The sequence below is a fragment of the Tursiops truncatus genome, chromosome 11 (assembly GCF_011762595.2).
Source record: "Tursiops truncatus isolate mTurTru1 chromosome 11, mTurTru1.mat.Y, whole genome shotgun sequence".
Classification (NCBI taxonomy): Eukaryota; Metazoa; Chordata; class Mammalia; order Artiodactyla; family Delphinidae; genus Tursiops; species Tursiops truncatus.
In genome coordinates, this window is record NC_047044.1 from 5,169,452 (window position 1) to 5,453,841 (window position 284,390).

The 284,390-nt window shown below is 53.1% G+C and overlaps 5 protein-coding genes across 23 annotated transcripts; 1 reads left to right on the forward strand and 4 right to left on the reverse strand.

Annotated features, from left to right (window-relative positions):
- Positions 1–24,867: 24,867 nt before the first annotated feature.
- Positions 24,868–55,339, reverse strand: PARVG (parvin gamma). Of its 9 annotated transcripts, XM_033865876.2 has the most exons (15): positions 47,474–48,193; positions 45,623–45,717; positions 43,975–44,039; positions 42,573–42,675; positions 42,409–42,489; positions 41,863–42,003; positions 40,956–41,071; positions 39,745–39,800; positions 36,913–36,935; positions 34,673–34,731; positions 34,383–34,451; positions 33,173–33,257; positions 32,233–32,334; positions 25,673–25,745; positions 24,868–25,198 (listed from the first exon to the last, which is right to left on the reverse strand). In XM_033865876.2, the coding sequence occupies exons 2-14, from the start codon at positions 45,699–45,701 to the stop codon at positions 25,705–25,707; spliced, it is 1,020 nt and encodes a 339-aa protein (XP_033721767.1). In that variant the 5' UTR covers positions 45,702–45,717; positions 47,474–48,193; the 3' UTR covers positions 24,868–25,198; positions 25,673–25,704. The 9 variants fall into 9 exon arrangements, with proteins under 9 accessions (XP_033721767.1, XP_033721766.1, XP_033721768.1 ...); XM_033865875.2 differs by lacking the exon at positions 33,173–33,257 and having other exon boundaries at positions 47,474–48,182; XM_033865870.2 differs by lacking the exons at positions 24,868–25,198; positions 25,673–25,745; positions 33,173–33,257 and adding exons at positions 25,763–27,376; positions 48,249–55,339 and having other exon boundaries at positions 47,474–47,687.
- Positions 55,340–55,493: 154 nt separating this feature from the next.
- PARVB (parvin beta) lies at positions 55,494–165,479 on the reverse strand. Of its 9 annotated transcripts, none has more exons than XM_033865880.2 (13): positions 165,260–165,476; positions 109,421–109,510; positions 106,330–106,400; positions 94,454–94,556; positions 87,120–87,260; positions 85,299–85,414; positions 82,111–82,169; positions 79,312–79,331; positions 72,819–72,880; positions 70,234–70,302; positions 65,308–65,409; positions 59,707–59,779; positions 55,494–58,469 (listed from the first exon to the last, which is right to left on the reverse strand). In XM_033865880.2, exons 1-13 carry the CDS (start codon positions 165,372–165,374, stop codon positions 58,393–58,395), a joined length of 1,098 nt encoding a protein of 365 aa, XP_033721771.1. In that variant the 5' UTR covers positions 165,375–165,476; the 3' UTR covers positions 55,494–58,392. The 9 variants fall into 9 exon arrangements, with proteins under 9 accessions (XP_033721771.1, XP_073644200.1, XP_073644204.1 ...); XM_073788103.1 differs by lacking the exons at positions 55,494–58,469; positions 59,707–59,779 and adding exons at positions 59,801–63,394; positions 134,882–135,074 and having other exon boundaries at positions 165,260–165,387; XM_073788101.1 differs by lacking the exons at positions 55,494–58,469; positions 59,707–59,779; positions 165,260–165,476 and adding exons at positions 59,801–63,394; positions 134,882–135,074; positions 140,520–140,853.
- A 23,694-nt stretch (positions 165,480–189,173) lies between these two features.
- Positions 189,174–219,605, reverse strand: SAMM50 (SAMM50 sorting and assembly machinery component). Of its 3 annotated transcripts, none has more exons than XM_033865882.2 (15): positions 219,434–219,605; positions 214,429–214,539; positions 212,899–213,000; positions 211,983–212,070; positions 208,732–208,838; positions 208,122–208,252; positions 207,797–207,884; positions 205,289–205,417; positions 204,719–204,790; positions 203,838–203,924; positions 201,239–201,309; positions 198,232–198,299; positions 193,251–193,397; positions 192,392–192,560; positions 189,174–189,381 (listed from the first exon to the last, which is right to left on the reverse strand). In XM_033865882.2, the coding sequence occupies exons 1-15, from the start codon at positions 219,452–219,454 to the stop codon at positions 189,336–189,338; spliced, it is 1,437 nt and encodes a 478-aa protein (XP_033721773.1). In that variant the 5' UTR covers positions 219,455–219,605; the 3' UTR covers positions 189,174–189,335. The 3 variants fall into 3 exon arrangements, with proteins under 3 accessions (XP_033721773.1, XP_033721774.1, XP_033721772.1); XM_033865883.2 differs by having other exon boundaries at positions 192,419–192,560; positions 219,434–219,602; XM_033865881.2 differs by lacking the exon at positions 219,434–219,605 and adding an exon at positions 216,010–216,119.
- An 11,770-nt stretch (positions 219,606–231,375) lies between these two features.
- Positions 231,376–250,411, reverse strand: PNPLA3 (patatin like domain 3, 1-acylglycerol-3-phosphate O-acyltransferase). The gene is made up of 8 exons (XM_019945134.3): positions 250,133–250,411; positions 247,261–247,493; positions 246,022–246,087; positions 241,075–241,284; positions 239,923–239,983; positions 236,038–236,253; positions 234,789–234,921; positions 231,376–233,580 (listed from the first exon to the last, which is right to left on the reverse strand). Exons 1-8 carry the CDS (start codon positions 250,317–250,319, stop codon positions 233,439–233,441), a joined length of 1,248 nt encoding a protein of 415 aa, XP_019800693.1. The 5' UTR covers positions 250,320–250,411; the 3' UTR covers positions 231,376–233,438.
- A 22,689-nt stretch (positions 250,412–273,100) lies between these two features.
- On the forward strand, positions 273,101–282,511 carry PNPLA5 (patatin like domain 5, triacylglycerol lipase). The gene is given in 13 exon segments (XM_033865680.1): positions 273,101–273,106; positions 274,260–274,325; positions 274,597–274,798; positions 276,102–276,158; positions 276,314–276,324; positions 277,259–277,337; positions 277,340–277,406; positions 279,348–279,424; positions 279,427–279,472; positions 281,728–281,779; positions 281,781–281,845; positions 282,084–282,183; positions 282,428–282,511. Coding segments are annotated over 13 exon segments (912 nt in total).
- Positions 282,512–284,390: the final 1,879 nt, after the last annotated feature.

Sequence of the window (284,390 nt, forward strand, 5' to 3'; positions counted from 1 at the left end):
ATGAAAAGACAAAGGACTAGCAAAGCTAAAACAGTTTTGAAAAAGAAGAATAAAGTGGGAGGAGTCATTCTACCCAATTTCAAGACTTATTATAGAGCTAAAATAAACAACACTATATGGTGTTGGTGGAGGGACAGACACACAGGTCTATGGAGCAAAATAGAGAACCCGGAAATGGACCCACACCAAGATGCCCAACTGGTTTTTGAAGAAGGAGCAAAAGCAATTTGTTGAGGGAAAGACAGCATTTTCAACAAATCGTGCTGGAGCAAGTGGACATTCATAGGGGGAAAAAAATGGAATCTTGACCTAAGTACCTAAGTCTCATACCTTAAGGGAAAATTATCTCTCAGTGGATCATGGGTTTACATGTTTACTGCAAAACGATAAAACTGTAGAAAAATTTGAAAGAGAAAATCTTCAGGATCTAGGACTAGGCAAAGGAGCATGATTCTTTTTTTTTTTTTTTTTTTTTGCGGTACGCGGGCCTCTCACTGTTGTGGCCTCTCCCGTTGCGGAGCACAGGCTCTGGACGCGCAGGCTCAGCGGCCATGGCTCACGGACCCAGCCGCTCCGCGGCATGTGGGATCTTTCTGGACCAGGGCACGAACCAGCATCCCCTGCATCGGCAGACGGACTCTCAACCACCGCACCACCAGGGAAGCCCAAGCATGATTCTTAAAAGGCAAAAATTGATCAACTGGACTTCATCACGATTAAAAATTTTGCTCTGTGAAAAACCCTGTTAACTAGATGAAAAGACAAGCTATAGACTGGCAGAAAATCTTTGCAAACCACGTAACCAACAGAGAACTAGTAGTTGGACTATATAAAGAACCCTCAAAAGTAGAAAAAAATATGGAATCATAATGTCATGCACCTGAAACTAATATAATGTTGTACATCCATTATACCTTAATTTAAAAAATTTTTCAGAAAGAGTAACTTTAAAATTTTTTTTAAGTAAACAGTAAAAAAAATTCCAAGCAATCCTATTAGATATGAAGAAACAGTTTACGGAAGAGGATCTCCAGAAGACCGATAATTTTGTTGAAGTCCAATTTATCTATTTTGTATTCTGTTCATTGTGCTTTTAGCTTCATATCTAAGAAACCATTGCCTAATCTGAGCTCAGGACCATTTATCCCTATGTTTTCTTCTAAGAGCTTTACAGTTTTAACTCTTACATTTAGGTCTTTGAACATTTTGAATTAATTTTATGTATGGTGAGGTAGGGGTCCAACTCATTCCTTTGCTTGTGGACAACCAGTTGTCCCAGCACCGTTTGTAATTGTCTTGGCACCCTTGTCAAAAACCAACTGATCTCAAATATGAGGGTTTATTTCTGGACTCTCAATTCTAGTCTATTGATTGATAAGTCCATCCTTATGCCAGGACCACAGTTTTGATTAGTAGATTTGGAGTGAGTTTTGTAATTGGGAAGTGTGGGTCTTATGATTTTGTTCTTCTGTTCCAAGAGTGTTTTGGCTATTATGAGTCCCTTGCATTTCCATATGAAATTTAAGTTCAGCTTGTCAACTTCTGCAAAGGTGCAAGCTGGAATTTTGATAGGGATTTTGTTGAATCTATAGATCAGTTTGGAGTATTGTCATCTTAAAAATATTGTCTTCCATTAAGACTTCCAATATTAAGTATTTTAAAACACGGGATGTCTTTCATTTATTTAGGTCTTTTAAAATTTCTTTCAATAATGCTTTGCAGTTTTCAGAGTGTAAGTTTTGCACTTCTTTTGTTAAATACAAACAACAACAAATAAGTACATGAAAAGATATTTAAAATCATTAGCCATTAGGGAAATGCAAATCAAAACCACCATGTGATACCATTACACACCTATTAGAATAGCAAAAATTTAAAATAGTGACACATGCTGGTAAGGATGTGGAAAAATTGGAACCATCATACGTTGCTGGTAGGAATGTAAAATGGTATAGTCACTCTGGGAAACAGTTCAGCAGTTTCTTTAAAAACTCAACGTACAACTACCACACAACCCAGCAGTTGTGCTCCTGGACATTTATTCCAGGTAAATTAAAACTGATGTTCTCACAAAAACCTGTATGTGAATGTTGATAACAGCTTTATTCATAAGACCCCCAAACTTGGGAATTATCCAAATGCTCGTCGACTGGTGGCTGGTTAGACAAACTGTACGTCCACACTGTGCGACACTACTCAGCAATAAAAAAGGAAGGAATTGCTGATGTGTGCAGTGAGCTGGTTGAAGGTCCAGGGAATTATGTTGAGTGGAAAAAAAAACCAATCTCACAAGGCTACACGCTGTGTGATTCCCTTTATTTAACATTCTTGAAATGACACAATTACAGAAGTAGAGAACAGATTAATGGTTTTCAGGGATTAAGGAAGAGGTGAAGGCAGGAGGGATGTGGATGTAGCTATAAAAGGGTAACAGGAGGAATCCTTGTGGTGATGGAAATGTTATGTATCTTGACTGTATCAAGCTCAGTATCCTCTTTGCGATATTGTAATACAGCTTTTGCAAGAAGCTACCGCTGGGGAAAACTTGGTAAAGGGATCTCTCTGCATTACTTCTTACAATTGCTTGTGATATACAAGTATCTCAAAAGGAAGAAGTTTAATTTAAAAAAGCAGATTTGGGCTTCCCTGGTGGCGCAGTGGTTGAGAGTCCGCCTGCCGATGCAGGGGATGCGGGTTCGTGCCCCGGTCCAGGAAGATCCCACATGCCGCGGAGCGGCTGGGCCCGTGAGCCATGGCCGCTGAGCCTGCGCGTCCGGAGCCTGTGCTCCACAACGGGAGAGGCCACAACAGTGACGGGCCCACGAACCACAAAAAATAAATAAATAAATAAATAAATTAATTAATTAATTAAAAAGCAGATTAGATGCAGCAGAAGAGAGAATTAATGAACCTTAAGATGTATTAGCAGAAAGTACCCAGAATAAAAACCATGGAGACAAAAGGATGGAAAACAGAAAAGCATTTAGCAGTCATAGGAAACATGTAACTGACATGTACTGTAGTTCCAGAAGGAGAAGTGAAAGAGAATGGAGAAAAAATAATATTTGAAGAGATAAACAGATGAGAAATTTCCACAATTGATTAAAGAAACCAAGCCACAGATTCAAGAAGCCCTATTAAACTAAATCAGAAGACAGAGAAAATCTTAAGTATGGCCAGAAAAAAAGAGCAGGAATGAGGGGGAGGCAAAGGGGAGAGGGAGAAAGATTACCTTCAAAGGAGCACAATTAGACGGACTGCAAACGTTACAACAGAAGTAATGAAAACCAGAAGACAAGAGATTCATATTTTTGATGTACTAGAAGAAAGTAACTGCCAACTCAGAATTCTGAGCCCAGTAAAATTCTCTCTCAAGAATGAAGGTAAAAATATGATAGTTTTAGAAAAATTAAAATTGAAAGAATTCATTACTAGTAAATCAGATGAAAAATCAGTAATATGGAAGACTTGAACGTGATTAAGAAATCTGTCAAAGGGACATATACCAAACAATGCATCCAACAAATATAAAGTACACATTTTTTTCCCAAGCAGACACAGAACCTTTGTGAAAAGTTACCATATACCAGATAATTAAGCAACTTTCTACCAACCTCAAAGGACATTATTTGACCACAATGCCATTAAGATAAAAATCTATGAAGAAAAAAATAACTACAAAATTCCCACTTGTTTGGAAAATAAATAGCCTAAGGACAAAGAAGAAATCATAATTGAAATTAGAAAATATTTGAGCATAAAAGAAATGATACTATTATAACATACGTGCTGCAGTTAAATTGGTGCTTAAAGGGAAATTTAAGCTTAAGAGCATATATTGGTAAAGAAATCAAAGAAGATCTAAATAAATGAGGAGACATACTGTTTTCATGGGTTGGACAACACCATGGTAAAGATATCAATTCTCCCCAAAATGATATACAAATTTAACTGACTGAAAACTAATGATTTATCTGTACTTTTCACAAATTAAAAATAGGATAGTCAAATAAACACAAAGGAAAAGGAAAAGAACAATGAAGATAAATATAAAATTAATGAAAAAGAAAATAAACATAACAGAATCAGCAAAGCCAAGTGCCAGTACCCTGGGAAAAAAAGTTAATAAAATTGATAACTTCTTGGCAAACATCATCAAGAAAAAAAAAACCACAAACTCCCAATACCAGAAATTAAAAAGAAGATACCACAGCACAGCCAGAAAACATTAAAAAAATGAGACAGTTATGAAAAATTGTATCCAAAACATTTGAAGATTGAAAACAAATGGATAATATTCTTTTAAAAATTATAAATTCCAGGCTTCCCTGGTGGCACAGTGGTTGGGAGTCCGCCTGCCAATGCAGGGGACGCGGGTTCGTTCCCTGGTCCGGGAAGATCCCACATGCCGCGAAGCAGCTGGGCCCGTGAGCCATGGCCACTGAGCCTGCGTGTCTGGAGCCTGTGCTCCACAACGGGAGAGGCCACAACAGTGAGAGGCCCGCGTACCGCAAAAAAAAAAAAAAAAAAAAAAAAACTTACAGAAAGCATCTTACAGGTCTTAATGCTTGAAATATTGAAAGTTTTCCTTTCAGAACAGGAACAAGGCCACAATACCTGCTATCACCACCTCAATCCAACATTGAACATGAAACCCTGGCAGCACCATAAGGCAAAGACAAGGAATAAAAGGTGGAAGGATGGGAATGGAAGAAATTAAAATGTCACCTTTCAAGATGATATAATTATACAGGTAGAAAGTCCAAAATAACCTAATTTAAATTAAACCCAGTGGCTAAGCATTAAAAAAAACCAAAAAAACATATCTCATTCAAGCAAAATCTAATATGGGTTGATAAGACCCCCCCCCCTTCCATATACCACTCTGGGACCTAGGCACCCTCCTGTCCACCAGCATCTCATCTTGTCGTCTCCAGGGTCGCCATGGCAAGAAAAGACACAGTGTAAGGGTAGCTCTTCAGTTCTTCAACAATTTGGCTGGGAAGTAATAGGTGTCACTTCCACTCACATTTCATTGGTTGGAACTAGCCACATAGCCCCACTTAACTACCTGGGAACTGGGAAGTGCTGTCTTCCCTGGTCCGCAACTATTCAAGTCACACACCTTCCCCAACTGCCATGGGTCTCCGAATCCAGCTTGAAATCTCAGATCTTCGAGTGAGTGGCTGTGTGGTGTTTTCCAGGGGTTTTGTACCTGCCTCCTCTTGGTCTGGAGTTCTTGTGAACTAAAATGTTGCCTGCCATATCAGTAAAGCAAGGATGTTACAGCCATCGAGCCATCACGTTACAGCCACCCCAGTGGTGAGCCCTGAGGACTCAGGATAGAAACAAGATGCCCACCATCTAGCAGTCAACTGCCTCAACCAACCCCAATGGTGCACCCTGAGGAGACTCAGGATGAGAAAGCACAGGATGCTGGCCCCATGTAGCTGAGGTGCATATCAAAGGAATGATTTCAAAGAAGATGTGGCACATACACACAATGGAATATTACCCAGCCATGAAAAAGAGAATGAAATAACGGCATTTGTAGCAACATGGATGTGCCTAGAGATTATCATACTAAGTGAAGTAAGTCAGACAAAGACAAATATCATATGATATCACTTATATGTGGAATCTAAAAAAAAACTATACAAATGACCTTATTCACAAAACAGAAACAGACTCACAGACTTTGAAAACAAACTTATGTTTACCAAAGGGGAAACATTGAGGGGGAGGGATAAATTAGGAGGTTGGGATTAACATATACACACTACTATACGTGAAATAGATAACCAACAAGGGCCTCCTGTATAGCACAGGGAACTACTCAATATTCTGTAATAACCTATATGGGAAAAGAATCTGAAAAAGAATGGATATATGTATATGTATAACTGAAGCACTTTGCTGTATACCTGAAACTAACATAACACTGTAAATCAACTGTGCTCCAAAATTTTTAAAAGGAATGATTTCAGTGAGCCCAGACTCTTGCATCTTCCCATACATAGAAAAGCGCTGAATTCCTTAACTTGAGATATCTGGTGTTTTTTACAGTAATCCTTTGATGCTCGGACTACCTGGTCTTTTGTTGCAAAAACTCCTATATATCCTGGCTCCCCACTTGCCTCTTTGGAAGAGTTTCTCAGCTTTATCTGCGAGGCTGTGTTCCGGGCTTGAAGTCCTCAGAATGTTCACTGAATAAAACATAATTCTCAACTATTAGGTTGTGCATTTTTTTCAGTTGACAATCTACAAACTGAGACGTTATCGGCCTCCTGTACAGACCCAATGTTCACTTATGGGGTGGGTCAGGACAACTGAGGTCAACACTTCCACATGGAAATGGGAAGAATGGAGGTAGGGCCATTGCGCTGTAGTAATTCTGAAACCCTGTTGGGTGGACATTGCCAAGGCCCCCACCGTGCTGTCCCATCATCCTCCTTGGCCACGTCTGAAGTGGACATAGGACCATGCCATCCCTGGGGGCCGTGAGACTCTCAGCTGCCGTCTGCCCAGGGACGACTGGGGACACAAGGCTTGTTTTAAGTCAAGAACAGTCAAAGCCTTAATTTAGCCCAAGCTTTGGGTTTCCTTCACAACACGATTTCCTTAAAAACATAGTAAGCTTCCAATTTATTTGTTTCCAATGAGTTCCATGTTCCATACCTCCACCCAAAAGTTCTTTTTGAGATATGATCTCAATTTTGCTTATCTGCCCTTTTGCGCCTAAGTCTCGCTCACTCACAATATAATGGCAGCTACCTTGAGTCTTTTGGGACCTTTTTTAATCTGCTTTTTGCCCTGAGGTAGTTTGAGCCTTTGATGTTCAATGGATTTCTCGATGCTGTATCAAGTTATTTCTGGCTTTCCTATTTTGCGAAGCCCTTAATTTCTGGAATTTCTCTGTTCTCTTTATTCCTGGTTACAAATTAACCACTTCCTTCCTGAATTCATGCAAAATCTTTTGGAGGGTAGTCAACGCCAAGATACCCTTATAATACCCTGCTTTCTTACCTCTTGTTTTAGTGTTCAAGTTCATTTGGCTATAAATTAATGCAGACTGATTGAGGTACTGTGTCAGCATTTATAACCTGGATTGCCAACACCCACCCTCCAGTATCAGTTTCCTTGGTGTCAACCACGAGCCACTAAGCTAATGCCATGTATCTTAGCTTTTAAATGCAGCAACAGCAATTATTAGTCAGGACGGGATAAACTAGGCTGAGTTCAAAACAAAAGGTTATTTATCCTTCACGCAAAGATGATGCAATCAGGCAATGCTCCAGGGAAACCCTCCTCCATAAAGTGACTCAGGGATCCAACTGCTTTCATTTGGTGTCTCCACAATTTCAACACAGAGCCTCCCTGTGGTAAATGCACTGAAAGGGACATAGCAAGATAAAGGAAGCTCTCTTAATGACCTCATGCCAGAAACAGTTATATATTGTATTCCTAAAACCCCCCAAATGAAGACCTACTATAAAGACACTAGGATCAAATCAACATGCTGTTGGCTTGAGAACAGACAGATTAGAATGCAGAAATATATGTGAGTATATTTGATAACAAAAATAATATTTCAGGGCTTCCCTGGTGGCGCAGTGGTTGAGGGTCCTCCTGCCGATGCAGGGGACACAGGTTCGTGCCCCAGTCTGGGAAGATCCCACGTGCAGCAGAGCGGCTGGGCCCGTGAGCCATGGCCGCTGAGCCTGCTTGTCCGGAGCCTGTGCTCCGCAACGGGAGAGGCCACAACAGCGAGAGGCCGCATACCACCAAAAAAATAAAATAAATAATAAATAAATAAATAAATAAATAAAATTTCAATACAGTGGGGAATTATTAATACATAACTATTATTATTGTTTTACTAAACCACAAATATTTCCAAATTATACTAACATGACTAGCTACCCATCAGAAAAAAAATAAAACTGGATCCTATTTTAGCCATATGTAAAAATAAACTTCATATTAAAGACTTAATAAAAATGCAGCAAGAAATTCTAAAGGGTTGTATGAACACTCTCAGTGGAGAGAAATGTACCTAACCAAGACCAGATGCCTGGTAGCTATAGAAGGAATGATAAACAGTTAGTAATACAAACATTAATTTTTCTATGACAAAAGATAACACCAAGTCAATAGGTGAACAAGAGATTTAAACACAGAGAACACGTATAAGGCTTACATCTAATATACAGAGAGCATGCAGAAATTGGCAGAAAGAGAATAAACAACCCAACAAGGGAAAAAAAGGGACACCAAGGGGCAATTCACAGAATGAATCCAAATGGTAACATACAAAAAGACCTTCACTCACACCGGTATGGGGGAGGGGAGCAAAGTGAAATAATGATACCACTTTACATCAGACTGACAAAAAATAAATCTATAAATCTATGGTTAGCAGCTGTATGGGAAAAGGGTACTCACGCACTGATGCAAGAAAGTAGAGTTGTTATAATGGTTGTCGAAAGCGACCTGAAAATATCTATTAACATTACATACACTCATGGATGGAATGGAATTCCTTATTGGAATGGAAACAAAATGATGCCTATTGACAGAGGACAGAATCGGTGGTATGTGGCCAAGTGAGAAACAACCCACCCTCCAGGAAAAATGCATGTGTCTGTGTATATACCTATATTTATCATAAAACGTATTAACAAAAAGGATGTGTGACATAACATTTACAAATAATAATAAAATATACAATACCCTGTTTTATAAATTTGATGTAGTCAAGTGTAGCCAGCCTATAGCTGGGACCCATGAACAGGTGTTGGTCCAACATGAATGTACATTTTTGTTAAAAAGTAAGGTGAAAGGGAGCAAAGAAGATGTATGTTGAAACTTCACTCATTCATCAGTGGCCTGAGTGCCCTCTTTGTTGAATTGTATAAGCTTTTTTTTTTTAAGTTTATTTATTTATTTATTTTTGGCTGCCTTGGGTCTTCGTTGCTGCACGCGGGGTTTCTCTAGTTGCGTTGAGCGGGGTCTCCTCCTTGTCGCGGGCTCTAGGCATGCGGGCTCAGTAGCTGTGACTCGCTGGCTCTAGAGCGCAGGCTCAGCAGTTGTGGCGCACGGGCTTAGCTGCTTGCAGCATGTGGGCTCTTCCCAGACCAGGGATCGAACCCGTGTCCCCTGTATTGGCAGGCAGATTCTTAACCACTGTGCCACCAGGGAAGTCCCAAATCACAGTTTTCCAATCCTGGGAGAAGAGTTTCTCACTTTTTTCCTGCTAATCACAGTGCAATAGCTGCAGACGTGACTCGCTTTTAAGTTGAATTTGCATTATTCATGTTAATATTTCTCAAGTCTAGACAACCAACAAAACAATCAATCAAGCCGAGATCTGTAACGCGTGCCACTTTCTGTGGTGTGTGTGCTTTTGCCATGGCCAGCTTTAAACCACGTACAGGACACGTCCTATCGCAGACTTACGAAAATGTGCCCAGAAGCACGCCGTTGTGTTGTATTTTATAATAGCTGTAAATGACCTGGAACATCGATAATAGTAAAATAATTAGGAAGTGATACGTTTGGAGTATTTCTTACCTTTGTTTTGAGTATAATGTATGTACTTAATTATATGTTTACAGAATTTAATATTTTTACTGATTGCGTTCAGTAACTGGCTCACAAGACTCCCGAAATGCTAACAATTGGCTTTCACGAAGCCGGTATGAGCTGGCTCAGCGCATCCCTGGGAATGGCTGACCTGTATGCAATGGCCACACGGTAGAATTTTACACAACTGTTTAAAAGAATGAATTGGAGTTCCACAGGGGATTTGGAGGGATTTTCACAAAGAATTGTCCAATAAGAAAAGCAAAATATAGGCGAGAGAATATAATATTGATCCCATTTTGGTAACAGAAAGCCCTCTGCCTCCCAGCAAAACCTCTCTAAACGTGTCTATTAGTATTTATGATACACTAATAAATGATTGCATGCATATTCAGGAGAATAAGGCAGCATGATTTGGGGACATAGGGTGGGAAGTGTGGGAAGGAGAAAAGGCAGCCAAGTGAAATAGGAAAACAGAACACAAAGGCTGCCAATAAAACAAACAGCACATATGTTAACACATTGCGGCATTTGTGTATAATATATGCATGTATGTGTTCACGTCATTAAAATATATTTTTGAACCTAGTCCTCAGCTGGACAGTTATTTATTGTTATCTAACAAACCACCCCAAAAGTTAGTAGCTTAAAACACCAACAACCGTTCACTACGGCAATTCTGTGGGTTGAGCTTGTGGGTCTCCTGCTTCGAGTGGTGTCGGCTTGGGGCACTGGGGTGGTCAGAGGTTCAACACGGCCTCCCTGGCATGGCTGGTGGGTGAGGCTGGCTCCAGGCCGGGAGCTCAGCTGGGGCTACCAGGCGGGGACTTCATTTCTCCTCCACGTGGGCTGCTCCACACGGCTGCTTGGGCTTCCTCACAGCATGGTGATGGGGTGCTAAGAAGGAGTGAGTGCTGGGATGAGTGATGGCTGTGGTGTCAGAGAAGGAACAGGAGGTCAAATTATAAGGGGTCTTGCAATCCCTGTGAGGACTTTGGCTTGTATGTCAGGTGAAAAGTGGGAGCTTTTGCAAAGTTTTTGAGTGTTGCTCTGGCTTAATGTTTTTAGAGGGTTATTCTGAGTGCTGTGCTGAGAACAGACTGTAGGGGGCCAGGATGAAGGTGGCTTGTACCAGGATGGAAGCAGTGGGAGTTGTGAGAAGTGGTCAGATTCTGGAGGCATTTTGGAGGTACAGCCAATATAATTTCCTGACAGATTGGATGTGGGGTGTGAGAGAAAGGGGGGCACCACGGATGAATGCAAGGCTCTTGGCCTGAGCAACTGAAGGACGGGGCAGCTGCCAACTGAGGAGGAAGCTGGGAAGAGATCGGGCGCTCTGTGGCGGACGTGTAGAGCTTGAGAAGAGGTGGCTTTGACATCCAAGTGGAACCATCACGGAGGCAGTTGGAAACCTGTTAGCCGTCAAAGAGAGGGGCCTGGAGGCATTGTCATCTCAGTGGTTTTAAAGCCACCAAACAGAGAAGAAAAAGAAATAAAAGGAATACAAATTGGAAAAGAAGAAGTAAAACTGTCACTGTTTGCAGATGACATGATACTATACATAGAGAATCCTAAAGATGCCACCAGAAAAGTACTAGAGCTACTCAGTGAATTTGGTAAGGTTGCAGGAAACAAAATTAATGCACAGAAATCTCTTGCATTCCTGTACACTAACAACAGAAGATCAGAAAGAGAAATTAAGGAAACAATCCCATTCGCCATTGCAACAAAAAGAATAAAATACCTAGGAATAAACCTACCTAAGGAGGTAAAAGACCTGTACTCAGAGAACTATGTCTCTGATGAAAGAAATCAAAGATGATACAAACAGATGGAGAGATATACCATGTTCTTGGATTGGAAGAATCAATATTGTGAAAATGACCATACTACCCAAAGCAATCTACAGATTCAATGCAATCCCTATCAAATTACCAGTGGTATTTTTTTACATAACTGGAACAAAAAATCTTAAAAAATTGTATGGAGACACAAAAGACCCCGAATAGACAAAGCAGTCTTGAGGGGAAAAAACGGAGCTGGAGGAATCAGAATCCATGACTTCAGACTATACTACAAAGCTACAGTAATCAAGACAATATGGTACTGGCACAAAAACAGAAACATAGATCAATGGAACGGGATAGAAAGCCCAGAGATAAACCCATGCACCTATGGTCAACTAATCTATGACAAAGGAGGCAAGAACATACAATGGAGAAAAGACAGTCTCTTCAATAAATGGTGCTGGGAAAACTGGACAGCTACATGTAAAAGAATGAAATTAGAACACTCCCTAACACCTTCCACAAAAATAAACTCAAAATGGATTAGAGACCTAAATGTAAGACTGGACACTATAAAACTCTTAGAGGAAAACATAGGAAGAACACTCTGACATAAATCACAGCAAGATCTTTTTTGATCCACCTCCTAGAGTAATGGAAATAAAAACAAAAATAAGCAAATGGGACCTAATGAAACTTAAAAGCTTTTGAAAAGCAAAGGAAACTACAAACAAGATGAAAAGACAACCCTCAGAATGGGAGAAAATATTTGCAAATGAATCAACCGACAAAGGATTAATCTCCAAAATATATAAACAGCTCATGCAGCTCAATATTAAAAAACCAAACAACCCAATCCAAACATGGGCAGGAGACCTAAATAGACATTTCTCCAACGAAGACATACAGATGGCCAAGAGGCACATGAAAAGCTGCTCAACATCACTAATTATTAGAGAAATGCAAATCAGAACTACAATGAGGTATCACCTCACACCAGTTAGAATGGGCTTCATCAGAAAATCTACAACAAATGCTGGAGAGGGTGTGAAGAAAAGGGAACCAACCCTTTTGCACTGTTGGTGGGAATGTAAATGGATACAGCCACTATGGAGAACAGTATGGAGGTTCCTTAAAAAACTAAAACTTGAATTACCATATGACCCAGCAATCCCACTGCTGGGCATATACCCAGAGAAAACCATAATTCAAAAAGACACATTGCAGCACTATTTACGATAGCCAGGTCATGGAAGCAACCTAAATGCCCATCGACAGACAAATGGATAAAGAAGATGTGGTACATATATGCAATGGAATATTACTCAGCCATAAAAAGGAATGAAATTGGGTCATTTGTAGAGACATGGATAGATCTTGAGACTGTCATACGGAGTGAAGTAAGTCAGAAAGAGAAAAACAAATATCGTATATTAATGTATATATGTGGAACCTAGGAAAATGGTACAGATGAACCGGTTTGCCGGGCAGAAATTGAGACACAGATGTAGAGAACAGACATATGGACACCAAAGGGGGATAGTGGCAGGGGGTGGGGGTGGTCGTGTGATGAACTGGGCAATTGGGATTGACATGTATACACTAATGTGTATAAAATTATTTTTGTTTTTTTGCGGTACGCAGGCTCTCCCGCTGCGGAGCACAGGCTCCGGACGCGTAGACTCAGCGGCCATGGCTCACGGGCCCAGCCGCTCCGCGGCATGTGGGATCTTCCTGGACTGGAGCACAAACCCGTGTCCCCTGCATCGGCAGGCGGACTCTCAACCACTGCGCCACCAGGGAAGCCCACTGATGTGTATAAAATTGATGACTAATAGGAGCCTGCTGTATAAAAAAAATAAATTAAATTAAATTAAAAAAATTTTAATAAAATAAAATAAAAAAGAAAGCCACCAACAGGATCACTGGGGCAACAAGAGGTTAATAAAAGGAGATACAGTCCAAGGACTGAACACTGAACGTGATCAAGGTCGAGGAGACAGGAAGAAGCAGCCAGGGAGTGAGGAGACACTAGCAGAGGGCACACGGGGTCCTGGGAGCCAGGCGAGGAGGGGCAGCCAGGAGGAGAGAGGGACCCACCAGCAGAGCCAGAGGCAGCTGATGGGTCAGGAAGCTGAGGTCTGACGGCCAACATTGGATTTTGGCTTTCAGGGTCTGGACGGGGCGGGGTCACTGCTGACTTCATTTAGAGCAGTTTCGGGGAATCTCTGGCATGAAAAGCCTGCTTGGAGCGGGCTGGGGGCGGACTGAAGAAAGATGGGGAGGAGTTTTGCTCTTTCAAGAAGATTTGCTCTCAAGTGGGGGAAGAAGACAGCAGCGGAGGCCAGAAGAAGTGGGAGAGGAAGGCTTCTCTGAAGATGGGAGAAATAGTTGGGTACGTGATGCTGATGCTAAGAGCTGATGGGGAAGCACAGGTGGAGCACGGCTCCTGAGCCCGGCAGTGATGGGCCGGGGCCAAGTGCACGACGGAACTGAAACAGACCTGGCCTGTCCCATGCAGCCTCTCGTCTTTGATGGGTCCTTCCAGCCGGATGGCACCCCACCCTCACTCCGCTTGCCCTGGCTCTTCCCGCCCTGCCCACCCACTCCAAGAGCTTCTGAACCACGCTCACATGGGTCCTTGTGGGGAACAGCACATGTCCTTTTAAAAGACCATCCTGCTTGCTGTCGGATGCCCCACCTTCCTATTAATCGCCTCAGAAAATAACCAAGCGGCTGGCAAATATTCGAGCCAAACCCCTGTGCGGGTGGCAAGACGTGACATGAAAAGGAATCTGTAGCAGGAGCCCGAGAGGCAGGGCCAGACGGGCGCTGGTTAGGAATGTCTATTTGTGGCTCCCAGGCTAATTTCTGGATACGATAATGAATAAATATTGGTCTTTCCTTCTGCAGCCTTTTCCATCTGGGTGGTTCAACCAAATAGATGCTGCCACCTCTTGTTTTCTAGAACTGTGGAGAGACTGGGGCCAGAGTAGAGTAGGGTGTCACCCAGCATCTCACAGCTGGAGGGTAGCAAGACAGGGAGGGGAGCAGTGGAAGTTCAGAGACCCTTGGACGGGAGCTGTGATGGCCCTAAGCGCAAGCTCTACCTCCTGCTTTTGTCTCTGTAACACACCCTGACGAGTGCTCATCCAACTACTGCTTGAATACCACCAGTGACGGGGAGCTCACTACCGAAAAGCAGTTCGTCCCACTGTTAGATGGTACAGAATGTTAGAAAGAGTTTTTCCTTTGTAAGACTTCTTTTCTGAATTCCTATAATGTCCTGAGCACTGTTCTAGAGACAGGATGCAGTGAATAAGACCTAACAGGGTGCCTGCTTCCAGTGGACTGATAAACAGGAACCCACACAGACAGCAAAAGGAAGGGAGGGACGAGGTAGCAGCTAGTGCTGAGCAACGCAGAGGATATAGGATGGTGTGAGCATCCTATACCCTAGTGACAAATGCAGAGGCTCTGGGGTGGTTAGAGAGAGCGGCAGGGCTGCTCCACGTTGGTGACCAGGAGCCGTAACCACTAAGCTAAGAACTGGGTCAAGGAGTTGGGTATGCAGATGCCAGCAAGGACAGCATTCTGGACAGAGGGAGGTCACATGGGGATCCGCTGGCCTCTGAGGATGGGAGGGACCACGCCGAGGCAGAGCCATCCTCCATGTCCTCATCGGGAGAGGGTCCGTCCCTGGACCGAGACGACTGGGCTTTTGGCAGCAGGCTGCTGTTTCTCCTTCCAGAGGCTGGAGGGGGCTGTCTGGGCATGTGCTACCTGCAGGCAGTGCCCTCCCCATCAGGTCACCTCCCAGCCGTCCCCGCCGCCACCCACTCTAGGTCTCTGCAGCCCCCCACCCCTGCTCTGAGCAGTACTGGGAGGGGGCTGGAGGTGGGCTGAGCGGAGGGTCTGGCTGACCCCCCACCCCTGGAGATGCCGCTTCCTGCCAGCCACGGAGGCCCCGGGCTGGACTGCAGCTCCTCCCGGCACCAAGCCCAAATCTAGTTCCTCCCACCTCACGCCCCTCCCCACCCTGCCCTCAGGGGCCACGCGCCTAATTCTCTTGCCCAGGGATAGCCCCTCAGACACTTGAAAAACGTGGCCAGACGTGTAAGTGAGACGCCTCCGGGGGATTCCAGCCACCCAAGCCTCCCGAGCTGAGGCCTCAGACACTGGGAGCTGAGCTGAGCTGAACTCGCCACCCACAGAGGCCAGGAGCATAAGAAATGGGGAGGTTACCAGGCAGCCACAGAAACTGGAAGGGAGGAAGCTGTTGTTAATAATATCTCCTATTACAAGAGGAACCATGGACTTAGGAAGCTAAGTCCCTCCCCCAAGGTCATGGGCAAATAAAGGGCAGAGGCAGGATTTGAATGTCCAGTTCCTACTGTGCTAGAGGGCAGCTTCCTGTGGGATCGCCCAGGCTGTGGGAAGGCAGGAAAGGGGTCTGAGCAAAAGAGGGAGACACCGGGCCCCGGTGGAAGGAAGTCGCCAGTGTTCTAACCCGGGGAGGAGGCGGTGGAGTCCCAATGCTCGGCGCGTCCAGCGGCATCAGGTCCCCGTGTCACGGGGCGCAAAGCATCTATGGTTTGCTAGGGGGCGGGGAGGACACTTGAACCAAAGAAACACAAAAACATTTTCCTCTTGCGAACTGTATAGAGACATAGGACCACGTGAGCAGGTGGGCACAGCTGTCCATGCTCAGAAACACATTTGGTTAACAAGAACAGCCATGGTGACTGAGGACTGGGGTGACCGGCACGCCGCCACCATGACCTGTTCTGCAGGGTCCCCGTCACTCGCCGGTGCTCACCGACCCCTTCTCCCACCCACCTGTGCTGGGCGTGGGGGCACTCAGCGGGGGAGGCAGACCCATCTGCGTAGGTGGGGCTCACAGAGCAGGGACCCGGGCGGCAGCAGAGGGGGTCAAGGCACAGAGGCCACGTGCAGCGTGAGTTCAAGGCCAAGGTGAGAAGTGACGGCCGTGGCCCAGAGATGGCAGGACAAGAGCAGAGACAGGGGAGCACAGAACACCCAACGAGGAAGTAAATCCCGGCCAGACCTGAGGTTGTCCCCTCCCTCCCATCCTGCCCAGCAGTGGCCGTCCAAGGCCCTGGGGGGCCCCTTCCCGCATCCCCACTTCTCACTGGCCTCATATCCTTGGCCAGCCAGTCACTGCTTAGTACCACATATGCGGTTATTTTTTGGAGAAGGTGGATGTTTCCTCAAACCCTCTCTCTATGGAAATGGAGGATGAACCAGGAGAGGCAATAGGTTTCCACTTCTTTGTGTCTGGAGCTGCGGTTCGGAAAATCAGCTGCATGTGAGAATCACCTGGGCAGGCCCTAGACCTCCCAGTGTCTACACTGCACCTGGACCAGGGACTGAGAACGTCTACGGGGGGACCCGGAACCAGGCAAGTCCAATGGGATCACCCAGAACTTGTCAGCAATGCATATAGTCTGCTTTGACACCCAAGTGAGTTATGCCCACGTAAGACTGAACCAGCAAGAACAACGTGTCTGGTGTACAATATGCAACCCAGGGGCTCTGGGTCGTCTCCATGGTAACTCACCCATGATGCACTGCCTGTCCCCCTGGACCCTGAGTGCTGGATGGACATCGGCTGCTGGGCCCTGCCTGACCACCACTGCCCAGATTTTGATCACCAGGACAGATGAGACAGGGCACTGGGCTCTGGGTCTGAGCAAGGCACCTGGCCCAGGGTGCTGCACCCAGCACATCAGGTGTATCCCATTCCCACCCCGCCCCCGGGGCGCCGGAACCCTGTGCAGACCCCCCGAACGGTGGCTGTCCTTATGCTCACGCATCTCTTAGGCAGCCCCGGCACGGCCTGGCCTTTAGAAAGCTCTGCTGATTGGGACGCCTCCTGCACCCTGGCCAGTGACACCTGGGGGCCTCTGCCTTCTACAGGTGAGCGCGTGGGGCCGTGTCTCCACCTGAGGCCACTGGCTCCTCTGCACCTGTTTCTTACCTCATTCAGTCTGGGACCTCAGGCCTCTTCCTCGCCTCCAGAACTGCCACGTTGGCCCACTCTGGCCCCCAGACAGGTCCTGTCCCCCAGAACAGCCAGGGCTGGCCATTCAAGAAGATCCCACCTTCCCTGCACACCCCACACTACTTTTGTCCTTGAGAAGCCTATTGTTGGCGGCACAGGCTGCTGGGACGCGGAAGAGTATCTACGGGTAAACGCTCAGCGCACCCCACCACGTGGCTGTATCGGGGTCTGGGTTGGGAGACAGGACTGGGCTGGGGAAGGAGGTCTTGGAAAGGAGGAGACAGTGGAGGTGAATGGATGGCGAGCCGTTCCCTGCCTCCGTATGTAGACTAGGGGAGGGCGGAGATGGAGAGAGAATTTTAAAGATACTTCGATGCTTATTCAACATCTACAATGGGAATTCCCTGGAGGTCCAGTGGCCAGGACACGGCGTTCTCACTGCCGAGGGCCCGGGTCGATCCCTGGTCAGGGAACTAAGATCTCACAAGCCATGGGGTGTGGCCAAAAAAAAAAACCAACACAAACTCTACAATGTGCAACCAGAAAATGACCCCCCTTTTCCACCATGTGGAAGACTAAGCACTGAGCAATAGTCCCACGCAAAGCAGTGAAAAAGCAACATACGTGTCTACGTATATGAACATGTTTTTATACGCATGCACATATATCATATATGCATTAAAACGCATCCCACTGAACAAGCAAGAACAAGAAAAATCCTCACAGGCCAGAGAACTAGGAGGGAAACTGGAAGTCCCCAGAGGTGAGCAGTTGCCGAAGCCAGCTCTGCCCCAGGGACGTTCACCAAGGCCAGTCACCTGATGGTCCTTCGCCATGAGCACACTTGGCTGTGGGGCAGGAGGAAAGCCTGGGCCGCCCAGCACAAGTCAGTAGGGGGCCCCACCTACAGCTGGACTCTCCCAAGGGCTATGCTTTCACTGCTGGAATAAGATAGTAGGAAAAAGACGAAAAAAAAAAAGCCTAAAGATGGAAAAAGCAAGGATACTAGCCTACATCAAGCTCGGCACCGGGGGAAAAGGAGAAAAAGAAACTCCCTGAAGTCATAAACACCAGCCTGTGCCCTAATGTGGGTTTTACACTGGCCCTGTGGACCACAAATCTCCAACTAAGACTTTAATTTAAAGGGAGGCAGGGACTTCCCTGGTGGTTCAATGGATAAGACTTTTCCTTCCAATGCAGGGGGCACACGTTCGATCCCTGGTCGGGGAGCTAAGATCCCACATGCCTCGTGGCCAAAAAAAACAAAAACATAAAACAGAAGCAATATTGTAACAAGCAATAAAGACTTTAAAAATGGTCCACATAGGGCTTCCCTGGTGGCGCAGTGGTTGAGAGTCCGCCTGCCGATGCAGAGGATACGGGTTCGTGCCCTGGTCTGGGAAGATCCCACATGCCGCGGAGCGGCTGGACCCGTGAGCCGTGGCCGCTGAGCCTGCGCGTCCAGAGCCTGTGCTCCGCAACGGGAGAGGCCACAACAGTGAGAGGCCCGCGTACCACAAAAAAAAATAGAATAAGGAACAAGAGACTATAAAATGGTCAAGAAATTTTGAAAAGAAAACTTCTAGAAACAACAAAAATTGACTGGGACTCGGTTACACAAATTGCAAGGGAGGCTGGGAAATGCAGTCTGTCCGCGTGCCCGGCAGGAAGAGGAAGTGGGTTTCATGAGTGGCCAGGCTGCCTGACCGTGACAACTAAAGAAAGATGAGGATCCAGGAAGTGTTAGCCATGGCTATTGCCTAGCTGCTAGCGCTCTTCAAAACCCTGCCCATCATTATTTCAGTTAATCTTTATGACTCCCACCTGGCGATTAAGCTGGGAGGATCGTTCCCATTTTACAGAAAAGGAAACTCAGAGACAGGCAGTGACTTGCCCAAGACCACACAGCTCCTAAGTGGCCCAGCTGGGGTTGGAGCCCAGGACTTCCCACGACATCACAGCGCTGTCTCTCGTTCCAAACGCCAAGAGGAAGGGCAGAGGTCCCGGAGCCACTGTTTCTCCATTCGCCTCTGTGTTTTCAGCTGAGGTGGTGAACCCGCTGGCCTGGCCCAGGGGCCGAGGGAACCAGCCCAAGTTCAGAGCAGTGAACTGAGTTGAGCTCAGCTTTAACACGCGTGTCCTGGGGCATCAGGGAGGCCAGCTGGGTGGGCTCGAGTAAAGACAGCAGGTCTGGATGTGCCGACCCCAGGGGAGGTAAGAGGTCACAGTCAGCGAGTCATCCAGCAAATATTTATCCAGCGCCTCTGATGTGCTGAGTGTCGTGGGTTCCAACAAGCAGAGCCTGGGTGCAGGGAACACACAAAACCCAGGTAGGGTTCCCCTGATGAGCTAGCTCCTTAGTGCCTGGCCCTGAGCCCCCAGCGTGCCAGGGCCCTGGCCCCTTGTCATGGCGTCCTCACCAGGACCCACGGGGGGAGGGGCTTTCAGTTCCATTTTTTATAGGTGTGGGAATGATGGCGACGGTGATGGTGATGGTGGGGGGGGGGTGGTGGTGGTGATGGTGACATCACGTGACGTTACTGAATGCTCTGTGTCCAGCAACGTTAAAGCTCTTTAGATGGACCCTCTTCAACGTTCATAATAACCCTACAAAGACTCAGATTCCTTATTGCTTTGACTGGACAGAGAAGTAAACTGAGGCTCAGGGAGGTACGTGATTCAGCCAGCATCACAGAGCAAGTAGCGGACAGACCCAAGGTTCACGCCTCAGCGCCTGACGCAAGCATTGCGCTCTAACCACGGCACCGCGCTGCCTCGTCCGCCGCGGGCCATGAGCCAGGACAGAGCCTCCCTCTGAGCTCTCTCCGGATCCCCAGCTCTGAGCCTGGGGCCTGCACACAGTAGGTGCTCAGGAAGGCCTCTTAGGAATGATTTGTGCAGATGCAAAAATCCCACCTGTGCGTTGACGCATCCCTTTTACAGGAAACGAGCGTATCAATCTACTTGAGACCATCATAGTTAGATGAATAAAAGCGTGCGATTGTTGGCCAACCAAGGTGTCTTGGCTGGCTCTTCCTGAAAGAATCATTTCTGGGACATCCCTGTTGTCCACTTTCCAACCAGCCAGGCCTCCCAGGATCTGCTGTCCCATAGAGTGAGGGGCCCTGGCTGCTCCCTGAGTCAAACCCACCAGTGGGCGAGGACCCCATGAGCTCTGAGGGGAGAATACCTGCGATGTCCCTCTGGCTCGGCTGCCCGTGTCTTACAAGGAAGAAGGCCTGAGGCGGGCAGGGATTAGGGGAGGGGAGGTGGCAGCTTTGATCTGTTGCCAAAGGGGGGGTGGGGGGGGAGGGACGCTTTGCTCCAGACAAGCTGTTCGCTTACCAGCTGACTTTGGTGAAAGAAAAAAATATTCCCAGTGCCATCTGTTCCCAGAGTGAGGCTGGTGTGGGCCTGGGGCTTCCTGCAGCTCGGGCAGCCAGACCCACTTTCAGAATCCGAGACAGCTGCCCCTTGGATTATTTTGGGAAGCGGCTCAGCTCCGAGGCACCCGGGCCTTCGAGGCATTTCCCGTCACTCCGAAGCTGTTTGCGCACCAGCCCAAGATTGCCAGCTCCTTCTTGGGCCCTGGACGGTTTCCAGTTCAGCCCACGGTAATTATCCTGCTTCCAGCTCCTGCTGCGACTCCAGCTGGGGTCAGATTTCGTGGAATGGAGGAGAGAGGGAGGTGAGGGCCGTGGGCTCCCCAGCCACTCCCTTCTCAGGCTTCTTCGGGGGAGCCACTCCGCCCACCTAGCCCAAGCCCTGGGACCACCCCCCAGGCGTCCACCCTGTCCCCGAGCTCATCCCTCCTCTGGACTCTCCCCAAGGGTGCCCCCACCCCTTTGTGAGGGATAAGCTCCGGGGGTAGGTGGGAGGAGGGCATCTCAGGCAGGGATAACAGCATCAGGAAGGCCTGGAAAGACCTTGGGGCTTTCAGGGAATAAACTAAAAGCGTTTTGGAAAGGATGCGGTGGGGTAGGAGATAGAACAAGGTCAACAAGAAGACACTCAAAGCCAGCCGCGCCAGGAGGACCCAGAGCATCGGGGAGCAGGGGAGGTTTAGAGCAGCATGGTAACGGAATCAGGTTCCCAGGACAGAAAAACTCCAGCTGCTGCTGTGGAATCGGGGTCAGAGGGGAGAGCGGCAGAGAGCCCAGCTGGGGAATTACTGTCCCCGCCCCGATGGATGGCACGGCGAGGGCCTGGACCTCCAGGGGCAGAAGGGAGGAGTTTGAAAGGCGAACAAAGGGCAGAAAGGACTTGGTGCCCAGGTGGGGGAAAGGGGAGGGTCCAGAGCGAGTCACAGGTCTCAGGCTTTGGGATCAGGAGGTTGGAGGGGCCGGAAAAAGGGCTGGGGCGGCAGGAGGCAGGACAGGGGAAGGCGCGGGTTCTGACTTCAATCGGGGGAGATTGGGGTGGGAGTCCCAAGGGGCCCTGTGTCCAGGGCAGTTCAAAATGTGGGTCCGGTCAAGCAGGAGCATGGTGGTTGCCAGGGGCCAGAGGGAGGGGCGTGGAGAGTTCCTGTCTAACGGGTACAGAGTTTTGTTTTTGCAAGATGAAAAGGGTTCTGGAGGTGCTGGTGACGTCGGCACACAGGGCGAAGTTAACTTAATGCTACTGAACTGCAAGTGTTGCGATGGCTAAGATGGAAAATTTCGTAATGTGTATTTTACCACAATAAAAAGAATTTTTAATGGACTCAACCCTCCATTAAAATGCAGAGGTATTCAGATCAGATAAAAAGACACAACTATTAGTATCTATAAGAAACCCTCTTTCTATATAAAGACACGGATCTTTTAAAAGGAAAAGAATGGAAAAGATCCCCCGCTAACACTAAAAGAAAGCTTGAATGGCTGTATTAAAATCAGATTTTAACATCTGATTCCAAGTAAAAAAATAAAGCAAATTTAAAGTCTAAAATCAAAGTAGATTTCAGAGCAAGAGATGTTACAAAAGGATAAAGAGGACATCAAAAGGCTGTGACAATCCCCGACGGGCATGCAGTTGGGCACTAGGTGGGCTCTCTCTCTCTCTCTCTGCTCCCATATCCCCCCCTCTCCCAGCGGCCCCTCATCCCAGGTACCCCTCCCTGTACCTGGAGCCCAGCTCCTGTCACCTGCCCAGGTACCTCCCTCCAGTAAGATTCTCCCGCTCACGTTTCATCTTTTCTCTTCTGCACCCTCCCCGTGAGCATTTCAACAGACTCAAGTCTCCGCACTCATAAGAGGTCGCATCCCCCGAGGCCCCACTTTCCGCCTTCATACCAGGCTCCCTGAAAGCATGAAATCAAGGCCCCCCCCATCCCGGGGGTCGTGGCTCCCTGTCTTCCATAGCCCTCCCCCCGAAGGTTGGCCATCCTCACCCTTGTTCAGTTTGACATCAAATCAGAAAAAAAATTCAAATTGACTTTTGTAGCTCTGTTGAGGAATAATTTACAAGAGGTAAATTTTCCCATTCAGTGCACAATTTGATGAGTTTTGACACACGTGGACAGTCACGTAACCACAACGATCATACACAGAACATTCCCGTCACCCCGAAGGTCCCTCTTGCCCCTACCGGGGTTTCGCCTCTTCTAAAATTTCTTATAAACGTGTGGCCCTGTGCGTCTCACTTCCTTCACTCGGCCTATGTTGTTGAGCGCATCCAGGCTGGTTTGTATCAACACCCTTTCCTCTTCGTCGCTAAGCAGAAGCCCATTATATAGACACATTCTAATTTGTTTACGCCTTTGCTGGCGATGGACATGTGGGCTCTTCCCAGTCTTCGGTTTTTATGAATAGTACAGCTAATCATGTCTAAGCCTTTGTGTAGACATATGTTCTCATTTTTCTTGGATAAATACCTAACAGTGAAATGGCTGGGTCATATGGTGAGTGTTTGTATCACTTTATAAGAAGTTGCCAAAATGTTTTCCAAAGTAAATGTACCATTTTGCATTCCCACCAGCAATGTATGAGAATTCTAATTGCTCCACATCCTTGTCAACACTTGCTATTGTCAGTTTTTCAATGTAGCCCTTCTAGGGGGTGTATAGTGAGATCTCATTGTGGTTTTAACTTTATTTCCCTAATGACTAATGGTATTGAAATTCCGTGTTAGTCAGCTCTGGCTACTATAATAAAATACCATAGACTGGGTGTCTTTAAAAACAGACATTTATTGCTCACAGTTCTGGTATCTGGGAAGTCCAAGATCAAGGTGCCAGATGATTTGGCGCCTGGGGGGGGCCCTCTTCCTGGTTTGCAGATGGCCACCTTCTTGCTGTGTCCTCACATGGCAGAGAGAGAGCTCTGATCTCTCTTTTCTTATAATAACTCTAATCCCATCACAGGGGCCCCATCCTCATGGTCTCATCTACACCTAATTATCTGTGAAGCAGGAGGTAAGGGGAGCATGTGGATGGTGGGTGGGTTGGAGGGAAGACCACTCTGAGACTCTCTCACACTCAGACACCAGCTCCAAGCGTTCCTTATGTCCCTCCCTGTAGGCAGGACATTCTCCACTCTCCAGCCGCTGGTCTGGCAAAGATGGCCTGGCCCATGCCGGCCCCCTGCCCCAAAGCCCCTCCCCCAATCCAAGGCAACCCCAGACCTAGTAGGCTCTGTCCTCCACAGGGGCTTGGAGCTGGGAGAGCAGGAAGGAGCCCAGCACCAGCCAGGGTCCACCGCCCCGCCCTCCCCTGTGGGCCCTCCCTACCCCCAGCCCCGCCCACCCTGCTTCCTCCAGGCTGGTGCCCATCTGATGTCAGCTCTGGGAATCCCTGTTCAATCCTTCCACAGGGACTTTTGCTTTGAGAAATGTATGCAGCAAGTGCTGAGTCTCGCTGGAGAGAGACAGAGACAGACAGACACACACACACACACACACACACACACACACACACACACACGCAGCAGCTCCTTGCGGACCGACTAGGAGACGATCTGACCCACTAATCAGCCACAAAGACGTCTTCTCTGTGACTTTTGGGCAAAGCTCACCATCGCGGCCATAGGGCTGGGCCTGGGCCACGGTTCCTCTGCGAAGTAACTGAACTGACTTTCCCGAGGGGCACAGCGGCCTGGTTTTGGAGCCACTTAGGCCTCCTGCCTCTGGAGGGTGATGCTGGGGCCATCACCCGACTCGAGAGGCAGCGGGCTGCAGTAGCTGAGCGTGGGCAGGCGGGTCTCCGCCATCAGGTCAACCCTGACACCTGAGGGGCGGTCCTGCTCCAGGGCGGGACCCTCGGCCCCAGTGAAGGTCAGCACCGCTGGGCTCTCGGCTACCCCAGGGGTGGCCTCAGGGACAAGAGCCCCTCCCACACCCACCCTGTGGGGAGAGAGGCTGCGTGCGGGGGGGGGGGGGGGCGGTGGTCAGCTCATATTCATGTACATTTAGCGGGGCCCTTCCCAGGACAACGGCAGGCTCCCCAAATCCCTCCCAGAAATACATTTGTTAAAAGAAACTGAGCGAGGCCGGAGGTTGGCTCAGAACGAATCCACGCTTAGTGAGTTCAAAGATATTCAGACAGATGGAAAGAGCGGAGAGGGAAGGGGGGGCTGGGGTGTGCCGCAGACACACAGGGTAAGAGTGGGAGGCCCAGGGGCTGGCTGGACGGTGAGGAGATCCCTCTGCGGCCCTCGGGACCTCCAGCTGGGGCTGGCAGGCAGGCTCTGAGAAGCAGATTTTGGGGGCTGTGACGGTTAATTGGGGGATTCCAGGGGCTCCCCGTCCGTGCTGTCTTTCAGCTTGTGCTTGCGAAACAGGCCGTAGAGGACTCGCAGCGTGCTCTTGGTGTCCTTGTTCACGATGTCTGCGGGCCAGGGGAGAGCAGGGCAGGGTTCAGGCCTGGGCAGGGGGTGGCCAACCGTCCACCTTTGCCCGGGACCAAGGGGTTCCCTGGGACACAGGCCTTCAGGCTAAACCCTGGAGAGGCCCCTGCAAACCAGGACAGTCGGTCAAGCTAGGCGTGAGTCCCAGGACCCAGCACAGGGCATGCTACCTCCTTCTCCTCCCCGGCACCCTCTTGTGGGGCCCCCAACACTGCAACTCCTCCAGGCCTCAGCCCTCCGGACAGCCCATCCCCAGGGACCTCAGTCCCCCATCTCCTCTCCCCAGGACCATCCTCCACTGGCATGGGTAGGGGCTGTGGACACAGTGCTCCTCCTAGGAAAACTCAGCAAATGCCAGGCAAGAGGCTGTACCAACACACGGCTGTCCCCATGCCCCGTGCCCCGCTCTGTGGCGCTCGCCCGAGGCTGGCTGCCCACGAGGGTCCTGCACTCACCTTCGGGGCTCACGGGGTGATTGAGAAGGTCTTCATCTTTCAGCAGCTCCAGGGCCAGGGTGACGTTGTGTAGCTACAATGACAAGACCCCATCAGGTGTCAGCACGATGACCCATCGTGCAGCAAGGAGGCCACCTCTAGTGGGAAAGGCAGTCCCTGAGGAAGGCACCCAGCCCAGGGATCAGGGAAGGCTTCCTGGTGGAGGTGACACCTGGGGGTGAGTCCTGCCAGGTGAGGGGACTAACCAGGGAAGGGAGCATGGGTTCATCCTGATCTTTTCCGAAGCAGCCCCAAAACCCGTGAGCAACAGAGACTCCCTCAGGAACAGAGAGCTGAGGTCCATGGGTAAAGCATTGATGAGGAGACCGACGTTCAGAGTGGCCACAGGGCTCATCTGAACTCACGAGACGGAAAGTGTCGGAACCAGATGCCTGCAAAGCAGACTGGGGGCCGGAGGAGCCACCTCTACCCAGGTGCCTGCCCTTTGTGCCACCCCTCTGCCTGGGCTGGCGCCTGAGACACCGCTCCCAGCACTGAGAATTCCCCGGGCCAGAGTCAGGCCCACCCAGGTTCGGATCCCTGCTCGGTCCTGGGGAGCCTCGAGCAAGTCCCTTGGTGCCTCGGGCCCTCCACTTGCTCCCTGCAAAGTGGGGTCTCCACCATCTCCCCCGATACAGGACCCTGGGTGACGGGCCCTGGGGAGCCCCATCAGCCCTCAGCTCAGAGCAGTCCCTCTGTTAGTGGAGCCCTGCCTTTTCACAGCTAGTTTCTCAGACCCCACCGAAAAGACCCCTGCCCTTCTCCTTGGGGCAGCAGGCTGGTGTGGTAAAAAAGAGGGCGTGGGGCAAGGCAGGACGAGGCAGGGATAAAGCTGGCTGAGTCCCCGACTCACTGGCACCTCAAGCAGGTCCTTCCTTCAAAGGTCTCAGGCCCACCGTGCTGACTGGATGTCCCAGACTGGTGGCCAGCCGTGCTGCTCCCTTCCCTCCCCATCTGCCGACCATACCAGCCCCAGAGCCCGCTTCACACAGGCCAGGCAGTTCCCATGGCAACCTAGCCAGGGGCCCAGAGACCCGGCCGGCGGAGCAGCAGATGAGCCAGGCCCATCCGAGGAGGCTGCCTGCCTAGGCCGCCTGCAGTCACCTCCTGGTGGGTCTGGGCAGATCTAGTAGATGTCTGTGCACCCGCCCCACTAGGGCACAAGTCACAGGTCAGACAAGGCACATGTCCTGCCTGGGCCTTTGTCCCCTCATCTGTACAAGGGGAATAGTGCATCTTCCAGAGGCCTTTCCAAGCTGCCGTGTGGATCCAAGTGTGATGGTGGACACAGGATTGGAACCACAAGGCAAGACTTGAACGTGGAATAATAAAGGCAGAGCCAGGGCTTCCCTGCAAATTCCAGCTGTCCAGGCTCCTACAAGGGTCGGGAAGTGAGGCGTGTAGGAGGGCCTGAAGCCCCCGAGAAAGAACTCTGTCTGAGAGGGAAAGGGGCAGGTCGCAGTCCTGGTCCGAGGGCACAGGGCAGGGGCAGGGGGAGCACGTTCCACCCACGCCAAGGACTCCTGCCGCATCCCGGGCAAGGGGCCAGAGTCCTCCATGGCAGCTGGTGGCCGTGCGGGGACCACGGGGATCTGGAAGGCAGCGAGCAGAGCCCTTCTCCACGGGAGAGAGATGATGCAGCATCAGATGGACAGAGGCACTGAGCTGGGTCCGACATGCAAGAGAGAGAGTGGCAGAGGCTGGGTCACTGGCCCAGCAGGGCTGGCCCCTCTAGAGCCCGTCAAGAAGAAGAAACCAAGGTTGTCACAGGTGCCAATGCTCCCAAGCAGGTGAGACACACCCCTGGGGATGTCCAGACCAGGTGGAAGCAAACCTCAGAGGGAGGGGCTAAGAACTCCACCGCTCGTCCCGTGCTTTGTCCCCAGGTCTTCCCCCAACTGGAAAATTCTGGAAAATGAGGGTTACAACTGTTGCTATTTTTCTCATTCTCATCATGAACACTATTGACAGGGCGCACGGAAAGTAAATGTCAGAGTGAGAACGAGACACCCGGGCTGGGTTCCCCCGCCTCGCAGCCCTGCCTTTGATGCGCTCACCCTCTAAGCCCGCATCCCCACAGCGTGGTCCAGCGTGCAGAAAGCCAAACAGCTTTGGGAAACGTTGGCTTCGACAAAGGTATATGGAAATCCCTCGCTGCAGGACTTCTCAGAGCCTTGAATATGTTTTGGTGTGTCATGAGCCTTCGAGACTGTGCATGTTTTCCCAGGTGACTTGACCGTAGGATCCATTTGTCACAGAGCAGCTCACGGGACCAGTGTCTTGGAAAGACTTCCTTCACTTATTTAAAAAATATTTATTGGGCTTCCCTGGTGGCGCAGTGGTTGAGAGTCCACCTGCCGATGCAGGGGACGCGGGTTCATGCCCCGGTCCGGGAAGATCCCACGTGCCGCGGAGCGGCTGGGCCCGTGAGCCATGGCCGCTGAGCCTGTGCGTCCGGATCCTGTGCTCCTCAACGGGAGAGGCCACAACAGTGAGAGGCCCACGTACCGCAAAAAAATAAAAAATAAAAAAAAATTATTGAGCATCTACTCTGCGCTGGCCACGCAACAGGGGCAAACCCAGACCCACTGCCTGCCCTCGTGGAATGTGAGAATTGCTGCCATCCACTAGGGCGGTGATCGCACTTGTTTCTATGGGTCACACTCCTCGGCGATGCCCAGTCTGACCAGGAGCAGCTGCCCCAGGCTCCAGCCTGATCCCACCACGCTCCACCCAAAGCATCACTTTTCTTCCGCGCACAGTTTGAGATGATGAAAGTATGGAGCTGAGAGAAGGTTACGACCCAGAAGGATGCATTCAAATCGTCCCGGGGAGAAGTAATTGCATGTAGGAGGAAGCCAGAGACTCTTGGCCCCGTGCTTTCATTTCCGCAGAGAAAATGACCGCCTCTCTCCTCCACCCGGACGCCTCTTCCCTCAGGGAACGGCAACCTCACGTAGACGCCGTTGGCAAAGAAGGTCTGATAAGGAGAAATTCAATGGCCAGAGGCCACGCTGCAGAGAAGACAATTCCTCGGAAAGGCCGCTGTTCCTGGCTCTTCTGCTAATGACTCCTCGGCATTTTTATTACACATTCCTGTGGCTGACATTTCCTGCAATAGTCCATACAAACGCATCCTCGGGGTCTGAGCTGAGAGGCCGCTTCCTTCCCCCCACATAGATTGTGTTTCATCTTTGGAAGCCGGTCCTGAGGCTGGTCCTGAAGCCGGTGGAGTTGGCAGGCTGCCTGCGCACAGGGGCCTTGGAAGTTGGGACGTTTGTCCCTGGCTTGTAACTAACTAGGGGTTGGAGATGAGCAAATAGTGATCACACCTTGACATCCCATTACTCAGGTGTGACATCCCCAACACCTGAGTAACAGAGAGGGGACCCCTGTGCTGCTCTGAGCCCCTCGTCCCCAGGGGGCCCGCGTGTGACCTGCCCGTCTCCATCCTCCCACCCTCATCACACGTGGGCCTCCTGCCTTGTGGATGAAGGTCAGTGCCACGGTCTCAGCCTCACTCTGACCCACCTAAGCCCCCCGTCCCTGCAGCTCCGGGCGAGCCTCCTTCTGGGCCCACCACCCCGCCCCCATCTCCCACGGGGCTCCCCCTGGCTCCCCCGGAAGGACGCAAGGAGGCGGCTCTGGCTTTGGAGACGGACAAGCCTTGATGCCAGTCTGACCTCGACCCTAACTAGTGGTGTGCTCCTGACCAGCTTACTAGCTCTCTCTGAACTCAGTTTCCCCAGAGCAAAATGGGGATGGGGAATAGTTCCTACTCAGAGGCCCGATGTGGGGAGGAATTAGCAAGTTCATCCAGGGAGGCGAGCGCCTCCCTGGGCCCAGTTCTGCATCGTCTCTGCACCGCACACCACAGGGCTCTCCCGCCTCCGCACCAAGGCCGCAGGGCCTCCTCTGGCCACGAGGATAAAGAGGAGGTGACAGCACCCCAGGTCTGAGCCTGCACCTCGTGTGTTCTGCTTTGTCTCTGTGTCCCTGCGGTTGCCGTGAAAACACCACGCCAGGCTCACTGCCAGTCTCAGGAGGAGAATGGGAAGCATGTGGCACAGAGCTGGACCGCCCCAGTGACCCCAGCCTAGGTGGCCTGACGCCCATCGCATCCCGCACGAGTGGCGGAGCCCAGCCAAGCCTAGAGCAGCCGAACCCGGCCGACCCGCAGATCCGTGAGGATGAAGGATTGCAGTTTCAAGCCACTGGTTGTTTGGGTGGTTTGTTACACAGCATTTTCGTGGCAATAGCTGATTAATACAGTGCCTGGTGAGGGACAAGAACTTAGGAAGTGCTGACCACTGTTTCTACCACCACTAGAGCTACAAACACTGCACTGCTCTAGCCTGTTTGCTTCTCAGCTCTTGGGAATCTGAGACCCAAATCAATCTTCAGGTCAAGAGCCCCCCTGCCTCCTGGGAAGGTGGAGATGATGCCCACAAAGATGGCATCTTCCTGCTGCAAAGGGGGAAATGTGGGCTGAGGGTTGGGTGGCCAGTCCTGGTGTCAGACCTGCCACTGAGTAGCTGGATGGCCCTGGGCATGTCCCAAAGCCTCAGTTTTCCCCTCTGTAAAATGGAGATGCAACCCTGCCCTGCCTCCCTTGCAGGGGTGTGGAGTGAGGGAGAAGTGGGGTAAGGGGCCAGGTGAGGCCGGAGGCAGGTAGGAACTCCAAGAGAATGTGAGAGTAGCCATGGTTCGGGGCCCCATAGGATGCCCAAGAGCTCAGAGGGGATAAGGTGGTCAGAGCCGACCACCCGGCTAAGGGGTTGAAGCAAAGCAGGAAGCAGGATGGGCCTAGAGAACGGCCTGGGGAAGGTCTGGAGATGCCAGAGGCCCAGGCCGAGTAAGGAGCACAGGCGGGCAGCGAGGCTGCGGCTGGGGGTCAGGCAGGTTGGGAAGGCGGGCCTGGAACATTCGGCAGGGGACCGGGTAGGTCAGACTTGCGGCCAGAAGCAGGGACAGACGGGGCTGCGGATATGTGGGGGCCAGGCAGAGATCGAAACTGGAACTGGGCCAGGGTCGAGGGTGTACAGGCTCACCCCCCAACCCCAGGCAGGCCTTGAGGTTTGAACCAGCCCCAGGGCCATGGGCACATCAAAGGGGACCAAAATCTTTCCTTTTCCCAGAAACTCCCCAAGGCTGGCACTGGGAACCGGCACCCAGCCCTGCCTGGTGTCCCCTCTCTGTGGAGGGGTGAAAGGGGGCCCTCCTACCCTGGGTTGCTGCTGAGCCGTCCCTGGGACCCTGGTGCAGACAGAGAGAAGCTGGCCACCTGGGGTCCTGGGCGGGCCTGGGGGACCAGGGACCACATGCCCCTGTGGTCTGAGGGGTGGCAGGGCAGGGGCTGTGAGCACATTTTAGGGGCAAAAAGCCTGAGGTGCAGGCAGAGACCAGAGCCCTCCGCCTGGACTAATGCAGCCATCTCCCAAGCAGCCCCCCAGACTCCAGGGTCCACATGGGAACTCCTGACCCCCACAGGGCCACAAGCCCTGCCACGTCCAAGCCTTGGCTGACTCTGTTCCCTTCCCCTGGGGGTGCCCTCCCTAGTTCACGCTGCGAACCCAGCCCTAGGCAATTTCACGGCCACCTCTCATGCAAGGCCTCTCCTGGCTGCTGCAGATCCTGCGAACCACGCTTTCTCTCAGGCCCCGCACCGGCCCGCCCACCACGAGCCAGGGCACTTCATCACAGCCCTAGAACACCGCACACCACTGAGAGCTCAGCGGGTGGAGAGCGAGCCGTCCTCAAAAGCAGCAGCTGTGTGGGATTGTCTTTATGGCCCACGGGGCCTGATGCCAAGAGGACCTCAGAAAATGATGGATCCGGTGCATTGGTGAATGGGTAGGCGGACAGGTAGATGGATGGATGGGCAGGTGGTGGATGGATAGATGGATGGAAGGATAGATGGTCAGGTAGATGGATGGATGGATGGGCAGGTGGATGGATGGGTGGATGGAAGGATAGATGGGCAGGTAGATGGATGGATGGATGGGCAGGTGGATGGATGGGTGGATGGAAGGATAGATGGGCAGGTAGATGGATGGATGGATGGGCAGGTGGATGGATGGGTGGATGGAAGGATAGATGGGCAGGTAGATGGATGGATGGATGGGCAGGTGGATGGATGGGTGGATGGAAGGATAGATGGGCAGGTAGATGGATGGATGGGCAGGTGGATGGATGGATGGATGGGCAGGTGGATGTATGGATGGATGGATGGATGGATGGATAGATGGGTGGATGGGTGGATGGATGGATGGACGGATGGGTGGATGGATGGGCAGGTGGATGGGTGGATGAATTGCGTGGATGAGTGAATGAATAAGTCAGTGGATAGGTGTGAGGGTCTATGGGTGAGGCTGGTGGATGGATGGGCAGACATATGGACAAACAAAGTTTCCCATCACCCTTACTTCACCTGGAAGTGAATAAATAATGACTGATCATGCCAATTTCCTAGATCTGTCTACCTAGAGGTAGACCCCTAGGAAAATCTTTGGAAAACTTACCATTTCTGCAGGAGATTTGGGAGTGAGATAGAATTCCTTCAAGTGCAGGAAGAAGCCTTCCAGTTGTCCAATCAGCAAGAGTAAGATGACTCCATCTGCAAACTACAAAGGAGGGAATGGGAGGCAGATAGCCTGGAGGATCCCCTCTGCCTTTTACAGGCTGTGTGACCCTGCGGAAGTCACACACGCTCTCTGAGCCTCAGGTTCCTTTTTGAGAAACGGGGACGACACCCTGACCTCGCAGAGCTGTTGTAAACAGCAGCAGGGGTAAAGCAGTTTTTGGGTGCCTAGCACGGAGCATGTGCTCAGTAAAATGAGCTATTTTTACATCTTCTGTAAAATAGCTTCAAATCATTTTTTAAACCACATACTGTTCCATGAGCTACAGAAGCCCAGGCGGAAACAGAGTTAAGTATAAAATAATTCCATCAGGAAAAGGCAGAGAACAGCACACCGGGCTCATTTTGCTGGCGGCCACATTTGTATTGGTCTGTTTTGTCTGTATGTTCACAGATAAAGCTGTCACCCTAGCACCGGCACATCATATGCTAATATAATCGTATTCAATCTCTTCAAAGACACAAAACACAAGACTTAATGTTGGAGGAAAAGCCACCACGCGAAGTCCTTAATGGAATTTCCTCATATTAGGTCTGTTCTGATGCTATAAGTTTGGCATATTCCCTGGTAATACCACCAAAATACCAGGGACTTTAATATCCCCTTTTATCCAGCAGTCAAAATACCATCGTCACATGTGCCATTATTCTCCAAATGTCATTATTTTACCAAGGGAGAGGTAAAGATGAAACGGGTAGAATGTAAACCTAAGAAATCATCTTGTTTATTCCCACATAAAATACAATAAAACCAGAAATGTATTGTTTATCATGCGTAGACAGTGTGTCAGGTAATACACATCATCTCATTTCTTACTCACAGTTCTCTGAGGTTGGTATCCCTGCACCCATTTTCAAAAAAGAGGAGCCTGAGGTTGAGAGAAGTCCAGGTCCAAAGCCACACAGCTAAGGTGGAGGAGGCGTCCTCAGAGCCCAGAAGCAACAGGTGCCCATCTGCTATCTCCACCCTGCAGTGTCACCACACCACGTCACACACAGACTTCTCACATGGCCGCCGTGTGAGGTGGTGATGGAGCACAAACTCTGGCCTCAGCAACCTGGGTTCAAATCCCAGGTCCACCAGTTAATCACTGTGTGACCTTGGACAAGTTAATTAACCTCCCTGGGCTTAATGTCCTCATCTGTAAAATGGGATAGTATCAGTTCCCACCTAAAGAGTTTGTTGGGAGGAGTCGGTGAGTTAATGTACGCAAAGCACTTTGCTCGGGGCCGGGCACATGGTGAGGGCTGCATCGGCCTTAGCTACCAGGCACAGGGGTGTATCTACCCCGTTCCCCACTGGCTAATGTCAGGCTGTGCCTGAGACATCAGCTGCTCCAGTGACCAGACCTGACTTCACCACCTGCCCCCAGTCATGCTGTGTGAGCAAAACCCACGTGGCCCGACGCCTGCACCACCACGCCCAGTTAATGCGCCCAGGGTGCGGCAGGCTCCGTTGCTGCCCTGAAGGCCCCGGGCCGGCAATTAGCTTCACAGCTTCTCTGCGCCCCACCGTGTTGAGGGAAACCACAGGGCACAGCATCCTCGTGGAGGCCACGACCCACTGGGGAAGGCTGACCTCCTAAGACTCTGTTCCTGCCCCAGAACAGTGGGCTGGGCAACTCAGGGAGTCCGCAGACACGGGGCTGTGTCGGCACCTACAACCCCTCCGGGCACAGGGCACAACCTAATAAACGCTGCGAGCGAATGCAGTTAGGGAAGCCTCATGTGCTTTGAGTCCTGGGGTTGGATAGACCAAGATTAATTTTGAAAAAAGCTGAAAAGTGGTTATTTTACAATGAAAAGTATAACAGCGTAGACAAGCCCTGAGATCCCCACTTCACAGGATCCCCGTCGTGCCCCTGATTGGCAATACCGCCTACCAGCAACATCCCCATTGGAGAGGAGGACCCAAGGTTCCAAGAGGTGACACATGCCAGGCCACACAGGATGAGCCCAGGCTCCCAGTGCCCTGTGGAACCCCCTCCCCATGCCCCTTCCCTGCCCCAGACCCTGCAGCTGAGTCCCTACCTGGGTGTCCAGATTCTGCACGGACAGGCCCAGGCGGTCCAGCTTCTGGTTGACGAAGTTCACTATGGCCTACCCAGGGAAGAACAAAGGCCCCAGGTCCCCAGCTCGGGTTTGCGACCTTCCCGCTTGGGGTCACAAAAAGGCCCCCGCACGGCACCCGGCGCACAGCAGTTGCAGAGTGAGGACCCGATCCCTTTCCCTTTGCCCCACTCCCACCCCCAGACTCAAGGCGGGTGGGCGGTGGGCGGGTGGGTGGCAGGAGGTACTCTTGGAACTCTGACCTCTCTTACCTCTTTCACAGCGTTCACTTTCTCCGGAGCCAGCTTAAGTAATTCATCAAAGACGTCCTCTGCAGACAGATCCATTAAACACCTCATTACGATGCTATTATCTTTGGGCCAAACAGGGACTTTTTTCCACCAAAGTTTCTCAGAATAACCAGTCTCGAGGGAGATGTAGTTTTATCTAAAGGTTCTTGAATTAAAGAACAGGTCTGGGTCAGAGTCACTGCTCCCCTGGCTGGGTGGCCTGGAGAGAATCGCCTCCCCTCTCTGTGCCTTGTTTTCCTCCTCTGTAAAGTACGGCTGATAATAACTACTAGGTGGGATCACTGTAAATATCCTGTCTGGGGGCAGATAACACACTTGTGATGGTGGCTGGCCACACAGTAGGACTTAAATAAATGGTCGTCTTTCCTGCCACGGACACCATCCCTTCCTCTGGGAACTTGCCCTGCCTCCTGCTGGTTCCCTGCTCCACCCACAAGCCCACGGGAACTGCCATAGGTGGCTGAGCAGGGACCAGCCCCGCACTGACTCTTGGCCCAGCGGTCTCCTCCGCAGCGTTTGTGGATTGGCAGAATAAGGGCACCCAGCCCTCCCAGAGAGTCTGAACTTTGCTACGGCGCACAAAAGACCAGCGCCCTCAGCAGCTGAGTCATGCCCAGGGAGCCGCATCTTAGCAGCTCAGGCCACGGGTCCAGCCTCAGAGATGCCAAGTCCTCAGACTAATGTCCTTTTCCCACAAGCTGCATTCCTACTTTTTGCAGCTATGCAGCGCTTCACCTTCCCCTGGGGAGAATGCTCCACAGGCACTGAATACCCAAACGAGTAGAAGAATTTCCCTCTTAATTCTGCCAATCAGCTGCTGTGTGACTCTGAACAAGTCACTTCACCTCTCTGTGCCTCAGTTCCCTCATTAGTGAAGAGGGAAAAGTAGCACCAGATAGCATCATGCACGTTAAAATGCCCCATAAACCAATAAACATGGTGGAAACACCTGTGGTCCCTCCCAGACCCCTTGGCCTGTGGTCAGTGAAATTGTGTCCCTGAAGGAGCCAGGAATTCAGAGGCCAATGTGCATGCGGATGGCACAGGCCAGAACAGGACGGACGTGCTAGAAATGGTTTTAAGGAAGCCCGTTTCCGTGGCCCTGCCCCTCATTGTGTGACCCAGCCTCATGCAGCCCCCTAACAAACACTGCTCCCTGGGCAACCCCTGTGTCCTCCAGCTGCCCCTCCACACACGCACACACAGCCATCCGACCAGCCTCCCTCGTGCCTCCCCTCTCCTCCCTTTCCCCACTCAACCTTTCTCAGCCCCTGTTCTCAGAAGCCCCTCGCAGGTCGCTATTTCCTCCTCGGCAGGTGAGAATCCCTTGCCCATACAGCTCTTTGTCCCAAGTGGGTAAGGTTCAAGGAGGAAAAATAATGTTAAGATGGATGGATGGATGGATGGATGGAAAGATGATGAATGGGTGGATGGATGGATGGATGGATGGATGGAAGGATGATGAATGGGTGGATGGATGGATGGGTGGATGGATGGATGGATGGATGGAAGGATGATGAGTGGGTGGATGGATGGACGGGTGGGTGAATGTACGGATGAATAGATGAATGGATTGGTATATGGATGGATAGATGGATTGGTATAAGGATGGATGGATGACCAACTGGCCAGGCAGACTGACTAAGGAATGAATGAATGAAGAAGGAAAGGCTGGGTTAATCAGTTGATTGGTGAAGATCTCTGTCACAAAAGTAGCAGCTAAATTAGTGACCAATCACTATTAAGCACTTACTCTGTGCTAAGCACACTCACAAGGTATCTCTTCACCCTCACCACCATTCTAAGAGGTGGGTGCCATTATTAATCCCATTTTACAGATGAGGAAACTGAGGCACAGACCGGTTCAGACACTCGCCCAAGTTCACGTGGCTAATAAATGGGGGAATTAGTGTTTGAACCCAGGTTGCCCAGCTCCAGAGCCCACACACTGAACACTCCATAGCTGCTGCTGATGGGAATTATAAATCTCTCTGCCCACGTGAGCGGTATCCTAAGAAGCAACAGCCAGATCCACGGACGGACAGACAGAAGGAGGGACAAATGGACAAGAGGGCGCGAGACACACACAGCAGACCACAAAGGAACCGTGAGCACACCCAGTGATCAACCTGTCATCATGACACGTTTGTCCCCACACGTATCCAGCAGAAAAAGATTCCCTAAATTAGGAAAGTACTCACTCGAAGGTTGGTCCTTGTCTGTGCTAAAGGGAAAATTGTAGGGGGGAAGAAAGGAAACACATGGTTAAAAAAACCATCCTCAAACCTGTAATCTCTTCATATGACAAGACCCGGCAGTGGGAAGGTTGCCAAAGAAACCGGCCAGCTGCTTTCTCCTGGCAGCTCTGTAAGCAGGCGGGGCCCTCGTGAAAAGCAAATGGCAAACGAGGTTCAAACCTTCCCCTGAGGCTCCCACACCTAGAAGTGTCTGGACTGTGTCCTTTTCGTGGTTGCTGTGTTAGTTTGCGGGGGGCATATTACACACACAATAAAAACACACACATCCTAACTTTAGAGCTGGAGCATGTTCATACATGTACACGCGTGTGTCATCACCACCCCCAACAAGGCACAGAACTTTCCTAGCACCCCCAATGTGCTCCCCCATCCCGTTACACCCCACAAGGTTACCACTGCTCTGATCTGTCTTGCTGGCCTTTCATTTTGTCTGCTCGTCTATGGAATGAAATCGTATGTACTCTCTAGTGTCTGGCTTCTTTCACTCCCTTTTTATTGTTTTTGAGTGGTTTTTCTCTGACTTTGTTGCTAAATTCTCCGCCCCAGCGCACCTCCTAGAAGCAAGGTTCTGGGCCCCAAGTAGGCCGAACTCTCCCTGGAGAGCCGGGAGGCCCCTCCGACCGTGGCCCTGGGGGGTGGAGAGCGCAGCCTGAGACCCAGGGCTCAGCACGGGGGCAGCTGCCAGGAGGGGCACACGTCCCTGTGCTGCCCTCACAGACATTTCCGAGCTCATCAGAGGCTGAGAAGGGTGATTTTAGGGCTAGGAAGGGAGAAGGGGTGCAGCGCCCGTGACCGCTAACTGCACCCTCCCTCTCAAGTTCCCCAAACACGGAACCTGAAGCTTCAGCCTTGACAGGGCCCCGTGCAGAGCCGCTCAGCGGCTGGGCGACAGGGAGGTCATTTAGTCTCCCAGAGTCGGGGTGGGACTGTGGTGGTTCGAGGCGGGGACAAGCCCTCCTCCCAGGGTGACCTTGGGAGGGTAAATGGGCCGACGAGTGCACGGGCCCCGCTGGCAGGAGGGACCAGCAGCGGTCTGCTTCCTCCGCCCTTGGCCATGCTCGGCTCACCGCCTGGACCACAGACCTTACCGTCATCGACTGGCAGAGGTTTGAGCCCTTCCCGCCACCCCATCCTCAGTGAACACCCAGGAGCCGTAGACCGGAAGGACCTCAGGGCTGGGGGCGTACAGGAGGGGGAAGGTGCCCTCACCTACATCACCTGTAACTCTCACAGCAGCCCCAACAAGTAGGCGCGGGTCCCCCTTTATCAGAGGCGTGAAGAAGCTCAGAGAGGGGGAGTGACTTGCCCAAGGGAACACAGCTCAGACATGGCTGATCTGGGATTTCAGTCCAGGTGGGGCTGGCTGCCCAGCCTGTGAGCAGAAGAGAACTGAACTCACCCAGCTGGGGTTGCTGAGGATAAAATGGGTTAAGGGAGCTGAAACAGCCCAGTGCCCTGCACACAGTAGGCCTTCAGTAAGTGTTAGACCGGAAAGGAGAATCCACAACTTTCCTTCAAAAGGAACCCACTCTCAGACCAAAACCGGAAAGACCTTTGGCCCAGACCGGGGTGGGCTGCGAAGTGGGGAAGCCAGGCAGCCACATGTGGCAGGGTCTGGAGAAATACCGCCCGGCAGGGAGAGCCAGGGCCCCTCTGCAGCTCTTGCAACTTTGCAAAGATGAGAAACATTCTGCCTGTACCCAGTCAAGGTTCTACAATTCACAGGGCAGAACAAGCATCCCAAACCCAGGGGCCTGCAGCAGGGCTGGGCTCCCGCCCAGGGAACGGGGCAGGGGCCTGGGCAGGTGCCCGGAAGTGTGAGCCTACAGGTGGCAGGAGGGAGGAACCTTTGGCTGGGGCCAGTTACAATCTCCAACGAAAGGGAGTCCAGGAATGCAAGACGGCCATGTCTCCCTGGAGAGACAACGCAGCTGGGGTGTTGAGGGCTTGGGTCGGGGGTGCGAGGTACGTGTGTGGTTTCCTTTACCACCCAGGCAGTCAGGAGTTTAGTCCATAGGCCAGCCTGGTCCCGCACTGCTAAGGCCCTTCTAAAGGTTGAACTGCGGCCTGCAGTTCAGAGACGCGAATGGGACCCCCTGCTTCTCCCAGACCCCAGGACTCTGTGGCTCTCTTGTTGCGGAGCGCACGTGCCCGGCCCTCGTCCCGATGTGAGTGTTTCCAGCTCTGCCATGAAGCACATGCTGTGCAGGTGGGTGTCGAGGCAGAGGGGAGAGCTCATTGGCGGATCGACCTCTGGTGTCCTGCGTGCGCGGACAGGCGAAAGGCTGACAGCTGGTGGACCCGGGCACTCCAGGTCCCAGCCCCACCCCGTATACAGTAGGTGCTCACTAAACACTGGTGGTATGAGTGAGCCCTCTGCGCCCTTGCCTCCTGGCACCGGTTGGAAGTTTCACGCCCGGCTGCGGAATCTCCCTGCCATGGATGAGGGTAAGGCTTCCCGGCAGCACCCGGCTCCGGGTGTTAGGAAACCAGCCTGGGGTTGGGGTCCAGAGACCCCAGTTTCCGGGTCCCTCCTGGCCCCCAGTGCCTGCAGTGTGACCTCATGACCGAGGGCCAGAGCCCCTTCCGCCCCCAGCTCTGCCTGTTTTGCCGGGCTTTGCGGAGGGTGGAGGGCGAGCCCCGTGAGGGCCAATGCAGGCCCCGCGGCAATTAGAGCGGTGGGCAGGGTGAGGGCCCCTCCCAAGAAGGGAGGGAGAAGGTCAGGCAGGTCTGCCCCGCTCCGGCCCCAGGCTCCGCCCCTGGTCCCTCCCTCACCCGCTCTCAGTGAGTTGCTCCACCGACATCTCCGATTTCAGGCCGCTCTTGGTGCTCTAGGAAACAGAAAAGAGGATGGAAAGGGGGAACCACAGAAAATTCTAGGACCACGCCTGCCACGAGAGGAGACTGTAGTGGCCAAAGCAGCCCCAAGGGACCCAGTTTGCTCTGCCTCATCCGCTCCTCAAGGGGGCCTCCTGGGCAGCCCTCACCACTGGGGCCAGCTTAATTGTCCTTCTTCCCACAGGCCTTGAGCCCCACGAGGATGGGGATCGCGTCTGCCTCATTCCCCAGGTATCCCCAAAGTCTGCCCAGTGCCTGGCTCACAGGGTATCAATGGACACGTGTTCATCTGAATAACAAATGAATGAGTGGGTGAATGAATGAATGAGTGAGTGGGTGGGTGGGTGAATGAGTGAATGAGTGAGTGAATGAATGAGGGGTGAATGCATGAAGGAATGAAGTCACCTCTGATTTACACACGTGTAGACAAAGCTATGACACTGCTCAGTGGAGAATTCAAGTCAACTGTTTTGAACAGGTAAGAGAGCATTCTCCTGAGTTTGGCTGGACTCAGCGTGTTCTGTCAGGTGGGGTCAAGGGAAGCCGGCTGCTCCCCAGGTACCCAGGGGCTGGGGGAGCGGAGAGCGGAAGCAGGTGGGGTCTGTTTCTGGTGCCCGGGGTCTGTCTGAGAGAGAAAGCATGGACTCCCGGGGCATCAGCTGCAGCAGAAGTCCTGCACATGCTAGACAGGGAGCACCCCATGGGTGGAGAAACCCAGAAAGGTCCTGGAACCTTCGTCACACCCATCTGTCGAGGGATGAGACCATCGCAGTGAGAGGGCAGTGGCTGTGGCCCCATGTTGCGAAGACTCCAGAAAGGCCGTGAACAGATGGCCACTTATGGCCCATGTGGTTGCCGTCAGCCAGGACCTTCGTGATGCCTCAGGTAGGTGCCGTCTGCTGGGTAAGTGGGACTGGCCGGCCCACACAGACCTCCCCGTGGCCTCACTGGACTCAGCATCTCCCGCCCACAGCTCCAGCCCAACCCCCCACTGCTGTCCTGGTGGGATCTGGTGTTTCTCATGGCTCCCTGGAACTCACCCCAGTTCAGCCCCCGCCCCGTGCAGCACGCCCCCATCCAGGGTGTGGCGATATGGCCCCGAGATGTTCAGCCAGCAGGCAGGCATCCTCCGGCGCCCTGCACCTTACCTCCATGATGATCACCTCCACCTTGACATTGGTCGGGAGGGACAGGTCCGGCTGGAAGCACTTGGCCAGGGCCACGAGGAGATGCAGGGTGGCCAGCAGGTCCTTGTTGAAGATGCCTGGGAGGGGAGGGGGCACAAGGTCAGAGCCCTGGGGGACGACCAAACCTGGGGCCACGTGGTGGGTTCCTTATCGTCACAACCACCCTCTGCAGGCCAAGGAGCTCTGCGTCCAGCCTTCAGGAGAGCAGAGGTCCGGAGATCTACATACGGAACGTAAAAATAGTCACACTTTGCCCCAGTCATCCCTCTTCTGCAAGTACAGCCCAAGGGCACAATCTACCCTGTGGACGGGGATTTTAACACACAGATGTTCACTGCAGTGCTGTTTAAACAGCTAGACGTCCTACAGCAGGGCCCTGGGTGAACAAATTGTTAGATTTAAGCTGAATGCGACCTGATTCGGGGCCAACATTACAAACATCAATTATTGAATGTGGCGAAGGTAGTGGCAGGGGACCCAACACAAACCGGGTTTGAAAACAGTTACATCCTCACCACCCGACCTTGGTGAAGCTATTCAGTGTCTCTTGGCCTCAGTTTTCTCATCTGGAAAATGGGGAAGATGTAGAGGTTGGAATGGCAGGAAACCATACCAAATGGTCAACGGGGTGGGGCTTTGCAACTTAGCTAAATTAATGAAGCAGGATGGTTAGTGCCCCTCTGACGAGGTAGACGAGGGCGCGTGTGTGATGCTCGGAACTCAGTAAGCAGTGGCCGCATTGTGGACAAGGCTGCATTTTATCACCCTCGTGCTGTGCTTCAAGGCAGCACCCCCCGCAGCCCGAGTAGGAGGCTGGGGCTCTGCCCCCCCCCCCCCCCCCCCCCCGCCTGACACCGGCCCCACGCACTCTCCACGCTCCACTGGGCCTGCGGCTCCTCCACCTGCAGGCTCTGGCCGGCGGCCTCCAGGACCACGGCGAGCTTGCGTCTCTGGCTAGCCGCGGTCAAGGCGATTTCCTCCACGTCCAGCTTGACTCCAGTCAGCTTCTCTGAGGGCAGGGGAAGGAGTAAGAGGGAGAGAGAGGGTGGGAACAGCTGGCTGGGGCGGACAGTTGGGGCCCCTGCAGGGGATCCACAGCTAGTCTGCTTCCTCCAGGGAGGCAGGGTGCTGCCCTTCCTCATGGGCCACACAGGCTGCATGATGGGGTGAGCCCGTCCTGGGCTGACCTCACGTTGACCATTCCTGTGCCCCCCACCCCCAGCCTCCGACACATCAACGCGTTCCTCTTTCCTGTGGGGCAGGGTGGTCCAGTGGTTAAAGCCGAGACCCCTGGCTCCCCTACTTTCTTCACTGTGAGACCTTGGACAAGGTACCAGGCCTCCCGGAGCTCAGTTTCCTGGTCTGTAAAACGGGCATAGTCACAGGACAGAGTTGTTCTGCGGATGAACTGCACCTGCTCCGTGGCAAGGGCTCAGGAAGCCGTAGCTTGTGGGACTGTCCTGCAGCCAATCTGCGAAGGGCACCGCAGAGGGCACTGGGCAGGACCCAGGCTGGCCCAAGGGGAGTCGGGACCACCCAGCCCTCCGGGATTGCCCAGCTTTGGAAGCATCCACTTACGGAAAAGGTGGTGCAGGATGAGCCCATCGAAAATATCCTCCTCCAGGCTGCGGACCACGATGTGCTCGGGCAGGAGCTTAGCATTGATCCACTCCGTCAGCACCTGTGGGCCCCGAGTGACAGCTGGCCCAGGGCCACTCCTCACCCGGCCTCTCACCAGGCTCAGCTCTGCCCTCCTCCCACCAGCCAACTCCTACCCGTCCTTCAAGGCCAGGAAAAGCATCACCTCCTCTGGGAAGCCTGCTCTGATCTCCCAGGCTGAGTCAGAGGCCTGCTCCGGGCTCCTGAAGACCTGACCACTACGGGCTATTGTTTGTTCTGTGTAAGGTTTTGGTAATACATGGGCGCTGGTGTCCCGCCCCCTCCCACAAACTGCAGCAAAGGCCGAGGGCTGTCCCTGGAAGTCAGAAGTGCAGAGAAGCAGCCCCCCATCCCTTTAAGGGAGCAGCCCGAGCTACACGGGACTTGGTGGATAAACACCCCAGCTCCTCTGCCCCAGCAGGAAGACTCCAAGGTGTCCGCTCCACACTGGCTCCCAACGGTTCCCAGCCGGCTTGAGCTCCGACAACCATCACCTGCTCCATCACCCTCCCTGGGTGTCTCCTTCCCACCTGTCTTACGTCCCTGCTCCCCTTCCTTGTCTCCTGCGATTACCTCCCAACTCAATATTTGCACCTGAATCTTTAGTTCAGCTTCTGGAGGAACCCAAACTAAGATGAAGTGTCAGCACGCCGCCAGGTTTTCCTCTGTGTCCCAGGGTGCAGCAGAGGGAAAAGTAGATGGGGGGATGGACAGAATGGGAGGGAAGAAGAAAAGGATGGAAAATGGGCCACAAATCCTCTAGGGGGTCAAAGGTGGTGCAGGCCAGGAGGCCTCCTTGGAGGAGGCAACAGAAAGGCCCCATGGAGACTACAGAAGTAGGGCAGAGGAAAATGGAGGTCCCAAGCCTGTGTCCAGCTGGTCCTACAGCCAAGAAGAGTACCAAGAAGTGGGTGATGCATGCCTATACCTGCCCACTTCGCCAGCTGTCCTCTGCCCTGGGCAGCTGAGCCAGAGAAGGAGCACGAGATTGGGGGTCAACAACCTGGGTCAAATCCCAGCTCTGTCACTGGCCAGCTATGTGTCCCCCACAGGCCAGGTCACTTCTCCGAGCCTCACTATCTGCTCCCTGGGATGCAGGTGACAGGATGCCGTGAAGTTTGCTGGGATCATGTACGTAAAGGCGCACAGTCGGTGCTCAATAAATATCCCTCACGCAGCCGCTCAGCAAGTCTCCCAGGGGCCGGCGGGATCGCCACCCACCAGCCTGAGGTCGGGGAGGGGAGGCGGCGGGCTGCGGTCCCCACCCCAGGGAGACAAGAAGACTCCTGCAGAGAAAGAGGCTCAGAGAAGGATGCCACACCTTTTGCAGTTCTTCAAGTTTGGGATCCTTCCTGGAAGTGGGTGGCAGGAACTTCTTCTTTTCTCCTGGAAGCAGAGATGAGCATATGTGCCTGGGGACCCTGCAGGCCGCCCCCAGAGCTGGCACCTGGACCACAAGAGGAAATCGGTCACGCTGCTTCACACGCACACACACACATGCACACACACGTGCATACAAGTTCACTCACACACACACACCTGCACACACATGTACAAACGCACAGATGCACAGACACGTGCACCCACACACACAGACACACGCAGTCATAAACACACAGGCACACATACATACACATGCACTCGCACACAGAGACACACACAGACACACACACACACACACACCCTGAGCACCAAACATCCAGAGAGATTGATTTCCCGGACACGCCTCATCCTCTGCACCTCTCTTCCTTTGCCCATGCTCTTCCAGCCTCCCCCCAATGCCCTTCCCCCCCCACATTTCCCTCATGAACACCAGCTCATCCTCAGACACTGCAGCATCTATATTTTGGGAACATACTTAAAGTCGAAAACTATTTCTTGTCTATCTGGAATTCACATTTAACTGGGCATCCTCTGTTTACCTGGCAACTCTACTCACATATGTAAGAAGGAGCCACGGCTCAGATGAGCCCAGCTTCCCGGGCTCCAAGGGGCCAGGACAGAGTCCACCGGCATCTGTCTGGCTCCCCCGTATGGGCACGACACTGAGGCTGCCTGGCTCGTCCTATGAGCCCCAAGACCTGTTTCAGCATCTCCTGCAAGTTTAAGAACCTCAGAACCCACAAGGGTCAGGGCCAAGGGGGACCTCTGGAATCGAGTCCCAAAGGATGGGGTGGGAAACTGAGCCCCCAAGTGGGGCAGCCTTGCCCAAATCCACAAAACGCATTGCCTCTGTGTTCACGTGGCCCAGCTGGAGACGTCTAGACGTTCTGAAAACCTCTGCGTACCACCCAGCCCCGTGTGTTCTGACGAGAGGAGGGCGGGCCCTTGACAGACGCCTGGGGAGAGAGCGAGCAAGCGTGTGAGTGGCTGTGGCCCTTCCCTGGAGCAGATTTCTTGCCACTTGGAATCATACTATGTTCCAGCTCTGCCTGCCAGAACTCTCAGTATCTCTAAACCAACTCTAAAACAAAACATAAATATTTTTTCAAATCACGAAGCCCCACCACCCGAACTGCAACTTTCCTCATGATGCTTTCCAACCTGAAACCACTTATAAACCGAGAGCGCCAGTTAACGGAGCCGGTCCCGCGACCCTGGACTTGGTGCTGTGCTACGTTACTCCCTGTGCCTCAGTTTCCTTGTCCGTAAAAAGGAGGTAAAAACACCCACCCTCAGAGTAATAGGTGAGATGCTGTGTAGAAGAAGTTCTCAGCACAGGCCCAGCCCAGAGGGGGCACACACAGCAATCAGTATCCTGACTGGAGATGTGCGGTTATGTGGGAGACAGGGATAACTCTGTGGAAGGTTCCAGAAGCAGGGGGTCAAGTATAAAGCAGGAGGCAGAGGCAGAGGCTGGACAGAACCGGGTGTCCAGCTGACAACTTAGCAAAGCAATGCAGTACCCAGCACGGCTTGTTCGGTTCTTACAATGCGGATCCTGCCCCCATCCCCCGCCGGCACGGCACCTTGTGAGAGTGTCACCCCGGCCGCTTGGTCCACCCTCCCGGGGAGGTGCAGCAGGTTGTAGAGAGACTCCGACTCCATCACTGCCTTGCCGGCCCTGGGGATGCAGGAAACAGGACATCACCCTCCGAGTCACTCTAAACTCACTCTGTGTGTCGTTTCCTCCAGACCAGGAGGCACAGGGAGAGAGAGGGTGGGAGCTGACTTTGGATGGACAAGTCACCGCGCTGCCTGGGCAAAGGCACGGGGCCCCTGGTGAGAGGGAAGCTCGGAGCCGATTCCTACAGGACACAGGTGCGGAGAAAGGCAGCGACTGAGGTCCCGACCTGGGCAAAGGCTTGGCCGGGAGATGGGGTCCTTGGTCAGGCGCAGGGCGGCCAGCCCATGGCCCCACTACAGCACACGGGAAGCCCACCCACCCTGGGCAGTAGGACCAAGGGAGCAGCCCACTTCTCAGAGCTTCATGGATCTAGAAGACCCTCGGGCGGAGCTCCAGGGGGAAATCTGGGCGGGCCGCATGGAGCTGCTATGGTTGGTTGCGTGAACACACTGATGGGTGACATCTGCAGACCAGGAGCTCCTGCGGGCGCGGGGTTGGGGGACGGCAGGCCTGTCCTCTCTGGGCCCTGCGCCTGAGTCAGGGGGACACAGAGAGGCACCGCAGACTGTGAGTGAGTGGACGGGACTGAGGTGCAGGCTGGGCTCTCAGGGGGTGGCCTGGCCCTGCCTAGCCCCAATTCTAAGCGAGGTTCTCCACAACGGGGCTTGTCACCCCGGCCTGTCGTGGTGGTTTGGGGATCTCTTTGCTCGCCAGGAAGGGCCAGCATTCCCAGAGCCCACAGGTACCCTTCTTCGTCCTTGCCGGGGGCAGGGGCCAGGCTCCCCCCGGGCCCGGCAGATTCAGAACCTCCTTCCTGGTCCCCTGGACTCACTTCCTCTCCTGCTCGGCTGAGGGCCCTGCCCTCCCACTTTCTCTCCTGCCCCTGGGTCTTCCCCAGCACCCCCAACCCCAAGCGGACATGTGGGGCAGGGCCCTCATGCAGCAGAAGCTGGTGGTCAGCTCCAGCCCCGGGGAGGCCTGGCTGGAGCGGCAGGGCGCAGAGCTGCGGAGACACGGAAGCATTCGCAGGGCTGTAGCCACCCTGTCACGCTGGCAGCCAGCCTGGGGGCACTGGGGCACTGGCTCCGTCCTGCCCTAAAGTGTGGGAGCGGGGAGAACACAGCTACTGGGCCAACTCCATCCCCCGTATTCCCAAGCTTCCTTTTGGAGGGGATTCGGTTCACAGGGTGTGGCCAGAGGAGAGGAAAGAACTTGGCCTGGGGGTTGAGGGATTGGGTTCCAGGCTGGCAGCTCCTCATTCTGGCTGTGTGACTTTGGGCAAATACCCTCCCCTCTCTGGTCCTGATATTTCCTTACAAGGAGGGGTTGGACTCGATGCTCGCCAAAGGCAACTGAGTGGACGCAGAGCTGGGAGCGGCCTCCAGCCATCAGCAGCCCCGGGCAGCCCCTTCCCTGACCTGGGCCTCTGTTTCTTCATCTGGAGACTGGGGCTTGCCTTTCTCTCCCCAACACCTCGGATGAAGCTTAGGGGAGATGACAGGGTGGAAAGGGAGACTCTTGGCCTGGCTACACGAGAGGTGGGCCAGTGCCCTCCTGGCTGTCTGGGCCTCTGGGCAGGAGGGACGGCCGCCTCTAAGCCTGGGTGGCGAGAGGGCTGCCTTGCAGGCTCCCTCCCGGTGGCAGCTCAGCTAAGCCTGTGCTCTCTGGGCTCCATTTCCACGAGGCCCCTCGGAGCCCTCCCTCCGTGTGAGCTCAGACGGCCGAGCAGAAAGCCCCAGAGGCGAGGACTCACCTGGCTGCTTCCTCCACACCAGGAAACGAAGGCCACGGAGCGCAAACAGTGGTCCCCGAATTCCAAACCAAAACAGCTTCCGGGTTCCCTGGGGCGGCGGGGGCCCCGCAGGGGCAAGAAGCTCACTTCCTCCAGGGCCTGTGGCTTCTGCCGGGCCTGCCGGGCCGCGTCTGCACGGAGCTTCCTCCTTGCCGGGGCCGTAGGGCCTGATGCTCTGAAAGCGAAGCCACTGCAGCCCCACCGGAAAGCTCTGCCCCTGGGGCCCAGCCACACCTCCTTCTCTCCCTCTCGCCTCCCCGGTACGCAAACCAAGCCAGTTCCTGAGGCCAGAGGCTGGGAGTCGGCTTCCCCCAGGCCCACCATCAGCAGACTGTCAGCTCCAGCTCCCCGCCCCCAGCCTCTCTCCTGGACCACGCGGGAGCCTCTACTAGCTGGACTCGCGTTGCCAGCTCCACTCGCACCCCACCTCCCACCCAGGAGGTGCTCTCCACAGGCGACCAGAGGACCCACCTCACATCCCAACTCGCTCAAAAGCCGTCAGTGGTGTCCAATAGCTCTTAAAATGAAATCCATATAACTGATTCACTTTGTTAAAAAGCAGAAACTGACACACCATTGTAAAGCAATTATACTCCAATCAAGATGTTAAAAAAAAAAAAGAAATCCAGTCTGCCCAGCTCGGCCCTTGGTGCGCATGTGACCCGCCAGCTACACCTCCATCCTCATCTCGTATCCTCTCCCGCCCTCACGCCCTCCCAGCCACACTGACACATACCTTCCTTCTTCGGGGTCTTCACACTCACTGTGCCCTCTGCCTAGAAGCCCCTACGCCAGCTTCTAAAATGGCTTAGTTCGCATTGTTATCATCAGCTTAAGTGCCTCCTCCTACAGGAAGCCTTCCCTAGCTGCCTTATCTAAAGAGTAGATCCCCTCATGATTCTTTACCACAGCCCCGTTAAGGTTTCCTTTGTCCCAGTGCCTAGAGCAACGCCTGGCACAAAGGGGGCTCAATGGATAAATATTGATGGCTACTGTTTCCTAGGCAATCAGGAAGTCTTTCCAAAGGGGAAGTGGGCTTTGACGGATGTATAAGAGCTTGCCAATTGAAGAAGATGGGTAAGAATATTCCAGGTAGAGGGAACGTGCAAAGGACTAGAGGAATTCCAGAAGGAGAGATCCCAGGACAGCGGGGCAGACTCAAGCTGGTCTCTAGAGCTTGAATCTTCATGAGCCAGGCTGAAGTCGCGAGTTTCCATAGCGACAGGTGACAGTGCTGGGTGACCGGAAGCTAACCACCCCTTCTCTGCAGACAGATCCTGCAGAAAAGGGGGCAGAGCAGATGAGAAGCGTGCAAGCAGGAAAGGGTGGCTGTTCGTGAAATGTTATGAAAATGACAAAAGGTATTACTGATGTTGCTGCGAGTATCTGTTGAGTAACTGACGAAGCAAGCCTAACTGTCAGGGCTTTAATCTTACTAGAACCCAGCCTCAGAGGCAGGTGCTTTCATATCCCCACGTTACAGAGGAAGACACAGAGGCGCGTGGTTTAGTCTGCCATTCTGAAGCACCCACGCGAGACCGGGATTCGTGACAAAATGCAGTGAGAAGGAGATGTGCCTGGACACCCATTTTGCTGGGGCAGGTGTAGTGGGCACAGCATGGCTACGGATCCCATGCTTGGGTGGCAGCTTCCTGAGCCCTGGATTGCATTCTAGTAGGTGCATTGCCCAGGGTCCCGGCAGCAAAGAGATGGCACGCTCAAATGCGGAAGCTGGAGAGTACTTAGTAAAGGGACTGCTGGGGCAGGGTTTAGGGAACCCAGAAGACATAGCACCGCACCCCGAGGCTAGCAGTATAGGAGCTGTCCCAGTTCCAAAGCCTAAGGGGGCAGAGGCAGGAACGGATTCCAGAGCCCAGGAAGAGAATGACACATGCGCTAAGAGGGGCCACGGCGAGGGGCTGTGGCTTCTGGTAAAGGATGCAGCCAACCCCCCAGCAGAAGGGCAGAGCCAGAGGGATAAATACCCTGACCTCACTCTCCTCCAAACGCCTTTTTCCTGCCAGGGCCACCCATTGGTCAAACCCAACTGGAAGTCAGAGGCCAGAAAGCCCACTGACGCAACAGTCCATGCATGAGTTCGGGGTGGAAAACAGTGGCAAGTGGATCTGAGAGGTGAATAGAAAATACCTGGCCCCGAGATCGTGCCTCTGGAGCCAGCCATCATTCGGGAGCTCCTTGGTGGTGGCCAGCGTGCAGTATTATTCCGAGTCACTGCTGGAGGACCCCCTCGCCAGCCTGCTCCCACAAACAGCCGTGGCTCTGTGATCACCTGATTTCCTGTGTTATATTCCCTTCTGCTTCAGCAACTAAAGTGGTTCCAGTTATCTGCAGCTGAATCCCAATTAACGTAGGATTGGTTACCAGAAATAATTGCAGGCAATGTACCCTCCTGGATGGGGATCTGGAATGGGTTACTAGTTCTGGTTGATTTCAAGACAGTGAGGACCTAGTAACCGTCAGAGAATGAAATCTAGTAGGTCAAAGCACACGGTGGCAAAACGATTACCTGTAATCGCCCAGAACTAAGGACCTATTAAACCCCTAGCTTCGGCAGACTGCGTTGTGGCTTCCATACACGATATGATACACGTTGTTTATTCAAGAACCGTGGGTGAGTTTTTTCTTTATTGTCATACCAAAGAGTTGCTTAAAAGTAAATAGTCCCAGGGCTTTAAATCCTCAGTCCAGGTTACCTGGTACTCCTCTCTAGTTAGAGTACCAGGGAGTTCTTATAATGGCCCTAAAAGAATTCCCGTCTCTTGGGGCTGTTACAGGGATGATACAGCTGAAAATCAGATGCAGCATCTAATCCTGTGTGCTGCAGACTGAATCCACAGCCTCGCCAAGTTTCCTGCGTGAAAGGCAGGGCATCCTCTGGGGGAAGAGAGGGACTCTAAGCATGGAATAGTCACCTGCAATTAAACCCAAGCGCCCAAGCCTGAATCGCGGCAGCAGGAGCAGCCCTGCCCCCATGGCTGACGGGAGAGGCTCTCCCCTCCCAGGAAACTTTGTAATGACCTCATGGAGGTCTACCTTGCAGGACAAGCTGGCTCTTCTCACGCAGCATCCCTGTCACCCTCCCAGCCCCCAGACTTAAACAACAGTCAGTTCCAGCCTGTCCTGGAGGGCAGATACAAAGTCAAACCCGGGGGGTGAGGTTTATATCTTTTTTAAAATGGTAAACATTTGCTAATTTATGTCAGCAAGAAAGGGGAAACATGTACGGGAAGGGTGTTGGGCCAGGGAAGAAGAGACACACTTGTAGATCGGGCTGCATTCACTGATACAGATGTACTTGCTGGGGAGTCTGAATCCCGGGGCACCAGTGGGACCAGCTGGGAGTGGTTCTAACCCACTTGCCAGGTTGCTTACTGAAAATGGACTTGGCATTGGCCTCCACTGAATGAAAATGGGATGACAGCCATATTCCTGGTATAATGTGGAAGGATATTTGAGTGGATTTGTCACATGTGGCCATCTCCCCTGAGAAGACCCAGAGGACATATCAGTGGCCATCCTTGGTAGCCCAGGAATGATGCTGGGAGAAGCTGCCATTGAGACGGGCCCCCCAAGTTCAGTGGAACTGAGGTCACTTCAACATGGCAGAGGCCAAGGGGCAGCCTTTGTTCATCTAAGGCAGGGTGGGTGTATCAGTTAGTTTCTGCTGCATAACAAACCACCCCAAAACTTAGTAGCTCAAAACAACAGCCGTTCTATTTAGCGTGTGACTCTGTGAGCTGGCTTGGGTGACCTCTGCTGGGCTCTCTCATGCTTCTGTGGTCAGCTGGTGGCAGGTTGTCCAGAATGGCCTCATTCAAAGGTCTGGCCGTGGCAGGCTCGCGGTTGACCACATGGGCTCCATCTTCCAGAGGACCCACTCAGGCTCATTTACACAGAAGTCTCCACGCAAGAAGAGACAGTAAGCCTGGATGCACAAGCGTCTACCAGATCTCTGCTGTGTCACATCACGGGACATCGAGAAAATGATAGAATTTGTTTCGCGTCCTGGCTGAACAGGTAAAGCTGCTTGTGGCCAGGGATGGCTGGGAGGATCCAGAAGTAGAGCTTCCCTCGGGGTCAGCCCTGACCACAAGGGGAAAGCACCTTGGGCTGTGCCAGTTAAGAGGCTTAGTACCCAAGAGGGGAACACTTTTGCCAGAAGAACACAACCTGGCCATGAGTGTGTCCCATTGCCACTGGGCCAACGGGTAAAAAAAAAAGAGGGTTACCATGTTGGATGGGGATGTAAGCCTGATTATTTTAAGGGGAAGTAGGGTTACTGCAACACAGTAGGGGCATGGAGGAGGGGATCTGGAACCCAGGAGAGTCCCTGGGGTGCCTCCTAGGACTGTCATGTCATGTGCTAAAAAGGAATGGCAACCCACAGCCCCCCCTAGCGACAGGACGAGGAAAGACTCAGAACCCTCAGAAAGGAAGACTGAGGTCCCCCCGCAAGACAACAAACAGTGAGCAGCTGAAGTCCTGGTTGGTGGGCGGGGGGAGGTAAGGGTAAAACAAATCTGTAGTGAAAGTAGAAGAGAAATAAATATAATTACAGCCCATGACCAGCCGCGGAGAGGACAGTGACGATTACCCATACTTCCTTCCTCGCGGAGTTACACACACACACACACACACACACACACGCACATGAAAGTGTACATACTCACATACACGCCCTGCAGAACATCTCCTGGGTTCATATTTTCCTGGTAATGTCTCAGCTTTTGAGACCCCAGTTCACAGAATGATTCTCTCTCTCAATACCAGTTTTTTAAACTTGAACTTCATATAGGAAACTTATAATTACTTTATATAGTTATATTAGAGTTAACCATCATAGCTATGCTTACATAACGATATAAAGTACGTACACGACACTTACATCCCAAAATCTCAATACAGGTTTGGTTGCTTGTTCTATTTTTTTAACATTTTACTACGTTTGCCTTTTCTTTCACTTTTTCTGAACCATTTAAAAATAAATTGCAGGGAGGGGCTGTGACACGTCATCTCTAAATATTTCAGAATTTATCTCCTAGAAACAGGGACATGCTTCTACGGGACACATACCGTTATGACACCCAAGAAAATTAACACTGAAATAGTAATATTTTCATCCATATTCAAATTTCCCCAATTATTATTATGCAGTTCACAGGGGTTTTGTTTATTTTTTTTTTACTGCAAGATCCAAGCAGGATCCCAGGTTCCACTTGGTGGCTTTTGGCTGTCATGTCTCTTTAGAGTCTTTTCCTCTGGAACGGTCTTCCACGACATGAATATTTTTAAAGAGCCCAGGTCAGTTGTCTTGTAGAATGCTAACGTCACCATCTCTGCCATTTCTGGATCTGCTTCTATTGACTAATCCTTCTCCTGGTTATGGGTCACATTCTTCTGCCTCGTATTTCTAGTAATTTTTTAAACTGAATGTAGACATTAGGGATTTTACGTTGTTGGGAGAATTTCGCTGCATTCCTTTAAACACTGTTGGCATTTTTTCTGGCAGGCAGTTAATTGTGAATTACTCTGATACTTTTAAAGTTTGCTTTTAACCTTGACCTCCTCAAACTCTGATCTCTGTCTCCTCAATTCAGTGAGACCACTGAGTTCTCTGTGAGCTCCCACTCCTGCAGCCCCGTCCAGGAATAACGTCCAGGCAGGAAGGCTGGGCAATCGTAGGGTTTACCTCATTTGTCTCTCCCTTTTCTTAAGGTTCATAGACCTGTCCTGCCTCTGGTCTAATGTCTGAAATAGTTTTCTCCTACATTTTTGCCCAGTTTTCTAATTATTTCTGGTGGAAAATTAACCCTATAACCATAGAAATCCTTCTCCCATGAGATCATTAGAAAGAAGAGGTACATCTTCAGTAGACAAACATCATCTTAACTAACTAATCAAAATAAATATCCCAAGAAATGGGATAGATCAACGTGTTATGTCTCCTGATAAGAGGAGCTGAGAAGAACACACAACTTCTGCCGAAAACGCACAACCCGAATCTAATCACGAGGGAAGCATCAGACAAATGCAAGCTGAGAGACGTTCTAGAAAATAACTGGCCTGTACTCTTCAGCGTCAATGTCACGAAGAGTAAAGAGAGACTGAAGAACCGTTCCAAATGCATTTCTTTGGGGAAAAGGACATTATCGGGACAACTGGAAAAACAGAATTAAGGCCTATAGATTAGATAACGCTATTGCGTCAATGTTATTTCCTGGTAACGACACCTGTACTAGAATGATGTAAGAGAATGTTTTTGTTTTTAGGAAACGTACATCAAGGTATTTAGAGATAAAAGGGCATAACCTATGTGACTTATTCTCAAAGATTCAGGAAAGATAGATAATTATCTAGATAGATAGACAGATGATACACAGATCTCTATCTACATAGATTGACCTATATCTAAATACCTGCATCTATATATATATCGAGTAGAAAGGATAAAGCAAATACGGTAAAATGTTAACATTTATGGGGATTGGGGTAAATATAGGAATTCTTTATACTAATCTGGCAACTTTTCTCTAAGTCTGAAATTATATAAATATAAAATGTTAAACAAGGGACTTCCTCTTTTAGAGGAAGGGGTAGAGTAGTGGGCCAGAACCAAGAAAAGCCCCATTTATGTGGAGCCTACAGACAATTTAAAGTACGTGTGGAATTCCCTGGCGGTCCAGTGGTTAAGACTCCGCGCTCCCAATGCAGGGGGCGCGAGTTCCATCCCTGGTTGGAGAACTAAGATCCCGCATGCTGCACGGTGCAGTGGAAAAAATATATATATGAAAAGAAAAAGGAGGTCTTCACCCTCATCCTTGTTTAGTGTCACTGTAAACGTATGGATTTTTTTTGAATTCAGAGTGCTATACTTTCTGATGCCCAACTGTCCACAACATGGACACGCTTTAAGACGGTTCCTATGTCCTATGACACGTCCCATCACCCTTCGAATACTCCTTCTGGCTTTCTGGCACAATGTCAGTGCGTTTAAACAACTGACGTGGTCGGAAATCTCGAGCTACATTCCGAACATGTAGCAAATCAGAATCCTGCACAGGTGGAAAGGCCACCGAGGGTCAGCAAAGGAGACAGGATTCAGATGTACAATGTGACTTAAACGTTTTACCCTATCATGGCTGTCCTCAGCCCATTGCTGGACTGAGCCACGGGTCCCTCCTAGGTCCGGGGGGGGAGGGGGAGGTGTGAATCATGGGTCCTAGCTCAAATCCTCCTGCCTCCGAAGTCTCCCAGCCCACCTGCATCTCTGCAGTACATCACGGTCTTATTTTCTTCCCACAACTTGCCCTGTCTGCACCGACCTTGTCCATACTTTCATAGTCACAATTTTAACGTTTCGTAGAGAAAAGTTAGATGCACCTGAAGCAACCCACAACTTCTGCGGGGAGGGTTTACAGCAGGGCCAGCGTGCAGCCCCCAAGATCTGGCCGCACTGCGGGTCACCTCAGGGTCTCTTGCCCCAACGTGTAAGGAGGGGACCATCTCCCTGTAGTGGCCCTTTCATCCAGCCCGTGCCACTGGCCGCAGGCATCCCCCGCTCTGGTTTGGAACCAGGTGCGTGGGCAGACTCACCTGCTCTGTTCTTTATTATGACTCAGCTGCAGCTGTGACTCCGCCACCCTCTTCTCCCCATGGCTCCCGCCCATGAAACCCTTGGTCGCAGCCCCCCGGGGCCCCATTCCCCACACAGGGCATGAGCTGGCTCCTTCCTCGTCCAGCTGGCAGCTCCCAGGGAGCAGGGCTGTGCTGGCATCCTGTGGCCCCAGCACCAAGCACAGGGCTGGCACAACCGTGACAGCTAAAGGCACGAAAGAAACCACGGCAGCCAGACGGAGGCAGCGGCCTTTTTTGGGATAAACCACAGCACATCGTCTGGGTGCTGCGCCCCTGGAACGCGCCGGCTCCCGGCGCCAGCCCACGAGCAGGTCGACAACACAGCCAGCGTTTCAGTGGCTTTTCTTTAATACCCAGAAATCCAAAGTAAACACTGCTTAAAACAATTAAAAGGACAATAAAACATTGGCACACAAATTGGGGAAGAGGATTCGGTTGCTTTAAAACAGCACAGCTCTGTGTCACATCCAGTTAGGACCTTAGGGTGTGTGGGGCTCTGGGCTCAGTGCTTGCATGAGGCCGTGTGGCTGTTCCGGGGGAACCAGAGCTGCAAGTAAGCTCCCCAAAACCAGTGGGGTGGGTTTCAAAGACACGCCACCCTGAGGACAATAAAAGGAGGCATTTCCCGGCCTTTGCCCGTCACCGCACAGGCGCCAACGGTCTTGCTGTCACTTAGTCCCTGAGGACGAGGGTCCCTCTTCGGGGGGGGGGGAACCATCCACTGAAAATGGGGGTCAGTGGAGGAGGAAGGGTTCCAGAACTTTCCTCAATTAAGGACTAAAAGGGAAGCGTTTGCATTCTAAGGAGCCCCTGGCGAGAATCAAGAGAAGGCTGTGTCTCCTGCTCGTTACCCCAAGATGCTCCAGCCTGTGGCACCCCAGAGGGGACATCCCAGGCCCTGAAACTCGCGTCCTGACAACTACTGTCCCCGAGCCAACAGGGACGATGGGTGGATCCCCAGAGGAGTCTCCCTACCGCAGAGTTCACCCTGACTTCTGCCTGGAAACTGCTTCACTAACCCTCACCTCCACACCCGTCCAGGCCCCACTTGCAATTCTGAGTCAAGGGGGGAAAACGAGACGCATACAGCCCGAGGAGGTCCTTCGCGGGTGGGTGGAAGGCACACCTACACCTTTGCACCGATTTGAAAAAAAATAATTTGGAGACTAGATTGCATTCTCTGCTGGAGCATGGCCTTAAACAGTCAGCACGATGACACAAAAGTGCCTGTTAATACTTTTCCCACATATCTCATCATTCCTGTTACTCTCCTACTTGAAACACAGAGGGCTTGAAGTGGGCTCGCTGAACCCCGACCCCTATCCCCATCCCCGGACTAACCAATCCCGCCCCTCCAGGGCGTGGAACAGGCTGGAGCCGCCCACCTGGGCTGAAGACCCTCGAGACTTTTTTCCAAACCCCAACCTCACCTCCGTCATCCCCCCCCCAGGGCCCCCAGGAGGCAGCAGCACCCTTGCCAGGCCCACCTGTGGACAAGGCAGGTGGATGGGTCTCCACCAGCTGCAGTCACTGTGATCCTACACGTGTAACGAAGGCGGCCCAGAATGTTCCAGCCCCGGCTCTTTTGTTGGTTCTTAAATGTCACTGCATCCCGCAGGAGACACCGTAATGCCATTTTCATTATTTCTTTCCCCTGCTGGGAAAACGGCTCTTCTGAACACATCCCCAGCCTGGCAGCTGCCTGAGCTGAGGCAGAATATGAAAGGGTTTTCTAAGTCTTGAGCTCCGGTATTCAATTTAATATTAACGACTTCCTCAGCAGCAATGATCTACAGCACGAAGGCGAAAATCAAACAGGAGATTTGAGCTGATGCTGGGTGAACTCAGGTGGGCGGCGTGTCATGAAAACCCCAGCTCGGGAGCCAGGGGTTGGGGGAGGGGGTGACCCAGCTAGATAGGACCTGCCTCAGACCCAGCCTACGAGTCCCCATTTCTCTCCCGAGCCAAGGTGGGTGAGGGCTGAAGAGCACGCGGACGGGGGATCGCATTTCCTTCAACAGGGTGCCCCAAAGGATGCCGACAGGGCTCCAGAAAGCTGGTACTCGGGGAGGAGAGAGGTGAACGCTTCACATCTCCCTGTTACAGGCTGAGCTGTGCCCACATGTTGAAGTCCTAACCCCCAGGACCTGAGAATGTGACAGTATTTGGTGACAGGGTCTTTACAGAGGTAATTAAGGTAAAATGAGGTCATTAGGGTAGACCCCAATCCAATCTGCCTGGTGTCCTTAAAAGAAGAGATTAGGACACAGACACATGGGGAGACACGTGAGGATGCCTGGAGAAGACGGCATCTACAAGCCAAGGAGAGACGCTCGGAAGGTACCAACCCTGATGACACCTTGATCTCGACTCCAGTCTCCAGAACCGTGAGAGAATAAACGTCTGCTGTCTAAGGCCCCCGTCTGTGGCACTCTGTCATGGCGGCCCAAGCCAACTAAAACACCCTGCTTTCTAAAGGCTTTTTAAAAATGCATCCATCCCCAAACAGGAGGTCTGGGACCGGCCACTTCCTACCCGAAGGTGTCTACAACGCCGCGGCCACTCCAGAGGCATTGTAGAGCTGACTCCGACACAGCCCACTCGGCCGGAGCAAGAAATAAAGAAATGCCTCAGAAATCCTTCCTCCCTCGGACCGTGGCAGCTGGGTTCTCTGGGTCCCAGATGTCTGTGCAAAAGCTAAATGAAAACAGCACTGAGTGGCCGAGAAGCAGGGATGTGGGTGGACACTCGGTCACAGCGAAAGCTTCTGAGACTTAAGAGTGAAGTTTGTAAAACTGCAAAACGCTTTTTAGTAAAAAGCCCTCACTGCCGAGGAGAGCCCTACCCAGGAGATTCCCTGGGGACAGACAAGCCACTGCCAGGGCCGCAAAGCTCCCTCTCTGATCCCCTGTGGTGACTGACGGCTGTCAGCGAACTCCGGGCGCCCCCTCCCAGGGGTTCCGGCTTTTTTCTTTTCCATCCTTTGATCAACAAGGGGCAGCACCCCGGGACACCCCAGGTGAAGCCTGGCTGCAAACTCGAGCACTGGTGTTTGGAACCTGCATTTCAAGAGGCCGTCCACTGCAGAATTACAGGGGAAGGAGGTTAAGAGTATCAACCAGAAAGAGGTGGGGTGGGAGCGGGAACAACCGCGGGCTTGGAGGGGAGGCCGGGGCACCTCCCAAAGCACTGTCCCCGGCGCGGTCTCTGCTGCTCCCCGCCCGTCACTCCAGGTGCTTGTATTTGGTGAACAGGTTGTAAAGAACTCGCAGGGTGGATTTGAGGTCCAGGTTCACCACATCTGCAGAAGGAAACAGAGAGCCCGTTTGGTGGATGAGAGAGTGCGCCCCAAGCACTTGGGAGACACGTGGGACACCCTCTGTGTCCCCAAGCGGGGCACTTCTGCCATCCCCCAAGATACAGACTGCCGTGAGAGCCCCCGGGCCGCTACCCGTGGGATGAGCACCTGGGACGGCGAGGATGCGTCTTCATCCCTTCTGGGATTTGCATTGGACAAGTCTGCGTGGTGTAGGGTCTACGACAACCGAGGACACTTACTGGGGACCAAACACCCACAGGCCATCCTGTGCCAGGACCACGGGCCTCCTGGGGCAGGGCAGGTGGGAGCTGCTGTCCCACCCCCTCAAGGTCAGGCACAGCGTGTGGCCCAGTAAGTCCCAACCGCCTTGTTTGGTGGGAAGGGGCTCTGTCCTCCTGGGAGTCAGGGACCTGGTTCTGCTCTCTTGCTCTGTGAGCTCAGACCAGGGGCTTGGGGAGGGCTGTGGGGATCACGGGTCACAGGACGGGATTCCCGTCCCCGGACGAGTGTTCAGCAGTGGCCGCTGAGCCTCCCAGGGGGTGTGTGTGCGGAGGACACCCCACCCAGAGTTCATGCCGTCACTGTAGGGCGGTGATTCCCAAAGTGGGGTCCCCGGACCAGGAGCGCTAGCGTCACCTGGCAACTTGTTACAGACGGGACTTGGAGGATCCATTCCACGGCCCCCAGATCAGAAGCTGTGTTGGAGGAAGCCACCCCGCCCCCGGGATTCAGATGCCCATTTGCATTAGGGATTCCTCGTATAGGTCATTTAACATAGGAGCCAGGTATGACAGCGAGGGGGGGCTCTGCGGGTCTCCACTGCCATCCAGACCTCATGGGGCATGACTGAGCCACGTCCCTGCTCACGAGCATCGCCCGGGCATCAGGACATCGACCCGGCAGGCATTAAACTGCAGTAAACCGCTAATATCCTTTCAAGACGCGAAGCGGCAGCTCTAGCCCGAGCAATGGCACCTGGAGACGCAATTCAATCCTGAGGCCGTGGAGCAGAGACCACGTCCTCCAAGTCAAGTGGTTACTAAAGAATCAGCCTGGGTGGCTCTGCCGGCGCAGGCCTCTTGGTCCCCGAAACCCTGAGCACAGGGGACATGTGGCGCTGGGGTCCGCAGAGCCCAGCCTTTGAGCCACACGTGCGGGGCCTGAAGGGAGAGACATGGCTGGCCGGGCAGCCGCTCTAAGACCTGGGTCAGGGCGTTACCTTCGGGGCGAGCCTTGGGCTTCTTAAGGCCTCCATCCAGCATCAGCTCAAAGGCAAATGACACGTTGTGGACCTGCGGAGGAAGCCAGAGTTAGCACCGGGGCCGCAGCTGGTCCCAGGCCCGCCCGCTGCGCCCTGCTTTCCTTCTCAAAGGACGGGATGGGACCAAGCGTGGACAGAGGGAGCCTTTGGAATAACTACGGCCACGAGGACAGGGGTGTCCTGGGCAGAGCGACAGGATGGGCAGAGGGAGGGTGAGGGAGTCTTTTGAGGGTAACACACATTCACCTGGTGGTCCTCACTCCCCTCACCAATGATCGGGGGCGGCTGGGACATGCAGGGACATGGGCACAAAGCCTGCCCTCCAGGGCTGGGGGTCCCCAGGTCCCGACACATCCACATGATGACAAATGACAGTGGCTTCCTTTTACAGATGAGGCAACCGAGGCTCAGAAAGGACAAGTCACCTCCCGAAGGTACCCAGCGCCGTGCACCACCCCCAGCATAAAGCAGCCACCCCCCGTCTGCCAGAAGGGCCTCGAATGAGCTGAGTGTGACAGCTGCGCTCTCGGCAGGACAGCGGTGGCCCCGGTAAGGGGCAGGCAACTGGACCCTGCTGGAACTGATGTCAGGCCGCGGGTGGCTGCAGCTGGGCTCTGGTCCCGGCCCTCACCTGCACGGCCCCAGAAAGGCGGACACATCCGCATCCCCACACGACCTCCCCCTCCAGCCCTCGGCCCGCAAGGATGCTCGAAGCTCGCGTTCTGCTAATGGCTGCCGCCGAGGTTAGCCACGGAGCCTTCTCTGCTGTGTTTAAAGTCCACCTGAACCACCTGATGCCGGTGATCAACCAAATCACAGGCAGCCAGACGTCTGCTTCGAGCAAAGGCTGGTGCGGGGCAGAGGACCAAAAACTAAAATACCTCGCCAGTGTCAGCGCTAGAAAGGACTTTAGGGCTCTTCATAATCGAATACCCTTTGAACAATAACATTTTCGTGATTTCACTGCAAATGCAATCAGAAACACGCTAACAAGTTTACCTGCCATGTGGTTTAATAATTAACCAGGAGAAAGACATCTGGCAAAATAACCCTCAGCTAGTCAAGCCCGCAAGAGCTTGGGGTGCGGCCGGGAAGCACCCAGGCCACGGTGGCACCGGGCCGCGCTCAGAGAAGCAAAGGAAGCCACGGGCTGCTGGCATTAAGAGGAGCCGGGCCCTGGCATGGGGGACATGGCCCAGAGCGGGCTGGGAGGGCTGCACATGACCAGAGGCTCTCGGGCCGTGCAGAGGCGGTGGGGAGACAGGAGCCAGGCTTCCAGAGCCCCACCTGCAGTGCCCGGAGCCGGCCGGGAGGGAGGGCTGCACTAGGCTGGGCCTCGAGCTGCGACGAGCATGGGAAATGGACGGGAGGGTCTGTCATCTCCCACTTTACAGAGGAGGTCCCGGGACTAAACAGATGAGGACATCCGTGCCAAGAAAGGCGCAAGGTTCAAGGAGATGGGGCCGGCACTCAGCCCACCCAAGTCTGGATTCGGAACCTGGGCCCTGTCTCCCAAAGCATCCTGCTTCCTCGGCCATCGGCTGCCAGCCGTCCAGATCCCAGAATTCATACACACACCACAGGCTCTGAGTGGGGACAGAGTCAAGACGGCAAAGAGGGGGAAGTGCAACAAATCAGGTTAGACCGTCAGCCCAACGTGGGAACGGATGTCTTCCGTGGCCCCACCAGACCTGCAGGCTCCGCCCCCAGCGCAGGTGTGGAGTGTGGTTCAGTCCCTGAGGCCCCGCCCCTGCCCCAAGGAGAGAATAGCTGGGGGGGGGGGGCACCCTTCCACGTCCCACTTCTCTGCAGCTGCTCAGCACAACAGTGATTTGTGCTTTTTTAAGTAACAATAATTTGTAGACTTTTTTTAAAGGTTTTATTTTACTTTATTTTATTTATAGATTTTTGGCCACACTGTGCCGCATTGGGGATCTTTGCTCCCTGACCAGGAATCGAACCCATGCCCTCTGCAGTGGAAGCACAGAGTCGTAACCACTGGACAACCAGGGACGTCCCAACAGTGGTTGTTTTTTTTTTTTTTTTTTTTGCGGTACGCGGGCCTCTCACTGCTGTGGCCTCCCCCGTTGCGGAGCACAGGCTCCGGACGCGCAGGCTCAGCGGCCATGGCTCACGGGCCCAGCCACTCCGCGGCATGTGGGATCTTCCCGGACCGGGGCACGAACCCGTGTCCCCTGCATCGGCAGGCGGACTCTCAACCACTGCGCCACCAGGGAAATTGCCCCCCATCCTCCTTCCATTCTCTCTCAGAGCCATGCCTCACCATACACAACTCCTCTGCCCTGGCAGAGAAGCATCCCCAGAGCCCAGCCCCACGGACTGGGCACAAAGAACAGCAAACAGCTCCTGCTGAGGATGTGAGGTCACCTCCCTGACCGTGATCCCAGAGTGTGACACACCCCCCGGCCTCGAGCTGAACCCCAAGGCCCTACACTGCTGCTACGAGCCAGCCCACGGGCAGGACCCTAAGTCCTTCCTCTCTGCAATGCAAAGGATTTCCAAAAACCTGGCCAGGTGAGAGAAGAGTAGAGGGTCCCGAAAAGGAGTGGGCTTTTCCAGCTCTGCCCCTGCTGACTGTGACCCACCCCCCACCATAGTCCCAGCCCCCGTGCGAGGTCCCGATTCCTCACCAGGGTAGGGAGTCAGACGAGGAGACAGAAGGGAAAGCGCCTTGAAACTGCAAAGCCCTTTCTGGGATTTGCTTCTAGGAATAACCTCCAAGTCTCCAGGACACACTCCACCCCCAGAGAGAGGGACGCTGTGGAATCTTCCAGAAGGTGAGTGACAGGCCCAAGGGACCCAGCAAAGTGGCCAGCACAGAGCAAGGCTCAAACGGTGGGCCTAAAACAAGAAGCCGTCGGTGGTACCCATGCCTCTGAGACAGTTCAAAGGGGCCGTTCATTTGTTTGCAGGAACCTACAGGGTCGGAGACGTCTGGTCTCGTCTTTTTAAAATCCAGTACAGGGCGCTTCCCTGGTGGTGCAGTGGTTAAGAATCTGCCTGACAATGCAAGGAACACGGGTTTGAGCCCTGGTCCGGGAAGATCCCACATGCTGCGGAGAAACTAAGCCCGTGCGCCACAACTACGGAGCCTGCGCTCTACAGCCCATGAGCCACAACTACTGAGCCCACGTGCCACAGCTACTGAGCCTGTGCCCTAGAGCCTGCGAGCCACAACTACTGAACCCGCGTGCCACAACTACTGAAGCCCGCACGCCTAGAGCCCGTGCTCCGCAACGAGAAGCCACCTCAATGAGAAGACCGCACATCGCAACGAAGAGTAGCCCCTGCTCACCGCAACTAGAGAAAGCCCACGTGCAGCAACAAAGACCCAATACAGCCAAAAATAAAAAACAAATAAATAAATTTATTTAAAAAAATAAAATCCAGTGCAGTTGTTTAAAAACACAAGCCCACGACGCATCCCTGATTTTGCTCACTCAGCCTCCTGCTGCTGCTGCAAAGATTCCCAGCGCCTCACAGTCTTGGCCCGGGAATGCTCCATGACGGTCTCTCTGCACATGTCACCACTGCCTGGCCACATTTGGACGAGGTGCCTGGGAGCTCGGGCACTGGGACCAGCCTGAAGTGGGTTCAGGTCTGTGCAACGGGGAAAGGCCATCACCTGCGAGGTGGTCGGGAAGACCTGGAGGTTAATAACCACCATGGCTCACGAGGAACCTCCCAGCGGTGGCATGATGCCACGACTCCCCGTGGGGAGGAAAGCAGAGAATCTGGGAGCTGGGGGCTAACGTGGCCAGAGAAGGACCCTCCAGAAGGCCCCTTCCGAGGAGAGCTCCAGCGGCCCTTGGGTCCCCTCCTCGAGGGTCGATGGGCCAGTACCACGCTGGGCACGGTCCCCTACAGCAGCCTTCCCTTCCTGGCTCCCGATCAGAGGCAAAGGTGGACCGAACAGGCCTCACACCTCCCAGGCCAGAGAGCGACTGACAGAGACTTTCATCCCGTCTCAAAGGGAAGGAGATCGAGTTGGGAGGGGACGCCCCTGCCCCTGCACCGAGCCCGTCCTGGAAAGAAGCCCAGCTCCAGACGGCCTGACTAAATTCACCCTTCTTGCCAGCCTTCGTACACATCTGAACAAAGAAAAGATCTCTCCAAAACAACGTTTCTGCAGCCAGCCACGTGGCCGGGAAATGCAAGATGAGCCCCGTCACCCAACTGTCTTGTCTTCTTGCTTCCTGACCGGCCCCGCAGAGCCCTGTGCATCCCCGCTCACCGCGGACGCAAACCTGCCAGGACCTCGCTGATCTGCTCTGATTCCATCTCAGCAGGCAAGACGGCAGCGGCATTTGGCCGCGAGCAAACCGCGCTCGAGGTGCCAGAAGTGGGCAGATTGATCAACACTGGCCCTGCTTCCATGTTTCTCTGAACTGCTGCCACCTGCTTGCATTGTCTGTCTCCCCAACTCACGGTCTAGCGCTTCGGGAAAATAAAATGACAGATGCTCTCGAGTTCAAGCAATACGGCCAGTCCACGAGCCAAATTTCTAAAAGCAACGCGCTAAATACTGCTGGGATGGCTGGACCTCGGGAAGCCCTGGCAGGAGGCAAACCACCTGGTCACAAGGGCATCCCAAATGTGAAGGTCATGCCCTTTGACCCGGACAATCCTCTTTGAGGGATTTTCCTAGAAAACAATCCACAGGAATGAAAAAAATATACACACACATACATATGTGTGTGTGTACCTATTCAAGACAATGCCTTATTGTTTTGTTTTTAAATACTTTTTAATAGATTATTTATTTTTGGCTGCGTTTGGGTCTTCATTGCTGCGCGCGGGCTTTCTCTAGCTGCGGCGAGCGGGGGCTACTCTTCGTTGTGGTGCGCAGGCTTCTCATTGCGGTGGCTTCTCTTGTTGCGGAGCACGGGCTCTAGGTGCACAGGCTCAGTAGTTGTTGCACGTGGGCTCTAGAGCACAGGTTCAGTAGTTGTGGCGCACGGGCTTAGTTGCCCTGCAGCATGTGGGATCTTCCTGGACCAGGGCTCGAACCTGTGTCCCCTGCATTGGCAGGCGGATTCTTAACCATTGCGCCACCAGGGAAGTCCCTGCCTTATTGTTTTAATAGTGAAAAAGAAACAAGTTGATCGCCCAAAAGTGGGGAACAGGGAGACTGTGACCTCAGAGCCACTCCATAGACTTTGTGCTGCCACTTAAGATGGTATATATAGGAAGTTCTTGAAGCGGCGGGAAAACCAGACAGAATGTCTGTGTGTCATGAACAGGGGAGGGATTTGCAACTCTACTGACCTTTGGCCACAATGATTAAAACCAGCATCGTGCCGGGGGAAAGACCCGAAGAGAACGAGGCACACGACACCTGGATGCGTCAGGCGCTGCCCACGGGTTTCCTTCCTTTCCTGAGGGTCACGTCTAATTGCAATACCATTTTCTGGGCAGTACTTATTTTTCGGAGAATGCAGCTAGACTCCAGAAAGAGTGGTCGGGGGATTCTACACTGTGCCCTTGGACGAGCGCATCCCGGGCCACTCCCGGGATGGAGACCACACATGCACGTACCTTCTGATCGAAGCTGTCCGGGGTCAGGTAGAAGTTGTGCAGCGGTACAAAGTAGTCTTCCAGAAGCCCCATGAGTAGAACCAGGTACACGCCATCTGCAAACTACAGAGGGACACGTGGGGATGTTTCTGGGCCACGCACGGAGTCAGTGAATGATCTGCAGCCCCTCGAAAGGAGGAGAATGTTTTAAAGTAAAAAAAAATCCATCCCTTGCTGAGGAGAGCGAGCCTGCAGTCAGGTGAAGGACGAGGGTGCAAAGCGCGCGCTCGGGATTGGATGTGACGACCTGTGTGTTTGGGATGGAGTGCCGCTGCGCGGAGAGAAGCAGGCCACTGACCCTGGGGATAACGCTAGCTCCCAACTCTCTGGGTTGTCGTGGGTACCCTGCGGGGTGGGAGGGGGAGGGGTGGAGCAAGGAGCACCCGGCACGCAGGGAGCGCTCCAGCAGCGAGCAGGGGCCTGAGGGCACGGTTAATCCACAAGCTGCAGGGCGCCCTAGGCTTCGGTTTGGGGTTTGCTGCCCCGTTCTGCTTGCTCGCTTTGTCAGCTGCCTGAGTTCCTCCTTCTAGCGGTATTCGCAGCATGGGAAGAGACCCTCCCGTGCCCCGGTGACGACGGGCTGGGTCCGTCCTAGCTGGGCCCTAATCAGGAGGCTGCAGCCTTACCCCACACCCCCAGCCCCTCAACCTGCTACCCGGCCCAGCACCACCTTCCACGCACGGGAGGGGCCCAGGAATCTAGAGCCAAAGACTGCGCTCTTTGCCGGGGCCCCTCACCCCACTCCACTGCCCACCGCCCAGTGAGCCAGGACAGGGAGCAACTGCTCCTTTTACAGATGAAGTGATGGAGACCAATGAGGGCAGGACAACTTGCCAGAGGAGAGGAGGGGACCAAGGCTCAGGAGGCAGAGCCTGGTCTCTGGGACATGGACCAGCCCCACCCCCCAGCCCCCGGGGCGGGGCAGGGGGGGCAGGACCCGCCCATCCTCCCAGAGGGCAGACATGGTATCTCTGAGGCCTCCTGCAGATCGAGGACTCGTGAGGACCCCAGCCTCCAGATTCTGGAACTGTGTGGTCCAATATGGTAGCCACTGGCCACATGTGCCTAGTGAAATTTTTTACGAAATTTTTTTTAACTTATTAATTTATTTATTTGGCTGCAACGGGTCTCCGTTGAGGCATGCGGGATCTTTCGTTGCAGCACACGGGCTTCTCTCTAGTTGTGGCGCGGGCTCAGTAGTTGCGGCATGTGGGATCTTAGTTCCCCTGACCAGGGATTGAACCCGCTTCCCCTGCATTGGAAGGTGGATTCTTAACCACTGGACCACCAGGGAAGTCCCTTTACAAACTTTTTTGAATGATGTTGGCTTATTTCGGTAAAACGTACATAACACGAAATGTACCATTTTAACCATTTGCCAGCGGGCGTTTCAGTCATATTTTGTACAGTCACGTTGTTATGCAACCAACCTCCAGAACTCTTAAGTTTCAATTTAAAAAAATTTAAATAAAATACAAACTTCAGCTCGTCAGTCACACAGGCCCCATTTCAAGTGCTTGACAGCCACACGTGGCCAGTGGCTACTGTGTCGCATGGTGTAGTGATAGGACGTTTCCATCACTAAAGAAAGTTTCACTGGCCAGCCCTGGGCTAGAAGGCTGCCACGCAGGACAGCTGGACAGCTGCAAGGGGCCGACACCCAGGAGGCTTTCAGCTTCCTGAGACCAGCAACCGCAGAGGTAAAAAGAGAACCTGCAGAAGCGAGGACGTTTTTATTAAAGGCAACAGTGGCAGCTCCCTCCACCATCACAGCCAGGCGGCCGAGGATAAAAAGTCAAAATCCCAAGCCTCCAACGTCAGAAAGCCCTGCCCTCTGGAAGGGGAAGGGGACGCTGAGAAACGGCCCAAGGCAGACAGACACGATCATAACGTGTGAACGGGCAGGTCCTTCCTGGGCAGAGCGCTCCAGACCCTGGTTTAACGTGATCTGATTGACCCTTTGCCTGCGCGTCACGAGGTTCACGCTTCCACGCCATGCAGACGTCACCTACTCAGCTCCTGTTCTGGCCGACAGTGCTGGTGGAATGTTCTGGCAGCTCTTGCCCCCTCCCCGGTGACACTGAGCCAGCGCACCCCCAAAACCGCTCTCTCACCAACACTGAGCCATTTCCAGGGATACAGAAGAATCCAGCCGCATCACCTGCCGGGAGGCGTGGGGAATGGGTGTTGAGGTGCCAAGATGCCTGGAGAGCCTTTGCTGATTTCTAAGGCATCTTCTAACCCACCCTGGGACCCCCGTGTCACAGGAGTGTGGGAGAGATGGTCACGCAGAAAGGAAGGCAGGGGAGGGATGGGGTACCAGGAGGGTGAGGGCCAGGCGGAGCAGGCCGGCTTATCAGCAAATGAGTGGGACCCTCGGTTTTCACACGCGCAAGAGCAGTGGCCCTCGACGGGGTGCCCTCACTCAGCATCCAGGGTGCGGCTCTGCAGGAGATGGAAATCCCCAGGAGGCCCACCGCTGTCTTCATGCGCATGTATTACTGACCTTTCAAATGCATTTTCTCCATTCCAGTTTAAACATGTGGGGAGAGGTTCAAAGAGGAACTGGCTCAGTATCACAGAGCTAGGAAGCCGCCCACAATATAAAAGTGGTTTTAAAAAGAAAGGAAAACACACACACACACACACACACACACACACACACACACACAAACACACACACACACACACACACGCCCTGAGCAGGAATTTGAGCCTCTGACTTCCAGGACATCGAGACTTTAATGATGAACATATTTATCAAAATACCCAGAATCCTTTGCCACAAAAGGAAAACACTCTGCATTTCTATGGCCAGTGATCTTTCCTGGTGGACCACTGGTTCAAAATAGTTTTAAGATATTACTTCATATTGTGCGGCGATAAAAAAAAAATGGACATACTGAGTAAATAGAGATCAATGCAAATTGAAGTTTAGAGTCTCAGCCTAAGATGTCTGGCTATTAATACCGCTGTGCAGGCCCACCTGGGCAGGGCCAGTCGGAAAGGGTTGGCGAGGATGTGGGTTCTCAACAGCGCCAGTGAGAGTTTCAGGCGGGCAAACCTTCCTGGGCCCTCCGTGTTACTACGGAGAAATGCTCTAATGACCCCATTTCTAGAAGTTTATCCTGAGGAAGCAAACAAGGGCACAAATAGCTGTGTGCCAAGATGCCCGCTGAACAGCTGTTTACAAGATCGGCAAACGTCCCGTCATGAGGACTGGGTTTAGACGCACAACACAGCCTTAGAACAGAATAGAAGGCAGCTATTAAAAGTGACAAACACAGACAGACAGACCAGACAACACAAAAAGGACTAGACAGAAACACACACACACTCACACAAGAACATGCCCACACTACTTAGTAACAAAAAACACTTTACAAAACAGCTGTACAGGAGGACCCATTGCCATTTCAAAAAATACACTTACGCCTACAAACCATCTAGAAAAATACACATCCGACCATTAACTGTAGTTCATTACCTCTGGAGAGGATGACAGGAGAGTTTAGGGGGAGTACACAAAAGGACTGTTGCTTTTCAGTGAGTACACTTCTGGACTGTTAAGATTTCAAGCCGCAAATAATCAGAGGATAAATGTGCAATTTTTTAGTAAACGGATAAAAAAAATATGTGTGTTTGCAAACAATGCACAAATAGATATACACATTAAAAACGGCCCATTCGGCTTTCAAACACAGACCGTGCTGCCCACGATGCGCTATCCGTGCAGAGAAATGACGTGGAATAAAATCCCCGGCACCGCTATCCCTGGGTGATGGGATTACGGATGACTTTTATTTGTTTTGCTTATCTGCATTTTCAGACATTTCTACAATGAGCCTGAATTACTTTTTTAATTAGAAAAGCAAATGAGAAAAGTTAAAGAAAGAGAAAGGAACGAATGCAATCGCCCAGGGGTCTGAGAAGCATCAGCTGCGCATTAGAGAAATCGGCACTGAGAACACAAAAAACGCCGAATTCAGGCACGCAGCTAATCCCGGGAAAATTATATTTTGTCTTTAACGCTTGCCGAGCACTCGAAACATTTTCACGATGGTGCTTCCGCTCTGAGTGGGGGTGGGGAAGTCTACTTTCTATACTTACTGTAGGAGAAATGCTTTGTGCGTATCCATTAGAGGGATATTAGTAAGCACTCGCTAGATGCCAGCCGCTGCGCTGCGTGCAGGACGGCTACCGACAGCAGAAGCACAGGGGGCCGGGCCATTCCAGACTGAGGGACCCGTACACGCACAGGCTCTTTGGTGAAGGTGCGATGGCATCCTGGAGGGTGTTATGCTTGAATTGTATCCCCCCCCCAAAAAAGATGTGTTCGGATCCTAACCCCCAGAATCTGTGAACGTGAATTTATTTGGAAAACCAGGGTCTTTGCAGAAGTCCTCACGGTAAGATGAGGTCATTAAGGTGGGTCTTCATCCAACGTGACTGTGTTTTTACAAAAGGGGAAAATTTGGATACAACACCCACAAGGAGGCCGAGACCGGGATGAAAACATCTAATGACCCAAGGAACGCTAAAAATTACCAGCAAGCCACCAGTAGGCGGGGGAGAGCCTGGAACAGATCCCTGCTCAGAGCCTCAGAAGGAACCAGCCCTGCAGACACCTTGATCTGGGACTTCCGACCTCCAGAACTATGAAGACATAAATGTCTGTTGTTTAAGGTACTAGCTAAGGTAGCCCCAAGAAATTAAGACAGAGGGTCTGGGGGAAGGCCAGGATGGCTGGGGCTGGGGCTTTCCTGGCTGTGGGATGGGCATTCCTTGTTAGACGAACACACTTTGTTCACACGGCCCGCCAGGGATCAGAAAGCTGGCTGAAGATGACACCGGACAAAGGGTCCTTCAGCCCAGAACACAGCTTACCTGGGTCTCCAGTTCCGTCACCTCCAAATTCAGCTTGTTCAGGTGCTTGTTCACAAATGTGATGAGAGACTGCAAAGCAAAGAGACACGGGAACCGTGAGCAAGAGACCCAGCTCCCACGTTGGGGGACAGATGTGACATTTGCCATCACTGGCTTTATGCAACGCTTCCATCGTCTCCTCTGTTTGCTAAAATAAAATGCTCGTGTTTAAAGCGAAATGTTCTTACAATAACCCTTGGTTTTAATGGGATAATGCCTAAATCTATCCCAGCTGGAGAAGAAACGTACATCTCTGTTCCCCAGCCCATCTGCACACACGCAATCCACACACACACCACATTTAACAACCCTACAGAAGAATAATCAGTGCCCTCAAGAAGGATATAACTGTCAGGGGGAGATAAATGCTTAAATGTAGGCTAGATGTAACCTTGAACTACAAGAGACTGAGAGAGAAAGGCTGCCTGGGGCCACACCCATCACAGTGTCAGTAAAGGATGAAACGCCAGAGATTTTTCTGAGCCCTGGTTTATATGTACATAGGGCCACTGGCTTCTCCTCTCTGGCAAAAGTTTAAAACTTGCCACGTGTAACTTTTCTCGGTAATCAAACCCAACTTTCATGGAAACTCAACCCCAACCCCACCTCTGCCTACCCTGGACATGATGTCATCCCTTTTTCATTCCACCCAAATCTACCCTGTGCCAGGCACTTTGCTTCTTGCTAGAGACACGAGACAGTAACTAAGACAGAGCCCCACCCTGAAGAGTCCGAGGCACGATTCTCCACATACACACCCAGCGGAGGCCACGGAGAATCGAGAGAAACGGCAAAGCCCGTGAAACACACAAGGGCGGGGCAGGGCGGGGCGGGGCGGGGGGTGTTGATGAGAAGTGCGTGGGTCCCTGGAAGATGTGGCGCGGGGGGGTAGCATTTGAGCTGGGGGGTGAGCCAAGTGGGAGATGAGAGTGTGGGGAGAGGGCGGAGCAGCCACCCAGGCCACGTACACACGTGCAAACCCTCCGGCACCTTCCGGCTGCGGCTGGATGTGGGCGGGATGGGAGAGAGTAGGAGGGCATGACCTTGGAGGGACCTGGAGAGGTGGACGGGAGCCCCGAACACAACAGTTTCCAGTGTGAGAGTGGGAAAGGGCCAGACTGGAAGCAGGAAGCTGTCGGGAAACTAAAGGATTTTGTCTTGGTCATTGCTGGGGTCCCCCCAGCGTTCCTTTTCAAAGAATAAATCAGCGTCAGATCTACCGAAAGACAACATTACTCCACATCACATTCAACTCCACCTAGCAACTATCTACTTCGAGCCAGGTCCTCGCATAGGGAGGTCGCGTCGTATTCTCACAGCGTCTGCCTCTGTCCTGACAGGTGGGAAACCTGCCGCGAGGGGTTATAATCTGCCCAGGTCACACAGCCTGTAAGTGGGCGGAGGGGGGATCGTGGCAGGTAGGAATCCTCTTCTTGTGCATCCACTGAATACGTTCCGTCAGGTTTCTGGGGGTCGGATGTGGCCGGGGGCGGGTCGGGGGGCAATGCTCTGAGGCCCCAGGGTATGTCTCTCGTGACCCGAGAATGCTAAGACGGCTCCGCCCCAGAAGGACCACTGGGATGGTTCTGCCAGCCTTTTGCAAAGTGCTTCAAGAACTAACAATCTCCTTGTCCCAGCCTGGACCAACATTTTCCAAACATGGGTTCCATGGGAATTTAATATGTCCTGTCCCCAAATAAATAAACAGATCTCACTACGGGCAAACATGCTTGGAAAATGCTTCCTACTAAGCCCCCTCTTGGAGAATTGCAAAGCATGTCAGCATATTAAAGGCTCTGAGAAGTCCTGCATTAAGAAACCTGTGTGGGGAAATTGTCCAAGACAGACAGCTCTCTCCCCAGGGTTAAGGGCTCAGATCCATCCCACTGCTGCCTTCCTGAATGAGAGGCCTACAGATGCTCAGATAACTCGATGTGCAGCGAGTCTTGATTCTTTTGGACGGAGAGCAAGGCTTCCGGGCAGATCCCCTTGGAAGCTCGCTATTCCCCAGCCTGACTCCGGAGCCTCGTTCACACGGTTTTGTCCGGTTTTGTCCATCCGTAGACCGACCAGCAGGCTGCCTGGGCTGAGGAAGGGCCTCTCCTCTGTGCTCCCGTCTGGGAGAGACGGGCCAAATGCAGCTCAGAACAGCTCTGCTAGCAACGCCTGCTCGTTTACCAGGCACGTCGTGAACGCGGCTTCAATGTAACGAGGCCAGCCCGAGCCAGCAAGCTGACACGCTGAAAAACATTTCCACATTGAAAAAAAGCCTTGATTCGGAATGAACCACCCCCCAGTGCCGGTGGGGTAATTCACTCCACAGCAGCGGGGTGGGTGGGCAGGAAGATACCCAGGAGCAGAGATGCTGAGTTAAAAGGTGCTAATTTTATGCACTGCAGTTACGCTTTTGAATAATTACACTTCAATCCATGTGGCAAACATTTCAGAGATTTCAAACATTTGCCCACCTTCTTCCCTGCACGGAGTGTTCATGCCGTAAGAAAAGCCCGGGGACAGAGGGAAACACAGCTGGATAGAGAGCTCACCTTCTTCACGACACTGAGCTTGTCCGGGGCGTGGTCGAACAGCGTGTCAAAGGCGTCCCGCTCTGCAGAGACACAGAGAAGGGTTTAAGGAGACACCCGTGCTGCTCTAATCCCCACCCGCCCGGGGGCCAGGCAGCTTCTAATCCCTCTGATGTTCAGCCTGCCCAGAATCCTTTGCGTTCCTGCCAGAACCGAGGGGCGGGTGCTGACGAGCAGCAAAACCAAGGAAAAGATGCTCTGAAGGGTCCTTCTAACTTGGCTTCTATCTTTCAACCTACAATACGGGGGTAGCGTTTGGACGGCTGCCCCCATCACATCCTAGGACTTGAGGCGTCCTTGCCTCTCTCCCTTTCCTCACACTCCTTGTCTTACTGGTAAATCTTATCAGTAAATCTGACCACCTCCCCCGCTGGTCATGGCTGCCAACCCCATACAAGCCCCATCTCCCCTCACCGGGGGCGGTGGGCAGCTACAACTTCCTGCTGAATCGGTCTCCCTCCTACACTCCCAGCCCCTCCCATCCATTCTCCCTCGCAGGCACAGTGAGCCCCTTAAAGTGTAAATGGATCATTTCTTCCCCACCCCTGCCCGGACTAAAACTATCCACCAGCGTCTCATCACTCTCAGGATAAAATTCACTCTCTCTCTCATGGGCCCATAGGGTCCAGCGAGCTCAGCATCACCTCCCCCCGCAACACACTCGCCCTCCCTGACCTCACTCCACCCACCAGCTTGCCCCTGCTCCTCCATCACATGCCCACCGCAGGGCCTTTGCACCTGCTGTTGACCAGCCTCACCGCCATAGGTTGCTCTGAGGTGACCTCCTCTGAGGGGCCTTCCAGGACCATCTGCTTCTAAAGGAGCACCCCACTTCTGCTATCTGTCCTCTTACCCTGGTGCAATTTTCATAGCACCTATTCGCTACTTGAGAGCACATTTTATTTTTCTTTATCTGCTGGACTGTCAGCTCCTTGCAGGCCGGATCACTGTCTCACTTGTTCCCTGCACTGTCATCAGCCCCAGAACAGTGAAGGGCCCACAGCCAGTGCTCAGAACAAAGGAAAGAGCCAGGAAGTCTGCTCAGGATCCCTCTCCAGCTGTTCCCCCCGGGGTGTCCACCTCTGCTGGAGCACCTGCAGGGCCTGAAGTGACCCGTTCCACCGTGTCCCAGGGACCTTCCTTCTGCCAGGGACCCAGACCCACTCTAACTGCCACTCCTGGGCTCAACCATGTCCTCCAAATTAACACAGGATCAGCCCCTTCGCTTTCAGTGGTGAGGTCACGGGAGGCCGAGGCAACATAGCTCTCAGTGGACAAGACAGGAGCAGGGCTGGCTGGGGGCCGGGGGCCTGGTTCTAGCCAGACGCTGCCACAGCGGGTCACGTGGGGGCAGAGCCCATTGTGCCCTGGAGCCCAGGCAGGAGGGCTGAGGTCTCCAGGGTGGATACAGCACTGTGGGGAGTCGCTGCCAGGCCCGAGGGGCTGGGGGAGGAGGGCATCTGGAAGGCCCTGGGGCCCCCACTCCTGTCCTCAGGAGCCACCCATCGCCCCAGGCTGCCTGTGGGTGGTATCTGCTCAGACGACCTCAGCCAGCAGAGACGCCCTCTATTACTTGCTGGGGCTTGGACCCAAACGCTAGCATGGAGTGCTGGGGCGCTGGGGTAGGAAGACCCCTCCACGTGTCTGGAGGGGGCTGGAGCCCAGAACCAGAGATAACCCAGGGCCTGCTTCAGGACAACGCTGCCTGACCCAGGGAGAGGGGTGTGGGGAGAGATGGCAAAGAGCAGGCAGGTCGGGACTCGGTGAGCCGGAGATGGGGCTTCTGAAGGAGGCATCCCAGCCATTTCCCCGAGGCTGCCCCGAAAGACATGCCCTCAGCATCACAGGCCAGGGCCCCGGCAGGCGGCTCACGCCCTCGTCCAGCCCAGACCAGGTAGCCGCCTCCTCGGCCTCGGGGGCGGGTGGCAGGAAGGAAGGTGAGAGGCAAAGAGGAAGGCGTGTGTGTGCGGTGTGTGTGGTGTGCACACACACGTGTAACACATGGGTGGGGAGTGCGTTTGGGTGAGGGGCACGCCACTTTTTCACCTAAAGGCCAACAGCGACCAAGAGGCCCGGCCCGCAGAACTCCCTCATCCAGCTTGCCTACCGCAGCAGCTGTAAATTATTTTTATAATCCTCTAAGTCGGATTATACTCAAAAAGACAGTCTGCTAAGAGCGGGGGAGAAAAGCTAAATCTTTACAAAGCAAAACACAAACTCTGAATGCAGCTTAAGAAAACCCCCAGGAGGAGAGCAGCCTTGACGTCAGCTGGGTGGCAGAGTCAGGGCGGCAGGGCAGCCATCGCAGGGACTGGAGGCCAGCGCCCCTGCGCCCCGCTCACCTGCGCCCGGGGGACTAAATGGCATCACGGCCGGGTGTGTGTGGCCTTGGGAATGAAAACAGATACAGCTGAGAGCCTGGTACCCGTGACGTAGGCAAAGCGCTTCCCGCCATGAGGCCCGAGTGAACAGTCCCGAGGCTCGCTGTCAGTGTAAGAATTAAGCAAGATGGTAAATGAAGGGCCAAGCCACCGCCGGGCAGGTGCGTCACCGATGCTCAGTTCACTGATGCCTTCTCATCCTACCCCGCAGCCACAGGGGTGAACAGGGAGCCATCCCGCCCCCGGGAGGGGCACAGGCTGCGGGAGACAGTACAAAAGCACGGGTACCAGAAAGGCCTGCAAGATGCAGAAAGCGGCCAGATCAGCCAGGGGCCCCAGTGGCCACCCAAGGTCAACTTTCAGGGCCGCTTAGTTTGCTCCAAACAAAGGGGTTTTTGATTGAGTCAACGTTTTTTAAGTTGGAAGATCTGTCCAAAAGTTCTGAATTTCTGGACCCTCTTGAAGAAATGGAAGCTGAGGCAACAGTGAACCTTCTTCCCCGCTCTCCCCAGGTCAATGAGCCGCCCGTGGAAGCGGGGGCACAGACTCCCCCGTTTGCCCCAGACCCCGGAACTCCCCACCGCACACAACATGGGGGCTGAGGGCAGCCCTTCATCGTTCGATATTCCAGCCACTTCCCTCTTCCGTGTGACCGGCCTGCTCTCTGAGGCACCTGAGCCTGGGGACGTGGACACAGGCCCGGGGTCAGAGGAAGGCTTCACACGGGAGCCACGACGTTTGAGCCGGGGCAAGAGAAGGAGCAAGGGCGTTCCAGGCAGAGGGAGCAGAAAGCCAAGAGTGGGTTCCAGAGGGTGAGGCCTGCGGGGGCGGGGGGAGGCTAAGAGGGCTGGGTCCCTCGACAGGGTGAGCAGCTGTGGAGGGTGGTGACCAGGAATGGCGTGATCCAGCTGCGGTGTTAGCAGAAACGGGGAGGTGCGATGGGGAGAGACCAGGGGCTACAAGGAGACCAGGAAGAAGAGGAAGAAAGCTTCTCCTCTCTTCTCCCCAACTTCCTGAAGCCCGGGAGGGGGAGGGGCGCCTGCGGAGGAGAGGCAGCCGGCAAGCCCGTTGCCATGGAGATCAGGCTGCAGCTCCCCAGCTCCCCTGGGGAGAGAAGGGCCTCGCATCCACTTCAGCCAGGACAGTGATGCCAGCAGGAGGCGGGGAGGGGGAGGGGGAGGGGGGCTCCTGGGGGAGGTGCAGCGTGGACCCCCCCATCCCCCACCACCGAGGCCGAGAACTCGGCTCCTAGTGAAGCTACCCGCCCCCACAACCCCTGCCCCGGGCAGACATTAGCCAAGCAAAGAGGGTCTGCCTGTTGTTTCGGAAGCTTCTGGAACATGTGCAGCCCAGGGCTGGGGCTGCACTCGGGGAAGACATGCTCCAGCCCACAGGATGCTTACAGCTCAAGGAGCCACATGTGAAGGGAAAGAGCGAAGGGCCAAGCGAGGGTCCCCGACTGTCCAGACCCCCTGGGCCTGGCAGGCAGGGCGCAAAGCAAAGTGCTCCCAGTGAGCAAAGAGACGAACAAAGAAATCATTAAGCAGGTGGGCGGGGGGTGGCAAGCCAGGGGACGGATGGTGATTCAGGCCGGGGCCTCAGGGAGGGCCTCCCTGGTAAGTGGAGCTGGAGATGCTGAGGGAGTGAGCCACGGAGGGATCTAGAGGGAGAGCATTTCCGGCCGAGGCTACTGAGAGTACAAAAGCTGGAAGGGGGGGGCTTCCCTGGTGGCACAGTGGTCCAGGAAGATCCCACATGCCAGGAGCAACTAAGCCCTCATGCCACAACTACTGAAGCCTGCGCGCCTAGAGCCCACGCTCCGCAACAAGAGAAGCCACCGCAGTGAGAAGCCCGCGCACCGCAATGAAGAGTAGCCCCCACTCGCCACAACTAGAGAAAGCCCGCACGCAGCAACAAGACCCAGCGTAGCCAAAAATAAACAAAATTAAATAAAGAAATTAAAAAAAAAAAAGCTGGAAGGGGGAGCCCCGGGGTGCTGTTGTGGGTGACAGACATGCAGGCGGAGCAAGGAGGGCAGAGAGGAGGGGTGGTCTAAGGGGGTCTGGGAGGCCCCGGCAAGGGCTGCGGCTTTAGCGTGAGGCAAGCTGGGGGCAGTGAGAAGATTGAGGGGTGCAGAGGAACCAGCTCGAGGGACCATCGGGGGACCAGCACCCCGGAGGGAGGTGATGCGGTCCGACCTCAACCTCAGCAGGGCTCTGGGGGCCCCGAAGGCTGCCGCGGGAGAAGGACCAGCGGAAGCTGCCGCATATCTGGGTAACCAGGAGGCCTCGGGGCCTGTGTCAGCAGAAGCCAAAACTGGGGGCAGATGAGTCGCCTGTCACCCACTAATTACCTGTTTGCATTTCACGAGCATGGGCGGCCTCGGAAGTTCTGAGAACGACTCCCGACTCCTCGGCTTCTCAGGGTGTCACAGCCCCCTGACGCTCCGCCGTCTCCGGTGGCTCTCAGGAGGAGCCGCCCCCTGGCCACCAGACCCTCAGGGACCCCTTCTCAGGGCTGCCAGGGCCTTCCTGGCCGAGCTTCCACCCCTCTGCATGGGAGGCCGTGCGTAGCCCCCAGCTGAACTGAGTCTCCCCGAGACCCCCAAACCTCAAACCAGGCCCATGCTGCCCACGGAAGTGAAAACACACAGAAAACGAAGCAACACTTAAAGATGCTCCCAGGGCCCCGCTCAAGTCACCTCTGGGCCTCTACAGGCCACGGGCTCTGAGCCCCTCCATGCAGAAAGGACAGGGAAGCAACAGAAGGGCGCTCCAGGCCCCCCTCCCAACGGGCCCCCACCCGGACCCAGGGCAGGGCCAAGCCGCCCACGTCGCCCACTCTGCGCGCCCCATGCCGCCCTGGGAGCTGCCCTCCCCACCCTGTCTGCGCCCTCAGCAACTGGACACAGGAGGCTTCCTTTCCTCTCCCTTTTAAAATGTTTTTTAATAATAAAGCCATTAAAAAGAACTGAATTGCTACTTCAAAAAAATAGTGAAGACTGAATTTGCCCAGCACGGCTCAAGAACTACTTAAGGACATTTAATTGCTGCATTTTCTCTGGTTCAAGACCTTTGAGAACTAAAGAGCGGCATCCCCCCTTTGTACACGAGGGGCAGCGGTGGCATCCGTCCCCATAATCGCCATGAGGTCACAGAGGCCCCGTGGCCAAGCCCGTGGGTGCCTCTGGGGTGCACCCCTCACCCCGAGGCCCCCGCAGCTAGGGACCAGCTCCAGCTGGCGGGCTCACAAGGCACGGGGGGGGGGAACTTCTATTTGGTTTCCACTTCTCCTTCGAACAGCCACGCTCCCCTCTCTGCTCCCTGGAGAACACGGTATCTGGGGGCGTGGAGGGCTTCGTGCTTTGAAATATTCCCCAAAGCGGTGAGCCTGGCACAGGCTGCTTCTTGCTGTGGCCAAGAGCTTGGGGCTTCCCATCCCTAAGGGCCTATACACCGCCACAAGCGGCCCCTTTATTTGCCATCCCTCGCTGAGATGAAGATGGGGTCGCAGGTCTTTCACGGGGCAGGGAACAGTTCTTTGGGAACAGCAAGAGTTTATTATTACTAACGGTAACAGTAATAGAGAAACCAACACGAATAGAGAGAGAGTCGGGCCCTGGGCCAAATAGAGTGAACACTGATTGTCTCACAAAATCCTCTCAACAACCCCGAGGTCCCATCTCACAGATGGGGAACAGAGAGGTGAAGGAGCAGGCCAAAGGTCACCCAGCTGGGACCAGAGCCAAGGCTGCCTGACTCTAAGGTCTGTTAAGCTGGAGATTTTAAGGTGGAAAACTATATACGAAAATACATCCCATAAGGAAGGTCCCTCCGGCTAGCTGACTATGCTCTGTATTCACTGGGACATCACCACCCTCCCTTTTTTCCTGGTTCACTCCCTCCACCGTGCTTTGCTTATCCCCGCCCAGGCTCCCACAGCTCTGAGAAGCAAACCACATGCCAAAAGCCACCCGGGGCCCTGCTGCCCCTGTGTGACTTCCTGGGGCAGCCCCACAGTGCCCGGCGACCTCAGACTCCCCAGTCCCTCTCCCCAACCCCTGGGTTACTTACCAAACCGACCCATCATCAACCTGCAAACAAGAACAGAGAGGACCATCAGACGGGCTGCTCAGAATCCCGTTTAATAAGCAGCACGGTAGAAGGTGGTGGAGGTGACCGGCAAGTCGGAGCCCCCTACTGCCCAGTCGAAGGGTTGTTTATATAAACGTAAGTCACATTGTGATAAATTCTCTCCCGCTCTAATTACAAACGAGAGGGGCTTATGTGGATTCTCACTGTTTGCACAAGACCTGCAGCAAATAGCCATGATTATTTAAACCACCCCTTTAATGCCATTTGGGGGCTGTTTAATCACGGGAGTGGTTAACGCAGAGAGCATTTTAGCAGAAAACGGGTCTTCCAGCACTGTGAGTTTAAACTTTAAAATACAAGAGTGCAGATTACCCAGAGGTCACATTTCTGGGAGCGAGCACGATGTACTTCCAAGGAATCACAAAACTAAAGGATGCTGGAGAACCACAGGCTGGGCCCTGATTCAAGGTGAGAGCTGAAACCACGAAGGACAGGCAGCTGGTTCCTCCTTGAGGATCTGAGATCACGAATGCCCTCTGTGTACTAGCGTCCTGAGAGGCAGAGAGACCTTTGCTTGATTCCCAAATCCCTCTAGACTCAAGTTCTTTGCCTCCATCTTATTTAACAAAGAGTCTCTCGAGCACCTACTATGTGCAGGCCACGGAGATACAGAAATAAACACCGCATGGCCCCGCCCGCATGACGCCTGATGGTGAGAGAGACTCATGAGCCCACATTTCCACACAGCCCGCGTGCACCAGAAATCTGACATACAGCAGATGCTATAGGAACTAAAAGGAAGGCAGCCACTCCTGCTTGGCAAACAGGGAGGGCTTCCTGGAGGAGGTGACCCATAGGACAGAGCAAACCTGGAGCCTGGGAGACCAGGCAGGAGGCTGGTCGGCCTCTGCTGGAAACCTCTCTCCACTATGACTTCGGGGTGCTCCCCCGCCCCCGAAATTTCCTGAGGGTCACACGGCACTTCCCACAAGGCCCCTGGGTTGGGTTTCACATTTCTACAGACACAACCTCTCTTGACAGCTAGACCGCCAGCCCTCAAGGAGGGGAACTGCGTCCTCTCAGCCTCTGGGCATCCAAGCAGGCCCTCTGCCCGGGTGCTGCTGTGAATCGTTGAGGCCACGCTCCCAGGGGCCGGCTCTGGTGACAGAGCTCCTACTGCCCCCCGCCACCCTCTCAGGGCTCCCTCACCCTCTGCGAGACCGGGAAGGCCAAGCACAGCCTCTTCCCATCGCTGCACAACCCCCAACATGCCCCCCACCACGGGCCTGGCCGTCACCCCCTTCGGTGGGCCATCTGCCTTCCCCCTCCCATCCAGGGTGACCACTGACTTGCTCTGACCCACAGAAGGTGGGGACACAGCATGCGGGGGTCCAGGGACCTGCAGCTGCCCTCTCACTCTCTGGGGACCCTGTGGGCACCAGGGAGGAAGCCCAGAGGACGAGAGACACGGGGGGGACAGTGGCCCCCACCGGCCAGCACCACCCGCAAGACTGCTGACCCCGTCAGCAAATAAAATGACCGATGTTTTAAGCTCCTTGGGTTGGGTGGTTTGTCACACAATGATGGGTAAGTAAGATGCCAGTGCGCCCCTGACTCCCCCAAACCGCCCTCCTCCTGCTCTTGAATGGGCCGAGCGGGCTGCCCGAGGCCGCCCGTGCCGGGCTCAGCACCACGTCCCCCTCCCCCTCTCGTGGGCCTGGAACAGATGGGCACACACGTCAGGCCGCACGCCAGGCCGCACGTCTCTCCCATCTACCTGACAGCTCCCACGCCAGGAGCGGTTTCCTGTGTCAGCTCGCTTCTTGAAAGACCATACATGAATTCATGACACAGTAATTAATCACTCCGTGAACTGAGCAGGTGGGTGAGCTGAGACGATCCATTTTTAATGCTCTGTTTCATCTGAAACAGGTTTAGTCGGGAGGCACAAAGGCAGTGAATTTTAAGGATACTTCACAGGGTATGCCTCCTAAAAACCACACGCAAAATAGAGCCATCTGATTTGCTATTTTCAACAGATCTGAAGCCTTTTAGACTTCTTAAAAATTGCCCTCTGGCCTTCTCGAAGAGGCAAGGGACGGCTCAGGACTATCTCATCAAAGGAAGATTCTAGTCTAGAGGCGTGGCTCCCTCCCCCTGACGGGGCTAAGACAGACGGCTAGATGAATCAGGACAACAGTTCCCTTGGACCATTCTAAACACCTCTCCCCCACCTGCCTCTCAACATTCTTAAAGCTCACCTTCCAAAATAAGGAGTGACAGTCCAAAGTCTTTGGAGAATAACTTAGTTCCAACATTAAAAACTTTGAAGTGTTTAGCATACCTACCATATGAAAGTTCACCGTTTTAAATTTCCCCTCATCCTTTTCTTCCTTATAAGAGATTCTGAATGTGCTGTTACATTTTTCTTTGTTTATTATTCCCGGTCTCTTTCCAGAAAAGATTTCAGGCAGTGTAAATAAGTTCTAATGCCTATGTCACACATATTTGATCATTTTTCTATTTGGGAAGAAATAAAAGATCTAGAATTTCTCATTTAAATATCAAACCAAACTGCTATCTTGCCCTTCCTCAGCAAAACAAAAGCAAAAACAAAACAAACTTTGAAGAAAGTGCACGGAGGATAGAAAGCTAGGGTGGACGCTTGCGATAAAATCCCATCTCAAGGTCAAGGAACATGGAGGGGAAAACGGCCCCCTGTGTGTGCGGGTCCCCGGCTGAAGCAGGGCCTGGGGGCAGAGCAGCTGGTCCACTTACTCGGTGGTCGTGGTCAGCTCCTCCGTGACGTGGCTGGAGTGCAGCAGGCCTTCCCGCTTCTGAAAACCCCAAAATGAACAAATAAATCAACACCTGGGCAGAGAAACAGAGCAGGCGGGCAGCTGAGGCCGTGGACAGATGGCCCCAGGGCCGGGAGGCCAGCCTGGGGACAACAGAGAACTAAACAAAGGTTCGGCACCACACCCGAGCTGTGCTCGGGGGATGGACTGCAGGGGACCACACGGGTGACCCTTTGGTGGTTGGAACCTGCCCCACCCCCGCCCCCCCTGCTCTCCTGCCCTCTGAGAGCTGGCAGCTGTGGGAGGTCTCAAGAGAAACATCTCTGCTCCCAAAGAACTCCTCGACGCCCTGCAGCTGGGAAAGGTGACGAGCATGAAGGGACATACGTAACAGAAGGGAGGCATCGGATGAAACGACACACGTGCACTGGGTTGAACAGGGTCCCCCCGGAAGTCACGTCCATTCAGAGCCTCAGAATGGGGCCTCATTTGGAAATAGGGTCTTCGCAGATGTAATGAGTTCAGATAAGGGCATAACGGACTAGGGTGGGTCCTCCCCAGTGACTGGTGTCCTCAGAAGAAGAGAAAATAGAGACATAGGAACACGGACCAGACGGAAGAGGCCACGTGATGATGAAGACAGAGACTGCAGGGATGTGTCCACAAGCCCAGGACAGCCGAGGGTGCCGGCAGCCGGCAGAAGCCGGAGGAGGGAAGGAAGGACCCTCCTCTAGAGCCTGCGGAGGGGCCCTGTCGGTTCCCTGATTCGGACTTCAGGCCTCTATTATGTGAGAGGACAAACATCTGTTTTAAGTCACCCAGTTTGTGGGATTTTGTTACAGCAGCCCCAGGACACTAACACGGTGTGCGACACACCTGTCCCAGAGCCCGGTAGGTACGGAGAGGCAACGATGGTGGGGGAGAGGAAGGAGGCGGTGGTGGTGTGCCCGGACCTCAGGGTGGAGCGTGGCAGCCTGCTAACCCAACCGCCACCGTGAGCCCCTACTTGAATGCCTCAAGGGACGGGGAGCTCACTACCTGTTGGGCAGCCCACCTGGACGCCTCTCGAGATCCAAGATCCCCACGCTTTCCTGAGCTCGGCCTCCCAGGGAACTCTCACCACGGGTCCTAGTGAAGGAAGAGCAGCCAGGCGTCGGGGGCCGTCAGCTTCCCCACGGCCTCACCCTGGCTGATTCTCAGGAGTGCCCACGGGGGACGGTGGCGGGGGAGGCCCGGAGACATTTTATCCACTTATTCGCACATCAAATGTGCATCAGGCACCCACTAGATACCGGGCCCAGGGCTGGGTATGGGGCAGACGAGACTGAATATTTTTAATTAATTAATTGATTGATTTTTGGCTGCGTTGGGTCTTCGTTGCTGCGTGCAGGCTTTCTCTAGTTGCGGCGGCGCGGGCTTCTCATTGCGGTGGCTTCTCTCGTTGTGGAGCACGGGCTCTAGGCACTCGGGCTTCAGTAGTTGTGGCTCGCGGGCTCAGTAGTTGTGCTTGTGGGCCCTCGAGTGCAGGCTCCGTAGTTGTGGTGCACGGGCTTAGTTGCTCCGGGGCATGTGGGATCTTCCCAGACCAGGGATCGAACATGTCCCCTGAATTGGCAGGTGGATTCTTAACCACTGTGCCACCAGGGAAGTCCCAAGGCTGAATATTTTAAAAGTCTGTAGGAGAATCTCAATTTTTCGAGGAAACATTGCAGCTCAGGAAAATCAAGTGATTTCCCAAGGCCACACTGCCAGGTAGCAAACGCGACCCTTCCCTCACTCCATCCCTCCACGAACTGACACACTTCTTACATCTCCCCATCTCAACTGGATAACCAGGCGCAGAGGGACAGGCCAGGGGCAGCTCTAAGACCTGAGACCAGCCAGTCCTCGGGGGCCTCCCCTCCCCGCTTCATCCCGCTCTGGGAGTGGCCCAAAGAGTCCTCCTGTGACCTTGGTCAAGGAAGGACGCGCCAGCGAGTGTTTGCCCGGGCGAGTAGAACGTTCTGCAAACCCCAAAGATTTTCTTGGACCAAAGTGCAGGCCTGAAAGGAAATACCCCAATTACTGAGCTGCAGAGTGTTCCTAGGGCCCAGAGTCTGACGTACATGGGTTTGGGAACCATATGCTCATGTGTCCTTGGGAAGCCTTTCCCGGCCGACCATCCTGAGTCCAAGACGAGGGTGGCAGGAATGGTCCCCTGTCCCTGACACCACCACCGACCGCAAACATTCCCCTTTAGGAGGCAAACGGGGCCAAACGGCAGGTAACCCTCGCCTGAGGCCAGAAAGGAACATTCCTGCCCATCAGGTCGGAGCCAAGCTCCCGGGGTAAACGGAGGGTCAGACGGCTTCGGAAAACACAGGAGCAGCCAGAGCCTTGCTGACCGCAGAGACCACGGGACTGATAAGTTTAAAAACCAGAGGAGAGTGTGGAGCCGGACATCTCCGGGAACAGAAACACGAGAGACATCCATGTTCCGAGCGTAACTTCAACGCTTTAGCAGAAGCAGCTGATCCTTCGGGACCCGAGCACACTTTCCTCATCCAGGGTCCCCGGTAACCAGGGCGAGGGGAACAGGGACACAGCAGGTGCTTGATACACGCTTACTGGACAAGACTGCACACACGAAGCCAAGGCAGGATCTGTGCCCCTGAACGCAGGGGAAATCGACAAGAAAGGTGTCTCCGCCTCCGTCAGAAGGACCCTGGCTCCCAGTTACATTTTTCCAAGTGGAGCAAGAGAGTCGACCCTCAAAAACATGATGGGGGCTGATGGATGTCATTGGGAGGGAACAGAGAGAGGCTCTGATCGGGGTACTGGGGTATCTGTTTCATTCCGCTGGTCTCAGCCCTCTCCAGTGACTAATAAGCTCATTCAACAGGCCTGAATTCTTTGCGGGGAAATGAATGCTCTTTTGCAAAATGTGGAAAAGGAAACCTCCACGCACTCACGCCTTTGAATCTGCCTCTCTTCAGATCAACGCCCCTGTTTCTGCTCCATCATTTACTCTGAAGCCAGAGTAAGGCATACATTTCGTCAAGAGGAAAAAAGAGAGGGTAGTCTCTTAACGGGAAAAGGAAGAAAGTATGCAAACTAGAGGAGGAACGAGCACCGGAGCCTCTGGGGCAGAGCCGCGGGCAAGCCGACCGCCGGGCTGGCGATACTTACCCGTATGACCACCACTTGCACGGAGACGTGTTCGGGAAGGCGGATCGGGGCCCGGAAGTGCATGGCCAGGGCCACGAGGAGGTGGAGGATGGCCACCAGGTTCTTCCCGTGAATCGCTAGTCGGGGAGGGAGGAAGGGGGCTGCTTTAGATCATGAGACAGGAACCCCGAGCCCACGTCCAAAAGGCGGTGAAACCAACAAGGACCTACTGTATAGCATGGGGAACTATACTCAGTATTTTGTAATAACCTATAAGGAAAAAGAACCTGAAAAAAAATATATATATATGTGTATAACTGAATCACTTTGCTGTACACCTGAAACTAACACAACATCGTAAATCAACTATACTTGAATTTAAAAAGGAAAAAAGGGGGCGGGAGGGGGGAGGCAATAAAGACGCTGAGTGAAAATGAGACCTCAGAGGAAAACCACGGGCAGCAGCACAGCCCATGGAAAACGGAGAACAGCTGATGAACAGCCTGGGTGAATTAGCGCTGGCTTCTAACGTTTTCTTTCCTGTTGACCTCAGGTGACTTGTGCGAGCACTTTCAAAAGCATGTTGTCTGTAAAAGGAATGAACTGGGTGGTGAAGAGAGGGAATGAGCAGGAGGATACAGTCAGCACAAGAGAAGCAAAAAGACCGGGAAAAAAGGTCACCTGGGCACTTACCCACCACCACGACATGCATCATTATCTCGGGTGCTTAAAGTTCTCCCTCTATGCGATCAACCGTCTACACGGGGAAGGCTATGCAGGGCAAGCGGTGCCTGGGGGTGTTAGACGTGCCTCCTGCCCCACCTAGGGCCCTGGTTGCCAGCCCCGGCCACTAGCTCTCCTCTAGGATATGGACGGTTATCATCATGCCGTCCAGGGCTTTACTGATTCCCCTCCCCCAGCCCTGCAACCCAGGAGTGGGCCTGGGTCTGTCCTAGGTCTCGATGCCAAGAAGCCAGGGGTGAACCTGACTGCAGCCTTGGTCTCACCCAAGAACAGGGGCCCTTGGCGGCAGGGAGAGCATCTCAGCCGCTCCGGGCGGCCCTGCCGTGGGGACAGTGCTGGGGGAGGGCAGCAGGACAAAGCCCTTTCCAGTCTGTCCCGGCCGGTGCCTCACTTTTCTGGGTTTATGTCCTGCCTGGAAATACTGTGATGCCAGGTATTCCCAACGCCGGTGCTCTCTGAGACATACACCGGGGGCCGGCCTGAATCACCTTCTGAGGACCCGCATCGGTGAGTCACCAGTAGCACAGCTCACTGGGTGTTGGTGCCATTGGTATCCGGGGTGGAGGGTCCTTCCAAGAACCCCACAGAGCTTCTTCCGTCTTATAACCCAAACCTGGAAGACTTCCGCTGGAAGTCTCTCTTGATCCAGAAACGGTGCCTCTCCGCCCTGAAGCTTGGGGAAACCAGAGCACTGCCGGCGTGACTAAGTCCCTCACTGACACACTCCTCCTCTCCTGGCCACCTCCCTCAGGGCAGGCGTGTGAGCAGATCTGACACACGCGCTACCAAACGTAAAACGGATGCCTAGTGGGGAGCGGCCGCACGGCACAGGGACATCAGTCTGGCGCTCCGTGACCGCCCAGAGGGGTGGGATGGGGGGTGGGAGGGAGACGCAGGAGGGAGGGGATATGGGGATATACGGATGCATATGGCTGACTCCCTTTTTGTACAGCGGAAACTAACACACCATTGTAAAGCAATTAGACTCCAAGAAAGATGTCAAGAAAAAAAAACCCCACAAGGCCAGACAGGAAGACGAATGACACGGCAGGAAGCTCAGAGGCCGGGCTCCCCTCCCCCATCCCGGCGGCCACTCACTGTCCACGGTCCACTGGAGCGCCCGGCCGTGGGGCCGCAGCAGCTCCTGCACCGCCTGAAGCACTGTCTGCAGCTTCTGCTTCTGCCCTATTTCGGACTGGGTCACCTCGGCCACGTTCAGCTTGCAGTCTGCCAGTTTTTCTGCAACAAGAAGGACAAGGGCAAAAGGCAGAGTGTCAGGAAAAGCCGGAGGGGCTCAGGGCCTCCTGGCCAACCGGCTGCATTGAGGTCACCCCATCCTCTGTGGGGCTGCAAAGTGGAGCAGGTCATCGCCAACAGCGGGGACTGCCAGGACGCTGAGCCACGGAACTCTGAACTTTCGAGTCACTCCTCTTCCTTAGAACATCACTCCAGGGGGCTTCCCCTGGTGGCGCAGTGGTTAAGAATCCGCCTGCCAATGCAGGGGACACAGGTTCGAGCCCTGGTCTGGGAAGATCCCACATGCCGTGGGGCAACTAAGCCCGTGGACCACAACTACTGAACCCACGCGCCACAACTACTGAAGCCCGCGTGCCTAGAGCCCGTGCTCCGCAACAAGAGAAGCCACTGCAATAAGAAGCCCGCGCACCGCAACAAAGAGGAGACCCCCTCGCCACAACTAGAGAAAGCCTGCGCGCAGCAACGAAGACCCAACGCAGCCAAAAATAAATAAAGGTTTTTTTAAAAAAAGAAAGAAAGAAAATCACTCCAGGATGAAAGGGGGGCGGGGAGTTCAAGGATTAAAGTGTGGGCGTCCCACCCAGGAACAGCATATGCACAGAGAATGAACAAGATGATTCAAGGTGCAGCTGGGAGGTAAGGAGGTGACCTGCGGGGAAGGGACCAGAGGTGAAGAGGCTGGGCCAGTGTGTTCCCAGAGGGAAGAGAACTTTGGTGAGAAAATAGAAAGGCCCTCAGGGGTTGCCTCAGCCTCCCTGCACTCATTCGCTCCCAATTCTTCTTTCTCTAACAGCTGGACCCCACGGTAAGAAGGATTATGAGATATTCAGAGACCTGTGACAATTTTCTCACCAAGAGTGAGCGAGGAGCAGTCTGGAGGAGCTGACGAGCACGGTCACATCTGCTCAAGATTCATTGACTGAAGCTGAATCCCAGCCCCGGCTCGTGCGCCTTCACTCCCCTCCGGAGCGGAGCAGGAGGGATGCCTCACCCCACACCCGCTAAGGGGCAGGCGAGGAAGGCTCCCCAGGCGTCCCGCCTCTTCATTCATTCCAAGACTCGGGGTTCCCCGATAGATCTCCTCTGCACAACAACAGAAGCCACGTCATAGGACACGGCGAGATCAGGAACCGGGAGGGTGATGACAAAGTGCTGGGCACGGAGCCTGATGTGCTGTGAGCCGCCGGCACAGAGCTGCTGCCAGCACTCCCCAGCAAAGTTCTGTGGAAGGCGTGTTCTCCAGAGGCCCCTGCTCCGTCAACACTGTCTCCCCCATCCTCCCCTCCCTCGATGAGAACAAGAACAAGCAGTTTCGATATCCCCCCTTCAGGATCCTCTCATGACACAAAAACATCGGCTGGGCTCAGGGTTAGTCCAATCATTCATTCGCTTACAAAACAGTTACTGAGCACCTACTGTGCGCCAGGCACTGTCCTAGGACCAGATGCAGCACAGACACGGGAGACAGAGCTCTAGTGGGGAGTCAGCCACACCTGAAGAACCTCAGCTTGGGGGGCAGGGAGTGCTCGCGGCAAAACAAAGCAGCTCAACAAAGGAGGGAAATGATTCCTGTTTATGCGTTCTGATGTCCCCCCATCTGTTTCTAATAGGTCTTAGCGGAATCATCCACAGCTGTCTGCCCATCTGAACACCCCCCCCTGAAAATACATAGCACGTCCCCAGGTGCTCAAAAGCCAGCGACAGGACGGAGCTGGGGCCCCTGGGGAAGGAAGGAGGGTTGCAGAGAGCCAGGTGGTCCTAGAGCCTCGCCCGCTGGGAGTGATGGGGAGCCCGGCACATCTCTGCTGTCCCTGCCGCCAGCCAAACCTGGTTGCCATGACGCCGGGGGGAGGAGGAGTCGTGCACGGAGAAGGGAAGGAAACGGTATCAGCCTGCTACAGCTGCCGTAACAAAGTACCGCAGGGTGGGTGGCTTAAACGGTGGAAATTTGCTTTCTCACAGTCCCGGACGTCAGAAGTCCAAGATCAAGGTGAAAGCAGAGTTGGTCTCCCCTGAGGCCTCTCTCCTAGGCTTGTAGACATCCTCAGCTGGTCCTCCCTCTGTGTGTGTCTGCATCCTAGTCTCCTCTTTTTTTTTTGGCTGTGTTGGGTCTTTGTTGCTGCGTGCGGGCTTTCTCTAGTTGCGGCGAGCCGGGGCTACTCTTCGTTGTGGTGCGCAGGCTTCTCACTGCGGTGGCTTCTCTTGTTGCGGCTCTAGGCGCTTGGGCTTCAGTAGTTGTGGCACGTGGGCTTCGTAGTTGTGGCTCGCGGGCTCTAGAGCGCAGGCTCAGTCATTGTGGCGCACAGGCTTAGTTGCTCTGCAGCATGTGGGATCTTCCCGGACCAGGGCTCAAACCCGTGTCCCCTGCATTGGCAGGCGGAGTCTTAACCACTGCGCCACCAGGGAAGCCCTCCTCTTCTTATAAGGGCACCAATCTGATGGGTTGAGGGCCCACCCTAACTTCATTTTAACTTTAAAGACTGTCTCCAAATATAGTCACATCCCGAGGTCTTACGAATTCTGGGGGGTACGCAACTCAGCCGATAACAGAAACCAAGGAGGCTGGCCGTGCCTGGGTGCCGCCTGTGGCTGCGTCTCAGGTAACTCCCCCAAGTGGGAGAGAACGAGGCCCTTGGCCGCCCTCATCACCAGCGTCACTCTGCCCGCTGACGGGACTGCAGGGGCGGCTCAGGGTTTAGGCGTGGCCAGGACCCCTATCTTCCTAGCATGGAAAGGACAGAGGAAGATGGGGCGGATTCTCAGCGGTGGCTGGAAAACACGAGTGATGGCCGAATGCGGGCCTTGCGCACTTACTACACAAGGAAGGGCTTGCCTTTCACGAGGAGAAGCGTGTGCCGTGAGTCAGCAGCATGACAACAGCCAGCCCGGGGGCTGCCTCAATGCTCCAGCGTGGGCACTGTCACTGCCCGCAGGTGGCTCACCTGGACAACACTGCAAATGCAGGAGAGTTACACCCCCTGAAACTTGCCCTGGCAGAGGGTCTGGCAGCTGCCCCTGGAACCCGCTCTTAAGGAGAGGGGCACATCAGGGGGCCTACTAGTGTAGTGACTCACAGCTGGCCAAACCCAGAGGTCTGTGCTCTGTCCTCATCGCCCTCACTCCTGCCTTCTCCTCCTCTCTCCTGGCTGGACCCTCCAGATGCCTGTGCTGGCCCTTCCTCTGACCACTGACCACCCCCCCGGGCCCAGTTCCCAGACCTCTTCTCTCTACAGATGCACAGAAGTCAGCTTTGGCCTGTCATTCGGCCAAAATCTCCTATTTCATTTTAGCTTCTGCCTTTGAAAAGTAAAGAGCTGAATGCCTCCATCAGTATCATTCCTGGCAGCCCTGGGGCCCAGGATCACGTGATCACATAGGTTACTAATGCACCTCATCAGGGTAACAGCACATCATTAATACGACCAGTGACGTTCTGTTAATATCTGGATATTCTCTTCCATTGTTCTCTTCTTCAAACAGTGGTATGTCAAAGCACGACACATGAGACTTCAGAATTGCCCATCTAGGAGTACTTATGCAAGATATTCAAACAGGATGGAACTGCCACTACTTCACGCTGAAAAGGCTGCCTGAGCCAAAGCCAGCCTCTCGTTAGACCTCACAGATAACAAAGCGGACGTCGCAGGACTCAATGACAACCACAGCCACTGCAGAGCAAGTACCGCATCTGCTGAGGCCAACTGAAGAGGGGACCAAAAGGATGTGCCCTGAGCAGGCAAGGCCTTCTTACAGGGTACCGGCTCTAAGACACCCCTGACGCTCTACTCCAGAGAGGGCACTGGCGCCATCTACAGGCATCTAAGGCTGACATGCAGATCACATCCAGAGCTGATCTTGTGAGCCTGAGAGACAGACTTCCACGACCACAGCACTAGGTCTAAGGCTTAGGGATACAAGGTTTTCAAGTGACTGGGTGAGTGAAGCCACAGCTGCATGTAAAAAGCATCAGAAATAAAAGTGTTAAGTGAGCACCATGCTCTTATGTTTGCTTCTGAAAATATCAGGAAGTGTCTCCTTTGGGCAGTGAGCAAAGCAGCAGTTCAAAGGACTGTTTCAATAAGCAAGCATCGTCACCTACAGCCAAGTCTTCAAGTCCAGGAGTCAGAGGGAAGCTAGGTCTTTACACAGAGAGGGAGGGAAGCGGATAACCCAGGGCAGCGTCACCATCAGCAGAATCCTTGTGGGCAGTGCCAGCCTAAGAGCCATGCCTCCTCCATCCTTCTCTGCTGAAAGTAAGTGTCCGTCGTCACAAATGTCTGGTTCAGTGACCTCGAGAGCAATCTAGCACCTGACAGTGCTGAGAATGGCTGGACCAATGATACACTAGGAAACAACAAAGCTCTAACCAACATTTTTTTTTTTAAGATTTTTAAAATTTTTTTATTCTTTTTATTTTTGGGTGTGTTGGGTCTTTGTTTCTGCACGAGGGCTTTCTCTAGTTGCGGCGAGCGGGGGCCACTCTTCATCGCGGTGCGCGGGCCTCTCACTGTTGCGACCTCTCTTGCTGTGGAGCACTGGCTCCAGACGCTCAGGCTCAGTAGTTGTGGCTCACGGGCTTAGCTGCTGCACGGCATGTGGGATCCTCCCAGACCAGGGATCGAACCCGTGTCCCGTGCATTGGCAGGCAGATTCTCAACCACTGCGCCACCAGGGAAGCCCCAACCAACATTTTTAATAATAAAATTATGACAGTTACTAAACGATCTTGATAACATTTCATATTTATTCTTGTACTAAAGAAGTTCATTTTAAGATGGGGGTTCTCAGCTTAGATGAACAGAGATTTATTTAATTCTTGGCCCACAGCATTCAGCCAAACACAGAATTTGGAACATTCCCTCTGGGTGAGGCCACCCGGTCCCACGGCATTAACCGTCTCTGCACTGCTGGTCTCCACCCTTACCCTGCAGCTGACGCAGGCAGGATGGGTATCAGCCCTCTTGGCAGATGCACCACCCACCTCCTCATCCCCGCCCACCACGCCACTCCCAAGGGCTTTCTTGCTCACCAGCTGTTCAGGCCACAAACCTGGCCAGCAGTCTTCATGCCTCCATCAGCTTTAACCTCCCACATATCCTCCACTTCCATCCTGGACCGAGCCACTTCCTCTGATGCCTGGGCTGCTGTGACAGCGCCCTGACTAACCTCCCAGGTCCCCCTCCTGACCCACCCCCCAATTCATTCTGTACCCAGAAGCCCAAGCAATCTTTTAAAATGCTAACTCAGACCTTGTCACGGCCCTGCTCAAATCCTCTAGTGGCTTCCTGTCACTTGGAATAAAAGCCTTTGTCAGGACTGGATGTGATCTGGCCCCATCTGTCCACCCCGGCCACCTGCAGCCACCTTTCACTGCCCTTTAAACACTGCAGACTCTTCCTCTCTGCAGAGTCTCAGCCTGGAATGTTCTTTCCATGACAACTGAGCAGAAGCCTGCTTGGACGTCAGCTCCCCAGGGGGGCTGCCCCTGACTGCCCGGTCCTTCCACCCGACCCAGCCTCGCTGCCCCAGAACCTCTCTGATTCTCTCCCTAGCACTTGTCCCTCTCTTAGAGCATCTATTTGTGTTTCAGGTTGAACCACCACACAATAGTTCTCTTTCTCCCCTCTGCCAGAACAGGTGTCGGCAGTGGGGCATGGGGACTTCCTTCTTCCTGTCACCACTGCATCTCCACACCTGCCACACAATAGGCCAAAGGAGATTCATTCAACCAACGAAGGGATAACCAAAATAAACACAAAATCTTCTCCTGCTTAACGTGCTTTTTGAGGACTGACTGAACAAGGACAAAACAACGTGTGGGCCACATCCATCGCCATGTCCTCAGAGCCAGGTCTACGTGACAAGACCCTGCAGGTTTCCCTCCCAGATCGGACCGTCTGTTAAGAGCCATTGTGCTGAGTGTGCAAACTGCCCGCAGGGACCCGGGACTGAGGAATGACACGGAGGCTGGGCCACGCCACGATCTGGGCAGCTGCAGGGGTGCGTCCTGTGGGCCAGCCCTCCCCAGGATGCCCCTCTCCAGCCCCAGCCCCTCCTGTCTGCTTTCCCTCAGTACCTCTCCCCAACAACAGCACCCCCCAAACTCCAGGTGCCTGACTCGGGTTCCCCAGCACACCCCTGTGGAGCAAAACATGATCCCACCCCAGTGCTGGCCCCTGGCTGGAAGGAGTGGCCCTCCAGGCAGTCTGCTGGGAAGACCCTTGCACAGGACAGCGCTGGTCTGTGGGGTCATTAAGGGGTGAAGAGCGTGCGTAGAAAGAGCCCAGGGAGCAGGTCTGCACCCCGCCAATGCTGGGGGCAGGGCCTCCCGGGGACCTTCAGGAGGTGAGTTATCCTAACGGACAAGGGGACACTGAGTCCGCCGGGCCACACTCACGGGGATCTGGGCACCCTATCCAGGGCCTTTGCACTTCCTATAAAAGGAGCCCACGTCCTGCAGGTAGCAGACGGCCGGGCTTTCTTCACTCGCTCGGTCAACGCATGGTTGCCGTGTGCCCAGTGCTCAGAGGAACTCGGGGGACCCACCAGCCCTGCTTTCACTCTTCATCTCTCTGTCTTTGTCTTTGTTGTGTTGTTGTTCATTACCCCTTACTGACCCCAGGCCCTGTGCCCGGCCCCATGCTAAGGGCTCTATCTTTGTAGTAACAAAGATGTTACTTTGCTGAGGAACTCTGTCCACAAGGGACGGACATAAAAAGAGCATCGCAGTCAGTCTCCCTCCTCGCCACTCCCCCGCCACCCCCCATCTAAATCGTGCCCCTGAAGGGCACGGCTGGGGGCCACTCCCTCCAGCACCCTGGCCCCGATGGGCCTGCACAGGCTGGAGGTGCTCACAGCTGGACGGGCGCAGGCCAGGAGGGAGGGCTGCCCCAGAGAGGAGACGGCATCCCGTTCGTGCCCCATCACCGCGCTCCCCTTGTACACATGCATCCAACAGCAGAGGCCACAGACGGTTCTGGAAACTGTGAATGACCCACTGCAGCCCCGTGACTGGGAGCTCCGGCAGGACCCCCACCCGAGAGACGATGAGGGGGCCCCAGGGGCCACCACCTGGGAGCCATGGGCTCAGGGCTGCGGCTTACAGACGAGTGACCGATGTCGCCATGTAGAGGATCTTGTGGTCCAGCCTGGGGCTGCCCTTCCCGTGGACTCACCCAGGAGCTTCTGCAGCACCTGCCCGTCGTACAGGTCCTCCTCTAGCTGCTTTACGATGATTCTCTCCCCCACCAGCACGTCGTTGACCCAGTCGATGAGAACCTGCGGGGTGGACAGGCGTTATGGCCTCGCTCGCTGGTGCCAGGAGGGCCCAGGCGAGGACCAGAGCAAGCGCAGGAACGGAGAGCTGCTGGACACCAAGACACCCCCAGTGCAGGGGCCAGGAGAGCCCGAGGGGATGGGCACGCTTCTCCCACCCAGGCTGCCAGGGCTCCCGTGGGATTCACAGGAGGACTGGCGGAGGGCGGCAGCATGGGCAGACTGGCCTCCTCCCAGCGGGGACTTGGGTACGTGTGGGAACTCAGCCAGAGGAAATGATGATGTTCACCATGGCATATGCAGGCGGGCGGATCAAATGAGGAAACATCAGTAACACCGCCCCCCACGGCCCGAGACAGCACAGGTGAGCCTTAAAACGTCCACCCCCCTCCCTCCCTTAATATCTGCACTAAAACCATCCCTGACAGCCCTGAGCCTAACGCCGTGGACCGAAGGGGATCCCAAGGGGCTGTTACTGACAAGCTCTGAGAGCCTGCTCCCAGCGGCACCCTAATGTTTTCAAGGCTTTACTGAGATAGAATTTACATTCCACCCCATTGTTTAGTTTACTGACAAAGTTGTGCGACCGTCACCGTAATGCACTGAAGCACATTTCCATCACCCCACCAGGAAGCCCTGTATTGTCGGCAGTCACTCCCCGTCTACCCTCCCCCACCTCCTCTCAACCACAAAACCATCGTCTCCATGGATCTGCCCGTCCCGGATACTTCGTACGAAAGGAATCACGTCATACGTGATCTTTTGTGTCAGGCTTCTTTCACGTATCATGATGTTTTCAAGGTTCACCCAAGTTGTAGCACGTGTCAGGACCTCGTTCCTTCTTACAGCTGAATCCGTTGTACGGAGAGACGCGTTTTACGGATTCATTCCCCAGCCGATGGACATTTGGGTTGTCACCACTTTGGGGCTGTTGTCAACAGCGCTGCTGTGAACACGGACGTACAATTTTGATGTGGACACACGTGTTCGTTTCTCTAGACCAGCCTTTTCTCAACAAGTTTCCCTTCAATTCGCTGAGTAATATATCATAAAAGAAGACAGCTTCAATCGTGAAAATCTCTACAGAGAAATAGGGTTCCCACTGAACAAAATTCCATTTGGCTGACGCTGCGTAAGGCAAAATGAAACTTCTCCGCAAGATGAAACGGATGTCTGAAGAGACTTGATCAAAAATACCCGTATTACATGGTTTCCCTGTGCAAGCAAAACCGATGAAGCTAACTAACTGGTCCCAATAACCTCCTGGAAATGGGCACTGATTGGCCCTCTCAGAGATAAACAAAAGGACACAAACCAGACTAGAGTATCCTCTGTCACTCTCTGATACGGATGCCACCTGCAAAATTGGCCACAAAGCAAATTTCTGTGAAATTTCTATTTTCCCACTAACTCGAAAACATTCAATCAGACACACAATCCCATGCAGAACAGAAGTGAAAGTAAATTAAAGGGACTTCACTCAACAGCAGCCCTGTAACCGAAACTGGGGTCCGGCCACGTGCTGCGCAAAAGCCAATGAAGAGGCAAGGATGGTGGAAAGGAAAGTTGGCTTTATTTTGCGTGCCAGCCACTGGGGGTGGGAGAGGGTGGACGCCTGTCCAAAGGCCGGCTCCCTCCCCCCACAATGACAACCAGGGGGCACGAGCTTTTATAGACAGAGGGACGGGGCTCCATGCAGAAACAGCACAGGCAGCTCTGGAAGTCATCTTGAAATTGGTCATTGGTGGTCCGACCAGCGTCATCCTGATTGTTTTAACTACAATTTCTCTTTAGTTCCAGGGTCAGTTTGTTCCCATTTCCTTGAGGCCAGTTCTTGGAATTGTGGCAGCTTAGGTCGTGGCTACAGTCTGGTCATCAGGTAGTTCACTTCTTCCACCTGGCGGGGGGTTTCAGTATCTATAAGACACCTCACAGGATACGTGCGGCTCCGAATGTTATCTGTAGCCCTTGGGGAGGAACTAAAGGTCCTTGACTATGCTTAATGACTAAACAATTATTTAGTCTCGTTAGACTGTTCTCCTTTGTTTCTGCATTTTCTCACTTCTCTGGTTTAAGGTTTGGCTAAAGTTTCTCCACTGACAAAAGGCGGGCAGAGCACACGGAGTCGGGGGAAGGACCACAGAATCCTGCTCCGTCTCAGCCCCGCGGCATTCTGGTTTTGTCGAAGCCGTTCCCGAAAGGTCGGCAGGATGGAGCTGGCCCCACGCTGCAGCCCTGCTCCGTCTCCCTCCCTGGGGGGCGAGCATCCTGGGAGGCTGGGAGCTGGACCTCGCCACCCGGCTGCCTTCTCTCCCACCTTGCAGCACCCTCTCCCGTCACCCAGCTCCCACCCTCCTCTCTCACCACCCTCCCAGCTTCCTTGTGTCAGGGGTCCTGTAGCCACCTGGAACCACCTGGGAGGTCAGGGGGTGGGGCTTCCAAGGCCAAGAGGGGTGGGGGGGCGGGGCCAGCCCTGTACTCTCACCTGGGCCAGGAGGGGAGGGGGCAGTGGAAGAGACGAGTGACCGTGGGCACTAGGGGGAGTGGGGACTGGACGTGGGGACCCCGGAGGGGCACGGGGAGGGGGCTGGGGAGAAGCAAGGTCTGACCCTGACCCTGGGTACGGGCAGATGCAGAGGGGGAGCCTGAGGAAGGAGCTGGTGCGCGGGCATCTCGGTGGATGGAGCGGCAGGAGTGGGGGGCGGGGCAGAGAGGAAGCCGCCAGGCCAGGGGCTGTAGGTATCAATGAACAAAGGGGAGAACCAGGAGGGGTGGCAGGGCCCAGTCGGCAGTACGATGACGGAGGGGGGTCTGGAAGCAGCTGCGAGGACGCCTGCCCCGTAGCTTTACCTCTCCAGCCACCAGCGCCAGGCTCCTCGCGGGAGCGCCGTGATCCTCAGGCCCTTCATTCCACACAGCTCTAGGAATCTGCTACCTTGGCCTTCCATCAGGGATTTCACAGCAGCTGCTGGAGCTGAGTGGCAGCATTACACTCAGCTCAACGGCTGTCACTGAGCGCCTTCCTGGTGCCAGGACGTGGGGACAAAGGAGGCGCGTCCCCTGCCCTCCGGGAGTCCAGGTCCAGCCGGGAGACGCAGCAGAGAGAGATGAATGGTGAGCACGAGCCACCACAAAGGATTCTGACGTGAGGGGTCGCGCGGCCCCGGGAGCAGAGGAAGCGGCCTTCAAGGGCGGGACAGGAAACAGCTGAGCAGAAAGAGGCGCCCGGGGGGTGGGGCAGGCGGGCCTGGTGGCGGGGTGGCGAGATCCGGGCCGCGGAGTAGTGAACCGCTATCCCGGCGTGGACCCGGCAGGGAGGCCAGGAGGGGCCGGTGCCCATCGGAGGACAGAGCTGCCGCCCACACAGCCTCCACACTGGGCCTGTGTGTGCTACGGGACCCAGCAATTCCACTTCCAGAAATTTCTCCCAAGGTACCCATCCAAATGTGCTCCTAGACGTTTACCAACTCGGAAATGATTTCCAATTTTGTGTAGGAAAAGCTGACTGCACAAAAGAAAAAGGCTGGAGGGACACGAATTTAAAAATTACCACTGCCTTCTGTTTGAGTTTTCTGTCTTCCAGGTTTTCAGCAGTATCTGTTACTTTGGTAATTAGAAAAAATAATAATACATGCCACTTATAAAAATTAATCGCTATCCACATGGCTTCTTTGCCGAAACTGACAAGCAAATCCTACAATGCAAACGGAAAGTCCAGAGACCCCCAAAAGCCAAAACAATCTTGAAAAGGAAGAACGAAGTTGGAGAACTGACACTTCCTGATTTCAAACTTTCCTACAAAGCTAGAGTATCAAAACATGTGATACTGGCAGGAGGACACAGAGGTCAATGAAACAGAAATGAGAGGTCAGAAATAAACTTCACATTACAGCCAAGTGACATCCATAAGGGGGCTAAGACAATTCGATGGGGGAAAAAAGTCTTTCTAACAAATGGTGCTGGGACAACTGGATACCCACATGCAAAAGAATAAAACTGAACCCTTACTTTACACCATATACAGAAATCAACTCAAAATGGATCAGACCTCAGTGTAGGAACTAAAACTATAAAACTCTTAGAAAACGTGGAGGTAGGGCTTCCCTGGTGGCGCAGTGGTTGAGAGTCCGCCTGCCGATGCAGGGGACACGGGTTTGTACCCTGGTCCGGGAAGATCCCACATGCCGCGGAGCGGCTGCACCCGTGAGCCATGGCCGCTGAGCCTGCGCGTCCAGAGCCTGTGCTCCGCAATGGGAGAGGCCACAACAGTGAGAGGCCCGCGTACCGCAAAAAAAAAAAAAACAACCACTACGAGATACCATTTCATACCTACTAGGGTAGCTATAATCAAAAAGACGAACAATAAGCGTTGCCAAGGATGTAGAGAAACCGGAAGAATTTCCATACACTTCTTTGGGGGATGCAAAATGGTGCAGCCACTACGGAAACAGTCTGGCAGTTACTCAAAAGGTTAAGCACAGAATCACCATATGACCCAGCAATTTCACTCCCAGGTATATACCAAAAAGAACGGCAAACACAAGCTCATACAAAACCTTGTACACGGATGTTCATAGCAGCACTATTCAAAATAACCAAAATGTGGAAACAACCCAAATGCCGTCGAGAAAGAACGGATCAGCACGTTGTGGTCTATCCATAGGATGGGATATTATTCAGCCATGAAAAGGAATGCAGTTCTTTTTTTTTTTGGGCTGTGTTGGGTCTTTCCTGCCGTGCGCGGGGGCTACTCTTCGTTGTGATGCGCGGGCTTCTCATCGTGGTGGCTTCTCTTGTTGTGGAGCACGGGCTCTAGGCACACGGGCTTCAGTAGTTGTGGCACGTGGGCTCAGTAGTTGTGCTTGTGGGCCCTCGAGTGCAGGCTCCGTAGTTGTGGTGCACGGGCTTAGTTGCTCCACGGCATGTGGGATCTTCCCAGACCAGGGATCGAACCTGTGTCCCCTGCACTGGCAGGCGGATTCTTAACCACTGCGCCACCAGGGAAGCCCAGGAATGGAGTTTGGACACCTGCTATAACATGGCTGAATCTTAAAAACACCATATGCCAAGTGAAAGAAGCCAGACGACACAAAAGTCACGCACTGATATGATTCCCCTTCTATGAAATATCTAGAATATGCGAATTATAGAGACGGAATAATTCTTTAGAGACAAAGTGGTTGCCGGGGGCCAGGAAGGACGATACAGGACTGGGTGCTGGTCGTTACAGGGTTCCTTTCTGGGGTGATGAAAATGTCCCTGACTGATTGAGGTGATGCTCAACCGCTCTGGGAGTACACTAACAACCACTGAACTGTACGGTATGGGAATTCTATCTCAATAAACCTGTTATTAAGCAATGGACCTCTAGAATGCAGGTGCTAGCATCTACCTCTGCTGGGCTATTTTGAGGACTTGGTGAGATGATCTACTGGCCAGTGCTAAGCAACTATAGTGATCTACACAGATGTCACCGTCACCACCCACGGCTTCTCTGCGCGTCAGAAACCCCTTTCTGATTTACTCAGCCTAGCTAGCAGCACCTAGGATATGTGGACACCACCCGAGGTGTTGGAGCTATAAAGAAACATGACCTAGTCTCTGCCCCACATGGGCAGTTAGGTGTCACAGCTGCTTGCTGGTCGTCCCACGTCCCTGTGCCCCCCCAAACCAGCCCCGGGAGTCAAACACCATTTCGCACCCCTGCCCCCTCTCTGATCTTACCTCCGATCACCCTCGTCCTTGCTGTCTAGGCTCCAGCCACGCTGCCCCCCTCGCTGGCCTTCACACCTGTCAGCACGGGCATCCCAGGGGGCCTCTGCACTTGCTGCCGCCCTAGGTACCAACCAGCAGGTCTCCGCTCAAATGCCAACTCCGACCGCCCCACCAAAAACAGAGCAGAGAAGGAACCACCCTGCTTCTCGCTTCAGTTTCCTTCAATGCGGTCATGCCACCTGGAAACATACTCATCCGTCCCTCGACATGTCTGTCTCCCCAGCTGGACCGCCAGCCCACTCAAGGCCGTCACCGCAGGGGCTAAACTAGGAACAGACCCACGCAAGGCGCTCAAATCAACGGCAGGGCTGCCTACAGACCTAGAAAAGCCTCTGGGGCATGCAGACATCTGGTTCTAGAGGCTGCCTTGCCCAGAGCAAGGTCCTGTAGGAAAACACACAAGAGATGTCTCTGCTGTGAAGAACTAGAACTGGATCTCTGACCTGGTCAAAGTCCAAATACGAAAACAACAGACAGAAGGGGCTGAAAATCCCATTTCACGCCGCGGGCCACAGAGGTCAGCTCTGGGAGCAAAAGCAAATCCGCCTCCCGGTTTCACTGCTGCCCCCGCGGAGAGGCAGTCCCCTCCCGGCCACCGCCAACCACCCTGTCCTTGTACCGCCCAGGTCATCCGTCTTAATCTTCTGGTCACAAAAGACTTTTTAAAGATCGCACCCGTCCTTACTTTTAGGGACGTACTCATTTGCAAAGCCCGAGTCCTGCAGCCACGTGTCTAGGACGTGTATTAATGACGCCCTTGGCGCAGTGCTCTCTGCATAGACTTTTCCCAAGCTTGCTTTAGCCAGAATAAAAAATGACTCCCCCTGAGTTCCTTCTAAATGATCATGAAGAGCTGCAGCCTGTCTCCCCCAAAGCTATGACAGTTACGTTTCAATCACTTCCAGACAGGCTTGCCGGGGCTTAATGCACGGAGGACGCAGGCTCATTGCAACCGGCAGGAGAGCATCCCGGCCAGGTGCAGTGCCAGCCACGTCCCCGGGCATCTCCACACGACGATGATAGCACCGTCTTCTGCCCAGAAGACCATCTTTGTGCAGCTGAGTTTCTTCATAAGGGCAAAGGAAGGGAGAAGGCAGAACTTAACAACCCGAAGGAGCCTTGTCCAGTAAACTGGGAGATGAGATGCAAAATCTGCTGATGGGGAGAAATGCGTTCCCCGGTGACGACACGGCCAGCCTGCCTTGGACCAACGCACCCGCAAGTGCGGAGGCCCCTCTCTGACTATTCACTCTGGAAAGCACGAGAACTGCCGTTCCCTCTTTCAAAGATCATTAAAAATATAAAGGATCTCATCTGTAAACTGCTCTCTTCCCCAGGCGGCACCAGCTGTTCACCCTGTTGAGAGATTCAGGGCACTCCTGGAAGATGCTAGCGAAAAGGACCACAGGACAAACACCTGCATACAGGAGACAGGGTAAGCCTTTCAGCTCCCGAGCCCACAGGATACTCACTTCTAAACTGGAACCACAGACCTGCCCATGCACCTCCCCCCCAGCTCTGCCCCGTTTGTGCCCATGTTCCAGCGCCCGGCACGGCACCCGCCGGACAGCAAGCGTGTGGCATCTGACGTCACCCTCATGCTGGCAGACGGGCACGACTGTTCTGCTTTAATCCGAGCCGGGATTTGAATCCAGGGAGCCGATTCCACAGCCCATCACACCCACCCCTTCACCCCCTCACACACTGCATCACACACAAAAGACGCTCGAAGAGAATGTTTCAATGAGCGGCTTCGTTCTTAATGCCTGGCGTAGCCAAAGTCAGGGTTTTTGACAGGGAGCAGAGAGCAGCTCACAATGTTTTAAACACCAACAGTCCTGAGGTAGGAGGGTCAGTGGGGGTAAGTCTACAGAGAGAGACAGGACAGGGGCCAAGACAAGAGGCAACCAAGTGCACATGATGGAGAACAGAGAACGAAAGCCGGGGGACCGACCGTGCTAACTCAGAAAGGTCCCGCTGGTCCCAAGACTGGACGTGGCCAGCGGTCGGGATGTTAGCCAGACCTCACCCTGATGAGCTCAGGCCTGCACGTGGTCCACACCCTGCACCAAAACAACCTGCACTTCCTCCTCGGCCGATTTTAACCTGTGTCCTCTCACCGGAATAAGCCGTAACCGTGAGTATAACTGGAGTCCTTTCAGCAAAGTATCAAACCTACGGGTCGTCTTGGGGCTCCCACACTTACAAGCGGCATCAGAAGTGGGGTTGGGCTTGGGGGAAACGGGCTTTCTAACCTCACACCCAGGTGGGCAGGTGCTCAGCTTGCTCAAGGAGGGAGGGGCAAGGAGGCTCGGGGGCCGGAGCGCTGGAGTTGCGGGGTGGGGTGGGGCGGGGGCGGGAAGTGAGGCAGCAGGGCCGCCAGCCCGGAGCACGTCTAAGGGTGTCCGGCTCGGCGGCACCCCCGGGCAGGCCACGGGCAGCTCACCCCTGACTGCGCGTACAGGCTGCCTGGCCCTGGGGCCAGTTCCTCCCCACGCCAAGAAAAGGAGGTGCTGACAGCCCCCTGTCGTGAGGGAACCCCGACTCAGGGATACGCTGAGCCTCCCCCTTACCTGACAAACAACCACCACCCAGGGTAGCTGGCGCTCAGCCCAGGCATCGCCCAGACCCCCACCAGCACGCGTGCGTCTCTGTTCAGAAGCCCTGTAGTCAGTGAGAACTAGTATTTCACATACGTCCCCTCCACGTGCCACTACAGCGACCAACAAGCCACAGACAGCCCGCCCGACGGCGCCGGCCTGTTTGCTGTGTTCATGCTTGTTTTAGAAGATAAGCCACCAGCCTCGAGGTACGATTTGCCGTCTGACGGCAGGGGGAACCTTCCAGAAATTGCCCATCTCCAGGCGCATGTGCTGCAGGCTGGCGGGATGGTCGTGGGAGCAGACTTCTATGTGTCTGGCAGCTGGCCCTTCCTGGGAACTGGCAAGGCAGCGAGGCCGGCCCTGCTCCCAAGGGGACGGGGACCCTCCGCTACAGCTAAGGGATGCGGCGGTTTAGGGACAGGAGGTAACTCGGCCTGGTGTACTGGTTTCTCCGGCTGCTGTAACAAATTATCACTCATTTGGGGCTTCCAAACCACCAGGGTATTCCCTCAGAGTCCTGGAGGTCAGAAGTCCAAGACCAGTTTCACTGGGTTAGTGCCAAGGTGTCAGGAGGGCTGATTCCTTCCGGAGGCTCTAGGGAAGGCTTCCTGGCCTTTTCCACGTTCTAGGGGAGCCCACATTCCTTAGCACGTGGCCCCTTCCCACATTTTCAAAGCCAGCAGCGTGGCATCCCGTATCCACCCTCCTGTTGCCACCATCACCTGCAGTCAAATCTCTCTCTGCCTCCCTCTTATAAGGACACCTGTGAGCCCACCGGACAATCCAGGGTCATCCCTCCCTCCACACCCCTAGCTTAATCACATCTGCAAAGTCCCTTCTGCCATATAAGGAGGTAACAGTCACAGGTTCCAGAGGCTAGGACGTGGACATCTTTGGGGGCCATGATTCAGCACACCACACCTGGGTTCCCCAGGAAAGAGAGCCCAGGGCCAAGCTGACTGCTGCTGCTTTTGGGGGGACCCTAACCCCAGACTAGCAAGAGTGAGGGGAGAGGGAAGGGAGGCAGGTGCGCCCCTGAGCCGCCCGCAGCTTCGGAAGGAAACCCAGCCAACGCCCAGCACATGGCCAACCTCCTGTGGAAGCACGGCTCTCAGAACTGCCCGACGGGGAAGAAAGGGAGGAGAGGCGTGCATTCCCACTCCCTCGGTCCTCAGTCCTGCTCTGCCCCACAGGATGTCAACGTCTGCACTCCCAGCCCCTCCAGTCGGCACACTCCATGCCCCAGACGTGGTCGTTCATCTGAACCCAGAATCCGGGGCTGGAGGGGCTGCCAGAGCCTCTGCAGGTCCCGTCGGGCTGGTCCCGGATGCAGAGATGCTGTGGTCCCTCTGTGTGGGTGGATAAAGGACACGCAGCTGCCCGGCCCTCACCCGGTAGAAGCCAAAAATGCCTGTCGTCTCCTGAGGCAGAGGCGGGTAGGGCCGAGTGAGTGGGTCCAGGAGGAGCGTGAAGCGGATCTGGACCCCGTAGAGCAGGGAGGTGACCGGTTCATCTCGCAGCCCCGGGGCCCAGCACAGCTCCGGACCCTCAACCGGGGCTCAGCGGAGGAGGCATCAAACGGACAGACTCATTCAAGACCGGCCACTTCACTGGTTCAGAGCATAACCTGGGGGTGGGGGAGTTACTTCTCTCGGAGTCCCCGTATGGAGGTGAGGGTGACACCAGGCCCCCTGGGTCTTGTTTCAAGGAGAAGATGCTCACGTGCTCTCAAGCTCTGCTTACGTGTCGAGGAAGGAAAAATCGGAGCGGGGCACGTGAGGGTTGATTTTGTGTGTCAGCTTGGCCTGGACGGGATGCCAAGGCAGCCGATTAAACATCCTTTCTGGGCGTGTCTGTGAGGGTGTCTCGGGAAGAGATTAGCATTTGTATCGGTGGCCTGAGTAAAGCAGAGGGCCCAGGCCAGCGTGGGTGGGTGGCATGCAATCCAGGAAGGGCCTGAAGAGGACAAAAAGGTAGAGGAAGGCTGGACTCGCCCTCTCTTTGCCTGGGACGTGCAAGTCCTGTCCTGGGCTCTCAGGCCCTCTGCCCAGCTTTCCTGGTCCCCAGTTTGCAGAGGGCAGATCATGGGTCTTCTCAGCCTCCATAATCACGTGAGCCAATCCTTATAAGTCTCTATAGATAGAGACAGAGAGAGACAGAAGAGAGATATATAGAGAGAGAGAGATAGAGAGATGGAGAGGGAGATAGAGAGGTAGAGAGATAGGCCCATCTCCTGTGGATTCTGTTTCTCTGGAGAACCCTGACAAAAACAGGGCATCCCCTTCTACTGCTTAAATATCGCCCATGGAGAACATTTTAGTGGCTGGAGTGCAGGGTTACTTTTCCTCACCGACAATCTTCTGTTCAGAATAACAAAGTGGGTATTCAGGAAAAAAAGAAATCTTAATAAACTAGGCAGTTTAAGATGCTCAGAATCAACATTATGGGGGGGGCCTGAAAACAGACATTTTCCATTTCAATTCTTTAAAAGCTACAACTTGCAAAGGTTTTGTTTACCCTGAAGGAGCCCTCATGAAAAGGCAGTCGTGCCCTCATTGGGCCCAACCGCAGTGGTTAATGTGGAGAAACTTTTGAAAAAGCCCTTTTCATAGGATACGTGTGTGGCACTGCCCTAAACGGCGTCTGCACAGCCCAGGTCCACTGGCCTCTGGGCTCGCAGGTGATGACGCTGTCAGAGCCCTTGCCGGCTCGGGGATTACCTCTGACACCCTGCTGTGGTTTAGATCAGAGCATCAAACTGCAACCCACGCTCGCTCCGACAAAGGTTAACTCTATGAAGGAAGCCTCACCGCTAAGCCAGGCTCGAGAGACCAGTGGGGAGAGACGCGCAGCCGCCACGGCCCCGAAGGAGCCCAGAGCCAGCGGCCCAGGCTGGCCTTGCTTCCCTGACTTTCTGGAACCAGGCAGCCATCCTCTGGCCTCGCCGGTCCCCACACGTCCAGACGCTGCAGAACCTGACCGCTGCCCAGCGCAGGGGCACCAGCATCCAATGAGGATCCAGAGGGGGCCCACGTGCCCGCTTTTCAGAGTTTCCTCTGAACGCCACCCCTCTCGCTCCGGAAAGGGTGTGAACGCCTTGAACCGGTCTGCAAGGCACCGTGAGCGTTCACTGCAGCTGCTTATTCCAAGTGTTAAGAAAAGGGTCCCCGCATAACTGGGTCCAGCACATGACGGGGAGCCGGCCGTCGGAGAGGCCCCGTGGGGCTGGGCCCCTGGGAGATGCTCCAGGCCGTCCAGCCTCATCCTTCACCTCCCCCCACCAAACGCAGCAGGAAGGCCCCTTGACCAGCCCCCAGCTTTGCTCCTCTGGCCCACAAGAGCCTGAACCCCAAGATCTGACCTCCCAAGAACATCCCAGCCAGGACACTCGTCCTCACCTTGACCAACTCTCTGAATCTGGGGTCGTCCCTGGAGGTGGGGTCGATCACCGTGCGCTCCTGGTTCTCCTCTGCAGGGACAAAGGACAGGGGGGTTAGCGTCGCGGGGGGCGGGGAGCCGGCTTCCCTTGCACAGATGGGGGGAATTGAGAGCAGAGACCCCGTGGTCCTCTCACTGAGCAGCCCTGCAGCCATTCACACGGCCCGGGAAGAACTGCCTCCCAGGGTGCAATGGAGCATCCGCCCCCATCTTTCAGGAGGGCGGGGGGTGCACGCAGGCCTGAATCGGATCTGTGGAAAAGCCACCATTAATAAACCCGGGGAAGACCTGGCGGTCACCGAGAAAGCTCGCCACTACATAAGGTGATACGGACAAAAATATTAGAAAGAGCAGGGGGAAAAAAGGATGTTTCACAGCAAAGCGTGTTTATCCATATTCTGTTTCTGTTTATCTGTTTTCCCCTCCGTGTCTGCCCTCGATCCACGGACCACGGGCACCAGTGAGCTTGTACAGAGGGAGTGACGCAGTGGTAATAAGTGGACGGCAGAGGGGAAAGACCCACAGACACCAGACACGTCGCAGAACAAAACTGAGCAGGGGTGTTAAAAGGACAGAAAAGAAGCACAACCTCTGGCCCCTAGGACGTGCAGGCAGAGATGACCAGGGTCCCGGGGCCCATACAGGCTCCCACGGCTGGGACCCTGTCCACGTTGGTGGGAATGAAATGGCTTTGAGTGACAGAGGCTTCACAACAGCAAAAATTCTTTTTTTTTTAAGTTTATTTGTTGTGATTGCTTATGAGATATTTCTATATATATATATTTTTTAATTTATTTAATTTATTTATTTTTGGCTGCGTTGGGTCTTCATTGCTGCGCATGGGCTTTCTCTAGTTGCGGAGAGAGGGGGCTACTCTTCACTGCGGTGCGCGGGCTTCTCACTGTGGTGGCTTCTCTTGTTGTGGAGCACGGGCTCTAGAGCGCAGGCTCAGTAGTTGTGGCGCACAGGCTTAGTTGCTCCGCGGCATGTGGGATCTTCCCAGACCAGGGATCAAGCCCGTGTCCCCTGCATTGGCAGGTGGATTCTTAACCACTGAGCCACCAGGGAAGCCCAACCAGGGTGGTTCTTATCAAGGTCACAAGAGCTTCAGGGGCCAGCAGAACCTTACAGAGCAAACGGAAGAATGCCAACTCCCAGCCCAAGAGCAGCTATTTAGAAAAACGTAAGACAGGCGACTTAGGGTGCAGGGAAAAGCAGGTTCTGGGCATATTGACAAAACAATAGCCCGTCACACGTTTACAGTAAATCTACTTTCTAGCACTCCTGCTGGTCTAAAGCAGGGTTCTCAGCCAGAAGCTATCAAGTCCCCCGAACCCCCATCCCAGGGGACTCGCTGTAATGTCTGGAGACGTTTTTGGTTGTCCCAGCCGGGGGGTGGGGTGGGGTGGGGAGGGGGAGGGGGAGTGGGCCGGGGGAATCTAGTGGGTGGAGACCAGGAATGCTGATCAACACCTTGAATGACTATAAAGAATTATCCAGGGCTTCCCTGGTGGCGCAGTGGTTGAGAGTTCGCCTGCCAATGCAGGGGACATGGGTTCGTGCCCCAGTCCAGGAAGATCCCACATGCCGCGGAGCGGCTGGGGCCGTGAGCCATGGCCGCTGAGCCCGCGCGTCCAGAGCCTGTGCTCCGCAACGGGAGAGGCCACAGCAGCGAGAGGCCCGCGTACCGCAAAAAAGAAAAAAAAAAAAAAAGAATTATCCGGTGCCAAATGCCCACAGCACGGGGTGGGTTCGGGAGAAACCCTGCTCTGGATCGGGGTAATTTCCAGACAGTGTTCATCCCCAGTGTCTCCTGGGAGAGGGTCACTTGCCTGGGCAGCGGCTGCAGCCAGACTGAAGACAAAACAGAAGAGCATCAGTGAAGGTCACGCTCTTAGAGCGGAGGGGACGCCGCAGGGGATGCCAGCGGCACCTCCGAGCCCGTCCAGCGTTTGGCTGCAGGTCGGCCGCCTGGACGTGCGTTTGCATTTCTTCCCCATCAGCTCTTGCTGGCCTGGCCTTGTCGTGGGAACCACAACAGAGGCATCAACCGGGACTTCCCTTTGAACCAGGCAGGGTTTGGAAAGAAGCGGAATGTTCCGAGACTGCCTTCCAGATCCATCGGATCCCAAAACACACTTTAAGGCACGTGTGTCCAGGCCACCACCTCATCAGTGCCGGCTGGGATGCGGTCCTGAGGAGGTGAGTGCAGGGCCGGTACCACTTGGTACGTCCCACCTAGCAGGCCCCTGGCATGGAGGCCACTCCGGCGTGTGCAGAGATGGGGGGTATGTTAATCGTGTTTCTTATTTTGTGTATTTTCTAATGTTTTGACGTCTTGGGGCCTTGGGTACCTAGAGGGACTCTGCTCTCAGAGCTAGCTGATTCCCAAAATAGCAAACGTGTCCCCTGGGAGTGACTTCCACGTGCAAACAACCAACCCAGAGCCCACACCCCCCAGACACCTCTCTAACTGAGCTCACACAGGGCTCTTACACACCCAGCCAACAGCCCCTGCCCTAATCACCTGGGACCAGGTACAGACAACTCGGGGCAGCCCCTGTGTCCCAGAGGCCCCTGGAATTACCCAGCCCAGCCCATCCAAACCTGCTTATGAACCCTGCCTCACTCACTCCTTCCTGTGACAACCACAATAAAGGCTTCTGCCCGCGCTTCCCCGTCACTCCTTCTGCCTCCTGCCCGAGGCTGCTGCCCTCCCCGTCGCTGCCCGCTGCTGCCCTCCCTGTCGCCTTGGGAACCGTGAGTTTAACACACCACCTTTGCCGTGGCAGTCAGCTCCTGATCCGTTGGCCTCATCATACTCAAATCACAATAAAACTGACATTTGCAATCAGAAAGGCAGTAACCTACAAGGGAAGGCTTGCTTTTTTCCTACAGACTTTTCTCAACGTGACCTTGAGCTGAGAGCCCCATGTGACGTCTGAGTCTGATCAAAAGGCCACGAATGCTCCTTTTCAGCCCCTCCCAGACCAACCGCAAGCTGGGAAGCTCAACTCGCCCACGACAAGGAGCTGGAGAAACGGATAATACCGAGCAGGGTGTCTTCGGGGTGGATCTCCACCGAGGCAGGGGACATCGGCAAGTTCATGGCATTTTCCCCTTCTTCCTGCAAGTCACTCACTGTCAGGCAGAAAGAGAAAGGAAAAAGCCAGTTAGTAGAAATGGAATATTGTGGCCTCGCATGTTGGCAGTGGAAACAGAGAGAAATCAACTCCTGTTTTTTAAGCATTTAACAAACATTCCTAAATGGCTGGTTGCCCAGAAAGAGTCCAAGGAAAAATGCCCCGAACCAAGAATACATTCTGCAATTCTTCACCCACGCCGGAGAGTTCCCGATTCTCACCAGGCCCGGCCAGGCTGTTTTCACCACCCTTTGCAACACATGACGATGTCATGGAAGCTTCTGGGTGCTTCCAGATCCACCCAGCGCTGCTGAGATGGACGAAGCTTGGATCACAGCGACAGGGCCTGAAAAGGGCGGGCTCCCCTCCCCCTCCTGGACAGCAACGTCCTCAGCCGTGGACTCTGGGTGTGAAGACCCTCCCGGCACGCAGCAGGCGAGGCAGTGCCGTCGTCCGTGGCCACATTCACGGGACAGAATCCGGCTGGCCCGACGCTAGGTAATGCCCAGGGTCGGGAGCAGTGAAACACACAGCAGAATCTAACACACTGGATCTGGAGACTTGGAGCTGGGAGCACAGGACCGTGTCTAGAGGGCAGACAGGGTGCCGGGGGCTGGGGAGGAGGGCGCCCTGAACAGTCGCAGGGACCGCAGGGCTGGCTACTGATGAGAGGGGCGGCCTGGATGCCACGGTACAGAAAGGATCCCTCGCCCCCCGCACTAGACACGTTCCAGGAAAGCATCTCGACTTACACTGGCCGGGGGCCACCCCGGGACATCGGGGGCTAACGGCGCATTTCTTCCACCGGCCATAACTGCATCGGACTCCAGGCTCCAGCCCCCATCCAGTGGGTGCAGGGGGCGCTGGGCACCTTTCCAGCCCTGGCTGAGAACTGCTGGGTGACAGTCCCCGACCACACGCCCCAAAACCAGCCTCTTCCTCGGTGAGCTCCAGTGACAAGTGCCCAGCCTTCCTTCTCCTCTTTTTTCCTTTTTATTTTTTTTAAATCGTAATTGAATTACAACGTTGTGTTAGTTTCAAGGCCTCTGTAATGAAACGTCCTCAGAGGTGGAAACCTACTTCCTCTTTCAATACTGCAGTCACCTCGAACCTTGAATATCTCCAATTCCGGGACCTGAGGGGACAGGGGACAGAGTAGCAAGGGGACAGGACGTGATGGCCTTGGGACAGGCGGGACAGGGTGACCCAACCCCAGGCACGCCTGGCAACCTCTCTGCCTGTTTTCTCAAAACGTCGGGTCCCCTGGAAGGACTTAATGAAACGATGAACATCAGGTTCTGAGGCCGGAGCTGGGCACACGGTGGGCTCCCTGGACTCAGCCATAGACCCAGCTCTGGGGACAAGCCACCCTCTGTCCCTCACGAGGAACACGGCAGTGGGGCCCAGGACGTTGGGTTCTAACATCAGGAAGGCCGTGATACAAGACTGTGAAAAAATGGGCTCTCTTGCACACCCACACCCGACAGCAGCAATGACTTACACGATTCACAGCCAAAAGGTAGAAACGGCCCAAGCGTCCACTGACGGATGAACAGATAAATATGGTCCATACACACAATGGAATGTTATTCACCCAGAAAAAGGAAGGGAATTCTGACACATGCTACGGCATGGATGAATCCTGAGGATGGTATACTAAGTGAAGTACGCCAGACACAAACCGGCAAGCCCTGTATGACTCCACTTGCAGGAGGTCCCTACAGTCAAATTCACAGCGACAGAAAGTAGAATGGGGGGTGCCAGGGGCTGAACATAGGGGGAAATTATGGGGAGTCGGTGTTTAACGGGGACAGAGCTTCAGTTTGGGAAGATGAAAAAGTTCTGGAGATGGAGGGTGGTGACGGCTACACAACAACGTGAATGAACTTAGTGCCACCGACCAGTGCACTTAAAAAGGGTTAAAATGGTACCTTTTATGTTGTGTACATTTTATCGCAATTTAAAAGAAGAGGGAAGAAAAAATGGATCCCTCCCAACAATACTGCAGTCTGGAGGCCAGCCCTGCACCTGGAGACAGCCACAGCCTCCCTGCCGCCCCAGATCCCAGGAGCAGACCCCACGCACAGCCACCTTTTGATCCCCAAATCCTTAGCTTAACTCTGTGTAAGAAGCAGACGCGTGTTAACACCTTCACGAGCAAAGGACTTGGAGACGCACCCCGCCCGGCCCCACTCCCCATTCCAAAGATCCCCTCCAGTCACTCAGTCCCGCTCAGACCAAATTTCAGCAATTATTTTTACTATATAACAAGTTACAAAGAGTCTTCTAACCAGCAAAGGGCTTTCCAAGGCAGAAAAGGGCAAGAGGACAAGGGGATTTTTCACAAAAGTTCTCGCACATTCTGGAGGCACGTACGTGAACCGTGTGAGGGGGTGTGCGCAGCAGCCGTGGGCTCCTCTCTCTGGTTTCCTGGGCCAGCGTCACAGAAGGAGGACAGAAAGGCCAGGGAGGTCCCTTCCGGTCAAGGCCGTCTGCCACGGTTATGTTCACGGCCGAGGAAGAACAAAAGGCCCTGGTTTCATAGGAGTGGAGGGTCGCACAGGTGGGCTTCAGGGCACAGGTGAGCCACGCAGGTGCGTCCTGACTGTGAGCCTGTAGCTCCTCCCAGGGGCCCCAGAGCTACAACGCGGGTCATCCGCTGGCCTGGACACGGGCCGTGGGCCAGAACAACTGGTGGCAGATGGGGGTGTGGGGTGCAGAGATGAAGAGATGCTTCCAGGAGCCCTGCTGCCTGGTCTCAAAAACAGGGAGCGGGGAGGAGAACAGGAACGACATTTTCAAAGCAAAGAAACTGGGTCACATAAAAACAAAGGAATTTCCACACCGCCCTTGCAACATCAAAGATAACACTAAAGAGGGCCTAGGATCTCTTGGCTTTAATAGATGAGAGATGCTCTCACAGACCCACCCAGACGGCACATTCCACAGGCCTGTTAAGCCCGGAGGAAAACAAGGAGGGTCTGTGGCCACGAGCCCAGGGCTCGGATCTCTCTGTGCCACGTGCTGGCGTGTGGCCTCCGGCAAGTCCCTTCACCTTGCTCAGCCTCAGTTTCACCGTCTAGAACGCGGGGGTGGCAGCGGTACCTACCTCACAGGGGCTTCTGAGCAATCAGTGAAGTTCATCCCAGGGAAAACCAGGGAAGGCTTCCTAGAGGAAGCAGGAATCCTGGAAAAAGGGACTTTGGGACTCCATGCAAAGCCTGTGGGTGACTGATCAGAGCTGGGGTTCCGGAAGCCCTCTGTGGCGGCCACGTCCATGCTGAACCACAGCGGGGTTCAGTGAGGCCCCTTTGGAGCTCTGCTATCGTTCACGGCCTGGGTTCCCTGAGGGACACGGCCCCTTCACTGAGGAGCCTTCAGTTGAAATCTGATTTTGGTCTTCTGAGGGTCAGTCCAGGGTCTGGAAGGAGGGGCTCCCCTTGGACCACAGCTTCTCCCCTAGCACCCCACTCTGCCAGGTCAGTGGCTTTCCCCTAATCCCAGGAATGTCTTGGTTTTGAAAGTACTCGTCCATTTGCCAGAAAGTTAGACACGTCAATGACTGGAAATGCCGACTATCTGTGTCACAGAGAAAGATCCAGGGGCACCTGGTGTGCACAGCGGGTGTGGGCATTCAAAGGACCTGGGGCTCGACGTGCCGGGGCCGAGGAGTCATCGTGGTCCTAAGTGTCTGCCCTTGTCCACCCTAAACCCTACAGCCAACGTGTTCCCAAGGCACCCAGGTTCACCTCCCCGCGGTGACACTCTGGGCCGTGGGCCACACGGGGACAGGGGGGCGGGTACGTGCCGGGAGGGAGAGAGGCTGGAGGAGACCCAGGGAGAGCGCGTGACAGCTCCAGTGCCCCTCTGGGGACAGCCACGCCTCGCTCAGCCCCGGGGCGCAGCGTGGGCTACGCAGACCACGGTCGCCAGATCACAGGAGCTTTTCCAAAAATGCTGGAAATTCTGGGTTTTGTGTAGAATCCCCCAGTTTATAAATGTGAGCAATAATTCAAGTTCTGCGGGCCAGCCGGGGGCCGCCGGTTCACAACCCCCGGTCGCGGTAAAAGTCTAACCCACGTCCCTGCCTGTCAGCGGGAGAGGGCCACTAGCGTTTCCTGAGCACCTACGACGTGCCCAGCACCTTCTCTGTCTTCTGTTCATCTAATCTCCTAACAAGTCTGTGAGGGAGTGGCTGGTCCCGGCTTGGTCAATGCTGGGCCAGCGTCTATCAGATGTGAAGGCATCTGATATACACCAACCACGAGTCCTAGAGTCAGGACTGAACCCAGTTCAACCTGGTCTTCACTCGCTATGCTCAGCTGAGTCCTACCCACCTTCAAGCCTCAGCTTGCTGGCCGCCTCTTCCAGGAAGCCATCTTGGGTACTCCCCTCCCATCCCAGGCTCCCCTCTGCCCAGCTCACATCATGCAGCCAGCCCCGTAACCACCTCTTTCCTGGACCGTCTGCCCACACCCGTGCTAACTCAGCTCCTGCACATAGTAGGTCTTTATATCTGAGGGGCGGCCCAACGATGGGCTTAGAGACTGGGAGCCCGTCTGCTGGTTTCAGATCCCAGCTCAGCCGCTGAAGCGGGGTGATCCTGGGCAAGCTACGTATTTGCTCTGTGCCTCAGCTTCCGTCTGTGAAATTGGGCCTGACGCAGTCCAAACACACCGAACCACGTCTGGCGTGCAGTACTCGCTCCGTCAGCGTCAGCTTCCAGCTTCTGCCGAACAGAAGGAGACGCGTGTGCTTCCAAAGCCCGTCCTCTTTCCATCACTCCACCCAGAGACCGGGCAAGGTTTAAAACACACACCACCTCTCCTGATTGGAACGACAAGTGCATAAAAAGGAGGAAAGAGAATCCAAGTCTAAAACCTCAAACATCTCACAAACAGCCTGCCACTTATACCCCAGGCCGAGCGCAAAGTTTCCATCCTTGATTTTGTTTTTGAGATCTTTTTCTTTGTATGGGTTTCACTTATTTAGTTATATTTAATTTATTTATGCCCAGGCTCTTTCCCCCTCAAAAAAAGGCTTTCAGACAGTTTTTTTTTATTATTAGGAAACACAACTCTGAAAGCAGCCTGCTTTAAAAGAGCAAGGCTACCCGCGAGGGAAAGCAGAGATCGGAAAACACAAAGTCTTCTCTCTCCGCGACGGGTGCCAGGGCAGGAGGGGGCAAAGATGGGGTGCGGAAAGCTCCCTGGGGCTCACCTGCGGGGGGTTCAGCGAGGATTAAAAAGACCCCATGGCGGGTGAGCCGCGGCCCTTGGAGGCTGAAGCAGTGACAACACCAGAGAAAAACCCCAATGAAAACAGCCGCGCTGTCCCCACCCGGCTCCACAGCTGAAAGAAGAACTTGGCAACGGCAGCAAAGCTGCCTCAATTGTGGACGCTTAACCAGCCCTTTTCAAGACGTACGCACTTCCAGCTACAACTGATCCTACTCAAAGAAACGGAGTGGCCCTCAGAGTTGCCAGGAAAAATAAAGGAGGATAAAGGAAGGAGTGTCCCCACATGAGTTCACGGCGCCCAGACCCCGGCCCCCTGCCACCACCCCGCCCCGGGCTGGGGAGGGGGAGTTGGGATCGACTCCATGTGTGCGAGAAGGACCGGACAAAATCCCTGCTAAAGGAGGCTTTCCAGGCTTCCCCGGGGAAGGGAGAGCTTTCTGTGAACCTCCACCACCCATCTGCACTCAGAGGGATCGCATCTCTGCAGAAGTTACAATTTATCAGAATAAATTCATCAGCCATGAAGGTCTTCTTAACAGAGCATCTCTTCGAAAAATAAACCAAACTGTACTTCATGTAAAGATCTCACAGCTCAGGGGAGTGAAAACAGGGCCCAAATAAGATCTCAACAATGATATCCACAGACCGGACAGCCGTGGGGTGACGCTGTAGGACAACCCTTCCTGACATCCAAAGACAAGGTGATCAAACGACCTACCAATCACAATTCAAACGCATCATCCCTGTAAAGGCCTTGAGATGGGAGGCCCGGCCCTTCCCAGGAGGTCAAGACTCCAGGCTCCGTCTCCCAGATTCCTGGGATTGCGGTGGATGGATGACCGCGTCCTGCCCAGGGTAAAAGGCAGGGAGGGCTATAGCCACCTTGGACACAGCAGCTGCCCTTCCTGACTGGGATGTGGGGAAAGAGTGAAACTACTTGCAGTGATCCACGTAGCAAAACATACACGAAAGAGCCTCTTAACCTTCAAAGTGGCGGATCTGCTATGTTTTTACTGAGGAAGAGACTCTGGCCTTGCCGTGGCGACGCCAGCCCATAGTAATGAGCTCGGTATATTTATGTACGTTTAACTCACTGTAATTTCTCGGCGGAAGACGGGATTCTGAACTGCTCTGACAAGACCATGGGAACAAGAAAGCACCGTGACTGTAAGGGTCACTTAGCCTGAATATCTGATTTATGGTGTTTGCTCTGCTGGGCCACGGGATTCCACGCCATTTCTTGAGATGAAATAAGTTGAGAGGCTAAAATAAATATGTGAGCATTTCAATAAGGCAAAATGCAAAGGAGGTCAACAGGCGTTACTGACCCCGCGTGATGAGCTGACGGCTAAAGATCTGTCCTGTTCAGGCAGCAGGAAGCCTCGGGCTTCACAGGATGCCGACCTAATGGACACTGGCTAGAGGCTGACAGAGCCGGCCCTGGTGCTGGGGGAATCTGGCACACGGTGCAGACATATGGAAGGAGGTGTCCTGGCCACTTCCACCCAACAGCCTGGCCTGGCCCCTGGCACAGAGAAGTCAGGAAGTGAGGAACAAACGTACAATGAATTAAGTGCAATACATGTGAGGGTGTTGACTACACAGCATACAGCATCTTAGTTCCCCTACCAGGGATTGAACCCATGCCCCCTACAGTGGAAGTGCAGAGTCTTAACCACTGGACCACCAGAGAAGTCCCGGGGTTGACTTTTAAAAAGCAGGTTTCAAATAATACAGCAGGATATTTATGTAAAATACAGAATCAGAAAACTCAAAACTGGGAATTCCGTGACAGTCCGGTGATTACAACTCTGAGCTTCCACTGCAGGGGACGCAGGTTCGATCCCCGGTCGGGGAACTAAGATCCTGTAATGTCTTGCGGCACAGCCAAAAAACAAATAAATAAATACTTTTTTAAAAAAAGAAAACTTAGAACTATGTATTTTTATGTGTACACAACTAAATTCAAAGGAAAAGGAATGAAAGGATGTGCCCCAACATGACAAGAGTAGCATCTCCCCTGGGGGGATGAGTGACGGAAAAAAAGGAGGAGATTGGGAAAGCTTTGTCATGACTGCGTTCATATGTTACCTGTGAAAATTAAAATAAAGTTAAAAGAATAGACAACAAATAGATGCTCTACAGCAGGGACCCAAGGGAGGTGACAGCCAGTTCTACAGGGAAGGAGGCCAGAGCGGGCAGCAGGTGAGGCTGCCCGTAGAGCTGAGCCTGTCCTGAGGCACTCAGCCCCTGCGTAGGTTTCTAAAGGCAGAGACGCAGGATTCAGAGCCCAGGCCGTGAGCCGTCCAGGCCTGATGGTCCCTATCTGCCTTAGGTGAAGCCTTGGCCTGGAAACCTCAGACCCTGGGCTTCTTGCGGGAGGGTCTGCAGGGAGAGAGACGGGGTGCCTGCTGCAGAGATCCCAGAGGAAGTCAGAGGGCCACACGGGCCACGCCCGAAGCAGTGAGTTTGCGGCGTGGAGTCACTGATCTCCCCCAGGCAACTCCATCCTCACCTCCAAGTTCAGGAAAACCGCTGCTTCTAATGCAAGGGGCATCCGCACAGCTCAGAGCCTAGGAGTCGCCTCCCCTCAGGACCATTTTAGCCCATCCGTGCTTTCACTGAGCAAGTCAATCCATAGCGCCTGTCTCAGGTGACGCTGAGGCAGTGCAGTGCCGCCTGCGTGCGCCTGGGGAAGCTGTGTGAGGGGAGCTGAGGGAACCCAGCACGGGAGTCCTGTGGGGCAGGAAAGGACCGGCTCTGGGACAGCACCCATGAGCGACCCCATCACCATGGGGACCTCCCTGTCATCTCCCCTCCCCTCCCCTCCCACCAGCGGGAACCAGCCTGGGAGCCTTGGCTAACCATTCCTCTTCCTGAACACTCAGCCCAGACTCCAAACGTCAAAGCACTTAGGCTCCCGGGGGCTAACGGGCGGATTCTTACCCAGCAGGTCTGGGGAGGGTCCAAGACTCAGCATCATTAACCAGCCCCCAGGGGATGTTGATGCTGCCCCACAGACCACACCTGAGTAGCAACAACTTAGAAGACATTCCTACGCCCCTCTGCTCCTGAAACCCAAGCTGGTAAGCGACTCTGTGCTCCTTTTAGAGATCGACACAGGGGCCACGTTTCAACAACTCCCAACCTGGCCAGCACCCGCCACGGCTCCGGTTTTCAAGAAAGAAGGACTGGGCGCCCACCTCACACGCTATCATGCTAAGCTCCCACGACAGGTGAGGTCTTCCCTAAAAGACTGAGTCACACCCAAACCGGCCCAGCTGGTCAGGGATGGCTCCAACCCCCTTGAGGCCTGCGGTCCCCCAAAACTACATAATCTCTCAGCTTTTGGGGGGATCAAAGGAAAGCACAGACCACTTCCTGCCTGTGGGGAGAATCCAGAATTCCATTCTTGCTCCGTGAATCCCTGTTATCACTCTTTTTTTTTTTTTTTTTTTTTTGCGGTACGCGGGCCTCTCACTGTTGTGGCCTCTCCGGTTGCGGAGCACAGGCTCCGGAGGCGGAAGCTCAGCGGCCATGGCTCACGGGCCCAGCTGCTCTGCGGTATGTGGGATCTTCCCGGACCAGGGCACGAACCTGTGTCCCCTGCATCGGCAGGCGGACTCTCAACCACTGCGCCACCAGGGAAGCCCCCTGTTATCACTCTTGAGCCAAATGCAGAGCTGCCCTCTCGGCAGTAAAACTAAATGCTTTCACTGGCCACCCTGGCTTCTCCCAAGACCCTCTAGTTTAACGCGCTGGTTCCCACGTCCCAGCAGAATGGGTTCAACAGCAGAAACGGCTCTGGGATGCAGGAGAGCTTGGGCTTTTCCCGGCAGCACTGCCAGCCTCAGGGGACACAGTGACAACCTAAAGGGAAAGAGAAGCTGGGAGAGGGAACCACACATCACAGCCCCGACCACCCAAAACGACTCATGCAAAATGATAACTTGATTCTAGGACCAACATGTGCGCAAGTGCAAAGAGGAAAAAGGTAAGGACCAAGATGCTAGACCCAGGACCAGCCTCTGCAAATTTCACATCTCGTGTCCTGTCCTTAGGGCAACCTGGGGATCTCTCACCAGGACAGCCAGTCGGCCTCCCGCAGACTCTGCCGTGGCCTCTTCCCACCCCGAGCCAGCCTCTCCCCTTCTGCAGGAGACCAACTGGACTCTGCTGTCCCTGCTCACCAGCATCCATGTGCCCTTCCTCTGGTCAGACAGGACTCAGCATCCCAGACCTCAGCCAGTGGGCACACTGCACTCTCCAGCATACAGTCAGGGATGGGCTTGGCCCAATTAGAGCCAGCAGAACAAGGAGAGTTTCCTAGGAATGCAGAATGACAGGCACTCTTTCCCTCTGGCCTTGACCCAGAAAGGATGCAGGCGGAAGCTGCCCCATCGTCTTACCAGCACACAAAATCTGGAAATGAAGGCACGGGGTCCACAGAGCTAAGAGGACAGAGTTTAGGCAAGCCAGCTGTCTGCTGGATCAAGCCTTACCTGAGGCTGGCAGCCTCTGGACGTTTCTGTCAAATGAACCAACGAATGCCATTTTGTCCTTAATCCACTCTGAGTTGGGTTTTCTGTCATTTGCAGACTGAGAGGCTGGCTGTCACTCCCTGGGATAGAGCACCCCAGAGCTCCTACCGGCTCCAGGGTATAACCCAAACCCCTCAAAGTGGTACCTGAAGACTCTTGATGAACAAACCCCACCTCTCATCGACCCAGATGCAGCTCCCACGCTTCTGCATCACCTTTCAACGAGGCCATTCCTTTGCCCCCACTATCCCCACCACCTGAAATGCCCTTTTCATTATATCTAGCCAATTCCACCCGTTCCCCAAGATGCTTCATTAAAGCGTTCTCTGTAACCCCACCCCCTGGGCAGCATTAGGGCCCTTCTTCTGGGTTCCCACAGCTCCCTGTGCACGTGACAGCTACAAACCCTTATCCCCCGACAGGAAGTGGTGGGGTGTGTCCTATGCCCCGCCCCCGCCGGGTGGCCAAACGCTGATCAAAACCCAGCACGTGACAAGCATGCGACAAACATTCACAGAATGAATAAGTGACTGTAAATGCGTTTACGTAGGCAAAATGGAGCCGAAGAGAGAATTCAGGTAAGAGACACAAAGTCAGAAACACTAGGAACAGGCCGTTCTTGCAAAACATGCCACCTCCAGCCACTCGGGTGAACAAGAGCATTTCCATTAAGGCTTCCATTAGCCTGGCAGTCGTGGGTCACCAAGAGCCCAATTACTGCAATGGGGCCGTGCGGAGGGCGAGGCCTCGAGAGCAAGGACTCTGCTCTTCAATTAGGGACTTACTGGGACAGGCTGCCTCTGGGGCAACATTCCCAAACCTCGCCCACTGGAGCGAGTTCCTGCCGGCCAAGGGCGGGGTGGGGGGTGGGGCACCAGGAAGGAAGCGATCCCCCCCGGTTCCCAGACAATGGGTCTTCCTAATACCAAAGACTGCTTAGGTCTAAGTATGGAAAGGCTGGGGCTCAGAAGCCAACATCAAACGGATGATTCCCTCTGGCCAGAAGCAGTCCTTTTCCTCCCCTTTGCCCTGCGTGATCAGAAAAATGTGAGAACCACAGAAAAACGAATTGTCTGTGGGAAGGAGAACAGGAAGAAAGACTTCTAGGTGATCCTTCAATGTCGGGTTTACCAAATAAACCACCCGGCGAGCAGAAACCAGGACACCGGAGGGGCTCCGGGCTTCTTGCTCTAAAAAGAATGACTGATCCTTTAGGGACGAGTGATGATTTGGTCGGTTTTTCAGACGGAAAGCAAGTGGGTCAACTTATTCAAGTCACCTCTCAGAATGCATCAGGTGGAAAGAATCCCTCGGGGGCCTGAGACTGGGGATCGATCTGCGGACGGCCAGGTGTCTGCTACTGGTCTCACCCTCCTCCGATCCATCCGCCACAGTGTCTCCAGACTTCGTCCCCAGAACGCAGGCCGTGGGGTCACTCCTCTGCGCATGGACTGTCCTGACACTCCACCACTCCCAAAACAAAACCCACACCCTTCCCCTCGCATCCCACCCCCTCCTCCAGTGCAGAGCTCAGGGCCAGGCTCGGTCACCCCTCCGGGCCTTTGCCAGCCTGCGCCCCCTCCAGGAGCTCCATGTCCAGAGCCTGAGTCTGGAGGCAAAGCCCGCTGCGAACGCCCCCTCTTCCGTGGCCCTGTCCCTCCTCCAAACCCCTGGCCCAGGGTCGCGGACGGTGCAGACAGAATAGCGGAGAGAACGGAGGCTTTGGAGGGCTATTACGAAACATCCTGTGACCTTGGGCTTTAAGTCCTTCGTCTTTCACCATCTCTCCTCTGCAGAGGGGTTAGAACCAGACCTGTCGTCATGACAACTAATTTAACAAGATGGTGCCTCAGGCAGCAGTCACGTGGTAAATGCTGGGTCTCTCCCTTCTTGTCCCACCACCCGCACCAGTGCTGGGTAACCGGAAGCGCTTGGTGTCCCAGAGTCACTCGACAAGTTTGCAGGCGCACCAGGCACATGCCAGCTGCAGGGTCGGACAGCCCCTGAACGCCCACGTTTGCCAATCGAGCAGATGTGCCATGTCTCACTGCTAGATTATAAACTCCCAGAAGGGGGCTTCCCTGGCGGTCCAGTGGTAAAGAATCCGCCTTCCAATGCAGGGGACGCGGGTTCGATCCCTGGTCAGGGAACTAAGAGCCCACATGCCGCGGGGCATCTAAGCCCGCGCGCCACAACTACTGAGCTCGCGTGCCTCAACTAGAGGGCCTGCGTACCACGAACTACAGAGCCCACACGCTCTGCAACCCACAGAGCGCCACAACTAGAGAAAACCTGCATGCCACACTAGAGAGAATCCCGTGCGCCGCAACAAAAGATCCCGCATGCCGCAACGAAAGATCCCGCATGCCGCAACGAAAGATCCCGCATGCCTCAACGAAGATCCCGCGTGCCACAACTAAGACCCAACGCAGCCAAAAATTAAATAAATAAATAAATAATAAAATAAACTTTTAAAAATAAATAAATAAACTCCCAGAAGGCAGAGCTCAAGTCCTATCACCCCTGTGCCCCCAGAGGTGGGCCCCGCACACAGAGGAGACCCTAGAAAAGTGTGCTCACCTGAACAGAACAGAATCGAACCAGATCCCAAAAGCCTGAGCTATCTGCCAGCATCAGGGGTGAAACAGCCTCACTAATTAACTGCTGGGATGACAAGGGGCCACGCATCCCCAGGCCACCAATTCTCAAAGAATCCAGACGTTGAAACACACCCTCCCAACTGCAAACCAGGCACATCTAACCTCGAAGACCCTGAATGTACAGCTCAGACATCACCATAAACATCTCGCCAGTCGCTGAGCATTTAAAACAGACACTGTAACGAGGCCAGCAACACAGCCTGACCCGAGCCCCCCACGCCCATCCTGAAGAGTGTGAGGTGACCCCCAGAGTCGGCCCGCAGAGAGCCAGGCCAGCTGCCATCAATGGGACCAGTGACCGGTGTCCAGGCAGGAAGCTCAGAGTCTGCAGGAGGCTCAGAGCATTGCTTCACTGACTCGGAGTGAAATGAAAATGCAGCCGCACCAGAGGCAGAGGGGGCCGATCAGGCCGGCTCAGGAGAACATGCCTGTCCGGGGATATGCAAGGGCACCAGCCGTGCCGGGGACCCCGAGGGCCACCATCGTGCAGCGGGCTCTCCTGGGGCCCCCGGGCGCGTGTGCATTACCCCACCCCTCTGACGAACAGCTGGACCACACTCGTGAGGCCAGCGTCCCCCGAGCCCTCGGGTTTTCTCAGCCCCCTTAGCTCAGGTTCCTGGCAATCACGGCATCCTGGCCCCATTGGTCCTAACCTGACGGTAGATCCTTTGATGTGAGCGCTCTGTCCCCTGGGTTTGGGAACGGCCTATCTGCCACATGTCTACCAATCAATCGTGCTGGTTCTAAGTGAGTAGATGAAAGCAATTTCAGTCACTCGTCATGAAAATCTATCATTAGTTAATGATAACGGAAAAACAGTCTAGAAGAGGGGCATCTGCCTGCCAATGCACGGGACGCGGGTTCGAGCCCTGGTCCGGGAAGATCCCACATGCCGCGGAGCAACTAAGCCCGTGCGCCACAACTACTGAGCCTGTGCTCTAGAGCCCACGAGCCACAACTACTGAGCCCACGTGCTACAACTACTGAAGCCCGCGCGCCTAGAGCCTGTGCTCCACAACAAGAGAAGCCTCCGCAATGAGAAGCCCGCGCACCGCAACGAAGAGTAGCCCCCGCTCGCAGCAGCTAGAGAAAGACCGCGCAGCTACAAAGACCCAACATAGCCAAAGATAAATAATTTTTAAAAAAAAAGAGTCTAGAAGAGGCAGAAGGTGGGAGCAGAGGGGTGCTCTGCTCCCCTCTGCTCAGAATTATCAAAAAAAAAGCCACATCTCTTTTATATATAGTAGTGTGTATCTGTTAATCCCAAACTCCTAATTTATCCTCCCCCCCACCGCCTCTTTGGTAACCATAAATTTGTTTTCTATGTCTGTGAATCTGTTTCTGTTTTGTAAATAAGTTCATCTGTATTATTTTTTTAGATTCCACATATAAGTGATATCATATGATATTTGTCTTTCTCTGTCTGACTTACTTCACTTAGTATGATAATCTCTAGGTCCATCCATGTTGCTGAAAATGGCCTGAAACCAACACAGTATTGTAAATCAACTGTATTTCAATTATAAAAAAAAGTCACAGTGATGTCTTGTGTTTGTCGGTCACGGTTCCGGCCCCTTGGGTCCGAGCTGTGTGATGTGTCCCACCCATGGGGAGATGCAAAGAAACCTCAACAGGACCCGCCCGATGAGGTTAACACCCTCAGAGAGAAATGTGCTTCATAAGAGAAAACAGAACCAGCAGTGGGAAAAGTAAGTCTGCTGAAGCAAGTTGGGCTGCTTCCTGTGCTGTGAAACTCGTATTAATTAGCCTGATCGTTACTGTCCCATCGTATCCAGGCAAGCCCAAAGTGTGCTCTGCTGAGAAAATAAGAAGATTAAATCGTTAAGTCATTTTAAGAAAAAGAACCGATTCTCTGTGCACCTGCGCCGAAACAAACGCTCCACCGGGAGAGAACTTGGGACCCGCAGGCGGGAAACGCCAGGAGCACGGCGCCCTCTAGCGGCCCATCTGCCCCTGGAGATGCGAGCCAGGCATGGCCTGCGAAGGTTTCATCTCAACAAGAGAATCTGCTGCAGGGCAGAGGGGTGCCTTCCAAAGGGAGGCGGCTTTGGGGGCGCTTGAAGCCACGTGCCCCTGGGGCTGGTGGTCCCACCCGGAATGGATACGACACTCAAGGGAACAAAGTACAAGGGCCTTCGGCACCCACTGGGGTTCCCGGGGACGGGCCTTTGGAGGGAGGGCCCCAAAGGAGCAAGTGGGAGCCACAGGCACATGGAGACTCCCTCCCTGCCAGCCAGGACGAAGCCAGGTTCCCCAGCACCCCCGACCCCCGGCCCCCACTGCGCTCTGTTCCATTGCATTCCCTTCCTTCCCAGCCTTACCACGTTTGAGGCCCGCTTGCGTCTGTGCTACCGGATTCGTGTCCATAGCTCCGTAAGGGCAGGCAAAAGGCCTGCCTGTCTCCCCAGCTCCCTGCACAGGGCGCAGCCCACAGGAAGCAGTCAGTGACACTTGGCGAGTTAATGGTGAATAAATGAATTCATGCATGAATGAATGCATGTTGCAGAGCTCTAACATTCTTTTCTGGTGTTTCTTTTTGGAACTCCTAAGAGCTCTTTTCTACTTCTTTGGGGGCCTCTGTGGTAGGCTGAATAATGCCCCGTCTCCCAAAGATGTCCACGTCCCAATTCCTGGAAACTGTGACCTTACAAACAAAAGGGACTTTGCTGATGTGATCGAGTGAAGGATCTCGCGATGGGAGACGATCCTGGATTATCTGGGGGGACCCAGTGTCATCACGAAGGTCCTTATAAAAGGGATGCGGGTGGGTCAGAGTGAGAAAAAGGCAACGTGACAACACAAGCAGGGAGAGACTGGAAGATGCAGGGCTGCTGCCTTTGAAGATGGAGGAACCTCTAGAAGCTGGAAAAGACAAGGAAAAGGATCCTCCCCTGGAGCCTCCCGAGGGAGCGCAGCCCAGCCGACACCCGGATTTTAGGACTTAGGACCTCCAGAGCTATAAGATAGTAAGTTTGTGCTGTTTTAGCCACTAAATCTGTGGCGATTTCTTACATCAGCACATTAGCAAACCAATACATTCTCTGGCACCACCTGCTCCGCCCAAGGCACCAGGCTAAGCTCCGAGGGCACAACCGTTACTGGAACCGGCACAGCCTTGGTCCCACGAGCAGCAGAAGCAGAAGCACAAAGAACGCATCCGATCAACACCGAGGATGAAAACACAACTGTCCCCACGTGTCACTCGCGTGACAGTGAAGCCGGGGAGGCTGGCTGCTTGATGGCGAATCCACTAAAATGTACTAAGTTAGGTGCAAAAAGAGCAGGACAGCCTCACGATCGGCAAGATCGGAAGTCGCTTCTCCACCAGTGGCTTCTCAGCCCAGCCACCTCGGCGAAGGCTGAGTCGGAGGGGAGGGGGTCAGACCCCCACCGCGCTCCTCCTCGGCCTGGAGTAGCCAGGGATGTGCCAATGGCTTGACCTCTTCAGCCACGCTGTGTTCCACAACCCCTCCCAGCCCTGGACCTTTGTGTGTCCTCTGTCCCGGGAACACCTGGCTTCTCCATCCCGCCAACGTCCTTCCAGGAATCGACCCACCAGGTCGTCAGGGAGCAGACTGGTCATTTTCAAATGCTTGCAGGTCCACAGGCTCTTGCGCCTGGCCATCATTCAAGTCACTAAAAACAGTAAATACCAGCCCAGACATCAGAGTCATCGCCAGGGCTCTGGACCCGGGCAGGCACCTACAGTACACCTGGCGCGGTGAGCACATTAGCAAACCAATGGGGAAAAGGATGCTCATCGCAGGAAATCAATTCCCTTTTGCTGCATCCAGATACCTCCCTCCCTTCTCCCACGTGTGCCCCGACAGAGAAGGCTGGCCAGGGAAAGAGGCGGGGCTCACTCGGTAGTGAGGATCCAGGTCTAACTACCCATCTGGGTGTGTGACCTTGAGCAAGTTCGCTCCTCCCAGGGCTGGTCTGGCCATCAGTAAAAATGGGGACACCACCTTAAGGGAGGGCTTCTCTGGAGGGAGGGGACAGACCTCCTGCCAACCATGTTTGACAGCATCGCCTCTGAAGGATGCAAGCAGGATGTGCAGGGCGTAGGGCCAGGACCCGGGGCCCGAGCCTGGGACTCCAGCTCCCACCACGCAGCTCTGCAGGACGGCCCCCGACTTTCAAGGACGCTGCTGTTTGTACTTATGTCACAACTAACGGCCTAACAAGCCCAGGTATCTTTTCACCGCCCATCAAATGACTGCTTCCCCAGCTGTAAAGTTTAACTACCTACCCATATTCTCTCTGACTTTTAAAGTTGTGAGCAGACCACCTTCCCATCAACGCAAAGAAGCAAGGAAGCCCTGCAGTTCCCCAAACACCTGGGCAAGTTCGTGGCCCCCAGGTGTCCACCTGATGCCTCCCTTCTCATCCCCCAGGAGGACCCCCGCCAGGCCTCGCGAGCCGACTGCAACCTTCTGTGGGTTGCCCCGGCGCTCTGGGAGCAGGCAGGTCTGGAAGAGCTCACCATGCATCATAGGGTGAACTGTATCCCCCAGAAAGACATGTTGAAGTCCTAACTCCTGGTGCCTGTGAATGTGGCCCTATTTGGAAATAGGGTCTTTGTAGAGGTGATCAGATTGAGATGAGGTCAGTAGGGTGGTCACACTGATGACTGGTGTCCTTAAAAGAAGAGGGAGGGAAGACGGCCACGTGAAGACAGAGGCCAAGACGGGAGTGGTGCAGCCACGAGCGAAGGAGCGCCCGGAGCCCCCGGGAGCTGGAAGAGGCGGCAGCACCCTCCCCGGGAGCCTCCAGAGGAACCACAACCCTGTTGACACCTTGATTTTGGACTTCCGGCCTCCAGACTGTGAGAATACATTTCTGGGACGTCCCTGGCCGTCCAGAGGTTAAGACTCTGCGCTTCCATTGCCGAGGACCCGGGTTCAACCCCTGGTCGGGAACTAATATCCCACAGGCCACGCTGCACAGCAAAACGAACGAACAAACAAACAGTATGAGAGAATACATCTCTGTGATGGAAGCCACCCCATCTCTGTGCTTTGTTCCAGCGGCCCCGGGACACTAAGACCCCAGGCTGCTCCAGGAGGGCCCCTGGCTGCACAGGACAGTGGCACCCAGCACGGCGTCGTATCACAACCATCACAGACAGTGACAGGCCCGGCACGGCGGCCAGGCCACCCACGAGCCATCCACGAAGGCGCCGGAGGTGGAGGGGAGGGAAAGGGCCGTGAGGCGTTGACCTGCCGTCCCGTGGGGCCGACAGGTCCGTGAGGGCTCCTGACCCGTGTCATCCCCTGAAACGGGGCAGGCACCTTGGCTGTTCTACCTCACGGGCGGCACACACTGCAGGGATTTAAGGGCATGTGCATGGATCACCGAGCAAACGTGTGTTTCTGACCAGGCCTCTGGCCAGTGTGGGACTCACTGACCCCTCCCGCATGGAGCCAGTCCCACAGGGCAAGGTCCCAGTGTCCAAAACGTATCCCGGGCACCACTGCGTGCAGCCCTGAGCACTCGGAGGGCACTTCTGTGTCTCACCAGCCCCCCAGGGTCTCCAGGCCTGAACGAGGTGAACACAGGGCATTTCTGGGCAGACGGGCTGGGTGGGCTCCGGGCAGGCTCACGGGGTGAGGACTGCGGATCGGTGGCAGTGTCTACAAGGACAGGGGTCCTCCTGACTCAGCTGCGTGGAGGCCGTTCCTCCAGGGAGGCTCAGCACTGTCCCCCCTCCTCCCCCCGCTCCCTCTGCAGCGCCCTCTCCAGGCTCTGCCCTCCGGGCCTCAAGGCTCCAACCTTAGGGGGTCTGGGGTCCCACCTAGGCTCAACCTCGCATCCCAGGTCAGCACAGCCTGCCCTGCACACCTGCCAGAAAGGCAGCAGGTTGCTCAGGAGCTAGAGGTGAAGGATAAAGAAAGAGTGCTCATCCGGACAGCGGGACAGCGGAATGTTCTCCAGCACTAAAAAGAAACGAGCTACCAAACCACGGAAAGGCACGGAGGGACCCAAACTGCATGTTACCAAGCGAAGAAGCGAATCTGAGAAGGCCACGCACTGTGTGATTGCAACCCCATGACACTCCAGAACAGGGAAATCTATGGGGACGGTAAGATCAGGGGTCGCCAGGGATTGGGGGAGGGGGGGACGAATAGGGAGAACACAGAGGATTTTTACGGCAGTGAACACAGTACACCCTGTATGTTACTGTAATGGTGGATATGTGACATTATACATGTGTCCAAACCCACAGAATGTACAACACCAAGAATGAACCCTCGTGTCAGCTATGGACTCTGGGTGACGCTCATCTGTCAGTGTAGGTTCACTGATGGTACCAAGTGCACCACTCTTCTGGGGGTGGGGAGAATCGGGGAGGCTGTGCACAGGCAGGGCGGGGAGGTCTATGGGAAATCGCCACCCTCTGCTCAATAATGCTGGGAACCTCCTAAACCGATCTGAGAAGTAAAGTTTATTATTATTTTTAAAAAGAGCATCAGGGGACCCCTTCCGGGTCACAGGGGGTGCAGGTGTGTGTGTGTTCTGGGCAGATCCTGGGCACCCAGGTACCGAGGGCCCTGGAAAAAATGGCCAGTGGTCGCCGGGAGTCCTCCCTTCCCATGATCCCCTGCTCCTGGGGGGGGAGGTCAGGTGGGGTCTGGTGGAGGTCCTGCTCCGGGGGGGGGAGGTCAGGTGGGGTCTGGTGGAGGTCCTGCTCCTGGGGGGGGAGGTCAGGTGGGGTCTGGTGGAGGTCCTGCTCCTGGGGGGGGAGGTCAGGTGGGGTCTGGTGGAGGTCCTGCTCCTGGGGTGGGAGGTCAGGTGGGGTCTGCTGGAGGTCCTGCTCCTGGGGTGGGAGGTCAGGTGGGGTCTGGTGGAGGTCCTGCTCCTGGGGTGGGAGGTCAGGTGGGGTCTGGTGGAGGTCCTGCTCCTGGGGTGGGAGGTCAGGTGGGGTCTGGTGGAGGTCCTAAGGACACTGTCCATGGAGGCAGCCTCCTTCCAGCTCCGTAGTTCTCAGCCAGGGACAGTTTGCCCTCCAGGGACATGTGGCAGGGTCTGGGGACACTGGAGGCAACCACGTCTGGAGCACGGGGTGCTACTGGCATCTGATGTGTAGAGGCCAGGGGTGCTGCTTGACACCCTGCCGTGTCCGCCACCCCCCGCCCCACGGGGAATCAACCCTGCAAAAGGTGCAGGGCGCTGGGGTGGAGGAACCCTGCTGGACCCGACTCGGGAGCCCAGAGGCTAGACAGCCACGGGCTCCCGACACTGCACAGCCGCGCGGCATCCACAGGGAGTCCAGCACCTTCCTTCACACTTTCACACAGGCCGGAATCCCACGGCACCACGGCCTTACGCTCCCCGCTTCCTGCGGTCAGCATGCGGCTTAAACCGCATCCCGGCTGTCCTGGCTCCGCCAGCCTAAGTGCTAACTAAGTACAGCGCGGGCATCCTGCAGCCTCAGGACCAGGGCTGGGCAGGGTCCCCGTCTCCAGAGCCTCCAGCCCCCAGGAAGCCCACAGGGTGGGTGTCCTTGGCACAGAGGGCAGCCTGGACTCCTCTATCCCTCCGCTTTCCGGCCCGGTATGGACACGAGGTGGGGCCCGAGGGCAGGGGCGAGCCCCGCAGCCGTGTCCACCCACCTTTGTTACCTGCTCTGTGCCAGCCACTCGCAGACGCTCATCGCCCACACACCCTCTCGAGCCGGGCCGGGGCTGCAGCAGGCAGCTGGGAGGCACGGGGACCAGGCAGCGAGCGATGCTCCCCCAACCTGCACCCCCTTCCTTCCTAGGGGGCGAGGTGCTGGCAGGGGTCCTCGCTGTTCTGCACCGCAGGCCAGGATCAGCCCGCCCTGGTCCTCGATCCCTGCGGCTGCAGGCAGCTCAGCTGCTTGCCTGAGGCCCTGGCCTCCCACCTCTGGTTGCCCTGGCAACTGGGCACCCTCCCTCCCAAGGAAGCCACAGGCTCTGGCCGGGTGGGAGCTCTGGACACTGGTGACAGCTGGGGGTAGGCGTGGACAGCCGGACCAGCCAAGTGTGAGCCAACACCCTGAGCGGCCCGGACAGCTGCTGCCCGGAGGTTCCACTGACCAGAACACGGGGTCACAGAGCTAAGGTCACAGACCTTCTTCTGTCGGCATGGCTCCCCCCAGGTCAACAGAGTGGACCACGGAGCTCAAAACAACAGTGCTTGTCCCAACGGGGCCAGGCTTCCTTTGGTCCATCTGCCGGAAGCCTCGCCCCAGCTTTGAACGACCAGCCCCTTCTCATGCTTCCGGGAGCCCTTCCTAAACACCCACCCCTAAGTCCCCTGGGTGACTGGCACAGCACCCCACTTCGTTCCTGCCCCAAGGTCATCACTCTGTTATTTTATGTTTTGATAAATTGTCTGTCTCGGAAACCCTCCTACACCGTTGGTGGGAATGTAAGTTGGTGCAGCCGCTATGGAAAACAGTATGGAGGTTCCTCAAAAACCTAAAAATAGAGCTACCATATGATCCAGCAATCCCACTCCTGGGCATATATTCGGACACAACTATAATTCAAAATGATATATGCGCCCCTATGTTCACAGCAGCACTATTCACAATAGCCAAGACATGGAGACAACCTAAGGGTCCATCGACAGATGAATGGATAAAGAAGATGTGGTGCATATAGAGTGGAATACTACGCAGCCATAAAAAGGAATGAAATAATGCCATTCGTAGCAACATGGTTGGACCTAGAGATTATCATACTAAGTGAAGTAAGTCAGAAAGAGTAACCTTGGAGTTGAGTCTTAAAGGAGCCAGGCCCGCAGGGCAGAGAGAGAGGGTGCCAGTCTCCATCCTCACGTTCCCAGAGGGTAGGGGAAGTTGTTCTTTTGCCCTGGGTCGTCGTCCTGTAGCAGGACGTTGGCTAACAAGCTGGGAAGAGAGAGGATGCTTCTGAAGTCCCTTTCAGCAAACTACCGGCTCTTCATTCTCAAGTTCCCTTCTCTTGTCCCATTTCGTGCCTAACTTGAAGTCCCCAACCCAGAAAGGCCTGCAGGGTGGGGATGGAGACCACGGGCCCGCACCAGGGAGGAAGGAAGTCTGCCTCTATCAAGGGCCTGCCCACCCCACATCCTCATATATGAGCCCACTCAGGCTCCCGGGGACAGCCGGGGACAGGGGTGCCACTACAGACCAGGGAACGGAGGCCGGACGTGCAGGTGACTTGGCCAAGGAGGGAGCTAAATGCTGGCATTCCCACTGGAACCAATCTACCCAACTACAAAGTCCTCTCCACAAAATAAAGATGTGGGGAAGTCACAGACGCTTACATCTTAGAAAGTTCTTACAGTCTTGGATCCCTTAGGCAGGTAATTAGCAGGGAGGGGGAGGGGAGGCAGAACAAAGCAGCAGGCGGCAGTGATAGAGAAGAAGAGGCAGCAGCCGATTGGCTCTCCCAGTCTCGCTCTGGGCAGGCGGGGACGGCCTCAGGGGTCCTTGATGGAGCAAGTGGGCTGCCTCGGTCATTGTCATTTTACTGATTGGAAAGATACCGTCAGGTCCCATGGGTAGTAGGAATGGAGTTGGGATCTATCCTGCAGGTCTCACTAGCAGAGCAGACAGAATAAATACACATTCATTGATCTGAGCCCAAGCGTAACTTCTGTGTCCTCACACACAGCATCACCAGCCAGGAAGGAGGGGACAAACACACAGATGACGAGAGCTATTCCAGAAAAGACCTCTGAGTACAAAGACAGAGCAGGGTGGCTGGTCAGCAGGCTGGGGGGGTGGGGAGGGCGGGCGGCCACAGAGCCACAAGAGAGGGGGAGCCCTCGGCTTGGGTCCCCGGGCTTTCACAGAGAAAGAGAAGACTTAACAGACCTCCTCCTTGCATCAGCAGTTGTACTTTTCAGACGGCGAAAACACACTGCAGCACAGCTCTTAAATTAGTCTTTTGAAGTGCAACAGAACCTGAGCAAAATGGGAAAATGGCAGTAGATCTACGAGCAAGTTCCCTGTTTATTTGGTCCCCATCGTTATCTCCCCAAGGGAGTTCCACAGACATGGACGTTCACAGGTCTTGTGTGAATTAAGCCAGGGTCAAGGGACTGGAGGAAATACTGGGTGAAGCAGGGCTAAACAGGTGTCTTTTTCTGCAGGACTTCTCAGATCCTTGACTGTGCCGTGTACCTTGCACTTCTCCCAGGGGAAAGTGGAGAACTCAGTAATCCACCCCCTCGGGAAGAAAATGCAAGAGGCACAGAGTCCAGGGCAGTTCCAGGGGGTAGGACTCAGCGCTGTCACTGCCAAGGGCACAAGTTCAATCCCTGGTCGGGGAACGAAGATCCCACAAGCCAAGAGGCAGGGTCAAAAAAAAAAAAAAAAAAAAAAGAGGAACAAAGTCCATCAGAGCACCGGGAGAGCAGACAGGGTCTGCCCCTCCATCAACCACCACGGCCCTTCATCCCCCATCCCCTCCTGGCACTGCCCAGGAAGGGCCACTTGGCCTGGTTCAATCACTTTGTGCTTTTTATCGTAAAGTCTATTGTCCTCAAAGAGCTGCTTCAGATCCTCCCTGCATTCAGTTTCCTTATGCCCCTCCCTCGACTGCTGATGTCTCCCCTAGAAATGTCCCCACACACCTAGGTGAATGACCGAGACAAAAATCAGTCTGTGTCCTTGAAGGAAGGGCTACCTTGGTCACCTGCAAACCTGGGCACCAGTGTCCCTTTCTTTAAGGAAACACCAGGCACAGCCCAGGGAGGATGTGTGACCGATATTCCATCAGACGGGAAGGCACACATGGGGGAGCCGTCTTGGTGTCAGAGACACAGGAGCATTTGAATAACTATCATCTCACTCTGTCCCCCAGCAGGTCCCAGGGAGATGGCCTTCAAGCCTAAAGCCGAGGTTAAGAGCTCCAACTAAACTCCGACTCCCATTCCCATTTGCTGTGTGACCTTGGGCAGGTTAGTTAGCCTCTCTGTGCTTTAGTCTCCTCTGCTGTAAAATAAAGTTGTTATGCGGATTGCACGAGACAAAGCACGTAAAGAGACTGGGATAGACCCTGGGGCCAGAGAGCTCGGCACACATCAGCTGTACCGCTGTCCCCATTTCACAGGCAGGAAAGCCAAGCATCAGAGGAACCACGCCAACTGCCATGACCGCTGCTAATCAGGGCAGACCACCCGACGCAAAGGCCCTTCCACTGACGCTGCCTCCGAAGAAAAGGCAGAACGAATCTCTTATCCAGTGACGACAAGGAGAGCTAGATGCTGGCCAAGAACATCCAGTTTAAAGGGAAAGATGGAACCCAAAGGTCATTAAAGAGAAACCCATCGTACCAGATAGCCCTAAAAAAACCTTAATTGCAACTTGCCCCTGAAGATGCTCCCAACCCCTTTCCTCAACCTAGCAAAGACCCACATGACCCACCAGAGTGCTGGAAACTTCCCAACATGCTTCATCCTGCACATCAGGCACCCGTCCATCTGGGCCAAGGGGGGTACCAAGGCCCCCTTTTCCCACTGTCCTCACATCCACCCTTGCCACCTTCCTGGGAAAAGTCGAAGGGCCAGCCCAGGGTCCATTCTGGTCTAAATGACCTTCCCCCATAAAGCAGAGAGGGAATAGGGCTGGCCCGGGCTTAGCTTCTGCTGCAAACGATGAGAAAGAAACCGGGGAGGACTCACTGGTGAAGCGGGTCACTGCAGGTGAGCCTGAGGCCAGCGGGGAGTCGGCGGGGAGACGTAGGAGACACACGCCAGGTCACACAGGGGCGCGGGCAGGGATGCTGCCGTGACTTGCAATTCGAGGGAAAGGCCCCTTTTGGGTGACTTTGAGGAAGGCCACAGGGGATCAAGCTGCCAGGAGGACGGAGTTGTTTTTACACGATAAGACACTGCTAACCGCAAAATATTATTTCTATCTTTGCTGCCAACGGCTTCACGGCAAGCTGCTCCCCAGGAAACAAGCCCACGAGGCAAGAAGAAGGAAGGAAGGGAGTATCCATTCCTGTGTGTGACTTCAGACGTGTTTGTCTGGCTCAGCAAAACGCTGAACAATAGACCTCGGCCTCCGACAAGGCTTCGATCTCGGCCTGGGCCTGGAGACCCGGCTGCCGGCCAGGTGGACGGGAGGGTCCGAGAGTGGACGCAACCTGGTTCCCTGTCCCAACCCCAAAGAGAACGCAGGCCCGCGTCCCCACGCCGCACCTCCTGGATGCCGACCATGTCGGGAGGGCCAGCGCTAACGAGGAACTCTTGTCACCCCGTTTCCACGACAACAGAAATCAAATACCAGAAACAAAGCCCTACTGGAGCTGCGGCCACCCTAACTGGCAGATCTGCTTCCTGTAGCACTGGCTTCTCAGGGTGGGGGGACAGGGGAAGATGCTAGAACGGGGAGGGAGGGTGCAGAAGTAGAACCACACCCACCTTTGCCCAAAACTCCTCCTCGATTTGGCCGCTGGACACGCTGCTTGGCCTCAAAGCTGAACCAGTCACCTACCAGCTGGGTGACCCGGGCGGGCCACCCATCTGTGCCTGGTTCCCTCGTCTGTAAAATGGGCTTGATAACAATGACCAACCTGTGGGGTTGCTTCAGGGCTAAATGCATTTGTATGGTTCCTGGTAGGAGGCACTACTCGCTCCTATATATGACAGTTATTAGCAATCCCCCAGCTCCCGAGGGAAACGCATGCTTCCTGTAGATGTGGCTGGAATGACCAACCAATCCCCAGGTTTGCTCAAGCAGGGAGTATGTGAGCCCAACAGGGACGCTGGTACCCGGAGCGGGCCCACCACCAGCAAGGGCTTCGGGGCAGCGGGCAGTCACGGGACATGGCCACCTGCTCCCAGCGCTGCCCGGTGGGCCCACCCCAGCCCAGGCAAAGGAATCAGCAGCACGGGATCCCCCCAGACCTGGTGCAAACCAACGGTAATCCAGAGTCGATACCTGGGAGCCGAGGCAGCAGCTGCGAGGAACCCAAGGCCGATACGGTCCCGAAGCTGAGCGTGGTCTAACGGTTCCTCTACTGGGGCCGCCTGATGAAGGAGCTTGTTAGGGGTGAACCGTGTTCCCCCAAAATCCATTTGTTGGAGTCCTAACCCCCAGGACCTCAGAAGATGACTGTGTGTGGAGAGAGAGCCTGTAAAGAGGTGATGAAGGTTAAATGAGGTCATATAGGTGGGCCCTAAACCCATGCGACTGGTGCCCCTGTAAGAAAAGGAGATGAGGTCACAGACACGTACAGAGGGATGTGAGCACGTTGAGGACACAGTGGGGACACCATCCCTAAGCCCTGCTGGCCCGTGGATCTCGCGCGCCCAGCCTCCAGAACCGTGAACGAACAGATGTCTGCTGTTTAAGCCCCCCAGGCTGTGGCACTTCGTTACGGTGCCCGAGGACACGCCTCTTCAGCTCAAGCAGGACGAGGGTATCCTGTGGGCGCTCAGAAAGCAAGACCCAGGACAGCCACGTCCAAGAGTGCCAGTGCCCCGCGGAGGTCTGCACCCAGAGGACAGCTGGGGCGGGAGCAGGGGCATCTCAGCACCTCTGCACCTGCCAGCTCGGCCAAGCAAATGCCCGGAGCCAGCACCCAGCTCCTGGGGGGCAAGAACAACGGAGGGTCAGTCACGAAAGGAAACCTGCCCAGCTTTTAAAGGAAAACGGCTGTGCTTAAAAAATTATAAAAGAATCAGGAGCCCCACGGCGTCATCGTGAAGAGTCAGGTTTTGACAATTGTACCTGCAGGGCAGCTCTCGTTTCATTCATTCACCATCTACGCGTCCACAGCCTCCTACCTGCGAGGCACGGGGGATTCCGCGATGCTGGGCCAGGCAGGCGAAACCCAGCTCCTTATGTGCCATTTTCAGAATGAAATAGGGGGCTGCACATTCATTTGACCCTCATCACAGCCCCCTAAGGCAGCCAGAAAGAATTCTTATTACCATCCCCACTTAATGGATGACAAAACTGAGGCTGGGAGGGGTGAAGAAGCAGGCTGCTCGAGGTCAGGACCCCAACCCAGACATGCGCCGTGCACCTACTATGTGCCAGGCGTCACTCAAGCCCAGGCACGGCAGCAAGAGGACAGAGGCCTCAGCTCCAAAGCGGGAGGAAAGTCAATCAATAAGTAAATACGGTATTTCAGAGGATGCTACGTGCTACACAGACAGGCAAGGGGACAGAGGCAACACTTTACTAAGATAATTAATTCAGACTAAAAGAAGCACAGGCTAACTGTTTTGGGGGTTTTTTTGCTTTTTCTTTTTTTTATAATTTTTATTGGGTATAGTTGACTTACAGTGTTGTGTTAGTTTCAGGTGTACAGCAAAGTGAATCAGTTATACATATATATATATATTATTTTTTAGATTCTTTTCCCATATAGGCCATTACAGAATATTGAGTAGAGTTTCCTGTGCTATACAGTAGGTCCTTATTAGTTATCTATTTTATATATAGTGTGTATACATGTCCATCCCAATCTCCAGAGTTATCCCTCCCAACCCCTTACCCCAGTAACCATAAGTTTATTTTCTTCTTTTTTTTAAAATCTATTTATTTTTATTTTTGGTTGTGTTGGGTCTTCGTTGCTGCGCTCGGGCTTTCTCTACTGGCGGCGAGCAGGGGCTACTCTTCGTTGCGGTGCGCGGGCTTCTCATTGCAGTAGCTTGTCTGGTCGCAGAGCACGGGCTCTAGGCGTGCGGGCTTCAGTAGTTGTGGCTCACGGGCTCTAGAGCGCAGGCTCAGTAGTTGTGGTGCACGGGCTTAGTTGCTCCGCGGCATGTGGGATCTTCCCAGACCAGGGATTGAACCCATGTCCCCTGCATTGGCAGGTGGATTCTTAACCACTGTGCCACCAGGGAAGTCCCAGTAAGTTTATTTTCTAGACAGGTTTAACTATTTCTTCCTGTTACAGGCAGGTTACGTCCATTTCAATACAATCCATGAAAAGTCAAAGAAGTACAAGTCCACCTTTTTACTGAAACGTTTCTGTCCGGAAGGAAGGCGCTTCTCTACCCCCTTCTGTTTGAATCGATCGTGGGCACTGTACTGGCAATTCCCCAAGTGCTAAGTTCTAAAAAACAACACATTAAGTTGAAGGACAAAAGATGTCAGGAAAGAGGGTGACCTGGATGGTGACTTCAAAGCAGGTGATCCCACTGGAGCCACCTGCGTAGTACACAGCAGGCACTCAGTACATGTTGGCTGCCTCAGCATTTGCATTCTTGCTAGCGGTCTCAGCGAGGATGGCCTCCGACGAGCCTCCCGGGGGCCAGGATGGGCGCCCCCAGAGGTGCTCCAGGGGACTCACCCGGCACCACCCAAGGAAAGCCAGGTAAACGCCACCCTCCTCCTCCGCCAATGCCCCAGTCAGCTCGTACAATCAGTCACACCCGGGAAATGAACGGAAAGAATGAGCTGCAAAGCTGAGTAATGGTTCCCAGCCGCACGCCTCCAAGCCAGGGACCCCGCCAGCCCTGCCCCGGAGGTCTGCCCCCCTTCAAGGTCATGCCCGCCAGCCTCCAAGGGCCTCAGGATCCGAAGTTCCAGAAGCTCCTAAGCACTAACGCCAGCCTCGGGGAACCTCCCTGAGCCTTTCAACAAACCTGAGTCCACAGGTATTTCCCGTGCGCCGCCCGCCCGGCTAACACAGCCTTCTGCTCCAGGTCATGTGTTATTCCCTCCTCAAAACACACGAAGGGAAAAGAAATCCGAGAATCCAGGGCTGGGAAGACGAGGCCGCCCGGGCGACACGCCCCCATACAGGACCGCAACGGTGACTGAACTGTCGCCAAGCGGCCAGGACGGCGTGGCTACAAGCTTGGGGGCTGGTGGTTCCACCTCGATGAGGAACAGCTACGGCTGGGTCCTCGAGAGCACAGACCCTGTCCTTTCCTTTTTTTTTTTTTAATTGAAGTATAGTTGATTTACAACGTTGTGTTCATTTCTGTTGTAGAGCAAGGAGACCCTGTTCTTTCTGAGCGTGGATCCCCACACAGCAGCCTTGGAGAAGTGAACAGACCAGAGGCAGCTGTAAGAGTGTTGGACCACCCCGTGCCCGTGGGCAAGGGCCTGACTCTGGGACCCCCGTGCCCCAGAGAGCCCTCTCCCAGCCGGCCATTCCCCTCTGCCAGCCTCCAAACCACGATGCCCAGAGGCCCAGAGGAAACACAGATGCTCGTCCGATAAGGTATAGTCCATCCTCACTGCTTGTGGATGCTGTATTTGCGAGTCTACCTACTCACCAAAATTATTCGTAACCCCCCCGCAAGCGGTCCTCCTGGCACGTACACAGTCATTCACAGACACGTGCGAGCAGAGCAGCCAGAAGTCTGAGTGCCTGATGCCCGTGTTCCCAGATGACATTATTCCACTCGCATACAATGAACAAGCATCCTTCTCGTGGTCCAGTTAGTGCCACGTTTTGCATATCTTTGTGCTTTTTGTTGGCGATCTCACTGTTTAAAATGGTCCCAGGCGTAGTGAAGTGCTGTCTAGTGTTCCCACATGCAAGAATGCTGTGATGAGCCTTCTAGAAGAAACACATGTGTCAGATGACCTTCGTTCAGGCACGTGTCATAGTGCAGGGGGCCTGGAGTTCAACGTTACTGAATCACCAGCACATATTAAATAAGGTGTCTTTAAACAGAAACGCACAGAAAACGAGGTTCCACGGATCAGAAACCTCCCTCTGTGTCTGCCCGGGAGCAGAGGCTCAGCATCACCAGGGAGCACAGCTGCCATGAAGAAGAGGAACGACTGTATTTGAGAAGGAATGAACCAAATCCGGCAGCTCACTCTGGCCAGCTGGTTCAGTTCTTCCTCTGCTTTGCTTGAGAGACATCCAACTGTGTCTCCCTGGCCCATGCTCAAAGAACCCAAGGTTATTCCAACTTCCAGGTAGGTATGGATGTCTAATACAGCTGTGTCACCAGATGACATTCACCCAGTAAGCCCACTGGGCGTAACTCACACCCACACCTGGAACCCCAGGGTTTGGACCCCGAAGCTCCCGCCTTCACCCACCTTTCTCACCACCAATTTCCTTCACCTCTGGCTCAGCCCAAGCTTCTCCTGCTCCAGTGTTTACAAGTTTCCCATTGAAGGCAGTTCCTCTCGCCCCAGACACTGCAGCTGAAGATGCTCCCGTGACAACCAGCTATGAAATTCTCACGCGAGAAGCCACCTTCCATTTCTGAACGTCCTTTCCACCTTCTCAGAACATAAGCAAGAAGGTCTCCTCCCATGACAAGTAGAGAAGTCGTCGCATTGGAGGAAAATGCGACCTGGGGCAGCATACCCACCCCCCGCATCGTGCTAAGCAGCGCACCCAAGGAGAGTGACAAGTGCTATTTAAAACCAAGCGACGGGGGGACGTCCCTCGTGGCGCAGTGGTTAAGAATCCACCTGCCAGGGGCTTCCCTGGTGGCGCAGTGGTTGAGAGTCCACCTGCCAATGCAGGGGACACGGGTTTGTGCCCCGGTCCGGGAAGATCCCACATGCCGCGGAGCAACTAAGCCCGTGCGCCACAACTACTGGAGCACGCGTGCCTAGAGTCCGTGAGCCGCAACTACTGAGCCCACGCGCCACAACTATTGAAGCCCACGTGCCTAGAGCCCATGCTCTGCAACAAGAGAGGCCACCACAATGAGAAGCCCGCGCACCGCAACGAAGAGTAGCCCCCGCTCGCCGCAACTAGAAAAAGCCCACGTGCAGCCCAAAATAAATAAATTTAATTAATTAATTTTTAAAAAAAAAACCTACGAAGTGGGCATCCCAGTTCTACCACTGGCTCCTGAGTGTGGCTAAGGCAGGTGCGGCCCCGAGACAGGTCTGCTCATAGTACTGAAAAATTCAGGCTTCGGACCACGGGCATAGATGCCCCTTGCAGCCCTCCTGGGACACAGTGTGCCAGCCCACTCTGGGCCTCGCTCTGGGCTGAGATCCAGCACGAGCGTCTTCTCTTGTCTCCGGACGTTCTGCAAGCACACAGACGATCTTCAGCAGCCGTTACTGCTCTACTGCCACTTCATTAGCTTTAGAGCCAAATAATCCCATTATATATGACTTGATTGGCTTGTAAAATTACCCTTTGTTCTCACGAATATTTATTGAGCATGCCACCATGTGCTATATCCTGCTTGGTACATTACATTTTTCCAAAAATAATTAACTCAGCTAACGATCAAAATCCCCTAATTTAATTTGCTCTTAAATGTGTTTAATTTTCCCTCAGATGGAACGATGAGCTTACAAGCCGAGCATTTTTGCCAGGTTGAGACAAGCAGCAAAAAAGTGAGAAGAGAGGACTTCCCTGGTTGTCCAGTGGTTGAGCTTCCAATGCAGGGGGCGCAGTTCGATCCCTGGTCGGGGAACTAAGATCCCACAAGCCGAGAGGCACAGCCGGAAAAAAAAACAAAAGAAGAGAAACTACCAGCATGGGGCCCGTCCAACAAGCACTCCGCCGCCCGAGCTCACCCAGCTGCCTCTCTGGGCATCTTACATGGTCACCCGCACACCCTGATGCTGTCCCATCACCCGCTTCGGAAAACTGGCGAAGGCACAGAGAGGTACAGTAACTCACCAGGGGAGATCAGGAGGAGAGCCAGGAGCCGGGCATCGAGCATCAGAGTCAGCTCCGTCCCCGCCTGCCCCCCTGCCTCAGATCAAAACTCAGCCGGAGCAAATCCACGTGCAGCCCAGGCACCGCATCACCCTCTCCTGAGCTCCACAGTGATAGCGGTCCAAGGAGGGATGTGACACTGCGTGCCAAGGTGGGCGGCGTGGCTGCCGGGTGGAGCTGGGCTGAGACCTGGGCGACCTCGAGAGTCTTGGGGGGCGTGCACAGAGTGGCTCCAGGCACGTAAGGTTCAAAGTCAGGCAAAGCCCCAAAACGTAGAAGAGCATGTGCATGTGTGACCACACGGCGAGGAAAGGCACAGGTGCTAAAGGCAGTGGGTCCCCTCTGCTGGGAGGGAGAGGCCCCGAGGGGGAGGGGCGCAGACAGCGTTATCTAAGCCGAGTGGGAGGACCGTGGGTACTTTTCCATTATACTTCACACTGCACACATGCAGACGCTTTTGTAAGTGCAATATATTTCACAATACTTTTTCATTTTTAAAAACACTGCGGTAGGGACTTCCCTGGCGGTCCAGTGGTTAGGACTCCGCGCTTCCACTGCAGGGGGCATGGGTTCGATCCCCGATCGGGGATCTAAGATTCTGCAAAGTTCACGGTGTGGCCAAAAAAATCATAAATAAAATAATATAAAATAAAATAAAATATCGTGGTAAAATATACATAACATTTACCATTTTTAAGTGGCCAGTTCAGCGGCATTAAGTCCATCATACTTCTGTGGTGCCACCACCACCACCCATCTACGGAACGCGTCATCTTCCCAACTCTGTCCCCATTGAACAATCATTTCCCCTTTCCCCTCCCCCCAGCCCCAGCAACCACCACTCTACTTTCTGTGTCTATGAACCTGACTATTCTTGGTGCTCACGGGAGCGGAATCACACAGTCTTTGTCCTTTTGTGACTGACTCATTTCACTCAGCGTAACGTCCTCAAGGTTCATCTCTGTTGTCGCCTGTGTCAGGATTTCCTCCTTTTTTAAGGCTGAGTCATATTCCCTTGTATGGATAAGTCACATTTTGCTTAATTTCTTCCGTCCATGGACATATGGGTTATTTTCACTTCGGGGCCACTGCTAGTCAGGCTGTGTCACGATCTATTTTTTAACGCCCGATTTCCCAAGAAGGAGGGAGCCTGGGAAAAGACACACCCAGTCCCTCCTGGGTACCAGGCCCTCCCTCCTCTCACACGGAAAGTAACTGTGGCTGCTGGTCCATAATGTCCACATTACGCCCTGATACTCACTTCAGGGGGTCCCTGTAAAAGGCACAGGTAGCAAGAACAGAACACGTTAAATGGCCGTCTCTGTAAGAACATTCTAGAAACTAGAACTTGTCGTACCAACGGGGTTTTTTCCGTTGTTGGTTTAAACCAGGGATTGGCAAAGTGCAGCCGTGGGCCAAATCCAGCCCACCACCCACTTCTGTAAACGAGCTCTGACTGGCGCACACCCACACCTGTATATTTATGTATCGTCTACGGTGGCCTTCATGCTACAAGGGCAGAGTTGAGTCGTTTCTATAGAAACCAGATGGCTCACAGTCTCAAGTATCTGGACCTTTACAGACAAAGATGGCTGACTTTTCAATGCTTAACGAAAACCATAACACAATCTTTTAATATTTTCAAGGCGTGGGGGATTTAGGGCTGGGGTGATGGCAGGAACAGGAATTCTTTCTGCATTCTCGGAACCGGGTGAGGAAAGTAGGCTGAAGTCCTCCGTCTCCCCTGGGTCTACCCAGCAACGTTTGCGCAAGTCAAGCATGGCCTGCCGGCCCCCATTCACACCACCTCTCGGGCGAAGGGACTTTCGTGCAATGCCTCCAGGTTAACCTGACTTCTCCCTGCGACCTTCGAATTTCACTCACAGCCGCACTGGCTGGAGAACCAGGCAACTGGAAGGTCAGAGGCCAGCTGAGACTGTGTTCGTGTCCTGGGGCTGCTGCAACAAACGCCCACAGACTGGGTGGCTTAAAGCAACAGACATTCTCACTCACAGTCTGGAGGCCTTAAGTCTGGGATCAAGGTGTGGGCAGGGCTGTACCCCCCTGGAGGCCCCGGGGAGGACCCTTCCTGCCTCTTCCTAGTGTCTGGCTGTGGCCATCGGTCCTTGGCTTGTGGCCGCATCACTCCTAACCTTGCTCTGTCCTCACACGGCCTCCTCCCCTCGTGGGACTGTCTTTCCCCCTCCTCTTCTAAGGGTCCCAGTCATATTAGGGCCCATCCTACTCCAGGACGATCTCATGTTTACTTGCATCTTAATCACATCTGCAAAGGCCCTATTTCCTAAAACAGTCACATTCACAGGCCCCGGGGATTAGGAACCGAACAGCTCTTGGAGGGACACAATTCAACCCCATAATACAGATCTTCATTCATGCTCCGTTCCGGGCCCTTCTTGGTCTGCTGACAACATTCACATAAGCAAAGTGCTTCCTGGGGACTTCCCTGGCGGTCCAGGGGTTAAGACTCCGAGCTTCCACTGCAGGACAGTTCCCTGGTCAGGGAACTAAGATCCCACATGCAGCGCGGCGTGGCCGGGGCGGGGGGAGAAAAAAGAAAAAAGAAGTGCTTCCTGGCCTGAGCTTCATTTATTAAGTGCAGAGCTGACCACCCACAGGGTTTCTGCCCTTGAGAGGGGAAGCGGGTAGCTGCCTGTCTCCCTTGCCCGCTGGGGTAGAGCTGGACGCTCGCATGGCCACGCCCACGCTCTACCATCATCTGCTCACGTGCTCGCTGACCTGGCACAGGTCAAGTCTGTGGCCAAAAGCCCAGGGATGGAGTCACAGGCTATATCCAGCTCCAGCTGGGCCAGCAGAACACTGTCCGCTTTGTCATTAATCCCCCCAGCGCCTATAAACAGCCCAAGTGGTGGAACTGCTCTTTTGGGCCATCTCTCTCGCTTCATAAGAATTATATCTATTTTGCAGCAGGGAACTTGCAGCCACGAAGCACGTGTCTTTGATTACATGGCACCTGTCACACGAGACCTTTCCTACTAACCGACAGAAGGACCTTTATGGCTAAAGTGTCATGGAAGATCTATGCTTCTCCCTGCGTGGCCGTTACTCAGCACAGATGGAGCTCGAAGGCGGCGACACGGGGGAGAAACACGGGCCGCCGGGGACTCGATTCCGCAGATTAGACAGCAAAAGCCAGACACCTGGCCCCCGAAAGGGGCGTGAGCGTGGCACAAGCAGAAATAAATCCCCGCCTGCCCCGGCCTCGGATTCTCTTTTCACTCCTCTGCCCAATGTGCTCCTCCACACATGCACCTGGCGACACATGTGTGCACACTTCGAAGACACTTGACAGCTCACAAGGCCCTTTCGCACACATTATCGAGTGTAATTCTTCAAGCAATCCAGGAGATCGGTGCGGGAGGCGTTGCCGTCAATCCCCTTGTTCAGAGAAGGGAATGGGCTGAGCCCAGCTCAAGGTCACCGAGCTAAGAGGGGACAAGTGACCCAGCTCTTGTATCCCTCTTCCCATCAATCTCAGCTCTCGTATCCCTCTTCCCGTCAATCTGCACACAGAGTAAAGCGTGCGGAACATCGCTGTGGGGCAGGGGGGTTGGGGAATTTCTTTTTTTTTTTTTTTAATGTGGACCATTTTTAAAGTCTTTATTAAGCTTGTTACAATATTGCTTCTGTTTCACGTTTTGGTTTTTTGGCACGAGGCATATGGGATCTTAGCTCCCCGACCAGGGATCGAACCCACACTCCCTGCATTGGAAGGCAAAGTCTTAACCACTGGACCGCCAGGGAAGTCCCAGGGACTTCCTTTTAAATAAGCTTAACAAAGCAGAAAGGACTAAAAACAGGGACTTCCCTGGCGGAAAGTCCCCCACATGCCGCAGGGCTACTGAGCCCGCACACCACAACTAGAAAGCCCGCACGCCACAACTAGAAAGCCCGTGCGCTACAACAAAGAGACCACAACGAAAGATCCTGCATGCCGCAACTAAGACCCAACGCAGCCAAAATTAATTAATTAAAAAAAAATAAAAAAGAAAGAAGGGACTAAAAACATACCCCAAATCCAGGGAGTAGAATCTATGCCATAGACCAGGGGTCAGCAAACCATGGCCAGTTTTGGTCCCTGGCTTAATCTGGTAAATGAGCTTTATTGCAACACGACCAGGCGCATCGGTTTAGTATTTCCACGGCTGCCTGCTGGCTACAAGGGCAGAGTTGAATAGTTGCCACACTGTCTGGCCCTTTGCAATAAAAGTTTGCAGACCCCTCTATGGATAACGGCTGGGAGGAGGAGGAAGGAATTTGGGCAAGTCCAGCGCCGGGCACACAGCCAGGGCCTTGCATGCCCGTGAAACTCTGCGCTGGGCTCGTTCACGGTGGGAACATCGAGATCCAATCCCCGCCAGAGACAAGCACAGGCTGAGTCAAGTGCCAACCGCTCAGGCGCTGAGCTCCACTCGCTCCGCGTTCCAGGCCGCTGAGTCCGCGTCCTGGGCAGAAATCTGCTGCCTTTAATAGAAACAAAGCACCAACGTGAGTCTGATTTCCAGCTCGAATCTCCAGGGCTTCCACAGTCCCCAGAGTTCCTTGCAACGCGCTCCGAAATCGTGCTTCCACTTGTCTCACTCCCACACCGAGGACAGTAAAAGCCATCGGGGCCACCACAGCAGTGGGCGCGTGGCCTCAGAGGGCCGTCTACCGCTGGGGAAATCAAGTCGGCCTCTGCACTCTGTGTGTCCCCTGCTCACATTTTCACTGCGTGGAGATTTTTACCCCAGTTCAAAGTGTGGAACAACTTCCAAACTGAATCAGACCAGAGCTACCCTGACAAATGGACCTTCCATTCTCGGCTAGTGCCTGAAATGAGGAAAGGCGGGAGAAAAGGAGTCCCTTTTTTTTTTTTTTTTTTTGCGGTACGCGGGCCTCTCACTGCTGTGGCCTCTCCTGTTGCGGAGCACAGGCTCCGGACGCGCAGGCTCAGCGGCCATGGCTCACGGGCCCAGCCGCTCCGCAGCATGTGGGATCTTCCCGGACCGGGGCACAAACCCGTGTCCCCTGCATCGGCAGGCGGACTCCCAACCACTGCGCCACCAGGGAAGCCCAGGGATGCCCTTTCACATTGATCATCGATCACATTCACGGTTGGTGGCCTTCATGTTGACGACTGCGTACACTGAGCTCACGTAGGACCGACAGTGAGAAGACCATTTGACAAGACACCTCGCTCCCGCCCCCTCTCGGGGCCTCAGTTTCCTCATCTGCAAATGAGACTCAATTCTCATTTGATTTCTTTGGGGAGGAGGCATAGCACAGGGCACAGCCTTGGAGCCAGAGAGCTGGACCTGCAGCTGGAGACCTCGGTGCTGAGTCATCCAATCGTAAGCACAGCCCACTGCCCGCCCCAGCGACAGGATGGAACACACAAGATAGGACACGATGCTGACCTGTGACCTGACTCAGGGGTGGGGGAGGGGAGGCGGGGCCCCCGATGCTGGGGGGATGTGAGCTATCCATGCAGGACAGGGTCGCACCAGGGCCAATCTCTGAGCCAGGCCTCCCCAGACCAGCCCCTTCTGTCTCTTCTAAGGCTCGCTTACCTAAGCCCAACCTTTCTGCCTTGAAATCATGCAACTGCGTCTCTGTCACTTACCACCGAAAGGATCCTGACCAGCGCCTCTCTGGCACAAGGAAGTCAAAAGGATTTCTTTCAGGTCTCACCCCATTCGAATGCAAGGCCCCAGACCTGGTTTGTCTTGGTCTGGAGGTTTTGTTTTGTCTCTCTTTGGTGGGTTTCCGGAAGAGGCTTCTCTCACACATCTCTGGGACGGGAAGGACCCTGAGTGTCAGTGGGGAGATGGATACCCATGACCAGGGCCACACCCTGCTCCAAACAGCAACCCCTCCCGGCACCGAACGCCCCCAGGTTAACAGCCCTGCTGCCCTCCTGTCACGCCGCAGCAAAGCTCCGTTACTTGGACTACCATGCCAGGCATCTTCTGTAGAAACAAATACATCTTGAAAGAGGCCCAGGACGGAGCAGGCCTCCCCGTGGTGCGTGACTGGCCTGGCACTGATCCTCGAACTGAGCGGACAGTACCACCTCTGCCAACGGTGGTCATGGCCAGAGAGGGGCCCGGGACTCGCCCGTCACAATCCTGGCCACTCCCTCCACGTTCCAACCAGACACTGTCTTCCTATCCTAGGGCTGCTGTAAGGAAGTACACAGACTGGGCAGCTTCAACAACAGAAGTGAATTGTCTTACAGTCCGAAGACTGGAGGTCCAAGATCCAGGGCCGGTTTCTCCTGAGGGCTCTCTGCTGGTCTTGCAGACGGCTGCCTTCTCCCTGTGTCCTCATTGCTTCCCTCCATGTGCGTCTGTGTCCCGACTTCCCCTTTTTATAAGGACATCATTCACATTGGGTGAGGGCCCACCCTATGACCTAACTCTGACTTAATTACCTCTTTAGAGACCCTACCTCCAAGTAAGGTCACACTGAGGCAGCAGGGGTTAGGACTTCAGAGCCTGAACTTGAGGGGGGGCACAACTCACGACCTTCTTCCCCACTCGCCTGTCAGCCTTCCCACAAGCTGTTCCCTCTGTCTGTCCCCACCCTTCTTGCTAAATGCAACTCAACCTCCAGCTCAGAGCCCAAGTACCACCCCTGCAGGGGCACCTGCCTCCCCAACCCCAGGCCAGGACTGGAACCCACTACATGTGCTAAGGTCCCCTCGTCCCTGGGGAGCATGGGGGGGGGTCTGGTCTGTCTGTTCTGGGACCGCCTGGAACAGGGGCTGTGCCGGCACATTCCAGGCTCTACTCCCAAGGCTGCTCAACTAAAGCATGAGTGAATGAATGAATGAATGAAGGACTCATGGCATTTTCACAGTAGTCCCTATAGAAGGCAGCAGAAGAACCACAAGTCTGGCCCATCCTCTCGCAGTCACTCCCCCAAATGTCGTTATAACCACACCCTGGAGTGCCCGGGGGCCCAGGTGCTCTCCTGAGCTTCCAAGGTGTCATCCGCAGCGAGGAGTGGGCAGAGGCTTGCATGCATCCCAGCTCCTCCCGGACAAGCCGTGGGGCCCCCTCCTCTCTTGTCCTTTCTCCTCATCTGCAAAATGGGATCACAACATGCACACACCCAACACGCTGCTGTGAGCATGGAGGAGTTGATAGTGTGCAGTGCTGGGGAGCGTGCTGGGGAGGGGGAGGCAACCAAAATGAGAAGGAAGAGAAACCACAGCTCCCGCCAGGCCGCCCTACGGTCGGGCTGTGCTCCAGCCTTCCGTGTAGGACCTCGCTTAACCCTCAGGGTCATCGGAGATCCGGCCGCCACCCCCCGCCCTCACTGATAAGGTCCCTGAGGCTCGGTCAGCAGACTCTGGCCTTGAAAGCGAGCAGGACCCTGCGCGGCTTCCTGGGTACGAAACCCTGTTGCTAATCAAGGGCGCTTCTCTGGTCCCGTTAGTCTCGCCCCACGTGGTTTCTTAGCTGCTCCTCCCTTCATTGGCAACTGTTCGAACCTGCCCTTTGGAACTCAGGGAAGGTCCCGGAGGCTGGAGTCTTGCCTACGTGAAACGGGGCGGGGGGGGGGGGGTACAGAAAGGCTTCCGCGCCCAGGAGCCCACAGGGTCCTGCCCGGTTTCAGCGTCAGCCTTCCAGTCCCCAGCAGCGCCGATGAGAACACCCTGTGGTCCCGCCAGGGATTCTGCAGGACCGTCCTGTTAGCACACCACTCCGGCTGACACGACCAGGGTGGTAAGTGCCCTGTGCACCCCTCTTTTAACCAGGTGTATCCCAGGGGCTGTCACCGAGACAGCCTGCCTCAGCTTCATGAATTCACCATCCTCTGGGCCCGGACCCCCGGCCTCTACCAGACTTGCCAGGTAGCCACTTGAGAGTTGACCTGGTCCACCTCCAGGGACTTGGGCTCATCCTCTCCTGCAGTCAGCCCCGCATCCCCGCCGCCATCGGCCAAGCGCAGCCAGGGGCACGACCTCCCCTGGTTGTCAACGACATCCAAGCACGAGGGTGAGGTCCCAGCAAAGTGGTAAGAACCAGGCGAGTGGGCAAGAGAGAGCGGCCCTGAAGTGCAGGACCCAGGCACTGCTCGGGCTGCAGCTCAGGTAAACACCCGGCATACAAAACAGGTCCATCTATAACAGCATCCAAAGACACAGGCCTCCCAGGGACACGTCTAACCAAGCAGGCAAAGGCTTGCACACTGAGAACTACGTAACCCCACGAAAGGAAGCTGAGGGAGAAAGACCGAAATACATTGAAAGATGTCTGTGTTCATGGCCTGGAAGACGTAACACTGTTAAGACAACGATACAACCCAATCTCGAAATTCAACGCAATCCCTACCAAAATCCCAGTGGCAATTTCGACAGAAACAAAATGTCCACCCTAAGATTCATACGGACTCTCAAAGGACCCTGGATAGGCAAAGCAATCTGGAAAAAGAAAGAAGGACAAAGTGGGGGAAATGTACTACGAAGCTGCAGACAGTCTGATGATGGCATAGGCTAGACACACAGACCAAGGGACTAGAAGAGAGCCCGAAATACACTCACAGCCGACGGCCAACTGGTTTTCAGCGAGGGGGCCGAGGTCATTCAGCGGGGAATAAAGAGCGGACAGCAAGAGCGAGGTGGGGGGACATTAACACCACGAGGGCTGGGCCGGCGTCCAGGGCAGGGCCACTCCACTGGTCGCCCGTCCCACCCCGGTAGCTGGTCTCGAGGGAGCTCAGTAAATGCTCTGGTGAATGACCATGTGCCTGGAAGGCTGAACAATTAACGAATAACAATGAGCAAACCAGAGAGCTGAGAAGCCGGGTTGGAGCACCGGACACCAGAGCCAACGATAAATCCCTCAGAAGTACTCGGGCCCCTAACACCCACCGGCTCATCCCCCGTCCCTGCATCTCTCAGAGCAACGTTTGAAAATTATCCTCTTGACCCCGTGGGTCATAAAATCAGTTCTGAAAGCTGTGACCAGCACGTTTCTCTAACGAAATGAAACAGAATCAAATAGAAAAAGTCAACGTGCTTCCTGGAGGATACCCCATCCTCCCCCCCAGGTTAAGGATCCCACCTTGGAAACATGCAGGGAAACCGATCCGTGATTGGAGGGAGGCAGGACAAGCTCTGAGCTCAGGCTCTCAGCCAGACACTATTTTTTTTAACAGCTTTATTGCGATAGAATTCACACCCCATACAATTCGCCCTTTTAAAGTGCGCAGCTCCATGATTTCTGGTATATTCAGAGTTTTGTAACCATCACCACAGTCCATTTAAGAACATTTCCATCACTCCAGAAAGAAACTCTGGATCCATCACGAGTCACTCCCATCTCTCCTGCCCACGGCCCCTGTCAATCACGAGTCTAGTTTCTGTCTCTGTGAATTTGCCTCCTCTGGACGCTCCATACGAACAGAGGTGCACAACATGTGGCCTTTTGCGTCTGGCTTCTTTCACTGAGCATCATGTTTTCCAGGTTGATCCCTGTTGCAGCCTGTGTCAGTACATTGCTCCTTTCTATTGCCAAATAATATTCCACTGCGTGCATAGGCCACACTGTGTGTTTCCATTCAGCTGCTGATGGACATCTGGGTCGTCTCCGCTTCCTGGCCATCACGAATAATGAGCAGAGACCTGGCATAACCCTTAAACAAACATAAATCTCTTCAGGGGCAACACTCACACTCTGCTTCTGATCGAGCCAGCCAAGTGTTTACGAAAAGGATATTCTTTTCTTCCGAGGGGTTTTCAAAACAAGAAAATTAAAAGCAGTCTGCACGTAGGGCTCTCAGAAAGAAAAGCTAAATAATCATTGTAGAAATGTGTCCTTGCCGTGGGGCCTGAGCAAAAAATAAAACAAAACCAAGCCGAGCTGCACACAGTAAGATTGAAATTGTGTGCGGCTCCAACAAAATTTCAAATCATTAAAATCTCATTATGCTAATAATATGTTTTCTAGATCAACTTAACTAAAACACTCTCTTGCCCTAACAAAGTGCAGACATCCTCAGAAGCAGCAGCAGCTCAGGGAGTTTGAGGACGGAGGCGCAGTTCCCGGGGCACCGTCTTCCGTCCCATCCCTGCACCTGTGTGCAGCCTGGACCCAATCGGCCAACTGGGAGAAGTGACACTGACTGGGCTCTGGCTCCTGAGTTCCCATCCCTTCACTTGATTTCTTCTCTCAAGTTTTCTTAAATGGAAGCAACTATCCAAATAGGTCATGATGGTCTTATTATATTTTATTATTGCTGTCCAGTTACCACCAGCCCATGGCCTTCTCTTTCTGCACCTCTTCTGTATTGGATGGATAAAGTGGGGAGTGGCCGTAATGGTAACGATGATGAGAATGACGGCTAACACCTATGTAGAGCTTATTACGTGCCTAACCCAGGCATTTTCCCCAATTTTTACAATTACAATTTTCAAACGTATAGAAACACGTAAAGAACCTGACCGCGAACGCCTGTACACCCACTGCCTGGAGTCCACCACTAACATTTTTCTGTAACTGTTTCATTATGTGCCCACCCATCCCTCTGTCTATCCAGGAATCTATCTATGAGTTGCCTACGGCTCCCTTAACCAATGACCACACATGCAGCGGCTTAAAGCAATATAAATTTATTATCTTATAGTTCTGGGCTCAGAAGTCCAAACTAGGTTTCATTGGCTAACATCAAGGTGTCAGCAGAGCTGTGCTCCTTCTGGAGGGTGGAGGCGGAATCTGCTTCCTGGTTTTTCCAGCTTCTAGAGGTGACAACGTTCCTTGGCTTGAGGCCCTGCATCACTCCAACCTCTGTTTCCATCGACACACCTCTCTCCCTTACACTGACCTCCTGCCTCCCCCCTGTGAGGACCCTATGCCCACCTGGATGATCCAGGATCATCTCCCCATCTCAGCTTCCTTCACTTAATCACATCTGCTAAGTCCTTTGTACCACGTTAAGGTGATGCAGTCATAGGCGCTGGGTACTGCGACGTGGACATCTTTGGGGCCCTGCCACACCATTTTAATTTTTATGTATTTCAAAGAAAACTGCAGATAGGGATACCTCTCCCCCTAAATATACACATCACTAACTAGAGTACAGTGTTTATTTATAATCCTTTTTCTCTTTCTAGTTAAAATTTGCATACATTGAAGTGCACATTCAAGGGGTTTTGACAAATGCGTGCCCCTGTGTCTCTTAAACCCCTATCAAGATAGAGGACAGGGGCTTCCCTGGTGGCGCAGTGGTTGGGAGTCCGCCTGCCGATGCAGGGGACGCGGGTTCGTGCCCCGGTCCGGGAAGATCCCACATGCCGCGGAGCGGCTGGGCCCGTGAGCCATGGCCGCTGAGCCTGCGCGTCCGGAGCCTATGCTCCGCAACGGGAGAGGCCACAACAGTGAGAGGCCCGCGTACCGCAAAAAAAAAAAAAAACAAAAGATAGAGGACATTTTCATAAGATTCTGTCCCGCCCCTCCGCAGCCAGGCCCCATCCCACTCCAGAGGCGACCACCAGAGATTAGCTGCGTCCATCGAGAGCTCCTTCTCCTGAGGAACGGAGTCACAGTATGTGCTCCTTGGGTCGTGCGCTGGTACCTGCTGCTTCTCAAGGCCCAGTAGCCCCGCCCACCTCTCCATTCTCCTGTTGATGGGCAGCTGTCTCCGGGTCTTAGTTATCCTGAGTAAAGCTGCTATGAACGTTCTGGTACAAGGCTTCGTATGGACACAGGTTTCTATGTCTCTTAACTAAGTATCTCAGACTGGAATTGCTGGGTCACAGGGAGGATGTACGTAGGTTTAGTTTTTCGAGCAACGACCGAACTGACTTCCTGAGCGATAGCACCACCGTAAACCCCTCCCCCCCAGCGTGTATGAGCGTTCCAGTTCCCCCGCATCCTCGCCGAGTCCCGGCGGGATCATTTCAGCCATGCTGGCAGGTGTGGAGTATGTGCCCCTGCTTCTAATCTGTGGTTCATTCCCCAGGCGACTAACGGCGCGGAGGCCAAGTGCTTTTCCAGACGCATGCTGGCCACGTGTGCGTCTTCTCTGATGGAGCGTCTGTTCAAACCTTCATTCTTTTATCGTGTTGTCTTTCTATTATTGGTTGAAGGAGTCCTTTATATATCCTCGACACCAGTCCTTTATCAGACATGTATTTTGAAAATTGGGATAATGGCGATTTATAATAAGAAATATATATGTTTGATCTTCATCCGAATTCCTGGCCCTAGCTCCTGAAATCCTAGGCATTTCCTAAGTGATGAGAGTGATAAAGATGTCTTATGTGAATGAGGTAACTTTTGGAAAGCCCCTAGGTAACCTAAGGATGGAGGCTGGTTGCCAGGGGAACCAACCATGTGATTAGGGAGTTGGTACTTTCCAGCCCTCCCCCAAACTTCCAAGGGGGAGGGAGGGGCTAGAGATTGATCTGGGCAATCTCTCATGGCCAATGAATTAATCAATCGTGCCTACATAATGAAGCCACCATAAACGCCCAGAAGGACTCGGTTCAGAGAGCCTCTGGGTCGGTGAACAAAGGAGGTACTGGGTGAGTAGGGCACCCCTTTCCCCACACCTCGCCCTGTGCATCTCTTCCAGCTGCCTGTTCCTGAGTTCTATCCTTTTATGATGAACCGGTAACCTAGTGAGTAAGATGTTTCTCTGAGTCCTGTGAGCCGCTCTAGCAAATTAATCAAACCCAAGGAGGGGGTCGTGGAAACCTCTGATTTATACCCAGTCGGTCAGAAGCACAGGTAGTAAATAACCTGAACTTGGGATTAGCGTCCGAAGTGGGGGGCAGTCTTGTGGGACTGAGTCCTTAACTTGTGGAATCTGATGCCATCTCCGGATAGATAGTGTCAGAACCGAATTGATACTAGAGTCAGAGAATTACTTGGTGTGGACAAAAAACCCACACACGTCGGCATTGGTGTCAGAATCACAGCTGGTGATCAGAAGTGGAATTGGCACCCGAATCATGGGAATATTTTCTCCCATGCTATCGCCTGATCAGGCCCAGCTGAATTTACATCATTTCGTTTAATAACTCACTCAATTCCCCAATAACCCTATGAGTTAAGTACTCTTCACAGAAGAGGAAACTGAGGCTCAGGGTCGTACCTTCCCCCAGGTCAAAGCCCCAGAGCGCAGCAGCATGGGTTGCAACCCTCAAAGGCGGGTCCCAAGTTCAGGGGCCGTAACCACTGCACACTGCCTCTTGCTCACTCAGCAAATCCACAAAGACCACGTTAAGTGGCTGAGAGCATTTCTTATCATCTCTGGAGAAGAGATGTCGACACCCCGGGCCGGGGGACCCAGGCTAGCGGGAGACAGTCACAGAGCCTACCACCTCTGGCAGGAAGGCACAGGACGTGGTGGGTGATGGGGCAGCGCAGGGCCCCCACCTGCTGGAGGCTGACATTTAAGCCGATGGGGCAGAGGGAACAGCACACGTGAGGGCCCCGAGCCAAGGAAGACGGAGGAGACTGGCCGAGCGCTGGGCGGCCAACGGAGGACCAGCGGGGACCTGGACCAGGTCCCGGAGCAGCAGCGAGTCGCCGGGGCTCTGTTTTCTTTCTTTCTTTCTGCAAATGCCAACGAGTCCATTCAGCACAAAATGGATCTCATCCGTCTCCTCGGGAGCACCTTCCTCCCACCAGGGCTGAGTGCATCTCAAATGCCAGGAATGATAATGACTTCACTGTGAGCCAGCTGGGAAGCCTACTCGCATTTGAATCACTGTCCCAGTTGACAAGGTTGGTGGCAATTAAGAACCAAAGACTGCCGAGGTTTTAATCTCACCGGCCAGCGGCTGGCCAGCGGCCAGCAGAGTGACCTCCTGCAAAGGACTTCACTTCTCTGGGCCTCTGTTTGCTCATCTGCAAAATGGGAATAACCACGCAGTACCCACTTCTCGGCTTTGGGTGGGGATTAAACGAGTGGAGGTTAGTGCCGTGCCTGGAACACCACGGGTGCCAACAAGCCCCGGCCATGAGCACGACCACTGTAGACTCCAGTCTGGGTGGTTTGGTTTTGTTTTGTTTTTTCTTTTAACTTTTCCCTCACTGCTTCTTAGGTGATCATCTATTAAGCTTGTATATATCACGTATGGATTCGTTCAGGTCTTACTTTGAAAGATAATACTAATTTTCAAAACAAGAGAAAACAGAGGGATGAAGACACTTCCAGTGAGGTTTTGGGAAAGACGTCCCTCAAAGTCCATTTACACCAACAATGCATTTCGAACACCACAAGCACGGTGCCCCCTTCCCCAGCCTGCTCAAAGGATGCTCTGTCCACATACTTAAAGCAGCGCCTGGATGGTTCTAGCAGACTCCACGGTAATGGGAGAAGCAGCAAACACTGAGGGCGGCTGGGCTTCCATCGAACCAGACAGCTGCTTCCGGGAGTGCTGGGTCTGAGCAAGCCCTAGGACTTAGGAAATGTTCCGCCCCTCTTTAGCTTATTAATCACTTAATATTGGAGTAAAAGCTAGATCCTTTGGAACTGTCATTTTTCAAATGAAAGTAGGAAAACGCCTGAGTTATGAAAATGACAGGCGTCACCTATTAAGATGGTCTCACTTGTGGAAACCAACATGCCTGACCCGCTCTGCTTTACCAGCAAGTAAAGGCTCAAAGACCCAGACCAAGGACCATCATCTCAAAACGCCTAAGCTTAACGAGCAAGCATTCAACTGCTAACTAACGGGCAAGCGTAAGAAACTGCTCAGATCTGCCCAATGTTCTGCTTCCTCAGGCTGCTGACAAGGACAGAGGCCGAGGTGGGTGAGGTAGGCGAGGATGCCTGCTGAGCTGGTGTCACACTCCAGGACCACCGCGTCCCAGCTCAAACGCCTGCTGCTCTGCAAACGCAGGAACTTCCGTTTCTCTGCAGTGCACACTTCAAGGGAGCGTGCACAGTGCTTCCTGGTCACAGTGGTCCAGGACAAGAAGTAGGATCCCAACATTCCCCAGATGCAAATAATTTAAAGTATTTGTGTCACTCTGTTACTACCCGCCAACTAGCGCCTTCATGAGACACAATGTGAAAGAAGCAGCCAGAGCTGTCGACATGATACAGGACCAGAGCGAGAAGAGGTTTCTATTCTGGGGATGACAATCAGTCAGCAATTAACCCTCCCATATACACGGCAGGCTTGACTAATTAGTCCCAGTGTTCTTTCCCCCCCCACCCCCCCATCCAGATGCAGCCTCAGAATCCTTCTTAACACAGGGGCAGGCAGCCATTATCGGTCGAGCTCTCTGGTGGAAACGGTTTGCCAGCCCTGCCCTACCACTAACCAGCTCTGTGTCAATATCTCACTTGTCAACATTATCAATAACTAACACTTACTGAGCACTCAATTGCTGATAAGACCTTCATCACATTTTATCCCCACATCACCTAAGTGCCACGTGATCCACGTGGGCTGGACAGGCAAAGAGGCTGAGAGAGGCGGAGTAACAGACCCACAGAGCAGGGATGGGAGCGGAGACCCGGCTCTACCCACCGGTGTGTAGCCTCCCTCAGAGACATGCTGCCTTTCTGGAACACAACGAGCCCCCGTGGGCTCGGAGACACAGAGCTGGTGTCTCCCCCACGTTTCCCCGCCTCACAAGTGAGGAAGTGAGGCCCCAAAGCTTTAACACTCAGAGGACGAAACACATAGCAGCAAAAGGGGATTCCACGGCCTGACACCCAGAGGAAGTAGAAAACGAAAGGACCACTGGCTTCCCAGGGCCGATCACGTGACACCTCGGTGCCGTGAGCCCCAGAGACCAGTGATGCCGGAATCTGCTGCTCATTCCATTTCTTCTTTTAACCTTTAATGTTACCAAGAAGCAGCATCTCCAGCCATAAAAAAGAATGAAATAATGCCATTGGCAGCAACGTGGATGGACCTAGAGATGATCTTACGAAGTGACATAAGCCAGACAGAGAAAGACAAATGCCAGGTGGTATGGCTCATACGTGGAATCTAAAATAAAAGGATATAAATGAACTTTATTTACAAAACAGAAAGAGTCTCGAAGACATAGAAAACAAACTATGGTTACCAAAGAGGAAGGCGGCAGCAGGGGGGAATAGAGATAAATTGGGAGTTTGGGATTAACATATACCCACCACTATATATAAAATAGATAATCAACAAGGACCTACTGTATAGTATAGGGAACTATATTTAATATCTTATAATAACCTATAATGGAAAAGAATCCGAAAAAGTGTGTGTGTATGTGTGTGTGTGTGTGTGTGTGTGTGTGTGTGTGTGTGTGTGTGTGTGTGTATAGCTGAATCACTTTGCTGAACACCAGAAATTAACACATTGTAAATCAACTATACTTTAAAAAAAAAAATAGTAGCATCTCAACGAGGCAAAAGCCACCAAAAGCTTCTAGAATTGATCGTAGTTCGTGTTTATATTCTTTTACCCCAACAGCACTGAGTACAGACTAGCAGATTCACACCACTAGGCCAACATGTGTTTATAAGGTACTCTTAGACTTACTAATATGTTTCTTCAGCCCCTACATAATGTAGAAAATAATAAATATACTCAATAGGAAGTAAAGCCATTTTCCATCTGAAGCCTAAAAAGTCAAGTGTACGGCTAATGCAAGGAGAAAATGTGCTTTCTTTGGGTACCTCTTTCCTACGATGGAAAATAAGAAAACAGCCGGGTAAAGGGACCTGCCCTCTGCCAACCACAACAGGGGAGAAATCAATCACATAGAGCATTTAAAATCCGCTCACAACAGGCGCCTACCCACTTACATCTTCTAACCATCCCTTAATTATTCTGACGACTGGACAGGGAACGCGAGGGTAAGCAACTTCGGGATGCGTGATAAATATTAATTCCATGGGGTGGAAACAGGAATTCAAAGGTGAGCTCCTCTAACGAGTGTGAAGTTGCCAAGGCGACCTGACTCTCTGGGACCACGCAGGTATAACCAAGATGCTAGGAGGACCACAGAGAGTTAGCTGTTCCTGAAAGGTAAGGAACATAAGGTCATCACTCCGGGTCCAGTGTCACCATTTCCATGCTCTACTGAAGCAAAGTTTCCGAGAGATTTCAGTAGATGGCCAGGAAAACAGCCCAGTGTGGGACACGCTGACGTGCCTACGTGTTTCTCTCTGAAATGCCCCGGGTGCATCTGGACAACAGTGGAACAAACAAGGAGAAGTGCTGGATTTGAAGATTATCATCAGAATAATAATCAAAGGAAACTTGACAAAGCCACACCAAGCCCCCTGAAAGCCACCTCCTCTCAGCCAGAGACAGGAAAACAGAACAGTGGTTTCCAGTGACTTCCTCAGGACTGCATTACAGGAGTCGACAGGCTGTACCTCCCTCTCTGACCAAGAGCAGCCCGCATGGACAGAGGCAGCCCTGTTCAAAGAAGATGCCTTAGGGTTTGCAGCAAGAAACACGGCAGGGTCTGCAGAGAACCTCACAGCCCGCTGGATTCAAATAGGACCTACACTGACTTCTCTTCCCATAGAACATTCTAGAACCCATCGTGTACATGGCCCCGGTCCCTCACCTGCTCACCTCCCTCCCCTTCTTTCCAGCCACCCTCTTTCCCTTCTTGTAAGTTAGGAGTCCAACCCACCTTAACCGTGATGGGTAGTCAACTTCCTGAGGGTAGATCATCAAGGGGATCACGCGAGCAAAGAGGGACTGGAAAGGCAAAGGATCCCCAAAAAGGCCCACCTCCCTGGCCAAAGGAGACCAAACTCATTACAAATCCTTTCCCTACATCTTGCAGCAAAGAAGGATACTATCCCATTTTTATTTTCAAAAGTAAGTGGGAGGGTGTGCTGAGATCTGCTTAAAGAGGATGTGGAAATCACCTCTAAGTCTCTATGTGCCCCAGAAAGTTCTCTATGCAAACACCCCAAACAGTCAGAACTCTACGCCTCCCCAGGTGCCTCGGCCCCGAGAGTAATTAAGTGGGAGCAGGGTCAGGGGCCTGGAGAACCGGCCCTCAGCTAACCTGTTTCTATGCAGTTCCTTCCATCTCAGAGTGGCCTCTGGGTTGCTGCCTCTGCATCTCACCCTGCAGCTGTCGCCTCCTCACGTCTCAGGAATCCTGCTGCTCCCAGCCCAGCACACTGCCTCCAGGAAGCCCGCCCTGCCTGCACCTACGCTGGAGCTGCTTCCCCGCCGGTCACCCCGCTCCGGTCCATTCGACACCAGCCTCTCTAAAGTAGCTGAGATTGGTAACTGGTGCCCACTGCTCCCACGTGCGGGGATGACAGGGCCCAGCGACCGCTCCAGCTTGCCCCGAGGCTGACCACGGCCCACACACCACACCACAGTCCGGCCACTCTGAACGGCCTGCACTTCCCCAGCGGGACTAGCTGGGGTCTCCTCCAGGGCCCCTCCTCTTCTAATTCTTAGCCAGTCCTTACACGCAACCGGGGGACCACTCCTCTAGCCAGAACCCAGAACCCCCAAATCCCAGATGTGTGTCTCCCCTGGGTGTCCATCACCACACCAGCCTGCCCCCTCCTCACAGCACCCACAGGCTCCTAAGGACAGGCCTGGCCCAGGTCACCGCCTGCCACCAGCCCCCAGCCTGCCAGGCAAAGATTCTTTTCCCTGTGTCCTCAGGTCTTCGGAGCTCACGGGCACCTCCTCCCTCTGCCGTCCTGGGACGGGGCCGAGTGGGCCTTCACCTTCTCCTTCCTATCTACCACTCGAGACAATTGCGTTTTCTCTTTTTTTTAATTTCTATTGGGGTGCAGTTGATTTACAAGGTTGCGCTGAAGCAGCTATGGAGGGTCTCATTGCTTTGAACCTTCACGGAAGTTTTCCATCTCTTCTCACTCTCCATCTCCAGAGAGGGGTGTCTGCCAAGGACATCGCATCTCCCCCCAGGACCCCCACTCACCAGGTGACTCCTGTTTGGACCACACCTGCCTGGAACCGGCTGCCCCAGCCACGTGTGCCCGGCCTAGTGTGCCCGGTCCGGGGGAGCCGTGTGGATTCTCCCCCTCGAGAAACTGAGTTGAGAGCCCCAGGCACCGCGCGGAGAACGGGTTCACGGGGTGGCGGGGGAGGCTCTGGGGGGCATTTCCAGACCCTGGCGGTCGAGGGCCCCGAGGAGCTGCCCCACGCCCTGAGGCTGGTCAACCTCCTCCTGGCTCTGGAGACGCCTCAGGAAAGAAACACCAGGTTTCCCCACCTCGGCACTGTTATCAGACATTGCGTGCGGCTGTCCAGTGCGCTGTGGGATGTTTACCAACATTCCTGGCCCCCAGGCACTAGATGTCACTAGCATCCCCACCCCAGCCAAGATGAGACACTGGCAATGTCCCCTGGGGGCAAAGTCATCCCCACCTGAGAACCACTGGTTTAAACTGCCATGAAGTGGCTACGGGGCAAGGTTGTGTTTCCTCAACTGTGAAATGAGGGGAATACCTGAGTCACTGTGCTGCACGCCTGCACCGAACACAACATTGTACATCAACTATATTTCAATAAAAAATTTTAAAAATACTGATCTATTTTATCCTATAAATAATCAATAAATAGATAAATGAATAAATAATAACATGAGGGGAAAAGTCCCACCTTGCAGGCACCTCTGTCCAGGTGCTCTCATTACAGAGCAGGGTTGAAGTGGGATGGTATTTGGGGACAAGACGGCGTCTACGCAGCTGATCACTCGAGAGGACGGGGAGAACCGCAGGGAACGCACAGGGGTTAACACTGTGGTTTGAACTGAGATTCTCTCCTGGAAGTTATTTAAAGCCCACAAAAGAAACTGCATACCTTCAGCCCTCGGTTCAAGGTCGCAGCCCACTGGCGTCTCTTTAGACACCAAAAAATTCATGAGGTTTCAGTCAATACCTGGCTCATTGACCTCCATTTCTGCGTCAAGTGCTCGGAAGACGAGCCGGGTCAAGAGAACCAGAAGACAAACTGCAGAGAGGGACAAAGTGTTTGCCAAAGACACATCTGGCAAAGGTTTTGTATCCAAGATATGCCAAGAAGTCCTAACATTCAACTAAAAGAAATCAAACTTGATTAGAAAATGGGCCAAAGATCTGAACAGACACTTCACCAAAGAAGAGGCACAGATGACACATGAGCCTAGAAAAAGACACTCCACGTCGTAAGTCATTAGGGAATGAGAAGCAAAAACTGCTCTAAAAAATATATTTACACACAAAAAAAAGCTATGGACATCAAGGGGGGAAAGGGTGGGGGGATGAACTGGGAGATTGGGATTGACATATATACACTAATATGTATAAAATAGATAACTAACAAGAACCTGCTGTAAAAAAATAAATTAAATCAAATTCAAAAAAACTAAAAAGGCTTCCCTGGTGGCGCAGTGGTTGAGAGTCCACCTGTCGATGCAGGGGACTCGGGTTCGTGCCCCGGTCCGGGAAGATCCCACATGCCTCGGAGCGGCTGGGCCCGTGAGCCATGGCCGCTGAGCCTGCGCGTCCCACAACAGTGAGAGGCCCGCGTACCACAAAAACAAAAAAAAGCGATCAGGGAACAGGAACGTCCTTAATGCTTGCTTTCCTCGGAAAAGCAGGAGGGACAGAGCTTCCAGGCTCGGCTGTGGCAGGTTTGGCGCTGTGCAGCCCGGTGCCGGTCACTGGTGTCTGGGCAGAGGGCGGAGGCCAAGGGCAGGCAGGGGCCTCTCATACAAATGGGTGGAGTGGACCCCATCCCGCCCCTCCATCCAGGGCCTCCCCGTCCCAGAGCTGGCCGCCCGCCTCTAAGGACTTCACACAGCAGCTGGGGCATCCGTCCCTGGGGCGGCCCCTCGCCCCCCTCCTGGCCCGCTGGACCTGTGGGGCTGTCACCCGTGGCCACCAGGGGGCCCTCGTGGGGAGTTTTCCTCTGCGCCTGCTCCGTGCAGCTCCAGTAAAACCGAACCACTTTAACGAGCGGCTCTTAACAGTCCCCAGGCCTCCTAAGGGCAGCGCTGGGGTTTTTCAAGTGTTCCTTGCCACTTTTCCCAACACCCCACAGTTCGTCACAGTTCCGTTTTCTAAACCGGGCCGACACATGACACGACTTGGTTCCCTACCATAGGACATCAGCATTAGTCCACGGGCACTTCCTGCATGGGTTCCTCCAAACCTCAGGACACATTTCCTAACATGACCTCCCCTGGAAGGTGACAGGACATTCACCCCAACGCGTCCCTCCGTGCCTCTCACAGCCACAAGTTCTGCCGACCCGGGAGGGGGTGAATGCCCCCGGTGCCCCCAGATCTCTAACTTCTCGGCAATGCTGACCTCATCCCAGCATCCTCCCCAGACCCCCACCCACGCTCCTGAGTTCACCGTGGACTTTCTAACAAAAAGGAAACGAAACCCACTGCGCAGCTGGCAGCGCCCGGCACACCTCGAAGCCTCCTCATCTGATGGGTCCCTGGCAGGCAAATGAGCGCCTCCCCACAGGGGCCCGAGCTGGGCCAGGAACTGCTCCAGCTGTGAACCACATGAATGGCAGGGAGGGCAGGTTGCCAAGGCAACGGGCCCGCAGGGATACTGGCAATTCTCAATCACTGAGGACCTCATTCTCCAGCCTTCACACCTCGGCCTCCCGCTCCTGACTCCTTCCCCACTTCCCACAAGACCAGACAGAAGCCACTGAGCCCTTCCAAGGCCAGTTCCCCCTGAACTCCTGCGTGTGAGCCCAATTCGTGTTTGTGACCTTCTGTTTGTATGGCGGGATCCCTGAGGGTGCCAGGCACCCCAATCTTGAGAAACGAGGCAGGGGACCCAGCTAACTCACACACCAAAGCAACAACAGCTGGGACTTCCCTGGCGGTCCAGTGGTTAGGGCTCGGGGCTCTCACTAGCGAGGGCGCTGTACTATGCAAGCATCTCTCTCCTGCTGTTTCTGTGCCTATTTTATTCATCACAGGATGACTCTGACTATTGTGATTCGATTTTCTAGGCCCTCGATTTTCTAGGCGCTGGCTAGCTCATGAAGGCAAGCGCAAGCACGTCGCTTTGGAGCTTGGGGCCGGTCCATGAGTTCAGGAATGTGCTCTTCGTATTTCAAGAGCACATTAAATGTCACCTATAAAAAGCTGTCATCTCTGGGACATTCTGATGGCTTGCTATTCTGTGAGAGATTGCTTTCCTGGTTGCTTCAGGTCTCAACCCAAACACCACCTGCTTTGAGGCCTTCCGTGGGCATCCGTGTGATTGCACGGTTACATCTTCCTCCTAGCACATATTATTACAGCATGATTGGTCTGTTTTATTTATTTATTACGACTGATTCCCTGTTCCATGAAAGCGAGGGCCTTATCTATCTTTTCTTCCTAGGGTCTCACAGCAGGCAATGAATGAACTGGAAAGAGTATGACATTTGTGTTTATAATTGTCGTAAGGTGTAAAGAGGAACTGAAATGACTTTGGTGAGGGTGACGAGGACTGCAAGTGAGACCGCAGGTCAGAGGCAGCTGGAATGATCGAGGGAAGGGTGAAGGCCATTTACCGTCTTTTCAGAGGTGTGACTTGAAAGAGATTAACACAAGCCAGTTTGGATCCTAGACGTCAGGTTTCGGAGAGGAGGGGCTCATTTGCTTGGAACAACTTGTTGACTGAAAAAACTGCACAACCTGCAAGTTGAGAATTATGTTTTATTCGGTGGACAAAACTGAGGACTTAAGCCCGGGACACAGCATCTCAGATAGCTCTGAGGGACCGCTCTAAAGAGGCAAAGGAGGAACCAGGATATGTAGAAGGTTTTCGCAACAAAGACCAGGTAATCAGAGCATCAAAAGATTATGGTTAATTAAAGAAAACCAGATATCTCAAGGAATTTAGCACTTTGTGTATGGGAAGATGCAAGGGTCTGGGCTCACTGAAATCATTCCTTTGATATGCACTCAAGCTACCTGGGGCCAGCATCCTGTGCTCTCATCCTGAGTCCCCTCGGGTGCGTCGATGCGGGGTGGGGGGGGGGGGGCGCTGCAGTGCATGAGGGCTTGGCAGTTCTTGTTTCCACCCTGAATTTCCTCAGGGCTCACCTTCCGGGATGGTTGTAGGGGCTCAAAGGCTGCAACATCCTTTGTTTACCGATATGGCAGGCAACATTTTTTCACTGATAAACTAAAGGTGAAAGGCCCTGCCCTCATGGAACTGAATCATCTAATTTGGTAACAGCATCCCTGGTGGGAAATGCATAGGCACCCCTCCCCCCAAACACACACACACACACACACACATATCCCTGGGCGGAAAGTGTGTGGGAGTACGCACATCCCTAGAGGTAAAGCAACACGGGTATCCCTAGGAATACACACCTCAATGGGAGAAATTAATACGGGGACACGTGTGCCTCCCAAGTATGTCCTTGGGGTACACACGTCCCTGGGGGGTACACTCATCCTCCAGGTACAGGAAGACTTTCTAAAGCACAGGTCAGGCTCAGGTGGTTCCAGGCAGCGGTCCCCAAACGTTTTGGCACCAGTGACCGGTTTCGTGGAAGACAATTTTTCCGCGGACGCGGGGAGGGGGAAGGGATGGTTCACACGCTAATGCAAGCGACGGGGAGAGGCTGATCAAGTGCCGCCGCCCGGACGGACCGAGGGCTCACTCTGCCTTTTGTTCTCCACGTTTGAGCCCTGGGCCCAGGCCCAGTTCCTAACAGGCCGGGGACCGGTACCAGTCCGCGGCCCGGGTGTTGGGGACCCATGGTTTAAGGAACTCACTGCACACCCCTGACTCCGGATCCTCTCTTGTCTAATGTCCCGCCTGAGGCCAGCTCCCACCAGCCTGTTCACAGCCACCGCAGTATAGCAGTATAACTCACCCTCTTACCCACAGGGAATCTGGCCCAGGGGAGGAACCTCTGGGCCAGAACAAAGGAAAAATTCAGTAATGCGGCCCTGGGAGAGGCCCAGGAAACAGCCGGATTTAAAGACACAATCTAGAGGCCGGAAGTCGCATCCCTCACAACTCTAAGAAAACTTTTAAAAGGTAAGACGCGGTAGGAAGTTTTTGAGAATCATTTTCGTGGACACGTGGAGTCAAAAATGGAGGGGACTCCGTAGTCCTTGCCGGTGGGCCTCGCAGCCTCCGGCCTGCCCGCTCGGCATCCCTTTCCTTTCTCCCCTCCCCGGGGCTGGGGCCGCATCCCGGGCAGAGCACTGCACCACGAACACCAGCGGGCCCCGGGCCTTGCCCGCTCAGCACTGGTGCCCAATAAATGCTCCTCGAGTGAGTGGCCACAAGGGCTGAACGAGCTGGGCGGGGAAGGGGGCTCAAGAAACGGCGGCTCAGGCGGCGGTGGGCACGGGCCTGTCCTCCGCGAACCGGGGACTCGCCCCACATTTGCTCAACATCCTGCCCTCAGCAGGAGCTGACGATGCACGTTTAGATGGCGCCAGGAGCCCCAAAGGGGCTCGACGAGCCGCCGGGGAAGGGAGGTGGCCAGGCTCGCGGCTGGTTCCCGGCCGGCGTTTAAAGGTCTCGGAGCGAGCGAGGGTCATGGGCTGTCCCGAAGGCCACGGCTGCGCGCTGCGCGGGCCGGGCGGGTCTCGGGCCGCGTGGTCCCGGCTGCCACTCAGTCGGGTCCCGGCGGGACTCGGGGCGGCATGCGCGCGGGCGCGGGCGCGGTCGGCCACCCGCCTGGGTCCGCGGGGCGGGGCGCGGCGCGTGCGCGGCAGGAGGCCTGCGGCCGGCGCACTCACCCTCCTTGGCCTTCTTCTTCCTCGCCAGCGTGCCGCCCAGCTTGCCCAGGAACGACTCGTCTTTCTTCATCCTGTGGGGCCGCAGGGCGGGCGAGCGCAGCGGCGCGGAGGACATGGGGCGCGCGGGGACCCCGGCAGCCGGGCGTGGGCGCAGCGCGTGTGGGAGCCGCCCTGGTCGCCGCCGCCGCTCGCCCCGGGGAGTGGCCGGGAGGGCGCGGCCCCAGCGCCGGCCCCCGCCCCCCGCCCGCCCCTGGCCCTGCGGAGCCCGCCGCCAGAGGTCTGCGCCGTCTCGGGCTCTGCGGTCACCGCTTCCAGCCCGCGGGCCATCGGCCGTTCCCACGGTGCGCGTCACACTCACTCTCAGAGTGAAGCGGTGGTTCCGCTCCCCAGTGCCGCCGCCGGGACGGACCGAGGGCTCACTCTGCCTCCTTTTGTTCTACACGTTTGAGCCCTGGGCTCAGCCGGCTCTGGTGACCGTACCCGGGCCCCACGGGGCAGCGAGGCAGCCAGGGCCACCACCTCTGCGCAGCCGATGTGCATCAGATAAGCGCCCAGATAGGTCATTTCACTTGCTGAGCTTTTAGCCACAGCCAGGCTTGGGGCTGAGGGAACACTTGTGACCTATCCCCGCCCTCTAGAAGCCTGCAGTATGGTGGGCAATACCCGCACATAGTACCCTGTCCTAGGGGAGCTCAGGACGTTTCCCTAAGAGTGATGTGGAGACACAGGAAAGAGCCCTGCTATGGAATCAGGGGTAGGTGTTCAGGCCGAGGGAAAAGCAGGACCAGAGGGGACAGTGTGGGAGCTCCAGGGAGGAGAGAGACAAGAGGACAAGGCAGGCCCTGTAAGGGCTGGAAGGCGGGGAAGGGGTTTAAGGTGGAGGTGATGTGGTGGATCCGGGCTCTACGAAGTGGACTCTGGGTGACGTGTGCCCGTGGGCAGGATAGGAGTAAAGCCAGAGGCAGGGAGACCAGTTCCGAGGTCCCGGTGACTTAGGAGGGACGTGAACGGTTTCTGGAGACGCTCATAGGTGGAACGAGCCCCAGGCTTGGCCTGGGAAGAGTTAAGGCTGTTTCCCGCTGGGCCCAGCAGGCCGGGTGGGGTCCTTCACCAGCAGATAAGGACTATCAGAGGAGGTCAGCTGGGGAGGAGCCAGGGAGTCTAGGTCCACATGTGTGGTTAACAGGGTTTTCCACCTCCCTTGGGCTGGCTCATTGCCCCACAGCACTCTGTAACTCCTCCAGTTCCCATCAGCAAAGGTTTCTGTTGGCCGAGCGGTGCCAGGGCTGTCCTCCTGCAGGGATGCACTGACCACAGGGGCAGAGCCTTGCCCTCCAGGAGCTGGTGATCCAGGGGAACGTGCACGCCCTGAAGTTAGGAACCCAGCAAGATGGGAGGGGAGCAGGAGAAGGAGAAGGTGCGGGAGATGAAGGGACACAGATGCCCTTATTCTCTTGAGGGAGAAGATTCAGGACGGAAGGGGAGAATGCCAGGGAGGACGCAGGCACCTGGGAGATGGGAGGGAAGCCAGGGATGCAGGCTGCCCCGTGTGACTAGGTGAGCAGGTGAGGCCATGAGATCAGTGAGCCCACACAAGGAACCCTGAGCCACTGAAGGGGTCTTAGCAGAGGGTTGATGCAGAGGATGGTTGACGCAAAACCCCCAGCCAGAGACCAATTCGGAAGCTACTAAAACGGGCGAGGCCAGAGTTGCCCGTGGCAGAGGGAAGGAAGAGATAAGAAGGAACTTTCAGGGACTTCCCTGGTGGCCCAAGGATTAAGACTCTGTGCTTCCACTGCAGGAAGTGCGGGTTCAATCCCTGGTGGGGGAACTAAGATTCCTCATGCATGCTGCTCGGTGCAGCCGAAAAAAAAAAGAAACAAAAACAAAAACAATGAACTTTCAGGGCTTGCAGACCACAACATGTGGGGAATAATTGGGGGCTGGGTTTAGGGACAGTGAAGGGTCAGAGGGCTCTGAGGCTTCTCACCAGCATGGCCTGATTTGGGATGTCACTAACCACTCTGGGAAAAACACAGAAAGATGGTGAACGTGGTTATTGAGATCCTGATGGGGTCATGACGCAGGGCTACACTGCTCTGAATGCCGAGGGAATGTCATCTAGGGCAGGGGGGTCTCTGGCCCTTTGGAGAATCTGATGCATGGTACAGACTGTCTTCTCTGGAGAAATACACGCAAGAGATGCTGCACAGTGTTTCCGAGGGCCTGCAGCCATCCCGCCCTCACAGCCACAGACCCCAGCGGGAGAGCCTGCAATCGGGACAGGAGCGGAAAAGAAACCTTGGGAAAGAAAATGGGAAAGAGCTGAGCTCCTGGGCGCAGTCCTGGGCATGTGGTGAGTGCCCAGTCAATAACTAATTGTTTAGATATTTCATCAGTGGGTCTGCTTTCCCAGTGGATACACAGAATTTACTATTTCCATTCGGTCACTGCTAATTTGAACACCGCAAAGACAGGGATCCTACTTCAAAAGATGCCGTTACACCACGAGAGAATCTCTCTAGAAGATACTTAAGTCCTGACGACGGCCCAGTTTGTAAGAGAAACTGACCCGGCTCTTACATGACAGTAGGATTCTGGAATCTTGTAGACATCACGCGTATAGAAACATAATCATATTTTCAATGCAAGCGTGGTACGTATTGCTGAGAGGTCCGTGCAAAGCAGTGGTCTCTCGATAAAGTTCATAGTCATTCCCTTGCCCGAGGTGAAGGATGGCCCTTGCAGCCTCAGACAAAAACGCTGCGCTCATGGCCTCTGTGTCCCGTGCACCTGTTGGACTGGAGAATACTTTGATTTCTTATCAAATGCAGCTTGGAAGCTTTTTTAAAAATTATTGTGTTGGTTGTGATGGGTTTTTTTGACTCGTGTGCACTGCAGATGACAATCAGGAAGTGCTTTGGATGAATTTGGGGTTTTTTTCAGGGTTAGAGGCTGGAGGGACCATGATCTACACCCCAGAGACTTTCCCTCGCTCCTGGCCTGGCTCCTGGGGACTTTACACAGCATTCTCTCTCGAGCAACTTTCCAAATTGCTTTCAGAGCAGCAAACGTCTATATTCACTTGAAGGTCAGAAAGTGCTGGCTGTTAATAAGAAAGAATTTAATGAGAAGCAGAAATATGATCTTAGCTCCTGTCCCCACCTACTCGGGCTTCCACTTCTTAGCATGCCGCCTACGTATAGCCCCGCCTACGTATAGCCCGCGCCATGGCTCTGCATGCATTTTACATTTGGAGAATAATTATGAAAATCAGATTACAGGCAGCTGCCCTCGTTACAGAAAACCATTTGATTTGCTTTTGAACTGTGGCTTCCAAAGGGTCCAGTTTTTTATCACCTTAATTTAGAATAAGGAACAAGCATTCTACGAGCACCTGCTGATTCCAGGCCCTGGGCGGGGCGCCGCACCGGGTGGTCTCAGGCAGCCTCAGTTCCAGGTTCTCTTGCCATTCTTTCCATCTTCCCTGCAGATGGACAGGCACTGGGCACCACAGGAAGATATAATTTGTCCTAACACTTCAGCTGAGGCAAACCAAGCAACCTTAAAGGTAATGAGACAGGAGAATGGATAAGCCTGTGGGTATATGCATACAATGGAATTCTAGCGAGCAATCAAAAAAGAGCAATGGCGCGACGTATCTCAAAAACGGACGTATCTCAAAAACGGACGTATCTCAAAAAGGCGTTCAGCAAAAGAAGCCAAGTGCGGGACTTCCCTGGTGGCACAGTGGTTAAGAATCTGCCTGCCAACGCAGGGGACACGGGTTCGAGCTCTGGTCCGGGAAGATCCCACATGCTGCGGATCAACTAAGCCCATGCGCCACAACTGCTGAGCCTGCGTGCCACAACTACTGAAGCCTGCGCGCCTAGAGCCTGTGCTCCACAACAAGAGAAGCCACCGCAACGAGGAGACTGCGCACCGCAACAAAGAGTAGCCCCCGCTCGCCGCAACTAGAGAAAGCCCGTGTGCGGCAACGAAGACCCAACGCCGTCAAAAATAAATTCATAATAATAAAGAAAAAGCAGCCCAAGTGCAAGGGTGCATCCTGGGGGAATCCACTTATTTGAAGTTCAACAGCAGGTGGCCTCTTTTCTACGTTGAGAGTGGTCACCTTCAGGGGGAGAGGGTCTTGCCTGGATATGGGCACCAGGAAACACTGGGTGATGCACATGGGCCGCAGGCTGGGGGGGTCACACGGTTTATACCTAAGTAAAAAGCCAACACCTGGTACACTGGAGCGCTGTGCCTTTCACCGTGTATCAATTATACCTCCATAAAGACTTGGGGAAAAGAAAATAAATGATACCCCTGAGCAGGATCATTTGAGCTCTCTACCTTACCTGCATTTGGGTTTCATTCCTTATCGAAGTGTCTCCTGTGATAATACAGCAGCTCAGGAAGCATTTAAAGGGAGCTTTATATAAAAGCTGCGTGCCTTCCCTCATTTTGCTTCCGTGTAACTAAAAAGAAGAGATATCTTTTCCAAAAACGAAAAACAGCCTTTAGCTCTTTGGGAGAGAAAAGGGAGCTCACACGAGGAAGGATCGAGACTGTGAACTGTTTCCTCGTGTTGTTCATTTTCAAACCTCCTAGCAATTTCAGGAGAGTTGGAAGTGTGTAGGGAAGTGATGGAAATACTTAATTGATTCAGTGATGGAGAAAATGCCTTATTTCCCCCAGGTTACGCTTCTGATGCAATCTTCCTGCCCTTTGGGGCAGCATTTTCAAGCGTGCTGTCATCATAGTATCCGAAGCAGTCTTTTGAATGGCGTGATTCAATCACTTTGCTAATTTGGTGACCTGGCAAGAGAGGAACCTGTGATTTTCACTTTAAATGCTAAGAGCATAAAAGATGACCATACTTGCCTGGAATCTTAAAACTGTGGCGGTAACCCTTTTTTCTGAACCACATGTGAGCGAAACGCAAATCCCTGACTGCCTTTCACTCAAGTGATTTCGGAAACGTCAGCAAACTTTGAGACAAGGGAAGTTGGATTTTCATTATTGGCAAATTCTCTAGAGTTTTCTTTTTGCATAGTAGGCAAATTAAACTATGCATACACTTTGTTCTCGTAAATATTTTAGAGATGAGGAATGAATGAGAGATTGGCACCAACTTATTCGTTCCTAGTCTTCCACGGAGGAGAAATTGGTAAAGCCCCCTAAAAGATTATGCCCCCTTCAAAAGAAGACTGACCCCTAGCTTTCAGAGAGCAAGTTCCTTGAAAAATGCCAGGACCTCTTATGTGGGTGGGAGAACAAAGGCCAGGCCTATCAGACATTCACACCATAGTCTAAATTTCTTTCACCATTCACTTGCCATATGTATCTATCACCTGCCTGCAAAGTAAAAGGCTTTGCTTTCCTCCTCCCACCTAACTGGGCGCAGTAAGGGAATGAGAGCTGTGCTTTGGAGGGAGGGGAAAACGATGACGGGTGGGGGCACTTTGGGGCGGTGAGCTCGCTGCTGGGTGGAGCAGCAGACTCGGCCACCACCGCACGTTGTGAGAACATCACTAGGGCTGGGGAAGACAGCGGGCCAGGGCAGGGGTCTGTAAGGGGTCAGACAGGAAATATTTTCCACTTCTCGGACCATACAGCCTGTTGCAACTACTCAACTTTTCTGTCGTAGTCTGAAAGCAGCCGTAGACAATATATAAGCAAATGAGTGGCTACGTTCCAATGCAAGTGCACTCTGCACTCAGAACTTTGGACTTCGTATCATTTTCACCCGTCACAAAATATTCTTCTTTTGATTTGTTTTTTCAAAACAGTTGAGACGTAAACCCATTCTTAGCTCACAGGCCGCACAAAAACAGGCCGGATTTGGAAGCAGAAGGTACCCAAACTGCATTTCACTTACTGCATATTTTCGCCTGAAAGTCCTAATAATGGTAACGACGATGTGCCGCTAAAAATCAATGTTTAAAAGGTGCGGGATTCAGAGCCTGTTGTTCTGAACTCCAAGGGAGTATACAAAGTCTTCCCTTGCATTAGAAATGCATTATTGGGCTGCCCTGGTGGCGCAGTGGTTAAGAATCCGCCTGCCAATGCAGGGGACATGGGTTCGAGCCCTGGGCCAGGAAGATCCCACATGCCGCGGAGCAACGAAGCCCGTGCGCCACAACTACTGAGCCTGCGCTCTAGAGCCCGCGAGCAACAACTACCGAGCCTGCGTGCCATAACTACTGAAGCCCGCGCACCTAGAGCCTGTGCTCCGCAGCAAGAGAAGCCACCGCAATGAGAAGCCTGCGCGCCGCAATGAAGGGTAACCCCCACTCGCTCCAACTAGAGAAAGCCCGCACGCAGCAACAAAAAAACCTAACACAGCCAAAATTTTTAAAAATTAAAAAAAAAAGAAATGCATTATTAATACAACCCTTCCAAAGTGGATCAGTAACAGTTCCACTTCTGTCATTTATTCTAGAAGACTCTTCACCCTGTTCTACGAAGGTAGGAGTATATTGCAATATGGCTTGTCTTTTTTGGAAAATGGGAACCACCTAAACGTGCATCTCTGATTATATATGTCAAAGCAGAGTCCAGCAGCACCAGGAAATATTACGTGGAGCAGGGCGGGGCTGTCTGACTGGTGTGCGACGCCACCCATGATGTGGGGTTAAACGGAAAAGCAAGTTGTGCTTCTACTTCATACGTTTACATCCTCACTCATTCCACACACATTGAGCGTCAAGGTAGGTTCTGGGCGTGATTCCAGGCCTTAGGACACACCATGCACAAACCCAAGAAGGGCTGCCCCGTGGAACTTACATTCTCATGGCAGGAAAATTAAATTAGCCATTTTGAAAACCCATGTACGAGAGAAAGACAAATATCATATGATATAGCTTATATGTGGAATCTAAAAAAAAAATGATACAAATGAACTTATTTACAAAAGAGAAGACTCACAGACGTAGAAAACAAACTTAAGGTTACCAAAGGGGAAGGAAGGGGGATAAATTAGGAGTTGGGATGAACACATGCACACTACCGTATAGGAAATAGATAACCCACAGGGACCTACTGTATAGCACAGGGAACTATACTCAGTATCTTATAATAACCTATAATGGAAAAGAATCTAAAAAGAATATATATATATATATATATATGTGTAACTGAATCACTTTACATCTGAAACCAACACAACATTGTAAATCAACTGTATTTCAATAAAATATTTTTAAAAAGGAAGTTTTCAAAAACAAATAACCCATGTACATACATGTGTACATGTTACATATATGTGTTATACATACGTACATTTTACACATACATAGACCTTTATGGAAGTCCAACGTTCAATCCTCGCTTTGTCAAGGGGCAACGGCTGGTTTGAACTCCGCCTTTCTATCTGGCAGGACAAACAGTAACAAATGGAGGCTGACGCAGAGTGAATAGAGCTGATTTCAGGACTAATCAGAATGCATTTTGATTGAGACAGTGGATACTCAGACAGGAAGCACGTGATCGTCAGTGAAAAGCGCAGTCTCGTGCATAAGTGAGACAAATTTTCATTTGTTCAGGTTCACGACTCGTACATTAAAATATGTTCCGTGATGATCCACCTAGCACACCTACTGGAGTTCATCGCGAACAGAGACCCGAAGACTGAGCAAGCTGTAAGCAAATTATCCTCTGGAATCAGGAGAGTATTAAACCGTAAAACTCAACTCTGTATGATAATTTATCTTAAGACTGTCCAAATTTCAAATTTGCAAGGAAATCAGAAAATGCAAGGCTTGACAAGGCTATCTGATCATCAGTGCTATTTATTTATTATGAAGAACTACTAAAATATGGAGCTGATTGTCCTTTTTCAGAAGCACCGTGGCGGCAGCAGCCTAGGCCCTTGCCCTCCGGATGCCCGACCGTGCAGCTCTACCTGTATACAATTTTCAAAGGGTTATAAAGGACTGCAATTAAAAACGCTTTTCTACAACTAAATGCTGTAGTTTTCTTGTAATCTGAAAGAAAAATGCAAAATGAGTCTTTTTTCCCTAGATGCATTATGCCTTCCACGTGGTAAATATTCAGTAAATATTTCCTGAATCAGAAAAGCCTGTCTCTAAAGGTAGAAACAACCTAATGTCCATCACAGATGAAGGGATAGACAATACGTGGTCTAACCGTACATATATGCATGAGATCCTGACCCACGCAACAACGTGGATGCAGCTTGAGGACATTATGCTCCGTGAAATAAGCCAGACACAAAAGGACAAATTCCGCATGATTCCATGCACATGAGACACCGAAAGGAGTCACGTTCATAGAGACAGAAGGTAGACGGTGGTCATCAGGGGCTGGGGGGAGGGGAGACTGGGGAGCTAGTTTCACCGGGACAGAGTTTCAGCTTTGCAAGATGAAAAGAATTCTGCAGACGTTGGGTAGTGATGGCTGTACGACGATGTGACTGAACTTAATGCCACTGAGCTGTACATTTTAAATGGTTGAAATAGTGACTTTTATCTTAGGTATATTTTACCACCATTTTTTTTTTTTTTTTGCGGTACACGGGCCTCTCACTGTTGTGGCCTCTCCCGTTGCGGAGCACAGGCTCCGGACGCGCAGGCTCAGCGGCCATGGCTCACGGGCCCAGCCGCTCCGCGGCATGTGGGATCTTCCCGGACCGGGGCACGAACCCGTGTCCCCTGCGTGGGCAGGCGGACTCTCAACCACTGCGCCACCAGGGAAGCCCTACCACCATTTTTTAAGCCTGTGTCTAAGACCCAAAGTAAATCAGGCCCTGAAAGTAAAGGTAATGTACTAAACTGAAAAGGGCTGCCTTGGGGTGTGGGAAAAGGCAAGGACTTTCCGAGGGAGGAGAAGTAACAGGAAAGAGAGATGGATGAATAAGCCAACCAGCCGAAGCCGGAAGAACAGAGAATAAATAGTCCCCTAGAGGCAGAAGAGGGTTAACCAGAGGGCCAGCGCTGGGGAAAGAGAGAGTGAAAGATTGCTGCACCAGCAGCCTGGATGCGAGGGTGGGGATCGGGGAGAAACGCACATAAATCCCGGCCTCCAGTGTGGGGCTCACGGCCCCGCAAGAAGGCCCCCAGCTGAACTGCAGAGTGAGCGCAGGAGGGAATCACCGGCTTCCCAGAAGGGGCTGCAGATGGTCCTGGCCCTCCCCATCCTCTGTGGCATTCCAGCCTCCAGCTTCCCAGAGCTCCTCGCTGACCCCATCACGGCCCTTCCCCCACAGACAGGCAGCGTCGCCTCTGCCACTGGACCCCACACAGAGCCTCACACACACTCAGAGCTCAATCTGTGTTTGATGGATGGATGGACGGATGGATGATGGATGGATGGATGAATAGAAGGACGGATGGATGGATGGATGGATGGATGGATGGGTGGATGGATGGACGGATGGATGAATAGAAGGATGGATGGATGGATGGATGGGTGGATGGATGGGTGGATGGATGGATGGATGGATGGGTGGATGGATGGATGGATGGATGGATGGACGGATGGATGGATGGATGAATAGAAGGATGGATGGATGGATGGATGAATAGAAGGATGGATGGATGGACGGATGGATGGATGAATAGAAGGATGGACGGATGGACGGATGGATGGATGAATAGAAGGATGGATGGATGGATGGATGGATGGACGGATGGATGGATGGATGGATGGCAAACGATTGATGACAGGAGGTTGGTGGTAGCTGTTGCAGGAGATTACTCCTGCCACTTGGGACTACTGTGATGTTTGCATCCAAGCAGAAAAGGTTTTATCCATGGATGCAAATTATTTATGGCTCCTTCAAACACTCAGCCCCGGCGACAGATTTGGTGATGAGGAAATGAGAGAGTAAGGTGTGACATGGAAATGCAAGGAAATATTAGGAAGCAAAGCTTTACTGTCACTTGCTTTCCGGCTGCCTGTTCAGGCAGGAAACGGGGGGGCCGTGACAAAGCCTGTGCTGGTGGAAGACTTGGGGTCTAGTGTTTGAGGAGGGGCCAGAAAGGCTCGAACTCCATTGACTCCAAACCTCCCAGGAGCTTCTCAATCATTAATGCACACCAGTCGCCTGGGGACCGTGAGAAACTGTAGGTCCTGGAGGAGAAGGGCTGGACCGGGCCTGAAACTCTGCATTTCTAATGCACCCCATGCCTCTGGCTTTTTAGTTCCTGTGTCACACTCTGAGTGGCAAGGCTATACCATACTCTTTTATTAAAGGGTCACCGTGGGCTTCTGGGATAAGACAGCTGCCCGCCAGAGACACCACTTGTTTTTGAAATTTCGAAGTGTATGATGCTAAGAAGACTCCCCTTTAAAGCATCAGCTGTATTAAAAAGACGCACAGCACCAGTCCTACCATGAAAAGAGCACAGTGGGAACCCAAGAGACCAGGCCTGGGCCCGGGAGCTTTCTGGCATTCCCAACGCATTTTTTTTTTTTTTTAATTTTTTTAATTTTTTGGCTGTGCCTCGTGGCATGGGGGATCTTAGTTCCCTGACCAGGGATCGAACCTGCGCCCCCTGCAGTGGAAGCACAGAGTCTTAACCACTGGACCTCCAGGGAAGTCCCCGAAACGTACTTTTAAATTATCCAACTACTTGTTTCAAATAATTACTGTTTTAAAATGTATGCTGGCGGCTCTGCTTTTTGTGAAAGGGAGACCTGGTGGGAGCCGGGCCGTGGGATGGGGAGGTGCAGACCCCTGCGAGCGAGGAGACGCCCGGGCCATCTGCGCGAGGAAAGGGCACAGAAGGCCATTGTGAGACTGGTTGGTCATCCCCCCCACCAAAGTGTAAAATTCCCTTTGAAGCCCAGCTCCTCGTTTTAGTAAAGGAGCCATTGTCACTGGAACCGGGCTCCAGAGGCCAGGCCGAGGGTCTCTCCCATCCTGACCCCCTTCGCCATCTGCCTCTCTTTTCCCTTCCTGACTCTCCTGCTGAAAGAACGTTCTGTTCTCCACCACCCCCTTCACTCCTCCATCCCGGGCTCCGTACTTCCCAAGGCATGTTACCTAGCGACCCGGTCATGGATTGAATTGTTTCCCCAAAACCCATTGAAGCCCGAACCCCCGTGCCTGGGACTGTGACCTTACCTGGCAATAAGGTCTTTGCAGATGTGACGGAGTTTAAGGTGAGTCATTAGCTGGGCCTTACTCCACAGAGCGGCAGAGCCCAGGTGAAGATGGAGACAGAGATGGGAGGGCTGCGTCCACAAGCCAAGACACACCAAGGGTTCCCTGCGACACCAGAAGCTAGAGAAAGGCATGGAAGAGTTCTCCCAGAGCCTTCAGAGAGTGTGTCCCTGTGGATGTGGACCTTGATCTCGGACTTTCCGTCCACAGCCAGCCCCGAGGGAGCAGAGAGGTGCACCCCAGGGGACCACACGTACTTAGAGGACAGTCTGCCATACTTGGCCAAGTCAGCCGGCGCCCTGCTGGGAGATGGGGTCACAGGGGTTCCTCCCTCTCCCCGGTCTGTCGGTCTGTTGTCTTCACACCCTCTACCCAGTCCTCCTCTGTAAGAGCCCAAGCTCACAGCCCCGCATCTCTCATCTGGACCAAGGAAAGGATCTGCTAACCAGTGAAACCCGAATCGAATCAAGACACCCCCTGATGGAATTTTTCAAAGGCTTCCCAAGGCTCACCAGTGTGTCTGGCCTGGCAGACGAGGCCCTCCGTGGTCCCATCACCACCTAACTCTCCAACTTGGCGTCCAATTCACAGTTGTCCTAAACAACCCATCCTCGGCCCCAAGGCTTTGCACACACGGTTTGCTCTCTTCCCACCTTGCTTCTCTGACCCGACTCCCTCCCAGGCCCAGCTGGTCATCTCCCTCTTGGCATCTCTCCAGTCACTGGACGCTTTTCTGGTGGAGTCTTCATGCTGGGTGGCAACGGGTGTGTGCGGCATTTACTTAATCCTTCATTTGCTTGTTCATTCATTCAACAAACGTATCGAGTGCCTGCTCGTATAGAGCTTCCATTCTAGGGGACAGAAGCTCACACACACACACACACGTGCGCGTGTGCACACACACACACACACTTAGAATAGTAGGTTGTCATAAGTGAAGGGCAGATATGGGTTTATGGGTTTATGGGAATTCCCTGGCGGTCCAGTGGCTTGGACTCCTCGCTTTCACTGCCTCACTGCCAAGGGTGTGGGTTTGATCCCTGGTCAGGGAATTAAGATCCCACAAGCCACATGGCCAAAAAAAAAAAAAAAAAAAAATATATATATATATATATATATATATATATATATATATATATATATATGAGGGTTTAAACACCATGTTGATGCTAATGATTCTGACATTTCCCTCTCTGGTCCAAGAGCCGCTGGGTTCCAGATCCACGAACCTCAGAGGTCAGCGAACTACCAGCAAAACCATCCAGCCTGTGCCTGTTTTGTAAGGCCCGAGAGCTAGGGATGGTTTTTACGTTTTTAAATAGCGAAAAGATATCAACAAAAGAATGTCTCCTGGCAACTTTTTGCTCTCTTAACAATCAGATTCTTTGCCACTATTGCAGATTTTAATATAGGAATAGTCATTCTCCTTGGAGAAATGAACACATCTTTTAAATGCTTGATTTTTCTTTAATTCTGCTACCAATTATTTGGAAATATTAACCCAGAATATTTGAGAGAACTATGTTTTAAATAGAAGCTTAAACTCCATAGCAGGGGCCCTTAGACATTACTGGTGCTGGACGAGGTTTACATTCGTTGCTGGATTTTAAACTTGGGCACCTGTACAGAACTTGGAACATTCTTTATCCTGAAGCTTTTTTGCCTGTGTGTCTAGTGATGCCTTATTAATTTCAGAGATACATTATTCATTTCCCCATGAAGCAGTCAGGAACTTGCAAGAGAATCACTAACTTCAGCCCCCATCACTGTGGTCTTTCTGCATCATCCAGGCTCCAACAGGCACCGGCAGCCCTGTTTGAGAACTGTCAAATCTAGAGGCAAACTTGTTGAAAGAGCCACTTTTATGCCTGGCCTTTACCAGTCCTCTGAGCTCTGTCTGCAGTTCAAATTGATTCCACTTGTTTCCCGGGCTTTCCCATCTCATTTACAAAGAAGGCAAGCTATAGATTTTCATGTATACGTCTTACGATAAACATCAAGATTGGATCAGACTCAAATCGCTAAAGAATACACACCTTTCCTATCTCATTCATGTTTTTCTTTTAAAACAATATTTTTTATAGAACCTGCCTGACAAACACACCTCAGCCGGGGGATCAAGGCCAACGTCACAGCAATCGGTCACGGTGACAGCATGTGCCCTGATGTGATGGGATGAAAATGACAGCTTACCCCTATGGTCGTCTCCCTCAAGCCCGTAACTCCATCTAATCATGAGAAAAACACCAGACAAACTCCAGTTGGTCCTACACAACCTGCCCAGTGCTTTTCAAAGCTGTCAAGGTCATCAAAAACAAGGGACGTCAAAAAAAAAAAAAACAAGGGAAGTCTGAGTAACCGTCACAGCCAGAGGAGCTAAGATGACGGGACGACTAAAGGTCATGTGGGATCCTGGACCAGAAAAGGACATCAGGGAAAAGGAAATCTGAGACTAGACTAGTGCATGAACACTTGTTCCTACTGGTTCATTAATTGTAACAAACGTACCCAGACTAATGTAAGGTGTTCACACTCGGGAAGACTGGGTGAGAGGTGTATGGGAACTCCCTGCCCTGTTTTCAAAATGTTTCTGTAAATCTAAAACTGTAAAACGGAAAGTTAAGTTTTAAAAATATCATCATCAATTTTTAAAGAGCAGTGGTACTTTTTCCACCTTTATTGCAAAATAAAGATTTCCAGAGCTTTCAAAGCTCACAGGAGGTCAGCTGGGGAATCTGTTATGAGGAAGCAGCAGCGTCCTCCCAAGAACCTTTTCAAATCGATCGGGTATTTTTAAAATCCTGTTGGATCAATGGCTCTTAATTTCCCTTCAAATGGATTTCAGGTGTTAACCCTCCTGCGCGTTCTGGCTTAGTCAGCAGACAGGAGCAGTGCAAGCGAACCGAGGGGAGGTCAAGGGGACCCCAGGAGAGCTGCCACGCGCAGACAGGGTCACCTCCACAGACATCACGCAGCCAACGCTAAGAGCCTGCTCACTTGTCACGGGCCCCTGCGGCCGGCAGGGGGAATTCGAGTCACGAGAGGCATTTGCCCTTTCTGTGCCTTTGCCTCTGCTACCTGGTGATCGATGTGGTCATCCGCAGCAACTGCCTAGTTTGATTTTTTTTTTTTTTTGATTAGTTAAGCCCAGAAAAGGTGGGACTTATTTCCTTATGTTCTCTGACAAGAGAATGAACATGCAGAGAAATAAGCTCTTTTCTAGCTCTAGGGTCTTAGACCTCAAGGACTGGGAAGGACTGTGTATCAGTTGGGGTGTCCAGAGAAGCAGAACCAACAGGAGATGACGTACACACATATCAGGAGAGATAGATGGGTAGGTAGGTAGGTAGGTAGATAGATAGATAGGTAGGTAGATAGATAGGTAGACAGATAGATAGGTAGGTAGATAGGTAGATAGTAGACAGATAGACAGGTAGGTAGATAGATAGATAGGTAGGTAGGTAGATAGATAGGTAGGTAGGTAGGTAGATAGGTAGGTAGGTAGGTAGGTAGATAGATAGGTAGGTAGGTAGGTAGGTAGGTAGACAGGTAGATAGATAGATGGATAGGTAGATAGGTAGATAGATAGATGATAGATATAGTCTTCTATATAAAGAGATAGAGAGAGACAGATCCCAATGTGGGCCTCATCCGACTCATTAAGGACCTGAATAAAACAAAGGTCAGAGGAAGAAGGAATTTGCCCACTTTTTCCTGCCTTACTGTTGAGCTGGGACATCTCCTCTCCTCTTCTCCTGCCCCCCAACTGCGATTTACACCATTGGCTCCCCTGGTTTTCAGGCCCTTGGACTTGGACTGAATTATACCACCAGCTTTCCTGAGTCTCTAGCTGGCAGAGAGAAGATTGGGACTTCTCAGCCTCTGTAATTAAATGAGCCAATTCCCTATATGAAATCTCCTTTTTTTTTTTTTTTTTTTTGCGGTACGCAGGCCTCTCACTGTTACGGCCTCTCCCGTTGCAGAGCACAGGCTCCGGACGCGGAGGCTCAGCGGTCATGGCTCACGGGCCTAGCCGCTCCGCGGCACGTGGGATCCTCCCGGACTGGGGCACGAACCCGTGTCCCCTGCGTCGGCAGGCGGACTCTCAACCACTGCGCCACCAGGGAAGCCCTGAAATCTCCTTTTATATGCATGTATCTCCCATGGATTCTGTTTCTCTGGAGAACCCTGACCCTCTTTCAATTCCTGGAAAACCCCAGCTGCTTTCCATCTGAGGCCTTTGTATCGGCTATTCCCCTTCCTAGCTAGCTGTTCCCTTCACCTCCTCACCTGCTGGCTTACTTCTCGTTCTTCACATCTCAGCTTAAGTCCCCTGTCTTCAGAGAAGCCTCTTCTGACACCCCAGACCAGGATCAACACATTCCCCCAGCACCTCGATGGATCTCTGAGACCCGCTGCAGAGCCAGCCTGGGCTCCCCCCCACCCCCCACCCCGGGCGGGGACCACTAGGCTGAGGGGGAGTGGCTCTGAAGGAGGGGGAGGGGCAGGCCCTGCAGAAACAAGGACCAACAGCTGGCAGCTAAAGGTCATTTGAAATGACTGGGGGGAAAGGGGGTACCTGGGGTGAGACGGGGGGGGATAAAGGGGTGAGCCGACACAAGATGCCGAGAGGCATCTGGGGATAAATAAGGAGGCCAGACGTCACTCTGAAATTGCAGGGAGGCGGCACCTGCACTGTGCCCGGCACATGTGTTGAGTGACTGAGCAAATGAGCAGAGGAAGTGGGGATTCAAGGCCGGCTCTGGCTCCTGATCACGCACTCTTCCTGTTTCCCACTCCCGGAAGGGCCAGCCGGGAGGAGGCTGTTTTCAGACAGACAGGAAATGATGCCCAGCCGGGCCCAGGGCTGAGGCTGTGGGGATGGGAAGGGTCAGATTCGAGGGAGATCAGTCCTGGCGCAGCCGCTGCAACTAGTTCCTATGAGCGCTGAGGTAACGGCTCTGGACTAAAGCTTAGGGATGAATCCTGTCTAACCTTCACTACAGACACAGCTCAGGAAATTCCATCCCATTGGATTTCAACACTTCCTCTCAGTAAGGACAGCATGTCCATTTCTACCCCTACATGATCAACGTCAATCCCTACCATGGTCTCTTTATTATGTTCTAATATTTCTAGCCGTAGCTCTGCCCACTTAGCATTTCAGGGAAATTACGTTTAGATGAGCTGTAATTTCTGGGTATGATAAGAAGATCGAAGCAATTGTGTTTGGGTCTCTGACTCAATCTAGGGAGGTCACCTGTTTCACATGATGGATGGATCTAGGCTGGCTGTTATCTCAACCATGAGAAGTTGGAATATTTTAATAGACCAGCGCATCTATCTACTGACAAATAGAGTAGGAAATGCTTCTTAGAAACTGATTGACTGAAAAGAGGTGGGTGGGTGGGAACTGGGTAGAGAGGCTGTAATTTTCGTAGTTGATCCAAATTCATAGGATGAACATTCTTCTCAAAAATGACTAGTGTTTATTTTCCTAGCAAGATAAGGCTGAATCTCCTTTCACACAAACGTTCTTTGTTCTTTAAAGTTATCTAACGATTTGGCAAAGGAGTCCAGTAATTTACTTGTCAGGAAAACGCCACGTACAAAGTCACAACCAGACTCGGGGACAACGGGATGGCCGTTAGCCCCTCTGGCAAAGCATTGTTACTGCTTAAAGGCGGAGGGTTTGACCCCAGTAAAGCAGTGTTGAGACAGCTCCCCACAGTTCACTTTGCAAACCGAAATATGTGAGTATAAATGTAAAACATGCCTATGTTTTATTCCAAATTTAAACCAATCTCTTCTCTCTGCGGCACTCCCAGGTGATAAAAATTCGGGAAGACTCAAATCTCTCCCCTGCTCACAGCACCCAAGGCAGAGCCCACCCGCCCCAGCTGTCAGGGACTGTGGCTCCCATGTGCCGGGCCCTCCACATACAGCTCCTGTTACACACAGGTCCCAGCAGCCCCATTTCACAGAAGAGAGATGTGAGCTCAGGAAGGGGACTATGGTTCACATCTGATGATAAAAGGAGGGTTTTTAATTCCCAGCTTGTCCCTCAGCAAAGACAGAGTCCCTCCTCATTCAGGTCCATACAGAGACCCTCACAATTACTCCAGTAATTACCATAGTCATCCTGCAATTGCTCTAGTGCAAATATCGGAACACCTTCTGGGGAGGACCTCCACAGGCTGAAATAACTTGCTTTGGGCTTTTTAATTTTACTTATTTATTTATTTATATTTTTGGCTGCATTGGGTCTTCGTTGCTGTGCGCGGGCTTTCTCTAGTTACAGCGAGCGGGGACTACTCTTCGTTGCGGTACGCGGTCTTCTCATTGCGGTGGCTTCTCTTGTTGCGGAGCACGGGCTCTAGGTGCGTGGGCTTCAGTAGTTGTGGCTCACGGGCTCTAGAGCGCAGGCTCAGTAGTTGTGGTGCATGGGCTTAGTTGCTCCGCGGCATGTGGGATCTTCCTGGACAAGGGCTCGAACCCATGTCCCCTGCATTGGCAGGCGGAGTCTTAACCACTGTGCCACCAGGCGAAGTCCCTTGCTTTGGGTTTTTTTGTTTGTTGTTTGTTTTGGGGGGTTTTTTTGGCCATGCCACACGGCATGCAGGATCTTAGTTCCCCGACTAGGGATCGAACCTTTGCCCCCTGCAGTGGAAGCGTGGAGCCCTAACCACTGGACCGCCAGGGAAGACCCTGAAATAACTTGCTTTGGATGATGATAGATCAGGGGTTCTCAACGTGTGGTCCATGGGCCCCTGGGGGCCCCTGAGACTTTCAGGGGATTTGCAAGGTCAAAACAATTTTATAATAACGCTAAGATGTTACTTGGTGACTCAGTTCACTGGGGTGACATTTGCACTTATGCAAAGGTGACAGTGGGTAAAAGTGCCAGGGCGTGAGTACAGGGTAGGGCGGAGCCCCAGCCCACATCTGTGGTCACTGTAACCTGCACCCAGGGACTGAAACGAAAATGCTAGGCTCGGACTTCTGTGGTGGTCCAGTGGCCAAGTCTCCATGCTCCCAATGGAGGGGACCCAGGTTTTTGTTTTTTTGGGGGGGTGGGGCGTTCCGGGTTTGATCCCTGGTCAGGGAACTAGATCCCACACGCCGCAACTAAGAGTTCGCATGCCGTAACAAAGATCCACACGCGGCAACTAAGACCCAGTGCGGCCCAATAAATAAATATAAAAAGAAAGAAAGAAAATGCCAGGCTCACCGGAGAACATCCTCGAGGCAAAATGCTCAATTTCATTAAATCCCAGCCCTTTAACATTCTGCCTGCTGACACGGGGAGCACAGAGGGCACATCTGTCTCAGGGAAAAGCTGTGTGGCTGGGCTGCAGGGAACCAGCCGCTCTTCCCACGGAACATCAATCACTGTTACTTGAAGGAATGACTGACACCCTAGGGTTATTCCGACTTGGGTTATTTTCGCAGATGTTTCCTTGAAAATGAAGGAAGTGAGCTTCAAGGAAAGCAACTAACAGTATTTGCTGCCCATGAGAACGTAGGAGCTTTCATGTGAAAACTGGAACTTGGAGAAACTTATATCCACCGCCATGAGCTTGACAGCTTTCAGTACTTAAAAGATTTTTCTGATGAGATCGGTGGTGACATTAATGAACGTGATCTTTTAATTTTGCATCATCATGACATGTGTCGGTATTTGGAAGATTTGCGTAATTTGTGAACCAGTATTTCCCAAATGAGCAATATATGATGCTACAAAATCAAGCCTGGGTAACAGCCCCAGTCGCAGTGCCAGATGGACCACTGGATTTGATGGAACTGAGCGTGAAAAGTCACTGATGTGGTTCCAGATTCCAAATTGCAACTAACCTTTGAAAAACCATCACTTGTTGAATTTTGGTGAAGTATCGAAGGACACTCACCGTCATCTGAAAAGGCTATTAAAACACTCTCCTCTTTTACAAATACCTACGTGAGGATGGATTTTCTTCTTAAACCACTTCAATTGCAAGAAACTGAATGCAGAAGTAGATGTGAGAATCCATGTGTTTTTGAAGACAGTAGAGAGATTTGCAAAATTGCAAAACAGGGCTTCCCTGGTGGCGCAGTGGTTGAGAGTCCGCCTGCTGATGCAGGGGACACGGGTTCGTGCCCCGATCCGGGAAGATCCCACATGCCGCGGAGCAACTGGGCCCGTGAGCCATGGCCGCTGAGCCTGCGCGTCTGGAGCCTGTGCTCCGCAACGGGAGAGGCCACAGCAGTGAGGGGCCCGCGTACCGCACACACACACCAAAAAAAAAAAAAAAAAAAAAAAAAAAATTGCAAAACAATGCCACTCTTTTTCTCTGTATGTGTTTGGAAATAGTTTTTTCATAAAGTGTTATTTATGTTAGCAAGCAATGAGTTTGTTATTTTTTAATGAATTACTATTTAAAAATTTTTGGTTTAATTTCCAATACGGTAAGTATTAGCATCGACCCACATAAACAAAAGCTCTTTGGGGGTCCTCCACAATTTTTGACAGTGCTAAGGGGTCCTGAGGCCAAAAAGTTTGAGAACTGCTGTTATACACAATCATCTGAAGAAATCAGTAAAAAGGTAAAAAAAGGAGGCAAAGAAATTTATATTTAGTTATTGTTCCTGAGGTTAAATGTTGGATGCTGTAAACAAGCTTTTAAAAACCATCCAATAAGTGGTTATGCAGTGGAGATCATTGACTATGTAAATATTTTATGAATGGGTACTGATGGCTTGGGAGAGAATTTCTGGGAAAGCATCATAATTGATTCAGAAAATGCTGCGTCTGGCTGGTGACGGCGCTGGGGTTCAAGTCCAGTCTGAATCACAAAGTACCCATTGCTCACTCCTTGTAGCTAATGTTCGAAAACAGGCAAAGCAATCTACAGTGTTACACAACAGCCCGCATTTACACGGGGGCACAAAGCCTCAGAAAACCCACAGGCGGCATCCCTGTGACTGTGGAATCCAGAACTGGAAGGTACCAAACCCTAATCCTCTCCTCTGACAGAAGACCGGCTGCGGCCCAGAGGGAAGAAGGGAGTGGGTTTGGTAAAGAGCCCACAGGGGGACTTCCCTGGCGGTCCAGTGGTTAAGACTCCATGCTTCCACTGCAGGGGGCCCAGGTTCCATCCCTGGTCAGGGAAGTTCTGCATGCCTCGTGGTGTGGTGAAAAAAAAAAAAAGCCCACTGGACTACAGCCGGGATCATGACTGGGGCCACGACTCTACCTTCTGACGGTTGCCCCAGCCCCCTCGGCCCCCAACCTGCCTCCTCCTCCCTGGACATGTTCAGATGCTTCCCCTCCTGATGGGCCACAGGCAGGGACAATTTACATAACTGAAGCAGCCAGAGAGGGCCCACGGGTGCCCAGGCTGAAGGAACACCACTCCAGCTCCAGCCCAGTTCCCTGTAAGAATGAAGGTCTCATGTCGTCAGACCCAGTTCTTTAAGAGTAGCTAGAAATGTGAATTTTGAGTACAGCTACCTTATTTTAAACATTTCATTTCAAACGCAGTTCTCCGGTTTTTATCCTAGACTAAGGAATCCGCTCCTTTTTGATGATCTTTTTTTTAAAAATAAATTTATTTTATTTTATTTTTTTTGGCTGCGTTGGGTCGTTGCAGTGCGCGGGCTTCTCATCGCAGTGGCTTCTCTTGTTGTGGAGCACAGGCTCTAGACACGTGGGCTTCAGTAGTTGTGGCACACAGGCTCAGTAGTTGTGGCTCGTGGGCTCTAGAGTGCAGGCTCAGTAGTTGTGGCACACAGGCTTAGTTGCTCCATGGCATGTGGGATCTTCCCAGACCAGGGCTCGAACCCGTGTCCCCTGCATTGGCAGGCGGACTCTGAATCACTGCGCCACCAGGGAAGCCCCTGGTGATCTTTTTTTTATTTTTATTTTTTCTTCTTTTTTTTTTTTGCCGTGCTGCACGGCATGTGGGATCTTCATTCCCCGACCAGGGATCGAACCCACGTCCCCTGCAGTGGAAGCTCAGAGTCTTAACCACTGGACCACCAGGGGATTCTCACTCTTGGGTGAACTTTAAACACAAAGTGCATTTGAGCACATCTAGTTATCCTAAAGGTAAATTTATCTGGTCTTTAAAAAAGAAAAAGCAAATACACAAATTAAAGAGAATTCTTAGCCTCAGGAGCTGCAGGGTATGAGGAGGGTGTCGAAGTGCAGGGCCTTTGCAGGAATCAACCTAAGGGGAAGCGTGGCCTGATCTTCATCAGCGGGGCCTGCTTGACTGTCCTTTGTTCCAGTAACTGAGACACTTGGCAGTACAGCCTGTTTCCTCACTGGATCATAAAAGCCTTGCAGACAACAGACGGGGACACGAGTGGCTCACGGCACTGCTCGGAGAGCACTTGGCTCATAAAACTCTTGTAAAAGGTCAGAGTGTGTGTACACAGACCACCACCAGTTCATGATAACAGGCGACGAGACCCACCACAGAGGGTTTTCTTCCATGAGCTTTGTGACTATTAGCTTCGCTAAAGTCAGCCTCTATTACAAGTGCAAGATGACTGACCCAGTAGGTTTCCAGCAAGGGAGACAGCAGCGTTCCCCTTCAGAATGAAGCCACGGAAGGCTTCGGGGCCCATTCCTTGCACAGTGGAGTGAAAGGCTGATTGAACAAGTATGGAACTCTGTTCTAATCCCAAACACTCAGGTATTTAGAGATAAATTAAGATGCAAAGGGAATTCCCTGGTGGTCCGGTGATTAGGACTCCGCACTTTCACCGCTGGGTCCTGGGTTCAATCCCTGGTTAGGGAACTAAGATCCTCCAAGCCACACAGTGTGGCCAAAAAAAAAAAAAAGATGCAAAGCCCCACTGAGTCAGGGTGGTACTTTGGGGAGGAGTCTGTGATGCTCTTCATGCTTCTTTTCTATGACGCCAGATGCCCTAGAACAGCAGCTATGAAAAAAACAAACAAAGAAAACTGCAGCTATGAAGTTACCTCCCACAGTGAACTCGCCTGGGTTCTGGTCTTTCATGGAAAGCACTTTGTGAAGGGCTCCTGGCTTTCTGCTCCGATCTGCCCACTTAATACCACCGAGAAGGAACAGAATCCTGATTTTTACCCAGTGTCTCCGCTGTTTGCACTTCACCTTGCAAAGGAGCAGCCTGGGGAGCGTGTTTGCCGTTGAAACCCGGCTCCCGACACGGCAGAAGGCCGGACCTGACGCGCTTTCATTATGGATCTGGGCCAGCGCCCTGGGGCAACCTGGCCCTGCTTGATTAAACATGTACCTTTTCAAAAACGACTTCTTTTTGGATACTCCACCGCAGCAGGAGATGAATTCACAAGGTCACGGTGTCTGAGAGGTTGTGTCATCTGGATTTTATTGTTCTTAACTTATAGTCTGAACATGACAGTGTTGTAACACGGGTTTCTTATTTTGCCAAATGCATAAATGTGAAACTGGAAACAATAAAACAACTCATGGGAAAAATGTGTATTTTCCCAGGTTCCCAACTATTAAGAAAGGTAAACTGTTTCCCCTTACACGTTCTCTGCAAAATCCCTATAGTTCACGTGGGCAGTGAGGGTGAGACAGCCCTCGGAGGCCTGAGAGCAGGTGGGTCCTTGGACTCAGCTTGCTCCTGAAACCCCAAGCGCCCTCGGCAGAGACATAAACCAGGTTATGGGAGGATGAAGGTGAAGCGGACTCAGTCCCAGCTGGGAGGGGGGGAAATATCCAACAGTAAGCTCTCTAGCTAAGGCCTATTGGGGCACCACGGGCACCCCTGGACATTTTTATATGGTACCTTTTTTAGAAGAATTCAAAGGAGGCTCAAATTTTTAAAACTCTTTTTCTAATGTGGCTAATAAAGCATATCCTGAAATATTACTTTGAGAGATACTACGTGTGTCAGACAGAATAACGGTCCCCCAAAGATGTCCACGTGCTAATTCCTGGAACCTGTGAATATGTTACGTAGTATGGCAAGGGGGGGATTAAGATTGCAGATAGAATTGAGATTGCTAATCATCTGATCTTAAAATAAGATCAGCCTGGAGTGTCCAGGTGGGCCCAATATAGTCACAAGGGCCCATAAGACGGCACTGAGAGGCAAAGATCCGGAGGGAGACTGGAAGATGCTGAACTGCTGGCTTTGAGATACAGGAAGGGGCCACGAGCCAAGGAACGGGCGCCTCCGGAAGCTGGGGCAGGCTGGGAAGCAGATCCTCCCCTAGAACCTCCAGGAGGAACGCAGCCCTGCTGACACCCTGGTTTCAGCCCAGTGAGACCCACTTTGGACGCCTGGCCTCCAGACTGCAAGGTGACTGCTCTGTGTCGAGTTACACCTCTAGGCCTGTGGTGCTTTGCTACAGCAGCGACAGGCGCTGATTCCCGCATCTTTATAAACGATGCGGCTGTTCCCTCCAGAGAACACTCTTCCTCTCTGCCTCCCCGTCCATGACGTTACACGCAGCTCCTTCTCGCAGGGCGCTCACACACACGGAGATGACCCTGCGACTGCAGCCCCCGCTGATGCGGGCCCCTCGGATCAGCCGCATGGAGCCAGAGCGCACGCACCCCCAGCGGCGGGCCTGCGCCTCCTCCGAGCTCTCTGCCGATCACTGACGCATGGGAACGAACCGAAGAGTGCGGGACGAGGAGGAATCGGGAGACATCTGATGTCCCTCCCCGCAGCGGGGCACACGCGAGAGAACGCACGGCGGGCGGCTTGACCTGGTCCTCAGAAGAGCCGGCGCGGGGCACCCTGGCTGTGGAAAGCAAATCACACCCACAGTGCATCTGAGTATCTGTCTCTAAAATTTATTGACATGGTTTCCCACAAGGACTACATTCAAAGAATCACATGAAACGTGTTTATTTGGAGACAAAGTGTGTGGCACCGAGTGACTCACTGCTGCCCAAGTCCCAGAGCTGCTGCTGGAGGGGACAGGGTGCTCTGCGGCTACAGGAACCTTATCCCAGCTCCAAACTGGACGCCATCACAGATCCTAAAAAAAAAAGTTTTTTGTTGTTTTTTTTAAGGCAGGAAATCAACACTGTGGTCCGCTATGCTCACGCTGCCATTTGCACAATTCCAGAAACGTGCACGTCTCAGAGGGAATGCCAGGCTCTTTCTCTGTTACTAACTGTGTGCTGCCCTCCCCGCCAGCTGCCTCAGTCACCAGCGCATTTCCAGGGACCATACTCGGTAAGACACAGAGCATTCGCCGTCAGAGCGCAGAGACAACGGTGTCACACGTCACCTCCGGTATAAAACTCGCCAAATATTTCAAAGCGGTTTCCATTTCTGTAAAGATCTGAAATCCTAATTGCAAAGCGATTGCACTCACTGGGCGGGGGACCTATGGATGTCTGGCACACATGTAACTCCCCATCCCGCTAGCTGCTTCGTTTTAGAAATGAAGATTAAACCCTGGCAAGATCACTCGAACGTCACGAAATTCCAATTTTGATGACAAAACTTCAAACAGAGCCATACGCTGAGTGACGGCGAGCCCCCCTACTCAGGGACACTGCACACGAGAAGCATCTGCTGCAACCACCATGACCCCAAAACAGAGCAGCCTGGGGGGCAGAGGAGCGTCCGTATGTTCTGGTCTTTAAATAGCACTCGCACAGCATGCTTCCTCCTTTCAGAACCCACATTTGAAATTAATGGCTGCCACATATTTTTCAAATTTAACCTGAAGAGAGAGAGCAGAGTGGAGTGGTGAAGTACCCACTACACCCCCTGCACAGATTCAGGGAGGCAGGTAGTGGAAGCCGGGCTCCCGAGAGCATCACCCGGATTCCGGGAGCACAGCGACACCCAGTGGCCTCCGATGATGCTGCAGCCACACGACGGCAGCGCCTTCCAGTCTGAAGGACCGGAGGCCCAGAGCCAGCAGGGCTTGCCCAGGTCACACAGCCAGGGACGGACAGGGCAGGGGCTGGCCGCGCAGCCCACCCGCAGTGCAGCCCACTCCAGACCCAAGCACATTACAGTTTGAGACGCGCAGGCCTAGACGGCTCTATCTGACCTCATCCCGGTGTTGGTGCAGGCTCATCACCTGCACCTCTGCCGCTCCCTGCAAGGACTCACTTAGCACCTGGCTGTTACGCCAGGGAGCCCCACGCCCATGCCTGTGGTGGGAACAAGGTTTTGCAGAAAGCAACCTGCAACGTTAGCTTCATTTCCTGAAGCTACGATGTTACCTAATGCACAAAGCTTGCTCTAGGGAAGGCGCACATTTCCCCACATTTCACTATCCCTGAAATCAGGCCACATCATCCCATCTACGGCATGTCTCTAACACAGCCAGTCATGTGGCGCGCGCAGTGCCACTGCGGATGGCGGGGGACACACACACACCGTTTGCTTCCTTTGTGAACAGCTGGCCAGGGCGAGTGCAGCAGTAGCAGCAACAACACGAGAAGTAACCAGCTTTGCTGACAACACGCTGGGTACCGCTCTACAAGCTGCGTGTGTGCTAATGCATTCAGTCCTCAAAACTGCAAAGTAATCACTATCGTTAGCACCCATCCTACAGTTGTGAAAACGGAGACCCAGAGAGGTTAAGTAACTCACCCCGGGCCACACAGCCACGGGGCGGCCAGGCTGCACTCCGAGCCTGTGCAGCTGGGCTCCAGTGCACACTCAGCCCGAGCAACTAGACCTTTCTCAGCTTTTGCTCTGTGCCGAGAACAGGCAAGGCGTGGAGGGGAATTAACAGTCGTCAGAGCAGCAGACCCGAGAGGGTACGGGGAGGAAGGGCGGCACGGCGGCCCCGGGCCGAGCCAGCCTTCCAGGGAGAGTGGAGGAGGGCAGACTCTCCTGAAGCGATGGCCACAGAGGATCTGGATGACAGACACTGATGTGCACCTAAGAACAAAGCTTTGTTAAAAGCTTCCTAATGTGGTTTCCCTTCAAAACACCATCACCCACCACGCTGAGGCAGAAGACAGGGAGAGTAAGACTGGTACAGCACTTCCTTAAACGAGGACAAACTACAACTTCACGCTGGAAGCCTGGCTATGACTCAGCATCACAGCTGAATGTAGACAGAACACCGAGAAGAAAAAAATACAGCCTAGAGTCCTGAAATGTAGAGAAACACTAGGTTACCGGCAGAATGTCCGTGTCCCCCAATCCTCACAGGCTGAAGCACTAAACGCCCACCCCCCAGCCCTGCCATGTGACAGTATTTGGAGGTGGGGCCTTGAGGAGGTAACTAAGTCACCTTAGATGAGGCAACTTAATTAAGATAGGGTCCTTGGTGGAACTGGTGTCCTTGTAAGAAGAGACACCAGAGAGCCTGCTCTCTGCCCCCTTCAGGTGAGAGCCCAGTGAGAAGGCGTCATCTGCAAGCCGGGAAGAGGGTCCTTGACCCGGAACCGAACCTGCCGGCACCCTGGTCCTGGACTTTGCAGCCTGCAGACGGTGAGATACACAAGTCTGCTGTTTAAGCCCCCAGTCCACGGTATTATTTACACACTATCATGACAATACTTCTGGACTTCTTGAAATTTCTACAATGCATACCAAATACTTTAAGAAACAATTAATTTCTGTAGCTGTAATCGGCCTTATACCATATTCACCCATGAATATTCAGCAGATCTTGTTCAGTAAAATGACCGGTGGAGAAGGGCCAGAAAGCAGGTCCTCTGCGGCCCGAGCAGAGCTGTGCCCATCCAGCCTCCAGGCTCCCGGCCTGCAAAGTCCCCACCGGCAACACCTCATTCTGCTCAGCGCAGGACCCAAAACGGCGGCCACCACCTCCAGCCAGGCCGCCAGAGGAGCTCCCTCTACCTGATGACAAGTGCAAACAGCATAAGGTGGGGGGACGGGAACACATCACAGCCTTTCCTCCAAACTGTATGGAGAAGCCCATGGACAAAAATCCGTTTTCATTCTTTTGCTAACTATTCAATTTCTCCTGAAGTCTTGAATTTTAAAGGCCACTGGTGAAGTGATTAACTATGTCCAAAACAAAGTGACAAGACAGTGCCATGTACCTGTGGAGAGAACCTCCCAGCACGTACCTGTCCCCGCCCTGCACGCCCATGGGGACACAGTAGTTCAGCTCCAGCCGCGCGATGTTGCCCAGCCTGAGGACGATCCCTGCGCCATAAGACCAGCGGATGCACTCAGCCAGCTTTCGAATGTGAGCTCTGGGGCCCTCCCCTGAAGAGAGAGAGAAGAGGAGGTGTGACCAATAGCACGTGGTCCCCCGCACACGTCCTTGGACAGCCCTGGCTCTCCCCCTCTGTGTGGCCTCTGGTCATCTTTTAAGCCAGGCCTAGATACTTGAGGAGAATGCATGAAGTGAGATTAGGCCCAAACTCAAGACAGGGCTGGGGACCTGCCTTGGGTACTTGGGTACTTCTTCACCGTCCCAGAAGAACACAGGTCCTCTCAATTCTCTGGGCCTGGCACGTTCTGTTCCCTTTGGCTATAATGGCATTTGCCCACCGCTGACGGCCCAGGAAGCCCTACTCCAAGCCTTGGTTTCCAGACACCTCCCCAAGCCAGGACATCTGAGCCCGGCCCTGAGCTCCTAGGGGAGAGACCAGGTCTCACTCAGCTCTGTGGCCGTAATGACTGGCACAGAGTCACTGCTCGAGAAATGTCTGCTCAACAGACAGGTTTCTCTTTGCAAGGCAGCATTCGATGACGATTCGTTATGCATGCTCTAGCCATTCGACCAACAGCTTCACTCTGGGCACATCAGGCGTTGCAGGTGTCTCAGGTAGGCACAGTGCCTACTCTTAGAGACGACGCAATCTAAATGGGACACAGACACCCACTTGTGTCCTGTGCTTTTAAACGTAAGGTCAGCTCTGCCGAACGGTTGCTAAATAGTCCAAATTTTACCATAGTTGAGGTTGCAGAGGTTTCCTGCGTTGAGGAAGAAGTGAGTTCTGAAGAGCTCTCCAAAGCCGCCCTGGCCCGGTCGGAAAGGTAACGGGGTGTACAGGTGCAGGCCACCGGCCCAGTACGCTTCTCCGCCCAGGTAGTCTCCTAGTCAAGGAAGGAGTGCAGATCAAAACAAGGTCACAGGTTCAAAACCACACTGACGTCCCACCACGTACATGAGCGAGGTGTGTGCTGTGAACACAACACACTCGGTGCCCGAGCTCTGTGAGCAGCTGCCCTTATAACTCCTGACGTTGTCGGCCTTTCTTAAATAATCTTTCTTCTTCTCCTGGTTTGTTTTATAATTTGCTTTAACTGGAAAAAAAAAAAAAAGCTAATGTGTAACTTAGGAAAGAATGAAGCCAGTAATTTACCATATCTGTAAAATGCTTGGAATAAAACAAGTAAACTCATGGAATCACTTTTTCCACAACCGCAGGTACCAGATCACTGTCACTTGGTACATGAAATGCATTATTCTGCAAAAATGTCAAGACCACAATATAGAGAGACAAAATGAAGAAAATGTCTCTGCAGTTTCTGGAAGTGGCCAGACATGCTATTAATCCAAAGGTATGCAGTGTCTGCTCCCTGCTGCACAAGGACACTGTCTCAGCTCAACATCTTCAGAGAAGAGGCTCGTTTTTAAAGGTTCGTGACCACTTGGGTTTTTTTTTTTTGGTTACTTTTGCCAAAATTCAAGACGATCCACTGAGAGTATAATTTGCATTATTTCTAGAACTGTCCCTACCATTTCATTTTACTATAAAGAGCCACAGCATTAAACAAACAACAAAAAACCCTGAAAGGCTTATACTTTGTTACAAAATACTAGTTGTAAAGTGCCTTAGTCCCTTTAATACAAAATGACAGACCATGAAAAAGAAAAATATGGCTGTCTCCAAGATTAACCTCAAGGAATGAACTGCTTATTCACTTAAAGGCCCCAGCAACTCCTCAACCACTATTAATACTGAAGTTCTAGAGGAAACAAAGAACGGACTGGAAGCAGGAGGTCAGCTGGGTTTGCTTCTTGTTTCCCAGCAAGTGTTCCTCTCTTTTCTTAAATAACCTATTTTATTCTAATCATAAAAAGTAATATACTCATTGTACAAAATGGGATAAATGTATGGAAGTAGAAAAAAAGGAAATCCTCCTTTAATTTCTACCATTAAGAGATAACCAGCTAACATCTGGTGTTCTTTCATCCAGTGAATTATAATGAATAATTAAATAAGAAAACAAAATGTAAATCATTTTATATTTATACATTTCAGTTCTGATTTTTTTTTTTTTTGTGGTACACGGGCCTCTTGTGGCCTCTCCCGTTGCGGAGCACAGGCTCCGGACGGACGCGCAGGCTCAGCGGCCATGGCTCACGGGCCCAGCTGCTCCACAGCATGTGGGATCTTCCCGGACTGGGGCACGAACCCGTGTCCTCTGCATCGGCAGGCGGACTCTCAACCACTGCGCCACAGGGAAGCCCCCTGATATTTTTTTTTAGTTTACTATATTATAAGCACTTTCCTTTTATACTTTATATTCTTTGAAAATGTGATTTTGACGCCTGAATAATCACATATATGTAACATAATATAACGATCTACCCCTTGACTACTGTCATGTTGGTGTTGAATTTCTTGAAAGTGGACATTAACCCGTGATGGGCTTCCTTGCACACACAGGTATTTTAAACCACCCTGAAGTATAATATACACATAGAAAAGTATACACATCCTAAGTGTACAGCACAGTGAATTTCCAGGCACAGAACACACCAGACCAAGCAACAGATAAGTGCAGCCCCCCAGAAGGCCCTGTTCTCCTTTCTAATCACTACCCAGCACCCACGCCAAGTGCAGCACTACCTGTCTACCTGTTCCCCCGACAGTATAGATCACTTTACCCACTCGCTAAACTCTGCACAGATGGAATCATGCAGTATGCATCCTCTGGATCTGGGTTTGTTTTTGGCATGTTTCTGAGGCCTGTTCATGCCACCCAGCCAGTGGCTCTAACTTGTTCATCCTCGTTGCTGTATAATATTCCACAGTGTGAAGACACCACTGTTTAGTTGCCTATTCTATTGCTGATGGGCATTTGGGCTTCCAGTTTTCAGTTTGGTTCTATTATCAATAGTCCTTGTATATATACATATATATATACATATATATACGTATATATATATATGTTTTAGGCTCTTGATAAATATTGACAAATTTTTTCATGGAAAGTTACAGTAATTTATATTCTTGCTCATATAATCTTACCAATAGCCTTTTAATAGGTAATTAAATGAAATACCACTGTGTTTTAATTTTCAGGAAAATGGAAGACTCCAAAACTTGCATCTAGTCACTAAATAATACTTGTTATAGTGAAAAAGAAATTATGTTACTTTTCAAAAAAAAAAAAAAGACACACTAATAAAGCACTCTAGGGGCTTCCCTGGTGGCGCAGCGGTTGAGAGTCCGCCTGCCGATGCAGGGGACGTGGGTTCGTGCCCCAGTCCGGGAAGATCCCACATGCCGCCAAGCGTCTGGGCCCGTGAGCCATGGCTGCTGAGCCTGCACGTCCGGAGCCTGTGCTCCGCAACAGGAGAGACCACAACAGTGAGAGGCCCGCGTACCGCAAAAAATTTAAAAATAAATAAAAGCACTCTAAAAACAAATGAAAAGAAATAATTTATATTTTGTACAAAAATTTAGGCCCAGAGCAATCACTATTTATAATAATATAAAGTGGAAACAACAAAGATGTAAAAAAAAAGTTAAGAAAATCAGGATAGAATATTTTACAATGTCATAACATGAATCTACTTAAATGATGTTTTTGTAGTTTTTAATAACACGTGGAGATCCTCTGATATAATGTCAAGTACTGGAGAGAGTTCCAGAAACCAGAATTCTCACACATTGCTGGACAGAGTATGACTGAGACAAGCTTTCTTGAGACAATATAAAACCTTAAGGATGTTCCAGGATACTCAAAATCCTTTGACCTAGCAATTCCACACCTAGAACTTTATATTATAAAGTAAAACTTATAGATGAGCACAAAGATTCAGTTAGCTTATTCACTGATACACTGTTATATAAACGTAAGAAAAAAGAAAACAGACTAAGTGTCTAAAACTTGGATTTGGTTTAAAAAGATCGCAGTAAGGCAAGAAGATGAAATATGCAGCCATTAAAAATGATAAGGCTTTTATCTTTCTGATTCATTGCTGGTGGGAATGCAAAACGTTAGCTATTTTGGAAGACAGTCTGGCAGTTTCTTACAAAGCTAAACATAGTTTTACCATACAATCCAGCAATTACACTCCCTGGTATTTACCCAAATGAGCTGAAACCTTATGTCCAGATAAAAAACTGCACATAGATGTTTATATCAGCTTTACTCATAATTGCAAAAAATTGGATGTCCTGCAAGTAAGATGTCTTTCAATAGGTGAATGGATAAACACCCTGTGGTACAGCCATACAATGGAATATTATTTGGTGATAAAAAGATATGAGCAATCAAGCTATAAAAAGACATGGAGGACTCAATCACTATATTGTACACCTGAAACTAATACAATATTGTAAATCAACTACACTTTAATTTAAAATATATATATATATATATATACACACACACATATATATACACATAAACAAAAATTTAAGAAGTACACTGACCAAAAAAGAAAAAAAAAAAGACATGGAGGAAACTTAAATGCATATTATTTAGTCAAAAAGGCCAGTCTGAAAAGGGTACATACTGTATGATTCCAAGTATATGACATTTTGGAAAAAGCAAAACTATGGAGATAGTAAAGGTCAGTGGTTGCCAGTAACTGAGGGGGAGGAAGGGAGGGAGGAATGAATAGGTGGAACACGGTGAATTTTTAGGGTGGTGAAACTATTCTATAAAATACCGTAATCGTAGATACATGCTATTATGCAACTGTCAAAACCCATGAAACTTTACAACACAAAGAGTGAACCCCAACGTGAACTATGGAATTTAGTTAGTAGTAACACATCAGTGTTGGCTCATCGATTGTGATAAGTGTCCCACGCTAATGCGAGATGTTAATAATAAAGGATGCTACGGGCACGTACAGTGAACTCTGTACTTTGTGTCCAATTTTTCTGCTAACCTAAAAGTGTTCTCAAAAATAAAGTCCATTACCCAGGGAACATAGTCAATATTTTATGAATCACTATGTTGTACACCTGAAACTTATATAATATTGTAAATTGACTATACCTCAATAAATAAACAAACAAGCTTAATGTAAACTTGTGGAAAATTTGGAAAGTGCAGAAATGCATTTTAAAAGGCTTATTAAAATTATTCATAATTCCCATCACCCAGATAAAACCATAATTAATGTTTAGCTGTATTTTCTCTAAGTCTTTTAAAAACAATGCATGTTTATTGTTTACTGTAATATTAAAGTTATTTTATATATATATTTAAAAAACTTTTCTTTAATAAAGTGCATTAGTTTAAAAAAATTATAGTTTGTCAGTAAGATGAAATAAGCCGCCATTAAAAATGATAAAGTACTTATTCCTATAAAAATCTATTCATACACTGTTACTGTTACCGTAGGAGAAACAGGTTAGGACTGTTATGTAAACAACACACGTGTGCACGGATGTGCATGTCTAAACAACAAAATGCTCACACACGTCATCTCTGGCCAATGGGATCACAAGCGACTGTTATGTATCTTCTGCTTAGCTATCTTTTCTCATTTTCTACAGTTTCCTCAACAAACACCTTTCTGTGCCTGCTGTGTGGTGGATGCTGTTAGGTGCCAGTTCCACTGGTGAAATACGAGTATCTATTATTGCGGTAATTTAAACCAATACATGCGCTCAAAAGTGAGAAGTAACCGTAATTTCGATTTTTTCAAGTTGGTGTGCTGTGGGGAACGACAGACCTTCGCTCTGTGGCCCAACGCTGTGCATGTTGAACCCTCGCACACTTGTGGGTCCCCCGAGGTAAAACCTGGAAGAGGATGCAGATGTCAGAGCAAAGCCGATGGGGAAAGTCTCCATCGCACGACAAAAGTGCAAAAGGCGCACACTCGCTACTGGGTCGTCCACATCTCCACGTGGTGGAACATTTCAGGATTAGGAACACGCACGGGAGGATGGTAAATTTCATAAAGACCCAAGCTTGTAATCTAACCTAAGACTATACATCTAAACAAACGCGTCACACTTCTGGGGACACAGGTGAGACACAAGGCGCAAATAGACACTTAGGTGGACTGTCTGTTATAAAGGAATTATCTGGAGTCTATGAGAATTCATCACGCAGCACCTTTTCAAAACAGCCTCCTACATGCTCACGATAATTAAGTTAAAAATTAATTAAGTTTTTTTAAAAAAGCAGGATACAAATTATATAACAGTAATGATCTGAATGTTACAAATAAGAGGAAAATAATACTAGAAGGAAACAGACCAAAATAGAATTATTGTTATCTTAATTTTTTTTATGTTATTACAGTGATTTTTAATTAGAAAAAAAGTGTATGTTAAAATTTTTTTTAATGAATTCCTTGTGTTCCTTAATGGACTGGGTTATCATACTCTTTTAAACTGAAAACAATGAAATAAAAAAATATTAAAGGGACTTCCCTGGTGGCGCAGTGGTTGAGAATCCGCCTGCCAATGCAGGGGACACGGGTTTGATCCCTGGTCCAGGAAGATCCCACATGCCACAGAGCAACTAAGCCCATGCGCCACAACTACTGAGCCTGCGCTCTAGAGCCCGCGTGCCACAGCTAATGAGCCCGTGAGCCACAACTACTGAGCCCACATGCCTAGAGCCCGTGCTCTGCAACAAGAGAAGCCACCGCAATGAGAAGCCTGTGCACTGCAACGAAGAGTAGCCCCCGCTCGCCACAACTAGAGAAAAGTCCATGCACAGCAATGAAGACCCAACGCAGCCAAAAAAAAGAAAATTAGAAATCCCATCTATTTGCTATAAAATCTAACAGCTTCTTAGAACCCGATTTTAGACCATGGTAATTACTAGATAATGAATTAAAATGACCGGAGAAGCTGTGTATGGTCTTTCCAACACGACTGTCATGGAAGCCACACCAGCTGACCTCTGGTCAGCTGACCACCCCCAGCCTCTCACTGACCTGTGGTGCCACAAACGTCCCACGTCTCAGCACAAAGGGAACAGGGCACTGTTTTTCTCATTGTCCCACTGGATAAAAGCCTTTATGAATTTATTCATTTGAACTTGAGTTTAAAAGTCTAAAAATGTGTCTTTACTATCTGGGATTTCTAAGCAAAGCCTTTCTGAATACCTCATTAACATTAATTATAGAAACAAAGAGCAAGGTCCCTTTATTATTTTTTTTAAATGATAAATCACACACATTCTTTTGAAAGAATTAAAATGATCCAGGAAACACAAAAAGTGAAAAGGCTCTTGCCCTCCCTACTGTCCACTGTGTTCCAATCTCCAGAAGTGACTACTGTCACTGGTTTGGTGGTTGACTTCCAGACCCCTGGTGCTGCCTGCGAACACACACGTGCACACAGAAGCTTTGCCCCTGATCAGCGGGCAAGCAGCTCAACATACTTCCATGCAGATATTAACTCAGGGGCACCTACCTCATCCTTTCTAATGATTACACGGTCCCTTTAGAATGGCTGTGTTTGAATTTAATCGCTTCCCTACGGGTAGTTTTAGAATTTCTGCTGGTCTCAATAATGCCCCCGATGGACACCCTTGTACATAAATCTCTGTACTCTTATGAATGCATTTCTGTACCTTAGATTCACGGAGGTGAAACTGTTAAGTCTCAGAGTTTAGAAATTATAATTTTTTCTACTCCCAAACTGCCATCCAAGAAGGCTGAACTAGGTTGAGCTAAAGCAGCAGTTTACCTAATGCAAGATTAAAGACAGAGCTCCTTGACCCCAAGACAATTGTGCTATTTCTACTAATAGCAACTAATAATAGCAACAATACAACTTCACCGTCTGCTGGCAGGAGCGGAAGCTACTCCTAAACAAGCAGGTTTTCGGAAAAGCAGGCTCCAGCGATATTCTTTGCGAGCCTTAAAAACATTCCTTTTCTTTTGAGACAGTAATTCCACATTGAGGAATCTGTCCTCAGAAAACAAAACGAACAAAAATTATTTACAAAGTTAGATTCTTCACAGTGCTACGTATATGCAAATAACGAAATATTAAAATGCTGCTTACGAAAAATTTCCCATGACTTGGTGAATTGATTTACTGTATAATTTTTAAAAAGCAGGGAGGACACAAAATTGCATGCAAAATACAGTATCTCAACACTTTAATACAGATGTGTACGTGAATTTATATGTATACACGCTCACACAAATACACACCCGCAAAAATACTGGCTAACAGGAAATACAGCTGACTCTTGAACAACGTGGGTTTGATCACGTGGGTCCACCTACGGGTGGACACCCTTCAACAGCAGATGCTACAGCTACACCACCAGTGGCTGGCTGACGCTGGCTGTGGAGGGAGCGTGGATACGGAGGGCCGACTACAAGCGTCACTGGGATTAGCCCTCAGGTTGTTCAAGAGTCGACCGCAGTCCCAAATGTTAACTCCGCTTATCAATGAGCAGGACTCTTTCACTTCCTTAAATGTTTCTCTGTTTTTATATTTCTGTAACATGTATGAACTGTATTCTTTCATACTCAAAGAGAATACAAAATTGTTAGTATAATAAAGTATCTCTCTGCTCCAAAAGCGAAAAATATTAAGTATGAGGTATACTGGGTATTCTGAAATTAGCTTAAACATAAAACTAAATTAAAATTTGAAATATCTGCTTTCCTAAATAGTTAAACTTCTCTAAAATATCTTCTAATAAACCAAGCAGGAAGATCCAAAGGAAACCATGTGCAAACCACCCATTCATTTATTACTTACCGATCAGCAATACTTGACGGTTTATCACCAATGGGTACCAACATTCCACCCCAGAGAGATGCTGAAAAAACCTATCGAAATATAAACAAACAACCGTTTTCTTCCACTGTTTCTTTCCTTCCAACGAGCATTAGCAGACAGAAAACACCCTGAGATCTGGTCGTGCCCAGTGCCTGCAGCGTGCAGAGCTCTGGGTCGGGGCACAAGGGCTGCGGAAGGGGAACACCTGGCTCCTGCAGGGGAAGAACTACAGCTCGAAGTGTTTTGTGGATACTTTTATAACTGGCAACTTCAAATTTCGAATAAAGACATACAATACATAAGCCCACAGCCTAAGCAGGGCCTGGATTCCGTGCCGACACAGGGCAGCTCCCTCCTCTCCGAGAAGCCAAACCCAGTGGGACAAGCCATGGCCTGAAGGGGGAGACCAGGGCCCTGGACAAGGGATTCTGCATCCACCCAGGCCTCTTTGGCTCGGCCTCAAAACCTGAGAGGACTGAGGGCGCACGGCATCTCAGGAGAAGGAAGGTAGCGGGTGCAAGACTGCTACGTTTAAGAAATGCAAAGAGACATACTTCCAATCCAACCCTCGGGGACGGAGCCCTGCCTCTAACAGGTCAGGGGCAGTGACCTAACCCTAGGTCAGGGATCCAATCTCCACACCCACGTAATCCATGCACAGAACTGACCCAGGGATGCCTTAAACGACAACGATGCTCTCTGGGCTCCCGACCCCAGGCCTCCGCCGTGGCCCCCACCTACCCACCTCTCCTGAACATCCCCACGCCTCTGCCCACCTTGTCCTCTCTCGGACATGCAAAGTCCCACGTCCTTCAAAGCTGCTCAGATGTCTCCTTTTTAGAAGCTTCCGTAGGAAGGATTACAGACGAAAACTGGGACAGAGTGGGCAGAGCAGGCCAAGCGAACGCTCTATTCTGAGAAATTCAAGTCTTTGTTCGACAGCGTGACAGATGCCGCGGAACACAGCGAGGCGCCAGAGCCCCGCGCGCTCTCGAGCAGCTCCCCTGACGACGGGGCGCTCCCGGCACGCTGTCCTCCTCCCCCCGCCTAATGGTCCCAACCTAAGGAGGGGCAACAAGGAGGACTGATTCTCCACCTGAGACAAGCCCACCAGGCCTCGTGTCCCGCTGACCTCGGCGACCACGAGGGCCCAAGGCCCCCAGGCCCCCCCCAGCACCTAGACCTCTCCAGCTGCTCCCTCTAGCACCAGCCCCCCAAGCCTTCAGTGCCAGCAGGACCTGCGGACCGGCCCCCTCGCTCTCTCCTGCCCTTCCCCCGCTCCTCACCCAGCTGAAACTCCACGGCCGGTCACTAGGACTCACCAACCTGTCTTCAGCTCAGCGGGCAGCACCCTGGGCCTGGTCAGCCCGCCCTGCTCCCTCAGCTGTTTCTGGGCGACCAGCTGTTGGGGAGACGCCACTGAGGGTGGAGGGCTCACCTTAAGTCGCTCTAAGTGCTACGGGCCTCATCCAAGACGCCTCCCCTGGCCCTCGAAGATAAGGCAGCACCCCCTTGGCGGCATTCTGTCCCTTAACTCTGCTGGATCGCTCTTCACGTCGCCTGTGAACCCCTGCCCAACTGTATATAAATCTATTTGCATGTAGGTCTTCCTTCACTAGCATGTAAGAACGGGAACTGTGTTTATTTACTGAGGTATTCTTAGCGCCCCGACAGTGCCTGGGAGCCAGTATATGTGGGAAGGAGGGAGGGGCGGGTGGGTGCATGGATGGGGGGAAAGGAGGCTGAGAAAGAGAAACCGAGGCGTGGAAGGAGAAGCAGTCATAATGGAGTCAACAATGGCTGACAGCGCGCCATGGAGGGAGCACAGAAGGGGACCAGAAAGAGCTCGCCGAACTGAGCGAGAAGCCCCTGGCCGCCTCCAGAAGAGCAGTGGCAGGGGAAAGGCAGGAACCAAATCTGAAGTGCACTGAGTCCAGGACTGACCGGCAGCAGTGATAAATGATTCTAAAACAAAAGCATGTCCCACTTCATTAAAACTCACTCCTGGTCCCCAGGGTCTAAGGAGGCGGTGGGGGTGTGGAGAGCCGTCCCTCAGTCGCCCGGGCGCTGGGAAGACTGGAGAATAAGCATGGTGTCTCCCAGCCTGGGGCTCCACTGCCTCGGTCTGAATCCAGTCACTTACTCCTAAGGTCCTGAGGGAATCAGGAGGAACTAAACCAAACTGGCTAACACAGAAACTCCTGGAGGCACCCAGAGCCCTGACAACCTAGCAAAACAAGGTGAAGACACAGAATTTCTCTGGAAGTAACAGCAGGAGACGAAGAAAGCGGCAGCCCTGTCCTCCAGACACACGTGCTTGACAGCCCTGAGCGGATAAGTGGGGAAGGGGCTCTTTTACGTACAATGACTGACAGATGAGTTTTAAAGGGACTGCTCATCGCTTCTCCCCAAGGTAGCTTCAAGTCTGGCTAAACTGAAAAGATTAAGCGCTTGACTTTCAAGCATCAGTGTTCTGACCTCTTTACTGTTTTAGATATTTGGGAACTGAGATCTTCTAATAAGATTCCAAAAACAAGAGATAAAAACACAGGTGACAATGTTCTGACGAGATACTCACTGAATCAAGTATGAGTTGCTTATTCAACTGAAGCTCAAAATCTTCTTTTATGAAGCTCACATCCCCTCCGGTGTAGCCTGCCAGCTCCTGTGGGCGAGGGTCCTCAGGTCAAAGGGAGCCAACAGACCTGTTACAGAGGGTTCTAAACAGCGTCACTGCGGTTAAGTCTGCTGTTCTGTATGCTTAGAAAGGCAACACGCCACTTCTGTCTCCTAGAAGCTACGTCCTAGTTGTTCTGGACGGTACCAGGGGCCTGACAGAGGTACACAATCACTAAACACACTGAGTAACCGCAGAGAACGGCATTCCTTACGTGTGAGAGCAGAACACTGGCGACATCAACACTTCATTACAGAGCTTGCTAAGGACGATACGGCTTGTTTGGCCTAATCAGTGTTTGCGGGGAAAAAAAAAATCAGCCTACCTTTTACAATTTGGCACATTTCCTATGAAAATCTGATTTCTAGCTGCTCCTCTGACACTGAGATCAGGCAAACAGAGCGTCGGAGCCCCGCTTCTCCCCGAGGTCACCTGTCAGGCCCTCCCGGCATGTGAGTTACAACCCCTGCCTTGGGTGTTCTTCAAGGGTCACCAGGGAAGTCACTCCCATCAAATCACAACTTTCCTCCTGGCCTAGTAAGTGACACCACCAAAGAGACCGGAACCTTATCCTGACTCTGTGCTCTGTGAAGGCAAAGCCTGAGCTACAGGGAGCAAATCCAGGGCTAGGAACCCCGACGGGGACAGACACCCTTGCAAGCCATTCTAGAAGGACTTTCACAATGAGAGGAAAATGTATTAAAAACGTGACTACCCTTGCATGATGCCCTATCCCTCCAGGGTCACGGAGCCTGCAGAAGTCACGGGGGAAAGAATACTACCTGGTTAACCTTCAGCAAAGCACCTCTTCTCGGTAAGATGGAAGGGTTCCGAGAGTCGATGACCATCGCGTGCTGAAAGAAATGCGGATCGGGGGCGTCTGCACTTCAAACAGGCCTCTGACACAACACCACACACTCACTGGGCACTAATTGTATGCCAGGCACTGTGCTAAGCATTCCATAACTCTTCTGACACTTAATCTTTACGGAAACCCCATGTTACATGTGAGGGACCTGGGAGAGTCGGGGAAACAAGTCACATCCACTGGGTGGGCCATTCCGACCCCATCGCCGGCTCTGTTCTCTCAGGGAGCTCGACACCCTGACCAGTCAACTCAGCCAGCTCCCGACTAAGATGCCACAGTCAGCTCTTACGCACGCCACTGCCCGTTACCTCTGATGTTACTTAGAAAAAATGACATGCGGTTGTGTCCAGAAATTCAAGTGACCAGAAGGCACCATTTTAGCCTCCCAAACTGTGACGCTTCTCAATCCCTCCCGATGCAGGCGAAGGCGATTCTCCCAACTTAAGGCACGGCTGCGTCAAAGTATCTACACATCTGCCCTTACCGAGAGAGATGACTTCAGCGAGTGCCCGCTCTCTTTTCGGACGGCAAAAGACACTGTCCTGGCAAGGCAGCCCAGCTCTCGCCACACGCCCTCCCACTTCACAGTGTGGCTGGTCTTCCAAATGGGAAACTGCAGGCAAACACGGGAAACCGTCAGCCTTCCGTGCTGCGCGGACAGGGGGCCGCCCCAAGTCAGGTCCTGGGATGAGGCGGCACTAAATGGACGGACTAAAAGCTAAGACACAATGTTTTTAATGATGGATGGGAGACAGGAAGAGACGAAGGGAAGCTGGGGAAGGAGGGAACAGAGCAGGCAGGCAGGAGGGAGGAGGGGAGAAAGCCATGGCCACGATCAAAGGGAAAAACTGCACGAGGGGCAGGGCTGCGCTTTGGGTGCGGAGACGGGGTGGCTCGTCTGAAAGCTGCATACAGCTTTGTAACTGACTGCTTCCTTTTCCAGTCTAAGACCATTGGACACACACCCCGCCGGCTGTCTGCAGCCAGGAGAGGTGACCCAGATGACCCACATCAGCCCCTGGAGAAGAGCCAGGAGACAAGTTACACATGAGTGAAGAGCTTCCTCCCTGCGGCCAGAGAGGCCTGAGCCAAGTGAAGGCTGGGGTCCAGGCAAGTGGGACCCGCCTCTTGGCCTGACCCTCTTCCCTCGAAGCCAAGCCAGCCTGTCTTAGACTTCCGTCTTAGAGAAATGTGCAGGTTGGTTGTGAACAGCGAATGACGTAGCTTGGTGGCCTTGGGAAGGACACCAGTGATGCAACCCTTACAAGGGAGCCAGGCCACGTCAGTCCCCAGAGGGAGTCCCACGCTGGGCATTCTCATGGCACTCAGGCCCAGAGAGCCCACGTGGCTTCCAGGGTGACAACGTGGGGCCACTACCTCAGCACGATTCCTCGTGAAGCAGCCACGAGGCACCGGGCCAGGCCCTGGGGAGGCAGACGGTGGGAGGGCAGGCCTGCCCAGCCGCCTTTTCTGCAATGAGGGTCCCAAGATGCAGCTACTTTCCCAATGCCTGTGGGAGGGGGAGAGCTGACGTAAAGCCTTCCTCCCTCCCTTATAAGGCGGCTCTTAACGGGAGAAACACTACTGCTCAGAGGAGACACATCTGTGTCTCTGGATTCCCAGCAGGAGGACGAGGCAGGGCCCAGATGATGCCCCTGGGCTTGCGTAGCAAGCACCTACTTGGTGCAGACCCCGAGGACACACGTGAGGAGGATGCGGTTTTCTCCTCCGCAGCCTCTGCTCTCAACGGCAGGGCTGCAGCTGCAGGAGCTCCAGCCCTTGCGTCCCTTTGCCTGCCCTCCCTCGCGGCCTATTCCAACACTCTGACGTCCTGCATCTCTATCCCATGTGGACAAACAAGGTGCTTCTACTCTCCTGAGGATCTGCTCTTTCAAAAAGGCTTAAAAGAAAGAGATAAAAGGGGACTCGGGAGAGAAAGGTGGGGAGAAACCTCCCACCCTGTCAGTAGCCTCCGCGTCCTGCGGGAGGGCAGGGCTGGAGAGAAGAGTGTCTGCCAGGGTGTCGGCTGCCGCGTCCCCAGCACTGGGCAGGAGGGTCTGAGGGCAACCCCCTGCACATGGAGTAGGGCGGCCACACCGAGGTGAGAATGGACATGCGTCTCCATCCTGAGCTGCGCCCTCCTGGCTACCTCGGAGCACTCAGTTTTCATGACTTTGGGCTGCAAGGGTAAGAAGCATGAGTGGCTGATGCGTCTCGAGTGCCCACAGGGGGCTGAGCGCACAGCAGGAGGCAAGCCTGGGCAGGGACTGGGGACTGTCAGACCACAGTCACGGGGCAGGGGCGACGAGGGGCGTGCTGAGACAGTTTCCTGGGCCCCATTCCTGGTGATGCTCACTCAGCAGGTCCCTCGGGACCATGAATTTGCAGGTAAGCCCGAGGCTGCTGGTCTGAAGACTTGGGGAACTATTTTTATACGGGATTGTGTCTCAAGGTCTTTCCTCGTTAACTAAAGCCTAGAACAGGACGGGAGGAATAAGGATGAGCTAGAAAGGAAGGAAAGAAAGAGCAGCGTTCATTGTAAAGCCAAAAAATGGTCAAACGATAGTAACTCCATGCGCTGCATCCTGCTAGACGTCAACTAACTGTAAACCAATGATGAAAGCTTCCAGAAACCTGAAGTAACTTTCACTGGCTGTCAGGTTTCGATCTTAGCAGGTACAGGAAGGACAAACAGATGGTGTCCCAGGAAGTCAGGAGCAGGGAAGAAATGTGACCAGGTCAAAGGAGCTGCCACCATGGAGATTAGCCACTCTCTGGCCCCGGCACGTGCACTTGGCTAGTGAAGAGGTGCCCTGCCGGCAGGGCAGAGAACAGAGGGCGACCCCAGCAGCAGTGCCTGAGGCTCCGAGCATCAGACCACACAGTGGCTGTGCGCGCCCCGCCCTGCCCCCACTTGCTGTCTTTGGGAATCAATCAATCAACAGACTCTTTGGTCCCAGTGTCCGAAGGGAAGGACTGAAAAGCTACTTACACTGTACTCGGCTGACACTCCTCTGTCTGTCTCGCGCAGTGAGCTCCAAGGGAACTGTCCCGTAACTTTATATACGTTTACAGAGAAACTAGGAGACAATGGGACAGAGCTTTAAAAGCTGAAACAGTGATTGTAACTTGTACACATTTAAATCAACAGATTTAAAAATATACTTCAGGGGTTCATCTTCATGGGGAAATCTACGGGCTTGTTGTAACACTGCAGAAGGGTCAGCTGATTCTGCAGAGTTTCTTTTCACAAACAAGCCACCTATTTTAACTTTTAAACCAGGCCACTGAACTCAATGATCTGTTTGGCTTCCTACTTTCTTTCGAAGTGTCCAGGCTGTGGTTTGAAGAAGGACAGGCCATACGAAGTTTCTTTTGTTCCATAGGAAAACTGAAAAGTCACCTTTTCTGCACGGCCTAGAAGATTAGGGAGTTTGAGGCCAAGTACCTAGGAGGAAAAAAAAATAGCAGGGGTTTAAATGGAAGGAATGATAACTGTTTAGAAAGACTGCGTGAGCTAAGGGACTCACTCAAACAGAACAGAACCGTAGATGCGGGTCTGCCTTTCATTTGTGATCGCTCCTCATCCTTCAAGCGTGCCTCCGCTGAGCGCACACACCTGGTGAATTCAAGAAGGCTAAACCTTCTGACTGAAGCTCAGAGAAGTCAACTCCACGGGTTCGGAGTTTAGGGGAATTTCAACAGGAAACTAGTAATATGAACATGTGATATGCCCACATCACTCCCAAACAATCCACACTTATAACAAAGCACGTTATAATCAACTCTAAGATGAATGAGGACCACGGGATAGTTTACAAATAAAGGTTGAGGGGCGTGAAAGAGTTCCCAAACTACCATCAGTCGTGTTTTCAAAGCTCACGATTGAAAGTTCCACTGTTAGGAAGGGAAAGACCTGTATCTCACCATGCTGCCTTCGTTGTTCCCAACCATGGTGTTATAACTGCCCGTTAATCTCCTTAATTCAGTTACTTCAAAGGTAACGTCTAACCCGTTGGGAAGAGCATTGTCACCTAATAAGTGAAAAAGATGAAACAATTCAGACAGCTCCAGCATGCAGTTTTATGTCTGGTCCCACTGCTGCAAATGACAAAACGCTTGGGTTTAAAGCCCAAGAACATGCACACACAGAATCCCATTACACCTCGACGCCAAACGGAAGATATCAAAAACGGACTTTGCTGCAAGGAATCAGCAGCAGCAGCATTACTTCAACACACGTTATTTACATTATTTGCCAAATGTACTTGTTCCCCTACTAGTGAGGCCCTTGAGAATACCTGGGGCCTCAATTCAGCTGACATTACAACGTGGAATTCTTGTGACAAGAGGGGCCCTAGGAACCCTGGCGGAGAAGCAACACGTCGACACAGATGGAGGAGGTGGATCTTCCTGTCCTTCCTCAAGCGGGGCGCGTGGTGCCTGAGCTCAGTGCAGCTACCCCTTAGCCACTGTGGGCCCCGGGGGCAGGGGAGCGGGGCTGAGCGCCGCAGGAGCCTGGGCGCCCCTCAGAAAGGTCGGGGCTGACCCTGCGGCCCTGGCTGGACACCAGCCGCATCTGGGAGCTGTCAGACTCACAGACACCCAGGCACTGGCTCGCAAACACTCAGATTCAGCTGGTCTAGGGTGGGGCCCTGACACCACTCTTCTTTTTGATTAGCAGACTTTACTGTTCAGAGCGGGTTTGGGTTTATAGAGAAACTGAGTATAAAGTTCTCACCCCCTCACACACATTTCCCCCTCATTCAGTCTGCACTAGTGTGGTGCGTCTGTTACAACTGACGAACTAACAGTGAGACGTTACTATGAACTAAAGTGTGACTTGCACTAAGCTTCATTCTCGGCGTTGTACATTCTAGGTGTTCGACAAATGGATGGCGTCCATTCTTTTTTAAAAGCTCCCGGGTAATTCTAAAGGCAGCCAGGGCCGAGAACCACTGACAGAAGTGGACCAGCTGACCACATACACGTCACATTTACGACAGACAGGAGAGCGCTGAAACTAAATGCCACCCACAAGGCTTGCCACGAAGCAAGCCCTCCGGAGCAGCGGCAAGGGCCACTCGGTCACACATTTGTTCGACCGGGGCAAGTCGCTTAAACCTCTCTGAGCCTGTTTCCTTAGCTGAAAAATGTTTTTTTCTAGAAGAATAACCATGACACTCCACCAGGTTTTTGTAAGGCCCCAACTGGGTCGTGTACAGAAACCCCCCCCACGGAGCCCAGCACAGACACTTCTGTTATTACTACCGCGACTCCAAGGGGCAGAGACAGCCGGTGGTGTCCCAGCACCCCTTCTCGCTGCGTACCAGTCCAGCGGGTCTCACGCTTCAGCACGCATCAGTCACCTGCAGGGCCCGCCGTGCCGGACGGCTTCAGTGGGATGTGCCTTTCTGCCAGGTCCCCAGGAGAGCAGAGCTGCTGGTTGGGGGTGCACTTTGAGAACCACGTTTCTCATCGTAATTGAATCCTCACGTCTTGGCTGGGTCTGTGGCCACATAGGCTTGACTTCTCAGCCTGCCCTATAGCTCCATGTGGCCATGGGATGAGAGGGGAGAACCGTGTACAACACGTGGGACAGGCGCTCATGGAGGGTGGTGTGCCCTTTCACCCCTCCTTCCTCCTTCCTGAGGCTGGAACGGTGCTCAGCCATCGCAGGGACCAGGGGACCCTAGAGACGGTGCAGTGACAAGCACCAGGAGAAAACCACACCAGCCCCAGGTCGTGACCTCAGGGAGCAGAGCTATGACGACACCAGCCCCAGGTCGTGACCTCAGGGAGCAGAGCTATGACGACACCAGCCCCAGATGGTGGTCTCCCACCCGTCATGGAAAGAGATCTCTTTTGCCTAAGCCACTGGTATTTGGTGTCTCTGTTAGTCACAGATGAATCCATATTCCAGATAATGGAAATCCCTTTCATTCATATAGTATTTTACATTTTTGCAAGCACTTTCATATACTGTTTCCTTTTTTTTTTTTTCTTTTTGCGGTACGCGGGCCTCTCACCGTGGTGGCCTCTCCCATTGCAGAGCACAGGCTCCAGACGCGCAGGCTCAGCGGCCATGGCTCACGGGCCCAGCTGCTCCGCGGCATGTGGGGTCTTCCCGGACCGGGGCACGAACCCGCGTCCCCTGCTTCGGCAGGCGGACTCTCAGCCACTGCGCTACCAGGGAAGCCCTACTGTTTCATTTTTATCTTCTCAAAACTATCTTCCACTCAATCCTGAAGAGTTCACTTGTTCCTTGATTCATTCCACATATGTATTTATCAGCAGATGTCTACTCAACTCAGAATGAAGTCTGCAGCCACGTAGTAAGTCCTTCATGATGCAGTCTCCTGATCACTTTCCTGCCTTATCTTTCATCACTCTCCTTCCCCACATCTGCACTCTGGCTCTACGGAGCCCTGTGGTCCACCCAATGACCCTTTCTCTCTCTGGCCACTGGGCCTATTAAACACTCTCTCTCTCCCTGGAACACTCCTCATCAGCCCTGCTCCCCAAACGAACTCACACACATCTTTTAGGTCTGAGCTCATGTATCACCCCTTCCGGGAAATCTCTGATCCGTCTTTCCCTCCGCCCCACCAGGAGAGGCAAAGTTTCCTCCTCCAGCATCCCCTGCTTACAGCACGACTTATCAGCTGAACTGTCCTCACTTCTCTGTCTGTCCCCGACGCTCTCCCACTTGACCAGAAGCTCCTTCAGAAGGAGACTATGCCTTGTCTGCTACTGTCCCCCCCCATGGCAGGGACTCATTAACGAAAGAATAAACACTGACCAAGTGGACAGAATTGCCCAATATCACACAACAAACGAGCAAATGAACAAAAACCAAAAGTGAAATCTGATTCCTACTGCCCTCCTCTTTAACACACATTTAGGTGGAATCTGCTAAGAGCCCATCCGGACACCTGCTGGGGTGGGCTATTCAGAAAAGCCTGGCTCTCTCCTTCTCGGAAGGAGATCCTTCTCGGAGCCCTGGTACCATCCAGGGGCTCAGACAACAGCATCTTCAAAGTCACCCATCCTCCCTCGGCCTGACGTAAAGATCCAATTACTCCCTTGAGGCCACAGGCGCTCTCTGCCTGGACACGAGGTGTCTGTGATCCTGGAGGACGGAGGGAATCAAACAGAAACCGCACCATAATATGCACCTTGACATGTATCGATCAAGACATCCACCTGTCTAAATATTCCCAGACGAAGCAATTTCTCACGGGCTTCGTGAGATTTCCTCATTACCTGTAAGAGAAAAAATAATAATGATAAAAATAGAGACTGTATTCCTCTAAGATCCGGGAATGTAAATGGTGGCTGTAGCATTTAGGCCGGCGGCTTAGCATGTGGTGTGAAGTACTGATCCCTGAGAAGAGCGCCCCACTAAGACCAGACAAGTGAGCCGTTACTTGAGTAAAAAGATTACTTAGTAAAAAGTTACTTTAAGCTTAAAAAAAAAAATACAGTTTTTTAAAGTGGGAATGGCCGAACACTGCTGAAAGGTCAAGTGAAACGGGGACTGGGAGAAGGCAGCTGGGCGTGGCCTCAGGAGGCTGCTGGTGACTCTGCCCAGGCTGGGAGATGTGGTGCCGAGGGCAGAAGGACAGAAGGAAGCCATGGAGGAGAAGACGACAGTGCAACCCAGGAAAGACCCCAATGGATAAACAGAGTAAAGGCCCGAGGAGACGGCGAGGGTGGGTAACTACCAAGAGCCCACGCCCCCGGTCGCTGAGGGCCCTCAAGGGGAAGCACACTGAGTGCTAACGGGGTGCGGGAAGCGTCAACACCTACTGCCACCAGCTCTACGGCAGCGCTGGGACGGCTGTGAGGAACACAGAGAGGGGCCAGTCGTGGACGGGAGGACAGACACCTCTTCTCCGGGATAAGGGTGAAGGCAAACGCACGTCAGTATGTGGGAGGCTTCTGGGAACTGAGGGGGCTCAGCCCCCTTCAGCGTAGGCGACAAGGTCATCCGTGGAGGCTGGGGCGGGGTACTCAGTGTGTGAGCGCACAGAGCTTCATGGGATCTTCAGAAGGGAATGGACAAGAAGACCAAGCAGAGGGAATACTTGCCTCGATAAGGTTTTTAGCCTTAAAAACATCTCCAATTTCACACATGATGATGTCATCTTTAGTCCTTCCAAGCCCATCAAAATGAACGTGCTGGACGACCACCTAGACGTGACAAGGGGACGCAGATTACTGAGTACCAGACAGGGCAAGAGGTCAGGCATCGAGGCTAAAGACAAATGTCTGAAATTAGTTTCAAAGACTTTTTTTTTTTTAATTTAATGATCCACGCTTCTTAATTCCTCACCTTTTCAAAAAACTGGTCACTTGAACTGATTAGGTCTTTACTTCCTGTGAATGAGATCAACAAGGTCTCTGCAGCCAGGTGACCAAGGTCCAGGTCAGTCTTAAACCCAGGCAGGGTGCAGAGGTCCCCTACACATCCTTCCCCAAATGTTCCCCGAGCACTGGCCTCTGGATGACGCTGACCGTGACCTAGTGTAGTAACGGCATGTATTTTACCAGAGATCTTGTGTGGATTTCAATATAGCCTGATAAATGCTGGCTCAGAGCCTCTCACCTGTCTATAAATGCTCACTTCATTGAATAAAAATGCACTGATTACCTATGAACCAAGTATCATTCTGAACACTGAGAATATAGCAGTGAGCAAAACATAAAAATTCCTGCCTCTATGGAGGTTATATTCTAAAGGGGAGAGAAATAGGCAACATACACAGTACAGTAGATGGTAGTGAGCAACAGAGACAAATCAAGAAGGGATAATGGGCAGTGGTAGGGAAATGTATGACTTACAGGTGATCAGAATACTATACTAAGATCTTAAGCAAAGAATTAATGGGGGCTTCCCGAGTGGCGCAGTGCTTGAGAATCTGCCTGCTAATGCAGGGGACGTGGGTTCGAGCCCTGGTCTGGGAGGATCCCATGTGCCGCGGAGCAACTAGGCCTGTGAGCCACAACTACTGAGCCTGCACGTCTGGAGCCTGTGCTCCGCAACAAGAGAGGCCGCGATAGTGAGAGGCCCGCGCACCACGATGAAGAGTTAGCCCCCGCTTGCCACAACTAGAGAAAGCCCTCGCACAGAAACGAAAACCCAACACAGCAAAAATAAATTAATTAATTAATAAACCCCTACCCCCAACATCTAAAAAAAAAGAATTAATGAAAAATGTGCTTACATTTCTCCCACTGTATTTAATTTCAAAGGCAACCAAGTTTAGAAAAACTTTTATTCAAGACCCAAGGTCTGTTTTCTGGGAGCAGGGAACAAAGAATAAACTTAAGCATAATTTGAGTTTCTCTTTGAAATACTTTTGGGTTTTTTTTTTTGTAACATAAATTCAAAAATGTGTTTGTTTACACTTGCCACGTAAATAATCACCAAGGAAAAACGATTCCTTTAAAACCAGAAACTATTTCTCCAAGTGTCCAGTCTTTCTGAAATGTAGTTGGCTGCAAACTCTCCTTTGATAAAGGTGTTGACACAGGTTAATCCCTTTATGTTTCCCCAGCGGCTTGTGGAAGCCAGTGTTTCTAGTAACAACTCTATCCAGCCCTCAACAGGATACTCACATCCTTGTTCTCAAGAATCTCCTGTTTAGCTTCAGGTTCAACTTCAACAAATTCAGCTTCTTCTCCTAATGCTCCAAAATCAGGTCCACTGGCTGGAAGAGGCTCCAAACTCTGAAAGGGAGGGAGGAACCACAGATAAATGAACTTATATTAAAAAACAAAAGCTTGGGGGCCTCCCTGGTGGCGCAGTGGTTGAGAGTCTGCCTGCCGATGCAGGGGACGCAGGTTCGTGCCCCGGTCCGGGAGGATCCCACATGTCGCGGAGTGGCTGGGCCCGTGAGCCATGGCCGCTGGGCCTGTGCGTCCGGAGCCTGTGCTCTGCAGCGGGAGGGGCCGCAGCAGTGAGAGGCCCGCTTACCGCAAAAAAAAAAAAAAAAAAAAAAAAAAAGCTTGGGACTTCCCTGGTGGCACAGTGGTTAAGAATCTCCCTGCCAATGCAGGGGACACGAGTTTGAGCCCTGGTCCGGGAAGATCCCATATGCCGCGGAGCAACTAAGCCCGTGCACCACAACTACTGAGCCTGCGCTCTAGAGCCCACATGCCACAACTACTGAAGCCCGCGTGCCACAACTACTGAAGCCTGCGCTCTAGAGCCCATGCTCCGCAACAAGAGAAGCCACCGCAATGAGAAGCCCGCACGTCGCAACAAAGAGTAGCTCCCGCTCGCCTCAACTAGAGAAAGCCCGCGCGCAGCAATGCAGACCCAACACAGCCAAAAAAAAAAAAAAGCTTTTAGTTTTGTCTTTAGACGGTGCCCCAGAAAACTCAGGACCGTGGTGCCCTCTGGGGCTGAAGGCAGCAGGGTGGGGGGCACACGGGCAGCATAAGTGGCTGTCGACGCACAGGTGTTAGGCTGGCGCTGACCCCTCGCTGTCCAGAGTATTGCTAATTCATAAAGCAAAGACGAAAATTCATCAGCGAAAGGGTCAGGCACAAACCCACGATGGCTGTGCCATGAGCCGAGGACTATACCGCACCTAGTTCTGTACACTTGAGGCCCATCTGAAGACCAAAAAAAAAAAAATTTTTTTTTTGCTTTCCCGTCATAGAAAGTATCCTAATTTTTAAAATCAAAACTGGATACGTTCTAGGATAATTATATTAACCAGCCAAATTAGTAAAAAATATGTTTCTGGACTCATAATTCGTTTTGGTTCAGAAAGTCTCACAAACTAAGGGGAACTGCATATGCTCATAAAACGGGCCAGTCAGAAAGCAGTCCCTTCCTTCAGTCTGAACTGACATTGTCTCAAAAGCATTCTAGCATCTTCTGAATAAGGATTCTATAATAATAATTATGGAGACATGATAATATAATAGTTCGTATAATAATGAACACATAACAGTGTGTATTTATTACATATATACGGGGATTGCCAGACACTCGTGGAAATGGATTCAGAAGGTCTAGTGTGGCACCAGGTGATGGGAGAAACAGGCAACTCTGGGGAAAACTATGGGAACTAGTATCCGGCTACTTCCTCACTCCACCAGTTCTCTACAGATAAGCACTTCTGAAGCGCACAGGAGCATCTGACATCTGCAGAATGAGGAGCAGTGGGGACTCGGGGCCCCTCTCACCTTCTCCCTGGAATGTTCACGGCCTCTTGTCAGCACATCCTCCATCATGCCACTGGTCCTCCGGAAAGGTAATGGCCTGACAGCGCCATGTCCTCTCTCCCATCCTTGCCCTAAAAGACTCCGAGAGTCCTCAAAGGTGCCCTCAGGGGCACATGCAACTAGATTCCTTAGCAGGGCACGTGAGGACCTCCACCATGCGGCCCCCACCTGCTACTCCAGATTCAATCCCCACCACTCCCGACCCTTACCTTTGTGTCTGTGCACACCTGGTTCTCTCCGCCCAGGTTAACTACCTGCCTCCCCCGAAAGAGCTGAAAGAACCACCTGCAGTGCCATCTCCTCTGTGAGCCATCCCTGGCTTCTTCAGGGAGAATCAGTCCCTCCTTCACAAGACACCTCTTGGAGGAAATTTATGACCCTTACAGGTACTGCTTTTTCTTATTTTTATCTGCCCTGCTATATCAGAAATAATCAAATATTTATGGAATGGGTGAGTGAATGATTTTTTCTTTTGTTCTCACATTTCATAAACATCTGAGTGCCTACTGTCCCCTAAAGAGCAGGGAATGCAGCCGTGCATAAGACAGAACCAGTCCTTCCCTCAGTGGCAGAAGTGGATTATTTACAGAAGTAAAAAGGGAAGATAATGCTGGGCAAAGAAACAGAATTTATTGCACATAATTATCCTTTCATTTTTGTTGTGTAAATTTTTTTTTTTTTTTTTTTTGTGGTACGTGGACCTCTCACTGCTGTGGCCTCTCCCGTTGCGGAGCACAGGCTCCGGACGCGCAGGCTCAGCAGCCATGGCTCACGGGCCCAGCCGCTCCGCGGCATGTGGGATCTTCCCGGACCGGGGCACGATCCCGCGTCCCCTGCATCGGCAGGCGGACCCTCAACCACTGCGCCACCAGGGAAGTCCAGTGTGTAAATATTTTTAAAACGAGATCATTACTATATTTCTCAAAAATATGAACAAATTAAAACAGTAACTTTTTTTTTTTTTTTGCAGTACGCAGGCCTCTCACTGTCGTGGCCTCTCCCGTTGCAGAGCACAGGCTCCAGACGCACAGGCTCAGTGGCCATGGCTCACAGGCCCAGCCGCTCCGCGGCACGTGGGATCTTCCCGGACCGGGGCACGAACCCGTGTCCCCTGCATCGGCAGGCGGACTCTCAACCACTGCGCCACCAGGGGAGCCCGATAGTAACTTTTTAATGCAACATTTCATGAATGTGCTTTCTGTATTTAATTTTATGTAGTGCAAAAAAGTATATTATAGATGCGCAGATTGTCTATGCAGAGCATATACTATGGTTAGGAATATACGCACATATTCATTCTTCTGAATCTGAATGCTTGACAAAAAGACTTTGGGCATAAAGTCTATGCTAAAAAATTTCCATTACGGTTCCTAAAACCTCAAAAGCATGAAACACACCTCACCAAAGACATGCTAGACCCATCTGTATTCTTAAATCTGAAATTTAGCCTTTAATTCAAAAGGTGATGTCTTTACAGTTTCACCACTGCACCAAAGCCTGATGTCCTAAATGAACTGTTTCACTACTAGAGATTCATTCATTCTCCAAATATCCACCCACCATGTGACAAGCGCTTACAAGGTCCTCACGCTCACAGAATTTACATTCCAGTGTCCGGGTACGCATTTAGTGAAATGAATTAAAATAAATATTTGGATCTAGCCTCTAACCTTTAAGCAGATCGGTCTACTAGTGAGTTGACAAATTTTATCGAACGCCACGTGCCAGGCACTAGGCAAGGCAGTGCTAGCTGGAGAAATAGGACACGAAATAAATCTAATGAGTTATGAGCAGCATCCGTAAAGTGATACAGACTAGAATCAGATAGAAAATACAAGAAAAAATAATAGGTATCAAGCGTAAATACTGTTTCAGAAAACTTTTGTTTCACATATGCATGAAGGTACCAGATAGCAAATATGGGATGTTTTCTTACTGTGAGTCCTGACCAAAATTCAAACAACGCTGGCTAGTGAAATGTAAAGGCCAAATTAAAGAACTGAAATTATTTCTTGTCAATACATTCATCAAAGGAGCAGCAGTTTTAGTGTCAAAGGAGCTTAATAAAAGCAGAGACTTTTTTTTCCTGTACTCCTAGCACCTACAACAGTGCCAGGCACAGAGCTGACCATCGGTAGATATTAGCTGAATAAACGAATGAATGCTTACTCTGCGAAGATGCTACAAGGGATGCAAGGCAAGTAAAATGCAGCTCCTACCGTCATCTAGAAACTTAGACTTTAAAAGGATAAGTCAAAAATGCAGAGCTAAGACAGGGCACCAGAGTAGAAATGTCAAGGAGGTTGGCAACACATCCCAAATGAGGAGAGAGAAGGAGGTTCATATAGGAAGTGACTTGAACTGAGTTCTAAAAGATGGGACTATTTTGCCAGCTGAAGATGGGAGTGGGGGTGAGTGATGAGAGAGGAAGCTCCGCCCAACAGCACGGTCCAAAGAGTGTGTCGAAAGAGGAACGGTGTTTCATTTGCAGGAAGTATCCGGAAATGGAAGTTAAGTCCATTCCCGCACACCAGGCTGAGAAGTCTGTGCTAAACTCTTTTGGGAAACTCCTGACAACTTCTCAGCAGGGCAACTCAAACAATCAACGTCGTAGAAGAGACGTTGTGTTGAGGGCTGGGACTCAGGAGGTCTGAGTTTTAGCACATTCTGAGGCTCTAACGGTGTGACCTTGGACAAAGAGTCACTCTGTGGGTCTCAGTTAAGATTACGATAAAGAGCAGCTGGGCAGCTTGGGGGCCGCGCTAAGCACCCGAGCAAGTGCTTTACGTGTATTGTCTTTCAATTCTCCTAACAGCCCGGTGAGTACTATCACTGCCTCCGCTTCAAAAGGAGGTACTAAAGCTCAGCGAGGTTCCGTTTTGCACGGTAACCAAGAGACACGAGGACTCCTAGCTGGGTCTGGGTTGGAAGACACTACTTCGTGCTCTAAGAGTCTAGCAAGACCCCAGGAGCGGCTAGGCGGGAGAGTTCGGAAAAGGTGACGGGTAAGGAACTAAGACGCCCGAAACCGCTAAGGACAGAAAGAACTTATTCCTCCGCTGTAGGACATCACGCAAAGCCCGAGAGTTCTTTCCGGGCCACTGCCTCGCTAAGTGACCTTGGGCAAGTCACGCCCCTCCTCTGAGTATCCGTTTTCTGCTCGAAAGCCTGCGGTACCTGCTGGCGGCATCTCTGCGGCCTCCTCCACCCGGCCCGCGGCGGCCCAGCGCTGGGGCGCTACAGGCGGAGATCCCCGGCCCCGTTCCGCACCGGCCTCGGAGCCCTGCAGTCCCCTCACCAGGGCAACCCCCGCCGCAGCCGCGACGGCGTCCCCCGCGGCGCCCACCCAGAGGTCACGCAGCCCGCGGGTCGCTGGGCCTCTTACCCTGGCGTGCACTGTCCCCATGGCTCCCCTTCTGGCCGCCGCCTCCCAGAGCTGCCCTGACCCGACGAAGGCTCGGCGGGTGAGGCAGAGAGCGAGTCCCCAGTGGCGGAGCTACCGGTTGGTGCAACACCCACAGCCCCCGGACGCGGCTGACTGGGGGCGGCCATCATGCCCCGCCTTCGCCCCGCCTCCTGGCTCACGGTTCCTCCGCTCATTGGTCCTTAAGAATCTATGACCCGGATGTTCACGCCTACGCCGGGAAGCTCTGCGACTTGGAGACCGCCCGAGCGCCGAGCGTTCTGTGGCGCCCGGGAAGCTGCTGGCGCGTGGTGGGGGCCTTGCGTGAGGGTCCCGCTGGGAGTGCCGGAGCTGCCCTGGGGGAGACCAGACCAGCTGGTGGGCGCGCCGGGACTTCACTCACGTGTCTCCATTAACCCTCCTGGCACCTCGGCCCAATGGTGCAGCGCTTGTCCCCGCGCTCTGGCCGAGGCTCGGCACACGCGGCTGCAACAGTGGCCTCACCCGGCGTCTGGAGCAGCACAAATCCGGATCGGCGCCCTGCTCCTCTCCTGCTGGCCGCACGGAACTTTCAAGTCACTGAACCCCCACAGGGTTCAGCCTCCTCATTGGCAAAATGAAGTGTGACGGTCTTATCTGCTTCGCAGGGATGGATTACAAGGCTCGCATGAGAGTGTTGTTAACGCCTGGCGCAGGGCAGGGCACTTAGTGAGCAGCGAATAAATGACCATTATTCTTTCAACTGCAGTAAATGTCAGTGCGTGTCATCGGGGGTTCGCATGGGGGCCACTCACATCGGAGAACAGGACAGCCCTGGGACTTCGTTTGGGTGGTGGAAACAGCTTTCCCCCGCTCAGAAGACAGTATATAATAAGTAATAGTCACGTGGCGATACATGCAATGAGAGAAACAAGTAAGAGACAAAATGAGAGAAGGATTTTCAGTATCATGTGCACTAATGTTTCCACCCCTTCCCAGAGACCCTGACACTCTTTTCTGTTTGATTAGCAGCACCGGAAGTCCTCCAGCGTCCCTGGGGTAAATATTAAGTCCACATTCCCCTTCTTGCCTCCCAGGCCCTTCTCCTTCCCACACTGCATCCCTTGCCAGGTGACCTATCCATCTGTCTTCGCAGCTGGGCTGTCAGTCCCCAGAGGTGGGGACCAGTCTGTCTGGTTCCCTCCACGAGCCCAGAGGCTAGCAGAGTGCTTGGCGTGATGCAGGGACCTGGTGAGTATTTGCTGAATTACTGCTCCCCTGCCGTAGGCTAGGGCAAGCCGACACACCCTGCTTATTGAAAGTGCACATTCCTGGGCCTCAGCCCTGACCTGCTGAACCAACTTCTGGAAAGCAGAACCTGGAGATCTGAATATTTTTAAAGTGTGCCAGGTAATTCTTTTGACAACTAGGTTTAAGAACCCCTCATTTTCAAAAACTCTTTAGGGCTTCCCTGGTGGCGCAGTGGTTGAGAGTCCGCCTGCCGATGCAGAGGACACGGGTTCGTGCCCCGGTCCGGGAAGATCCCACATGCTGCGGAGCGGCTGAGCCCATGAGCCATGGCCACTGAGCCTGCGCGTCCGGAGCCTGTGCTCCGCAACGGGAGAGGCCACAACAGTAAGAGGCCCGCGTACCGCAAAAAAAAAAACAACCTCTGTGTCCATGTCTGACTTCTTTACTAGTTTCTAACGTCTTTGAAGACATGGGGCCGCGAACCTGCTTATAAGGAACTTGGCCAGAAATGGGTGGAAGAGGAGCTCAGCAGGAGGGGAGGCAGAGGCGGCAGCAGGGCATCCGCGGGAGATGGGAGACAAGGATGCAGGGCCGTGATACAGGCAGGCAGGACGGCCTTGCACGAGAAGGGGAAAGGTGTGCAGGGCCAGGCCTGCGGCGAGAGACGTCTGGGCCTGGGCATGTGTTCAGGAGGCTGCAAGCTGATGAAAGAACTGGGCTATAAGTTAGCTGTTGGCCCCAGGCAAGTCACACCCGTTTTAAGGGTCACTTTTCTCCACTATAAAATAATGAGATTGCTAAGGACCCTGCCAGTTGTACAAAAGATTTCTTTTTTTAATTGGCTTGCATTTCACACTAGGAAGTAATAGGTCCTGGGCTTTTGCAGGCTTTTAAGCCATTTTGGATCACCACTTGCCAGGGAATCACAACCAGATTAGCTCCCGTTTAGTGGTTATGACGCTGGCTTTATGGACAGACCCACTGGCTGGGGTTCAGCCGTGATTCTGCCACTGCTAAGCTGTGTGGCTGTAAGCAGGGCCCCTACCTCTCTGGGTCAGTTTCCTCTTTTGTAAAGTGAGGGTAGTAATGGCATCCACCTCACAGGATCGCTTTGAGGATTCAGTGAGTTAACAGATGTAAAGCTGTGCGTGGCCCAGGGAGAGTGCCCCCCCCCCACAAGGATTAGCTGTCCCTATACCCACGTGCCAGGCCAGGTGCCAAGTGCTTTTCGTAAATGGTCTTATCTAACCATCACAGTAAGGTAGGCTTTTGTAGAAGATGAAACTTAGGGCCAGAGAGACTAAGTGACTTACCCTAAATCCAGGTGGGACCCAAACAAAAGAGAGTGTGACATGGTCCCACCTCTGGCTCTTAGCCACCTCTGAATGATGCCCACGTGTCCCAGGGTCTCGAGGGGGTGGGGGGCGTGGGGTGGAGTAGATGGTGGCTCAGAAGCCTCCCGACCCTGGATTCCCCTCTTCTGGCAATTTTTAAAGGGGGGTGGGGTGGTGGGTGGGGCATACATAACAGGCTGCAGCCACCAGGTGTCTGAGCGGGAGAAGCTCAAAACACTGCCCAGTTGTTACCCAGTAAGTCTCCGAGTGCCCAGGGCTCAGGGCCCACCAAAGTGGGGCTTCACGGGTCTCACTGACCCCCAGCTCAAACTCAAAAGGCTGTTTTAGGTGTGAAAACTTGGACAGAGATCTCCAAAGATAATCTAGGAGACCAAACAAATTTTAAGCACAAGTCACAGAGGCTGGACCCTTATTCAAAAATTCATGCTCCTGGTTCCCTGAAGCTCAGTTTTCTCATCTGTAAAATGGGGATAGTAGTTCTTAAAGCATAATGGTATAGTGAGGATTTAATGAACTAAAGCATGGGGCCTGGCACACTGTAAACACTGAATAAACTAGACTTTTCTTCCTGCATTTCCTTGTTATTCTCTTAAATAAGCCTCCTCTCAAGGAGAAGCCATGACTTTGACCTGCATATTACAGCAAGAGCCCTGAGCCAAACATAGCATTTGAAAGCCCTATTGTGTACAAGGGCCAGGGTGGCAGAGGACACGGTAGGAGCGCAGCGACACAGCTCTACCCTCTCTGACAGTCACAACGTACATTCACTTTTTTTTTGGCCTCGCTGCACAGCGTGCGGGGTCTTAGTTCCAACAACCAGGAACCACCCCGTGCTGTGGCCCCTGCAGTGGAAGCTCGGAGGCCTAACCATTGGACTGCCAGGGAATTCCTTGTCCATTAACATTTTAAAGGCTCTCAGAAATCCTGCATTTCGCTTTCTTTAACTCGGTATTTCCCAGGTTATTTATTCTGTCTTAAAGACTTTTTGGGTTTTGAGGTTTTCTGTGGCTGTCAGTGGCACTGTTCACCAGAATCTCTGCTGTTCCTCTTTTGGGCAAAAGGTAGACTTACTTGCATTTCCCCCGTCCATGTGACTTGCTTTGGTCCACAAACTATAGGCAGAAGGGAGAGGTGTCACTCTGGATGGAGACCATTAAGCACCATGTTCCTCCCCCACCGTCCACCCCGACCCTCGAGGGGCTGGGACAGGCTCAGCCTGGGTCAGCCAAGTCCGATGGGCGTGTAGTCTGAGGAGTGAACCTTTTGGGAGTCTGGGAGTCTTTGTTAAACACAGCATAACCCCGTCTATCCTAACTGATAAAATCCCTAGCGCCATCTGCAAGGACACAACATTCCAGAAGATTTGGTTTATGAAGTGCTGATCTGGTCCCGTCACTCAGAGGAATGAAGATTAGTGACTACACTGGTCCCCTGGATAAAGTCAAACCCCAAATCTCAGAGGCCACGAGGAAGGGACGCTGGGTCTTCACAGATCGCTGCAGAGGTCACCCCTACTCTTAGTTTGGGGCACCCTGTGGTATGGACTCCCTGGGGCTGCAGCCTGGGTCTCCTTATTCCTTTCCCAGAGGGCGGGCACCCTGAGTGAGGGGCTCGCCTCCATCCCCCATGTCCCCAGCGCCTGTTGCCTGAGGAGTGAAGGTGAGCCGGTGAGAGGAAAGGGCACGGGCACTGGCATGAGGCAGAGGCCCGGGGTGAGCAGGCAGGTGCCGGAGGACCAGGCTCCGAGCTGCCTGGGGGCACCGAGGGAGGGATGCCCAGGAGGAAGGTGGCTTCTCCGTGTGGGGAGGTGGGGGTGACTTGTCCGGGTTTGAGGCGGGGTGCAGGCCACGGGAGCCCGCCAGGAAGTCGTTGCAGCAGCCCAAGGCAGGGGCGGGCTGGAGGAGAGGGTGGGGGGGACTCAGTGCATCCCCAGTTCCTGGCTCAGGTGACTTGGCTGTTGATAGAACCAGGGCAGCCGATGAGGGAGCTGAGGGGCTCTGCACTGGAGGGAGGATGTTGGGGAGCCGATGGGGGGGTAGGTAGGGGGGGTAGGTGGGCCCTCACCTGAGCCAGAGACCGGAGGGGGGAGGGGGTTCCTCGGAGTGAGCGAGGCCCCCCCAGGTGTGGTTGTGTGCACGCCCCAGCCCTGGGGAAGAGCCCGGTAGCCAGGATGGCATCGGGGAGTCTGCAGTCCCAGAGGAAGGAGAGGGATCTGGGAAGGAGGGTCTGGCCCTCTGTGTCCAGGACAGAGCATGTGGAGGCCACCTGGCCCGGCAGGGCCGTCTGGGGCAGCGGGACCATAAACCTTGGGGGTGGGGAGGTCGCAGGGGACTTTAAAGGAGCCTGGCTGTGAGGCAAGGACAGCAGCGCTGTGGCTCCTCACGGAAGACGCAGAGACGAGGGAAAGCACTTTCACGATCACGTTTATTATAAATGATTTTCCGATGAAAGGAATACTTGGAAATTTAATATACAATGCAATTACAGATAATGGCGTATTGCTAACCACCGTCGGTGTCCTGGCATACATCCTTTCAGTCTCTGTTCGACACATACACGCCCACACACGTCTTCATTTTTAACAGGACTGGGCTCATGCTTTGCACCAAGTTCTGCTGTTTACCAGATAGACTGTTGCTCCCTGGCATTAAACAGACCGCACTGATGATTCCCCAGGGCGTAAATGGACCATAAATAGAGGGAGGCTTTTATTTAACAAGGTGACAGGAACGTGAGCGTGTGTTGCATGCCGATGAGAAACCAGCCGTGCTGGAGAGGTGAGGGCCTTGGTCGGGGGATTGGTGAGGATGTGGGGTGAGTGACTTCTGGGAGCACAAAGACGAGGAGATGGGGTAGCATTTAAGGCACAGGTGGGAGGGCAGCCTTGGCTGTTTCTAAGAAAGTAATACACTTCCTTGTCTCACTGTCCATTTTTTAAAAATTATAAAACATATGCTCATCATAAGAAGGTTGAATAATTACAAAAAGTAGCAAGAAATAAGTCCCATGTAATCCTATCTTAACATATTTCTTGCCTTATAATGATCACAGCACTGGTGTATAGAATACTATCTACATGGAAGTCTCCTGGCTACCATAAAACACTGCTGAAGTGCGGTTGTATCTGCTTAGACCTATGCTGTGGTTCTGATGGAAAAGGCCACTGGGAACCCTGACAGTCGGGCTCGGGGAAGGTATGAGGGTGTGTCACCAGGAGTCCAGGTGGGTGTCAGGCAGGCGACACCTCCCTCACTCCAGGCCAGCTCAGCATAGGGGATAGTGCTTTGTTCTGGGGCCCAGGTGGCCGGGGAAGCCCACCACTCACAGCCTTGCCTCACTCAGGGAGGGAGCGCTACCAGCACGGGAGCCCCTGCAAACTCGAGGAGCTCAGCTCGGCACCGCGTGACGACCCCGTATTTTCACGAGCAGCCAGCCGCTGCCTTCTCGGGGCTCATGACCATATCAAGTCTCGAGCAGGCTTTGCCCCCAGAACCACACTCTTCTCTAAAGTGTACGTCCTCGCAGTGGAGTGCTGGGTTTGACCTTGCTGGTTCTGCAACTCCAGGACACATACACAGTGTGGGTGAGAGTTGCAACTTTTTGGGCCAACATTTCCGATTTTGAGCTTACCATGGTTTCTTTTCTTTTTGTTATACTCAAATGCATAAATAAGAAAAACACACACACATTTCACCTTGGGGCATAGTGCACTGTGCTTGCCCACAAATTACCGCCCTGGAGAGAAGGTGGGCACCTGCCCCTCGCTCATGTCCATGAGGGCTCTGCAAGTGGAGAGGGCAGGTGAGGGCCTGGGGCTGCCAGGGTGAACGTCTCGTGCGCTGGAGTTTTTTTCTTTTTTTTTCTGGCCACGCCGCACAGCGTGCAGAACCTTAGTTCCCCGACCAGGGATCGAACCTGCGACCCCTGCGGTGGAAGCGCGGAGTCTTAACCACTGGACCGCCAGGGAAGTCCCTGAACTGGATTTTTTTTTTAAGGCTTCTTCTATTAATATCTCACTGATTCCCATAATATATAATTCAACAGGAAATACGAAGATTCCTTTATAATTAATATAAAACTTTCAAATATTTAGAGTAGGTCAAAAAGATGTACCAGAATGTAAATAAGTTACCATCTTTTAATGCCCCCCTAACCGGGGTGTCCTTGGAGGATGGCATCCCCCTCGCGCCACAATGACTGCTTCCTGTACGGAAAGATGGGACCCTACTCCTTTCTTCCTTCGAACCCCCAAGACTGCACAAAGGGCAGCCCAGCCCCCAGCCACAGGGTTCCCTCTACCCACCCCACACCCCCTCCAAACACCAGTCATTCTAGGACCTTCCACCAGGACAGCTGAGTGGGCGGCGAGTCCACTTGCGGGTGGTCGGCCTCCTCCACGTGGCCACTACCGTCACTTCCCAGAGCAAACCGGATCCCTCCGCTCCCTGCTTCAAACACTTCCGTGTCTGCTAATAGCGAAAACAACCGTGGGCTCCTCTCCCGAGTGCCCACCACGTGGCCGGGACTGTGCTAGGGGCTCCCGGAAGCCTCGCAGAAACCTAATGAGGAGAGGAGGGTCACCCCCATGGTACAGGTGAGGAAGCCGAGGCCCACGATAAGATCCCACCCTGGAAACTGACACCAGGCCCTTCTTCCTCCGAATTAGTTTTCAGAATTCAGAAAGCAGGAGCAGCATCCGGGCCACGTTAACGACACGGATTGCCGGGTTCCATGTGGAGAGACCGTGATTCAGACGGGAATCTGCATTAACAGCACCTCATCCCACCCTCCGCCCCCCAACACACACACACTCTGAGAGGCCCTGCCTGTCTTTCCGTACTCCACCCCTCCCTGTGCTCCCAGCACCCAGAGCTACTTCCTTTAGGCAAACCAATGCTACCTGACCCTCCCTGACCTGCACCTGTCCCTCTGCCCTGCCCCAGCTCCATCGGCCGGCTCTCTCTCCCTCTGCCGTCAGTTAGGCCCAGTGGACGCGCTTCCCCGCCCCCTCCCTGGGCTTCACCGCATCCTGTGCAGCTAAGTCTTGGTTATTAGCTTTCAGCAGGTGCTCTGAGACCTCTGATTTGCTCAGCCGCCTCCCCTAAGACAGGACCTCCTGCACCAGAGGGTAAGCTCCTTGCCACCTATCCGGGCCCGACGACGTTTCTAGAATGGCACATGCGGCCTGAGCAGATGAGAGGGTGCCTGTCGGACTCACAGCCCCACAGCCAAATCACCTGCGTGGAAGCGGGGAGTGTCGCGGTCCGCGCGCGCGGGTTGGAAGAAGAATTTCCAGACACGAAGTACCTTAGGGAAGAGTGAGTTTACTGAGAACGAAGCGCAGAGTTAGTGAGGGGCGCTGCAGATCCAGCGGGCCCGCTTCCTGACAGACCACGGAGAGCCGCCCCCTCTGTGGGCTAGTGGCCAACTTTCATAGCCTGAAGACAAAGAAAATGCCTGCTGGCAGGATGGCATCAGGCGGTTGGTCAGGGTGCTTCGAGGCTGCTACATGGTGAATACCTACTGTGGAGTCGTGGGGCTGTGCGGTTTAGATTAGGAGCGCCCATGGCAACCGTTGCTATGCGGGCTTGGTTAATTCAGGAGTTTTGGCCCCTTGTCCTTGACGTAGGGCTCCACATTCCCCCCTCTTTTTATATATGGGCCAAATCTTTGGCCCCTTAACACCCTGCTCATGACTGACTATCTGCCTATCCCCATCTCGGGCCACAGGAACCCAGGTCACTGGGGAAAGGGGCGATGACCGTTCCTAGCTTCTTCCTGCTGGACAGGGGCGTCGTGGCGCCCTGGGTCCCAATGCCCGCTGTCTGTCAGGGTGTGTTTATGGAGGGAGATGAGGGCCCGTGGAACGATAAGGCAGCTTGTTCCGACGTAGTCCATGTGCCAACTGGCTGGTACCCTTGTTGCACCATCTGGAATTGAATCTTTTGAACCTGTCAGGAAATGAACTTAGATAATGCGTTAATAGTGCAGGGGCCAAACAACGAAACAAGGGCCATCAGGATTAATGGTCCCAGCAAGGGCAACAGCCACGTCCATATCTGGATCCTCAGAGAGGAGAGGAGGCTGGAAAGCCAGCTGGGGCCCTGTCCTGCTCTCTCTTTTAAATCTTCTATTAATTTGATGTTTTTCTTTAGAATCTGGAGGTCTTCTTCAGCCTGGCCGGAGGTATTAATATAGAAGCAGCCTGTCTCATTTAGCTGGGCACAGACACCCCCGCCTCAGCTGTTATAACATGAAGGGCCCTCCTATTTTGTAAAACCACCTTGGCCAGAGAGCCTACGGCTGACTGCTGTTCCTCGGTGGCTGCTACCGTAGCCTTCCAAGGTTCCTGGACCTTGATGGTGAGAGGGAGAGCGCTCCTCTCTGAGGGGTATGCCTGCAAACCAGGAGCGCCCTCTGAAGACACTATGCATTATTTCGGGGCAATCAAAAATTGGGTTATCGTAAGCATGTCCCCCCCCAATCAGCGGTTCGTTTTTTTTCTCTCCAGGACAGGTCTTAAGGCCTCCTGGAGGAAGGACCCAAGGTTGGGAATGTCTCCCAAGGAAGCTAAATCCTTTGCAGTCATAATGGTCGCCTTGGGACCACAGCAATTATCGTGCAGGAGCTCCTCCAAAGTGTGGGAAGATCCAGATTGGCCCCGTTACCGCACAGAAATGAAAATCCGGTGCCCCTCAAGGATACCCCCATTGTGGGTCCCCAGAGCCAGGCCCTGACCTTTCGGGAGTTTTCCTCTGGAAACAGACTGGGGTCCCATGGCCTAGGATTATATCGGGAAGGCCAAACTCCGAGGAAGTAATCATCTATACATAAAGGGGAGAATCCGGGCTCTGACTGATTATGAGTGTGACAGGGGCATCAGCATAACAAATTTCTGAATATTAGCTGAATTATGTTATATTTTGGAGGAGAATCTTGCCGGGAGGTTAAACTAAGTAAGCGTCTGGTGGTCACACCGATCCCCACATATTTAGTTCCCCGGACCGAGCTGTTTATGGGGATATGGTCTTCATTAATATATTTCTTAGTCGCATTTTTCCTTGAATTTCCCCAAAATAAAGTGAAATTACCTTCACGTAATACATCATATTCATCCTCCTCTGACCAGGGACCCCACTCCAGGCTAGTCTGATTAAAACTGAGGGTGTAGTTACAAAGAGAGTCATTTAGCCAGCCCCCAATGGGTCCCTATCCATCCAGCTCGCAGACAGTCCTTTAAATTATGTCTTTTCCAGTATGCATAATCCCCTGATTGTAGGTCGTGGGGCCCCTGGTCTTCATCTGAAAATAGATTACTGAGATAAGCTTTAGAAACAAACTTAAGAGTGTCCTTTAATAATTCAATTAAACTTTCTAGCAATATAACATGACAGCAAGGAACTAACTGGGAAGTGAGTCTTGGTAACACAGACCTTAATTAACAAAACTAGAATTTAATATTCAGTGAAATGTAATTTTTTTTTTTTTTTTCCATTGTGAGGGAATTAACCCTGCAGCCAGGGAAGGCTTTATCCCATCAAATAAAAACTTGAGCTTTGTCAGGGAGCTGCAAAAAGCCAAGCAGCCCTCTTGGATTTTCCACAGCCCCGACTGTTTGACTGACAGCTATCATTTACCCAGTTTAAATTCCCTGACTTAGGAGTAGACTGTTGTCATGTTTTAAGGACACCAGGATGGCAAAAGTCTGGCAATGAGGGGTTAATTTTTGTAGAAGCAGAATGAACTTTATCTATGCATGCCGCGATCTTCATAGATGATTGTGAAATAATATTTATTTACTTTACTAAAGTAACGGAAGATTTTAAAAGTAAATACAGGGCTTCCCTGGTGGCGCAGTGGTTGAGAGTCCGCCTGCCGATGCGGGGGACGCGGGTTCGTGCCCCGGTCTGGGAAGATCCCACATGCCGCGCACGGGCCACTGGGCCTGCGCCTCCGGAGCCTGTGCTCCGCAATGGGAGAGGCCACAACAGTGAGAGGCCTGCGTAAGGCACAAAAAAAAAAAAAAAAAGTAAATACAAATCACTTAAAGGCAAAGGGACTTACATAGTTTGTTATTAAAAGCAGCATTCCAAGAAAACTTCGTTCTCAACAGAGAGAGAACCAAATTTCAGCCTGGTCTCAATAAACTTTTTTATTTTTAAGTTTATTATCATATAGGCTTTTTGCTTGGGGAAATTTTCATAAGGAGTCTCAGACTGAACTTTTAAAAGCCCTCTCAGGGCTAGGAAAGTCACACCAAGGGCTTGTCACAGATTTTGCTTACCAGATCTAGGTGAATTCCTCCCTTTTCAAGGTTCCCAAAATACCTTGAGATTTCTGTACCTGTTAGTGAGGTAGCCTTCCTAATTTATCTGATAAAGCTGCTGGGAACCTAAGAGTTTCCCATCTCTGGAGTGAGCAGACAGACGAAAAATGTAAATGTTTCAATTTTGCTTACAAAGGTATAATTTACCAAATTACTGTAAGTCAGAATTAGTTTGAGGGGAAGGTTTTCCTTACACCTGGAAAACACAGATTCAAACCAGTCATTTTTCAGATAGAACCCATAAAATTATAACCGTATTTACCGGTTCATTCAGTCGTTTGTAATTAATCCTTTCTGTTAACATTTTTATGAAGCCAGCAGGTTTTTCATTAGAATTCTTCAATTTCTTACCTAGTTATCATTATAGTCTGAAAGTCAGAAACTTGTATTTATCCAAAAGTCCTTTTTATAAATCTTCTTGAAGAGGAAGCGTTTTTGCAAAGGCATTAGAGTGAAACTGTTAGTGTCTATAATGACAAAAGACTTTTACCGAAAAAAAAAAGTTTCTTCACATTGAGTTATTTTCATTGCTGACAAATTTGTGACAGTTATAATAAGATCTTATTTAGTTTATATTAAACCTAGGCACAATAAAAGTATTATACTTAATCTTGATCACGCTAAAGACATGTCTATATTAATTAGATCAATAAACTTAAACATTAATACCAGGTATTAATTTAATATTGAATATTCCCCAGTTCACGTGAATCTGAAATTTATTTAGCTTAATTTTTCTTGTATTTAGAATTGTTTGATTTGTTGTTTTTGTTTTTTTTTGGTACGCGGGCCTCTCACTGTTGTAGCCTCTCCCGTTGCGGAGCAACAGGCTCCGGACGCGCAGGCTCAGCGGCCATGGCTCACGGGCGCAGCCGCTCCGCGGCATGTGGGATCTTCCCCGACTGGGGCACGAACCCGTGTTCCCTGCATCGGCAGGCGGACTCTCAACCACTGCACCACCAGGGAAGCCCCTGCCTCTTTTTTTTTTTTTTTTTTTTTTTTTCTTGGCTTGAAGTTCTACTAATTAACCCAAGGCTGAAGTCTCAGGCAAAGTGGGCTTTGCTTGTAGTTCAAGGACATGATAAGAGTTAACTTCAAGCTTTCTCCTAGGCATATTTTTTGTTCTCTCAGGGTCAGAATTCTGAAAAAGATATTGCAACAAGCTAGCTTTCCCTAATTGCATATGCATAAAGAACTGGTTTTGCAATTTCAAAAAATTTTTATCTTAACCAATTTTCTCCGGACTCTAAAGAATACTGTGGCCATCCTGACTGAAGGAACCGAACTTGTTTTTGAACTTGGGAAATGTCAGACCCGGGAAAGGGAACATGGACTCTAATAGTGCCCATGCCTCCATTTGCCACTTCCCTTAAGGGAAGCATATTAGAATCTGTTTCCTGGCGTTGGGCAGTCCTGGATCTTGTGTGGGGAGGGGAGGGGGGCTTTTGCCCTGATAAGGGGGTACCTACTGCTGAGCTGTGCTGCGGTGGGTGCAGGGGCTGAAGCAATGAGGGTTCATGAAGCGGGGGACAGGAAAGGTCGAGTGGAGGGCCGCCTAGGAGATCTGCTGGAGAGGGAGGCAGAGGGGGTCGGGGGGATGAGGTGGCAACGGAAAGACACGTGCGGCATGAGTCCCTCAGCTCCGGATTCTGACTAAGGGCCATAAAGGGCTGGACGTAAGGAACCTCTGAGTCCTTTCCTTGTTTCCGGCAAAAGAGATTAAGTTGGAGGATCGTGTTATAATTTAGTGTCCCATTAAGAAGCCATTGTTCTCGGTCCCCCAGTTTATACTGGGTCCAAGCCGTGTTATGAAAGAAAACGAGCCTCTTCTTTTTGAGATTTTCGGGGTCAAATTTTCCCAGTTCCTGAGGATACAGCCGAGGGGTGAGTCCGAGGGAGGCTCCCGAGACATCGCAGAACCCATTCTTAGCCTGTACGCCGTAGAACGGGGGTACTGAGAGTCACCGGCTGACAGAGAGGCGGCCCCTTTGTCCCAGTGATCTCTCCGTGTGACTAAGGCACAAAATGGGCCGACTGTCCCAACAATCGCGTCCGACCGTGAGAGGTGACCCCTAAGCGTGCGACTGAGGCACCATGCGACTCAGGCAGGGAAAGAAAGGAAAGAGAGGAGATTCCCGGGACCCACCGGGTGACTCACCGTTTGGCGATTCCCTGAAACGTGAAAGGCACTCCGGGGATGGCTCCGAGGCAATGCCTAGGCTCCTGTAAGTCAATCCGGACTGAGAAAAAGGTGAAAGTAACAGAGAAGACAGGCTGAGGAATCGGCCTTGTAGTCCTGCCGGGAAGGCGGCGGCCAGGGGGAGGGGGCTCAGTGTTCTGCTTGAATCAATACACGCCTCGCATCGCACGGAAGTTGTCTTGCTGGGGGCAGACGCTCTAACAGCCTGGTCTGTTCCGTGACCCCCTTATCCTTTCACGGGAGTCTTCAAGCGGCAGGCGCCCTAACGGCTTTTAAATGCCTGACCCGTGCCCGCACGATGCCAATCGGCCTAGTCCGCAGTCGGGAGGAAGACAGAGGGATCCTCAGCCGTCTGGGCGGCAGTTACTGGGGCGAAGCGAGCCGTGGAGCCTTCGGAACACGCCAGGGTGTGGCCCTGGCCAGAGTCCTCTGTTGCTTCCACGGCAGCTTGCCTGTTCACAGAGAGTCCCAAGGAATGAGGAGAGGAGGTGGGGGAGGAGATCCCCCCAGGAGATATCCCCGTACAGGCCACCAAAATGTCGTGGTCCGCACGTGGGTTGGAAGAAGAATTTCCAGACATGAAGTATCTTAGGAAAGAGTGAGTTTACTGAGAACGAAGCGCAGAGTTAGTGAGGGACGCTGCAGATACAGCGGAACCACTTCCTGACAGACCACGGAGAGCCGCCCCCTCTGTGGGCTAGTGGCCAACTTTTATAGCCTGAAGACAAAGAAAATTCCTGCTGGCAGGATGGCATCAGGCGATTGGTCAGGGTGCTTCGAGGCTGCTACGTGGCGAATACTTTACCTACTGTGGCGTCGTGGGGCTGTGCGGTTAGATTAGGAGCGCCCATGGCAACCGTTGCTATGCGGGCTTGGTTAATTCAGGAGTTTTTGTCCTGCGTCCTTGATGCAGGGCTCCACAGGGAGCAAACGCGTCATCACTCGAGAACAAATCCGGGAGGTCGTCCACCACAGCCACTGGATGTCGCTGGGCATGTCCGGAAGCCACATCACCAGTCTGCAGGAATAAAACAGAGAGACGCCCACGTCGTATGAGCAGGAAGAGAAACCAACCAAAAAGAACAAAACCAAGCCCTAACCAAAGGCAGACATCTTACAACGACATCATGGTCCAGGGAAACTGCCAGGGTCACTTCTAACCCCGATGTGATAAATTCCCAAAGACAAGCCAACCTAAAAGCCCAAAGGAAAATGAGCCCATTTTTTGATTTGGGAACGCTCAAGGGACTGACGTGGAAATAAAAGGAAAAGACCTTGGTTTTCCAGGATCCTACTCCTCTGTGGCAACATGGCCACCGACGCAGAGCATCTTGTGGTCGAGAACCACCCCCTGCGCCCAGGTCTCCTGGGCTTGGCCACGTGCGAGCGCAGCAGAGGGAGCCCCCAAGGAGGCCTGACCGCTGCCCTCCAGACTCCCAGCACCCAGGACATGGAAAGGACCCCACATCTCGGGCCTTGGGAAATGCCAGAGCAGCCCTAACCCAGGGCAAGGCTGTGCGGGAACGGGTGGCTGAGTCGGCGCGTGGAGAGGGGCTCCGGGGAGGACGGCCAAAGCTGGAGGACTGAGCTGGAGTTTGAAGGACGGTCGGGACTTTGAAAGATGGACTGAGGGACATGTTGACTAACTCGCTAAAAAGAAAGTAAACACCAAAGTACATCAGAAGAAAACTGAGGGGAAACAAACGCTCAGGAATCCAGTAGGCATCCCAGCGTTGGCCTCAGATCCCTCCAACATACCAGGAATAAAATCCCCGAATAGGGGCTTCCCTGGTGGCGCAGTGGTTGGGAGTCCGCCTCCCGATGCAGGGGACACGGGTTCGTGCCCCGGTCCGGGAGGATCCCACATGCCGCAGAGCGGCTGCGCCCACGAGCCATGGCCGCTGGGCCTGCGCGTCCGGAGCCTGTGCTCCCAACAGGAGAGCCCACAGCAGTGAGAGGCCCGCGTACCGCAAAAAAAAAAAAAAAATCCCAAAATAGAAGTGCAGACCTACAAGAAGTGACAGACATGTAACAGCAGTGGGAAAGGAGGAGGGGTGGGCAGGGGCTTGCCAACGAGGCACCTTTCCAAGGTGTTCCACGCTGACAGTGAACTCCACCCCACTGTATAAGGAGCCAGGCCCCAGGCCGAGGGCCTTCCACTGCTTCTCTCACTGAATCCTCGCCCCACTTCCATGAGGATGCCACAAAGCCACGTGAAGCGCTCACCTCTGGACCACAGCAATGGCGGACTCCACGGGCAGCGTGCAGGGCAGCACCAGGTAGGACATGACCTTAATTGGTAAGAAGTTGCACATCTTGTTTCCGTACCCATCTTGGTTTCCAATTGCTTCCCTCAGGGCTGAAAGATACAATGGGGAGGTCTGTCTCTCACCAGTGTAAAAACCGAACCAGCTTCCCCGGGCGGTGCTTGGAATGTCTGTGAAATATACAAGTCCTGGCAGCCCAAGAATCAGAAGCTCCGCAGATGAGATCAGGTGGGGAACTGCCCAAGGAGCCCTTGGATCCTCCACAGGGTACAGGGTCCCTTTTAAAGACTCTCTTTTAAACTGGCTACTTTTGGAGGCGAACGCAAACTTCTCAAAGTGCCCCTGGCCCCAGTTTTATGAGCTCTTCTTTGCACCTTCAGCTGGATTCCATCTCTTCTGCCTGGAACCCCCTAGCCTTCTATTTCCCCTTTGTAATGACCTCCCGATGCCTCAAATCGCAGGAATCTGAGCAGCTGCTGGTTAGTGCAACTCCTGGGGTGTCCGTGCCTCAGGGGCAAGAACCGGGCATCCCATTCGTCTTTGATTTATTCTATTCTATCTGGCCACATCCTGCGCTGTGTGGGATCTCAGTCCCCCGACCAGGGATTGAACCCGAACCCCCTGCATTGGAAGCTCGGAGTCTTAACCATTGGACCTCCAGGGAAATCCCTGTGCCGTTCATCTTTGAATTTCCCCAAATGCCCAGCTGGAAGCTGGACGGTGCATTCGTCTATCCATTATATAATCGATGACATGATAAAATAACCGGATTCAGTGAAGGTTCAAAACTGTGATTTTGCGGGGAGGGAGAAATTAGGAGGGGGTCCTCGAGAGAGAAAAGGCTTTGAGATGGGAGGACAGGCGGAGAACGGCGTTCTCAAAGAACAGGCCACCTCCGGGGGTCCCCCCCACAATATCCAGCGTGCCTGGACTTTAGGAGCAGAGAGCACAGCCAGTTAACACAAAACTCAGCTGGAGGTTGTTTTCCTCTGGCCAGGCCCCATGGGAAGGGAGACTGGGCAAGGACCCAGGGGGATGGGAGGCCCGTGCTGGGCGGTGCGGGTCCCAACGGGCCTGCCCTGGTCGCTCCGCCCCATCTCTTCCCACGCAGCGGCATGACCTTCCTCCACAACACACAGGGAAGCCACCCTTTCTGCCTCATAAAGGGTCACAGAGAGCCTCTGCCGTCCCGCCCCCAGAGCCGGCACCTATGGTGAGCCTGGGCGACAGGGTCTCCAGGGTGCTGTCTTCCCAGGGTAGGATGCTGAGGTGTGGGTGATCCAGCAGCGTGGCTTCCTCAGGCTTCGCCTCCCCGGCGGCCATGCTCGGGGAAGACTGCAGGCTCCCGTGCTCCCGGGGGGCCTCAAGGACTTCCGACTCTGCTGGGGATGCACTCAGGCACAGAGGGGGCCTGTCACAGATGCCTGCGAAGGGCACAGAAACAAACCCGTCAGGTAATTTCGGGCGGCAGGCTCATGACTCACTCACACACACCTGCCCACCAAATTAGAGGGAAGCTGCAGGCCTGTTATTAGTACAAGGCGGAGATCAGTCCCCGACCAGGGATTGAACCCTAACCCCCTGCATTGGGGCAGGCAGTCCCAGCTGGGAGAAAGGAGTGCGCGGCTTTGACGCCGGGTGGATGTGACGAGGGCGCCTGGCTCCATCACTCACCAGCTGTGTGGGCCCTGGAGCCACGTGTGGACTCTTGATGTTCAAAGCTAAGGGTTATAACTAATTTATAGTAACGGAACCACTGGTTAAGCCAGCGGTCCAGGCCCCGCAGCAGCCATTCAACTGCTACCATGACCATCATCTCCACTTTTCAGCTGAGGAATCAGAAGCACAGAGAGGTTAAGAGATTTGTCCAAAGCCACACAGCCAATACGTGGCACAGCCAGAATCGAACCGAGATGTGATGTCAGAGATGGCACCCTTCCGTCACACGGCCTCGAAGGAAGCATTAGGTCGGGGGTTTGTGCAGGCCCTGCCCTAGGTGCCGGGGCTCAGGAGCCAATGCCAGTGGGTGGTTCCTGCTCGCACACTGGGTGGGGGCAGTGGGACAGGTAGTTTCGGATGCCCACGCCTGCCTCGGCTCACCTCTTGCTTCCAACCTCAGATTAAAAGACCTGGGGCTGGACCTCCCTGGTGGCGCAGTGGTTAAGAATCCGCCTGCCAAGGCAGGGGACGCGGGTTCGAGCCCTGGTCTGGGAAGATCCCACATGCCGCGGAGCCACAAAGCCTGTGCGCCACAACTACTGAGCCTGAGCTCTGGAGCCCGTGAGCCACAACTACTGAGCAAGCGTGCTGCAACTACTGAAGCCCACGCTCCTAGAGCCCGTGGAGAAGCCCGCGCACCGCAACGAGGAGTAGCCCCCGCTCGCCGCAAGTAGAGAAAGCCCATGTGCAGCAACAAAGACCCAACGCAGCCAAAAATTAATTAATTAATTAAAAAAAAATAAAAGAGGATGCAAGAAGAAGAATTCACACAAAAAAAGACCAGGGGCTGCCCTTGGATGCCCACACCTTGCTCCCAAGTTACAGCTCCCAGTTACGCTCCCCTGGATCTTTCCGGCCTCTTTTAGACACACAGCTCACACCCTGGGACTTACTTTCCCTTAGGCATGTTTCAGAGAATCTGTTCCCAGAGGACACCTGGCCCAGCCCCACGCGTCCTCTGCAGGACCCCGAGGCGGCCAGCCTGGCAGAGGGAGGACCTCTCTTAGATCATTAAACCCAAACCCAGCACCGATGCCACAAACACCCAGCCGCATGCCAGTCTTTAGAATTACTAAGAAGCACCTGGCGTCATTTAATCCAAATGTCTTCTGCTGGAGATGTGGAAACGGAGGCCCAGAGAGGGGAGGTGGCTTGCCCAAAGTCACCTAGTAACTTCCACAGGGTCCATCACTGTGCATTATTCCCATGTTGCTTCCAAATTTCATCCCCAGTCCAGACTGCTTTCCAGAACCTCGGACTCTGACATCACTGTGCTTCCTGCACAACCACCCAAATGTGCCCCCGGGGCACGGCACGCGGGGCCTGAGCTTCCCTGCAGAACCCTCGCCCTCGAGGGCCCGAACCCTGAGCAGAGCCCCTCTCCCCCAGTGCCGGCTGCAGAAGCCAGAGGCCAGGTCTTCATCCCTAAGTCTTCCTCCTCCCGAATCTCTGGTTGGTTGCCTCCAAGTCCTGTCCCCTTGGGCCCCTTCCACCACCCTTGCTGCCGTGACCCCGGCCAAGCCCACGGCGGCCTCCTTGACCTCCTGGATGCTGCCATCACACTCTGCACTGCGGCCGGGGGCGGGGCTTCCAAAGCTCCCTCTGACCACCCTCACTCCCGCTCCGGCAGCCCTCCGCGGCTCCCTATTGCCGTGGGATGCAGACCCTTTCACCCCATCCGTGAGGCCCAACCTTGTCCCTCAACTTTTCACTTACTGCCATTCCCGCCCCTCTCCTTTCTGTCCATCTCTCTGGGTGCCCCACTCCCGCCACTCCAGTTACACACGCCTTCTTTGCACCTCGTGTTCATGTCCCCCATGCCTAGAATGCTCCTGTTCGCCCTCAAAGTGTCAACACGGATTCACACCCTCCTGAAGCCCTGCTTTCCCCTGCCTTGCAGATCCCCTCGCTCCCTGTGTGATCCTACAGCATCCTGTATCTTCCTGCCAGGGCAACCGAGCACACCATCAGCCTTCTCTTGACATATCTGTCCCCGACCATGTTGCAGCAAAAATAGAAATGAAGTTTTCCCTCTCCTGAGAACAAGGAAAATAAAGGGAACAGTGAAACAGACTAGAGAAAGAGAAGAATCATAACGTGGCCTGAAAGAGTTCATCACTCCTAGTCGTGTTTCTTAACTGTTACTAACCTGTAGTTTCTGTAACTAGATCTGTACTTCACAAAGCTAACCTACTACTCTTTAACATTACGTGAATTACATCCTGCACTCCCTTGTAGCAGATCACCCCTTGCAGCATCTGCATTTCAGAAAAAAGGTCACAGGCCGATAACCCAGAGACAAACGGACCCAATTACCCGGCTGCCTGACATGACGCCAGCTGTGACTATTTTGAAATAATGCAGGAAGAAGAATGTAAGACCTTCACTACTTTGATCCTTATCATATACCCCAGACTGCGAGCCCCACATATAAAATCTTCTCCGATTCCCGAAGGAGGGGGACACAGTTCTTGAGGCCCTAGGCTGCCGTGTCTTCCCTTCTGCCTGGCAGAAAAATAAAGCAATCTCTGTCTTCCTCCAAAATCTCTGTCTCCGTATTTCTGTTCGGCATTGGTGCACCGGGAAGCCGATATTTCGGCAACAACCCCGGGACTAAGCTCCAGGAGGGCAGGGGCCACATCCGTCTGTTCGCTGTGGAGTCGTCAATTGCTTGGCACCTAGACGGTACGCAGTAAACATTTTCTGAGTAGATAAATACATGTATGTCCCGTGAACCACACCATCTCCTTGGTCTTGGCCAAAGGCTAATTCAGAGGATTAATGCATGAACCAACCTTTAGTATCGAAGAAAAATAGCCCCAAACGTATTTGGTTCCACTCTAACATTTCCAGAACCCAAGTCCCCCAGCCTGGACGAGCCAGGATGAGTCAAAGGCAGGAACCTTCCCCAGAACACAGCTGGGCTACTGGGCGTGGCCCACACGTGCCTCGAGGGAGCGGGAGCTATTCTGTCACCTGCGGCCCAGAAACTGTTTATCTTCCTTCTTTATCAAACTAAAGGTTCACAATTGTCCAAAAGCAGAAAAGAAAAACAAAGGAACTGCCTTCAGCACACAGACAGGTGACACTGCAGAGGGAGAGCTAATAGCCCTAGGGCTGTGACATCCGGGTTCAGGTAGGTCTCAGCTCTGCTCCCCAGTGAGTGGAGTGCAGACCTGGGCTGCCTCTCCAAGCCTCTGTTTCCCCATGTGTAAAATGGGGCAAATATTTCCTATCTCGCGGGACTCATGAGAGGGCCGAGCGAGACGGTGGGTGAAGGTGCTGAGTGCTGAGTGATGGAGTCAGGACGGTGGACCAAGACTGTGAACAGAAAGCTTGTTAAAGGGGCACTTCAGTTGCCCTACCGTACATACCATTCTCTTCCAAGAACCTGACCGTGTCTAAGTATCCTTGACAGCACAGCTCTCCAAGCACCTGTGGACAAATCAATTAAATTAACTGCAGGGGGCAGTCGCTAGGCACCATTCCTTTCAACAGCACCCGAAGACGGCAGACCCGAAGCCGAGAATCCCCCAAGCTCCAAGCCGCTGCCGCGTGCCCAGCGCAGCCGCCGCGGGGTGGGACAGGGCTCTGCTTTCCGGCAGGACTCAGCTCGAATGACACCTCCTCCATGCAGCTGGTACCCCAGCATGACGGGTGCTGGTTTCTCTGGTCTCCCTGGGTCCCTGGACGAGCCTCCACCCTAACAAACACCAGGGCCTGATCTACTTGTCGTGGGACAGTAAGAGCTGCCTCCTTTGCTCCTCGGTGTACAAACCGCACGGGCAGACCAATCCCGCCGTCCAGCCTTCCCTCTCCCCGTGAGCACACGCTGACGTATACGTTGCGTGGCACGGCCTTCCTTCTCCCCAGAGAACTGGCACCGTGCAGATTCTACCCACTTTCTTACTACGTTAGGGTGATAAGGTCCACCACGCTACAACGACAGTCAAAAAAAGATTCAACTGGGAATTCCCCAGCGGTCCAGTGGTTAGGACTCCGAGCTTTCACTGCCAAGGGCCCAGGTTCAATCTCTGAAGATCCCACAAGCCAAAAAAAAAAAAAAAAAAATTAAACCACCAAGTGCAGTGTAGTTCTTTTTTTTTTTTGGCTGCACTGAGTCTTCATTGCTACGCGCAGGCTTTCTCTAGTTGTGGCGAGCGGGGGCTACTCTTCATTGCACAGCCTTCTCATTGCAGTGGCTTCTCTTGTTGCGGAGCACGGGCTCTAGGCACACCGGCTCCAGTAGTTGCAGCACATGGGCTCAGTAGTTGTGGCTCATGGGCTCTAGAGTGCAGGCTCAGTAGTTGTGGTGCATGGGCTTAGTTGCTCAGCAGGCAGATTCTTAACCACTGTGCCACCAGGGAAGTCCTGCAGTGTAGTTCTTGACCATGGATGCAAATAAGAATCATTGGGGTAATTAAAAAAAAAAAATCCTACTATCCAGGCTGCCCATACTTAAGCTATAGCCCCTGGAGGTGGGATCTGAACAGCAGCACTGTTTAAATGCCCCCAGGCCCCCTCACCTTGAGATCCGAAGGGAATAGCACCCGGGTTAATAGGTAGAGGTTCTCGGAGCAGAGGCGTACACTGAGCTTGGTGACGTTCACGTGAAGAAAGTTCGTGGACTTGACTTTGGGGCAGATGTCACTCTCCCCATAGAAGGGGGAAACAGTGATGGTCGTTTTGGTATCAAAGAAGGGTATGATGTTACTCACTGCTCCATCTACGTATCGCTTTTAAGGGAGAAAAAAAAAAGTACATACTGTCAGAAGCTCTGGGCTGGGGTTTTCTGTGTGTTTCAGATCATGGCCAGAGGCTTCTCAGAGCCGCAGGCAGATACGGTGAGGGGCTCTGGGATCACTCTTTCAGCAAATCCCTACTGAGCATTTCTGTGCCAGGCCAGGCTGTAGGCTGGCGCTCAGGGTTGCCACATGCTGCTGCGTAGTTTGCACACTGCACAAAAAAGTGCCTGGCCAAGAGGCAGACGGAGGCTGGTGTCTGGCCCACGTTGCGACGGCCAAGTCCCGAGCCCAGGTGGGCGTCCCTAGGCATACCCATGTAATTTGCTTAGACCAGGGGCGCTGTGTGCACTGGGGACAGAGTGTGACATAGACCTGGCCCTAAGGGAGACAGACGGTCATGGGTTCAATTCCAGAGGCCCTTGCTGCTTTAGGTATCTTGGACAAGACACTTAACCTGTGAGCCCGTCCACACCTGGGAAATGAGAAGCTGCACTGGAGACTTAAATGACGCAATGAACCTGGGACTCGAGCTCTCTGAAAAGGGCATCTTATCCCACAACAAAGGTGCATTTGGGGTAAGTACTGTGAGAATCAGTTTTCCTGTAGCCATATCCTTGAACAACCTTAGTGCCCACGGCCAGGCTGGGGCAGGCAGGTTTTGGTACAATTTGGACTGAGTCTACACGTATGAAACCAATGTCTAGAATGATTCCCAAACCCACGACCATCATAGCCCAGCTGTTGGTGCCCACAGACGGCGGGGGGCCTTCAAATATCACAACTGGGAGAATTTCCCCAGCCAGTCCTTCCAAAGGGAGAAATCTCAGGGCACACCTTGGCCTCAAAGAAGTCCAAAAAAGAACCAGGCACGTTCAGCCATGGCTTAGCTATCAAGAGATTCTTGCCTTGAGGCCAGAAATGATGAGATGTGTACATACAGCAGTAGTTTCTAAACTGTTGCCACGTGATTTCTACGGAAGATACAGGAAGGCATCAAAACCCTCACTGGCAGAAAGGGACGCAGGACCAAATGTCGGGAATCTTTGGTTAAGACTGAGGAGGGAGGAAGGAGCTGACTATTTTTTAATTATTATTTATTTTTTAAAATTAGCTTTTATTGGAGTCTAGTCGATTTACAATGTTGTGTTAGTTTCTACGGTACAGCAAAGTCAATCAGTTACACATATACATATATCCACTCTTTTGTCACTCAAGGGATAAAGTCCAATGACTCCTCTGTCCTGTATAATTTTCCCTCCACCCTGAACTTTTCTACAGGAACATTCTGAGTTCGCTCAGTGGAAGCTCAACGTTTTGCTCTAATTATCGGCAGGTTTCATCTGAGTACACTGAGGGGGGGGTGACTGTGTGTGCACCACAGCTGGAGCAGCCTGGGGGAAATGAAAAGATAACAGCAATGACAAAACCACCCATATTTACCGAATACTTACCTGTGCCAGGCTCTATGCCGCATCTTCACTGCATTACCGCATGTAATTCCCACAACAATGCTACAACTGAGCGCTACTGTTAACCCTCATCATTATCAACCCTCCTTTGCCAATTCAATCTCAGAGAGGTTAAGAAATGTGTCCAAAGTAGTCCAGCTAACGTGGGCTAGAGCAGACATGTGATTCTAGGCTTGTCTGCCAGGCTGGCGCTGTTAGAATTGCAGGCGATCCCTTCACGGCTCCGGGCCTCAGTTTTCTCATCTGTAAATAGGGGCAACTATGTGTCTGTCCCGGCGATGCTCTGGGGCATGAGCGAGGCTACGTGTAACCTGCCTTTGCAACTTGCTTTGCCAATTGAGGACCATGCTGCTGTTAAAGCATGAACCAGGAGGGTTTCTAAGGTGCCTCCTGCTGACACACTGGGATGTTGTGTCTTCTCTCCCACAGCTGTAACAACCTAAACTGTCTCCAGACATCGCCAGATGTTCCCGGGTGGGAGGACAGAATCATCTGATAACTGCTGCCCTAGAAGGAGGCTGCCAGGTGGTCCAGCACAGCCCAGCATCCAGTCCAGAGCCTGCAGGACGAACACCTCAACTTCTGTTTTTCCACCAGAGGCAGGGCTCGGGACTAGCCACGTGTGTTTACATATTTGTTGAATGGAACCAAATTGCAGCCCTGTTGGCAGCTTCTGCCCGAAGCCACGGGCTGAAAAGGATAGAGTCAGACCCAGAGAGGATTATAACCCTCAACCCCTAAGAATAAAGCCTTATTACCGGTTTTCCCTGGTGGTGTAGCGGTTAAGAATCCTCCTGCTGATGCAAGGGACACAGGTTCAAGCCCTGGTCTGGGAAGATCCCACATGCCGCAGAGCAACTAAGCCCGTGCACCACAACTACTGAGCCTGCTTTCTAGAGCCCACGAGCCACAACTACTGAGCCTGCGTGCCGCAACTACTGAAGCCCGTGCTCCAAAACAAAAGAAGCCACCGCAATGAGAAGCCCGCGCACGGCAACGAAGAGTAGCCCCCACTTGCTGCAATTAAAGAAAGCCCGCATGCCCAAACGAGGACCCAATGCAGCCAAGAAAAAAAAAAAAAAACTTATTACCTTAAGTGAGTAACTGACTCTTAAGCATCTTATACCTTAATAGGCCACTGGGCACCTGTTTCAGTGCTCATGTGAAGATTAAGTGAATTGTGAAAATGACTGTACTACCCAAAGCAATCTACAGATTCAAAGCAATCCCTATAAAACTACCAATGGCATTTTTCACAGAACTAGAACAAAAAATTTCACAATTTTTATGGAAACACAAAAGACCCCGAATAGCCAAAGCAATCTTGAGAAAGAAAAATGGAGCTGGAGGAATCAGGCTCCCGGACTTAAGACTATACTACAAAGCTACAAAATATGGTACTGGCACAAAAACAGAAATACAGATCAATGGAACAGGATAGAAAGCCCAAAGATAAACCCACGCACGTATGGTCACCTTATTTTTGATAAAGGAGACAAGAATATACAATGCAGAAAAGACAGCCTCTTCAATAAGTGGTGCTGGGAAAACTGGACAGCTACATGTAAAAGAATGAAATTAGAACACTCCCTAACACCATACACAGAAATAAACTCAAAATGGATTAAAGACCTAAATGTAAGGCCAGACACTTAAAACTCTTAGAGGAAAACATAGGCAGAACACTCTATGACATAAATCACAGCAAGATCCTTTTTGATCCACCTCCTAGAGAAATGGAAATAAAAACAAAAATAAACAAATGGGACCTAATGAAACTTCAAAGCTTTTGCACAGCAAAGGAAATCATAAACAAGACAAAAAGGTAACCCTCAGATGGGAGAAAATATTTGCAAACGAAGCAACTGACAAAGGATTAATCTGCAAAATTTATAAGCAGCTCATGCAGATTAATAACAAAAAAACAAACAACCCAATCCAAAAATGGGCAGAAGACCTAAATAGACATTTCTCCAAAGAAGATATACAGATTGCCAACAAACACATGAAAGAATGCTCAACATCACTAATCATTAGAGAAATGCAGATCAAAACCGCAATGAGGTGTCACCTCACACCGGTCAGAAAGGCCATCATCAAAAAATCTACAAACAATAAATGCTGGAGAGGGTGTGGAAAAAAGGGGAGCCTCCTACACTGTTGGTGGGAATGTAAATTGATACAGCCACTATGGAGAACAGTATGGAGGTTCCTTAAAAAACTAAAAATAGAACTACCATATGACCCAGCAATCCTACCACTGGGCATATACCCTGAGCAAACCATAATTCAAAAAGCGTCATGTACCAAAAAGTTCATTGCAGCTCTATTTACAACAGCCGGGACATGGAAGCAACCTAAGTGTCCACTGACAGATGAATGGATAAAGAAGATGTGGCACATATATACAATGGAATGTTACTCAGCCATAAAAAGAAATGAAATTGAGTTATTCGTAGTGAGGTGGATGGACCTGGAGTCTGTCGTACAGAGTGAAGTAAGTCAGAAAGAGAAAAATACTGCATGCTAACACATATATATGGAATCAAAAAAAATGCTTATGATGAACCTAGGGGCGAGACAGGAATAAAGATGCAGACATAGAGAATGGACTTGAGGACATGGGGCGGGGGAAGGGTAAGCTGGGACAAAGTGAGAGAGTAGTACTGACATATATACACTACCAAATGTAAAATAGGTAGCTAGTGGGAAGCAGCCGCATAGCACAGGGAGATCAGCTCCGTGCTTTGTGACCACCTAGAGGGGTGGGATAGTGAGGGTGGGAGGGAGACGCAGGAAGGAGGGGATATGGGATATATGTATACATACAGCCGATTCACTTTGTTATACAGCAGAAACTAACACAACACTGTAAAGCAATTTTACCCCAATAAAGATGTTAAAAAAAATTCCCAAAATATAAAGAAAAAAAAGATTAACTGAAGAGCTTACCTTACAGATAACCAGCTAATTATTCTAAACGAAGTTGGTTTTGCTGCCCACAGAGCCGGGAAGGGGACCAGCTATGGAATCTCTGTCTGAAGGCTGAGAGGCAAAAAGCCTCCGCGTCTGGGGACAGGTCTCAGGGGCCCAGGGTACCTGAGCCCAGTGCCTCTTTTTTTCTTTTTGGACACTTGGCTTCCTGGATCTTAGTTCCCCGACCAGGGATCGAACCCGGGCCCTTGGCAGTGAAAGTGAGGTGTCCTAACCACTGGACCACCAGGGAATTCCCTCAAACACAGTTTAAAAGCGGACTTACCACGCCTCTGAAGGAGGGGGGGATCAAGCCACTGAAGAAAGGCACGAAGGAGGAACAAGACAAGGCCTGTGGAGACAAAAGGGAGTGAAACCACAGCCCAGAGCGGGCTGCCTTTTGTCCCCCTGGGTCTTTATAATTCTCCTCCAAGCTAGGAGAGCAACAAGCCTGAAAACACTCCTGGCACAGAGGAGGTGCTTTAATAAATGGTTGAACGAACATGAACCAACCTACACACTTATTATTTCAGGCCCAAGGACCAATTCTCTAACGACACCATCTGCAGACTGTAGCTTCTTGCCCCTGCTCCCCACGAGGGTCACACTGGGCCATCAGAGACAGAACCAAGAGTTGGTGACTAGCTGATTGACAGGGAAGGGGCTAGATCAGGGCTTTGCAAACGCTGAGGTTCATCAGAATCGCCTGGAGAGCATGGCGAACCACAGACTCGGTGCCCCACCCCTAAGGTTCCGATGCTGCAGCTTGGAGGCGGGGCCCGAGAGCCTGCAATTCTAACAAGCTCCCAGGCGATGCCGCTGCTGCGACTGCCGGTCCGGGGCCCACGCTTTGAGTCGCGCCACGCTAGCGAGCATCAGGCAGGATGTAACACTGACGCAGTGAGAGAAAGGGCTCACGTGGGAACGCACAGGTGCTGGCTGCCTAGAGGAAGCCTCCACAAACGAGGTTAAGTGGAAGATGACACTGGCTGCTGAGAAGCTGCTGTTCTATGTGCCAGGCTGCATGCTCGTAGGGACCTGTGTTAAGTGAAATGATATCCAAGCAATTCTCGTAAAAGGCCTCGGCCAAACTAAGTGGTAGTTTCCTATTGCCAGTGAGCTTCTCTGCTAGAGGCAAACAAGACACACTCCCACCCTTGTGGGACTTCACTGGAGGGGTCCTCATGAAGGAACAGGCATCGCTGGGAGGAGGGACACATGTGGGATGAGGTCCCGGGAGCAAAAGGTCATAAGCCAAGCCTTGAAGGATGGGGAGGGGTTATTTGAAACTGAAAGTGTCCTGGAACACTCCAGTTTTGCATATGCTCTGGACCAGACCGCTGGATGCCCTCAGAGTTCACATCACCCTGGTACAGGAAGCTATAGCCAGCATCGCGGGCAACCAGGTTCTTTTGCATCTTAAGAAAAGAACGGGTCAGGTGGCTTACGACAGCCCTCTCTTTGTTGCTTCTGAAATGAAACGGTCTTTATGACTCGACAACACCCAGATAAGCAAACTGCTTACGTCCACGACTTCGTCTTTGGACCGAAAATCAGACACCAGCACATTTTCTCCATCGGCCACTCTGGTGAGCGAGATGACAATTTTGCCCGAGACGAGCTGGTGGACGTTGTCTGGGAGGTGTTTCTGGAGACCATCTCGGACCTCCTTGTTCAAACTGAAGGTCGGGTGGAGGACGCCAATGTTCCGGCTCCTGGCGCTCCGGACAAGGTCCACGAGGGCCTGCAATGTCTGCTCTGGACGGAGAGAGACAAGTATACAAAGGAATGTACCACCCTGGAGATGGGAATGCTTTGTGGCAGGACCAGAAACCTGGCAGCAGGGAAGCTGCTGCTGACCTTTCCCTTTCTCTAGGCCTGGGCTGTCCGATCCGGCAGCCACGTGTGGCTCCCGGGCCTGAGATGTGGCTAGCCCAAACTGAGCTGGGTAAAAGACACACTGGATCTCAAAGGCTTAGAGCAACAAGAACAACAACAAAATGTAAAATATCTCATGAATAATGTTTTATATTGATTAGATGTGAAAATGATAAGATTCTGGCTGGACTGGGATAAATAAAATTAATTTCACTTATGTCTTTTACTTTTTCCATGCGGCTACTAGGAAAGGTAAGATAGGCCTATTTCTGTTAGTTAGTGCTCTAGGCCCTCCCTGGCCACAGGAACGAGCCTCCAGAGGCCCCGTGAACCCTCTCCTCACCTCCATCCCTCCATCAAGGCCAGAAGCTAGGCACTCACAGCGTCGGACCTTGAGCACGAATGGGCCTAACACTGAAGGGAGCAGACAGCAAGCGCAGCCTTGGACCTGAGTTTGAATCCTGCCTCCACCTCTTACTAGCTGAGCCGCTAAACTAAGCCACTTCACTGCCTCTCTGAGTCTCAGACTGCATGTTTTTAACGTGGGACCACACTCAACTACCTTTTGGAAATAGAGAAGATTAGATACACTACAATCTATAGGTGCTCAGCCCAGATGAAGCACCTAATAAACAACTAGACTTCACTCTTAACCTCTAATGTCACAATTACCAGACCATCCAGTGGGCACAGGGCACATGCATGCTCCAACTGACCTCACTCACTGGCCTGGCCCCCTCTGGCTGGTCTGCACTGCCCTGGACAGAGTACCTGTCCCAGCCCGAGCCCTAGTCATCCAGAGATCCTGGGATGCAGAAGGCCGGACACACCTCAGCAGGTCCTGACCCGCTTCCGACCTCCACTCAGCTCTCCCTGCACATGTGGCCCCACTGAGCCCCGACAGAAGGCACAAAATTGCACACAGCTGGCTGGTTCTGCCAGTCTCTCCTGCCAAGTCAGCCTGGGTTTGGAGGCGCTCTCAGGAGCCATGCCCAAGTCACAGGCCCTGGGAAATGCTCCCCGGCGGTCCCCAAGTGAGACAGGCAGTTAAAGCAGGAAGCTGGGGCTCCCAGAACCTCCGGAGCAGTTCTTGCCAGGACCTCTAGATCCACCTTCCAGGGACTTGGTGGTCCCGAGCCAGCCCCTGCAGGACACAACCCCAGGGTGCACCTGTCCTCTGCCTGTCAGGAACGCCCTCTACGCTGGAGTCAGGGCACTTCACGTGCTGGCGTCTGTGCATTTGAATCTGGTCCCAATTAAACATTTGACCATGTGGCTGTCTCCAGGTCACAACTCTGGGACACAAGGGCTGGCTCAAGCCCAAGGTGGCCAGTCTGGTCCTCCTTGAGGTCACATTTCCTGCCCTTTGCTCCTCTCCCCCTCGATGGGGAAGGCGGCCACGGTGGCCTCTCCTAATCTCCACCTCTCCATCAGCCCAGGGTCTGCTCCCTGATCCTATCCAATGGCAGGGCTGTGCTTACTAAAGGGATTCCTGCTGCCAGTGTCCGACACAGCAGTCCCTGGGTAGAGTAAAGAGTAAACCATTAAGGAAGCCCAGACAAACAGGGGCTAATGAAAAGGTGCATTATCTTCCTGTCTGGGGGCCTCTGGATGCCAACAGCTCCATGCTGCCACTTGCTCCAGGCCCTGCTCCCTGGCTAGGATCCCAGGCCAAGGATGTCATACCCTAGTAATTTAGGCCAGCTGGCCACAAGCCCCAGTCCGCCCCTCCCACTGGTACCCACGATTACAGAGATGCTTCACTAGAACAAGATTTAAATGCACAGGACCTCGTTTCCAGGGCACTGAGCAGGGGTGTGGTGGCGAGAAGAGGAGGGGATGTGGGATGTCCAGCCCCCAAGAAGGGTCTCAAACACCGGAAAAGGAAGAGACAACTTTCCTACCTCCCCTCACCCCCGTCTCCCCGCCTCCACAAAACACCTCTACCCAACCCTCTTTCAATCCAAACCAGCAAGTTGCCCTCTACCTGAGAGGCACCCAGCCGCCCCCAGAGCTCCCACGAGAGCTGGGCAGAGATCAAAGGTGCCCGGGGCCGGGGGTCTCCAGTCCCTCTGGTCCCCAGAGAGAAGAAGGAAGCCACCCTGGGCCACAGGCCAAAACCTCCTTCCTGGCCTGGCCGGAAGCAGGGCAAATCGGGCCTCCGACCCCCCCCCCCCGCCCCCCGCCCCCCCACCCCAGGCGTCGCGCTCCCTCCTCCCCCTCGCTCTGAGACAACCTGGCTCTCAGTCCCAGGCTGGGTCTGGGGGCGCTTTCTTCAAGCCCCAAAAGGGTGTCGAGGCGAGGAGGCGCTCCGGGTTCCCACACCCAGAAGAGCCGCTCACCCGGCGCGCCCCCCTCCCAGGCCCGGCAATAGAGCTCCCCGGTGCGGGGCAAAAAGATGCACTGGAGGAGGCATCTGTCTGGGGAGACCCCGGGTGTACCCCGCAGTTTCCATTTCCAATCACGGCTCCACCGCGCCCCGCCTCCCCGCGCGGAGCCCCGCGGCGGCCCGGACCTACCCATGGGGATCCCAGAGAGGAGGAAGGCGCAGTGCAGCGCCCCGGCCGAGGCCCCGAAGAACGTGCGCGCGTCGCGCAGGAGGTGCGGGGCGCGCTCGCTCAGGCAGCTGGTCACCCCGATGTGGTAGATGCCCAGGAAGCCGCAGCCGGCGAAGGACAGGCTCCAGCCGCGCTCGGGGTCGTACATAGCGGCGGCGGGTCGGGCGTCCGGGGTCCGAGAGCGCCGCGTCTCCGCCCGGCGCCCACTCTGGCTCTCAGCCGGCCCGGGTGCACTCACCCCAGGCATTCCCGGCGTGACGTCACCCGGCCGGCCCCGCCCCCGCTCGGACCAGGCGAGGTAGCCGGTGGGCCGCCCAATGCTGGGGCAGCACGCGGGCGGCGGAGGGCTGGGAGGGCCTGGACCCGGGCAGAGGAGAGGCGAGGACCCGTGCCCGCGTGAGGGTGGAGAGAGGTTTCCAACCCTCCAATAACAGTGGGTGTCGTGGAGAGAAACACCTCCCTTTCCGATCCTTTTCATCCCTTAAACCAGGGAGAAACTAACAGCGGCCCACCTAGGTTGTTAATATCTTTTTGACGCTTTATCATTTCCCTTTTTACGAGTCAGCAAGCCTTCAGCAGACACCAGCATCTAAATAGAATTTCATGTCTGATTTCCTGCAGGGTTTTGTATGATGTCTTCAGTTCACGGCAAGCGGAAGAGATTTTTCATTTAATGATAAGGACACGAAGCTTCCCTTTCAAAGTTTCACTTCTAAGAAAAATCTGTGAATAACAGGTGCTTGGTGCTGGCAGGTGGGGTGGGCAGTGCAGGACCATGGGAGTTCAGGAGGCTCAGGCCTGGGTGATTCCTGGTGCCCTTAGGAAGTGTCTAGGGTCCCCTTGACCACTGTGTCCACACTGCACAGAGCATTTCCAGAGCAGCCCACACAGGGAGCTTAGGCCTTTGCCCAGAGTTGTACAGCCAGCAACCCAGGTTACTGGGCCATCCTACCCCCTGTTTTGTGGACAGAGAAGCCCCCTCCCCTCTCCACCAAGGCCCACATGGAGCGCAGAGTGTGGGCTTTGGGATCAGGCCCCCCCCCCACCCCGTGTCCTCTGTAAAACGACGGGTGGAGATGCTGCCAGGATTCAAAATGTCACCTGTGAGGCCCCTGGACACAGGGGTTATGCATGACCCTCCCACCCACACAGCTTCCCAAGTCTGAGGCATCCCCTGCTTGGGCTGAACCTGTGCCTGGAGGTGTCAGGGGGCCCAGGATCAGGGCAGAGGCTGAGGCTGGGCTGCCTCAGGGACTGCAGACCCCCAGGGTAGGTCATTCTGTCTCCCATCTATGGACCGGAATCCCAGGGCGTGGATGCTGCAGGCCCTAGTGACCACCTGAGCCAACAGCGACATCACACAGACACTTCATAGATTGAGGCCCAGAGCAAGGAAAGGGCTGGTCCCTCTGTCTGTCCCTGACCATGCTGGCTTTGCTGGGCAGCGGGGGGGCAGCACTCACAGGCCTGTCTCAGCTGACTGCCCTCCACACCCACCCTACACTCAGGGCTGGGACAGAAATGAGATTTCTGGGTGGGAAAACTGAGCCTGTTGTCAGGGTCAGCTGGGGCCACAATCTCGCACCTCCTCCCCTTACCTGGGACCCCTTCATCCTGCACCTGCCAGCCCTCCTGCGTTGCATGACTACCCTTAGGACTAATGACAGGAAGGCCAGGCTCGGGGCGGGAATTAGAGGCTGTGCTCGCAGGCCCCGGAGGAGTCATCCTGCCGCCAGCCACTGGCATTTGTATTCTCTTCCTATCCACAGACACACATTCATGGCAGGCCGCCTGGGAAATCTGTCTTCCCTGGCGTGACCCAGATGTAGGTGAGAAAGGATCAGGGCTGAGGAGTGACCTCCTCTTCGTGGCTGCATGTTGACAGCAAGTGGACTCGCCCTTTGCCCAAACAAAGAGAAGAAAGGACTGGGCAGGGGTTCCATGTCCCAGTGCTCCCTCGGGGCAGGCTGTGGCTGGGTCTGTGAGCTTTGACATTAGACGGCTGAACACAAATGCTGGCTTCTCCACTCACTAGCAGAGTGAGTTAGGCCTTGCAGGCATCATTTACCTCGTAGCTTAGTTTCCTTATCTGGTCCATTGGGAGAAAGTAACCGTGTGAGGGTAAGCTGTTTTTTTGCGGAGGCCATGCTGTACGGCATGCAGGATATTAGTTCCCCGACCAGGGATCGAACCCGCACCTCCTGCAGTGGGAGCGCGGAGTTTAACCACTGGACCGCCAGGGAAGTCCCCAGGGTAAGCTGTTTTTTTTTTTTTTTTTTTTTTTTTTTTTGCGGTACGCGGGCCTCTCACTGTTGGGGCCTCTCCCATTGCGGAGCACAGGCTCCGGACGCGCAGGCTCGGCGGCCATGGCTCACGGGCCCAGCCGCTCCGCGGCATGTGGGATCTTCCCGGACCGGGGCACGAACCCGTGTCCCCCGCAACGGCAGGCGGACTCTCAACCACTACACCACCAGGGAAGCCCAGGGTAAGCTGTTTTTACCCACCATGCTTCTGACACCCATTATGTCAATAACTTTTCCAACACCACTTCTACGACTCTCAGAAACACCAGCTGGGTGTCCAACGTTCTGTTCAGTTCTGACACTTGCTACCCAGAGTTAGCACAGACCCCACGGGTGAAGGCCTTGGTCCCTCAAGACTGGCCCCGCTTCAGACGCCAGGGGCAAATCGGGTCCCCGGGGTACCCACACTTCTGTCTGAGTCGATGCCAACGTCGGGGGACCCCACGACTCCCCCCTTATGATTTGCTAGAACAGCTCACAGGACTCAGAACTTTACTGGCAGCCCAAGCATTTAGGAATGAAGGATCAAATTTCCATCTGATAGCCTGGAGGCAATTAGGTCGCAGGACACAGGGTGGCGTTACCCAGAAATAGCAAGTGTCCATTTTCTTGCTGCCCTTCATGTTCTAATTCATGGTACTTGTGATATAACAAGGGATGTTTTGGCCATAGCTGTACCCGAAGACTGAGGAATACTTTGCAGTATTAAGCAGTTCATGTTGCTATTAAGCTGGTATATTCACAGGCCTGGCCGTAACGCATGAAACTTGATACATTTTTACTTTGGCAGCTAGGTGGGTATGGGACAGGAGAATTGCAACTGATTTTATCTTGATAAAAATATTTAATAAGGTTTCAACTTTCAGCCATATTAAATAATTGAGATTTCAAACTTTTAGATCATTTTCACATACAGATAGTGTCCAAGTCGGCTCAGTTTGCCAGGGACTCTTCTGGTTTGGGCATTGAAAGTCCTACATCCTGGGAAAACTTTTGGTCCCAGACAAACTGGGACCACGGGTCAACCCCACAACACTTGGAAATATCAGGGGTGGGTCTGCCTGGCCTGTAAGTCTTCAAGAGGATGGTCCTAGGATTATTCATCTTATTGAATAAGAAATGGCCAGACCCCTGGCCAGGAGACCAATGAGAAGGTGCCGAGCATGAGAGACCAGCTCGGAATATGAACAAATGCTCAGAGCGTCTCATTGTTTATGGGTTGTCTATTTGCAAACTCGCCTACTCGCTGAAGCATATTTGTAACTCCAGATTAATACTCACAGCTTGTTTTCGGCCATTCATGGACGTCTGCAGAGCAGCCAAAAAATCGGAGTTGCCCAATACGCACATTCCCAGCCGTTGTCAAACGAGGCCACTTGTTTCGGTCCCTGCTATAAACAAGGGTCCTTCTCGTGGCTGGTTTATTTGTTTATTTCACATTTTGGTGCTTTTACGTGGTGACTTTGCTGTTTAAAATGGGCCCCCCCCGAAAATAAAGGGGGCTTCCCTGGTGGCGCAGTGGTTGGGAATCCGCCTGCCAATGCAGAGGACGTGGGTTTGAGCCCTGGTCCAGGAAGATCCCACGTGCCGCGGAGCAGCTGAGCCAGTGTGCCACAACGACTGAGCCCACGTGCCACAACTGCTGAGGCCCGTGTACCTAGGGCCTGTGCTGAGCGGCAGGAGAGGCCACTGCTGTGAGAAGCCTGCGCACCGCCACGAAGAGTGGCCCCCGCTCACCGCGGCTAGAGAGAGCCCGCGTGCAGCAACGAAGACCCAACGCAGTCAAAAAAAAAAAAAAAAAAAGGGCCCCAAGCCTAGGGCTAAGAACCATCCGGTGTTGCCAAGCTCAAGAGGCCGTGACAGCCTTACGGAGAAAATGCGTGTGTCAGGTGAGCTTCATTCCGGCACGAGTAATAGTGCTGGTGGCCGTGAGTTCAGTGTTAATGAATTATCAGTGTACATCACAAGGTTTCTTTAAACAGAAATACCCATCACACAAGGTTGTACGTTGATCGCTTGATGAAAATGTTGTGACCGGAAGCTCACAGGAACCCCACCTTGTATTTCCCCTAGGAGCAGCGATTTGGAATTCACTGATGAACTGGTGAATTTCTAGAACATAACGGCTGTGAAGAAGGAAGGGAGTGGGAGGTGCCGGGGACGCTGGGGTTTGTTTCCTCCATGGGACTGGACATCCAGAGAGCCTCCCCACCCCCCCCACCTCTGCCCTGGCTGTGCTGGCTCCAGTCACCCCTTCCTACAGTGCAGGGCAGGATGGCGAAAGGCCTCCTTCACCCGGTTACCAACCCCCAGTGCCTGAGGATGAGCCTGTGGGAGGCCGGATGCCTTGACCCTGCCACCATCCTGCCCTCCGTGGCCCTTCCACCCCCATACACCTGGCCTGCCATTTCCTAACCACACTACCAGCCCCGTGTGCCCCTCACTTCACCCCTCAGCCCCGCCCCTCACCCAGCTTCCCAGCTCTGGCTCTAAGTCACTTTTTTTTTTCAGTCGTGATAAAATATACAGAACATAAAATTTACCATTTTAACCGTTTTTGAGTGTATTTGGCTTTCTTCAGTACTAAGTTGGAAGCAGGGACAAAAATGAGGGAAGCTGTCCATGATTAATCAGATCCTGGTCCTTTGAGGTCGATGGTCATGGGGCTATTGTTTGACTTTCTGGGCTGGTTCCTGGAGATAGTGGTCTGACTTCCTACAAGTCTAACTTACACAACAGGTGTCCCGGGCTGGCTACCGTACATGATAGATTGGTGTCCTGGGCTGGTTGTTGCAGGTTGTGGGTCAGATTTCTCTTTTTATATATGACCTGGCTATTGTCCATTTCTATATGGAAGCAGACAGAAACTGTGCATACGCAAGACGTGGAAACAACCTAAATTCAGATGAATGGATAAAGAAGATGTGGTAGATATATGCGATGGAATATTACTGAGCCATAAAAAAGAATGAAATAATGCCATTGGCAGCAACATGGATGGACCTAGAGATGATCACACTATAAGTGAAGTAAATCAGAGAAAGACAAATGTCATATGGTATCACTTATATGTGGACTCTAAAATATGACACAAATGAACTTATCTACGAAATGCAAACAGACTCACAGACATGGAAAACAAACTCATGGTTACCAAAGGGGAAAGGGGGCGGGGGGATGATCAACTCCGAGTTTGGGATTAGCAGATACAAACTACTATATATAAAACAGGTAAGCAACAAGGTCCTACTGTAGAGCACAGGGAACTATATTCAATATCCTGTGATAAACCATAATGGAAAAGAATATGAAAAAGAATATATACATATGTATAACTAAATCACTTGGCTTTACAGCAGAAATTAACACAACATTGTAAATCAACTATGTCAATAAAATAACTTTTTTTAAAAAAGAAAAGAAGCAGTGATCACAATAAATAAACTACACAGTGTCGGGGGAAGTCATTTACTGGGGTGACCAGAGAAAACTTCTCGGAATGTCAGTGCCCCAAAAACATGCGGAGTACAGAGGGATGAGCCTTATGAAAATGACGGGGAGGGAGGAGCCGGAAGGAGACACAGCTGAGCTGGATTAATAAGATCCACAAATTTCAAGTCTGGGCAAAGCTCCTCGAGGCTGGAAGATGGAGAAGGGGACAGGGGAGGGAGTTGCTGGCAGTGGGGCTGTGTTGGGCGACCAGGGGCCTGGGAGGGCCCAGTATGGAGTCTAGACCTGATTCTTGTGGCAGTAGGAAGCCCTCAAGGGCTCAGGCAGGGGAGGGACACAGTCTTATTTACAAATTGGGAAGATCTGCCTGGAGTCCAAACCTCAGTGGATAGGATTCATTAGGCTTGTAAACTTGGGTGGGAAAGAGGTATTAATACATCTTCATTTGCAGAACCTCCACCTGAAATGTGGGATTTCCTTCAGACACAGATATGGGAAACAAACGACAGTAATGCTTTTACGAGGACCTGTGACTTTGCTCCCAATAGAAATCACAGATCTTTCTACATCATATGATGGTTGTGAATTTCAAGATAATATTTACGCTTATTACTTTGAAATTATGGTGTCTGAAAAGACCCCCTGCTAGATCTTTTTTTTAAAATAAGTATTTATTAATTAATTTATTATTTATTTATTTATTTTTGGCCACACCACACCGCTTGCCGGATCTTAGTTCCCCTACCAGGGACTGAACCTGTGTCCCATACAATGGAAGTACGGAGTCCTAACTACTGGACTGCCAGGGAATTCCCTAGATCTTATTTAATGTATGAACAAAGGAGCACATCGATCATGCTATCACAATTAAAATGTACTTTTATAATTGGAGCTGAAAGTAAGTGGTGTCCTTTGTGAGTCTATGAAGTTTATTTCACATGTTTAAAAAGAATCTTCTAAGAAGGGGCCATTGGCTCCAGGAGAAGCAGGTTGGGGGCGGCTTGCGGAGAAGGGGCTCTGAGGGGAGGAGGAACTGGGGGTGGGCAGGTCGCTTAGGGGCCCTGCAGGCACCCAGGAGAGGGGGGCAGCTCGGACTAGTGGGGTAGAGATGGCAACGGAGAGAAGCGGACGCAGTTGAGGAGTACCCTGGAGGTAGAGAAAAGTGGACTTACTGGTGGATTGGAGATGAGTGTGAAGGGAAAGAGGGGACAGGGAAGGATTTGGAGAGACAGCTGGGGATCCTGCCTTGGCCACGTTGAGCTGGAGAGGCTGCTGGACCAGCAGGTGAGATGTCAAGTCGACAGTTGGATGTGCGGGTCTGGAGGCCAGGGCAGAAGCCAGAGCACACGATTTGAGGGTTGCTGGGGTAGAGGTGACATTTAAAGTCACGAGACTAGAGGAGAACGTCCAGGACGGGTAAACGGAGAAACAGGGAAGACAGAGCCTGCAGTGGTCCCACATGGAGGTCTGGGAGGAAGGAGAGAGCAGGTGTCCTAGACACCTTGAGACGAACAGTGAGAGCAGGTAACTGCCCACAGGCTTTGGCAACGCAGACAAGACCATCTCGAAGGTGGCCGTGGGACTCGGGGTGTCGGGGAGGGACAAAAATCTCAGGGGGTTTGGGTGGGGGAAAGCATGGGGTCTGCCAGGGGCGTCAGCTCTCTGAAGAAGGTGGAGGGAGAGGTGGGGGTCAGTCGAGGGAGGGCCTTTTAGAAGAGGCTGGTTTTAACGTGTGTTTGCGTGCAGCAGGTGTGGGTCGAGGAGAGAGGCGCGGATGGTATGGAAGATGAAGCGGAGGTCGATGGAGCCGGTGCTTAGAGAAGAGGACCCGGTGGGAGGAGGAGGGTGCCGAGGGAGCAACTGCCTCTGGACGCGCTGGGGAGCCATCAGCCACTGTGATGGGGACAGGCGCCGTGGGGACGGGCGTGAGTGTTGTCAGCAGGGAAGGGATTGCCTGCTTTCTGGAAAGAACCAGGTCACTGATGAGAGTGGGGAGGAGGGTGCGGGTTATAAGGACGGTGCCTAGAGGTGAAGAGAAATGGAGAAGGTGCAGAGCTGTCTGGAGATGCTGAGCGACTGAGACCGCGCTCCTTCATTGAATGGGAGCCCGCAGGTTCGCCTAGATTAGATTAGCAGCCAAATCTAAACCCAGACCTAAGCTTATAAACGCCTCGAGGGGAAGAGATGGAAGCCTGAGGACAGCCAATCACACGCAGCCCACGGGGCTTCCCATGGAAGGCCACGGCTCAGGGTACAGCCCACTGAGCACTGTCCTCGTTGGCTTGGCTTTGCATCCCAAGTCTTCTCTACGAGGTCCCGCCCCAGTTCCTGTGGGTGGGGTGCTCCTAGCCACTCCCCCTTTGGCACTCCTCCAGTGGAATTGGTTTTTGCTCAAAAAACTCAACATTTTTATTTTTATTGCTTTATTTTTGGACGTGCCGCATGGCATGCGGGGTCTTAGTTCCCTGACCAGGGATTGAACCCGTGCCCCCTGCGTGGGAAGTGTGGAGTCTTAACCACTGGACTGCCAGGGAAGTCCCCCAAACTGAACAGTTTTAATATGCTTCAGTTTGTCTTTGAACGAGCGGACCAGAAGAATGTAAGCTGAGGAAGCAGGGCAGTGAGGGACTGAAAGGAGCTGTGGGTTCGTGGCAAAGCTGTAAGGTGAGTGTCTGGGCGGTCCATGGGGCTGGAGCATCGCTGGAGCTAGGGAGCAGCTTGCAGAGGAAAGGGTGAGGGTCCTGGAATGAGAGGATTGGAATGGGGTCCTGGCGTGGAGCAGTTCATGGTGGTGATGCGGTGAGGGTGTGGCACGGGCATGGGGTGGAGGGCAAGGGCATCGGAGGAGCCCACGGGGACTGCGACAGTGGAATGTGGATGTACAGTGTCCGGGAATGGAGACCGGAGTGGGGTGGAGAGGAAGCAGCGAGCCAGGACATGAGGCCAGCAGCGGGTGTTGACAGTGACAGGGACAGGTCAGGATGGGGAAGTAGGCCTGGGAGCCAAAGCAATAGGAGGTTGGACGGAGGGAGGAGAGACAGCCTGGAAGCAGACGGAGGAACAAGGAGGCTGCCTCTGGGTGGGATGCAGCATCTCCAGGGCACAACAGCAGAGCGGAGGCTGCGGATGGGGCGGGGGTGCATTGCTAAGGACCATGGGGAGGGCGCCAGGGTGGGAAGGGGCTCAGCAGGGATGAAGGACCTGCCGGGAGAGGGGCAAGGATTGGCTGCAGTTTTCTAGCTGTCAAAGAGAGCGAAGTGGAGGGAGACCCTGACTCAGAGCTTGGTTTCTGAGGGAGGAACCCAGGTCACCTGCTAAGTGGCAGGGCTGAGGCAGGTGGGTGAGGGTTTGTCAAAATCAGGGGTGCGTTCCAGAGACCTAATTACCTAATTCTCCTTCTTTTAACAGAGGCCGTGTTTCAGAGGCTCAGAGCCCGGGGGCCCTTCAAAGGATGACTGACCTGCCCCCGGTTCTCCCCACACCTCAGTGCTCTCCGCACAGCGTTGCCTAGCACTCTGCTTTTATAGATATAAATTTATTTATTTATTTATTTGTGGCTGTGCTGGGTCTTTGTTGCTGCGCGCGGGCTTTCTCTAGTTGCGGCGAGCGGGGGCTACTCTTCGTTGCGGTGCGCGGGCTTCTCACTGCAGTGGCTTCTCTTGTTGCGGAGCATGGCCTCTAGGCGCACAGGCTTCAGTAATTGTGGCACGTGGACTCAGTAGTTGTGGCTCGCGGACTCTAGAGCGCAGGCTCAGTAGTTGTGGTGCACGGGCTTAGTTCCTCCGCGGCATGTGGGATCTTCCCAGACCAGGGCTCGAACCCGTGTCCCCTGCATTGGCAGGCAGGTTCTTAACCACTGCGCCACCAGGGAAGTCCTGTGCTCTACTTTTTAAAGCACATCTGGCCCTCTGGGGCACCCCCAGCTCTTCTGGTGGGGGCAGGGGTGGTGTGGCACGAAACGGCCACCGGGGGATGGCCCACACCGGGCACTACTGACTGTGCACAGTGAGGCCACTCGTCCTTAGAAGATCCAGCCAAGCACAGGCTGGCACGGTTTTGAGACAAGGACTTCTCACCGAAAATCTGTACGTGTTACATGTTTAACCGACAGCAACAGTGTGACAGCTGTCCTTCCGAGAGGCGCCTGCAGGATGGGGCACAGTGAGTCAGCTGGCAGCGTCCCCATCTTTTTCCCAAGGAGGAGGAACCGATTGCTGTTTCATGTGTCGGGGGCTTTGGGGAGGGCGTGACTGTCACCTTGCGGAGAGGTGTAGGTTTGGAGCAGTGAGGGGAGGGGCACGTGAAGGCACCGGCCAGCCTCCCGTCCCTCCCCCATCACTTACCGTCCTCTTCAGCATTTAGAAGCCAATGCCTGAGCCACGGAATCAGCCCCTCTTTGGCAATCAAGTGCAAACCTAGGGTTGCGACAGCTCTGACTCTTTCCACACATTGGAGCGGGTGTGGCCGTGACCCTGGCTCCACTGGATCCTGTCATGCCTGTGGACCTCCCTCCAAGTAACCTCTGAGGCCTTATCCTGGCAGAGGGGCTTCCGAGATGAGTGAGGGGAGATGAGGGAGACCCGAAGGTCCAGACCAGGTAGGGCTGGCCTCAGGATGCAGGAAGGCTGCCGAGGTCCAGCCTGTGCACGGTGGAGGGAAGTCGGAGCGCTTCAAACACCGCCCCGGGCTGTGGGCTGGTCTCGCTGCATCTTCACCCCCTACCTGTGCTTTCCGGGCTGAGCTGCAGCCACTCTTTGTTCTCTCTCAGGGGTCTTTTCCCCAGCCCTCCTCCACTCCCCTCACCAAGCCAGGGGGCCAGGCAGAGCCCAGTTGGACTGCTGATTACTGTGACCTGGGCAGGTCACACACCCGTGCTGAGCCTCAGTTTCTGCCTCTGTAAAATGGGTGTGTGCTCAGCACACGGCACCTGGGGGCTCAGTGGCCAACTCAGCACAAAGTGCAGAGACCCAAGTCTCCCCGAATGTGGAATTTGGTGGGGAAATGGGGGTGTCTGAACACTCTGCATCTTATTAGGTATCTAAGATTTGTGTTAGAGGAGAGACACGACCCCATCACCGCACCCCAATCCCCTGACGAGTGAACCCCTGCTTGTTCCTCTCAGGAACTAGTGCAGGACGTTCAGGTGGGAAAGGGGAACACCCTCAATTCAACCCTTCTGGACATTTCCTCTTCCAAAGAGCGCTCCATCCACACACCTGCTATGCAGAGAGATGTCCAGAAACCAGGAGGCCTTCACCAGCCTTCTTTACACGTACGCAGAGGAGGCACAGGTAGTTTTGTTCCCACGCACGTGAGTGTGTTTTTGGGGTGAGGCCCTGAGGACTCGCCGCAGACGGGTTCTGAGCTGGCTGGGGACAGGCCTCGGGGTCCCTGATGCTGTGGCCCCGTGGTGAGTCTGTGCGGAAGGCCCGGGGCTTGTTGGCTCGTTTTCCCTGTTTTTATTTATTATCTTTTGGCTGCACCAAGTGGCATGTGGGATCTTAGTTCCCTGGCCAGGGATCGAACCTGTGCCCGCTGCAATGGAAGTGTGGAGTCCTAACCACTGGACTGCCGGGGAAGTCTCAGGGGCTTTCTTTAAACTCTTAAAGTGTCTGTGACCCCAAGAGGGTGAAGACCCACCCACTGTCCAGGTCTGTGCCTCGAGGCTGACATGAAGCAAAGCTCTGCAACGGGCGGGAGCAGAGAGAGGCCCAGGTGGGCCCAACCTCATCCCAGCACCTCCTCCAGGGGCTTCTGGAAGCCCCTCCGATGCCCCCCCTCAGGCAGAATCAGAGGCAACTTGGGTTTTGCCATGTAACTCCGGGCCAGCCCCTTGCCGGCTCAGGGCCATAGCCCCACCCCATCAGGACATTTGCAGCTGGGCGTGGGAGGGGCCTCACTGCATCCCGCTTGGGAGTGGCAGTGCCCAGGATCGGGTGTAGAGGAAACATCCACAGGCCCCAAATGTCATTCGGGGTGGAGGGCCCGGAGCTGGAAATTGTGAAGGAGGGAGGACAGACCCCCGCTCCACCCCCGTGCCCTCTGGGCCAGCAAGCACCCTGACACCCAGACAGGGTGATGTCCTCAGGGGCAGGGTCCAGTCAGCCCTCGGGGGTGCATGGGGGCTGATCAGGACCCAGGCCTCCTCACAGAGGCCCCCCACCTCGCCCCAGACCTACTGTGGTTTGCGGATGGCATAGGGGTCATAAGTACCAGCTCTGTGACCTGGGGCAGGGCCGAGAAATGGGGGTGAGGCCCCCTTCCTGGGAGGGTCGCTGAGATGAATGAAAGTCCACCTGGAGTGCCTGGACCAGTGTCCGGCAGGGAGTAGATGCTCAAGAAATGGTAACTGATGGTGTGACGGTTATTGTTACTGTTGCTATTTCTTTTTCAGCATTGTACAGAATCATTTTGTTTATTTTTTATTATCCTTTTAACATTTTTTAATTAATTTTTTTTGGAGTATAGTTGCTTTACAACGCTGTTAGTTTCTGCTGTAGAGCAAAGTGAACCAGTTACACGTATACATATATCCCGTCTTTTTTGGATTTCCTTCCCATTTAGGTCACCACAGAGCATTCAGTAGAGTCCTCTGGGCTATACAGTAGGTTCTCATTAGTTATCTGTTTTATACATAGTAGTGTATATAGGTCAATCCCATTGTTATTACTATTAATATTGTTGTTTGCCAGGAAATTTGCTGGAGATGCAGAAATGAATGCTTCGTGGTTCCTGCTCTCTGGAAGCTTATGGGCCAGTGGCCAAGACACATACATGTATAATCAAGGATAGGAAGTCCTATAACAGGGCGATAGTGATTTTAATAACAACAACAACAACAATAATAGTCGCTAGTATTAATGCCATTGAGAGCATGCTATGTAATGGTCCCTATGCTAGGAGATGTACCTGGATTTTGCTTAATGCTTGCGATAACTCTATGAGGTAAGTAATATTGCTACCCCCTTTTACAGATGAGGAAACAGAGGCTCAGAGGTGGAATGACTGACCCAGGGCCCACAGCCAGCAAGAGGTAGAGCCAGAGCTTGAACCCAGGTAGTCAGATTCCTTCTTCACCAAGGGAAAGGCCACCTCAGTTGGGGAGGAGGAAAGGAGGTCAGGGAGGGCTTCTCAGAGGAGGTGACATTTTCTTGGATTTACACATGCACATCTTAGTTACCCCACCTCCCCCCTGGAGGCAGGTACACAGGTGGGCTGGTCCACATCTCTGTCCCCAGTGCCCGGCGCAGGCCCTGGGGCAGGCCAAGGGGACTCAGTGACTCTGTTGAAGGAAGGCGTGAGGGTCCTCAGCCTCACCTCGGGCCTCGTTGCCAGCCTGTCTTGCTCACCAGGACAGCCAGCCTCGCAGCAGGAGAATCGGGTCCCAGCCCCAAGGCAGGGCCGGCCCCCCAGGGACCAGGAGAGGGCAGCCCCACCAGCAGTGTGCTGTGAGGACAGGACTGCGCTGGGAGGGGGTGATCTCTCTGCTGGACGGCTTCCCTGGGGCCTGACAGGAAGAAGCCAGAAATGCGTGTTTAACTACCCTGTGTACGACAGAGAGCTAGTGGGAACCTGCGGTACAGCGCAGGGAGCTCAGCTCCGTGCTCTGTGATGACCTACATGGGTGGGATGAGGGTCGGGGGGAGGGAGGTCCAAGAGGGAGGGGATACGTGTATACAGAGAACTGATTCACTTCATTGTACAGCAGAAACTAACACAACATCGCAAAGCAAAAAAAAAAGGAAATGTGCGTTTACAACAGGGTGGGGTCCACATGCAGCTCCCACCCCAGCTGCCTCCACCATCTTGGTCAAACCCACCTTCCACAGACTGTCAGATCAGCCCTGCCCCGTCACTCCCTCGGCCCCCTGGCCACCATTATCACTGGCCCCTTCCTCTCACCGTGAATGTCTGTACGTGGTGGCCCCCAGCCCTCGTCCTCAGTGTGCCTGCAGGGCTCACCTTGGTGCCGGCCATCAGCCCGCCAGGTGACGGGGTGGGGGGTGGGGCTGGGCCCAGGTGGGGGTGGTGCGGAGATGTCAGAACCCACGTGTGTGTTGGGCTGGAGGGTGCGCAGGGACCACGGGGTTTGGGGAAAGGGCTTCTGATGCGGTCCCCGCCCGCCCCAGCTTGAAATCCAATTTAAAAAATTGGAACCGTGTACGGTACACTGAAAAGACTGGAATGTGTGTTTCCACACTGTGCGTTGGCACACAGACACAGAATTTTACTTTCAAAACCCCCTCGTATCTATTTAAAGTGACCTGGAGGCATTTTCAATGACAGCAACAGGTTCCCCTTGAAGAAACTTGGAGGAGAGCTACAGAGGAAAGAGGAGGCAAAGCCAGCCTTGAGAACACGCTCCCCGCTTTGAAAACATCGGAGAGGAATCCCCGCCAACGGCAAAGCTCGGAGTAACTCTGAATGGTGGTCGCTGTGATGACGGGTCTTGGAAGAAGGAAAGCCTTCACAGACCAGCCTTCAGGAGGGGCACGCTGAGCGGGAACGGCTGGCCTGCTTTCTGCAAGAGAAGGCAGCTGACTCGCACCAGAAGCCCTGGGCTGACCCGGCTGGCAGGGCACAGATGTGAAGGATGAGGTCATCTGAGACACCAGCACATGAGTAGCTGCCCCAGGGAGCATATAGAGCCTCAGGGAGCACGAGACCCCCTGGGCTGGAGTTTCTGGCAAGAATCTGTCTCCAGAAACAGCCCTGAGATGGGGCGGGCTGCCCTGTCACCCACAGAGGCCGGAGGGAGAGGAGCTGCAGGCACGGCCACCTCCTCTGTGCCTGAGATTCATAAGCACTCAGGAGGACAGAGCAGGGCATGTGGCTCCCTGGGTCCCTCGGGGAAGGCGGGACCAGGCTGGGATTGGCGCCAGCATCCTGGCGTCCTCAGGGATCAGCGGTCATCACACAAGAATTCACCAGATTAGTTTACTTCTTAAAAGCAGGAGCAAAAGCCAGGGACCGTAGGAAACCAACTCAGAGGATTCTTATTTATTTATTTATTTTATTTTATTTATTTATCTTTGGCTGCCTCGGGTCTTCGTTGCTGCGTGCGGGCTTTCTCTAGTTGCGGAGAGCGGGGGCTACTCTTCGTTGCGGTGCGCGGGCTTCTCATTGCGGTGGCTTCTCTTGTTGTGGAGCACGGGCTCTAGAGTGCAGGCTCAGTAGTTGTGGCACATGGGCTCAGTAGTTGCGGCTCACCGGCTCTAGAGCACAGGCTCAGTAGTTGTGGTGCACGGGCTTAGCTGCTGTGCGGCATGTGGGATCTTCCCGGACCAGGGCTCGATCCCATGTCCCCTGCATTGGCAGGCGGATTCTTAACCATTGCACCACCAGGGAAGCCCATCGAAGGATTCTTGACCTCTGCCAAGGAAGACCACAAGAGATAAAGGTCATTCCCCAAATAATTCACTGGGGAGATGGGAGAGGGCGGGGCAGGCCGGCTGGTGGAGCTCTGACAGCAGTAGACACTGGAGAGAGGATGGCTGGACTGGGGAGCAAAGAGGCGGGACCACGATTGAGAAGGGAGGGTTGGTGGGACGTGGTGACCAGCCTCCGGAGCTCTGTGGATGCGCTTCTGTACAAGACTGGCCTCCTGGTGACTATCTCCGGGAGACCTTGGACAGCCACCCCAAGGTTTGCAAAATCCAGTTCCTGAAGCACAAAATACACAGAAACTCAGCCTGACACCCAGGCCTCCTGCCGCCCCGCCCCCCCTCCTGCCCACACGGGCTACACTGGATTCTCATCCTTCCCTCCTCCCTGCCCCGGTGCCTTTGCTCATGCTCTTCCCTCTGTGCCTGTCCTCTTTTCCCTACCTGATGAATCCTTGTTCAATCTCCAAGCCCAGCTCAAACATTGCTCTTCCTCTGGAATCCCTGGACATGTCTCCATGGAACGGCTGGCCCCTGAACTCCACCCTTCTGAACCCACACTGGCCATCCCAGCCCGTCCCAGCCCGTCATCCCTGCTTGTGTGTCTTCCTCCATGGATGGCGGGCTCCCTGGGGGCAGCCACCCACTTACTCCTCTCAGAGACACCAGGGGTCTAGGAAGCAGTACGTGCCAGGAGATGTCAGTTTCTTTCTTTCTTGGGTTCTAGACCTGCACTGTCCGATGTGATCACCGCCAGACACTTGTGCTACTGAGCACTTGAAACACGGCTTGCTGAAAGTTTAATATCCTCATTGAGATGTGTTTTCAAAGCAAAAGGTTTAGAAGGCTTAGGGGAAAAAAAGAATAAAATCTCTTATTAATTCTTGTTTATATTTATTGCAAGTTGAAGCGATAATATTTTAGATATATTGAGTTAAATAAAATACATTATTAAAAGTAATCTTACCTCTCTCTTTTTACTTTTTTTTTTTAACATCTTTATTGGAGTATAATTGCTTTACAACGGTGTGTTAGTTTCTGCTTTATAACAAAGTGGCATTTAAATGGCTGGAAACTGCCTGTCAGACATCAGTATGATAAGGTTTACCAAAGGCTGATGAGACCCTGGGCCACATTAACAGAAGCAGAGTGTCCATAATGAAGGAGGTAAGTCAGCACTACGGCTATCCCAGGAGCAGGAGTTTCTGTGCTGGGTCCTGCATCTTAGTGGGGCATCGACCACCTGGAACACGCTCAGGAGACCCACCCAGACATGGACTGAGACGCAGTGGTAGAAGGACCTGTTTGAGGTCCTGGGTACCTGTCTCTGCAAGGCTGTCCCTGGGCAGGAGTGAATCTGTTCTGAGGCCTCCGAGGGCTGAGCTGGAACCAGCAGCGGCAGGTGCGGGGAGTTAGACTCTACTAGATTTCTCTCATGGGAAAGAGGGCTCCTTTATAAGAAGGAAGTTCCCCATCCACAGGGGCGCTCACAAGGCTGGATGACCAACTGGGACAATGTTAAGGGGACTGGAGCGTGAGCTGGGTCCCTGGATCTCAGAGTCCCTTGGGGTTCCAGGCAGAGCCTCTCCGGGGCCCAGCATGGCTATGCCTGTGGGGTAAGGTGGTCCTGGGCTTTGTCTGCTGTGGTTCGATTTCTCCCCAGGGGCCAGAGTCAGCCGGGACCTCTGATTGCCCCCAGCTGGGGTCCATTGTAGAGACAGCCTGGGGTTACTTGCCAGCAGGCTGGTGAGTCGGTTCAGGGCAGGGTGAGCCCCGAGGCCCACAGTCTCTGAGGCGAGGATGCTGCTGACTCAGCCTTCCCAAGGCCGCTCAGCTCCTGAGCGGGACAGAAGGGCAGACAAAGAGCCCAAGAAAAGTGGAGTCCAACCCCGGAGCAGTGCCGACAGAGAGGTTCAGTGGGTGAATAATAGGATATTCGCTCACGCACAAGGCATGTCTGGATGGAACTTCGTCTTATGGAAATTTTCAAGTATAGACCCGAGCGGAGAGGTCAGTACTATGGACTTCATGCACCGTCACCTGGCTGCAGCCACGAGCCATGCACGTGTCCTGATGGGGCTGCATCTGGGAGCAGGTTAGGGGAGCCAGTTTCCGTTGATAGAAGCCACGCTCTGTTCTGCTCACGAGACCTTTTAAACAATATTGAGGAAGTGGGGCAGGAAAGTCCCCCCCCTCAGTGGGGTCAGCACCTTGCTGTGTGGGGTGGGGCACGTCACTCTCTTGGATCTCACCTGCCTCAGCTAGAAATGGGGGCCCTGACCTAGACGTTTCCCAGACACCAGAGACATGCCCGGAGCTGAATTCATCACCTGTCCCAAGTCTGCTCTGTCTCCCAGATTCCCATCTCAGCCCATGACACTGTTGTCCACCCAGTCACACAGAGCAGAAACCTGGGTGTCATCCAGATTGCTCCCCCCCACCCCCAGTCTCTTCAGTCATGGGTCCTGCCTGTTCTCCCTCCTGAATGTCTTCCACTCTGGCCATCTTAATCCCAGCCCCACTACCATCATCGTCCCTGTTGCCTACTACACTAGTCCTAGCCTCCAGTTGCACCCCTTTTATTCTCCTACCCAGAAACCACGTCCGGGGGGGATCACACTTACATTAAGATCTGGATTTTGATGCCCAAACCTCTATCTGCTTGAGTTAGAGGACAGTTCATTTCCCCAAATATTTATGAGATCCTCTGTGGGTACTTATACCCCTCAGAGTCAGTCCCCACAACAACCTTGTGGAGGGACAGGTGTGATCATGACACCTGTGCCTGCTGGTCTCCTTAGGTTAAGGGTATCAGCTGCTGTGGATGGCCGAGTGAGGGGTCCACATTGCTGTTGCTTCCCAGCCTCCACAGGTATAATCTGAGACTGGACCCCAACTTGGGGGGCAGGGAGAGACAAAAGAAAGAGGTAGGCCACTCCAGATTGATACGTGGCAGGTTTAATAAGCAAGGGCACTTACTTACAAGGCTTGCCTTGGGCAGCTGCAAGATAAGTAGGTTTCCACAGGCACTCACCAGAATCTTAAAGTTTATATAGAGGCCTCAACTGGGTTTAGTCACGAACCCAGTCCAGATAGCTCAGCACCATCAACACATTTCTAATTCAAGGCCGATTCCTTGGAGCCCAAGGTAATCTACGGATTCATTTCAATGCAATCCCTATCAAAATACCAATGGCATTTTCACAGAACTGTATAAATATGTGCGTTTCACAGAACAAATAATTTTAAAATTTGTATGGAAACACAAAAGACACCAAATAGCCAAAACAATCTTGAGAAAGAAGAACAGAGCTGGAGGTATCATACTCCCTGACTTCAAACTATACTACAAAGCTTCTGTCATCAAAACAGTATGGTACTGGGACTTCCCTGCTGGCGCAGTGGTTAAGAATCCACCTGCCAGTGCAGGGTACACGGGTTTGAGCCCTGGTCCGGGAAGATCCCACATGCCACGGAGCAACTAAGCCCATGCACCACAGCTACTGAGCCTGCACTCTAGACCCCGTGAGCCACAACTACTAAGCCCACGTGCCACAACTACTGAAGCCGGCATGCCTAGAGCCCATGCTCTGCAACAAGAGAAGCCATTGCAATGAGAAACCTGCACACCACAACGCAGAGTAGCCCCTGCTCATCATAACTAGAGAAAGCCCGCGGGCAGCAACAAAGACCCAACACGGCCAGAAATAAATAAATAAATAAACATTAAAAAAAAAAAAAAAAGACGTGACCGCTAGCTGACCTGCGAGCTGGACCCGGGCGATTGGAGGCTCCCACCCCCTTTCCTGTTCTTAGAATATGCCTTCTGCTTGCCCTCCCAGCTCCCAGAAGCTGCTCCAAGGATACAGCCTTTTATGTTTTCCTTTTTTTACTGAGGTACAGTTTATTTACAATATTATATAAATGATAGGTGTGCAATATAGTGATTCACAATTTTCAAGGTTATACTCCATTTAGAGTTATTATAAAACATTGGCTATATTCTCTGTGTTGTACAATATATCCTTGTAGCTTATTTATTTTATATATGGTACTTTGTACCTCTTAAACCCCTACCCCTTTCCTGCCTCCCCTGGTAAATCCCTCCAGCTCTGCTCCCCAGGGGCACCAGCGTTCTAGTTCCTTGTGGATCTTCCCAGAGAGGTTCGATCCTTATAGTCTCATGTGTTTATATCCCCTATTATCCTCCTTTATAAAAAAAATCACCCAAGAGGTGCAATCCTATGCACACCACAGTACCACGCTTCTTCCTCGAAGGCATGGCCCTTGCTGGTCCATGTACATCTGCTCCTCTTGCAGCAGCCAGAGAGTCTTTGATGCTGCGTCTGCGTCTGATGAGTTTGGTTCTTTCTTGTGCTTTGTTTTCGTTTGTGTTGCGTCTTTTTAAATCTTTCCTTCTATGGTCTGAGTTGTTCTTTGCTGCGTATGTGTGTGACCCTTCTGATGATTTGGAAGGCCCATGGTCTGCTGGCAGTGATACAGGTAGACATTATCAGCCCCAGTCTGGTGAGGAAACAGGCTCAGAGAGGGGAAGTGACTTGCCTGTGGGGGCCCAGCCTGGGAGGTCTGAGTCGGGAAACAGCTCAGGTGTGCCGCCCCGGGCTCCAATCAGCTCCACATCTACAAGCCCTCTACCGAGACAGCAGCAGGACCCGGTGGCAGGGGCGGGGTGGGGGGCTGGGTTCAGCCAGGCTGAAGGGATCTGGAAGCACATGGGGGCGTTCTGTCTCGGAGGAGCTGGGTTCACACCTGCAGGAGGGGGACGGCAAGGCGCTGGGGGAGGTTTGTGAGCCGCCTTGCCACGGGCGTGGGAGGCTACGGGTGATGGGGTGAGAGGTGATGAGGCCCCTGCCTGCTGGGTCCCAGGGAAGGAGGGAAGAGGTGAGATGATTGAGGAGATGGCAGCGAGACAGTGCGGGAGGCTCAGTGATGCTCCACCTCTGGCACTGGGAGAGGATGGGAGGGAGTGGAGAGGTGGCGGGCGGAGGTTGCTGTAGGTGATGGAAAATTCCAGGCTGGAGGTGCAGCTCCAAGAGGGACGGGGTGGGTGTGTCAGGAGCTGGGGCTGGGCTGGGCTGGGCGAGGGCTGTCTCCTCCAGGGAGAGATGTGGGGAGAGGATTGGGTGCTGACCTGGGGCCAGGAGAAGGACACGCCTCTCTGTAGGGGTCTCAATTTGCCTGGTCCTGTGCTGGAAACAGGCGCTTGCCCCCGGCTGGCCCATCCTGGAGTCTATTCAGCGGGGGCTTGTGGGCGCCCTTCTGCATGGGACCAGGCACCTGGCAGGGCACAGAGACACGGGCTCTCAGTCGCCCGCTCTAGGGGCACTTTCCCAGTGGTCTGTGCTGCCCACCAACGGGCTCTGCCCGCCCCACCCCTGCCGTCCCGCAGGCACACAAAGGTGGCCCTGCTTCAGCCACGCCTCTCCTTACAAGCAGGTTGCCATTGGCCTTGACGGCTGGTGAGACTGAAGGGCTCTGTCCCGGCCCTTCTTCCTCCCGCATCCCTGAGGCCTCCTAAGTCAAGCTCCCCGTGGTGCGTCCCACCACAGGGAGCGGGTGGTGGTGACGGTGACCTCACCATCTTTCATAAACAGGCACTGGCCAGTTGGAGGCAGCATTGCTATTCCCTTTCCACAGATGCAGAAACAAGCTCCCAGGGGGGCAGGGCACGCGCAGCCCTGCTGAGCCCGGCCTTCCACCCCGACCCGCCCGCATTCCGCTCAGGGTGAGGGAGGCTGGAGACAGAGGGGAAGCCCAGGAAGCTGAGCCTGGCCGTCAGCTGCCGTGGACACCTTCCTGGAGCCTTGGGCCTTGGGCCACAGAGGGCAAACCGACTGTCATCTGTTCTGACACAGCCTGGGCCCCGCTGCTGACACCCATGCCCTCTGCCCAGACCCCTGTCCGCTCTTATCCTCCCCACTAAAGCCCCACCTGCCTCAGCAGCCTCATCTGGAATCACTGCCCTCCACGCCCTCTGGTCCATCCCACAGGCCCCTCACTGAGTCCCGGACACACCTTATGCTTTCCCACCTCTGTGCCTTTGCTCTAGAAAGTCCCTCTTGAATCTCGGCCTCCCACCATCCTCCCTCCCTTCAAGGCAGCCTTCCCTGACTGATTCCCTTTCGGGGGTGAACACAGTGAGGGAAGGGCAGGGTGCAGGGAAAAGGGTGTTGGGTCTGGGCCAGCCTAGGCTTCCCCGAGAGGCCCTGAGGCTGCAGCCGCTCAGTGTTCACATTTCTGGGTCTTGCCTTCGAGATTCCATCTAAAACACCCTCCTGCTCTCTCAGGATGAAGCTCAGACACCCCGTCTGCTGCTGTGTCTCATCGTCAACCTCGATTTCACCTCCGGTACTTGCCCTTGTCCCCATTTCTTTCATCAAAAAAAAAATAATAATAAAATCACATCGTGGATATATTTTACAAGTCCTCATAAGTCGTTTTTTTTTTGTTTTTTTTTTTCCCGGCCACGCTGTGTGGCTTGTGGGATCTTAGTTCCTGGACCAGGGATTGAACCCGGGACCTTGGCAGTGAGAGCTCAGAGTCTTAACCACTGGCCCACCAGGGAATTCCCCCATATGGTCTTTTTGGATGGAGGTGGGGCACAAGAGATAAAGGAAGGAAGGAAGGTTGGCTTTGGTGCTTAGATCTATCAAATGGGTGTTACTGTCCACTCAGAGCCCCAGCTCTCGTCTCAGGGGAGTTCCCCGGGCCAGGAGTCCCCTTTGTTCCATCTTGGGTGGGGGGCAGGGTCAGGTAGCTGTTCCTGGCCCCTCCTCAAGGCTGGGGCTGTGGTATGGAAGTGTGGCCAGCGCCCCAGCTATGTGACGGGAAGCAGTGGCACCTGGCACCCTAAGAGTGGGCTTCGTTGGGGGTGGGAGTGCAGGCTGAAGCTCTGGGTCACCGCACTCAGAAGTCCTCCCCGTCCCAGGGCTGTCATGTGGGGACCTGCCCTGCTCACCGGACAGTCCCGGGCCCCCTGAGGCTGACCTGTTAGCAGGGTCACCCCCAGGGCTGGTTTCCCCCCTTCTGGGGGCCGAGTCTTGGTGATGCTGTGAAGAGTTGGTCCCCTCTTCCCTTGCAGGATTAGGGCAGCATTTTGGGGGCAGCCCAGGCCTGGAGGCCCAGCCCCCTGGCCCAGCTTGGCCCTAACTGGCTGTGTTACTTGGGCGAGCCCCCTGGCATCTCTGGCCTCCAGTCCCTTCATCTGTGAAAAGGGATACTAGTCCTGCTTCATAGGATTGGGGGGCTGCATGGGAAAAGACCTTGCTCAGTGCCTGGCCCTGGAAAGGCACTTGAGGGGGGACCTTCCACCCTTGGTCTCCTGAGGACAAATAAGGAGGTTGGACCCTGCGTCCTGAAGGAGGCCTGGGGAGCCATCCCAGCCCCTGCCCGCTTCTCCGTGGGCCTCTGCTGGTCTCTGTCTGTCCCTCCGCCCTGCACACACCGAGCAGCGGGGGCCTTTGGACGGCGCTTCCAGCCCCTCAAGTCCCATTTGTCCGGAGTAGCTCGGACTCCGATGTCTTACAGGCAAAGCCTCAGAGCTGGTCGTCTGAAGTCTTTTTATAAATACTCTGTGCAAATCATGCTCCTGGACTCTTAAAGTGGGACTTGGGTGGACGCTCTGGTCCCTATGCCTGCCCCCCAGGCCCACGGCCCTGTTGCCTCTAGACAGAGTCAGGACCTGCTGTGCCCAGGCTCCATGCTGGGCATTGGGCACGTGGAAGGGAACTGGTGGAGGCCCCAGACCTGGGTCCACACCATGCAAGCCTGTGATGGAGGTAAACGGATCGCTTTGGACACACAGGGACAAGCATTTTCCAGTATTTGTTGTGACCAATACACTGCTCACCTTTACCCCAGTGTCGCTGAATTCACAGCAGCTCTTGGTCGTTCGGTATTTTCTCCGTCAGTGGATGCTAAAACGACAATTGCCAGGCGACTCCCCAGGTGTGTGCGTGAAGTGAGACCCTCATTCTTGAAAAGATGTAGCTCAATTTCCCCGACTTACACGTGGGGAAACTGAGGCCCAGAGAGAGGCAGTGACTTGTCCCAAGCCTCAGTGGCAGAGTCCACTCCAGAACCCAAGTAGGCTGGCATCCACTCGTCAACTCTGGGTCTCGGGTCCTGGGTGAAATGCTCCTGGAAGATCCTGGCCCATCCCCAGGATGTGCACGTGGGCACTAAGTACTGGCATCTCGAGGATACAGACCAGGGACGGTTGCTAAACGTCCTGCAGTGCACAGGACAGCGGCCCTTCCCCCATCAGAGAATTCTCCAGCCCCAAACGTCACTAGTCACTAGCGTCAGGGTCTCTGTTAAGCATTTTTTCACTGCAGGACTTGTCAGAGCCTCTACTGGGAAGAGTAGACCATGTTTTCCAAGTAGGGGGAGAATCAGGATTTCTTGTTTGAGGTACCCGTGGTAGGACCAGTGTCCAGGGAACGCACTTTGGGAGACATAACTAGATTCTCAGTGGGGAATTCCTGGATGTTGGATGAAGGAGAAATGGTACTTGATGCCTGTCTGTCCTTGGGGGAAAGGTTTCTGCAGCAGTCCTGAGTCAGCAAGGGTCCTGTCAGTAGGAAGAGGAGGGCGGGTGTCAAGATGAACCTGTGTTCAAATCCACCCCCCCTTTTTTTTTTTTTGCTGTGCCTCACGGCTTCCGAGATCTTACTTCCCCCACCAGGGATCGAACTTGTGCCCCCAGCAGTAGACGTGTGGAGCTCTAACTACTGGACCGCCAGGGAATTCCCTCAGATCCCTTCTTAACTTTGAGAACTTGGCTGGGATGTGGCGACGCCTCCCTGGCCCTCAGCCCCCCTCCCTGGACACAGCACTCCTGACACCCACCGGTGCAGACTGCTCTCGGGTTAGACACCATGCCCAGAGCAGGTTCTGAACAATCGTGTTGCCACTGACTTTTTTCCCCAGGCCTTGGTCTGCACCTTATCCTTCCCTTTCTACTGTGGGATGATTTCCCCCGAGTTCAGAGGGGAGGTAAGTGCGCTTTGGGGGCTCAATGACCGGGCCCTGCCTTGTGCTCTGGGCCGCCCAGGTCCCTACTGCTGAGAGGTGTGTGGGTGGAGAAAACAGTGCTCCTGGGCCCCTCCCCCCACTGCTCCCGCGGTGCTCAGAGCATCCTGGACTGGGGTCCACCTAGTGGTTTGGGGCAGCTAGAGGTGACTGGCTACAGCGTGTTTCCTGGGGTGGCTTCGGGGCTGTGTGGGCAGAGGGCACCCTGAGAGCAGCACGGCCGCCTGAACTGCAGCACTACATCGACGGCGCTCTGAGCAATAACTTGCCCTTTGTGGACTCCCCCTCCACCATCACCGTGTCTCCCTTCCACAGGACAGTGGACATCTGCCCCCAGAGCAGCTTGGCCAGCATGCATGAGCTGAACGCCTTCAATGCCACCTTCCAGATCTGCACCAAGAACTTCTTCCCGGGGGTCACCTCCAGCCCCGAGGTAGGTCGGGACCCCATGAACGGCCTTGAAGGTGTTAGAGGTTTGGCTGTGATCTAGTGCCCCCTTGAGTCAGACTCTGTGCCCCTGAGCCCTCCCCACAGCCTCAGGGCAGTCAGGACACATGTCCTGAGTCTCACAGCCAAGCCCTTGAACTCAGCCTGGGCTCCAGTTGTACCCTTACTCGTCCCCCACTTCAAAGCAGTGCACCAAGGCCAACTCTGCTGAACTTCGGTTTAAGCCAGGCCTCTGCCGATGCTCTTCTGGGTCAGGCTCTGTGACAAGGCACTGTTATCACCTCAGTTTCTTGGGGGAGGATACCAAGGCTCAGAGAGGTTAAGCAACTTCTTCAAAGTCACACAGCCTGGAAGCAGCAGAGCCAGGCTTCAAATCCTCAGCTAGCCCAGACCCACGCTCTTAAATGCTGCCCTAGACAGTGGCCAAATTGACTCTCTGTATGGTGGCAAGGCGCAAGCATAGAAAACGATGGACAGTAGACCCGCATTTCCTGCTTTTTGCCCCTTGGTATTTCTGGAAGTATTTCTTGCCAACAGTTTACCGTCATCACACGTTCCTCCACCCCAATCACATCCTGGCCCTCCCCTATTCCTTCACACCTCTTATGGTCCTGCAGTATTTTGTAATTTATGAAACAAGGTCCTGTTCATTTAAGCTGATCCTCCCTACACCCATGGGGTAGACAGAAAATCTCAGCCCTATTTTATAGACAAGGAAGGCAAGGCTCTCAGAAAGACAGTGTGGATGTCTGGAGGTCACACAGAAAGGGAAGGCAGAGCTCCTTCCTGGACCTGCGGGTACTTTTCCCCCACGAGTGGGGCTCTGTTCGAGACAGACAGAGCTGGGCCCCGGCTCTCCTCTGCCATCTCAGGCTGGTCCTGGCAGTTCTGGCAGTGAGCATCAAAGGGCAAAGGGAACCACCATGTACTGATCTTCAGGGAACCAGGAATCTCTGGCCAGGCCTGTTTCTCAGGGGATGGAACTGAGGCCAGAGAGTAGCGTCTGGAGCAAGAGCCCGCAGCCAGGGAGTCTCAGAGCCAGAAAGTGAACGAGGCTGCGGGGAAGAAGGCCATTCAAGCAGATCTGCTCCACCTGAGGTCCTGGGACCCTCTCTGCCCAGTGCTGGGCAGGGACCCTCAGGGTCCTTGAGCCCTGCTGAGGCGTCTCTTGGGAAGCATAGGCTGCCCTGGGATCACTTGCAGTTGAAGATGAGTCTCTGGCCTGTGACCACCAACTCGAGGGGCAGGTCCAGGCCTTCCCCATCCCACCCTGACCTGTGTGTTGGCAGGGAGTGGCCGACAACTGCAGACAAGGCTACCTGGACGCCCTGAGGTTCCTGGAGAGATGCGGTAGGTGGCAGCCTCCACAGTAGCTGGGGATCCCCCCCACGTGAGTGCCAGGTGAACCCCGCTTTTCAGCTGTTTGAGTTTTTAGCGACCTCGGCTCACTCATTCTCTTCCTCAGCGTCTGCTCTATGTTTGGCCTGAGCTGGGGACACAGAGAGGAATCACACATGTGTCCTGCTCTCAAGCTGCCCACCACCTGGTGCGAGGGAGACAGATCCAGAGAGAGCATCTCCTCAGGGTGATGGAGGGATGCTCAGGGCCGTGGGAGCCCAGCGGGGGCACCTAACCCAGCCCAATGGGTTAGGTGGGCAAGGAGGGCTTCCTGGAGGTGGTGACATATAAGCTGGGTTTTAACTAGTGATGAAGACTATAGAGAGATTGAGGATGGAAAGGAAGAGGGCACTCTAGGCAGAGGGAAGAAGGGCAAGCGCAAAGGAACAGAGCCTGGTACCTTGAGGGCACATACCTCAGTGGGGCTGCAGGAGAGCGTGTGTGTGTGTGTGTGTGTGTGTGTGTGTGTGTGTGTGTGTGAGTGACAGAGCACTGGGTGGGCCAGAGAGGTTTCTTAGCTGGAGAGCTTGGATGTCATGCCACAGGGCAATGCTCTTCAAAGTGGTAGAACTGAGATTTGAACTCAGGCCGTCTGGCTCCAGAGCCCTTGCCCTGACCCCTGCTCTACAGCCCCAAACACACGGCAGCTAGAAGCATTTGCTGAGCACATATTGTGGCCAGACCTGGGCTTGAGCTTTCTGTATTTATCACATCTAATTCTCGGAACAGCCGTATGCAGCAGGTCTTAATTTCCCCCTCTCCCAGGGAGGGAAACCAAGCATGGAGATGTTAGGTCACAGAGCTATAGCAGGTGGTGACCACAGGATCTGAACCTTGGGCTGAGTCTTCAGGGCCCGGGGTCTGTTAACCACTAGCAGGTGCGTAGGAATCGGGGGGCGGGGCAGGGTCGGGGAGCACAGGACGGAGTCATTCAGGGCAAGCCACGGGTCCATCCTTCCTGTGGCAACCGGGTCCCCAGAGCTGGGAAGGCCACTGTCACCGGGGGGCTCCAGATGTGCTGACCTGTTGCATCCCTCCTCTCCCCAACCCAGGACTCACCAGTGCTGTGGACGTTGGTATCTAAGGAGCCCCCAGCCCCAACAGATGGGACCCGGGATGCTGACTGTGACAGAGGCCAGTGCCCAATGTGCTGGTCAGGGATGTGCTCGACTTTGAGCAGCTCTCCCCGGAGCTGGAGGCTGCTACTGCCCCTCCCGTCCTATACCTGCTCACCTACCAGGTGCCCTGCATGCAGGAGCCCAGGGCCAGGGACCCTGCCCGGAAGGTTCTCGTGGTCTGAAAGAGGACTCATTTATCGACAATCTAAGTGCTAGGCGTGGTGCTGGGGCTGCTTTCATGCTGCCCCCTTCACTCCTCACCACAACTGGGGGCTCATTTTCCTTAGCCCATTTCACTGATGAGGAAACTGAAGCTCAGAGAGGGGAAGGGGCTCACCAAGGTCTCAGAGCCTGCAATTGGGGGATTCGAGCACATGCCTGTGTCTGAGAAAGCCAGGTCTTTGCTCACTGCCCAGGGAAGGGCAAGAGGTGCTGAGGGACAGAGGAGAGGCACACACAGAAGGTTCTGGACTCTCCAGATGGAGATGGACTCATTTCATCCCCCCCCCCCCCAGTAATTCTCTGAGGATGGTACTGAATTGTCCCCATTGGACAGTTGAGGAAACCATAGCACAGAGAGCTTAAGTGACTTGCCCAAGGCCACACAGCTAACAAACCATTTAGTCAGCTCTCTTGCTCCGTGACCTAAAGGTCACAATTGCCTCAACAGGAAAGGATAGGCACATGTAATAGTGGTGGGAGTGGGAGTTTGAGTGGCATCTCAGTGAGACTTGAAAGGAGGAGTTGGCCAAGCAAAAGAGGGGGAAGGTGAGCATCCAGGTAGCGGGCACAGCAGGTGCAAATGTCCTGGGTTTGGTGGGGGAGAGTTGGAGGCCCCTGTGGCTAAGGGAGGGGTGGGGTAGCAGAGATGAGCCTGGGGAGGCTGGGAGGGTGGGGCAGGCAGCCTTGAAAGCTGCAGGAGGAGAGATGGAGAGCCCCCGGGGTGGGGGGCGACCCCTCCTTTTCAGAGTTCGCTACTGCTCTGAACTCTGGGTCTAGTGTTTGCTGTACTTAGCCAGGAGGGGACAGGCTGACACGGTGGGAGGCTGGGTGGAGAGATGATGGTGGTCGAGGCCAGAGCAGGGACAAGGGGGTGGGCAAAGGGATAAGGAGGGCACCTCTTTCTGCGCAGGACACCACACAGGGCACGCAGAAGGGGGCCTGGATCTGCGCTGAGCCCCTGAGGCCCAGGCTTGGGGCTCTGGGACTCTGGCAGTGTCTCTGCAGCCACATGGGGGCACCAGAGAGCCTCTCAGATGGGGCAGAGACCGCCCCCTCAGGCCCCGCCCTTACGCACATCCCTTGATCCTCACCTTCCCCAGGGAGGTAGGTCCTGCCCGTGTTCCCATTTTTCAGAGGAGGTGACCTAAGCTCAGGAACAGGAAGGGACTCGTCCTAGGCCACATGGCAGATAACGGGGTGCCGGGTCCTGGGACTGTTGTTCGTGAACCCCGAGTCGAGGCTGGTGGTGTGTGCGTGGCCGAGCCGTGGTCTGGAGGCCGGGATTCGGGCTCCGGCTCTGCCCCGGCCAGGATGCCGGGCCCTTCCACTCTGGTCCGTTAAGGGGCTGGGGGCTCGGGAAGTGGTCACGTGGTCACGGCTGCTGTTATTAATACCGCTGATGTGTTGCTGTTAGCCAGGGACGTATGGGGGGACACTTGTCCCACCCTGGGGGCCACAGCAGACTTTCCAGAGGGGCGGGAGAGATGGAAGCAGCGTGGGGAGGCTGACAGGCCTTGGGTCCATCCTGGCCCTGCCGCTTCCCGGCAATGGGCTTGGGCGAGTCACTTCACTCTGAGCCTCAGTCTGCTCATCTGCGAAAGGGGTGCACTCTGTCATTTCAAGAATAACAAGGGAGCCTGGTAGGGGTTCCGTAAATGCAGCTGCTTCCTCTGCAGACCGGCTGAGGGTGGGGTGTCCTTCGTGGCCTGTGCGAGGTAGAGAGGGGCTCGGGCTATCTTCCCTGAGGGTGACCTTGAGGGGGTGGCTGGGGGAAGGGGTGGGCCACCATGGCCTCTCTTGTAGCACTGAAGAAAGCCTGTCTGAGGGACCCCCGCACCAGGGCTTCCTTCTGCCAGGCGGGCCCTGGGTGGGCGCTAACGTACCTTGCACACGGCCCTTTGAGTATGTCTACTTCCAGAGCAGAAGGTGAGGCCCGGCCAGGGGTACTGGGAAGGGCCTGGCTCGTTGAGACCGGTGCCCGTGGCAGGAAGGGCGGCCAGAACACTGCGGGGGGCAGAGCCCGGCTGGTGTCCCGACGCCGCCTGCTGTTGGCTGCATGACCCCGAGGAGTCTGGGGGTCTCCTCTGCAAGACAGGACTGATGGGAAGGCGGGGTAGCAGCTGTGACCCATCAATCTGTTGGAAACAGGGCCGCCCGGTCAGTGCCTGGCCCCTCCTGCCTCTAGGATCTTTGGCCCACTGTTGCACCTGTCAGAGCCTCAGAGAAAATGTGATGTTTCTGAGGATAACTCTAGGGGCTGGTCTGCCTCAGATTAACTGTGTGGCCCGGGCCAGGTATCTTGACCTCTCTGGGCCTCAGATTCCTTTTCTACAAAACGAGGCCTTTCCAGGGCAGATTGGCTGTAGTTAGGCCCTCACTAACGGTTCTAACTCTGCTGGTTAATGGATCACTCTGCATTGTTTGTTCGTTCATTCCATCAATAGCTATTGAGGGTCTACCAAGGGCCAAGTCTGGGCTGGGAGCTGGGAGGCAGCACTGACTCAGACCCAGTCCCTTGCCTTGTGGAGCTCACAGCCCACCGATCATCACACATTCCCCTGTGCGCTCCAGCTGTGCCTAGGGTAGGACGGAGAGTGTCCTACCCTGGCTGTAGATTCCTAGGAGAGGTCTACACTGGCTGTGAACTGGGACAGTTCACAAGAGGGTCTATCTGGTCAGGAAAGGTTACCTAGGGGAGATATCTTTTGAGCTATCATCTGAAGGATGAGTACGAGTCCTCTAGGCAAAGAAGGAAGGGAAAAGTGTTCCAGACGGATGAAAGAGCATGTGCAAAGGTCCTGGGGCAGAAGGCAGAAGGGAGTAAGGCTCATCTGAGGAACAGAAAGGGGGGCTGCCGTGGCTGGGGCCAAAATGTGGAGTGTGTACAAGGTGGGGCTGAGGAGGCTGGCAAGGGCTGGACAGGCAGGAGTCTGTAGCCAGGTGAGGGGTGTGGTCTTTATCCTGATGGTTGCATGAAGGCAGTGAAGGGTTTGGGCAGGAAAGTGTCATGGAGAGATCTGTATTTGTAAAACGTCTCTATTCCCTACAAGAAGGTCTACGACAGTGAGCCACAGGTCTCTGTCCTGCTCCATGCTGAGTTAATGACTAGCTCATCCCTGCTGTCTAAATTGCTGGTGACCCAAAGCTGGCAGACAGCTTTCTGCTGACATGAATTTGTCTTATGCTGAGAGCTTCTAGACTGAAACCACAGGTTGAAATCAAAAAGGATAAATGCAAGTGCTAGCCTTTGCAGTTTAAAAAAAATCCACTTACGAGCATTGATGGGGAGGCCCGCCCAGACCGCAGGGAAATTCATATTTGGTATTTTCTGTAACCTACAATCTCAACGTGTAGGCTGCAATAATAGAGGCAGAAGGTCCAGAACAAATGAGGGGACAGTCCACTGTGACGCTACACCCTGTGGACTGACTGTCTGCCCAGTTTGAGGCCCTGGTTTAGAGGTCCCTTGAAGGGCAGTACTATTGGGAGGGGAGGCCCTGCAGTGTCCAGTAAGTCTGAGACGGTGCCTGGCCAGGTATCCCCTCAGCCACAGCTGGATGATGCTGCCCTCTGCTGGTCATGAGTGGCCACGGCAGCCATGGGAGGGCGCTGAGCAAGAGAGGACCCAGGTCAGATGTGTGTCTAGAAAGTTGCTGGCTGCCGAGAGGGTAGTGGATGAAGGGGCGTGGAGGATGGAGGGCAGGGGCTGGTCTGGGGAGGAGAGAGAGGAAGGGACAGAAACAGGGAGGAGGTGAGGTAATGATCCTCACTTGGCTGTGAGAAACTGAGGCCCAGAGAGGTGCCCTGACCCATCCAGGTCACACAGCTGATGAACAGGGGAGCGGGCTGCATCCCAAGCCAGCCTGACCCCAAAGCCCTGCCCTTTCCACCCCTGGGCTTCCCACTTGTGCCCTGTGGAGCTGATGACCCAAAGGGCCCAGCGGCCTCCACCAAGTTCAGAGTCCATCGGGGATCAGTCCCCGCCCCCTCAGGCCTCTGCAGGTGCCTGTGTGTCCAGCCTGCTCTGCGGTGGAGCCAACACCCCCTTCCCTTTCCTTTAGCCCTGGCGCCTCGTTGCAGGGCCCCCGGCTCTGCTCTGGACCCGTGGGGACGGTGGGCTTGGGGGCGCTGCTCGCTTGGGCCTGGCCGGGTGGCGGAGCTGTGGCCGCCTCTCCCTCCAGGGTGGTGGCGTGGCTGCCCGACATGGCGGCCGACCTGCGGTGGATGCGGGGCTTTGCTGAGGAACTTGGTCCTCAAAGTCTATTCCAGGATGAAGGACCAGCTCCTCGGGCCGGGCAGGTGAGACGGGCAGACCGGGGCAGAACGGGAGTGGCTGAGCTGGGAAGGGAAGGCGCCAGCTGTTTCCCCGGACCCTGGACAGGCAGTCACACCATCCGTTTCCCTGTGCCTCCATCCGCGCAGCCCCCAGCCATGTGTTTGGTCCCTGCTCTGGGCCAGACCTGTGATGGGCTAGATGCAGCAGCTGACCCATCGCATCGGTCAGTCCGGGGGGAGTCACTCTGCCTGCTTCACAGAGACGGCCTGAGCTCACGGAGGACGAGTGCATCTCCCTGCTCTGCCAGGTCCCCACCGGTCCTTCTGCCATCCTTCCAGATATCTCCACGGGCCCTGTGTGGGTCTGGGTTGGGGCTGCCCGCCTCTCCCCGACCTGCCCTCCCTTCTGGCTGGAGACCCCGGCAGTCCTCCCACACCCAGTGGAAATCAGTGCAGCGCTCCCAGGGAGTGGCGCCCTGGAACCTTTCTGCAGCCCCGCTCAGCCAGAAAAAGTGCTTATTGCAAGGTCTGGGAGAAGAGAGATCCAGGCTTCACCCAACCCCAAGCTCTGAAAACCACATTCACCGACTTCCTCTTCCTCTGCAGCTACTGGTCACCAGCGCCCTCCAGCCTGAGGTTGCTCCTCCCAAGGACCTGGTCAAGGAGCCCAGACCCGCCCATCAGGCCTGAGGAGACCAAGCTGGACCAGCCCAGTGACTGGCCTCTCCTGAATTCCATCGTGCCCCTGGTCCTGTGCCTACATCTGCCCCGAGTCCGTGAGTCCTGACCCATCTCCTGAGCTCAGAGCCCGGCCCCTAGCCCAGGGTGGGCACTGCAATTGTCAGCCACATGGAGGACCGAGAGGACAGAGACTCTTGTCCCAGGCCTTGTGGGCAGGTGGCCTCCAAGGGCTGGAAGAGGACCCCCGAGTCCTTCTGTAGCCCCCGCTCCTGGGGCCCCGGGTACTTCTTTTCTGGGCAAGGTGCAGCCTCAGTCCACCCCGGGTCGCCATGTGCCCAGGTCACCCTGCGTCTGTGTCATCAGTGGGAGAAAGGAAGGTGGGAGGTGAGACACACATCTTGGTTCTGGAATTTCCATATGGGGGCGCTGGGGGCAGAACCTCCTGAGAGGAGGGCTTTGGGGCCGTTGTAGAGCTGCTTGCAAGGTACTTCACAGAAGATGGAAAAATCCCACGTGCTCCTATCAGATTGGGGAGCAAGTTGCAATGATGGGGTGGGGTGTGCCTCCCTTCACATCCTTTCTCTGTCCTGCACCAGCCCTCGGGGGTGACCCATGGTCTACGTCACTCTAGAAACCTTGACCTCTGACTTCCTCTGGGTCCATCGGCAGGGAACCCCTGACTGGAGACGAGAGGGCGGGAGGAGAGAGGGATTAAAATCTTCTCAGAATCCCAGCTGCGTGTGCTTCTGCTGGGGTTCCAAAGGCCCTGGGATGCCACCACACAGCGCTCCCCGCCCCTTGTTCCTCAGGGAGGGTTAGGGGGCAGCAGTGCCTCCAGCCCCGCCCCGCCCCGCCCCCTCTCGGGCACAGAGGATGCTGGGGCCCACACGCCTCCGGCCTCTCCTAGGAGTGGCTGCTGTTCCTGTCCTCAGAGCAGAGCCCACACTGCGCCCCTGGCCAGGCTCTGTAGAGACATTCAGCCCGAGGAGGGGTGGGGAGGGCGGAGAAAGGCAGGCGGGTGTGAGAGAAAAAGGAGCAAAGGGGTAAATATGTGAGCAAAAGACATATTCATCCATGCACTTGACTTACACTCAATGAGTTATAGGCTCTGGGGACACAGCTGTAAACAAAACTTACATTCTGGTTTGGGTGCAAGAGCAGATGCTAAACAGCAAATGGGAAAATGGGAAAATAAGATCATCCCGAGGAGTGGCAGTGCTGTGAGGAGACAGGAGGCTGAGAATGACGGTGGGGAGGTTTTCAGGAGGAGCAACATGGGACCAGGTGGTCTGGGAAGGCTTCTTGGAGGAGGTGGTATTTGAGGTGAGACCTGAGATGAGAAGTGAGAGCTGGGGAAAAGCTTTACGAGCAGAGGGAACAGCGAGGGCCAAGGCCCTGGGTTGAGAATGAAGTTGGTCTGTTCAAGAAACCGAGCAGCCAGTGTGGCTGGACCATGAGAGTGACGGGGTGCACTGTGGGTGGGGCATGGAGGGCACCGTCGCCGTGATAAGGGGTTTGGATTGGGCAGTCATTGGAGGGTCGAGAGCAGAGAAACAAGAAGGTGAGTGAAGAGTGAGTGGCATCCAGGAGGGCCTGGGGATGGGGGTGGAGGTGAGAGGGAGAGAGGAGAGGGACGGAGAGTGAGGACCTGCAGGAGGGTCTCCAGCTCCCACCCCGTCTCCACGAGCCGAGGGGCCTGAGCTGGCCTTTTCCCCCTCCTGCTGTCAGCTGCATGGGGGCAGGCACAGGTACTAACCCCTGCAGCAGGAAGGGGGCTGTCCTCCCTCGAGTCAGGTAATCTCCGGGCCCTGGTGGTCCTCTCTGACCAGAGCTGGTGTGCTTTGTCCCCACTCCCACGTTCTGGGCTTGGGATTTCCTCTGCCAGTGG

Coding starts and splice junctions, on each gene's coding strand:
- PARVG (XM_033865870.2), bottom strand. CDS start 45,701: ATGGAGTCGGAGTCTCTCTACAACCTGCTGCACCTCCCCGGGAGGGTG. Junction 42,490..42,572: donor CATCCTGCACCACCTTTTCC/GTAAGTGGATGC, acceptor GGTCCTGCCCAG/TGCCCTCTGCGGTGCCCTTC. Junction 32,335..34,382: donor TGCAGAATCTGGACACCCAG/GTAGGGACTCAG, acceptor CCTCCTTTGTAG/TTTGCAGATGGAGTCATCTT.
- PARVB (XM_033865879.2), bottom strand. CDS start 165,374: ATGTCCTCCGCGCCGCTGCGCTCGCCCGCCCTGCGGCCCCACAGGATG. Junction 94,557..106,329: donor GATTCAGAGAGTTGGTCAAG/GTGAGGACGAGT, acceptor TCCACCCCGCAG/GTTCTCATCGACTGGGTCAA. Junction 87,261..94,453: donor GGTGCTGCAGAAGCTCCTGG/GTGAGTCCACGG, acceptor TTCTTGTTGCAG/AAAAACTGGCAGACTGCAAG.
- SAMM50 (XM_033865881.2), bottom strand. CDS start 216,057: ATGATGGAGGATGTGCTGACAAGAGGCCGTGAACATTCCAGGGAGAAG. Junction 212,071..212,898: donor AGGCTAAAAACCTTATCGAG/GCAAGTATTCCC, acceptor TTTCTCTTACAG/GTAATGAGGAAATCTCACGA. Junction 201,310..203,837: donor AGCAACTCATACTTGATTCA/GTGAGTATCTCG, acceptor ATATTTCGATAG/GTTTTTTCAGCATCTCTCTG.
- PNPLA3 (XM_019945134.3), bottom strand. CDS start 250,319: ATGTACGACCCCGAGCGCGGCTGGAGCCTGTCCTTCGCCGGCTGCGGC. Junction 246,088..247,260: donor CCAAAGACGAAGTCGTGGAC/GTAAGCAGTTTG, acceptor TTGTCTCCACAG/GCCTTGTCTTGTTCCTCCTT. Junction 239,984..241,074: donor TATTCCCTTCGGATCTCAAG/GTGAGGGGGCCT, acceptor ATTTGTCCACAG/GTGCTTGGAGAGCTGTGCTG.